General features: G+C 34.1%; 2 protein-coding genes and 1 non-coding gene across 7 annotated transcripts; 2 read left to right on the top strand and 1 right to left on the bottom strand.

Annotated features, from left to right (window-relative positions):
- The first annotated feature begins 13,569 nt into the window (after window positions 1–13,569).
- On the top strand, window positions 13,570–18,770 carry Arl14epl (ARF like GTPase 14 effector protein like). The gene is made up of 3 exons (XM_026402207.2): window positions 13,570–13,665; window positions 15,266–15,405; window positions 18,548–18,770. The coding sequence occupies exons 1-3, from the start codon at window positions 13,570–13,572 to the stop codon at window positions 18,768–18,770; spliced, it is 459 nt and encodes a 152-aa protein (XP_026257992.2).
- A 19,241-nt stretch (window positions 18,771–38,011) lies between these two features.
- Window positions 38,012–235,843, top strand: Commd10 (COMM domain containing 10). Of its 5 annotated transcripts, none has more exons than XM_026402211.2 (7): window positions 38,012–38,075; window positions 39,560–39,650; window positions 43,568–43,678; window positions 45,092–45,247; window positions 70,814–70,924; window positions 234,270–234,329; window positions 235,097–235,843. In XM_026402211.2, the coding sequence occupies exons 1-7, from the start codon at window positions 38,035–38,037 to the stop codon at window positions 235,133–235,135; spliced, it is 609 nt and encodes a 202-aa protein (XP_026257996.2). In that variant the 5' UTR covers window positions 38,012–38,034; the 3' UTR covers window positions 235,136–235,843. The 5 variants fall into 5 exon arrangements, with proteins under 5 accessions (XP_026257996.2, XP_026257999.1, XP_026258001.1 ...); XM_026402214.1 differs by lacking the exons at window positions 234,270–234,329; window positions 235,097–235,843 and adding exons at window positions 71,082–71,144; window positions 74,505–74,527; XM_026402212.2 differs by lacking the exon at window positions 38,012–38,075 and adding an exon at window positions 38,098–38,216.
- Trnae-cuc (transfer RNA glutamic acid (anticodon CUC)) lies at window positions 61,147–61,222 on the bottom strand. The gene has a single exon. It is a non-coding gene; the product is annotated as a tRNA-Glu (tRNA).
- Window positions 235,844–246,172: the final 10,329 nt, after the last annotated feature.

Genomic DNA, 246,172 nt, shown 5'->3' with positions numbered 1-246,172 from the left:
GCATGATGGCACAAGATCTTATCACACTCCTCAAAATGGTATAAGATTTAAAACTTATAAATTGTTTATTTCTGGAATTTCCATTTAATATCTTTAGACCCAGGGTAACTGAAACTGGAAAGAGAAACCTCAGATAAGGGGAAGTTTATCTGTAAACTCTAAACAAGCTTGGAAACATAGAAGCAGGGTGCTTATTCTAAGTGGGCAGGTGATGGGGAGGGTTTCATAGTGACGATTCTAGACATGCACTGTGAGGAGAGTGTACCTGAGTGTTGGAGGTGAGCACATTCTGGCAGTTAGTGTCAGGTTAATGGACGTGGGCAGTGAACGTGAGGCTGGGAAGGTAGCATTAGGTCAAGTCATAGAAGGCCTGAAAAATGCTGAGGATTGCAAAGTACCTCAAAGGTTGTGGTGGAGGAAAGTGGCACAGAGAAATATGAATTTTAAGGAGGATAACTAATGGTAGCAATATGTGAAGATATGAATAGCTGAAGGAAGAGAAACCAGGTTAGGGTTAGAAGTTGGCCTCATAAATATGGAGAGTGTGAAGCAGATGAAAATTCAGTGCACCTGAGAAAACAGCACAATCTGAAAAACACCGTCTATGAATAATTACTTCTAAATAAAGTGGAAATTGGCATCAGCCATGAAAGAAATCTGAGCGCAAAGATATGGGTCTGTGGATCATTAACAAAATGCAGAACCTTCCAAAATTAACTAGCACACCCTGCAAGGCCAAACCTGCAAACTTACTTGTAATTGCAAACCCCAGACAGGCTTTCCATGGGACCCTTGGACTGACAGACTTCATGGGGTACAGAGGAAATGGAGCAGAATGAGGAAGCATATGGATAACCCAACCTCCTGTTATGGTGGCAGGGTGAGGGCCAGCAGCAATCAACTATGAAGCTGCTGGTCTTGATCAATCAAGAGGACTCAGACACCCAGATTCAACCGTGCACCCATAGGGAGAATGAGTCACAGGTTGAGACTTATGTCCTGAACAGGGTTGGTGGGAAATCCTAAATTCAACCCATCTAACTGCTCACTCTCTCCAGCTCATTCACCCCCAGCCCCAGGCCTGCCTCCTCCTCCTCCAACCAGAACCTGTTGCTGGGCTCCTTGCAAAGATCACAGATGATCTGAAAGGGCCAGTATGGGCCCTCTTCAAAATAGTGGGGAAAACAAAGAGAAGAACATGTATGTGGAAGAACAAAAATACCATAAAGCAGAAGGGAATATTGAACAAACTTCTCCACGGAATGAAAACATTGAGAAGACATTTCTTCTTTGAAAGCAAGAGATAAAATCAATAACAGAGATATGATAAAAGGAGAGAGGATTAAAAGTAAGCTGGGCTGGCAGAGGCAGGACCTAATAATATATCTTTTATCCTTAAATGCTTACATTAGTGGGGGGAAAGGAATGCAAACTAAGGAGCTAAGCCTATATTTTTAAGACAGCAGAACATACCCCAATATATAAAATCTGCTGAAAATTATGAGAAACATAATATGCAGAAAAACAAAACTAAAAGTTCTTTAATAAGAAATCTCTAAGAGAGAAGGCACAAATAAACAATTATGAATAAAAAAGGTAACTATAGATGCTACAGACTTAGATGACAGCACAATGATATGGTGGGTGAATTCATGCTAATAAGTTTGGATACTTTGGAGAAATATTTAAATTCCTAGAAAAATGTAATCTACCAAAACTTTCTCACAAAGAAAAAAAAAATTAAATCCTCTACATTCTCAGATGTTTCTGATCAATAAAGTGTATAGATCTTTCTTTTTGCAAATAAATATATTTCCACAATATCAATTCACCACAATATCATTCTAGTGGTAATATCATACTGTATTATTTTGTTTGATAAAATGGTAGCTAAATGCTGACTCTCAACAATTCTACAACCTAGCAATTAATACAATATTTGTTCTTGTATTTGCGTGTGCGTATCTGTATGAAGATCTTCATCTTGACTCAGAACAAATTCCACAAAGAGGAATTGCTGGATCAAAAAAGATACCTATTTTAAAGCTTTAGTTATGTAACAAATGGATGTAGTTTTCATTAAAGGAGTGACAGAAGGCATTCCTGGAAGAGAGAGTAAGAGGAGCAAATCTGGGTACAGCAAGTGAAAAATGTGTCCTGAGAGTGGGGAGGTACTCCATGAAACAATAGGTGTATTGTGATACCAGAAACTCATACCACTAGCCCAATATTGGCATAATAGTAATGGCAAACATAGTAAGAGTCATAGTAAATATAACCATAGTAATGGTAAAATGATTCAATTATTTGATGTAAAACTATTAACTTGTATATCATAATCATATACCACTCACTGTTTAGGTTAGAAGTTTTGTGAAATAATTTTAATGATTTTCCAAATGGAACTGCTGGAGGTCCTGACAACTCTTACTCCCTCTTCATTTTGTCATTGGGCTGACACTCTTTAGAGTCTATATTATCACACAGAAGCTCTTGCGGGTGCACTTTGGGGTTTAGCATTATCATAGCCAGGACAACCCCTCACATCCCCAATAAACCTTTCTGAACTCTGTAGGCTTCTCCCTACCTTCAGTCATTATTTAGAGCAGCTCCCGCTATCCAGAATGCCTTCTCTGCTCCCTTCCTATCTGGGCTTTTCCTGTGCACTTGGAAGATGCTCTCGGGTAGACCTCCTCTAGGGAGCCTTACTTGGCAAGTCTTCCCAGGGAGAGTCCACCACCAGTCCTAAGCTCTCCACTGGTCCAGCAGTGCCTTGAACACTTGCATTGCACATCCTGTACTGTTTTGATTACATATCTCCTAGGAGTAGACCTGAGAGTTCTTTGAAGAGAGAAACCATGTCTTATTGGTCTTTAAGTGCTTGCCAAGTGAGTGAATGATTCAGTCACACCAACTGATACCTCCAGAGCTACTGTGATAGCTGAGGCAATCCGCGCCATGCACTTCTGGACCTACACCTGGTTCCCCACTAGGAAAAGAGCAACTCAGTACAGGTTCAAAGCAGAATAGTGCTTAACCAACAAAACCCACAGTGAGCCTGCAGTCATAGGATCCAGACAATATGGGGTCTTGTTGGAGAATTGGAAAAGCCCCGTGAGAGCTATTCAATAGCTTCTGAAGAAGACTTTTAAAATTTAGGAGATAAAACTAGAATGTTTCTACTGCAGCCCTCTATAGATGCTCATGGCTCTCAAAGCCAGTTACTTTTTAATTATTTCACAATAAACACCCCACATCATATCAAATTTATTAAAATTATTTGGCCCACAGTAGCTTTTCTTATATTCTCTTCTTTCTTACATAAGGGTAGTATACAGACAATTCTGTCTTACAATGATTCAACTTGTGATTTTTCAACTTTATGATGGTGGGAAAGTGATATGCCATTTTTATTTAAAATATATCTTTGGAATCACAATCACTTCACAGGAATCTCCTTTTTTCACAGCTGCATAGAAAGCTTACTTTAGGTCTTGGATTTTGTTTTTTTTAGGCTAATGATATGTGACATATTCTCTTGCGATGACATATTCTCTAGCAGCATTCCTGGCCAAGACTTTTAGCCAATTGTGTGAGCCCAAGGAGAAAAAACTATACAATGTACCCTATTATTAAGATACAATGTTCATCAGGTTAGGTCTAGTTCCTGCATTTTTCTAATTCTAAAGATCAAATCCTGGACCTTTTGCATGCTAGGCAAGTGCTCTACCTCTGAGCAACACCCTCAGCCATATATGCATTTCTTAACTTACAATTGGTTTATTGGGACATAACCCTATCATAAGTTGAGGAACCTAAGTACAGTAAATATACCTTTATACTGTGCATTTTTATTTAAAATATATTTTTGAAATCACTATCACTTCATAGGTATCTCCTTTTTCACAGCTCCATAGTACTCCTTATTTGTTGTACATGTGTGGATTTACCATAGGTATTTAACCACTCTCCTATGTATGGGCATTCTAGTATTTTGCAATTGCAAACAATACTACAATGAATAAGTTTATAAGTTGGATTACTTGAAGTACAGTGTATATTGCAAATTAATATGCAGATAGCTATGAACTGATAAAATAATACAATTCATAGCAAAAGATTTTTACTTTCAGAATTAATAGATAAACTGAGAAGTTTTTAGCATGTGAATCCGTTATTTGAAAAAGCAACCAATTTTATATTAAAATAACAAACCTGATAATGTCTACAGAGAAAAAATATATAGTTTCTTTATAAATCATGTCAAAGGTGCAATAAATTCTAGACTAGAAAATTTAATGAGGCATTATTATTTCTGAAGAATACCATTTTATCTTTTAAAATGAAATTATAATCTTTAATAGCACTATAAATTTCTTCAGAAGATTCACCAGTTAAATCAATAGTTCAATACTATAAGGTTATGCTTAAGAAGTTTGTAAATGACATGGGATAATTATTTTGTATGACATATTTAAGTTGAAAAATAATAGAAAGTTACAACTTTGAATACTGTGGAGGACCATTATTGCTTAGCATCTTAATTATGATAATTTAAAATATATTTCTGAATTCATTTGAGTCAATGCAATTGAACAAATGAAATTGGTCTTCTAAGGAGAAAGGTACATGTCAGATTTAGAGGTAGTCCTTATGAAACTCAACATGTTCATTTCGTTTTTAATTTTTTATTTTGTTCTAGTTAGTAATACCTAACAATTGAATGCATTTTGACACATTGTACACAAATGGAGCACAACTTTTCATTCCTCTGGCTGTACAAGATGCAGAGTCACACAAGTAGTGTAATCATACATGAGTAATGTACGTACTAAATTATTCATGTAATAATACATGTAATAATGTCTCATTCTACTGTCCTTCCCCTCTCCGCAGCCCCACCCCTCCTTTCACTCCCCTCTGCACAATCCAAAGTTCCTTTATTCATCCTTACCTACCCCAGACTATAGATCAGCATCCATTGATCATAGAAAATATTTGGTTTTTGGTTTGGGGGATTGGCTTATTTCACTTAGCATGATATTCTCTAGTTCCTTCCATTTACCTGCAAATACCATAGTTTCATTCTTCTTCATGGCTGACGAATATTTCATTGTGTATATGTACCACATTTTCTTTATCCATTTATTTGTTGGAGGACATCCTAGGTTGGTTCCCTAGTTTAGCTATTGTGGCACCTTCATTTTTTAAAAATATTTTTTTTAGTTGTAGATGGACACAGTACCTTTATTTTATTTTTATGTGGTGCTGAGGATTGAACCCAGTGCCCTTCACATACGAGGCGAGCACTCCACCACTGAGCTGCAACCCCAGCCTGGCACCTTCATTTTTAAGAAGGTTTTTAATGGTACTTTTCTTGGTTGGTTGCCATTTTTATCCTCTAGCAGATTTTCCTCCACCTAGTTTTAAAAGCTTTTGCACTTGGCCCTGATGTTCCATCTTTCTCAGTGTTATTATAGCATCTTGTGGAGTCAGATGGGTGAAGAGTAACTTCTGCTGACGATGTAAGAACAAAGCCAAAACTTGGCCAATGAGTATGTTTTTGTAGAGTGTGATTATGGGAAAGTCTGGTAGGATTTTTACCTGCTTGAAGTTTTATTAATGCTTAATTTGCAAGAAGGAACACACTTTTGATTATTTAAAATGTACCCCAAAATATAGAAGTGCCTTAATAAATGTCAAGTTCAAGTAAAAGATATTGCCTCTTTGGAAACACCTTAACATTTTGCATCATTGCCAGACAGATTGCAAGCTCCTTTCACTGATGATTTTCTTTTCCTTGTTCCTTGCAGCAAAAGTAATTAGGAATGGAATGGTGGTTTTTACCCTATAATTCACAAATGAACAGGGCTGGTATTAACCTGACAGCAAAGTGGTTTTAATGACTCACAACACAATATCTGAATCCTGGTGGCAGAGGACAATGTTTTGAGGGTTGTAATTTAGAGATTAATACATTTCTTAGACACAGTTTATAAACATGGTTTAATTTTCTCTTGGGACCACAGTTTTTTTTTTCCCTGACATAATTTTTAGCTGATTATGTATATAGTGTGCTATTTATACTGAAATATAAAACTAGTCCGGGGCAATTTGGTGTTAATATTAAACATTTGAAGTTCAGAAGTGAGATTGAGCCATGTGGCCAAAACTTAGGTCTAGATTAATTGCTTATGTTGAATGGAAGATGGGAGAGAAAAGAGCTATCATTAACTGATTCCAAAGCGTTCTAGAATTGACTCCTGGTGGAAGAAGGAGTTAATGCTGACACCCGCCCCTCCCCCACCATGATTATGAAGCATTAAATTGTAGAAGCACCTTGGAGGCCCTATGGTTTTTCCCTTGAGGGTTCTATGGTTTCCCAGCAAAACAAAGAAAATAAAGCAGCACAGTTTCTCTTTCTTTGCAGTATTCCTTCCTTCTTTTCATCCAACTTAAAGGTATGTGCACTTTCTCTTTACCACCCCACTGCTTCGGCTTTACCAGGTGACTCTTACTAAGGAGCAGGGAGCAGTAGAAATGTGGCTGTTGATTGAAAGTCACTTCTTCAGAAATGATGCATTTTAAACCTGATGCCCTCTGAGGTTGATGGAGAAAGAAGAGGTAAAACAAGCCACCCAATGATGACCTCGAATATATGTTGTTAAATTAATGTGTTGTAGTTAAGAACGGAAGATGACTAGGGTTCCTTTATTGTTCCTTTATTGTAATGAAATAAAGATGAAAACTAAGAAATGAGCATGGGAACACGGTAGGGATCCAGGAGAAAGAACTTCCACACTTGAGAATTTGAGAATGAGTACTTTTCAAAGGCATCTCTCAGGATAATGCTAAAAATGGCCTGATCCTCTGGTGTCATGAGAGAGTCTTCCTCTCCTCCATCTCCATCAGTGGGGCAGGGTAAACAGATAGGTCTCTTTTGTTCATAATCCTTAAAATTGCAAAGAAGAATTTGAATGCATGATTCAAGCCATCCGTATTATGAATAAGGCGTAGTTTGGCCCTGAACTATAGAAACTGATCTATAACTGACCCAGAAGGACCCTTGAAGGTACCAAATTTGAAGTTATACTAGCTTGCTGCAATCAAGTCATTAGTAATAGAAACTGCATGGTCCTATTGTGTTCTTCAGGTTATCAATTTCTCTGCTAAGAGTACTTTCAAATTATTTAAAATAAACCATCTGTGTTTTTACATTATTTTATATTGAGCCACAGATGTGTTTGTATGTGTGTGTGTGTGTGTGTGTGTAGTATGTAGAGTACAGGAAAATACAGGTCTAACAGTGTTTCTAGGAATCTATGGCTATTGTAAACAGTTGTTTCTAAAGCATTAAACTTATTCATCCAACAACACACTGGAAAGATTAGATAAAATTACTTTTAATTTTTGTGGACAAATGGCAATGGAGAGTTTTTTCTTTTAGAGGTTATTGAGCAATCTTGTGGCTTAGAAAACAGCTGATGCAGCTGGGAGGGAGCAGCAAGGACTTAATTGGCTACCTGCACAGTGTTGTGTCTCTACCAAATACACCCCAGTGGGATTTGACTCGGCTGTCAATTATCTCAGTGACCCATCATTTTTAGCAACTACAGGAACTAAGGGTAGAGACAGAATGAGATTAAAATAGCTTGATGCTTTTGTCTGCTATGAAAGTCTGTGTATCTTGTTTCTAAATAGTTTTCCAGAGATGTTTTACACATAGTGTCTCTGAATAAATGGCTTTATCTGCTCCTGAATAAAAATAGAGGCCAATTTTTGGGCCAGAGATTAAGCTGGATACCTTTCTTGTTTTGGTAATTTGGTAGTGTTCTTAGGGGTTATGATGGAGGGCTACTCATTTCATCCTACTCAAGACACAATCAGTTTACATAAAATCAACTGTACATGCCAGGGTGCCCTAAAGATGAGTGTAAGTGATTACAGTGTGAGTTAGGTTGCCTGGTGTTCCCTTGATGGTCTGTGCCTCACAGTGAGGGTTGGGATAGAAATGATCTGGTCTGCTTTCCTCTGGTCTTGTTCCTGAATCTTGCACAAAGAGTACAAGTTGCCAGGCTGTGTAATTCTGAGGCTTAAAGGTAAATATCATCTCTCCATCATAGATAATTTAGTCATCATGGCTCCTATGCATAAGCCAACTACTTTATTTCATGCTCAACTTAAGAAACAACAATCTATTCCATCCCTGAAGAAATGTCTGGCTGTGGAGAGCTATTTCAAAAGCATGGCACTTTTTAGAAGGAATTTTAGAGAGTCATTTAAGTATTTATGACTGCCATGGACCTATTTGTGCCTTGCCCTTAATCTACAGGATGGCAACCTTACTCCAATGTGACTAGATTTGGAGATAAGGCCTTTAGGAAATAAAGAAATCATAGGGTATGGACTGAAGATGTAGCTCAATGGTAGAGTACTTGCCGAGCATGTGTGAGATGCTGGGTTCAATTCTCAGCACCACAGTTAAATAAATAAAATAAATGTTCATCAACAATTAGAAAAAATATTTAAAAGAGAAGTTATAGGGTAGATAGGTAGGTAATCCTACCTAATCTGGTAGGATTAATGAATGACCTTATAGGAAGCACAAGGCAAAGCTCCTACCCATCACTGTCTCTCCATACACCAATTAAAGGCCATGAATGGACTTAGAACGAAGGTGAAAGAAGCTCTTACCAAAATCAAATAAGTCAGCCCCTTGCTCTGGAACTTCCCAACTTCCAGAGCTGTCTGTGCTTAAGCTACCCAATTTATAGTTTTCTGTTAAAGCTGCTCAAGGTGACTGTAAAAGTGACTTTCTTTTATTTGGACTTCAGAACCCAACCCTGAAGTCAGATGTGGTTCATGTGGCTGAGATGCAAACCTTTGCCCAGCATTTCCTCCTAGCTGTGTGCTGCTACAGAAGAGGGGAAGGGAGTAACTAGAGGTGTCCGCAGTGCCTCCTCCCCAGTCTCTTCCCATGCTTCTTTTTGAAAAGGTTCTGTGTGGCTGACATCAATTACAATTGCTCCCTCAGCAACATCATATGTAGAGATGGTGATCATCATCAAACCTTAAATCAGTGTAATATTCTGAAAACACCATAGTATTTGGGGTCAGACAAGTCTATGTGACAAACTCATGTACCCTACTAGTGACTATGTGACCTAAATAATCTTTTGGGGTCTCAATTTCTCATGTGTTAAATAGGAAAAATAATATCTACTATTTATTTCACAGATTGTTGTGAAAATTCAGTGAAGGAATATATGTAGGAAGTTCAATAAAGTGCTTGGCATGTAGCATGTACCATAAGCATAATATCACATGACATTGAACACTGTCTATGTACTAGCTTTGGGCTTGCTGGGGATAGAGAAAGGTGTAAGAAAGCTAAAGACCTACTGGAAGCAGGAACTTGCATATAAAAAGGGAACTGACTTGCTGCAGTCTGGCTGGGCACAAAATCACGAGCCACTCAAACAGGAACAAACTTTATTTTGAAACTCCTGCCAATGCCCTGTATGCTCCCAGGAAATATGCCAACCCACACACGCGGCGTTCTTCCCGGAGACACACACAAACAGGAAATCCCTTCTCCGGAATTCCCTCCTACCGCACTTCCCCAACCAATGGGAACTCTCCAGGAGTCCCGTAGCAGGCCAAGGTGGATAGCAGGGGTCTAATATCCATTTGAATGCAGATCTTAACATAATCATATCATCTCAATGGCTTGCTGGCGTCACCTTTCAACCAAAAATGCCGTGCATCATTACTACTTGGCTATGGCTCTCAGCACTCTCTGTAGATCAAGCTGAATGTAACAACCAACATGTCTCCAGAGCTACTCAGGTTCCTGCTCATGGTGGAGAAAGGGGCTTGTGTCCAAATGTAGACTGAGGAACTCTTTCCTTAGGAACTCTTTCCTTTAGCTTGCTTGCTTTCTTTTCTCCTCCTCCTCCTCCTCCTCTTCCTCCTCCTCTTTATTCTTTTGTTAATTCCAGGGATTGAACCCAGCAGTGCTTAACCACTGAGTTATGTCCCCAGTCCTAGTTTGTATTTATTTAGAGACAGGGTCTCACTAAGCTGCTTAGGGCCTAAGTTGTTGAGGCTGGCTTTGAACTTCTGATCCTTCTGTCTCAGCCTCCCAATATGCTAGTATTATATTGATGTACCATCAGTCTTGGCCAGGAAGATTGTCTTTTTGTGAAGAAAAATGAAAGCTAACCTACTCAATGAACTTAGTGAAGCAGATGATTTCCATTCTGGCTACGTGTTCTCTTTCCCCACACAGATACCTAATTGCTTTATTTTAGGACCACTCTTAGACTAGCTCCTCTAGGAGTCAGTGTGCTAGGAGTTAGGAATGGGCCACTTGGGGGAGCCTCCTTTCTTTGTGTTGGACCTTATTTTTTTATCATTTAAAAGCAATCTGACAAAATGTTAGGGAAAAATTGAGAGTTTGTCAAACTGATTTCACATTCTTTGCATCCCTGTCAAATGCAGTAACTCAGGATACGCTACATGGCCTCCAGTCATGTGCTTGGAGATGAGCATCTTCCACAGCCTGAATGACCCTGAGCTGGGAAATGTCATTTTTATCACCAATAGCAGTGGAGATGATGGCAGTCGATTACACTGCCCCTTGGCAGGGACTCTGAATCTTCTTTTTGTATTGTGAACTCCTTAGGTTAACAGTGACATCTATGGATTATTTCCCAGAATGATATTTTTAATGATATAATATAAAGTCTGTAAGATTACAAAGGAAACTAATTAGCTTAAAATACACTTATCAAAATGTTATGATAATAACATGCACTTAATTAATAGCCAAACAATAAGATCTAATATCAAGTCTAAGAACTATAATAATTTTATTTTATTTCTTTTTTTATTGGTTGTTCAAAACATTATAAAGCTCATGAAATAATTTTAATAAGTAATAAACATTAATGAAAATTTGTATATACATAGCAACTCTAATTGACTAATAAAATCTATTGTTTCTTACTCAACAAGGTCACAGATACTGCTAACACTACTGAGGCATGTTGGTTACATTATCATAGAAGGAAATGCCAGAATTTCACTTACAGATTAATGGAAACAAATATGTCTTTTTTTTTTACTTATCCAAGTTCAAGGACCACCTGTATTGTCCAGTGAAAAATCTCTGCTTTGGGAATACCAAACAAGGGGAAAGAGAGAATTCTGAACCTTTTAATTACTTTTCCTAAGACCAATATTTTGGGCTCACAATAAAATCCAATTACATTTCAGTACCCGGTGAAATTATATTATAATTTTTTTGCATTATTTGAAATGCAAAGTAGCAAATTTTCTCCTCATATCTTTTTGGAAACCTACATTTTACAAAGGACTTAAAGTGCCTTGGGCAGAGGGTTTGCATAAGATACTCATTTAATGAAGTGCAGTTAAATCCCAGATCATTTCAGGAAAAGTTCTTGCTTACAAAGATGCTCATAATCTTTCCAATGAGGAGAAAAAATGTTATGTGAAGAAACTAGAAGGTTTGGGACCCCTTTTTGGATATGTTCTTGAAAAGTTCCACATGGAGTCTAAAAGAGAGATTCATGGATAAGCAATGGCCTCTTAGGAGGCAGAGGGCCAAAGTTTGAAGTTGAAAGATTCAGATAAGTAAGAGGTGGAGAGATGCTAATGGGTGCAGTGAAGTCAGGTAGCTGTTAGCCCAAGTGTAAGTATGTGCAGTGATGAGCTCAGGCAGGTAGGGTATAGAACACTTTGATAGACATTGGCTAATATACACCAGTGATGGTGGGATATTATTGGCAAAGAGGAATCATTGCAGTCTTTTAACAGGAAGACAAATAAATTTCTGTTTAAGGAATGTTAACATGACCAGAATGTATTTGATGAATTAGGGGCAGGAAGAAAGTGTGGACAATAGTTTTAGGATCAAATGGCAAAACTGGGTAGATAAAATTATACTTATTTTCCCTATCCTAATGTTTCCCATAACTACCTAAAGATGGAATTTGCCTGGAGAGCCTATAATGATACAGATTACCCCTGAAAATGATAGCCCAAGTAAGTCTGGGATTCATCAAGGAAATTATGATTTTTAAAACAGCTTCATATGATTTTATCTTCTAACAGTTTGAAAAATACTTAACAGGAATGTTTGATCAGATCTGAAAACTTGCATGTGGTAGTGTCAAAGTAAAAGTTACTCTGGACAAAGTATAATTTTTAAATAGGCAAGGAAGACTATTCGAAGCTGTCATAATAAAGGACTGAGACCAGAACTCAGTATGAACTTAACTCCACTGAAACAAAGGGTGGTGGGTTCTCAAGGGCTGAGATCAACTACTGAAAAATAAATGGAAGACAGAAAGGGGTTTATTGGACAATGGGATGCATCAAGTACATTGTATTATTTTGCAAATGTCTTTGTGACAAGGTTACTTATGTTTGCTAATTAGTACCTAGTCAAAATTAGACTCCCATCCTCTGATGGAGACAGGGGAGAAAGGGGCACTATCTTCCTTGATTCAATTTCAAAGGGATAGTTTCCAGGTACTTGAGAAAGACAGACACGGGTTATAAAATGACAGAAAATGGGAGAAGATTTACAATCCAAAGGGAAAAAGAAAGAGTTCATAATTGCACATTTTCTTAAGTAAATGCTTCTAAAGGAAAGGGAGGTCAAGGTTCTATTATCAGGAAGAAATCTGTCTAAAATTTAGTGAAGCTGAGGTCACCTTAGTCAAGGGTAATGTAATGCCACTACTACCACTGCTGCTGCTGCTACTATTATCATCAGGATAGACTACTCAATAGAGACTGGAAAGGAAGAACCAGTGTTAGGACTATCAGAAAAGAAATATCAACATTCCTTCCTAACCTAATGTTGGGAATTAGAAAGTGGGATACAGAGGATACAGACAAAGGTGTTGACCCTTGACTCAAAGAGAATGAGGTGCAGTGATAGAAATGGAGTTTCCAGCTGTCTGGGAGCGATGTGATGCCAAATGACCCGTGTCAACATAGTAGAGCATAACTCTTAAGTTCCTTTGGGAGAAATAGCACCTGGTAGTAGGCATGGTAGCTGATGGTAAGTAGGGAGAATGGCAGGGCTTGTGGAGACCTCTGGAGCATGGTGTTTCCTGATAGAGCACAGCAGACGAACACTGCACTATGCATTCAGCATCAGCAATGTGTGGGCTATACCTCAGTCACACAGAAGTCACACACACACACACACACACACACACACACACACACACACACACCCTGCATATATATTGAATATGGTATGTATACTGAAGCGTTTTGAAGCAAACTACAGGCATTTTAGCAACTGGGTATTATGAAAACCCCTCACCTCCCATTTAGCCCAAATTACACAGGAAATTTGTCAGAAAACTTGCTGGAGGGGGGTCAAGGCTTTTAAAGGTAGCCTGGGAATGATGACTGAAGAGGTGACAGCTGAAACCCTGGGAGGAGATGAGATTTTCAAAAAGTTACTGGGGATATATGACATTAATGTTTTTGCTTCTTTTCAGTTACTCTTTTTAGTGATCGGAAATGACTGATAAATCAGATAAAAATAATTCCACTCGAGAGAGACCCACAGATCAAAGTTCTCCAGAGAAAATCTGTCAAATTGGACAGAAGCAATTGGTATGATACATGGATTTTATGATTCCATATAGTTTGGTGAGTTCCAAACTTGGGGATCTCTGAGATGCTGGTGGACTTAGTGCAAAGGTGGGTTCAGTCAGGATGCCACCAGATGGGTCTCTGTGCCAGCTGTTGGACTGGTTTTACCTGACATGTCCTCTTTGCCTCTCATGTTCCTTCATTTTTATTCCAGTGTTCTTTGTATGCAATAAAATCTCACCCTCAGAGTAGAATGCTTGAAAAAAAATATACTCAAGTGTTTTAATTGAACAAACCCCTATTTTGGTCTCATTGTGTCATGGTTCTAAACTTTGTATATATTGACTCATCTAATTCTTATCACAAGATACTACTATTGGCCCCATTTTACAAAATGGGAAACTGAGGCTTAGTGAAGTAGGAACTTGCTCAAGGCACACCACGGGCAAGCAGCAGAGCTTGCAAGAGCTAAGCACCTAGTACCTAGAAAGTACTAGGTGTTACCTGTTTCGTAGCTGTACCTAAGTGCAGAGCTGTTACATAAGCTCAGATCTGTAAAACAAACCCATATATACACAACTAAGATGAAAATTTCAAAGAAACATATTATTTTAGATTGCCTAAACTATTATATTAAATAAATTGTAGGAGAGCCTATGAGATCCTGTTACTCATATTACATTGAAACTGTCCTTTTGTCTCCACGTTTAGTGTTTCCAAGTATATGCCAGCCTACATGTTTGGGATACCCAGATTACTTTCTCCTAAAATCCTTCAAGAGAGCATTCCCTTCCCTCGTGATATGTGTGCTGCATGTTTTTTTTTTTTTAAGTCATCAGTATTTGATTGAAGTCTTTGATTGCTTTCTTCCCAATTAGGCCTCATTTAATTTCTAATTACAAAACCCCCCAAAGACTTCCGAAAATTTCCCCTAACACCCTAGAAAATAATTCTAGCAAGATATTTCCATTCAAATCTGGCTTTGACTAAGAGTGGATCCTCCAGGTGGCTGCGCTCTCACGTGAAGGCCTAGTGATGTCCACAGTCCCCGAACAGGCAGACCTAAAACTCATCCCAGACCTGGAGGGTAGGGCTGAGCATACTGTGGGTCCTCATTGGTTTGAGACTTTACATGGGCATTGTCTGCTCATAGCTGAGGAAGGACCATTGGACCATTATTCCTTCATCCTTATCCATCATAAAATGCTATTTCTGATATTCATCTTCATCCTATTTGGAAAGGACCACCCGCTCACTATCAGTTCTATAATAAAATTTACATCTCTTTGTATGAATTTCCTGTGGGGCTTGGGAAGGGTCTCCTACCTTAGATGAAGCTGACTGTGGATTTTCATGTAAAAAGAGGTTTTGTGTTTCCCCATGATTCTTTTTTTTACATTTTTATTATGTAAGTTTTGTATTATGTATTTATTTGGAAGCATAGCCTAATTTGAGACTATTTATATCATCTTTGAAATGTAATCAGGTCAAACTCTTTGGGTTTTCTACATAAAACAAATATACTTTCATGCCATTATGATTAAAGTTACAGAAAGTTCTTTTGAAAATGCAAAACGAATGATATAATTCCTACTACTAAAGCATTTTGTTTGTTTCTCAGCAACAAATAGAAAGGCAGCTAAAATGCTTGGCATTTCAAAACCCTGGACCACAGGTAGCAGACTTCAACCCAGAAACAAGGCAGCAGAAGAAGAAAGCCCGGATGTCAAAGATGAATGAATATTTTTCTGTGAAACACAAGTAAGCCCATGACTCATTCTATTTTATTAGTGGGATTATAAAATTTTCAAGGTCTCTCCTGGTATGGTGATGCATTCCTGTAATCCCAGCAACTCTGGAGCCTGAGGCAGGAGAATTACAAGTTCGAGGCTAGCTTTAGCAACTTAGAGAGGCCCTAAGCAGCTTAGTGAGACCCTGTCCAAAAATAAAAAACAAAAAGGGCTGGGGATGTGGCTCAGTGATAAAGTGCCCTGGGTTAAATCTACAGTACCTGATGATGATGATGATGATAATTATTATTATTATTATTATTATACTAGTAGAAATAAAACTCTCCATTTCTCCTTGATTTTAATTAGATTGCCTCTTCTATGATTTAAAAATATCTAAATTAAAATAGTATTCCATATTCCTGGAAGTTAGCAAATATAATCTGAAACAAGAAATCAATTAAAAATAAAAATGCCCTGTACTATAGTAATAGCTTAGTAGGAAATGTGATTAAAAGTAACAAAGATGCATCCTTAGAAGGAGAAATAATATCACCAAGGGAATGAATTTGGAATATTAAATGGGCGCAGTACTATCATTAAGATCGCTAGTGCATCAGAAGTAGAAACTAGTTGGGTGTGTAGCTCATTAGTAGAGAGCTTACCTAGTATTAAGGAGGCCCTTGGTTCAATCCTCACTACACACACACACACACACACACACACACACACACACACACACACACATTAAGCAAACCAAAAAGAAAAATTGATAAGTTCAACTGCATTAAAATTAATAACATGGGGCTAGAGTTGTGGTAGAGCGCTTGCCAGGCATGTGTGACTGGTTTGATTCTCAGCACCATATACAAATAAATAAATTAAATAAAGGTCCATTGACAACTAAAAAAATACATATATATTTTTAAAAATTAATAACATATCATTAAAAGATGCCCTTAAAACAACAAAAGAAAAATCACAAAGTGGAAAAAGTTATAAGAAATCAAAATCTAAGATATTTAAAGACTCTTAGAAGTAAATAAGATAAAGATAAACATCATAATAGAAAAATAAAGAAAATAGTGAACCAACATTTCACAGAAGATAAAGCTAATGTGGATACTAAACCTCAACAGTAACTTCTGGAGAAAGTCTATACATTCCAGATAGGCAGAATTTAGTATGATGATATCAAAGTTGATGAAGCTTTGGGGCATGAATTGAATGTTAAATGGTACAACCACTATTCAAAAACATCTTGGCATTTCCTATGTGTCTTATGATTCTCATTTTCATTCCTTGGTATATATTCTGGCAAAGTCTTATTATGTATAAGGGAAGACATGTTCAAGAAGTTTTATGGCAGCAATGTAACAGCAAAAACAAAGTGTAAATAATTCAAATGACGTTCAGTAGTGGAAAATATAAATGAGCTGTGCTATATTCATAGATCAGGCTACATGTAGCAGTAAAAATATCTGAATAAAGCTAATCTGTACCATCATGGAAGAATCTCACATCGTGGAGTAGGATAAAGAGGAAAATTACAGAAAAATATCTCAGTATGCTTGGGGATACATTCATACATTGCTTAACTGAAAGTAAAAAAAAAAGGACATGATCTTGGGCTGGGGATGTGGCTCAAGCGGTAGCGCGCTTGCCTGGCATGCGTGCGGGCCGGGTTCAATCCTCAGCACCACATACCAACAAAGATGTTGTGTCCACCGAGAACTAGAAAATAAATATTAAAAATTCTCTCTCTCTCTCTCCTCTCTCACTCTCTTTTAAAAAAAAAAAAAGGACATGATCTTTATACCAAGGTGCAGTTCCTATTGGAGTGGTCATAGAGAAATGTAATGAGTAGTACATGAGGAGGACTTCAAAGGTATAATTATCTATCCATAGAGCCTGTGTATTTTAGACACTTTTATATGTAGGGTAGTTGAGAATATTATGAGAGATTGTATCATATGGGCAGGAAACCATAAAATCATTCTGATTTCTGATTAAAGTCTAGGGAGTGTTAAGTTCAGGCAAAGCAAGGAAAGGACAGACACTCTCCGTTGGTTTTAGGACCACCCACTCACTATCAGTTCTTTAATAAAATTTACATCTCTTTGTATGAATTTCCTGTGGGGCTTGGGAAGGGTCTCATACCTTAGATGAAAATCCTCTTCAGACGACCCTGCGGAAGTGTTACATCATGCAGCAAGTACCCATGCTTCATTAGGAAAGGGGGACAGGGTGGAGCTATATTACCTCACTGAAGAGGAAGAGGCCAGGTGTTTTGCCAGCTTGGAGACAAAGGATACACAGGTACATAATTTGACCACACCAACGAAGGGCCAGTCTTTTGGACTTCAACTGCTAATAATGGATCTGAGTGGTATAGAGGTGTTTTTGTTATCTAAGGCTTTCCAATAGCTTGGTTGGAATTACATATTTCAAAATCATTTGGTTTGGAGGGGATGGCGAAATTCTTATGAAAGTCTCTGCCCCTTGGCCATGTTGCAGATACTGACAGAAAGCATGGGAATCTACAGCGGGGTGGGGACTCTGGTGGTCTTCGTGGTACGGAGTACCTTGCCTTCATTCAGAACCTATGATGTGGTGTCCTATCATCTCTGTCACCTGCATTCTCCCTTCTCACTGGGTAAAAGACATCAGAAAGGAAAGAAGTGGCACCTGTAGAATGTCAGTGACAGAGTTTTCTTATTTAAATGATTATGATGTACTCACTGATAGTTCTCATTTTGAGTCATTAAAAAATGTAATTGCAAAAATATCAGAAAGAAGAGTATCATCTATTAGGGGAAATTCCATCAAGAATAGTTAAATTTTAAAGAAAAAAAAATTGTAACATAGGAAGAAGTGTTAGTCAGCTTATTCCTCATAATTCTTTGAGGATTATTATGTTCCCTGGCAATGCTGGGAAAATGAAGAGTTACTCTCCATGACAAGCTGGCTGCACTGGAAATGGTTCAATCACACATTGACTGAAATTCCCATGACGTCACTGCCACCTACTGTTCTGGAGTGTTTCTGGGTCATTTCCAAGGTGCTGTTCACTCAGACTGAAAGGATTGTGTATATGAAGTCACAGCACAATAATTTATTCTCCATGTTGAGGACAATTGTACTGTCATATGAATGTCATTCTTTTCTTATAGAATTATGAAGAAGTATGACAAAAGTGGCAGGCTAATTTGTAATGATGCTGACCTGTGTGACTGCCTAGAGAAGAACTGCCTGGGCTGCTTCTACCCCTGCCCCAAATGTAACTCCAACAAGTGTGGGCCTGAGTGCCGCTGCAACCGACGGTGGGTTTATGATGCCATTGTCACCGAATCTGGAGAGGTCATCAGCTCTCTGCCATTTAATGTTCCTGACTAGGAGCTGTTGAGCTCTTCTGGGCTGATTTGTTTCTTCTTTTAAGTCAACCTTTTTATTTTGGATAAATGTTGGGGTTTGGGCAAAATGTTGGAAAAACATCCTTAAGACTAGAGTTCTCTCCAGCTGCGGAAGAGTGTTCGCCGGGCAATGATTCTATAAGCTTTGGTCTTCTCTCATTTTTTAGTTTGGGATGGAAGAATGTGACAGTGGATGGATCACAATCTCTCCCCAACATCCCCATTTCCTACGCTGCTTTCAAATTAAAAATCTCTCCCTCTTTCTTCATATCTGAGAGCACACAGTTTTAAAGATTTTCAGAACTCTGTTGCTGAGAGGCTTGTCTCACATAGAACATAGAATAATAAATTCATCATATCTAGTTATCCTTGTAATCTTAGGCATCACTAATTCTAAATCTGAATTGCCATTTGGACTAGAAGAAAAACAGCCTCTGTGTCTTTTAACTTCGTACTCATTTTTTTTAAAATTCAACAATTAAAACTGAATTTGGTAATGCTTGGTAATATTATTACACATTTGCATTTTATTTGTAAAATTGAAAAATTAGGACTTGAGTATTCTAAAAGTGGTGGTTTACATTTTTAATTCCAGAATCAGTATTTCAAGATTTTTTTTTCCAGAGAGAGAAAAGTTGAGTTCATATATGAAAAAAAAAAAGTTTTTTGTATGTTTCCAAGTAGTTAACTAGGAATGTGATGTAGCCCTTTCAGTTCTAATACATCATAGTATAGGAAGTTGAATTCAACTTTCTTTGAACTCATTTTTTGACTATCTTGTTAATTCTAAGTCAGTGGTTCTCATATTTTCTGTGCATCAGAATCACCCAGAGAACTTGTTCATCCATAGATTTTGCAGCCCCCCACACCCAGAGTTTCTGTTTCATTTGGTCTGGGACAGGGTTCAAGAATTTGCATTTGTAATAGGTCCCACATGATGTTGGTACAACTGAGATTGGGACCACCCTTTGAGAATCACTTCTCTAAGTTATATTAAATACATGATGAAAGGAAGTATTTATATGTGTAATTTAATAAACTCTTAAAAAGAAATAAAAGCTTTTGCTTTTGTAATAAGTTTGAAATGTTATAAATAGAGTTTTCAGGATTTAATTTTCCTTCACAGTTAGTTTCAAAAACACTTGTTTCTGTACTATACACATGTGCTAGCGAAGACTTCTAACAATTCTGAACTTGTTACTTCACAGTAAGTTTTAGGATAAAAGTAACAAAAATCCTAAAAATCAGAACTTCTGTCCACACAGCAAGAACACTTATTCTTTGGCATTGTTCTGTATGGAATTTGCTGGGTTGCCCAGATTCAGCTTACTTTTATGGAACATCTACTGTGAGCCAAACAGTGTGCTAACTGCCTCCATCACTACTTTTAAGCATACAACCTTGACCGGAAGATAAGAGGTGAAATTACCCAAGTCACATCCTTGACTTGGTCACCAGGATTGTGCAACCTTGCCACCTGACAAAAGGGTGTAGGGGTCTTTTTTCAGTTGATGCGTTCTTTTATTCTGAGAGTAATTAATAATTTTTAAATAGTGGAACAAATGAATTGTTTTATTGTTTATTTTAAAGCTAACAGAAACCTTGCAGTTCAACTAAATAGACATGTGGTCAACAAACATCAAGGGAGGTTGCTTTGCGTCAGGCAGCAGACTAGGTGCAGAGGATAGAAGAGTGAGTGGAATCCACCACTCTTCATGAAGTTTGTGGATTCAATCAAACTCTTCTTATTTTTTTGCTTTTTTTTTAACTTTTTACAACTGAGGACATTTAGACCTACTCAGATATAATGAGGTGGGTGAGGACACAGAGGAGCTGGCAACCTGGGGTTTTGAACATTAATAAGAGTAGGCCACTATTCTTTTCATGATACTACAGATTTCCCAAATTGGCCTCATCCTAAAATGTTCCTAGGTTCTTTTCATAATGTACAGTCCTGAGTCCCCCTGTAAGTCTCAGGAATCAGAACCTCTAGGACTGAGGCCTGGGCATCCCTACTTTTAAACATGCATCCTTGGTAAGTCCCATGATCAGAACACTTGGGGAAACACTGTTTTATATCATCAGTCACCTTTTTTCATAATAAAAATAATCCTAGGCAAATTAGCATTAAAGCCTTCTTCCCTTCTGTCTCCTCTTGTCATTCAGTCTTAAGCACTAATCTGGCTTACGATGATCTGGTTTGAAAAGTATATTGGCAAATTAGGTTGGTAAGTTTTCCTAGTAAAGCAAAAAATAAAGTAAAAAATTGCATGATCACTCAGCAGACACCTCGTGATACTTATGTGGAAACCTAGCAAGACATCGATGAGGTGCATTTTTATAAATCAGATTTATTTCATCTTGATCTAATGCCAATTCGGTGCATTTTAAAAAGGCCTCCTGCACTAAATGATTATTACAAAAATAAATTTATTTGAATTGTCAGAAACTTGATTTTCGAGTGTCTAATTTTTATCACACAGTGAATAAAGCTCTTTAGTTATTTGAACTAAATTCAGATTAACAAGGAGTGCAGCTGTACTATCTGATTACATTAACCAAGGAAATTGTCTTGTTAGTGTAATAGGATTTTTCTCTTTTCTGCTTGGCTATCTTTCAGTGCTGACAGTGTGTCTTCATGAATATGTATAGAAATTGTAAGGAAAGCAATTTTACAGAAGGTCATTTAAATATAAACTGATGCACACTGAAGGATTTAGACAAGTCACCCTGAGCGCATTTATGCAATGCCATATCACATCAATTTGCATGACAACTTTGCATCTAATTTGGAAGACTTTCCATATAGCGTCTGAAACAATCCTTTATGCTGCCCTCCTTCTAGTGTCTACCCTCCATTATAATCACCTAGATCCATTGCATATATAGACCTTGGGATTTTCGATCACAGAAAAATCATTTAACTTTTTCCTTTATAGACTGCTTTGCTTTTCTGGAAAGTGAATGATGCCTATTTGGGAAACTTTTGAACATGTACATCAGCAAGGCTTCAGTGTTTTGGCCATGCAGGCTGTGTTCTAGTTAAGTGGAGGGTGCCTTTTACATTGACTGCAAGGCCAATGATGTCTCCCAGAGGTGTGCAGCAAAGTGGCTCTGCAAGTGGGTACCATTTGGCATGTGGATTTCTTGATGGTCCAGTAGCTGTTGACACTTACTGTATGCTAAGCATTGTGTGCTTTAAATTAACTCATATTCTTGTATAACATAATTTTAAAAAATCCTCACTTCTCTCTTTCTCATCTCATTTATTTCCTATCTGTATGTATATACATATATACATACAAATATATATAATGAATATATATATATGTTCATTATATATATATGATCTAGGTTAAGAAACTTTCATAATTTTTTCTTTTTCCAAATTTATATTTTAATCTAGATACACAAAACTCTTTTTCATATTTTTAGATTTCCTAAAATTCTGCTTTTTTCCACAGTATTCTTCTTTACTCTGTGGAAGGGAGATGACTCTCTTGTCATCACTGTCCATGTCTGACAACAGTGTTTACTACTTAGACTCATACCCAATGTGAAAAAATTTTCTATTTTGTGCTTACAGTTTATAAAGGCAGATTATTTCCCTCCTCCCTATTGTATGGCTGCCTATGTGTACTTTATAAATGGGCCAAATCTTAGGTCAGATATAATAAATTCAGAGAGATCAGTGACTGACTTTAAATGTTTTTCCTTAATAGTGCATCAAATAGCCTTTACATAAAATATGAATAGATATTCTACATGGTGACTTTCCATTCATTTATTCATTAATTGATCAAGTACCACCTATGTGCCAGGCACATTATTATTACTAGTAATATAATAGGTTGGGGACGGGAACACGCTCAGACATGGTGTCCTTATGGACCTGACAGAAAGTAGAGGAGAGAGAGAGAAAATAATCAAGTGATCACATAAACGAATGTGAGAAGAGGGAGAGGTGGTATAACTTTCAGGCAAATCTTTACACAGAAGTCTTCCCTGAGGGAGCCATCACAGGTATGGGGTCGAATGGTGAGAATTACATATAAGGAGAGTTTTCTGATAAAGACCATGTATAGGGATCTGTGGCAGGAAACGTTAAGAGCATGTTCTGGACACCGGAAGAAGCCAGGTGGGAGGGGAGCATTTAGAAGCCTCTGTAGAACAGACAGTGGTCATATCGTGTCTGGTGTTTTAATCGAATTGAAGAATTTCTTCTGTGACCAAAAAGCAACAGGAAACCATTGAAGCACCTTAAGCAATGGAGTGGGTGACATGATCATCCTTGCGTTTTTAAAAGATCACTCTTGCTGCAGTGAGAAAGACAGATGGGAGGACTTTGTCATGGAAGAGAGATGAGGGATGAGGAAGACAGAGGAGCCATAGATGACTCCAGGATTTCATGATTGAATAGATGAGGTGGCCATCTGAGCTAGAGGACACTGGAAAAGGACTGATATTGAGGAATGTTCACGAAGGCAATTGCTGGGTCAGATGTTAGTTGTATGTTTGTTTTGCAAGAAGCTGTCAAAGTGTTTTCCAGAATGGCTGTATCGTTTCGTATTTCTACCAGCAATGTATGAGGGATCCAATTTTCCCACATCCTGGTCAGCATTTAGTGTACTTACTATTTTTTTAAACTTTTCTGTTAGGTGCGCAATGATATCTCATTGTGGCATTAATTTGCATTTGCTTAATGGCTAATAACATGGAACATCTTTTTCATGTATTTATTTCCTATATGTATGTCATTCTCAGTGAAATGTTTGTTAGTGTCGTTAGTCCAATTTCTAACTGTATTATTTGATTTTTTTTGTTGTGATCTAAGATCTGGCAATGAGTTCTTTGTCAGATATGTGGTTTGCAAATGTTTTCTCTCAGTCTTTAAGGTGTTTTTCATTCTCCTAATAAGTTCTTCTCAGAGCAAAGTTTCCATTTGATGAAGTCCAATTGATAAACTTTTGTCATTTATGGTGCTTTTGGAACTCTGATCCAATCCCTTTTTCCCTTGTATTAGTTTCTTTCTCTCCCTCCCTCCCTCCCTCCCTCTATCGCCCTTCCTTCCTTCCTTCCTTCCTTCCTTCCTTCCTTCCTTCCTTCCTTCCTTCCTTTCTTTCTTTCTTTCTTTCTTTCTTTCTTTCTTTCTTTCTTTCTTTCTTTCTTTCTTTCTTTCTTTTTCTTTCTTTCTTTCTTTACCAAGGATTGAACTCATGGGCATTCGGCTACTGAGCCACATCCCCAGCCCTATTTTGTATTTTATTTAGGGCCAGGGTCTCACTGAGTTGCTTAGCACCTCACTTTTGCTGAAGCTGGCTTTCAACTTGTGATCCTGCTGTCTCAGCTTCCTGGGCCACTGGGTTTATAGGCATATGCCACCGTGCCCAACCTTTGTATTATTCTCTAAGAGTTTGATGTGATTCATTTTGAGTTTTATAGAAGATGTGCAATGTGAGATTTCGGTCAAGTTTGGTTTTTTTTTTGGTCTAGGAATACCCACTGTTTCCAGCACCAGCTGTTGAAAAGACTATGTTTCTTCCATTGAATTGTTTTTATTTTTTTCCTAAACATCAGTTGTCCATACTTTGTAGTGCTATTCTATTTTGGGGTTATCTATTCAGTTACATATATATTAATTCTGGGAGATATGTAAAATCTTCAAATTAGGTAGAGTGATTTCTCCTATTTTTGTTTTTAAAAATTGTTTGAACTATTATAGTTCATAGGTTTTTCCATATACATATTGGAATAATCTTGTCTATATCTCCAGAATATAATCTAGAATTTAGTAGAAATTGTATTAAAATCTAAGTATCAGTTTGGGAAGAATTGGCATTGCTCTTGAGTCTTCTGGTTAATGAACACAGCATGTTTCTTTATTTGTTTAGATATTTGATTTCTCTCATCATCATTTTGTAGTTTGGGGCACAACAGTCCTGTATAACTACCTATTTCATTTTCTGAGCAATTAAAAATGCTATAGCATTTTTAGTATTGCTGAAGGCATATAGAAATACTATTGATTTTTGGATGTGTTGATCTTATACCTTCAAATTTTCTGAACTAATTTATAAATTCTCGAAGTTTTTTTTTTTTTAAGATTACTTGTAATCTTCTATGTAGCTGGAATTTGTCATCTGCAAATAGGAACAATTTTATTTCTTCCTCTCTATTCTCTATGTCTTTTCTGACCTTTCCTTTCTGTTCACTATGTTAGATAATGCTGCCAAGAGCAGACAACCTCCCCTTGTCCTTAATCTTAGGGAGAATGCAGTCAGTCTTTCACTAGTAAGTGTGCTTTTGGCCATCTTTTAGGGTAGGCTTGCTAGAGAATATTTCTCTTTAGTGTTCCTTTATCTGAGAATGTCTTGATTTCTACTTTATTTTTGAAGGATATCTTCGCTGGATGTAGTATTCTGAGTTGCCAATTCTTTACATTCATTATGTAAAACATGTTTTGCTATTTCCTTTTAGCTTCTATAGTTTCTGATGAGAAATCTGTTGTCATTTGAGATTTTTCCCTGTAGATAATGTGCTGTTTCTCTCCAGCTATTTTTTTTTTTGTCTTTGTTTTTAGCTTTTAGAATGTGATGTGTCTTGGTGTGGGTTTATCCTGTTGTGGTGGTGGTACATTGCTACAGCCTGCCCAGAATGGATCAAGGTCTCTCCTCTTGGTCATGGCTGATGGGGGTGAGGAAAGAGTGTTTTTTGTGGTCCTTGGCTGGAATAAAAGGACTGTTGTTTAAAAGTTTTCTGTATGAATAGGTGGTCCCTTTTTTGGTCCTTTGAATACAGAGCCCAGGTTTTGAGGGCTTTCTCACCTGTGCCCATTAGCATTTCTGGATTGCCAGAATCTTCAATACCTAGTCTTCAAATATCCAGGGAAATACTAAGTAAAAGAGAACCCAGGGTACTTAGTACTGTGCCATTCCTCATATTTAAGGTCACCAGCCAGCTTGACTAACTTCTCCCCACCTTTCAGAATCATCTTATATTTGTTTTATTCAGAAAAATTGCAATATTTAGCTTGGATTAGTGAGCAGAATAGAAAAAAAAGCATAACTTCTCCATCTTCTTGGAAGTTCACTGTAGGGCTTTGATATCAAAGTAATGCTAGCCTCATAAAAGGAATTGGGGTACTTTATCTTTTTCTCTTCTCTGGAAGGCTTTGTTTCAGATGAAATGCTTCATTCTTAAGTGTTTGTGAAAACTTGCCAGTCAAATCATCTGGACCTGAAGAGTTCCCTTGTTTTTGTTTCGTTGGGTTTTCTTCATTTTTTTATATACAAAGCCTTTAAATAATGCATTCATTTAAAAATAGTCATATTCTGTTATATTCTATTTCTTCTTATGTAAATTTTGGACAGTTATATTTTTTCTAGGAATTATATAATTTATAAAATTTTTTCAAATTTCTGAACATAAAGATGTATACAATATCCACTTACAATTTCAATTATCAACTCTCAAAAATTATTGAAATGATACTACAAACCAGCATCCTTTCAGTAAATTCCTTCTTCTCTTAATCTAGTCAGAATCAGACTCTCTTGTTTATAAACAAAACACCCCAAGTCAGTTGTCATCCAGAAAATAGAGAGATGCTTATGTGTAGTTTTAGGAAATTGATTTTCAACAAGTTTGCACTAGAAACTTTTCCTTCTATTTCCTGAGACATGCTCAAAGCCTGATTTAAGAGGTAGGAACTAAGACTTTCCTGCTTCTTTTCAACATACGTGTGACCAATATGATCCCTGTAATCAGAACTGAAAAAGTTTTCACACAATTCATAGAAGTTTTCAACTGATATGGTATAGAAATTGCCTTGCTTTGGGTTGTTACTATAAAGAAGTCTCAGAGAAAACAAAAAGTGCAATCAAGAGAGGAAGGGAGGGAAAGATACATTTTCTTCTAATTGCTTCAGATTCAGAAGACCATTTTAGCTTTAAATTTTTCCATAAAGTACTTGGCAGCATTCTGTTATCAAGTTATACGATTTATATGTTTTTTTCTAGGTTCTTGAAAGACAAGGGTGTTTCAACGCGTTTTGAAATTTTTGATAATCCGCTTTCCTAAAACAACAAAAACTTAGAAAAAAAATTACATGCATGGTTTTGGCTCCCTCTGCTGGCTATTCATATGTATTTTATACAGGACAAAATCAAGACAATATGTATTTTTCAAATACATACATATTTCAAATACATACATATTTCAAATACATACATATTCAAATACATACAATATGTATGTATTTTTCAAATACATACATATTCTATGTATTTTTCAAATACATACATATTCTAAAAAGATTATTTGGAAGTGATTACAATGATATTTCTTCTTTTTTGAAATAAAATATTTTCTTAAAAATTTTTTTCAATATTTTGACTTATTGTCTTCAACTTATGATAGACTTCAATTTGGTAAATGTATTTTTATTTTGGTATTCTTTTTAAATTTCAGAATTGTAACTGAAAACAAGGGATACATAAGCAGAAAACATAAAATTTAGAAAATATTTCATGTAAAATGTCTAATTCCTGTCAGGTGTGGTGGCACACACCTTGTAGTTCCAGTGGCTTTGGAGGCCGAGGCAGGAGGATTGTAAGTTCAAATCCAGCCTCAGCAATTTAGCGAGGTCCTAAGTAACTCAGTGAGATCCTGTCTCTAAATAAAATATAAAAAAAGGAATGGGAATGTGGCTCAGTGGTTAAGTGCTCCTGGGTTCAATACCAAAAAAAAGTCTAACTTCCATTATATCTCTTTCTCAGGCTGTCTGTGGTGAAAGTACTCAGTTATGCAGACTGGCATTGTTCTGTATTCTCATGGCAATGCTTCCCAGTCAAGCCAGCTCCTCAGTCATTCTCCTCAGCTAGTTAAGCCTTCAGACTCTTTAATTTGCCACCTTTTCATTTTGGCAATGCTGCCTCCTTAGAAATAATGGAGGTCATACAATATATAATTCTGACCACCTGATTTTTTCTCCTGCCCCAAATCTTGGTAAGAATCTCTATCCATCTTTCTTCTTGCTGGCATTCCTGTAGTTTGAGTAAAAGAATTTCTTTCCAACAGTCAACTGGAACAACCTCTGGATCCCATTTCCCTGGATTCTTTAGGATCTGCATTACCATTTCTTTTCTGTATCTTTGCAATCTTATTTTTGTTGACTTTTTGTGATCAGCATGCCTTTATGATTAAGTCAGCTAAGGTCTCAAATGCAAATGACTTGGGTAAATTTAAGCCAAAAAAAAAAAAAGGCTCACTAAGTAAAAAGAAATGCATAAGAATTTAGCCTCAGTAAGAAGAGGTACCAGGGTGAATCTGGGAGCTGCACAGCAGCCAAAGACAATGTCTTCAAGGACCAGTTGTCTTGAGCTCAGCTGAGCCAGCCAGGAGAGGGAGCTGAGCTGTTAATTATCAGACTAACTGATAATAGCAACAAGCCAAAGAAGAAAAAGGTAAAGCTTTAGGCACTTACTGTGAAGGAGCAGGCAAGAGTCTAAAACTGAAGGTAATGGGGCCACCTTTCACCTTTTCCATGGATACACACACACACACACACACACACACACACACACACACACACACTGACTTAGAGTCATGGGAGTTACATGCATCAGCATGGATATAGGGGTTGTCTTAATGTTGAGAGAGCTTCATACAAAGAGCTCTAGAAGTTTTTGTGGAGATAGAAGTGGGAAGAGGTAAGGGGAAAGGTTCCAAAGGGAAAAGTACTGGGTACTGAGTCAGCATAGGCTCTTCAAGACATTCCCTCCTTTCCACTAGGGAGGCTCAGCAGAGATGCCTGAAGAAGCCCTCTGTGCGCCCCCTACCCCAGCGGCCTCAGACATGGAGACTTTGGAATGAAGGTCCCACTGGAGATAGGAATGCAAGAGCATGACCAGTCAAGGGACCTAAATCTTTAACTAAATTGGCTTTCTAAATGAGATGTTAGATCTTCATTGTAAAATGGCTTGAATTAGTTTAATTTTATCCAAGGGCTATCAGTATGATTTAAGAGGTAGAGACTAAGATGATACAAGGCATTTTAAGGTATCCAAGAAAGTTTAAGGATGAAACTTTGCTTTTATGATAGTTGGCTAATGATGAAACAATCCTATATGACCTTTGCCTAAATGTATGCTTCATATGATAAACCTCTGAGAGTCCAGAGAAAAGAGTAAATTGGTGGTTGGGACAGTAGAAAGTGTGAACTAAATGGATCAAGAAGGCCTGAAGGTTTGGTTTCTCTACAGTTACTATTGACACTTTGGGAAGTCTCATCATTGTATGAGACTGTGATTCGGGGCTCTACCTTAGGCATTGAAATAACCAAGATACCTTTACATCCATAATCCCTTCTGGAGAGGTGGAAATCATCAGGGAAGTGTGTCACAAGACTAGGGACAGACAGAGAATGGGCATGCCAGGCTGGAACATTCAGGACACAGGGTGGAATCATGCCGGTGGTACAGTGGTGTGTAGTTATCTATGGCTCTAAAAAGGTAGATAAAGACCCCTGTGGCTATTTGGCTTTTTAGAAGCATCAATTATGTTTAGTAATGCTATGCTAACTCTGATCCTGAAAGAGGTAACTGCACTCATCTCTTCAATTTACTAATCTAAGCAAACAGTAAAAAGAAAGCCTTTTAAAATCCTGTGTAAATAAAAGATGGGCAATTATACTGAAGAGATGTATGTTTGGATTCTTTTCAAATGCAGTAGTATGAATAATTTACTTTGGACATTTCTTTACTTTAACACAAAAAACTTACGTAAATTTTGAAAATATTTAATGAATTAATACTATTTACAAGTTGCTACAAGATGATGTTAATGTTTAGGTCTTCCAAAGTATTTTTGTTGGAATGTTGACTATTTAATACTATGTGTGTGTATGTGTGTGTGTATTCATACACACACACACATATACATATCCATTATATATACATAAATACATATGTATATATATATATCAACAATATATATAACTGTACATTCATAAATATATATGTATATATATCCATAACTATTTTTCTTTGTTTTCATTGGTTTTGAATAATAACTTTCCTGTTTTCATAAAAATAATTCATTCTCATCATTGGAGATTCAAGTAATACAGGGAGATGCAAAGTAGAGGGCAGAAAATTACAGAAGATCTTACCAAACAAATAAACATCATGAACATTAACCAGACCTAATTCTGGTAATCCCTTTATGCTATCTATATGCTATGTATGTAATATATGAGATATGTGATTTAAATCTATATGCTATATATATAACATATAGGATATAAATATATAGAAATGCTTTTTATTAAAATGGATAAAAGAAGGGAAATAAACTGAAGAAATTGCCATATTTTATAGAATTGTTTCTTTAACAAGAGATGTTAGATGTTAGAGACCCTTCTAACACAGGAGTCACAAACTCAAATGCCTTTAGAAGTAATGACACCATGATTTAGAAAGTAAGTGATAGATGCTAAGTTGCTTATATTGTTTTCAAAATTAGAGTTTTTCTGATTACTGAGTAGATTGAACAAAATGAATGGGGAAAGTATTTCCACACTCTCTGAGTGACATTAAGACTGCAGCTCTCTAGAGAGCCACTTCTGCACTTTTTTAAAAAAATCATAAACAATGTAAGAAGTTATAGTCAATTTATTAAAGATGTATTCCATTCATGGTACATTTATTATTTTCTTGCCATGAAAGATAAAGCAATTGGTATTCTTAAAATTTTATTCCACCCATTTTGTTCATTTTAAAATCAGTTTTCTTAGCTATATACTAATTTCACATTATAATAATCAAACACTGCACAATATATAATCAAACATTACAAAATAAATTTAATTTCATAAGCATAATTCCTATTTTAACTACATTTTATTTTATATAGATTTAATGTTCACTATGTGCCATAATATCTCCATTCTGAAATTCTTATTTTCACTAATTGCTTCTTTGGTTTAGTTTCAACTATCAGTTTTTCCAAAATAGCTCATGAGAAGTATGGATGCAATCATGTTTGATAATATTTAACTTTTGCTTTCATATTTGAATAGCATTTTGCCTAGACATGATATACTCTTATGAAAATGTTTTAGACATTGCTATGGAGAAGTCTGAGAATTGTTGATTTTTGTACTTTTGTAAATGAGATGCTCATTTCACTTGACTGCCTGAATAATTGTTTCTTTTTATTTGGAGTTTGGTCATTTTATTAGAATTTGTCCCAGCATTATTATTTGATATTAGTTCTTCTGGAAAACAATTTACCCTTTCATTAAACTGCAGTTTCAGTTTTTCCAACATTCTAGGGAAATGGTCTTCTATTAAATATTTATTTTGGTCATCCCAAGAGAGGCAAAATGGACTCCCTTCTCCAAATTTGTTTTGGTACCTAGACTGATGATGACACACACATTATTAGAGGAAGGTGTGAAAATATTACATGGATGAGACTTTCTGGAGAGAACAGATCAGCTGTCAAACAGACCTAAAAATTGCTTGAAAGAGCAGGGGAGGGCATCAGACTTAGGGTTTTGTGGTATTTAAGGGGTGGGGCCCAGGTGATGGTTTCCTCCAAGTAGTCAGGAGCTTCTGGGCTTTGAATTTCTTACCTGTGCCCAAGAGGGAGCACTTTGGCTTCTTTGCCCAGATGTGGGACAGAAGGGGAAAAGGGAGTAGTGGGCCAGGAAAGCTGTCAGCAGTTAAACATGAAAAATGGAGCCAGACACTATTATAATATTTGAATGTGCTTTTTTATTATTCTTTTACTTTTGGTCTATTTTTTGAGTTCTTGGCCTTGGGGACACATTAATCTTTAGATTGGTTTTTCTTTGTTCTCAGTATCTACTTTCTGTCTCATTCTTTTGCATTCACCATGAATACCCTTCCTCTCTGTCAATAATTAAATTTGCAATTGTGTCTAGTCTGTTTCTTGCAGTTTCCAATTTAGGTAATAGCTAGGAAATGCTGAGTTTTCAGTTCTCAACTTTTTTTCCCTTGTTTTTTGTGCTTTTTAATCTAATTTTGTTGTTTTATCAAATTGTCTTTTAGTTCTTGTTCTAGGGAATTAATTTCCTTATTATGTTCATCTTGAACATGCACGTGGAATTTTCATCTGTTTTTGGTATGCTATATGCTTTTATTTCTTATATTTTCCTGTAGAATCCTGCATAGTTGCCATGGCACTGCTCCCTGTTTTACTTGTGTCTGACATGGACAGCTCTGCCCCGGCTCTATTTTCCCTGATATTGTGCCAAAGTCTTCTTGCTTCTTTTGCCTATTAATGTGAGACCAATTGGCCTTCCCATCAGAAATGCCATCTTGATGGCTCAATATTTGTATTCTATTTACTTTTTTAAAAATTTACTTTTTAATCAAAGCTTACGGGGAATCTGGTACTGAAGGTAGCTTTCATCAGTGGATTTAGTTTTTATTTTCCCAGGTCTGTGATTTTGTTAATAGTCCTGTATTAGGACTCACAACACACAGGAGGGGCATGTCCAACCTGAGGGGGTATCCACAGGCTTCCAATCAGCTCTTCTTTAATTGTGGAGCCCCAGAGCCTCTGATTCCTCCTGAGTCAGCCCTGGTTGTTCACTTCCCATTTCATTCATTTCTGCCTAGGACAGGGGAAGGACTCAGGTGCCTGTGGGTTTCTGCAGTGTTAACAATGAGGCAGAGAGCTTGAGGCAAAGTTATTTTCCCTGAGGCTTCCATGTTTTCACTGGATTGTGCCTTGGAGTATCTTCTTATTTTCTGTCTTCAAGTTGCTAGCTCCCTATTTGTTGTTTGAGAAAATTAGATGTAATTTTAAAAATATATTTATTTTTTAGTTATAGATAGACACAATATCTTTATTTTATTTTATGTGGTGCTGAGGATAGAATCCAGTGCTTCACACAACCCCAGCCCTTAGATATAATTTTTTAAAAATTCCTTTCAGTTGTAGATGGACACAATACTCTTGTTTTATTTATTTATGCTTTGTGGTGCTGAGAATCAAACCCAGTGCTTCACACATGCTAGGTAAGTGCAATACCACTGAGCCACAATCCCAGCCCTGTAATTTTTTTTCCTGTCTTAATGCTATATATATATTTTTTCTTGCTCAGAGGTGTCAAAAGGATACCTTAGGGGCCTCTTCTAACCTTCACCAGTTCCTGCATCAGCCCTCAGGTCTCATATTCTCCAGGATTTCCCAAGACTTCCACTGACTGACTGTTTACCTCCAATTCTGCATCTCTGCAAGTTGGGGGGATATAAAGAGAATTATCATGAGTTTGTGAACCCCTTCTTTTCCGAGATGGTTTTAGCAAGTTGAGGCCCGCCTTTAGGACCCAGCAACAGAATCTGTTTATTTGACAAACACTTTTTCAATTGTATTATTTGGTTATGCTTTCATTCCTTGTCCGTTTGCTGTTAATTTATTTTTTTTCAGTTGTTTATTTGTGGCATTTACTATTTTTTTAAATTTCCTTCACTAGTCATTGGGTAGAAGGCAATCTGTAATCTTGCCTCACTCTCACATGTCTATATGGGAGGCACTATCTAATTTTTTTCAAATAGTGTTCACAGGTGAAAATTACTGAAGAAACCACTCAGTCTTTCACACATCTTATGTGTGAACATCAGTCCTTTAAATGGCTCAGGCCTCTGGGAAGTAGAATGGAAGAAACTAGGTGCAAATGAAAATGGAGGGGTGATAATTTGAGCTGGTTTTCAACTTTAAGCTTGAGAATAGTTACAAAGATTTCTGTTCATATACCACAAAGTGTGTATTTTCTACATTTCAATAAAGGCTTCCCTCCTATCCCCTATTCTATCCTCCTTCTGGTGAAGGGTGAGTGAACATAAATACTGTTTTTTTTTTAAATGGGGAAATGTGGCCTGCAACCTTGATATTATTCTTTCTTTTCTTTTTTTTTCTAAGCTTTTTGTTTTCCTTTTCACATCACGGCCTCTTATGCAAATACTCAGGGAATAGATAATGTTCAAGCATTCTTTATTCCTCATGTATCTCACAATAACAGGAACATTCACATAACCAACTCAAAATAAAAAATGTGTAATAAACTTCATTCCCCTGGGAATCTGGGGGAAAATGTGGAACAAATAACTACATGTTTACCATCTTAAAGGGTGTTCTTCAGTTAAACCCAAATTGATTCTCACACCTATGAGGCAAGTGCTGACTACAGAGCTAAAAACAGGGCTAGAAACTGTGACTGAGTGATGGTGTGGAGGGGGAAGTGTCTGTTTAGTGTTGGGTGAGGAGGAGGAAAGCTGGGCCAATGGCTTTCACAGCAAAGGTTTTAAAACAGCTGAGCAGGAAGCACATGCTTTACAGTCAGCCCACCATAGGGCAGATGAGGTGGTTCTAGTCTTCTGCCCTATGTGACTCCTTGATGGAGTGTATTAATCAGCTTTGCATTGCTATGGTAACAGTACTTGGCAAGAATGACTTAGAGGAAGGAAAGTTTATATTGGCTCCTGGTTTGAGAGATTCAGTCCATGGTCATCCAAGTCCATTGCTCTGGGCCCAAGATAAAGCATCAAGGCCGAAGGGCATAGTGGGGCAGCTGGGAATAGTCAGAGAGCAAACCACACCTACCTCCTGTAGTTAGTCCATTTAAACTAGGATGGACTTGTTGGGTTCCAGCTCTCACAATCCAATCACTTTACCTCAGAATATTCCTGCATTAACATGGGAGCTTGTGGGGGAAGACTCATATCCAAACCATAACATGGATGGACCTGAAAAACTAAGTATTGAGTTGGAGGACTAATAACGTCCAAAATATTTCTTAATTAGTCAACTTATTGCAGGGACAATGTGAGGTACGTAATAAAATGTCTGCACACCTGCCCAACTTAATAATATATACCACATGTTTAAAATGTCATTTCAGCTAGCCTGGGTTTCTGGACTCAGATTCTATTCCAGTGGGTGAGTAGGTGTTACCCATCTTTCAAAGATAATCATTCACTTTTGAGGGGATGGGATGTTGGAAGATGGATTTGGGTGTGCCTCCTTGTTGTGTCCAGAGCTCATTTAGGATTGGAGGAGTCTTCTGGGAAAAGGCTCACACTTCGTTCTACTTCACTGAGTATCAAACATATAAATCATGCCTAGCAGGGAGAGGATGAATGTGCAGTGAGGGTACACAAAGAGGTCTTCGAGTAGGAACTCACCAAAAGGGAGGGACTCCAAAAAAGACAAAGCTCATACTCAGAAGGAAGGGTTAACTCCTCTGGAAACTCTGAACTGTTCCCTGGTCTTAACAGCTTTTGCCATTTACTGACACTCAGGAGTCCAGAGGGAAGAAATCTGGAGGGGCGTACAAGTGGGAACTTAGTCATGGGTTCCTACTCAGTTCCATCTTTACCAGACCCATGAAGGCTGTGGACTCTGCAGTGGAGCTGCTTAGTCATCATGTTGCACACCCTAGAAATATAGAGGCGGTAGGAACCATAAGATTAATTTGGACCAACAAGAGAGACAAAGAGAGAGAGAGAAAAAAAAACTCTTTCAAAGAGTTTGCAGGCAATTTTTTCTTCTTCTACTCCTAAGTTATAATGACTCCAAATAGACTCTCTGTACAGTACTGATGTGTAAGCTAGGTTTTGAAGCTGTAACCAGTTGTATAACATGCCACCTTGTATTCAATTTCCTCCTTTCCTTTCTTACTTCCCTTTGCCCTCATTCCTACTTCCTTGCATTTACAGCCCTCAGTGAGGTATAAGAATGTAAGTCAGGTTGTTTCCTACAGGACCTGGCAAACACAGAAAGTCAAAAAGTTTGTCTTGGTGGAAGTTTGCAGTGAAGGTAGGGGCATGGAAAAATGATGAATTCAGCATGGCTTATTGGTAATAAATAAGAGCAGAAGATCTGGGCTCGGATCTATCATGAAGATGAGTCAATGAATTTGGAGGGTAAGGGTGGAGAGTGGTCATGAAATTTTGCCTTCAGGAAATATGATTCCTGTTCTATAGCAGGTGGCAACTGTTGAAATAACCTAGAGGACTTTTTCATGGACATATATGCCTGTATTCTAGAGAATGCAGAAATATCTTAGGTGAGGCTCTCAAATATTTGAGGGGCAAAATTATTCACAGCACCAAGCCTTTTTAGAAACAAATGATAATAAGAAGTAACCAATCCATCATTGCACAAGGAGAGAAACAGAGCAAGAGGCCTCTGTGTCCGTCAGTGACTCTCTTGTGAGAAACTTGGAAGTCTGTGCTTTATTGTATAAGAAGGGTAGAGCGTTTCTTGAAGGTGCACATCATATTACCTAATCCTTACCACAGTACAGGGGAGTAGACATTACTCTTATCCCCACATTACAGATTAGTAATGGGAAGCTAAGTGAGATTGATATTTTGTCCAAGGTTATAGAGATTCAGTATTTGAACTACCTTGTTCAAAATAGCAAAAAAGGCAACTGAGAAGGAGGAGGTGAACTTCACTATAGATTTGAAACAGTTTAAGCAGGTTAGTAGCTCCACTTCAGGCAATGAATCAAGACAAAAGGGAAATGATTTGAAGATTGAGAGAACTAGAACCTCTTTAAAGTTGTGCCAGGTAAGGTAATCTGTGTTTGGATCAGTGACCTATAATTTATGTTGATTCACATACATCTTCTTCAGATATGCATAAATTGGGGAGTGTGTGGAGTAGTTGTGGAACTAAACGTATTTGTATGTATTCAACACACCGTATAATGGACTCAATTATCCATGTGGGGATTATTCACTTTTAATTTGCAATCTGGCTTCTCCTTTCAGTTAAGATGCTTTTGGGCTGCTCCAGGAATGCCAACTAATTTAAATAATAATTTAAGCAAAACATAATTAGTGAGGAAAATTAAATTCAATCTCTTGCCAGTTCTGGAAGATTCTACTGTTGAAATGCAACTCTAATCCATCCACTGTCTTTTCATTCTCCAATGCCTTTTTAGTGCCAGCAGATTTTACTGCTTTCCATAGATTACTGCAATAGTTTCCTATGTAATTTTCTTGCTTACCTCTTTCCAGTCCAGAAACTTAAAAAAAAAAAAAGGGCGGGGGTGGGGTTGGGGTTGGGGGGCAGAACACCAAACTCAGTTCTCTTCCCAAAATTTCTTTACTTGAAAACATTTCATGCATAGGGAAAAAAATTGAAAAAAAATTAATGGCTGCCCATTTCTCTCTAGATTAAGTGCAAATGCCAAAATCTGTCATTCAAGCTTTTCTAGTCTTAATTCCTGCCTGTTTTTCAAACTCCGTTGAACTGTCCATCTAGTTCTTAGCCTTTGCACTGAAAAATCTTCCTCATCTCTGCAGGATTACTGCATTTGCCACCTGCTCAGGAGGCTTTCCTGCTTCCACCTCTGAATTCCATTAATGCTCTCCTTGTTTTTATCTAAGGCATTTGAAAGTATTTGTGAAAATGCTATTCTCTTGGAAGGTAATTCATGGCACTGTCTGCAGTGATTCATCTTCTCTACTAGGCTGTGGTGGACTCAAAAGAGAGACCCGAATTCTTGTTCATTTCAAAAACTGGCAAAACTCCAGGACAGGAATTTTGGTATTTTACATCCCCCGTGCCTAGCTTAGTGCTTGACATATAGTAGGTACTCAGTGAATTGCAGGTACACACTTCAAGCCGGGTTATGGAGCCTCGCGGAGCTCAGGGATGCTGATACAGGAGTAGCGGATTGCTCAGTGCCAAGGCTGGAGCTGGCTGCACTAACTCTTTTGAGGAACGATGCTGGGCAAAGGAGGCACACTCCAGGGCTAGGTAGGGATGTGGCAGCTCCTTTGGCAGCCGCCGCAGCGTCTTAAAAAACGTGCGCTATTGAAAAAATAATGCTAGGTGTGTGTGTGTGTGTGTGTGTGTGTGTGTGTGTGTACCCACACATTACTACATTACGTCTAAAGACACAAAAATACAAAAATGCACATATGTACACCTCCAGCCCGGTAAGCATTCAAGTATAAATAAGCATACAGGTAGAATCTTAACTCCAATACGATTAGAGAATTACAAGGAGGACGACAGTGATGATCCCTCGCTCTTCCAGGAAGGCAAGACAGGTCTCTTTGGGACTCCAGCCTCAGGAGTCCGAGGAAGCAAGCAACTGCCGCGCAGCTTGGGCCTTCCGGGTTTCCGTCCTCCGCCGCCCTGATTGGTTGGGCGAAGCGCAGCTGACAGGGGGCGGGGACTAGGAAGCAGCCAGGATGGCGGCGTCCGCAGCGCTGATCCTGCCAGAGAGTCCTAGGTACTGTCCCGCTGGTCACTTGCGGTAGCCGCGCGAGGATGTCCCTGCTGCCTGCTGTCCTGGCGCCGCGGCGGGGCCCGGGTGGGCGCGGGACTGAGGAGTGGTCGCGGGACTGCCGACGTTGCTTCGTGGGCCACGCAGGTCCGCCGAGTGCGTGGGAACGCTTGGTGCTCCACCTTTACGGTGGTTCCTCTGTGGCTGACAGTGCGCCTGGCAGCCGTGGTCTGTAGGAAAGTGCGTGGTTGTGGTCACTTCTGAGAGTGTTGTCAGAAGTTCCCAGGCGCTACCTTGAGTAGTGACGAATCACGTGGAGAAGTATTCTGTTTCCCTTTTCAAGTTTCAGACCTGATGATGATGATGATGGGAAAGGCTCTGGCTGGTGCTGGAGGGTGTATAATACTTAAGGTGTGTCGGTATTGAATAAATCTCGGGTCAGGGTTTTTGGCTGGTCATATAATCTGGCTAGATTTTGGTAACAGTTTGGTTTCCATTTTACTTATTTTTTTTTTTAAAGCAAATTTCTCTGTGGTAGATAAGGTTGGCTGCCCATGGTAGTGATGAAAAGTTCCCTTTATTTATTGTTATTTTTGATTTTTGTTTTGAGACCAAGTCTTGATATGTGGCCTGGCTGATCTTGAACTCCAGGGCTCAAGTGATCCTCCCGCCTCAACTTCCCCAGTAGCGGAGAGTATAGGTGTGCATCGTCACACCAGGCCCAAAGTTCTCTTTTAAAATAACACCATTTAAGTAAAAATGATTCAATTTATTGAAATGTGTTGTGTGGCTACAGAAGAATCACTGAAGTATATAGGCAAATAATTGAAGTTGGAAAATAACTTATTCGTGCCTGGATTGGACTGAAATCTTCTCAAGAAGAGAGTTGTCATTTTTAAGTTTTTCCTTCATCCTGGACTCCTTTGTTTCTGACATCTAATTTCTTTCCTCAAATCAGTGGAACACACACTACCTCATTAAACCGTATTTAATTTGGCATGGAATTGTTCTTATCATATTGTTTGAATTTGACTATTACAAATGAAACTGGGTGTTAAAGCAACCATCTTCTTAGTAATAACAATTTTTTTTGTATGCAGTGTCCACCTCCCCCATTACTTGCTATTCAGCATTATGTTTTTAGTGTAATTTTCTAAATTACTGTAACCCCTATCTCACTCTTTTATTAGTTCCATTCTGGATTAAGTGGTTACATGAACATCTATGGAGTAGTGCGCCCCTTGTAGTTTGCTTTGCCTACAATAAGATAAAATTTTCCAAGTGCACCTTTTCAACAGAATACTGTTAGGGGGCATCTTTTTGGAAATGTTCAGATTGCCTTTACTCTTTGCAGGTTGCCATTTTCTTTACCTGACTTAACTCAGACTTTCCATATAGCAGTCAGAATTTTTGAAATGAAAACTTGTAGACAATGATAGCAAGTATATTTTAAAACTTGTTTTAAAACTTTCTTTTATTAATTTATTTAGCATGAAAAAAGCGGTGTCATTGATAAATGCAATAGATGTAGGAAGATTTCCACGATTGCTTACTCGAATTCTTCAAAAACTTCACCTGAAGGTTTGTATTTTTTGTGTTTCTATATCATGTAAACATTTCTTCTGATGCCACTGAAACTCTTGTCATTTGTAGAATTTGTGTGTGTGTGTGTGTGTGTGTGTGTGTGAGAGAGAGAGAGAGAGAGAGAGAGAGAGAGAGAGAGAGAGAAATACAGTGTTTTCCAGTGTGTTCTCAGGAATACTTGATTTGTTGCAGATTTTATAGTGTTCCATGGTCCAAAATTTGGAAAACTCTGTATTCCATAAAGTTAAATTTTAAAATTATGGAACTTTTCATATCTAACATAGTAGTGTTTATGGTAAACATTAAGGGTGAATATGGCATATAACATTTTCCAAATGTATTTGACCTTGGAAATGTTTTATTGTAGTATATATTTGGGAAGTAATGTTCTGTGGAACATGCTTTGGGGAAATTCTTATTCATTTTTCCTTTTAATAATTCTGTGGTATTTGCTTTAAACTAGCATTTAATCTTTCATCTAATTTTATTTCTCTTATTCTTTTATTTCAATGGTGTGGTTATTTTGGATGTGTGGGTGTTTGATAATTCATTACTTGGTTGCCAGTCCAACCTAATTTCTTTGTTAGGTTATAAAAATTTGATTTCATCAAACCCATGTTTATGGAGCACCCAGTAACTTGTACCAGGCATCAACAGCCAATGACAACCAGAACTCTTATTCTTTCTTCTTCTTTTTCTTGGCCAGGAAGTAGTCCCAGAACCATACCCTACTCCCTATGTTGTATTTGTCAAATCTGAGTTGTCCTTATAGTGCTAGTTCAGATTCTTATCTTTTACTTGGAATACAATAATTACATTCACATTAGTATTTATGTGTGTAGTCTTCTTACTTCCTATTGTTTCTTCATAATATAATTTTAATTATCTTTCTAAATGTTTTTCTCTCAAAAAAAGATTGATCAGCCAGGTGCATACATGTTATCCCAGTGACTCAGGCTGAAGAGGAGGACTGCAAATTTGAGGCGGGCCTGGATAATTTAGCAAGATCCTTAGGGTTTTAGGGGGAACTTGTCTCAAAAGTAAAAATAAAAAGGACTGGGATGTAGCTTAGTGGTGAAGCACCTCTGGGTTCAATCCCCAGTATTAGGGTAAAAACCAAAACCAACCAACCAAACAAACAAAAAACCCCCTCCAACCAGTTTTTTACAGTGTTCAGAACCATCAGTGACTACCAGTTGCTAAGTGGAGAAAAGTTCAAAATCCTTAACATTGTGTCTATAATCCATTATAATGTAGGTACAGCCTATGGTCTCCCCGCTTTGCATGTGTTTCAGTAAGACTGGACAATGCTGTTTTACTGCAGTGTGCCATAAAGTTTTTCAGTTGTATGCGTGTACTCTTTGGTTTGTTTGCCTTCAGATGTCCAAATGAGAAAACTACTCATGTTGCAAATATTTTACAATCTCATTCTCACAGTTTTATATTCTCTTTTTGGTGCTTCTAAAACTTGCTTCATTTTCATTACACTTTAGTACTATATAATAAATATTTGTTTTATGATCAGAAGGCAATCAAATCTCTATACCTCTTCACCAATCTACCCACCCCTGCTTTAAATATCTTGAGGGTCATGTATTACTCATTTTATATCTCTCATACCTAATACATTGCTGCTTACACAGCACTCAATACTGGTTCTCAGAGTTAGTTCTTTTCTTTTCCATGGGAAATAAATACAAATGGAGGTCCTTTAAGTTCCTGCCTGTAAGGAATTTGTGATGTAGATGGAAGGACTAAGAACAACAATAGCAGTAATATTCTGTGTTATCTGCTCTTCACAAGTAGTTACATTGTTCTCTATGTGACTGGTACTCTTTTAATGGATTGATATTATTAATTCATCTAATCCTGACAGCAATTTGAAGTGGATACTATTGTCAGCCTCCTTTTATCCACAAGGAAACTGAAATAGAAACCAGTTAAATAACTTGCCTAAAGTCATACAACTAGATAGTAATTTAGTCTGGCTCCAAGAGTCCATTCCTTTAACCCATTACACTAAACCTCAGGAAGGACTATAAGACATTATATAAATCAGCTCCAAAGTGTATGATGCAGGCAATAGATACAGAAGTTTTACTTTTCTTCCTGAGTCAGTTGTTGCATTCTTAATTGTGTAAAACAATATGGGGAAAAAAACTTATATACAACTTTCATTCTTGATACTGGGGAGGATGGAGCATTTGCATGGAAAATTTGATGCATAGTTTGTCTTTGATCTTCTCAGTTACCTCTGGAGTTGAGAATAAGTTATTAGGTGTCTGAAGGTAACCATGTAGCTGGATCATTCAATTCTGAATATTGTGTCATCAGAGACAGTGGGATTGGGGTGAGATGTGCTTATTGAGAAATGAAATAACTGAGGACAGAGCATGTATGTGAAATCTTGCCTGATAAGAGAATGTCAGTAACAATTTCAGTTTTTATTTATTTTTTTTCCCAGGCATTTTCAGGAGATGATCTTACAGAGAGGTTCCTGTTGTGATAACAGCTCTTAGAGTTTGCAGTGTATTTCAGGATCGGCCACCTTTCTTTTATGTACATTAGTTCTATCAAGTTGGTGTTTGCCTTGAAAGAAGCAGAATAGTGGAACTTGAGGCAGGTGTATGGGTGAAGAGGTTTAGGGAATTGATTGCTACTCTAAATATCATCAACTTGATACTTTGGTTTTACAAAGTTTTTTTTTTTTTTCTGTTTATGGTGGAGTATGCCAGTCTTTATCCAGGTTGCTTCCTTGAATTCCTTAGTAGGGATTAACTTGAAGAAACTAAGACAGCTTAGATTTAGAATATGGACATGCATACCTGACCATGGACCTGGGAGTCAGTTTTCTTTGAACTGGTCATCTTCCTAGCCCATCCTGACATGTATATTTGTGTGTGTGTGTGTGTGTGTGTGTGTGTGTGTGTGTATGTGTATGTTTGGGGTATTTGTTTTGGTTTGTTAAAATATGCAAAGGTTGCTGCTGGCATTTAATGTACAGGGATTTTTAAATATCTTGTAATGTTTCATCTGGCATCTCAACAGTTTGTACTTGGAAATACTGAGGGAAGTTAAGACAAACTTCCCTAGCTGAGAATGTAAATATAAACATTTATGGCCTCTGAGCTCAGGAATGGCTGTTAAAACTCATGTAATAAACCAAAAACATATATATGTGGCTCCACAGAACAGATTTTAGGCCTTCACATAAGCCCTATTGATATAACTTTGCTGTATGTCTAGTTCTAAGAATCAGCTATCTGGGTTCCTAACCTGGGAGAGCGGAACCAGCAAACCAGAGGACGAAGGTGCTACTATATAATGGGTCACGTAGGCAATTTCAAGCAATGACTACTAATCGTGAAATGAAATGGAAGAATTCTGAAAACCAGGTATAAGAAATATGAGAGCAATAGGGAAGAGAGTAGAATGAATCAGACATAACTTTCCTATGTTCATGTATAAGACCAGTGTAACTCCATATCACATACAACCTCAAAGAATGGGAAGTTATACTCTGTGTATATGTGATATGTCAAAATACCCTCTGCAATCATGCATATATAAAAAGAAGAAATAAAAAATTAAGTAAAAAAATGTAAAAACACAGGAGTCTGAGATTTTTTAAAAAATTGGACTTAAAAATCATCAGCACTTCTTAAAGCTACTGTAACTAGGGCATCATTGCACATAATTATGAATTGAGTCATCACAAGAAGTTAGTTTTATCCAGTTTGTTTTGCTTGTAGTAGTGTAGAATGGAGGTTACACCTTTTAGAAAGTTATATCAGTTTCCTTTCATCCTGGATTCACTTTTTCTTTAATGTTCTCATTCATATATGAATTATTGAGTCAAGTATGAGATTTGAATACATAAATATGTGCTAAGAGATTGCTATTTGTATTTGTAGGCTGAGAGCAGTTTCAGTGAAGAAGAGGAAGAAAAACTTCAAGCTGCATTTTCTCTAGAGAAACAAGATCTCCACCTTGTCCTTGAAACAATATCATTTATTTTAGAACAGGTATTTTTATTACCTCAAATTTCCTTACTATGATTTGTTTACTACATTATTTGTATTGCTGTGATATCTATGACATTCCAGTTTTTTTCAAAGTGTGCAAGATGGAAACTGTGAATACATTTATTTTATTTTTTGCTGTGAACACATTTTAATGAAGAATTTCAATATAGTAAAAAATATTTGAATGCATAATTTTTTTCAACAGTGTTTCATTCTACAAAGCAACAGCGCTGAATAGCAGTAGAGATTTATTGATGTGAATCAAGACTTTCTTGATTTCAGACAGCTATAAAAGATTTGAATTCATTGTTACTTGGTGTTGTACTTTGGAAAAATGGAACACATTTAAGAAATTAGATAAAAGATTTGGGGGGATATATTTGACTAGGATGATAAACAAAAATTTTAGAAAAGAAGTGTTATCATAGTAATTTTTTTCCTATTGAGCTTCCCTTTTGCATTACTTCATCTCAAATTAGCCTTGAGCTCTCATACCTGTAGTCTTCCCTTATTTGTATTTCTTTTAACCTTGGCTCATCATAGTAGATCACATGGTTAGTCTTTCCTTATTTCACATATGTCAGTTATGTCACTCACAGGATTTTGAATTTATCTGGGGCAGGGATGATATGCTTTGTGTAAGCCCAGCACTTCACTGGGCTTAAAATAGATTCTCAAGAAATTTCTCTTCATTGATTAAACAGACTATTTGTAAAATAAAAGATTAAATAGTACTTCATGAACATTCTAGTAAACAAATTCTATTAGGAGAACAAATTTTCAGGCATCTACTACAGATTTATATAATTACAAGTCATAAAGATGACTGTGATTCCTATTGATGGTGAGCTTCATCAGAAGAAAAAAATAATTGAATAGGATAGTGCAAAATGGTATTTATGGGAAATTTATTCTGTTCCAGAATAATGTAAAAAACAGAAAAAGTAATCACTGTTAAAAATTTTTACAGTTCTTAAAATTCTGTATTACCTAGGAAATAGAAGGATGAAGATAGTTTTGAAAACTATTTCTTGAAAAACATTTGTTAGTTGAGAAACAAAATCATTGTAAACTTTGAATAGTTAAGTGAAATAAATAAGATGAAATTTTAACTGAGGTACAATTAACATAGCCAGAGCAAAGAAGTTATTTTTGCTTATTAAGTACATGTAATATTGTTTAAATGGGCAGAATTAAAAATCGTTAGCCCACATAATTTAGCTTTTTAATCCTGAATCTTTTGATAGTATATGATAGTATATGATATTGTTTATAAAACAATCCAAAATGTCTGCAATAAGAATGTGAAATGTTGTTTGATTTAAATCCCTTAAAAGTAATTTTGTATTGATTACAGCTCAAAGTCTCTGTAAGAATAGAAGGATATATGTAATTTTTTTTCCTCTTTAATAGGCAGTATATCACAACGTGAAGCCAGCAGCTTTGCAGCAGCAATTAGAGAGCATTCATCTTAGACAAGACAAAGCAGAAGCATTCATCAATGCTTGGTCTTCCATGGGTCAAGAAACAGTTGAAAAGTTCAGGCAGAGGATTCTGGCTCCCCACAAGGTATAGGATATACTATCTGAAAGACATTTTTAATAATGGACAAAATAAATTATTATACTTAAGAGGTTTTAAAGAGATACTATTTGTTGAGAGGTAGAGTCAAGCAAATGAAAATATATACATAGTACTCTTATAAAATTATTTCTATATGTTAACATATTTGCTACCACAATATGATTTAATTTTAACTTACAGTTTAAAATATGCCTCTATAACTTTAGGAATGAGATAGTTTTCTTTCCTTAAGTCCATAAGCAGAGTTGTTATTCCTTTATCTGTGTCTCTATGCATGAACCTTATTTTAATTTTTACTGAATCATGTATGTAATTGTTTTTGTGTATCTACATTAGTGCCAGCAGAATCGCTTATGTGCTGTAGGTACTCAATTAGTATTTGTGAACTTGTGTAGCTAACAGTGAAGAAAATGAATGCTTTGAAAAAAAATACAAAATAACCAAAGTATCATAAAGCTCTTATGATACCTTTTAAAACCTTCAGTTTACTCTTGATGAAGTTTGAGATGATCATACAGATTTTGCCCCATTTTCTGTTAACATGTTGTGTATATTAATTAATTTTCAGGTGTTCAACCAACTTTGTATTCCTGGAATAAATCTTACCTGGTTATAGTGTATTAATTTTTTTCATATATTGCTAGAAATTTGATTTGCTGATTTTTTTTGTGTGTGTGTTACTGGGGTTAGTCCCAGGGGTACTTTACCTCTAAGCTACATCCTCAGACCTTTTATTAATATATATTTTTATTTTGAGACAGGGTTTTGCTAAATTGTCCAGGCTGACCTTGAACTTGGGATAATCATGTCTCAGCCTCCTGAGTTGCTAGGATTATAGATGTATAACACTGCCCAGCCTGATATTTTGTTACAGATTTTTTTTTTCATCTATGTTTGTGAGGGATATTGATTTGTAGTTTTCTTATGATGTCTTTGGCTTTGTTATCAGGATAACAAAATGAATTGGGAAGTGTTTTTCCTCCCCTATTTTCTGTAAGAATTTATAAAGGGTTACTATTACTTTGCATTTCTGTCAGCAATATATAAGAGTTACAATAGTTCCAAATTCTTGTGAGCACTTGGTACTATCAATTACTTTTTGTTTAATATTGTTTGTTAGTTGTCATGGACCTTTATTTATTTTTTATTTATTTATTTATATGCAGTGCTGAGAATCAAACCCAGTGCCTCACACATGCTAGGCAAGCACTCTACCACTGAGCCACAACCCCAACCCCCTGTCAGTTAACTTTTAATAGAACCATTCTGTTAGGTTTGTGGTGGTGTCTTGTGTTTTTAATTTGCATTTACCTAATAAAGTATGTTGTTAATTTTTTTATGTACTCGCTTGCCATGCATGTATCTTCTGTGGTGAGTATCTGTTCAGATCTTTTGCCTAACTGTATGTCTGTATGTTTAAATTATGATTGATAGAGAAGTCTAATTATATAATATAATATAAAGAAAAGTCACAGATATAAACCTTAGCATATAGAATTGTAGTTTTTTTTTTTTCTTTTTTGGTTACAATGTGTGGAGGAGGAGGGTGTTTGTTTTCTTTTTCTTAGTTGGTGTTAGGGTTATTTTTATATTCTAGATATAAGTTCTTTTTCAGATATGTGATTTTACAATATTTTCTGCCAGTCTATACTTTTATTCTTTTCTCTTAACAAGTATTTTTTACAGAGCAAAATCTCTTAATTTTGATAAAGTCCAGTCATTAAATTATTTTCTTTCTTGACTTACTTTCTGTTTTGTATCTTAAGAATTTGGCACATGTAATGGAAATTTTCTCTTTTATTTCCTTCTAAATGTTTTATACATTTATGTTTTACATTTAAACCTACATTTGGTTTTGAGTTCATTTTGTGTTTAAGTGCAGGTTGAAGTTCATTTTTTCTGTATATGGATGCTCCTTGTTTCCAGCATTATTTGTTGATAACATCATCTTTTTGTCACTGAATTGCCTTGCCCCTTGTCAGAAATCCTTTTCACATAGATATGTGTGCCTTTTTTCTGGATTTTTAAATTTTATTACATTGATTTGTCTATCTTTATGCCAATATCCCCCATTTAATTTCTACAGCTTTATACTAGGTCTTGATATCAGATAGCATGATTCTGCTTATTTTATTCTTTTTTTTCATAATTATTTTGAGTATTCTAGTTTTTTCACCTTTCCATGTACATTTAGAAGTCAGCTTTCCTGTATCTACAAAGAAAAAATCCTTCAGGGATTTTGATTGTGTTTGGGTTTAATTTATAAATGAAGTTATGGAGAAATAACATTCAGTATATCTTTTCATTTATTTAAATCTTCTTTGATTTCTTTTGTCTGTATTTTTTCACAGATTATGCATATATTTTGTTAGCTTTGTAGCTAAGTATTTCATTGTTTTTTGAGCTGTTGTCAATGATGCTGTTATAAAAATGTTGGTTTCCAATTGTTTATTGTTACCATATTGAAATACAATTGATTTTTCTTTATTGACTTTTTATTCTAGAATCTTGGTGGATTCACTAATTATTAATAGGAGCTTTTTTTTTGTAGATTTCTTGCGATTGTTTTATGTAGATAGTTACAACATCTGGGAATACAGATAGTTTCATTTTTTTTTTCTTTCCATTCTCTACAGCTTTTCTTCATTTTTCCTGCCTTATTTTACTGACTAGAACTTTGAGTATGATGCTGAACAGGAGTGTTAAGTCTGAGCATTATTTGCTTATTCATAATTTTGGGAAGAAAGCATTCAGCATGTCATCATTAAGATGTTATCTATAGGTTTTTAGAAAATGCCCTTTATTGTTTTTATCTCTCCTTTTAATTCTGGATTCTTCTGACTGCTCTGTCCTTTACTGCCTCATTTTTCATAATTTGAATTTATTTTTCCTATATCCAACATAGATTTTAAGTTTTCTATCTTGTTTCCCTGCAATTATTTCTTCTTTATTTTCCTTTTGTTTTATAGATTTCACTATTTCTGGCATCTTCTTAATTACACTACATAGTTTGTAGGTTTTTCTTTTTTGATACTTCCAATGATAAGATGTTTTTCAGAGTCTCTGGCTGATGTTTTTATTTTATTTTATTATTGGTAGCAGGGATTGAACCCATGGGCACGTAACCACTGAGCCACATCTCAGCCCTTTTTATAGTTTATTTTGAGACAGGTTCTTGCTAAGTTACTTGGAGTCTTGCTAAGTTGCTAAGGCTGGCTTTGAACTCTTTTTAAAATTTATTTTAAGTTTTAAAAATTTGTTCTTTTTTATATATATGTGACAGTAGAGTGTATTTTGACATATTATACATACATGGAGTATAATTTATTCTAAGACATATCCCACTTAATTTTTTTTTTTTGCAATGCTGGGGCTTGAACCCAGGGCCTCACACATATGAGGCAATGATCTCAGCTACATAATTCCTAGCCCCTGGCTTTGAACTCTTGATCCTCCTGCCTCAGTCTCTGAAGTCATGAGGATTATAGGTGTGTGCTGCTACGCCTGGCTGATAGTGTTTTTCAAAAATAATATTTTTGCTTTGTAAGTTTTATAACTTTAGCTTCTGTTTAAGAAATTATTTAATCAGTTGTCATAAACAAAAACAGAAGATAGGCAGACTTGGTTAATTGTATATTAGCTCATTGAGAATGCTGGAAACTATGTTTAGCTAATTCCCGCTGTGACCAAAAGATGTGATAGGAATAATTTTGGAGGAGGAAGAGTTTATCTGACCCTCAAGCTTTCACAGGTCTTGGTCCATAGACAGCCTGCGCCATTCCTCAAGGCTTGAGGTGAGGTAGAATATCATGGCCGACGAGTGTTGCTGTGGGAAGCAGCTCAAGACATCACAACAGGAGGCAGAGAGAGACTTCTGTCACCAAGGACAAAATATAAACTCCAAAGGCACCCTCCAACTCATCTCCTTCTTCCACACCCTACCTGCTTACAGTTACTACCCAATTAATCCCTATGAGGGGATTAATGCACTGATTAGGTTAATTTCACCTCTAAACTTTCTTGCATTGTTTCTCTCATGAGCTTTTGGGGGATACCTAATATCTAAATCATAACAGACAGCAAATACATTTTAAATATCTTAAATACTTAATGTAATTATAACAAACATTTATTGTATTTATGATGGACCAAATATTATGCTAAGTACTTTATATCTTATAAAACTCATCAGTAGTTCTGTTATATATTTTATAACTCAGCAAGTTATCCAAGGTCATGGACCTAAGTAAGTGACAGAACTGGGATGGGACACTATGCCATACCACCACATACAGGTTAGCTACAAATTGTCTGTGTCATGCATTATGCAGAGTGATTTGTACAGTTTGTGTGTGTGTGTGTGTGTGCGCGTGTGTGTTAATGTACGTATTTGTGTGTATGCTTCTTAGTTTTGAAAAGGATACAAAACTTTAGAAAATGTAAGTAACTTTATCTTTTCAGCCCTGTTTCTTTTAAAACATGCTACCTCTCACAGCTATAATGCTATTTAGGATATGGTGGCTAAAATAGCCATGTCTGAAATAGATCATGTCATTTAAATTGTTAAAAAAATGACAAAAATGACAGACTTATAGAATGAATAAAAGGTGTATACACAATGACTAATTTTTTATGGTAATTTAGGGACTGATCTATGTGTACTGTCTATATGATACTTATCATTTTAGTTCAAAGTAAATAAGATTTAAGATTCATTTAAATAGTTAAAATATCCAAAGTTATTAATTCAGTTTTTTTTTTTTGTTTTGTTTTGGTGTCAGTAATTGAACCCAGGGCACTTAACTGCTAGGTACATGCCCAGGCTTTCTGTTTTTTTTTTTTTTTTTTAATTTAATTTTTTTTTTTAATTTTGAGACAGGGTGTCTTTATGTTGCTTAGGACCTTGCTAAGTATTGCTGAGGCTGTCTTTGAATTTGTGATCCTCCTGCCTCAGCCTCCATTTCAGGTGTGGAGCATCTTGCCCAGTTAATTCAGTTTTGTTTTTTTGTTTTGTACCAGGGATTGAACTCAGGGGCACTCAACTACTGAGCCACATCTCCAGCTCTGTTTTGTGTTTTATTTAGAAACAGGATCTTACTGAGTTGCTTAGCACCTCACTATAGCTGAGGTTGGCTTTGAACTCACTATCCTCCTGTCTCAGCCTCCTGAGCTGCTAGGATTACAGGTGTGAGTCACTGCACTCGGCCCTCAGTTTTTTTAAAACATAGCTTTATTGAGGTATAGTTGAAAAATATAACTTGTATGTATTTGGGGTATACAAAATGATTTAATATACATTGTTTAATGGTTACAATATATCCAAACATCAGTTACCACACAGTTACCCATTATTGGTATGTGTATGAGTGTGGAAGGACAGTTAGGATCTACTCATTTAGCAAATTTTAAGTGAACAATATAGTATAACAAATTGTAGTCTTCATGCTGCATATTAGATCCTCAGAATTTCGTCATGTAACTAAAAATATGTACCCCTTGACAAACATCTCCCCATTTCTTCCATACCCCAGCCCTTGGTAGCCACTATTCTACACTCTTCTGTGACTTTGATTTTTTTTAGAATCCACTCTCTAAGATCATACGGGATTTGTCTTTCTGTGAGTGGTCTATTTCATTTAACATAATGTCTTTCGGTTTCATTCCTGTTGTCTTTTTAAAGGCAGCTTATCTTTTTTTATGCCACATTTTCCTTATCTATTTATTCATCTGTGGACACTTAGATTGTTTATATATCTGAGTTGTTGTGAATAATGCTGCAGTGAACGCAGTGTGCAGATATCTCATCAAGGTGCTGATTAAATTTTCTTTGGATATTTACCCAGCAAAGGATTTCTGGGTCATAAGACAGTTCTATTTTTAATTTTTTGAGAAATTTCCATTCTGTTTACAACAATGGCTGTATGAGTTTACATTCTTACCATCAGTGTACAAGTAATCCTTTTTGTCCACACTGTTGTCAACACTTGTCATTTCTTGTCTTTTTGATAATAGCCATCCTAACATGTAGAAATAATATTTCATTGTTGTTTTGATATGCATCTTTCTGAAGATGAGTGATGTTGAGCACTTTTTTTTATATAGTTGGCCATTTTTCCATCTTATTTGGGAAGTACCTATTTGTGTGCTTTCCCAGTTTTTTAAAAATTGGGTTGATTTGCTGTTGGGGACTGTGAATTCTTTATACATTTTGAATAATAAACCCTTATCAGATATATCATTTGAAAATGTTTTCTCACATTTTGTAGGTTGCCTTTTCATTTTGTTTGTTGTTTGCTGTACAGATATTTTTTAGTTCAATGTAGTCCCATTTGTTTATTTTTTTGCTTTTGTTGCCTATACTTTTGGTTTCATATAAAAAAAAAAGTCATCACCAAGACCAATGTCAAGGAGCTTTCTCCCTATGCATTTTATAGGAAGTTTTAGTTTCATATCTTAACATTATGTGTTTAATCTATTTCAGATTAAGTTTTGTATATGGTGTAAGATAAAGGTCCAGTTTCATTCTTTTATATATAGATAGCCAGTATTTTCAGTACCATTTGTTGAAGAGATTATCTTTCCCCATTGTGTGTTCTTGGCACCTTTGTCAAAGATCAGTTGAAAAACACCTTTTCCTCTCTTTTGTTATTTAGAGCTAATAAGTGAGAAAGGCAGGTCGAAAAATAATCATAATGATAACTTTTCCTAGGATATGATTGAAAAAAATTTAAAGTTTTATCTCCTCTCACTTTTTTTTAGCACTTTGTCTTAATCTCTTTGGAGACTTGAGACTGAAATGTCATCACCATTTATAAGGATTTATATTCCTCCCTCTTTTATCAGTGTTGACTGTCAGCAGAGCTCTCCTAACAGGGTTTTCTGTTTGATTTTAAAATAATGCCTTGTGGTCATAACGTTTATTAAATTCTGAATCCTCTTTCAGTCAGAATTAAATACTATGTTTAACTTTGTTCCTGGAATTCTATTTAGAGTGCCTTTACATGTGTTTCTATTCTACTAAATATATAAACTGACATGTCAGGTATTTTTGAAATCAATCTGTTTTTTTTCTGAGAACTTTCTTTTTCTGGGACATAATTCTTAAACTGTGCTATTTTGTATATTTTTTAACAAAATACCTTTACAAATAAGGTTATTAGAAATGCATAGAAGGCATATTTTAAGCACTGATAGAGGTGCTTGCTCTTTAAAGGGTACACAGATTGACTCCTTTTCTTAAAAACATTTATGTATTTTTGACAGTGTTTTTAAAATATGAATTTGTCCATTGTATCTGTTTGGAATTTTCAAAATGCTTTTAATGGGATTTTTTTTCCTATTAAGATTGTTCTTCACTTCACCATTTGCATGTTGGGATTTTATTCATAATATAAATTATTTCTTTTTTTTTCTTTTTTTGGTATCAGGGATTGAACTCAGGGGCACTCAGCCACTGAGCCACATCCCCAGCCCTATTTTGGTATTTTATTTAGAGACAGGGTCTCACTGCCTTGCTTAGCCCCTTGCCATTGCTGAGGCTGGCTTTGAACTCTTGATCTTCCTGTCTCAGCCTCCAGTGCCACTGTGATTACAGGCGGCTCGGGAGCGCCACCAGGTCTGGCTAAATTATTTCTTTATGTAATAAAATTTTATTATCTTCTTGCAGGTTCTTGAACAACTTACATTTAAAAATGGATGGCTAAGATTCCTAAGATAATAATGTTTCTATAACATTTAAGTAACATTAATGTTATAGAAACATTAAATAACATTAATAATGTTTCTAAAACATTCAAAATTTAAGTTATTGTAAAATTTATTTTATTGTTTGTTTGTTTTTGTGGTATTGGAGATCCATCTCAGGGTCTTGTGTATCTTAGGCAAATACTTTACAACTGAGACTGAGCTACATCCCTAGTCCTGCCCTCTCTCCATTTTATTGTTAAGTATAACACTTAATTTTTTAATTAGTAGATACTTGTTTTTCTTTTCATTTACTTTTAAAATTTGTATTTTTCCTTCCTTTAAAAAGAACAACCAGATTCTAGGAGAGATCTATTTTCCTTAATAAAGTACCTTTCATTTGACAGAACACATTAATTTTGGACTAGTTCTATACTAAAATCTTTACAAATATACTCTGAAAAAGGAACAGAAACTGAAGACTGAATAGGAGAACAAATGATCAACAGTCCTTTAAACTGAGTTTAATTTTTTTAAAAAATTGTAACTCATTTAATATTTAAACAATGTCATAAAGTTTTAATCTGATGTTTTGGTTAATGATTACTTTTTAAAATTTATAATGTTGACAGGTCTTTTGAGATAGGAGCATCTCCATTGAATAAATAATATAAAGAAATAATAAAATTATAAACTATGACAAGGGATAGGGAGAGAGAAGAATTCACCATAAGTTATCTAATTTAATGCATTAGATTCCACTAGGATCTTGTGGTCATCAGGTCCAGGAAGACCTAAGCAGGTACCAAGGAAATATGTCCAGTGCTCATACTAGCCAACAATTCTGCATTATGTACATTGCTGAGCACTATAGCTTAGGAGGATTTGACTTTCATGCCTGGCCTTCCTTCTCCCTGGCTGTCTTCTACTGTAGTCTTTTCAGTGACCTCTTCTTTCAATAATTCTATTCCTCAGGATGCTATCTTTTGTTTCTCCTCTTAGTTTATGTGTTCTATAGATAATCTCATCTATTTTTACAGTACCAATTATCTTACAAATACCAATACTTCAAAATATGCAAATCCAAAATTTCTCCCCTGAGTTTCAGAGCCATATATAGTACTGTTAATGTAGTCTTCACATGGAGGTCTTCCAGGTATATCAAACTCAGAGTGTCTTGTACTGAACTCTAAATACCTGTTTTTCATGTGAATAAGAAACTAGAAGTTTACATTAAAAATTATGTTTTTTATGTTATTATTTTATTTAATATTTTAATTTTGTTTCTTTTGGAACTCTAAGGTTAAATGAAAGGCTTTATTATAAAAAGGGCAGAAAAAACACATTTTGTGCATCTAAATCTTGAAACATGGAATATAGCTATGAATAAATATCTGAAAGTTTATTCAAGATTTAACTACTTCTTTTTAAAAAATTTTTAAAATTTAAAAAATTGAAAAAAAAAACCACCACATTTTTTTAGTACCAGGGATTGAACTCAGGGGCACTTGGCCACTAAGCCTCCCATTCCTATTTTTTGTTTTTATTTAGAGACAGGATCTCACTGAGTTGCTTAGCATTTTGCCCTTGCTGAGGAACTTGCAATCCTCCTGTCTCAGCCTCCTGAGCTGCTGGGATTTCAGGCTTGTGCCACCATGCCCAATCTTAACTACTTCTTAATGTTATTGTCTTCATTTACAGGAAAGGTTTTTTGTTGTAATTATATTCTCATACAACTCAAACTTTCCTCTCTTGTTACCTTAGTTGTTGGCATGCTATTCAAGTAAAAGTCAGGTTTCCCTATATGCTTGAATTAACTTAAGAGGTTCTATGGTTTAAATGTTGCAATGTGTTTTTAAATTTCTTTTTATTGAAATATAATTTATCTATGGTAAGCTGAGATTTTAGGTGTTCATTTTGATGACTTTCAGAAATTATGTGTACCCATTCTATCATTTGAAACAAAGCAAATAGTGTTTCATCTCCAGAAAGTGCTCAGTTTCAGTCAGTTCCTTTTCCTCTCATGCTCACTTTTTGATTTCTACCATCTTAACTTAGTTTTATCTGATACTGTAATTAATTAAAATGGACTTGTATAAAATGTATCTGACTAATGTCATTTAACATTTTGGGTTTATTCATATTATTACATGTGTCAGTAATTCTTTTCTTGCTGAATAGTATTACACTGTATGAAAATCATAATTTGTTTATCCATATTCCTGTTTGTGGATATTTATTGTTCACAGTTCCTGGATATTATGAATAACATCACTATGAACATTTGTATACAAGTCTTTTAATAGGCATTTATTTTCATTTTCTTTCAGTAAGTATCTAGAAATAGCATGGCTGACCCCTCATGCCAAAAAGGCTGAGGATTTCCATTAGAATTTTAGGCACCCCCTGCTACAAGGATTGGGAAAAGTCATATATGAGTGAATATCTCACCTTGTAAAGTCCCTTTCTTTAAAGTTCAAATTCCCTTTATTTTTTGAGTCAACTTTATTTTAACTTCTGTCATTCTCCAATGCTGTCACATTTTTAAAAACTATTTTGTCTATAGGTGATGATTTTTATCTTTAAGGAGGTTAGTTGGATATAAGTTACTTCCCAATCATTATCTAAACAGGAAGAATGAAACAGGTGGTATTGTTATACCAGATCTTAAACTATACTACAGAGCAATAGTAACAAAAACAGCATGGTACTGGCACCAAAACAGGCTGGTAGACCAATGGTATAGAATAAAGGACACAGAGACTAACCCACAAAATTACAACTACCTTATATTAGACAAAGGTGCTAAAAGCATTCACTGGAGAAAGGATAGCATCTTCAACAAATGGTGCTGGGAAAACTGGAAATCCATATGCAACAAAATGAAATTGAATCCCTATCTCTCACCATGCACAAAAGTGAACTCACGATGGACCAAGGATCTAGGAATTAAACCAGAGACTCTGCATCTAATAGAAGAAAAAATAGGCCCTAATCTCCATCACGTGGGGCTAGGCCCCAATTTCCTTAATAAGATGCCTATTGCACAAGAATTAAAACCAAGAATCAACAAATGGGATGAATTCAAACTAAAAAGTTTTTTTTCTCAGCAAGAGAAATAATTTGTGAGATGAATAGGGAGCCTACATCTTGGGAACAAATTTTTACCCCTCACACATCAGATAGAGCTCTAATCTCTAGGGTATACAAAGAACTCAAAAAGCTAACACCAAAAAAATAATTAACCGAATCAACAAATGGGCCAAGGACCTGAACAGACACTTCTCAGAAGAGGATATACAATCAATCAACAAATATATGAAAAAATGCTCATCATCTCTAGCAATTAGAGAAATGCAAATTAAAACTACTCTAAGATACCATCTCACTCCAGTAAGAATGGCAGCCATCATGAAGACAAACAACAAGTGCTGGCGAGGATGTTGGAAAAAGGTACACCCATACACTGCTGGTGGGACTGCAAATTGGTGCAGCCAATTTGGAAAGAAGTATGGAGATTCCTTGGATGGCTTGGAATGGAACCACCATTTTACCTAGCTATTCCTCTTCTTGGACTATACCCAAAGAACCTAAAAACAGCATACTACTGGGACATCAATGTTTATAGCAGCACAATTCACAATAGCTAGACTGTGGAGCCAACCTAGATGCCCTTCAATGGATGAATGGATAAAAAAATGTGGTATTTATACACAATGGAATATTACTCAGCACTAAAAATAATAAGATAATGGTATTTGCAGGGAAATGGATGGCATTAGAGCAGATTATGCTAAGTGAAGTTAGCCAATCCCCCCCAAAAAAAACAAATGGCGAATGTCTTTTCTGATATAAGGGGGGTGACTCAAAATGGGGTAGGGAGGAAGAACATGGGAAGAAGATTACCTCTACATAGGAAAGAGGGGTGGGAGGGAAAGGGAGGGAGAAGGGGAATTGCATGGATGATGGAAGGAAAACCTCATCATTATACAAAATACATGTATGAAGATGTGAAAAAAAAATGAATAGTGTTACCTTAGATTAGGTAGAGAGAATTGATAGGAGGGAAGAGGAGGGGTTGGGAGATAGGAAGGATAGTAGAATGAAACAGACATTATTATTACTGTGTGTATATATGTGACTGTATGACCAATATGATTCTGCAACCTGTACACTCAGAAAAATGAGAAATTATATCCCATCTGATTCAAATGTATGATATATCAAAGTCATTGTAATGTCATGTATAATTAATTAAAACAAATAAAAATTTTTAAATAAGTGATTCTTAAAAATTATAAGTAGTCTTCTGTTCCTTCACTGCCTCATATCCACTAATGGCTTTTCATGTTGCTTGTAATAGAAGTTGGGTTTTTACAATTGCTTATATGATCTGTAGCCCCCCCCCCCCTTACCCCCACCCAGATCCACTGTATATATTGTTACTTTCATTTCTTAATATCCTCTACCTGGCTTACTCTGAATGCCTGTGACCTTTTTTTTTTCCCCTCAGTTTTTCTCCTGTATGTCCATGTGGTTGGCTTCCTTACCTTCTTTAGGTCTTTGTTTAAATGTGATATTTTGCTTCTTAATATTTACACTTATCTGGCCCACTATATACTTTATCTGTTTACTTTTGTATTGTCTCTATCACTAGAATATGAGTTCTAAAAGGACAGAATTTTTTGTCTGTTTTGTTCATTGCTATATTTTCATTACTTTAGTGGCCCTTGGGAGATTGTGAATTCTCAAATAATTGTTAAATGAATAAATGTACAATATTCTTGTTTACAAATTTTGCTATTTAGAAGTTTAGTCTATTTTATTTTCTTATAAAGAAGGATATTTCTAATTTTTGGAGAAAAGAACAGTTAAAGAGGAGAGTATGAATTATATTTTGTATTTCCCATTGGTCTTTGTTTTTCATTTTGATTGTACTTTGGGCTTTTCTTGTGGTTCATTTATTTTTATGGCTCTTGAATTTTGCTGGAATACTAGATTCTAATCATTATTTTTTTTTCATTTTTAAAAATGAAAATATAGGAAGTGAAATATAGGAAGAATTACTTTAGCTTGAAACAAATGGAAAATCCCCAGGAAAAGAAGTTGATGGATTTAGCTGTTGTTGCAGCAATTAATTTAAAGAGCTTTAGATCCAAGAAACCCTTAATCAGTCTTTTTTTGAAACAGAAATGTATTTTCTACTTTATAAGTAATTGGTTGAAACCAGACCATTAACAAATTGAATAAAGATTTTGCTAATGCCAAAGAACTGTGCTGTTAGCAAAATTACTCTTTTTATGTCATAGTATTCAAAGATGTGCACTTGCTAAATAGAGTTGATGTACTTTTTCAGAGTGTCACCAATCGTGAGAGCATTTGTTGTATGACATTTCACTGTTCTTAAACTTATACTGTTATCTTCGTATATTCTTGGTATGCAGAGGAGGCAAACAATTTAAAAGAAGATTTATTGATGTTTTCCCTCAACTCCTTACACTTTGGATAATGAAGATCAATCTCGTGATTAGGTACTTTGGCTAAATCTGCAAGTACCTCAGATAGAGCCCTAATATCCAGAGTATACAAAGAACTCAAAAAATTAAACAATAAGAAAACAAATAACCCAATCAACAAATGGGCCAAAGACCTGAATAGACACTTCTCAGAGGAGGACATACAATCAATCAACAAGTACATGAAAAAATGCTCACCATCTCTAGCAGTCAGAGAAATGCAAATCAAAACCACCCTAAGATACCATCTCACTCCAGTAAGATTGGCAGCCATTATGAAGTCAAACAACAACAAGTGCTGGCGAGGATGTGGGGAAAAGGGTACTCTTGTACATTGCTGGTGGGACTGCAAACTAGTGCGGCCAATTTGGAAAGCAGTATGGAGATTCCTGGGAAAGCTGGGAATGGATCCACCATTTGACCCAGCTATTGCCCTTCTCGGACTATTCCCTGAAGACCTTAAAAGAGCTTACTACAGGGATACTGCCACATCGATGTTCATAGCGGCACAATTCACAATTGCTAGACTGTGGAACCAACCCAGATGCCCTTCAATAGATGAATGGATAAAAAAAAGTGGCATTTATACACCATGGAATATTACGCAGCACTAAAAAATGACAAAATCATAGATTTTGCAGGGAAATGGATGGCACTAGAGCAGATTATGCTTAGTGAAGCTAGCCAATCCCTAAAAAACAAATACCAAATGTCTTCTTTGATATAATGAGAACAACCAAGAACAGAGCAGGGAGGAAGAGCAGGAAGAAAAGATCAACATTAAACAGATACACTAGGTGGGAGGGAAAGGGAGAGAAAAGGGAAATTGCATGGTAATGGAGGGAGACCCTCATTGTTATATAAAATCACACATAAGAGGTTGCGAGGGGAACGGGTAAATAAACAAGGAGAGAAATGAAATACAGTAGATGGGGTAGAGAGAGAAGATGGGAGGGGAGGGGAGGGAGGATAGTAGAGGATAGGAAAGGTAGCAGAATACAACAGTTACTAATAGCGCATTATGTAAAAATGTGGATGTGTAACAGATGTGATTCTGCAATCTGTATTTGGGGTAAAAATGGGAGTTCATAACCAACTTGAATCTAATGTATGAAACATATGTCAAGAGCTTTGTAATGTTTTGAACAACCAATAAAAAAAAAAATACAAATTCCTTGTCACCCTGTAGTGAAACTAGGCTGACTTTTTGGTGTCTGAACTTGAGGGTATACTTAAACTAGGAAGTTGCCTTCAGTGGTGGCATATGTAATAAAGCATTTCTACCTCTTATTATTATTTGATATAGCAACAACATTAAAAGCACAAAATGCCAAAAGGAGATTTACTTTGGATTTTACAGAGAGTAACACATTCCTAATGTACTCTAGAGAGTGTTTAATGTATACACAATGGAATATTACTCAGCACTGGTGGAGATTTGTAAGGTAGGCTTTTGGAGGGAGGTAGTCACTTATTACAGGATAACTTGAATGTAAATTCAAGTTTTAACATCTTTGTAATATATTGTAATATATTCATATCTATGCAGTATAGATGCCATATCATATACTGGTCATCTCGGAGATTCTGATGTTATTTGTGTATTCTTATAGGTGTCACAGTACAGGGTTCTTTCTTTACGGACAAGCAATGGTGTAAGCTGAGTCCTTAGTAGCTTGTTGCTTCCTGTTCTTGCTGTGGACTAGAAGATGGCAGAGGGCGATTGGTGGCAGATAGCTGAATATAGTCTCCCATTTCATCTACACATTGATTTGTTATGTCTTTTAGTACATGGTATCTTTTTAAAATAACAATTTAAAATTATAAATTGCATAGTATGAAACTATATCCTTTTAAGTTATATAGTTCCATGTCTGTATCCATGAGATCATAAACATAATCAAGAAACAGGGCATTTTCATTACCCTCAAAAAATTTTCCATGCCCCTTTGCAGCCTCTTGCACCACTAACCTTAACCTAGGTAACCCCTGATCTATTTTCTGACACTATATGTGGCGTTTTCTAGGATTTTATATAAACAGAATCATACAGTTATACTTTTTTGTGTGTCTAACTTTATCTAATGAGTGCAGTGATTTTGAGGTTTATCCATTTTCTTGCATGTATTTGTCGTTCTTTTTTATCACAGGGTAATACTTACTGTATGGATATAACACAATTTGTTAATTCATTTATATGTTGATGGACATCTGGGCTATTTGTAGGTATTGATTGGGTTGTAGGGTACATGTAGGTTTTACTTTATAAAAAATTGTCAAACATTTTTACAAAGTGGTTATATCTTTTACATTTCAGTCTTCAGTTGTTCTATATTCTGGCCAATACTTGGTATTGTCAGTCTTTTGCATTTTAGCTGTTTTGATGGCTCTAAAGTTGTATGTCATGATTTGTATTTTCCTTATAACAGGAACGTTGAACATCTTTTTATGTTTTTACTGCAAACTCATATATCATCTTTTGTGAGATGTCTGGTCAAATTTTTGCTGCTTTTTGTATATATTTCTTTGTCTTATTATTGAGTGGTAAGAATTCTTTATATATTTTGGATATAGGTTTTTATCAAATATATGCATTGTGAATATTCTATCAGTCTGTGGCTTGCTTTTCCTTTTCCTTAATGGTTATTTTTTTCTTTTCTTTCTTTTTCTTTTCTTTTCTATTTTTTTTGGTGCTGGGGATTGAACCCAGGACTTTGTGCATGAGAGGCAAACACTCTACCAACTGAGTTATATCCCCAAACCCTTAATATTAACTTTTGAAGGATAGATTTTTAAAATTTTGATGAAGTCTAGTTGTACTTTTTTTCTTTTATAGTTAATCCTTTAAATCTCCTATCTAAAAATCTCTGTCTATCCCAAGATCATAGAGATTTTCTTTTGTTTTTTTCTTCTAGGAGCTTTATAGTTTTTATGCTTACATAAAAACTGTGATTTTTTTATTATTAGTTGTTCAAAAAATTACATAGCTCTTGACATATCATATTTCATACATTTGATTCAAGTGGGTTATGAACTCTGATTTTTTTTGAGTTAATTTTTTTGTGTTGGTTTGAGGTAGGGGTTATTCACTTTTTTTTTCCTATTCAGATTTTCAGGTGTTCCAGTCTCATTTGCTTTGGCACCTTTGTTAGAAATTGTTTGGTGGGTCCCTTATCTTTTTGCCAATGTCACATTTTCTCGATTGTTGAAAGTATTGAAGTTAGGTAGTATAATTCCTCCAACTTTCTTTTCTTTTCTAAAATTGATTTGTCTCTTCTGCATTTCTATTTAAATTTTAGTGTCAAACGACATGTTTGATAAGCCTTCAAATTCACGAGCATGTGTATCTCTTGATTTATTGATATCTTCTATAATTTATTTCAATTATATTCATAGTTTTTCATTGTTCAGAACTTACACAAATTTTGTTACATTTTTCCTATGCATTTGTATGATTATGTTTGTTACTATAAATACCTATTACATTTTTTTATTTTTCTGTCTACTTCTATTATGTTGGAAGATTACTGATTTTTCATATTAATCTTTTTTATCATAACCTTCATAAAATAACTGATTAGATTTTTAAAAAATGTTTGTCTTTACCACTAGACTTGGATAATTTTGGCAAAGATTGTAGGTTTATTTTATGTCCTGAGCATCCAAGATAGTATAAAAGTCATGTCCACACTTCTTTAGTTTTTCTCTTTTTTTTGGCTGTATCTCTTAGCCACATTTGCTACATTTTTTAAAATTTCACAACTTCTAAATATTGCAATATGTTTGGACTTAATTGTTGGTCCCTTTTTTTCTTTCTATCCATATCCCCTTCTTTAGAAATCTTATTTAGGCTTTAGAGTTTAAATTATAATTTTTTTGCCTCTACTCTGGGATTGCCTGCTTATCAATTTCAACTGTCTACTAGGCATCTGAAACTGAACACTAGTAAAATAAACTGAATTTTAGATTATTGTTTTAACACTTTTCTTGGACCCCCATTTCCCCTGTGAAAAGTAGATATTTCTGTTCATTGTTTTTTTCCACTGTTGTACCCTCAAACCTAAAGTAGTATATTGAGTGTTCATACTTAATGAATACTTCTTGAATAGATTCTTAGAACAGTCACACACTGAATAGATAATTCCAGAGTTTTGGTATCCAATACTGGGAAGTGATATGAAATAGCATGTAATCAGTCTAGGACTTGTATATGATGAACAACACTGTTTAATTATAGCTGTGACTAGGGTGAATGGGATTTCTTAGCTGAAAGGGGTATGAATAGTAGGCTTGTGGTTTTAATCTGACAGATTTTACAGCAACCATGTTAAACTGACTTTCAGATGAGTCTCAATGTTAAGCTTCTATTTTTTCCCTCTCTTAAGTCCCTTCATAAATAGGGTAGTACCTTTATACCAATACCTTCCTTTCTCCCAAAGAGAAAAAGAGAGGTCTCACACTGAGAGTGAATTATTTACATAAGTGGTTCTTGATTTATATACTAGTATTTATTTCATGTTTTCCATCAGTACCACTAAAATCTGTTTTAGTGTGTGCCAAATTTAGTCTTAACTGTTTATCAGTGAATGAATGGACATTTTGATATATGACCTCTTCTACTTCTTTCAGTTAAAATGTAACCTTTGGCAACATTGCCAACTTTATACTACAGTGATGATTGATGTAATCCTTATATCATTTTGCCATTATTATTTAAGAATGAATAGAAAGCTAGGATGGAAGTGATTCTTCTGATAAGGAGTATAAGTTTCATAAATGTGACACAATTTATATAGAGGTAAGACTCATTAGTATCCTGAAAACATTGTGCTTTTTCTCAAATTGTATAATTGTTGCTTTAAGGATGATATATATGTATATAATATTTAAGAAAGCCATATATATAAGTAAAATGCTGAAATTAAAGATTTGTCTTAATGCCAGGGCATAACTTGTTTTTAGCCCTGAGGGAGGAGAGAGTGAAACTTCCTTTATTATTTTTGAGTTTTAGACATTCCCCTAGTTAAGAATCTGTTTTAGTGGGGGCGTGCCTTGGAAGGATTCATGTAGCTCCTTCCCCCTTCCCTATCTCTTCTTTGCCTCTATGAATGTAGAAACTCTCCTTCACTTGACTGAGAGCAGTGGGATTGGCCCACCCTGGACCACCTATGGAATTGTGAGCCAAAATAAACGTTCTTTAAATAAGACATCCTTTTTAAAAAGAGAAAAAGAATCTATTGTATACAAAAGTTAAGAATTACCTACATTTCTTATATTCTTTTGGCAATTTAATAATAATTTATAATATTCTTTTTGCAAATTTATTCCACCTTTCAAACAACTAGACCTTTTGAATAGAACTTTGAGCCCTGAAACCTAAAAAGGAGAAAAAAACTTGGGCTCTTTTGGAGGATCTTCAAATAATAGATTGTTTATAAGTTTGCTCATTTGATTAATGAACCTACTTTTGGTGATTGTGTGTACCTTTTTCACATTCTACATAATTTTCTTTCCAAAAAATTAAGGCAAAAATTGAAGTATAATCATTTGTGCTATAGTGTTGTGCTCTGGTACATAGAATGTTGTTTCCAATGGAATTGGTGGTCTCTCCTATTTTCTTTGGTAAACTGTGAGGAAGTAATCATACAGTATGATGGAAAGAGTGGAAATTTCTATTTTAGATAAGTGTAAAATTATGCTTGATCTATTATTTTAAACAAAGGTTTAGTTGCACACACATTGTTGAGAAGTCATAAATTCTCATTTCAAGAATGTTATATAAATGGAGTATATATAATATACTGGAATTGACTTTTTCACTCACCATAATTCTTTAAAGATTCATTCTTGTTATATGTATTCAGTGGTTCCTTTTTATTGCTAAGCAGTATTCCGTAGTATAGATACAAACTAGTTTATTTAAACATTTCAGTCTTGAAAGGATATCTGAGTTGTTTTCATTATTACAAATAAAGTTGTTATAAACATTTGTATATTGTATTTATGTGATCATAAGTTTTTTAATTCTCTTGAATAAATGCTCAGGAGTACACTTGTTGGGTTCTATGGTAGTTTTAGTTTAGTTTTATTAGAAACTACCAATATATTTTCCAGAGTGGTTGTATCTTTTTGCATTCCCATCAGCAATGTATGAGGTATCTTCTTTTTCCATATCCTTGCCAGCATATGTATTGTCATTATTTTTTATTTTAACTATTCTAATAATTGTGTGGTGATATCTCATCATGGTTTCAATTTGCATTTCTCAGATAATTGATCATGTTCAACATTTTTTCTTGTGCTCATTTGCTACCTGCATGTTCTCTTTGGTGAAATGACTCTTCATGTCTTTTGTACTTTCTTTTTTTTTAAATTTGTTTTAATTAGTTACACGTGACAGTACAATGATCTTGACATATCATACATTTGAGTCAAATGGGCTATAATTTCTCATTTTTCTGAGTGTACAGGTCGCAGAATCACATTGGCCATATAATCACATATATACATATAGCAATACTAGTGTCTATTTTATTCTTCTGTCCTTTCTATCCCCCTTCCCACTCCCATCCCCTCCCATCACTTCTCTCTATCCAATCTACTATGACACATTTCTCTCTCTCTTTTTTTTCTTCCCCCTCACACCATCATATATGTAATTTTGTATAACGATGAGGGTCTCCTTCCTTCTTCCGTGCAATTCCCCTTCTCTCTCCCTTTCCCTCCCACCTTTCTTCCCTCTTTTGTATTTTCTTAATTGGATTCTTTATTGTTGAGTTTGAGGGCTCTTTAAATATTTTAGTTACTAATTCTTTGTCAGAAATGTGATTTGAAAATATTTTCTCCTCGTCTGTAGAGTTCTCATCTTAATAGGGTTATTTGCAAAGCAAAAATTGTTCACTTTTTTGAGGACAAATTTACTATTTTTTTCTTTTATGGATTTTGTTTTAGTTGTTAAACCTAAGAACTGGTTTGCCTAGCTTTCAGTTGTCTGGAACTTTTTGTTTAGTTTTTTTCCCCCCTAAAATTGTGCAGTTTTACGTTTTTATTTGTGTCATGATCCCATTTAAGTTAGTTTTTGTACAAGGTTTGAGAGTTCAGTTGAGGTTCATTTTCTTTTTTTTTTTTTTTTGTCTGTGGAGTCTTGAAGTAGAAACCTGGGCTTTTTCTTATATTAGATGTAGTCATTTGGTGCTTTAAATTTCCTTCTTATAAATATGTTGTTCTGTGTCTCACAGAATTTAATACACTGTGTTTTCACTTTCAATTAGTTCAATGGATATTTTGATTTCCCTTGAGAACTTTCTCTTTTGACTTGTGGATTATTTAAAAGCATGTTGTTTTGTTTGCAAATGTTTGGGGATTTTTCTGTTGTCTTTTTGATTTTCATTTCTCCTTTGATATCATTGCGGTCAGAGGATACTCTGTATGTATCAGAAGTAACACATATATGGCATATATAGCATATAATGATATTTAGAAATAGGTATAAAAACAAAAAGTGTAAACTTAAATCATTCAAAATAAGGATTAAATATATTTATAACAATTTATAGAAATGAGGGCTGGGATATAGCTCTATGTTACAGTGTTTGTGTAGTGTGTACAGGCCCTCTGTTCAATCCCTAGCAGTGCAAAAACAGAACAAAGCAAAATTAATAGAAATGAGCAAATCACCTACTTAAGATTTCTTGACCAAAGGATTATAAAGTAAAATCATTTCTGGACTTTATATAAGAGATATGCCCAAACAAATTGATAGAGCATATTTGAAAGTAAATATACATGTGATTTAAAAGATAAATAAGTGTGTAAAAAAGAAAAGTGAGTTCTGTGGCCAAGAATCAGAAGTGACGCTTATGCATTGAAGGGGTAAGACAGGGACATATAGATAGGGAATGGATAGTTATAGATAGGGAATAGGACTCCGAGATTTGTTGTAGCAATGGCATTTAAGAGAATAAACTTAAAGAGAGAAATAAAGTTATGTAAGGCTTACAATATGTCTAGAACTGAATCCTAGAAATCAGATACACAGGAAGGGGAGAAATTTCTATGCTAAAATACTTTTAGAGATAACAGTTTTTATTACAGTTTTTACCATATGGGAAAAACAGGTTATGAAATAAATTCAGTAAACATGAAAAGATATTGTTTAACTTCTTTAAAAAAATTTTAAGGTCTTCAAAGGGATTGCAGTATATTACTGTGAAAATAATCAATGTTGATCTTGAAGTAAAAAGGAATGGAAAGTATGGTGTATTTTTAATCTTCTATTTGTCAGATGCTTTGCTGGTACTTTTACACATATCTCAGTGGCAACAAATACTCAATGCAATGGTTAATTAGATTTCCTCTGTTTTACCCAACATGAAGAAACTGAGATTATAAGGATTAAGTAATTTTTCCAATAGCCTGAAATTATGATGGTGAGCCTGGAATTTGAATACAAATTTGAATGATTAAAAAACAAGTCATAATCTTATTATGGAGACTCAAAGATTTCATTAAAAAACTGCAGAAGTGTTGGTTACGTACACATTCAGAAGTTAAGACTTGAAAAAAATAAAAATGCCGGTTTCTTTTTTTTTTTTGCCACAGAGATTCTTTTTATTATATTTATTTGCTTGTCAGAATTGCAAATAAAAATTCTTTGATAAGTAATGGTAGTTTTACTCTTAGGTCAAGTTCATGGAGTTGAGAGATTCCTTGGAAATCTAGGAATGGAACCACTATTTGACCCAGCTATCCCTCTTCTCATACTATAGAGACACAGCCACATCAATGTTTATAGCAGCACAATTCACAATAGCTAAACTGTAGAGCCAACCTAGATGCCCTTCAACAGATGAATGGATAAAAAAATGTGGCATATATACACAATGGGATTTTACTCAGCAATAAAAGAGAATAAAATCATGGCATTTGCAGGTAAATGGATGGAGTTAGAGAGGATAATGCTAAGTGAAATTAGCCAATCTGGGCCTACTGTGAGCCTAGGTCTCGCACCGGTCGGTTTGGGTGGATATGCAGTTGCTGAGTATTTTAATGTACAGGTGTATAATGTATATAGAATACACTTTTATTTTAAATAGAAGCAAATGAAGTTTAGCCAACTTAAGGAAAAACTCTACCTTAGATTTTGTTGTTTCATGTGTAATTAAAATATTGATAACTATCATATCTCATTATGAATTCTTAGGAATAATTAAATAGTATACTCTAAGACATTCACTTTGGCAAAAGTTGTTGTGCTGCAGTTGTGTACAATGAATCAAAATGCATTCTGCTGTCATATATACCTAATCAAAATAAGTAAATAAATAAATAAATAAATAAATTTAAAAATGACAATTAATAATATGAGCACAGAAGGATATTTCTTAGCTATATTATAAATATACATGTACCTACTTGAGTATAAAATGTATAGTTTGAAAAGAACACTAAATTGGAGAAGTTGGGAAAGGAGATGCCATTAATTCAATATTTGATAAAACAACATTTAATTCTTTTTCAATAAGTTAGTGAGGTATTATTAGCTTCCAATTTGCAAGTGAGTAAATTGAGGCTCACAGAGGTGAACATTTAACTTGTTTAAGGTTAGCTTCTAATGAATTCCATAGTCCATAGTCTATAGTCTTATTATTACTTACCAGTCCAAGTAACCACTATAAGGTAATTTTTACTCACTATAGAAAGTGTTTCTGGGCATGCTTTGATCTGTAGATATAAAAATTAATTGTGTATGTGAGTTTATGAGCATGTATAAAGAATCAACCAAAATGTTGACTCCGTAGGTTATAGTTTTGACTAATTACAAAACCATAAACAAGTGGAAATAGAACTATTTTTTTGCTCCCCTTTCTGCTGCCATTCATTTTCAGGTAAATACTCTTCCTTGAAAGCATATGTATGTTTTGTGCCCAGTCACTTATTTTAGAAGAATCTTAGTATTGACTCTGTCAAGGGCTCTTGTAGGACACAGGGATATAAAGGTGATTATAACTCTAGCCTTATCTCAGTCTACCCTGAGAACATAAACACTAGGCAAATAATTGGGATATACTGATCTAAGTGTTAATAGAGAAGGTACAGAATACTGAGAGAGCAGAGTGGCAAACTGCAGAGAGAAGGAAAAGTGAAAAACCACAGAGGAAATAACAGTGGATCAAAATCACATAGGAAGTCACATAGTGCACTCTGGGAATGACACTTGGTTCAGTGTTGCTGATGATAGATGATTAGTAAGCTGTACTAGAGCACAGTAATGGGGAGGCAGTTAGGCATCACATTTTGAGGAGCTTTGTAGACTAGTTTTAGGACTTAAGAATTTGGTTTTTATATTGTAGGTAATAAAGAGCTATTAGAGAATTTTAAGAAGGAAAATGGGATAAGAGGATGGGTTAGATAGGAGGCAAGGAGCCCAGTTAGAAGATTATTTGTGGTAGTCTGGGAAGAGATGGATGATAGTATCGGAATTGGCTCATGGATTTTGGAAGATATTTGAAAAATATTTGAAAGATAAAAATTAAATGATCAAAATGCTTTGTATTTATAATGCTTTAAAGCTTCACTATTACTGAGTATGCATTTTGTATTTTGATACTGCCAATAAATTAGTAAAGTAGATAGTTCAGATAGATATTTTTATTTCATGAGGAAATTGAGATCTTGAAAGATTAAGACTTAGCCAGGGACACATAGCTAGTAAGTGATAGTGTGACCATGAGCCAAAGCATAAACTTCAAGTTCAGTGCTCTTTTAAATTCTTCCCTACCAACTTTATGCAGTGTCTAAGCATTTATTAATTGATACCAAAGCCTTACCACAATGGGAGCATATTTTAATTTATTTGCTTAATATTTATTTTCATTAGTTATGTTAAATGCCTAAAAAATAGGGGTAGGATCAGTTAAGTAAGATCAATACAATGTTCCACAGGTCCATATGAATATCTAGAAGGTGCTTTCCAGTTAAGGCATTGCATGTCAAAATGCTTGTGAGTATGAGAGTGAATATAATGTATTTATTAGAAGTTCTGTTGCATGTGACTGTTGAAAATAGTGGTTGGCTTTTGTCAGAGACTATGCTTACTGTAATCAGTGTAAAAGACAAGTACAGTAAGGATCCTTAACATGCACCATTAAATTGATATTTTTACTCATTAGGGATTATGCATTATCTTCCCCATATACACATAACCTCTAAAAGTGCCAGAAAGAACAGAACTGTATCTTTATTTTCTCATCACATCCTCTCTCACATAGATAATACTTTCATTGCTCTTTTCCAACTTGGCTTTGAGTCACTACTGTGATTCTAGCTGTTGAGCAGTCTTTCAAGTTAAGTGATTAGTATTCTGGTCAAGTGAAAATTGTTGTGAAGCTGGCATTTTTACTCAGTATAGCCAAGGTAGTTTTGCTAAATCCATTATCAGGGTCATGTTGTTAGAGGCATATAATAATTGCATTTTACAAAACTTCCCTAATATTGATATTTGATATTTGCATGAAATTGAATCTAAAAATCATATACTTCTGAGGTTGGAGGAAGCAATGATCAGTCAGGTTCCATAAACCACCTTTGTACTGCTTAACATTTTACAGGAAAAATTAAATTGCTCTCCTAGTTTTGTCTTACCTGGTTAAATTTTGCTGTTGTATTAATTAAATCAAAGGAAATATTCTAATTAATTTCCATCATAATTGGGAACCATGGTAAGTTAGAGTACTTTGTAAAGTATGAAAACCTGTTGGGTACCACCTGGTGACAAGTAGATATCAGTTCATCACCAGGCTCTATTCCATTCTCACTGTATCTAAACGTGTGAACCTCTTACCATCTGGCTACTTTAGTTTCTCTCTACATTAAAATGAAAGAAGGACAGGAGACAAGGAGGGAGTGAGGAAGGAAAGTTTTACCTAATACAAAGATTTTTGAAAGATAATGGGAAATCATTAAAGGATTTTTGCCAATATATGCTATTTACTACTTGAAATTTGTAACCATTTTAAAATACTAGCTTTTACAATGCTATTTTAAAATAAAAATATACTTCAAAAAGCCATTTGCTCTTTTTGTGTACTTCATTGCTTAGAATTTTTATTTTTAGAATAGAGTGTATTTAAAGATCACTTTTACTGTTGAATTTGACAGGCATGGCAAGAGGCCAATCTAATGAGCCCAAAGGGAGAATTTGCAGAGTGTGCAGGTTAAAGGAGCCTTGGAACTGACTTTCCATGAAGAGTAGGCTATCCATGTTCATTCCTGCTGAGTGGAAATTTGCTTAAAGTTGACTGTTTTCTTCCTTCTGTACCATCTGATTCCAATCTACACTTGTCTTTTATAGCTAGAGACAGTTGGATGGCAGCTTAACCTTCAAATGGCTCACTCTGCTCAAGCAAAACTGAAATCTCCTCAAGCTGTGTTACAGCTAGGAGTGAATAATGAAGATTCAAAGGTAAGAAATGGTGTCCCTTTGAAATATGATGTATTTTGTTTGTTAGGTCTTATAATTTATTGATAGCAGGGTCTTTGCTCTTTGGATTTAAAATTTAAACATGAATCAGGTAAATTAAATAAGGATTAATAAATTGACAGATCTTTATTTGTGGCAGGTTTTGATGTCAGATTTAAGTATCATGTCTTTATGTATCTGAAGAAGTTGCCTATCTTGAAAGGTACCTTTTTTGGTAAAAACATTTTTGTTTTGGTGTTGAGACCTGGGAATGAATTGTATGAACATTTTATAATGTTTTCTTTTAAATTCTACAAAGGAAAAATTTGGTGGAGATCATGTAAAATTACAATTTTAATGTTTTAGGTATTTGTGAATATTGCTGGGTGTTTTATGGTTTAAACTGCATATATATGGTATAGGATCTATTGTTTGCTGTTTCTTATATGAGTTTATCTCATTTTAAGATAAACATTTGAGACTGAAGTGCTATAGAAGATCTGAGGAAGGAGATATTGTTTACAATGGCTGAATGTGATTAGAGAAGAACAGCATTTATGATGGCCATTGAAGGGTGGAAATGATACTTCTTTGGCAATGTTTATTACAACATTCTTTGGCAGTGTTTATTACATCTTTCACTATTGTTTTTTGCATTATGCACATATGTGTCTTTAAAAAACTGGAACCAGGGGCTAATCTAAGTTATATGACTACAAAATTTTATGCAATTTAGATCTTATGTGTAATTTATTAGTTTATTGCAGTGTTTCAAAATGTCATTTCATGTTTTTACTGGGAAGTAATATAAACTTAGTGGTTAAAAGTCAAACTGGTATATTATGCAAGTTAAGAGGGGTGTAATCTTGGTTATGGTACTTAATCTTTGTGTCAATTTCTACACTTATACAATGGAGATAATTGTTTCTATTTCACATAATTTTTGTAAAGATTAAATGCCTAGTGTATGTAAAGTCCATTGCTTGCTATTATGGTAAATGCTCAGTAAGTGCTGCCTGCTAACATCATCAGTAACACTTTTGAGGGTTTAAATAAATAAACAAATACCCTTGTTTTAGGCCAAAATTCTCACTAAATTTATTTCCTAATGAGATTATTACTTTTTCTTTTCTTGATTCTTACTCCCTTTTTTCCTTGATCATATTTTTAATATTTATGCTTGCTGGGAATTTGGGAGCAAAAGGACAGCCCACAAAATCCCTTTTTCTTCTATGAACTGGGGAGGCATTTCTTTAAGTTTAGGAAAATGATCTGGAATGCCCTGGTGTAAACTGGGCTATTCCATGAATAGAATACGTACATCTGTATATACATACATACTCAGAGTATCTTGTTTTATTCCTTTTGACTACAGTATGTTAAGTTTGAGTATAAATTGCTAGAAGCATTTTATAGATTGAAAACATACTGTTTGACCATATATAGGAGATACTTTAAGCATTATGACTTTACAGTGCTTGACTTTGGGATGCTCAAGTCCCCCCTGCTCCTTTATTATAGCTTAACAATATGCCTATGTATCTGTTATATTTTTAGACAGAGGGAATGAATGAGTAATGCTTGTAATAGAACAGCCATATTTTAAATTCATATTATTCAGGAAGTCAATACAGATGTGAAGCTCAACTCATTTGAGATATGGGCTTTGAGTACATTTATGTTTTTCTGTGTTGCTATTTTGAAATTTTGAATGAATATCATTATATATGCACATTCATTAACCTTATAATTATTAGAGCTACAGCACACCATTTTCATTAACAGACACAGGAAGAATAGCAGCACCCAAATATACAGGATATGTCTTTTTCATCTTCTATGCAGACTTCAGTGACTTGATGTCTGTATTGCCTCTCTTTTCTATGGCATTGTGTAGATTTGGGTTTTGTTGCTTCTATCTCCTGAGCAACAGACACTGCCAACCTGCACAGAAACATGCTACCTTCAAGTGATGCTGTACCTATCTGTAAAGGACAGTTAAATACTATACCTGTTTCGCCTTCTAGAAGTTTTGCTTTTTTTCTTTTGTTTACATTTTCCTGTTTTATTACCTGTATTCTATTCTTCATCCTCTTACTTCATCCAGCTCCTTGATGTTAATTTTTACATATTAAGGACCATGTATTTCTTTTCCCCCCAGTATTTGTTGTTTTAGTCAGCTTTATTTTGTTTCTGTGATCAAAAGACCTGACAAAAACAATTTTACAAAAGGAAAAGTTTATGTGGGGCTCAAGGTTTCAGAGCTCTCAGTCTATATGGCCAGCTCCATTGCTCTGGGCCCAAAGTGAGGCACATCATGACTGATGAAAGGGTGTGGAGGAGGGAAGCAGCTCAGGACATGACTATCAGGAATCAGAGAGAGAGCTCTGCTCAACAAAGACAAAATATAAACCCCAAAGGTACACTCCCAGTGACCACCTCCACCAACCACATCTTAATTGCCTACAGTTAACACCCAGTTAATCCTTTTAGGTAGATTAATGTTCTGGTTGGTTTAAGGCTCTCATAACCCAATCATTTCATCTCTGAATGTTGTTATATTGTTTCACATGTAAGTTTTTTGGGGACATCTCATATCTAAACCATCACATTTGCTTTGTGCAGAAATGAAAATTTAGAATTATTGACAGATTGGAACATTAAATAAAAAGAAATAAAAAGAATATTAAGTAAAAATAATAAAATAAAATATTAAATAAAAAGAATATTCTGTCATGGAACATGTTTTTCAAACTAATATTTTTAGAAAGGTTGATTAAAAAGTACTGTTTAGTTTATGATGCAAAGTACTATAAAGTACTAAATTGGTGTTTAAGACAGGAAGCATTAGACTATTTTAAATTTAAAAGTATAAAATTCTTCTAAATTTAGTTATCCTACAAATATGCATATATTAAACTGCTTTGGAGAGCATTAGAGTCAGGGTAAATTGTAAGAAAGTATTTTGATATTGTTTACTTTTGAGCTGTTGAACTGAAAACTTACTGTAATTCACTGAAGAGTAGTTTCTAAGGAGCTCTTTTTCTTCTTTTTCACTTCCAACATTCACATGAAAAATGTAGCCTACAATGAAGGCTACATTTTAATTGCTATCATACTAGATAACATTGTTGGACTGTGGTCTCCTTTCTCTTAGAACATTTCTGTCTCAAGGCTTTCCTGTTTTGCTACTAATTTTATCATGAAATTGGGTGATTGTAGCTTTCCTACAGTATTTTGATATATTTTCAGGTTGTTTTCAGTTAATTGTCTTAGTGTTTGTCTATTTCATTTTTGCAAAATAAGATTATTTTCTTGTTGTACATATACTTCAAAACAAGTTTTCTGAAGTTTTGTTTTTTTTTTTTCCCTCTGTTCTTTTCCTTCTTCTTTATTTTTTTATTTTTTGGTTTGTTTCGTTAGAGGGCAGTAGAGCGCTTTGCTTACCTAACCTTTTCAGGCATTCAGTGTTATTTGAAATAACATTCAAAATAACTTGTGAAGTCAGTAGTTATGGGAAATGCAAAATGTTTACATTTCTAATCTGTATATAACAATAGATTTCTCTTGTTTCTATCAACAGAATTAATGCCTATTAATCAGATGTGGATAGAGCAAATAAATGAAATCATCATTATTCAGCTTTTGTTAATTTGTCTGTGATCATTTGCCAAAATGAATTTTTTAAAAAATCCTTCTATACTATTGACTTTTTCATTACATTCTGTCACTTACAGTATTTTCTTTATGAGAAAAGGGAATAAGATAACTCCCAAGAAAATTGAATAGCTCTATTAGGTTATAGTTTAACTAGTTCCAGGCTAATTATAGATTGTTGAATTTATTTTTGTTTACTTATAGTGAATATGTAACAAATATTGCTAATTCTGAATGACATCAGTACTTTAACTTTGAATATTCTAATGTAAATATTAAAAGAATTGAAATATTTACATGTTGCTCTTATTTCATATCCATCAATGCAATCATATTTAGTTAATATGAGGATTTAACACTTTATCGTATATCTTTTAAGAAAGACTTATTGTGTTTCATTCTGCTTTTTTTCTTTTGCAACAACTGGGATAAAATTACCTTGATGAGATCTTTCATTTTTCTTGATGCTAAAAACTGAATTATACTTAGGCTGTGAAAGGTACTTTTTGGACCAATAATTATGACTTTGAGTAAACTTAGATATCTTTATACCAGTATCTGAGGTAAAGATCTTCATTTTTATTTCCAAAATGTACAATTCATTTTATTAAGAATGAAAAAGGGACTTTTTCTCCTATTTACTTAGTATTAGACATGATATTATCTCTTAACGCTTAAAATATCCTTTCAGGTATGAATTGTTATTATCTTTACTTTATAAATAGAGAAGTAGAGGAAATACAGAGGTTAAATAATTTTTCCAGATTTGTCATTCAAATATTTATTAGGTTTATTTCAGAGTCCTATGTTGTGTTATCTTCATTGGTAGGGTACTATATCATTTTACTTATTTAATAATTCAGTACTTGATCCTATAATATGAATACATTTCAAGATGTTGAATACATTATAAAATGCAAAGTTTTGTTATTATTTTTCTTAAATTAGAGTTATTTGGATTCTAAATTTTATTTTTCTATTCTTTTTATTTGATTAAGGTGAAAAAATTTTACACTTTTAGTGAGACACTTATTTACTGTTATGTAGTAAGTAAAGTAATATATGATATCAATTCTATTGAGTCTGCGTTTATTAACAAAGGGCTATATTACATCACTGACAAAGAAATATGCTATATTACTTGAAGAGAAAAATATCCTCAGATTTATTTAGGATAGATGTCTCAAAAAATAAAGTGTGATAATCAAATCACAAACTCTTATTATAGAAAATGAAATATTTTGAAATATTTTGTTTTTATATTGGGGATTGAACCCAGGGTTGCTTAACCAGTGAGTCACATCCCCAGTTTTTTTTTTTTTCATTTTTTATTTTGAGACAGGGTCTTAGTAAGTTGCTTAGGGCTTCGTTAAATTGCTGATGCTGGCCTTGAACTTTTGATCCTCCTGCCTCAGCCTCCTGAGTCATTCGGATTATAGGTGCGCATCTCTTTAAAGGTAATGTTAGAGGCTGGCATTGTGAGTCAGTGGTAGTGCACTTGCCTAGCATGTATGAGGCACTGGGTTTGATCCTCAGTACCACATAAAAATAAATAAATAAAATAAAGGTATTGTGTCCAATTACAACTAAAAGAGTATTAAAAATATTTTTATTGCTGCATTATAGTTTTAATAGTGGGAGTCCATTTGACATTTGACAAGTATTTTATTCTTTTTCATGCTATAGTATATGGGATTATTTTCTTGATTTCTTTTTCAGATAGATAATTATTTGTGTCAAAAATATAACTGATTTTTGTTTCTTGAAATCTTTTTCCTGCTACTTTACTGAATTTTTAATTTAACTGTGTGTGTGTATGTGTGTGTGTGTGTGTGTGTGTGTGTGTGTGTAGTTTCCAGGGTCATGTCATCTATAAACAGGAATAATTTTGTCATCCTTTCCAATCTGGATGCCATTTATTTCTTTTTCTTCTCTGATTGCTGTTGTTACTATTTACTATGAGGAACAGAGGTGAGAAGAGCAAGCATCCTTGCCTTGTATCAGATCTTAGCAGAAAAGTTGTTGTTTTCCCCCATTAATTATGATGTCGGCTGTGGGCTTTTTACAAATGATCTTTGTTACATTGAGGAAACTTCCTTCTGTAACTAGTTTATCCATAGTTTTTATCATGAAAGAATGTTGTACTTTGTCACATGACTTTTTTTTGCCTCTATAGGGATGTTCATGTGGTTGTTATTTTTTATTTTATGATGTGTATCACAATGATTGACTTGTGTATGTGTAATCAGCCTAGTATTACGGGTATAAATCTCACTTCATAGTGTATAATATTCTTTCTGTAATGTTGAATTCAGTTTGCTTATGTTTTATTGAGAATTCTTTTCATTAGTGTTCATTAGAGATATTGGCCTGTTGTTTTCTTGTGGTGTCTTTGACTGTTTTTTTTTTTTTTGGTCATACTGGCCTCAGAAAATGAGTTCGGAAGTATTTTCTCTACGTCTAGTTTTTAGGAAGAGTTTAAGGAGGATGGGTATAAATTCTTCTATGAATGTGTGGTAGAATTTAGCTTCATGTGAAGCCATGAAGATTTTTCAGTACTGGTTGTGGGTTTTCTTTGTTGTTGTTCTTTTTGAGGATTACTACTTGAATCTATTTGTTGATTTTTTTCTATTTTCTAATTAGTTTATTTCTGCTTAGATCTTTGGTAGCTCCTATGCCAACCCTGCATTTAGTTTGTTTTTATTTTCTAGTCTTATGAAGTGTAAAGTTAGGTTGTATATTTGAGATATTTCTTTTTTAAAAATTTTATTTTTTAGTTGTAGTTGGACACAATACCTTTATTTTATTCATTTATTTTTATGTGATGCTGAGGATCGAACCCAGGGTCTTGCATGTGAGAGGCGAGGGCTCTTCCCCTGAACCACAACCCCAGCCCGTGATACTTCTTTTTTAAATGTAGTCATTTATTGCTCTAAGCTTTCTTTAGACTGTTTTTGCTGCATTCCATAATTTTGGTAAATCATGTTTTCATTTTTTTCTCATTTCCATTTTGTTCCCTCCAATATTTTTTTTTTTGATGGTTTTGGGTTCTAGTTTCTTTCCATTGTTGTTGTAAAAGATACTTTGTATAATTTTGCTTTTCCTAAATTTGTTAAAATGTGTTTTTGTGAGCTGGTCATGGTAGTGGATGCATGTAAACCCAGGTACTTGGAAAGTTGCTGTAGGAGGATTGTAAATTTGAGGGCAGCCAAGGGAAACTTACTGAAACTGTCATGAAATAAAAAATAAAAAAGTTTGGTGGCATAGCCTGGTTGTAAAGCACCCTTGAGCTCAATCTCCAGTACTTCAAATAAAAATAAAATAAATTGTTTTATGACCTAACACATAGTTTATCTTGGGAAATGTTCTGTGTGCATTTAAGAAAAACATGCATTTTCTGCTTTCAGAAAAAAAGTTCTGTATATAAAATGTCTGTTAAGTCCATTGGTCTATAGTTTTGTTCAAGTCTGATGTTTGTTTTTCTGTCTGGATCATCTATTGAAAGTATGGTAATGAATTCTCCTATTATGGTATTGTCGCCAATTTCTCCTTCTAGATTTGTCAATATTTGCTTTACATATTTAGGTATATATGTTTATAATTGTTATACCTGTGTATTGAATTGATTCATTATCTTTATGTAATGATCTTCTTAATCTCTAGAGACAATTTTTTATATAAAATCTGCTTTTTCTGAATAAGTATAGCCACTCCTATTTTCTTTTATCTCTTATTTACACTGAATAGCTTTTTCCATTTCTTCACTTTTAACTTATGTATTTTGTTAAATCAAAACCATGTTCTACATACACCATAAGATTGGATTTTGTATGTTTTTCTTTTTTTACTTGTCCGAGATTTTGGATTTTGTATGTTTTTCATGTAATCATCCTGTATCTTTTAATTGGTTAGTTTTCCCATTTGCATTTATAGTAATTATTGATAAGAAAGAATTTATCATTGCCATTTTATTACCTATTTTCTGTTTATCTTGTGGTTCTTCTGCCCTTCTTTCTCTCTCTCTTTTTTTAACATTCCTTTCTTCCTTTTTTACCCCATTTTTCTCAGTTTGATTTCTTTCTCTTTTTCTTTTGTGTAATTTGTATGTTTTTTTTTCTGTGTTGCCTGGAAGCTTATATAAAATACTTACATTATTTCACTTTAAACTGATAACTTATCTTGCACGCAAGAACTTTCTACTTTTTGCCTGTCCTCTTCACATATATTATCAATGTAGCAATCTACCACTATTTGTGTTATGTATTCATTAATATAATTTAGTTGTAGTTTTTTAAAAATACTTTTATCTTTTGATTTCTATAAGATTATAATTGGTTTGCCTACCAATATGATCATAAAATAATTTTGTGTGTGCATGATATATATATTTATATAATAAATATATATATTTATCTTTGCCAACAAGTTTCATATGTTGTTATATTCTCATGTCACTGTTTTGTTTCAACTTTTTGAGTTCCTTTTGGCATCTGTTTATTGTTTGTTTATTCATTTTTTAATAAGACAAGTCTGGTGGTAATATTCTACCTTGGCTATTACTAGTGTAAGAAAGTTTTCCAACTCCCTTTCTTTTTTATGTATTTTCTTTAGTTGTGGGTGGACACAATACCTTTATTTTGTTTATTTATTTTTATGTGGTACTGAGGGTCGAACCTAGTGCCACTCTACTGCTAAGCCACAACCCCAGCCCTCCCTTTCTTTTTTGATGGACAGGTTTGCTAGGTATAGTATTCTTAGTTAACTATTTAGTCTTTCTGTATTTTTAGTATATCAGCTAATCCTTTCAGATCTGCAAAATTTTGCTGAAAAGTCTGTTCAGAGTCCTATGAGTGTTTCCTTTGTATATAACAAACCATTTGTCTCTTGCTACTTTTAAACTTCTGTCTTTAACTTTTGATAGTTTTATTATAATGTATCTCATTATGTACCCCAACCATTGTATTTTAATTGATCTAATATATATAGTGAATTTATTTCTGCATATTCTCTTGATAACTTAAATTTACTTTTGTTACTAAAATAACTGCACATTTTTATAATAAAGATTCAGAAAGGTTAAGGGAAAAATATCAATTAAGATCAGACATAATTTCAATACTTATACCAGTGTTATATTTGCCTATACATCCTTCCACTTGTATTTTTTTGTACATCTGTTAACTTGCAAGTGATTTTTAAAGATAGTCATATTCTCATGTCTTACAAAAAATTAAAATTTTATGATTAATTTTTAATACTAGATATGACAACAAGAATGCAATCTCCCAGTTATCCCACTCCTTATTATATACCCAAAGGACTTAAAAACAACATACTACAGTGACATGACCACATCAATGTTTATAGCAGCTCAATTCACAATAGCTAAGCTGTGAAACCAACCAAAGTGCCCTTCAACAAATGAATGGATAAATAAAGTGGTATGTGTGTGTGTGTGTGTGTGTATATATATATATAATATATATATATTAAATGAAATATTACTGAGCCATAAAGAAGAATAAAATTATTTCATTTGCCAGTAAATGCATGGAACTGGAGAATGTCATGCTAAGTGAAATAAACCAATCCCCCAAAACCAAGGGCTGAATGTTCTCACTGATACGTGGATATTTACACACAGTAAGGGAGTGGGAGAAAAGAATAGAAATTTGGATTAAACAGAGGGTAATGAAGGAAGGGGTGGGGGTATGTGAATAGAAAAGACAGTAGAATGAATGGGACATAAATTTCCTATGTTCATATGTGAATATACGACCAGTGTAAGTCTAAACCATGTATAAACAGAAGAATGGGAGGTATATTCCATGTATCTATAATATGTCAAAATACATTCTAATGTCATGTATAACTAAAAAGAACACATAAAAAATTAAAAAATAATGCAGTATCACTCATTGATCAGATTTTAAAAATATATAGTAAATATTCTTTTTTCCCCTACAATTTTGTCTTCTGAAGAAGAATTCCATAATATTTTGAGCTTTTTACTCACTAATTATTATCAGATGCTTTATAAAGTAAGCTTTGTCCCCAACAGTCCTTCATCAAGATACTAACTTATTTTTGGCATTTGGACTAATTACTTAAGGTTCAGAAAATTTCTAGATGGGTTATTGTTTTTCCTTTAGTGGAAAAAAATTGGTATAGGTTGATAGATGACTTTCCAGAATTGTTTTGGGAAAGCATAAAGACACTTGTAGGTTGCATTCAGATGTTTTAAGCATGTATTAGTCCATTTATTTTTCTACAATGAAATACTTGATGCAGAGTAACTTTATAAAAAGAAAGTTTATTTAGATCACAGTTTTGGAGTCTATAAGCTCAAACAACATGATGCAGACTCTGGTAAGTGCCCCTCCTTAACCAAGTCACCTCATAACAGCTGGAAGTGGTATAAATAAATACTGGAGGAAGAAATCATATCACCAAACAGAAAGCCAGAGATAGGCTCAGGGGTTAAACTCAAGCTATTATAGCAGTTTGTTCTTGTTAGAGCTACCTTAATCCCTTCTGAAGGCATCATCTCCAGTGATCAGGCAACCTCTTACTAAGCCCCATCTCCTAAAAGTTTCTCTACCATTACCACACTGGGGACCATGCTTCCAACACATAAACCTTTGTGGACCCCAAAGTCGTATCTAAACCACAGTAGAGAGCTTTTGGAGAAAGCATAAAACTACTATTTCAAAAATAGTTTTTTAGATAAGTACTTAATTGAAATAATTTTAGAGGCCAGTGAAAAACCCAGATATTTTTGTAATATTCTAGAGTCTTCTTTTTTTATAAAAATTAGTATTCCATTGTTGCACAAATTAAATAAGTTTTGTTATATTTATTTTACTTCATTTTAAAACCACTTGTGGAAGCAATCTGATCAAATATTCTCAAGTGGTTAGAAAAAATAAAAAATCACTCTTATCACATCATTGTCTCTATTCTTTGAAAACAAAGCCTCTTTGTTTGGCATCAGATTTATTTGAATATTCTTAGGGCTATGTGATTCTAGCATTCAAATTCTTAATTTTATTTTGTATTCTTTTTCATTGTGATCAATTTCTCAATGATATTATCATTTAAGTTGTCATTTTTTTAAAAATAAGAGGAATAAAGCCTTTCTTCAATTCATTTTTTTTAATTTTGTGAGTCATTTGGCTTTTTTTTAAAATGTAGCATTTTAATGTATTTTAAAATTTTTATTTGTTCTTTTTAGTTATACATGACAGTGGTTATATGGATTTTTAAAATAATTTTATATATTCAAGTTTATTGATACAAATCATATGTGTATAACTACTTGATAACACAAAGCAAGCCCCCTGCTCCCGTGTGTGTGTGTGTGTGTGTGTGTGTGTGTGTGTAAGCTTTTTTCCTATATATTCCTGGATACCTAATGAAAAATCTCTTTTTATCCATGATAAAACTGTGTAAACTAATAAAAATATATTTTATAGTATCTTTGATGAATTAAAATAAACCAAATACTACACATAATTAGATTTACTATTCTTGTGGATAAAATGATAACATAATATTTAAGGAGATAATCCCTTGTAAAAATATTTTAAAATTTTTATGTCCTAAAGAATTAAAATATTAAATTTTTTATTTGTTCTAGTTACTTGTATTGATACTAGAATGTATTTTGACATATTATACATAAAAGGAGTATAATTTCTCATTTTTCTGATTGTAGATGATGTAGAATTACATTGATTGTGTAATTATATATGCACATGGGATAGTAATGTTTAATTCATTCTCTTATCTTTCCTATTCCCATTCCCACTCCCTTTCCTTTATTGCCCTTTTTCTAATCCAAAGTACTTCTGCAAGTACTTCTATTCCTCTCTAACCACCCACCTGCCCTTATTTTATTTAGCATCTGCATATCAGAGAGAACTTTTTGGCCTTTGTTTTTTTGTGGTTGGCTTATTTCACTTAGCATGATATTTTCCAGTTCCATGTATTTACTGGCAAATGCCATAATTTCATTCTTCTTTATGACTCAGTAATATTCCATTGCATATACATACCACATTTTCATTATCTATTCATCTGTTCAAGGACACCTTGTTTAGTTCCATAGCTTAGCTATTGTGAATTGAGCTGCTATAAACATTGATGTGGCTGTGTCACTGTAGTGTGTTGATTTTAAGTCCTTTGGGTATCAACTGAGGAGTGGGATAACTGCATCAAATGGTAGGTTCCATTCTACGTTTTCTGAGGAATGTTCATACTGCTTTCCAGAGTACTTGCACCAATTTGCTGTCCCACCGGCAATGTATGAGTGTACCTTTTTCCCTGCATTCTTGTCAAAATTTACTGTTGTTTATATTCTTGATTATTGCCATTCTGACTGAAGTGAGGTGAAATCTCAGAATAGTTTTAATTTGCATTTCTCTAATTGCCAGAGATGTTGAACATTATTTTGTATATTTGTTTAGTATATAACTTCTTCTGTGAAATATTGATTGGATTATTTGGAGTTTTTTGGGGGAGGGGGATGTTAAGTTTTTTTTCAATTCTTCATATGTCCTGGAGATTAGTGATATCTGAGGTGCAGATAGCAAAGATTTTCTCCCATTCTGTAGACTCTCTGTTCATGTTCTTGATTGTTTGCTTTGCTATAAAGAAGCTTTTCAGTTTGATTCCACCCCATTTATTGATTTTTTATTTTACTTCTTGAACTTTAGGAGTCTTGTTAAGCAAGTCAGTTTCTAAGCCTACATGATGTAGATTTGGGCCTACATTTTTCTTTCATTAGGTGCAGGGTTTCTGTTCTAATGCCTAAGTTAAAATATCTTTTAGGGCTGGGATTGTGGCTCAGTGGTAGAGCACTCGCCTAGCATGTGCAAGGCCCTGGGTTCGATCCTCAGCACCACATGTAAATAAAAGTATTGTGTGCAACTACAATTAAAAATAAATATTAAAAAATAAGTAAAATATCTTTTAAATAAAATTGTTTAAAATTTTTGTGTGATTCCTAAATAGAGAAACAAATATCATCTTTACTGTCTTTGTTAGCTCCCCAAATCTTATAATATATTAAATCTAGTCATAGTTGATAATGGTAGAGTTATTAAAATAGAAATATATTAGCATGTTTACAATGACCTACTTCCTTCAGCCATTCCCTACTTGCCTACAGTCAATCACCTACTAATCTATTCAAATTATTAATCTATCATGGATTAGGTTATAGCTTCTATAATATAATCATCCACCTCTGAACATTCCCACATGAATTAAACATGAGCTTTGTGGGGGAACCTCATGAGACTCAGTGGTAAACATCTTTTCCTAAATTGAATTTAAAAAGTGATAGAGTCAAGATATTAACCCAGGTCTGTGGGATTCCATAGTCTGAGTTTATAATCATATATAATTATAATCATTACATAATGAAAAAGAAAACAAAAACAGAACAAAAACTAACAGTGACATGGACATCGCTGATGACTATTTTGTGGGAAGTAGATGGAAATGTTTAAGCAGGAGGGAAATATTGAATACTATTTGTGAGATAAGGAAAAAAATACATGTATCTGTTAGATTTAGTAAAGTGAACTTTCCTGTTCACCTTACCTTGACTTTTGTAATTTCAATTATAATTGAGAGGAGGAGAAAGAAACCTGATTGAAGTAAATTTCGGAAGAAATATTGGGAGAGAAAGTAGAAGAAACCGTGTAGGTAATTCTTTCAAGAACCAGAAAATAGGGCAGTTGATATAGGGAAAGATGAGTTTAATGACTGGAGATATCAGAGGAGGATTGTATGCTGATGACACAGATCTAGTAGGGGAGAAACTGGTGATATGCTAAATAAAGAGGAATATAAATTCTGTAGGAAATGTGAAAGATATGACATCCAGAGACATAAAAGAAAGTGTTGGACTTGATGGGAGTGTGAATATTTTATTCATGTTAGTAGAGAAAGGTTATGTAGGTGGTTTTGGTGGTACAAAGGGAAAATTTTAAGTGTCTGATTACTTCTATTTTCTTAGTGTAGTCATTAGGTTGGAGGAGTGGAGATAGCTAATTGATTTGAGAAAAGAAGAGAAAGTATGAAGTTATTTTGAATATTGGACAAATTAACAAAGTATTTTAGATATTTTGCTGTTGCTGAATTGAGTGATTGCCCATTTGATATTTATGACTATAAATCTGAAATGAAAACTGTTGGCTATTTTTGTGGTCTTCTAATAAAAAATATTTATGGTACTAAGTTCACAAATCAAATTCATATTCATTCATTCATATATTCATTCTCTCTCTCTCTCTCTCTCTCTCTCTCTCTCTCTCTCTCTCTCTCTCTTCACGCCTTTTCAACTATCTTAAATACTTATGATCCAGAAGTTTGCAACCTGTAAAAAAAAATCTCTGCTTGTTTGTGTATTACGTAACTAAAATCCTTTAAGAATCAGATTCTCAAATCTTGTATCATTGAACTTCTTATGTGGAAATGTGGTCATCCTGAGATACTTAATTATTATGAATCTAGTTTAGCTTTTTTCTTGTTTGTATTTAGCATTAGCTCTTCATGATCTGTTCTGTGTTTTTGATTTATATTTGGGTGACATATTTGAGGATCTGAAGGCAACTGGTCAGTGCATAGAGAATAGTCAATTTCGGTCACCTTATCATATGACAAAGGGTAATGCCCATTAGGCAGTGGGAACCTGTCCCAACTAGAGCAATAGATAAACAGAAGGTATGGAATAGGGTTGATGAAGCAACATCATCCTTTATTTTATCAATTATTCCACTCTTTGCTACTAGCCAAGATAAGAAACAGAACTAATATAGTCTAATTTTTACAAACCCTGCTAACTTATTTTATAACATTTTGATTCCTTAGTGCAACCAATGAAGTAACAAACTAGAATTTTCTTTTAAAATGTACCATTCTAAGTTTTAAAAAATAGGTTGGAATTTTCAGAATTTATATAAATTTTACTTATATTCAATAACTATGCTGTTATAACATCAGCGAAACTCTCTTTGTCTTGGTTGTGATTATTGGGATTGGATAACCAAAGAATATAGTTGACAAATTACATGTACCAGATGAAGATGAAATATAATAGCAAGTGAATGTATAGAAAGTACTTCTTATTTACAAATTTCATTTTTAAGGAATATTAGTTTTATTTTTTTTAAATTCTTTTATATTTTTCTAAGCTCACACAAGTTATTTATATTGTAGAAAATTTTTTTAAAATTCAAGAAAGAAAGTAATATTTACCTGTAAATCTTACTTATAGGTAATAATTTTGAATGTAATACTTAATATATATTTTTCCCAATCTATTCATTGCAAACTAATTTCTTTCTCCATGTAGCATTATATTATAAAGATCCAGGCCATTGGGCTAGGGGTGTAGCTCAGTGGTAGGGTGCTTGCCTCATACATGTGAGGCAATGGGTTCAATCCTCAGCATCACATAAAAATAAGTAAACAAAATAAAGATATTGTGTTCATGTATAACTAAAAGAAAATTAAAAAAAAGATCCAAGCCATCCACCTTATAAGAAAATAATAACCCAATTTTAAACGCTGCTTCTTCCTTAGTGAAGGCAATGCAGTGCATGTTCCAATATAACATGTTCCAAATTCTCAACATAAAACAAACAGAATTGTACACATTTATTTTTGGAATTAGCAAAGTTTTATGGAATTTTCTCACCAAAAGAGGTCTTTTATGGTTTGATAATGGGTTCTTAATATAATATTTGATCAGCAACAAAAGAGAATATATAAATACAACTTTGTCAAAATGGAAAACTTTTGTGCATCAAAGGACATTATCAAGAAAGTAAAAACATAACCTACATAATGGGAGAAGATATTTTCAAATCATGTATCTGATAAGGAATTTATATCTAGAACATATAAAGAACTCTTACAACTCAACGACGTAAAGATAACCTAATTTAAAAAATGGACTAAGGACTTGGATAAGCATTTCTGTCAAGAAGATATACAGATGGCCAACAAACACAGGAAAAGTTACTTAATATCATTTATTATTAGGGAAATGCAAACAAAACCACGATGAGGTACCATTTCATACCTACTATGATGGCTATGATTTAAAAAAAAAATCAAAAGTGATGTAAGCCTGGCAAGAATGTTGAGAAAGTAGGGTCTTCACCCATTGCTGGTAGGGAAGTAAAATAGTATTTCGGCTGTGAAGAGTTTACTCATTCCTAAAATTTTAAGCACAGAATTACCATATGATTCTATAATTATATGCCCCAGAAGAACCAAAAATAGGAAGTCCAACAAGCCCATATGCATGAATATTCATATAGCACTATTCATGATAGCTAAAAGGTGGAAATATTGTCTCAGTCCATTTGTGCTGCTATAACAATATACCTGAGACTGTATAATTTATAAGAAATAAAATTTTATCTCACCATTCTGGAGGCCAGGATATCTTGGTTCAAGGTGCCAGCATTTAGTGCCCCATAAGGGCCCTTCCTCCTGAGTTCTCACATGGAACAAAGAGAGTAAACCTACTCCCTCAAACACTTTTATAAAGACCCTAATCTCATCCATGAGGGCTCTGCCTTCATAATTAATCATCTCCTAAAAGCCCCACCTTTTAAACCTATCACTCTAGTGATTAAGTTTTAATATATGAGTTTTGGGAGACATATTCAGACCATAGCAAATCCAAATGTCCTAATGGATGAATGGATGAATTATAAAGTATATATATATATATATATATATATATATATATATATATATACATACATACACACACATATACATACACATACATACATACATGCAGAATATTATTGAGCTATAAAAAGGAAAGATGTATTGATACATGCTGTTACATGTATAAACATTGATGACATGCTAAGTTAAAGAAGCCAGACATTACAGTTCACATATTGTATGATTTCACTTAAATAAAATGTTCAGGGAGGGAAATTCATAGAATTAGAAAGTATATTAACAGTTGTCAGGGTCTGAGGGAAGGGAAGAGGAGAGCGAGACATTAATGGGTATTTATTTTGGGGGTGATGAAAATGTACTGGAATTAGATTCTGGTGATGGTTGTAACAACATGTTTGTTTTTGGAAGCCACTGAATTGTACACAGACTGTAAAATGATTCAACACACACACACTTACCCCTTAGAAATATACAACAACCCTTTAATTTTATTGATAGATGCTGCAGTCTGGCTGGGCACAATTCAGGAGCCACTTGTCGAAAGAAACGAACTTTATTTTTAGAACACACACACCACACCACACAGCTCTTCAGGAATCCCCTCAGAGCCCAACTGCCACCACCCGCTTCCCATAAGCCTCTCAACTTCCCCCACTCCTCCTGCTCTTGAGGCCAATTGGCTGGGTCCCATGGGCGGAGCCAAAAATTGTCCCCCAATGAGCAGCTCCTTGGTCTGAAAGGGCCGCGGAAACAGCCCAATGAGCATCACCACAGAGGAGCCAATCAGTCGGCAGCTAGAAGTTTGCTGGGGCCGCTGTGAGCCAATCATCAGCTGGCAGCTGGAAGTTTGCTGGGGCCCCTTTGGCTGTGGCTCTCAAGGGATAGAAAATCTAGTCTTAGTGAGGTTATAGTTTGTTGGTTGATTATTGACACAGCCAGATAAGAACTTAGTCTAAAATAGTAGAATGAGTATAGGTGAGAAGTGAGAAGATTGAGTTTTATTTTGCAGGCTTTGTTTAAGAATCTGAATCTTTCTATGGCAAATTTCCCAATTGTAAAATGTAGATAGTAATACTTGCTTCATAGGATTATTGATAGAATTAAATGAGATAAAGTCTGTGAAATGCCTATGGTAGTAGTTCTCACATTGTGGGTGTTAATTGAATTTGAAATGCTATAGTTTAACATTATGTTGAGAAGACAAGTTATTCTGCAAAATAGTTTTTAGGAATATACTATCTTAAAGAAGAGTTGGATATTGTCTTGGTGGATTATACCATAGTTTGCTTCTAGGAAAAAACTGTTCAGTGCTACAGTATCGTGTTTTGTAAACTGATTATTAGAATTGAGACTGAGTTATCTGTAGCTATTATTTATAATAAATAACTGTTCCTTTTTTCCCAATTAGTAGAAATAATTCTCAGATGAACATAGAGGAAGAACACCATTTCTACAAATCTTCAGTGGTAGTAGGGCAATGTGCCAACTATAAATGTAGTCTTATATTAAATTATCTCTGCTTTGATATCACCATCTTTAGTTATGCTTTATATTTACTTAGTAGTTTTCAGTTACAGGGCTCAAATCTCTATAAATTTGAGCCTCAAATAGTTCAATTAATCATTTTTTTTTTGGTAAGAGAAGAGGAGAATGGTCTTATTTAATTGTTAATGATTAAGAGAAAAAATGGTTTCATCAAAATATGGCCCCTATTACAGCATGGTCTTATTTGAAAGTGAGAAACCAAAAGTTCTTTTGCCTCATGTGAATTATGGTTAAATGTTTATCCCCATTTTAATTTGAGTGTTCTCTGTACTTTTCAACTGATTGTTTTTTATTTTGCCTCTTTTAATTCTAAAGTACAAGAAAATATGAAAATTCTATGTACGTAGTTTTTTTGAAATATTTAAATTTATCAGAACGTTTTGCTGTAGACAGATAAGTACAATAATTTATAGATGTCTTACGTTTGTCAGTGTGTATTGTGTTTCCAGTTACTATCCAGGTGTTTTAAGTCAGCATGGTACTGACTATTTAATAATAAGACTTCTGCCAGACGATAGTATTCTTATGCTTCTTTTTTATGATACCCATGTCCTTTGTGAATAAAATACTGCCTAATCTTATATTTTGGCTACATGTTTTTTATGAGTGGTAATCTTCAGAGGAATAAAAATATAAAGAATTTTTTTCCAAAAAACAAAAACAAAAGGTAAAAAGAACAAATTTTTGGAGATAGATATTATATAGGTTAAGAAGGGAAGGGGCATGGGAATAGGAAAGACAGTAAGATGAATCAGACATAACTTTCCTATGTTCATATATGAATACATGAGTAGTATAACTCCACATCATGTACCACCATAGGAATGGGATCCTAATTATAATAAGTTGTACTCTATGTATGTATAATGTGTCAAAATACAACTGTCATATATTATCTAAAAAGAACAAATTAAAAAAAGAACAAGTTTAAAAATAAAAATTAAAATGACTTTATTACTAGTATTTCCTAAAAATGATAAACATTCCTTAAGAGTGAAAAAGTAAACTTATAAGTTGTCTTGGGTCAGTTAGTGTGTGACAGGAACCATTTGGAGATTGAAGGGACATCTGATTAATGAGTGATATTACATAAAATTTGCAGGCATCTGTGCTACCTCATTATTTTTCCAGTAAGTGCTACCTCTTTCTGAGTGGATAAGGCCAAAGTTGAGGGTCTTGATAGGTGTAGTGCAAAAACTGTAACACTATACCTGATACTACCATGTTAAAATGATCCAGAAAATAATAATAATAAAGAACATTTACTCCACAATTAAAATGTGCCAATATGTATTATTCTGTGTGATTTTGTATTTTTTCTCATTGGTCTTTTCAAGTTAATAAGTGAGTCACTCTTTTAATTGGTCCAGAAGGACTGAAAATAACTTATAATTTAATAAAGTAGGCATTGTGTTTCCGTGGTGGTGACTTTGCCACTTGTCTTATGTGAGGTCCCTGGATCGTCAAACCCCTATTTTCACAGTTTTTATGGTATTATCTTGTTTTTAAATACTTTGTTTTGATAACTTTTAAACTCTCCTGAGGGTAGGTAATTTATGTCCATTTGCCAAGTGTAAGAAGAGAAAGAATGACAATAAAGGATTGTATTGAGAATCATTCCTGTTTTTTCCTAGTAGGGCTTTCTGGGTGATGGAGTACTTATAGTACTAGAGATGTAGAGAGTTTCGGGAGGTAAAAATGAATCTTTACTGAATTTTTCCAGATTATAGATACACAAATTTCAAGTAGGTGACTGGTCAACTGACATTTTGATTGACCTGCAGAAGGTGATAAATTCATAGAACATAGAGACAGTTTATTCTTGAGAGAGGGAGGGAGTCCTTTAGGAAAAGTACACATTGGTTTCCATCATAATATTTCTGAATAAGTCCATGACTGCCATATTATTTTTTTAACAGTTTGTTGAAACAGTTTGTAATTTCTTTAGTTAAATATTTGGAATACATATGTGTGTCTTTTAACATTGGAATAGTCCTTAGCACACATAAGACCTGGAATCACATGAGGCCTTGGCATGCATTGACTGAGGAAATAGCAGATTGACTTTTTTTTTTTTTATCTCATATGCACTTTAGGGTTTACACTTATTTAGCACAATAGTGAACTTAATTGTCTGAATTAAATAATCTATTTCTGTTAGCAGCATTTATAGTTGAATTCATACATGTGAATCATAGTTAAATTCACAGAGATTAAATATCATATTACTCCACTGTATTAACTGATAATTGTTATACGTTGTCCTCCTTATGTTTTGTTATTTATGCATTTAGAATCTTCTGTTCTTTCCCATTTCCTAGAATGTAATCGTACTACTGTGTTCATTAAGAAAGTCTTCTGCCTGTTAAACAGTTTCCTACAGATAGTATCAGAACCTGTTAAGAGAGAGAGAAGTTCTTAAATATAAACTCATTGATATTCTGTATTTGTTAGATAAGTATATTCTTGTAAAAATCTTGTAGATAAACAGGCATTCTATGTGTCCTAGTGAGAAAAGGAGAGCATAGGATAGTATAAGTGCTAGGTTAATTTTAAAATTAATAGAGGGAGAAAGGTGAGTATGTTGACCTAATGAGTGCCTCTTTTGAAGAATTCTAGCATGTTTCTTTTATCTCTTTGAAATATATTAAGCCAAATTCTATTGCTGTCAGCCAAGTTATTTTTAATTTGATTTAGATTCAGATATGACTGCCTCCTCTGGTTTCTACTCTTGTAGGCTTTCCTTACACTGCTTTAGTCATAGGAATTTACCTTTCTTTATTTTAGTAGCCTTAATCATCCATTAATTTTTCTTCATTTTAGGCCATTAAAACATATCACATCATTAGTATAAGAGACTTTGAAGTCAATTATGCTAATAAATTAATATCCTATTTTTAGAACTATAATATTTATTTTATTTTAAAAAGGTCTGACTATAAATTATAATTCAGTTTCTTTTTTCTTCATATTGATAATATTATAGAATGTGCTTAGACTTTATTATGTATGTCCTGAGACAAGTCATTTTACCTATCTGATTTTCGTACATTCATACACAACATGAAGAGTGTGAGTTAAGTGATCTCTATCATCCAGCACACAAAAACCTCTGTATTACTATTTCTGACAGATATGGGAGAATAAAGTAGTGATGGACTGAGGGTGGCATTGGGATATAGTCAGAAATAGCACAGGCTTTGCAATTACACTGTGTGCCACTAAGGAAGTAACCCGAGAATCTTAAGGTTACCTTTCTTATTGAGGCCCAAATTCTGATCTAAAAGTTGGGTGATAATAGCTACTTCATAGACTTTTCACAGAATTAAACATAATTGCAAAATGTAGAAGTGTATATTATAGTGCATTTTCTTTCATTGATATTTTTCAAAGGTGTAAATGACTTTGAGAATTTTTTTAAAACAATACAAGTAACAGTGGTGTCCTGGGGAAGAAGTTTCAGTAAACTGAATGTAGTTAAAAATTTAAGATTTCACTTGGTTGAGAGAATTTGTTTAGCTTGCAATTCTCTGAATTAAAAATATGATAATCAAAAAAGGGATTTTTTGAGAAACATCCATACTCTTTTCCATAATGGCTGTACTAATTTACCTTCCTACCAAAAATGTATAAGTTCTTTTTTCTCTGTATCCTCATCAGCATTTTTAAAAATCATGGTCATTCTAACTGGAGTGAGATGACAATCTCATTGTGGTTTTTGATTTGTATTTCTCTGATGTTAATGATGTTGAACATTTTTTTTTATATACTTGTTGGCTATTCATATTTCAGATAATGTTTATTCAGATAATTTGTCCAATGTTTAATTGGGATTATTTGTTTTTTGTTGTTGTTGTTTAATTGTTTGTTACGTATTCTGGATATTAATCCCTTATTGGATGAATATAATTTGCAAATATTTTTCTAATCCATAGGGAATCACATAACTATTCATTGTTTCCTTTACTGTTCATAGGCTTTTTAGTTTGATATAATCCTATTTGTCTAGTTTTTGCTTTAATTGCTAGTACTTTTGGAGTCTTAACCAAAAATTTAACAACTATCATATGATTGAACATTCTAACCACTGAAAACATATCCAAAGGAGATGGAAATCATTCTATCAATGAGATACCTATATATGCATGTTTATTGCCGTATTATTCACAGTAGATAAGATATAAAATCAAATGAAATGTCCATTAAACAATGAAGTAATATTAAAGTGTGGTGTATAAACACAATGGAATATTATTCAACTGTTAAAAGAATGAAATGCTGTCATATGCAGGAACATGGGTGAAACTGGAGGGTATTATGTTAAGTGAAATGAGCCACACTTAGAAAGACAGCTACTGCATATTTTTAATTTATTTGTGGAAGCTCAAAAAGTTGATCACATAGAAGTACAAAGTAATATAGAGATCACTAGAGCCAGGAAGGGAATAGGGATTCGGAATAGAGAGAGGATAGATAATGGTACCAAAATACGGAGGGAAGGATGTAGTTCTCATGTTGTATAGCACAACATGGTCATTGTATTTTGCAACAGTTAATTATACATTTCAGAATAACTGGAAGAGTTTGAAGGTTCTAGCACACAGAATTGATAATTTTTGAGGAGACAGAAATGGTAATTACTCTGATTTGATCATTAGACATTGTACCACTTAAATAAGTTCAAATATTGTATGTAAAATTTAAAACAATTTTTTTTAGTTGTTGATGGATACAACACCTTTATTTTATTTATTTATTTTTATGTGGTGCTGACTGTTGAACCCAGTGTCTCACACGTGCTAGGCAAGCACTCTACCACTGAACCACAACCCGTCAAATTCTTAAAAGGTAGATTTAAATATATTATTGATGAGTTTGTCTGCATAGCTTAGGTAGAATTTTCTTCATTTTTAAGGCTGAATATATTTCACACATGTATGTTCGTGTGTGCATGCACACACATGTACATTTTTCATTGTTAGACATGTTGCTATTGTGAATAATGCTGCTATGAACATGGGTGTACATATCTCTTTGGACTTGCTTCAGTTCTTTGGATATATACCTAGAAGTGGAATTGCTAGATCATTTGGTAAATTGTTATTAATTTTTTGAGGGGTTGCCATACTGTTTTTTTCCAGCCTGAACCATTTTATATCCCAAGAACAGTGCACAGGATTCCCAGTTCTCCATATGCTCTTTAACATCTGTGTTGCTTGTTCATTTTTTATTTTTTATTTCTCTAGTGATTAGTGATGGTGAACATTTTTTCATATGCTTATTAGCCATTAATATATTTTCTTTAGAACAATGTTTATTTAAATCCTTTGCCCAATTTTAAATCAGATTTATTTTTGTTATTAAGCTTTAGGGATACTTTTCATATTCTGGATATTAATTTTTTTTCATATATATTATTTACAAATATGTTCTCCCATTTTTTGAATTGCTATTTCACTCTGTTGATAGTGTCTTTTGATGCACAAAATTTTAAGTTTTCATACAGTCCAATTTGTTTTTTTCTTTTGCTGCCTGTGCTTTTGATTTTGTAGCCAAGAAATCATAGTCAAATCCAATGTTAAGAAACTTTTGTTCTACATTTTCTTCTAAGATGTTTATGGTTTTAGATCTTACTTTTAGGTATTTGTTCCATTCAGTGGTTTATTGCTGATGAGTCAATGGGTTAGCTAGATGGTTTTGCTGATTTAATTTAGGTCAGATTTGATTGCTTCCTACTTATCTTCTTTGTCTATGGTTAGCTTGTAGGTTGTCTGGAAGTTGGTTGTGTAGGTTAGGTAGCTGTGATCTGTGGTGACAGGGTGGCTAGAATACTTTTCCTTCATCATCTAGCAGCCTAGCCTGAACTTGTTTACATCATAGTGTTTGGAATAAAAGAGGAAGCAAAAGCACACAAGACTTCTTGAGGCCTAGGCTCAAAGCTGGGCTTACTATTGCTTTATCAAATTTAGTTCGCCAAACCAACCTATAGGTCACTTAAGATTCAGGGTGGAGAACTCTGTTATTCAAATGGAGATGCTATGATGATGAGAGTTGGTATAATTCTTGATTCTTCTTTGAGTCATTCTTTCTTTTCCATTGCCATCTTTAACTACTTCTGAGGAGGACATGGGGATATATGCTCTTTAAGCATCCAGCTAAGACTGTAGAAATTTGGGCGCCTAGAGGTCTTTTAGCATTTTGATTAGTTTTGGTCCATTTTAGTCCAAGTGTCATCATTTTTGCAAGTATACCTCTCTTAAAACCTTTCTGGGCCTGCTATTACTCTAATTCTGTTCAACTTTGCCAAAAGTCATACTTGGAATTGTTTTTGGAACATGTCTTTCTCTAGACTTCCTTTAGGTATGTCAGACTGACTGCCATGAGACAACTCCCTTAAGAATGAACTCCCTTTTTACTTTTACAGGGTCTAGTACCTTCATCATTCTTTCAGATGCATTAACAAAGGTTTTTACAGCTACTCCTTTATTTTCTCCACAGTTTCATGCTATATTGTATTTGGAGAATGTTTTGCCAGCTGAGTGAGAGACTAGAGAGGAGAGGCATTTATATTTTCCAACCTGTCAAGAGTAGGTTTTAGTCTTCCATTCCTGGAAGATTAATTTTATTCATATCTTTGTAGTTTTAACTTTCATGAATCTGACAGATTTGGAGAGCTGCATCTAAAGCTTTAAGGATTAATGTACATTATGTAAAGATTTTTGTAATAAAGTGTCAATTGCCTTATAATTTTTTTCCCTTAGTTCCTATTTTGTTGACAAACAGTTTTGTCATGTTTGACAAGTAGCAGGTGCTAACATCTCTTGCAGTCTTGTTGCAGGGAATAAAGGGCCTAGGTCACCATGTTCATTAATTAAATCCAGGAAATTTCATTTCTCCTGTGGCTAATCATTTTCATTTGACATGAATCTGTCATCTGTGCCTCTAGTTTCCCTGCTTCTACCTTTGTCCTCTACAGTATAATTTTCACAAAACAGTATAATTTTTAAATAATGTAATTTAGATTATGTTATTTCTTTGTCTTTATATTTTAAGAGCTTGCCCTGTAATTCAAAACCAAAGGCCTTAGCATAGTCTGTAAGAGCCTATGTGATCTAAACTCACACTGCCTAATTGACTTCATCTCTTAACATTTTTTCTCCCTGCTTACTCTGTTGTAACCATGGAAGTTGCCTCATTTTTCTTGGAACACTCTAAAAATGCCCAGGCCTCATGGTCTTTCTGTTTTTTGTTTCTTATTTCAGAATGCTTTCTCTAGATATCAAAGTGACTGCTTTTTCCCATCCATGTAGTCTCTATTCAAATATCCCATAAGAGAAGCCTTCCCTGAACCCATTGCAAATAATTGTAGTATCCATCCTGTTACTCTTTATCTAAGTTCTGAGCTAGGTACTAAGTGGATAAAGAAGGTGAGAAAAAAAGATGTAGTTGTAATGCACTTACTTCAGAAATATGTTAAGATGTTTAAGCACCTAAAATGGTGTTCCAAACACTAGATGCTTATGAATAGTACTGAATTGTGGAAGTTTATTAAAAGTGCAGTGTGTGCCCATAGATACTTGGACTAGATCTTGTCTAGATTCCCGGGAAAGGCTCTAGAGAGAAACTTTTTAATAAGGCCTTAAAAAAGTAAGTGATGAAAGGAACAGATAGTTTGGGAAAAAGGAAGAGTATATGCAATGACTTACTTTGAATCTTAGAATCTTTTCAATATATTATGGTCTTGCAATATATTGTTCAGAAAAATGCTTCATTATTCTCCCTTGTTCATTTTATTTGAAAGTCCTATTTTATAACATGAGTAGATGGTTCCAAAAGCATTGTATTATAACCTTTAAGATGGTGACCAAATGAAGATTATTTAATATTTTAAATCTTTATACAATATAGACAATTATACCATGTACATATAGTGGATCAGTCAAAATACTATTTAATCCACAAAGAAGAAAATTTACCATGTTTGTTGACCTGGATAAAATTGTGAACTTTTATTTCAAAGTGATTGTGTGGGCACTTTAGTGTCTAGTGAGTATGCGCCATTCTTAAAGTGCTTGAAGACAATTCAGGATGGAAAAATGATGGAACAGGCATAGAATTACCTAATGTGGTGCCTCTCACACTAAATGCTCATAAACAGTAATGAATTAAATAACTTGGTTCCAAGTGCATTGGGATAGCATACAACAGATTTTTTCCCTATTTTCTTACATCGTTAAATATTTGATTTCATCCTCTGCATAGTAAGTAGATGAAACTTAATAGACATGTGATGGAGATGGTGATGAATATTTAGATAATATGTGTTTGAGTATTATGATGATTTTTACTATTGGTCACTGTTTTTAAGAAAAATTGAATTTTTAAAAAATGTAAATTCTGAAAATTTTCCACAAATTTATTTATTAATATTTAACATTTGTTCTGGCATTGGCAGTGAGTACTGACCCTCAAATAGTAACTTCCTAGCATCAGAAGCTGCATCAAAACATGAGGAAGATAAAAACCTGGACTTTTTAATTAAATATTATAGATAAGGCTAGAAAGACAGGAAAGCAACTGAAGATGGATGACTCTGTTAAGTAGCGGTAGCAGATTTCTGCACTTTAACAGCTGTTTTGATTGTATGACATATAAAGATTTTGTTTAAGGAAAATCACTGAACTGCTGTTTGTGAAAATACAAAAAAATATTGAAAATGAACACATCTGTTGATATCAGAAGCTTTGTTAGCTAACTTTTTAAGTCACTATGATAGTCTATTCTCAGAACCTTGGCATGTGAAACTTACAGAAAACTCCTTGATCTTAGTCAAGGCAACATGCATTCTCATCACCTTTGGACTAAAATTGGGAAGAGTCTGTAGAAGAATGTTTTAGTTTCTGTGTTCGTCTTCTCCCTTGTGGGAAACAGTGTGATTCAGTACCGTCTTTCTCAACTACCAGTTTGAGAACTGGTATTGTTCTTTGACGAAAATATTACTACATGGCTGTCAACTGTTATTTTCTCAGAAGCTTATGTCTTATTTTTCATGTTAATATAATTTTACTTTTCATGTTAATATAATTTTATTTTATAAAATAATGCAGATGGTAAATAGTAGGCTTTGGAAAAAAAATCTATCATTTCTTAGAAAATAAAGTGTTGGCATCCCCATGAAGTCCACCAGTTTTTCTGTGTTAATGTACATACTGAGATCAGAAAGTCTGGGAACTACTGATTTAGTGGAAAGAATATAAGCTTTGGACTCAGTAGATCTGGTTTAAAATCTTCTCTACTGTGGTTCTTATCTTTCTTATCTGTTTAAATTGAGAAGTGAATACTTATCTCTTAGTGTTGTGAGGATTGACTGAGATAATGTATATATATTGGTGTAGTGCTAGGTGTATAATAGGAGATGAATAAATTGGGTTTTCTCTCTCCTTTTTTTTCTTTTTAATTTTTTTCTTTTTAGCTATTGATAGACCTTTATTTTATTTATTTACATGTAATGCTGAGAATAGCATCCAGTGCCTCACTCATGCCAGGCAAGTGTACTACCGCTGAGCCTCAGCCCCAGCCCCTCTCCTTTCTTTTCTTATAATTGATTGGGAGTAGAAGGAATCTCCGGTAAAGTGTAAGTTGAATATAAACCCAAGAGAGAAGATGAAAAAAGAAGTGTTCATCTGTTTGATGAGTCTCTTAGTGAAAGGACATGGTGCATTTTGTATTTAACGTACTCATTTAAAAATTAATTTATTGATCTTAAATTATTTGAAACTTTTGTATAGAGAATTGATATGATGTTTGAGTCATATAACAAAGAAAATTCAAAAGTAGAGAAAAGTTTGAAGGTTTTAAGTTTTATTGTGATAAAATTAATTAAACAACAAAATATTATGGTAGTGAGCCCATAATTTTATACTGTCATTTAAGTAAAAGTATTAGAAGTACATTTTCCCAGTCTCATTTTTTATACTTATAACATATAATAATCTCTATATATGATCTTTATTGTTTTAAATTGTTTTCACCATTAGTGCCATTAGTGTTTCTAACTAGGTATGGTATGTACTATTGCTGTTTTTGTCACTTTTTTGTCACTGTGACCAAAAGACCTGACAGGAAAAATTTTATCAGAGAAAAAGTTTATTCGGTGCTCACAGTTTCAAAGTTTTCATTCCATAGACCAAGGACTACATTACTCTGGGCCCATGAATCCAAAGCTTATGTTATTTCCTAACATCATGGTGGAAGGAGTTGAAGGAGGAAAGCAGCTCAGGACATGGCAATCAGGGGGCAGAGAAAAGGGTGTGTGTGTGAGTGTTTGTGTATGTGTGTGTGTGCGCGCGCGTGTGCGCACAAGCTAGCTAGCTAGCTAGCTTTGCTCACCAGGAAGAAAATAAAAACCCCAAAGTTAAGCCCTCTGTGACTTCCCTCCTCCAGATATACCCTATCTGTCTAGTTACCATCCAGTTAATCCATAACAATGGACCAATCCTTTAGGTCACAATTCACATAATCTAATAATTTCACCTCTGAATGTTCTTGCATTGTCTCACACAAAAGTTCTTGGGCAATATTTCATATCTAAACATAACATATGCGTATCACAATTTCCATTTTGCAGATGAGAAAAAACTGAAGCTAAGATGGTTAAGTGACTAGAATAGTTAAGGCATGATTAATACGCAATACTCAGAACCAGATCTTATGATAACTAATATAGTTATCTCTATTTATTTATTTGTTGGTTGATATTTGCTATTACTTAGGACCTAAACAACTTTACTAAAACATAGTGCAGAATTTTACTTTTTTTGTACCAGGGACTGAATCCAGGGGCACTTAACCACTGTGCCATATCCCTAGTCCTTTTTTATTTTTAATTTTGAGACAGGGCTTTGCTAAGTTGCTTAGGGCCTTCTAAATTGCTGAGGCTGGTTCTATGAACTAATAATCCTTCTGCCTCAGTATCCCAAACCTCTGGGATTAATCTATATTCTTTAAATTGGAAGCTTTATAAAAGAGATTGATTTTCCCAAGTTCATATCAATAATTTTTTAATTCTGAAACAGGATATTTCTAATCACCAAACTCACTTGCTTGTGATGAAATGCAGTAAAAAGAATTGTTACTCTGGTTGTTGAATGAAATCAGCCCAAAGTAATCTTTCTTGGTGAGTATAGTTGTAATAAGCAGAGATAAATTCTTATAGATTTGTGAACAACAAAGATTCTTTGATTTACATATTTTAGAGAATCTTTTTCCAATTATTTTAAACACCTGGAGATTTCCATGTAAAGTAATTCAGCTGGACAAAACATATGCAAATCAATTCTCTTTGATATCTATCTATCTAGTGTGTGTGTGTGTGTGTGTGTGTGTGTATGCGCATGTGTGCAAAATTTTAATTGGTCTCAAGTTGTACCTATTAGTAACTGTTGTCTCTGTACTTAGCTACCAAGATAGTAGGCTAAGTTGTGATCTATCCCAGTAGCTTTTGCTAAATTTCTTTTCTTCTTTTATTTATTCTAATTTGTCATGTATGACAGCAGAATGCAATTCAGTTCATATTACAAAAATAGATCATAATTTTTTATGTCTCTTTTGTACACAAAATAGAGTCACACCATTTGTGTTTTCATACATGTACTTAGGGTAATGATGTCTGTCTCATTCCACCATCTTTTCTATCCCTCCCTCCCTATCAAAGTTCATCTGTCCCTCCCACACTGTTCCCCTATCCCTGTTATGAATCAGTATCCTTATATCAGAGAAAACATTCAGCATTTGGATTTTTGGGGTTGGCTTACTCACTTAGCATTATATTCTCCAACTCCACCCATTTACCTGCAAATGCCATGATTTTATTCTCTTTTAATGCTGAGTAATATTCCATTGTGTATATATACCACATTTTCTTTATCCATTCATCTACGAAGGCTATCTATGTTGGTCCCACAATTTAGCTATTGTGATTTGTGCTGCTATAAACATTGATGTGGTTACATCACTGTAGTATGCTGTTTTAGAGTCCTTTGGGTATAAACTGAGGAGTGGGATAGCTGGATCAAATGGTGGTTCTATTCCTAGTTTTCCAAGGAATCTTCATACTGCTTTCCATATTGGCTGCACCAATTTTCAGTCCCACTAGCAATGTATGAGTGTGCCTTTTTCCCCACATCCTCACCAACACTTGTTGTTGTTTGTATTCTTAATAGCTGCCATTCTGACTGGAGTGAGATGAAATCTTAGAGTGGTTTTGATTTGTATTTCTCTAAATGCTAGATATATTGAATATTTTTTCATATATTTTTTGATTGATTGTATATTTTCTGAGAAGTGTGTGTGTTCAGTTCCTTGGCTCATTTATTGATTGGGTTATTTGTTTGTTTGGTGTTAAGATTTTTGAGTTCTTTATATATCCTAGAGATTAGTGCGCTATCTGATGTGCATGTGGTAAAAATTTGCTCCTATTGTGTAGGCTCTCTATTCACTTCACTGATTGTTTCTTTTGCTGAGAAGAAAGTTTTTTGAGTTTGAATCCATCCCATTTATTGATTCTTGATTTTAATTCTTGCACTATAGGAGTCTTATTAAGAAAGCCAGGGCCTAATCTGACATGATGGAGATTTGGACCTACTATTTTTCCTATTAGGCACAGGGTCTCTGATTTAATTCCAAGGTCCTTGATCCACTTAAAGTTGAGTTTTGTGCATGGTGAGAGATAGGGGCTTAATTGAATTTTGTTGCGTATGGATTTCCAGTTTTGTTAAATTTCTTTGTGATAAGGAAGAGCATATATATTGGAGTGGAAGGTGATTAAGCTCTAGTCCAGCTGGGTGGATTTATAAGTTCATTACTTGCCATTATTGAACTTGCTAACTCAAAAATAAATTTGGTTGAAGACTTTAAACTGTAGATAACATGACTACAAAGGTGTGCACTTTGCTCTTTGCAAGGACAGTTTGTATACTATCTTGTCAATTTTGTGCGATTAAATTCAGAAACACCAAAGAAACAAATAACCCAATCAGTAAATGGACCCAAGACCTGAACAGACACTTCTCAGAAGATGATATACAATCAATCAACAAATATACGAAAAAATGTTCATCATCTCTTGCAGTTAATCCTATTGGATCAGAGATCCTACTCTTGTAACCTCGTTTAACCTTAATTACTTTGTTAGAGGCCCAATCTCCAGATAGAGCCACACTGGGTTTTATGGCCTCTAATGTATGAACTTTGGGGTACACAAACATTTAATTCATAACACTTGGTTATTCAGTATCTGCCCATGAGAAGTGGTCTCTCTTACCCTTTTTTGATGAAATCACAATTTGGGTATATGCATTGCTGTGGGTCACTTGTGGTGACATACTCATTAAGAGTGTCATCCTGAGCTCCTTGGGAGCTTTCATGCATCCCTTGTGGCAGAGAGGAGCTTGCACACTTAAATAGTTTCATAATCTAGTTCTGGGACTCTAGCACCAGTAACTCTATGTACTTGAGTCTATTTCTTTGTAAAATGATGATAACAGTAGTTGCTCCATGAAGTTGATAATAGTCATAATTGTCTAAGGGAAATATGTTGTAAACTATAAAGTAAGATGCAAAGATCAGTTATTATTTATGAAAATATATGACATTTTTTCTTACTATTATAAAACTTCAGGACTTGAACCCAGATCTTCTAGCTCCCAACTTAAGACTCTGTAAGTGGCCAAACATGTCCCTTTCCCCAGGATAACTGTAATTCTGTGAGAGCAAGTACTCTGGGGAAAGTTCCAGCAAGTTTTATTTGCACCACCTCTTGCAAATAAACCAAAATACTGTGCTTTGTTTTATGAATGATCATATTTAAATTCAATGCTGATGGGTGCCAAAATGAAAGATTTTGCTCAATGGTGTGTCTAGAACTTGCAGAATAACCTAAAACTGTAAAAAAATACATTTTCAGCCAGCTACTTTATATATTACATATTGATAAGTATGTAAAATCATAAATATCCTGTAATGACTTCCTAGCTCATATTTTTTATAGAGAGAAAATTTGATTTAATATCTAAGCTGCATGGAGGTGAGGAGGAAAACTTTGGATCATTACAGGAGTGGGCAGAATATTTACACTGCTTCGGGAATGAAAGTGAGGAAAGGAATAGAGAGAGGCAGAGGGAGAGGGAGAAAGATTATGTATAAAGAAAACGTCTATGTTAATGCTAATTGTATTTTGTAGGAATATTGATGCTGCCTCTTTTGCATCTTCAAAGTGTGCTAGGAGTCTTTAGCTTTTGATTCTATAAAAACACAGGAGCTCCCTTAAATTTGAAGCCTTTGCTCAGTCTGACTGTTGTTCTATGCTATGTCTTCAGAAAGAAATATTTAAGTGCTTTTTCTTCAGTTTAGTCTGTTTTTTGAGGAAACAGAGCTGAGTTCCTACACACTTTGAAAAGATGGTGTTATGAAGTCATTCCTCTACTGTGTCTTCTGTAGCTGCAGCCCTGTAGTGAAGACTGGATCCATGGAGAAGATGGCCACAGAGACCTGTACTTTTGAGTCCTGGCTTTGCACATGTGTAGATTAAAATTAATACTATTTTACTCCCTTAATTTACTTATCTGAAATAGTGAAGACTTTGAAGCTAAAATTCTGTGTTCTCTAATTTTTTTAAAGTGATAGCTTAATGGTATTTCAGTATTATTCTTGCAAAATTTTGAGGAATATAAGGGTTGGATTAATATGAGAAGACATCTTTACTCATTTTATATAATATCAGGTCTTTGACTTTTGCTTTTGTAAAGTTTGTAAAATTTAATTAAACTACCTAAAATTATGGCACATTGTAGTCTTCATTGAAGTTTATAATAATGTAAATTAATGCATATAGACCTATTTTGTATGCATGTTTTCTTTTAGTATATTTTGAAATATTTAGGTAAAACTGTAAAGGTCAAGACAAAGTCATATAATCTTATTCATCTAACAGCTTGTTTCCCCATTTGTTCCATTTTTAAAGTGGCTTACAAATAAAAAAAAGCCACATTAATGCGTTAACATTAACCTTCATTTCTTAGAAATCAGGATATTCCTAAGTTGTGCTTACTCTAGCAACCCGACTTCAGCATTATTTCTCTTGAATACTGTAATTTTCAATTTCCCTGTTATTTATGCCTTTAAATGTTATATAATCCAACAGAAGCAAGTTAGTATTAGAGTAGGAATATAGTCTTTGAAATTTTCCTGACTTTTAACATTGTAATTTTCTACTTTGCTTTGGTGGGCTGAATCATGCGATTTAATTTATATAGTTAGTCTAAATATATTTACATTTAAAGAGCTGGTGGTTATTTTCAGCTATTACCTTACGCATAACATTAAAAAAGGATCTAATTTGCATCCTGGATAATGAAGTACTTGGTATTTGCCCTTCACTTTTGGAAGCTTTCATTTTCACCTTTCTAGTTATCATCAGAAGTAATTTCATAAGTTCCAGTCAGTTCTTAGCTTTCAGTAGATGAATTATAGTTTCATAAGCCATCTAACTTCTCTGGATGTATTATAGATATCAAAATAGAATTGCATGTGCTCACTGCATTCAGTATTAACTATACTGTTGATGCATATTTGAATTTTTTTCTGAAATGAGGACAATAAGAACACTAATATGGATTAATTCATTTCTTTATTCAATAAACATTTATTGAAAGCATACCATGTACCAGTTACTTCATTTTGAGTGTTACCATTCAGAGTGGATTTCTCTCATTGCCCCTTTTAAATCACTCCCCCACTGCTTCCTGTTCTTTTACCTTATTTGTCCCCATTGTATTTATCATCATCATCATCACACACACACACACACACACACACATAAACATACATACATATGGTAACACTCAAAATGAGACCTAAAGAAAGTGAAAGAAGCTGGGAAAGACCAAAAACAGAAAAACAGACTTGTTCCCTAGCAAAATACTACTTCATATCTTTTAGTAAACAAGCTATATTTTCATGTTTTATCACATCTGCCACAAGTACAGTTTTCCAAAAGAAAAAAAGTTGACCCACTAGGTTAAATTGTTTTAAAGAGTTTCAAACTTTTAATAAACATTTAGAAATATATATAGTGCTTGTAATACCTTCACTAAAATAAAAATTTCGTAAGGACAGAGGCAAGTTTTTAGAAAACTGCTGTAGTCTCAGTGACACTCGAATAAAACTTATCATGCCATAGTTACTCCTTATATAACTATACATGAACTGAATGAATACTTGGTTGTAAACAGATGTCTTTATGTTATGTGATTGCATTTATTAAGAGACAGAATGTAAGAATAATTGGCATCCTTATGTGTTACTGGTGGGAATATGAAATGGTGGAGCCACTATGGAAAACAGTATGGTGATTTGACAAAACACTATCCATAAACTTACCATGTGATTTAGGGAAGTTCTACTTCTGGGTGTATACCCCAAAGAATTAAAATCAGAAACTCAAATATTCATATACCCATGTTTGTAGCAGCATTATACACAATGACCAAAAGTTGGAGACAACCAAAGTGCTCATAGACAGATGAGTAGAGAAACAAAATGTGGACTGTGTGTGTGTGTGTGTGTGTGTGTGTGTGTGAAATAGAAGTTCTCACAGCCTTGAAAAAAAAATGAATTCTGATGTGCTGCAACATGGAGGATGGATCTGGAATATCTTATGCTACATGAAGTAAGCCAGTCATAAAAGGACAAGTATTATACAATCTCAATTTTATGAGTGGTCAGTTTTGTGGGGAGGAGGTAATTTATGGGTATAGAGTTCCAGCTGGGAAATACGAAAATGTTCTAGAGGAGTACAGTGGTGATAGTTCAACAACAAATATGAATGTACTTGATTACAAAGAATTATGTTCTTGAAAACAGTTAACTTGGTAAATTTGATGTTATATTTTACCATAGGGCAAGGGAGAAGGAAGAAAGGGAAAATAAAGAGAGGGAGAGGGAAGAAAGAAAAAAAGGTTGATTTTGAAAGCAGGTTGTTTTGAACTTGGATCTTACCTAGACCTTGTTGGCTTTGTGGAGTTGTTAACTGTTCTACTGTACGCTTTAACAAATATAATCTGAATCATTTATGGTAACATGAAAAGCCTCATAATAATACAGCAAACTCCCTAACATGGGAGGCTTTTAATCTGAGGCTTTTAATTTTGTTTTTCTTCATTTCGTTACTTAAGCTCACATTACTAATGGTTATTTTTCTATATTTTTAACTTTTATTATGTGTATAAAATTTTTATTCTGTAGTCTTAATTTCTATATAGTTTTCTGATGTTTAAGTCCTATAAGGTTGTACTCTTAATGATATAATTTTATATCCTTATTTTATTATTTAAAAACAATTCCTAGTTATTAGTTCTCATGTTGTCATTCTCAAGAAATGTAATTTATTTTTTATTGTCAGTGTCTCTCCCAAGTCTAATCAAGAGACATAAACCATAAAGTAATTCAAACAGGGAACAGTTATGGGAAGAATAATTAAGCTATGGTAGGTGAGGAGGAACTATAGCAATGTAAAAAGAACTGTAACAGATATCCCAGGGTTGAAGAAGAGTGTGGAAGAAGGGAACAATGTGGAAAGGGACCTTTCTCAAGAAAGGAGTTCAGATCTTATTAGAGAAGATCTTAGTAGTGCAGCCTTCTGGATGTTGAACAGTTTTTTTGGGTTGCTGGTCTCAGAGTGGGAGCCCAGTTGAGTTGAGGTTCCTGGATCGGTATGTGGAGGTAGTCAGGAGACCACTGGTTTGCAGCATGAGGCGTACAACATGTAATTGAGAGAGTCTCAGCAATGTGATAAAGACTGTGATCTAGTGGAGAACAGTCCTCATGCAGATGGGAAACTTGAGAGGGATTGATAACATTGATAACATTGATTAGACCAGAAAAAAGCTGGTATATTTAGAATAGGGCATGAGAAGGGAAAAATAAAAAGACTTAAGAAACAAGTTTTTATCTCTCTTCTTTAGACCTTCCATTAGTATCTTCTTTTGTTTTCATTGTTTTAGCTGATGCTTTCATCATTTTTATCCTGGTGAACTACTTCATTCTCCTAATTTATATCCCTGCCCTCAGAACTTTTCTTTCTCAATCTAGTTTCATTTTACTAAACAAAGTTCTGACTTGTCATTTTGCTGCTTAAAGTTTCTTAGTAATCTTGCACTGTTGAATAATCAGGCTCTGTAGGTCTGTTCTCTCTCCATTCTACTAGCCTCTTTTAATCCCACTTTTCTCTAGCCATGATAGACACATTCTATCTGGAATTTCTCAAAGATTTCCAAGCATCATATCCTAGACCTTGGCATATTTTGTCTATTCTAGTGTTCCTTACCTTTTCATCTGGAAAAATCTACTGATCTTTAATGAAAACTTAAATGCCACTAAGGTTTTCCTGTTTGTCTAGCTTTCTTCTGAGCGAGGTAACCATTTCACATTGAACATTATTTTATTCATTTATGATTCTCTCACCCCACAGTGGAACTGAGTTTTGTTACCTTATAAAACTCTTACTTTTGGAATTTAATGACAGCATTTAGTGATTGCCTAATAAGTATCTGTTATATGCATGAATAAGCCTAAATTCATGCATTTAATATTTTTTCTGAGATAATGTGATTATCAACCATAACGTAAAAAGATAGTGTTCAGAAACTTTAATTGAAAGTGATTGGGATTTGTGTGTTTCATATCTGCAAAAGATATAATACATTCATTTCTATAATTCTTTCATTTTCCTAGTGCTTAAATATATATTGCTAGTGCTAGATAGTACAAGTTAGAGATAAGAAAAGGTAGAGGTAGAAATGAGCCAATTGTTTAAATGAGTCATGGAACTGAAATTGAAACCACTTCATTTTGGAGTGTCTTCTTTTGTTCTTTATAGTACTATAAGATCAAGATGACAGATATTTGCTTAGAGAGCTCCTACTATGTAACAAATATTGTGTTAGACCTGTGATTCTAGGTTCTCTTTGACTTCTAAATTAGTAAGATTTAAGACTTAAATAAAACATTTAAAAATTGTCCTAACGTGGATGATTATGTTTAGTGTTTGAATTTATAAGATTATTGTAAAATTCTCGTATGTTAAATAAGATACAATAAAATTAGAAACTACTTAGTGAAAAGAATGCTATGCCCCCTAAGGATACAAAAATATATTTTTACATGTGTCTGCACATAAACGTGTGTATGTACATACACATGTATGCATGTTTATAAATTTAAAAAATTGGCACTTAACTGTTGTATGGTTGAGGATGCCCCCTTTCCAAGTGTTTGTTTCTGAAAAAAACATTCACCATTCTAATTCTTAAGAAGCCCTTAAAAGTATAGTACTAGGAAATACAGCCTTTTTGACAGTTTATTTTCTAGCCTAGATAAGACCTTTTGTAGTGATTCTGCTTTTCCTGGTAGCCTTAGGAAATGTGGTTTGATAATAAAATTTAAACATGACATTTGATATTGTGACATTCTTAGCAGCAATTAGCTGTAGTTTGTGAAAACGGCTACAAGAATGTATTTGCATAAACCTTTTCCATTTGAAAGGGTTACAAAATATAACATTTTTGCCTTAATTTTTCATTTGCGTCAGATATAAATTTTTGTGTAATGCACCTGAACCAGACACTTATGGGTCATAGACACTCTGTATTAAAGGAAAACAAAATAATCATGTTTTGAAATATAGTATATCAATCTTCTGATTCCATGTTTATTTATTCAATTTTATAATCTTATGATCAAAATATAATAGCTAAAGAAGGGAGCTGGGAATATAGCTCAGTTGGTAGAGTGCTTGCCTCACATGCACAAGACCCTGGGTTCAATCCCTAGCACCACAAAAATTTTTAAAAAGCTGAAGAACCACTATGTTATCTAACAACTTGCTATGCCTTGCTGAGTTTGCAAAATATAAACCATAAAATATATCCTCAAGAAGTTTATAATGCAATAAATAAGATTAAATACACATAGCACCTTCAATGTATTATTAAGTGATACAGTATTAAGATAATAAATGTTGCAGAAATTTTAAGATTTTAAAACAAGAAGATTTTAGAGAGAATCTAATTCATTATCTCATTTTACTGGTAGTCAGAAATAGGGATTAGTTGCTATCTCAGATATAGTATTGGATATTGTCAGAACCAGATTTGGAACCTGACTTTAGCTTAGTACTCTTTTTATTCGTAAGTACCCATGAACATTTATGGCATGGACTTGATTCAAGGTAAACAAAGGAAGTGAGATATTTAAGGGTATAGGTAGATGATGGGGAGGAGAGCTGGTGTTCCACAATGGAAGGGACAATATGGAAATTCAGAAGACCTGCTGAAGAGTAAAGGAAATGGCCTGATGAGAGTAGAAGGCATAGAGTAGAAGTTAATTTTAGTTAGTAACCTGAGCCTAGATTAAGGAGGAACTTGAAAAACAGATAGTTATGATATGGTAGATGCTGGCTGCTTTTATAGATTCTGTAAGCAGAATAACTTGATTATAATTTTGTCCATTGGAATATTAGTCTGTGATATTGAAAGATTGAAATGCCAAGCATAGTAAAGAAGTTATATTCATAGAAATGAAATAAAAAATTCAAGTCCATAAGAAATTACTTATAGAATAATTATTGAAATACATAGCAATTTACATAAACAATACAAAAGAAGAAAGTAGACTGATTCTCTCTGCATAGAAATAAAATAATCTGGAAGACTAAGACAAATTGAGTTTTTGTTTTTTGGTATGTGAAATTAAGATTAAATTTGTAGTTCTAATTTTAGTTTTTCAAGAAACCTCCATACTGTTTTCCATAGATAATAGAATTACCATATGATCCAACTATATCATTCCTGGATATATGTCTGAAGGAATCAAAATTAGTACAATAGAGATACCTGCATACCCATGTTATCGTAACACTATTCATAATATTTAAGTTATGGAATCAGCCTAGATGCCCATCAGTGGATGACTGGATAATGGAAACATGCTAAATATATAAAAGATGGAGTACTATATATCCATAAAGAACAAAGTCATGGGGTTGGGGTTGTGTCTCGTGCTAGAGTGTTTGCCTAGAATGTATGAGGCACTGGGTTCGATTCTCAGCACTGGACATAAATAAATAAAATAAAGGTGTATCAACAACTGAAAAAAAAGGTCATTACATTTGCAGGAAAATGGATGAAACTGAAGATTATCATATTAAATGAAATAACCCATATTTAAAAATACAAGTATTGCATGCATGTAAACATATAAGGAAGAAAGGGCCACATTAAAGTAAGAATCAATTAATTAATTAATTTAGAGACACCTAGGGGACTATATATATGTTGTAGATTATATCAGCTATTGACTACATTTTTTTTATTCTTGTCACATTGAAGAATTTTAGGAGAAAATGAAATTATACTAGCTAAATTATATTGTTCTGGCGATGCCCTCATTTTAATTACAAAACTGTTTTATTTCTCAGGTATACTTCTCTGTTAGATTAAATTGAGATCTCTGAAAGTAGTGTGTGGGTATATGTTCTATGTGTGTTCAGTATGACTTCTCAATATCTTTTATCTTCTGAAGTTGTATGAAATAACAGTACAAAGTAAGCTAGGAATTTACAATTATGTGAGAGATTAGTAGAAATGGGATAGTTTATGTTTGATAATGCTCCTAAAATTTTTGAGTCACGACTTTAAAAAGTGAAATCACAGTTCTTCATAAAATCTCACCTAAAGAAAGAGAGAAATAATAACAGGAATTCTGTTCAGTTGACTTCAACAAACAATTTTAGAGAACCATTGTTTTGAAATAGCGTTAATATCCTGATGCTGCTGGTTCAGGGACCATTCTTTGCCAATAACTGTTACAGTTCATGTTAGAATCATTTCATATGTTCAGAGGAGAATGAGAAAGACTTTTTTTTTTTTTTAATTTAAGAAGACAGTCTTTAACTTTTAGCTTTGACTTTGCTTACTACAGTGGTAGTATGTTATAAAATTTCCCAACATCTCAACATTTCTTTATGTAAAATTTTTAGTATATTCATCTAATGATTCAGTAATTATTTACTTAACATCTACTTTGTGCCAGGCATATTTAGGACTGGAGAAAAAGAGTAAGACACACATCTCCTGCCCTTTGGGAGTTTACTTTTTTGGGGAAATAATATAGTAAAAAACAGGTAAACAGGCAAATTATGTAGTTGCCAGTTTAAATGTTATATGAAGGACTCAAAAAGGAAGATTGGTAAAATTAGAGAGCTAACTTTATTAAAAATGGGATTGCTGAAGAGATAACCTTGAGCCTGAGAACCTGTAATAGAAGAAACTAGGTCTTTTTCAAGAAGTAGGAAGATCATTATGTTAGCAGAGACAATTGAATGTGTGTAGAATCTGAGGCAATAGTTTCTTTATTTTAGGAACTGAAAGTACACTAGCAGGGCTTGGTGGCACAAGCCTGTAATCCCAGCAGCTCTGGAGGCTTAGGCAGGAAGATCACAAATTCAAGGCAAACCTCAGCAATTTAGCCTGGCTTTAAGCAACTTAGTGAGATCCTGTCTCAAAATAAAAAGGACTGGGTATGTGGCTCAGTGATAAAGCACTCCCGAGTTCAATTCCTGGCTCAAAAAAAAAAAAAAAAAAAAAAAGAACCCACAAAAAATATTGAAAGTACACGAGCCTACTAGTAAGATTGGGTGGGGATGGGAACTAGAAAGGAAGGTAAGAAAGAAACAGAAGAGAAATTAAGAACAATCTATAGGTTTCTGGTTTATGTAAGTGAATGAGTGATACTATTACATACTGAAGTGGAGGAAGAGTGTGTGTGCTTCAGGTCAGGAGGAAGTACAGCTGTGTTTTGAGAGCATTTGGGCAAAGAAAAGGTCAGTCAAAGTAATTAAAATAATTGCCACATTAAAGTAAGAAGCAACTTTATTGCTGAGAAATTTAAAATATTCCTGAGACATAATAAAATTTAGGGGAGCAAAACAGAATTATAAACAATCATCAAGGTTATCAAGGATTAAGAGGAAAGCGGTCTACTGGGGTGGGGGATATTGACAACTAAAAAGATTAATAAGCTAGAAAGTCAAGTTTAAAAGGGTGAAAATTCTAGCCAAGTGAAAAACAGGCAGATTGTCCAGAAGGTAAGTGAAAATAAGAGATTAATACATAATTATAAAGAGATTATTGATAAGAGAGGTCATTGGCTCACCAGAGAATATAGAAATAAATTGATTACCATGGGTTTACAGTATCTAACATTATGTTGAAATATGAAATGTTAGTATTCTTAGGGGAGACGCTGGAATTGAAAGAAAAGTTGCTCCTAGAGGATCTAAACCCCAAAACTCCTTGAAAATAAAATTTAAATGCCTGAAGTAGTTTTGAAAACCTGGATGTAGGTAGCTTATGCCTTACAGTTTCAATGACTATATAGAATATTAACTCATTAAAATGAAAGTCAATTTTGTTTTTATTTTTAATGTGATATTTTCCAGTTCTCCAAAGGACTATTGAGAGGACTAAACTAATTTGTATCTTATGAAAGAGAATTGTAGACTTCTTTGAAGTTAATAAGTGTACAGACTTTCTGAGGAGTATTAATTTAAACTTGAATTTCTTGGTGTTGTGTTCCTTTACACTTGAAAGAAATACACCATTTCTGTTTTGTTCCTCAGTATATAGCACAGTACCAACCACATAGTAAACATTTAACAAATATTTATTGAATAAATGAAAAAATAAAAAATTTAAATTTGGTTTTAGAATACCTGGAAAACTGATAATTTGTAGTATCCTAGGAGATTTCTCTCTACCTGTTACTGTGTTTAAGTATGTATGGTTAGAAGATTACACTTGAATAGGACTAGTGCTTATCAGAAATGAGGTAGGATGTCTTTTGTGATAGCATTTTTCCATTGCAGAGCATGCTGGTGTTATTTTAAAATAAATAAAATCACTGTTGGATTTTGTGTGGATTTTAATTTTGATCATCTGCTCTTTAAGGTCTGTAATCACAATTGACAATGTTGTTTCTAAATTCCAAATCCTAAAGTATTGAATTAATAATGATGCTTTTGAGAACAAATATTATTGGTGACTATTGAAAAAAAATTATGGATCTTAGATGGGCGTTTTTTACTTGGATTTATTTTTGAAAATCCAATTGATGTACTTTTTTATTGTAGTTGAGACAATAAATCTGGTCCAGAATTCTCTAAATTTTGATCTAGCAGGTCAAAGTCTTTTTCATTCACTTCCTAATTATATAGCTATATATTTCTTTATTTTCTTAATTATGTATATATTTATTTATCTGAAAGCTCTTGATTAAAATCAGCTTTATTTTATAATAATTCGAATGTACTTGGGCTCCTTTTTCTCATTCTGTTATTCAGTGATTATTTCCCTAAATATTTATTTCTGTGATCTTTGTTACTTATATGTAGACAAATTTTAGTGGTTGCAGTTTCAACTCCAAACAACCTTTCAATATTAACATTACTGTTTAATAATCACTCATAGGGTTGAATCTCATTAATCAATATGTGGGTGTAGAATTAGGATCTAATGAACACCAAGCTTAAAGAATCAACATCAACTTTTATTCCAGTAGCAGTCAAAGAATGACTACTTACCATGAGAAAACAGACTGAACAGAAATATGTCAGAATGACTGTTATGCACTATTACTATGATGCAGTTATAGGATAATTTTAAAGGGTTGAACTATTTTTAATAGTATGTGTGAGAAAACATTTTATGGGCTTTTAGCTAGAGGATTTTATATAAAAATGATAATAGAGGAACAGCATTAGATTTTTAAACTTGGAGGCAATGTGATATCATGGACTTGGAACTTTGGGTTAGATGCTTTGTATTGTTAACTTTGTGACTGTGGACAAGTTACTTTACCTCTTTAGACCTTAACTTCTATTTTGGAAAATAGGAATAATGTGACTTCCTGACAAGAATTTTGAAAGAATTGAATGCAATTACATGCACAAAATGACTAATGAGAGTTTTGGCATACATAGGATCTTCCCCAAAGATGAGCATATTCTATTGCTAAATATAGAAAAGGAAATCTAAATAAAGTTTCTTCATTATTTTCTAGAGCTTTGTGCCCGTAGATTACTATATTGTCTTAACTTAAGTGATCACAATGTTTCCAACAATGGAGTATTTTTGAGGGGGTGGTGTACCAGGGATTGAACTCAGGAACACTGGGCCACTAAGCCACATCCCCAGCCCTATTTTGCATTTTATTTAGAGACAGGGTCTCACTGAGTTGCTTAGCACCTCCACGGTGCTGAGGCTGGCTTTGAACTCTCGATCCTTTGAACTCTCAAACTGCTGGCTTTACAGGCATGACCACCATGCCCGGCAGCAATAGAGTTTTTTAAGAACAAAAGTTTAATTTTGTACTGAGGTCCTAGTTGGCTGTTAGGTAGATGTAAGAAGGACAAGGACAAGCATGGGGCATTTAACAGGACCTCAGGTCCTACTTCTAGCAGAGCATCTACATTTTTTTCATTTTACTATTTGTATTTGCACATAACTTCTTGAATAAAAGGGTCTGTGTATTACAAGAAAGTTTGAAAAACCGAAAGCATGTTTAAGCAATCTATTCTTTGGCTTTCCTTTCTTCTGAATTCTACCTTGCTTTATCCTTGGGGTTTTAAGTTTGTGGTAATGAGTGGGATAAGAGTGGGGATAGGGCAGGGAGGAATTCCAGTCTGTTTTATTGCTTGGAGTTCTCAGAGAATAAAGTATAACAGAAGAACAAGGGTTCTATACAAAGAGGGAACTCTTAGTGGAAAATTCCTTTACCTCCTTAGCTCTCAATTTGATCTTTATCCACACAAAGCTACGTTTTCAGAAGTTTTCCAACTGTACAAATAACAAATGCAGGCATCGTGCCTTTGGTTATGTCCTCCTGTTTTTATTGAGATCTGTTTATTAGACCCTCCTTATTTTCATTATCTTTTTCTCTATCTTAGATTTTGATCCATCACTTTACTCTCTTTTCAGGGTACATAAGTTCTTTCTCTGCTAACCTTGCCAGCACCCACAAGCAAGAACTTTGACCCTGAATTTGTTTCACTTCCCTACTTAACAGAATTCTCATTTCCTTATGATAGTCTTATATCCCTAACCAAATATTCATGTAGTTTTACTCCTCTTTTCTGGCCATCAGCACTTTCTTCTTTTCTTCTTGCCTTTGTTAGATTTCTCTATCTGTAACACTCTCTTCACTTTCCTTAAATCCTTGCACTTACTGATTAATCATTACATCTCCTGAAGGTTTTCCATGACCTGACTTCACCCAGTCTTCCTGTTTTATGCCTCTTCTTCAAAGCACTTGTCACATTTGTAATAATTAATTTAATGTCTTTCTTCCCTTATTAAAAAGTCTTTCTTCCCATATATTTTAATGTTAGCTTCTAGAGATTAGGGATCTCACTGATTATATGATCTGATACTTGGAAGGAGCTTAAGAAATGTTTGTTGAAGAAATGACTGGATAACTTAGCAACTTTATCCTTCCATAGTTCAGTGTAGCAGTTGACTTTATTAAAGTTTCTTTTCCTTGGTTGTGTAATGAATTTTAAGCTGAGATGAAATTATTAGTTCCTCCACTGGAGTTATTAAGCAGTGCAGCCAATAGTGCATAATTGCTGCAACAGCATATATAGTTCTCTATTGTCCTTCACTTTTTGCATTAAAAATAACCAGGCATATATAATAATTTCAGGTATCTTATTAAGAAGGTAGTTTGATTTTTTATGGCATTTCAAATTAATCAAATCTATATCTATTGAGTAGTGTTTGGTTATGCATTTAAGTAAAATGTTAAAATATAAACAAGTGATTCACATTTCTAAAAAGCAAAAAAAAACTTTAAAAACAATATGGAGACAGTAGGCCTGGGTCCATCCCACCACTGACAGAAACCTGCCTGAGCTCCAGAACAGGTCTAACTCTTCTGACCAGCAGACCACCAGGAGCTCAGGCTTGGCCCAGATCAGCCCACACCAACATATGTGGGACTCTGGCCCAGGGTAGGTCTGAGTTTGCCACTCCCCGCCCCTACCTGGGAGCCCAAACCTAACCCACTTCCATCTTGGGACACTGTAGACATTGCCATAGCATCCCCTATGCAGTAGTCCCTACTTTTTTGACAACAGACAGGGCCTAGAAGCAGCTGCATCTCAGAGGAGGCATCCCAAAGACAGTGTAAGGCCCACACTTTCAGTCCCATCTCTGTAAGACATTGCATCCATCTTGGGGCACCTCCACTATTATCGCGAGTTACCTTGGCTATTGCTGCCACCACCTTTAATTGCAGTAGCATACACTGAGGGACACCAGCAGGGTCTGGAAGCCTAACATCACAGAGAGGTAAAGACAATCTGCATGGGTGCTACAAGAATACAAGGTAGAAACTGGTATATTTCAGATTCACACTGCAAGAAAGGAAGAAACGTAGACAACATGGAAAAACAAGGGAGGAAAGTGCCCCAAACAGGGCAGGTTACACAATAACAGAACCCATGGACATGATGGGTTCTGTTATTGATGAAATGTCAGAGGAGTTCAGAAGGTTCATAATTAAAATGATCTGTGAATTAAAGAATGACCTAAATGAGTAAATACAGGCAAAAATTGATCACTCCAACAAAGAGATAAGAGAGCAAATACAGGTAGCAAAAGATTACTTCAAGAGAGAGATAGAGAGCCTGAAAAAAAAATCGAGTCTGAAATCCTTGAAATGAAGGATACAATAAATCAAATAAAAAAACAGAAAGCATAACCAACACACTAGATCACTTGGAAGAAAGAACGTCAGATAATGAAGACAAAGTATACAATCTGGAAAATAAAGTTGATCACACAGTGAAGATAGTAAGAAACCATGAACAGAACATCCAGGAATTATGGGACAGCATCAAAAGACCGAATCTAAGAGTTATTGGGATAGAGGAAGGCACAGAGTTTTAAACCAAAGGAATGTACAATCTCTTCAATGAGATAATACCAGAAAATTTCCCAAGCATGAAGAACGAGTTGGAAAACCAGATACAAGAGGCTTATAGGACAACAAATGTACAAAATTACAACAGATCTACACCAAGGCACATTATAATGAAAATACCTAGCATATAGAATAAGGATAGAATCTTAAAAGCCGCAAAAAAAGAGGAATCAGATCATGTATAGGGGGAGACCAATTTGTATCTCAGCAGATTTTTCATTTTATTTTTTATTTTTTATTAGTTGTTCAAAACATTACAAAGCTCTTGATATATCATATTTCATACATTTGATTCAAGTGGGTTATGAACTCCCATTTTTACCCTGTATACAGATTGCAGAATCACAACGGTTACACATCCACGTTTTTACATACTGCTATACTAGAGTCTGTTGTATTCTGCTGTCTTTCCTAGCCTCTACTATCCACTCTCCCCTCCCCTCTCCTCCCATCTTCTCTCTCTACCCTATCTGCTGTAATTAATTTCTCTCCCTTGTTTTTTTTCCTCCCTTTCCCCTCATTCCTCTTATATGTAATTTTGTATAACAGTGAGGGTCTCCTTCCATTTCCATGCAATTTCCCTTCTCTCTCCCTTTCCCTCCCACCTCTCGTCCCTATTTAATGTTAATCTTCTTCTTATGCTTCCTCCTTGCTCTGTTCTTTGTTGCTCTCCTTATATCAAAGAAGACATTTGTTTTTTAGGGATTGGCTAGCTTCACTTAGCATAATCTGCTCTAATGCCATCCATTTCCCTGCAAATGCTATGATTTTGTCATTTTTTAGTGCTCAGCAGATTTTTCAATCCAGACCCTCAAATCCAGGAGATTGTGGAACAACATACCAAGCTCTGAAAGAAAAAGGATGCCAACCAAGAATCTTACATCCAGCAAAACTAAACTTTAGATTTGATGATGAAATAAAAACCTTCCATGATAAACAAAAGTGAAAAGAATTTATAACTAGAATACCTGCACTACAAAACATACTCAGAAAATATTCCAAGGGGAGGAATTGAAAAACAATGACGAAAATCAGCACAGGGAGGTGTTACACTAAAGGAAAAACTAAACAGAGGAGAAACCAAATAAAATTGAATACCAAAAATTTAAAAAAAATGGCTAGGAATACAAATCATGTCTCAATAATAACCCTGAATGTTAATGGTCCAAACTCACCAATCAAAAGACATAGACTAGTAGATTGGATTGAAAAAAAAAAAAAAACAACAACAATATACTTCCTCCAAGAGACTCATCTCATAGGAAAAGACATCCACAGACTGAAGGTGAAAGTTTGGGAAAAATCATGCCACTCACATGGATTTTGGAAGCAAGCAGGGGTTTCCATCCTCATATCAAATAAAGTAGACTTCAAGCTAGAGCTAATCAAAAGGTATAAAGAAGAATATTACATACTGCTCAAGGGAACCATACACCAAAAAGACATAACACTAATTGTTGAGAGCCACGACCAGGTCAAGATGGTGCCTGGCATTTTGCCAGAAGGAGCGGTTCCTGCTGCCTCGGGTCCCCGCTATGTTTGAGCTCTCGCGGAGTTCCTAGAGAGTTCGAGTGGGTGGCGTGCGGCATGGGTTCTAAAAATAAAGTTCGCCTGCTTGAATCTTTAAGTGGCTCCTGATTTGTGCCCAACCAGACTGCGGCAACTAATAAATATATATGTCCCAAACAGTGGAGCAACTATGTTCATCAAACAAACTCTTCTCAAGTCCAAGAGTCAAATAGACTACAACACAATAATTGTGGATTACTTTAACACACCTCTTTCACCACTGGATAGATCTACCAAACAAAAGCTGAACAAAGAAACTATAGAACTCAAGGAATGTCTTAGACTTAACTGACATTTATAGAATATTTCATCCTTCAATGAGCGAATACACTTTCTTCTCAGCAGCACATGGTTCCTTCTCTAAAATAGACCGTATTCTATGCCACAAAGCAACTCTTAGCAAATATAAAATAGTAGCGATACTACCCTGCATTCTATCAGATGGAATGAAATTTGAAATTTGAAATCAACAATAAAATAAGAAATAAAAGTTACTTCAACACCTGGAAACTAAATAATATGCTACTGAATGAACAATGAATTGCAGAAGACATCAAGGAAGAGATTAAAAAATTTTTAGAGTGGACTGAGAATACAGATACAACATATCAAATCTCTGAGACACTATGAAAGCAGTTCTAAGAGTTAAGTTTGTTGCATGGAGTTCATTCCTAAAAAGAAGAAAAAGTCAATAAAGAAATGACTTAACATTACATCTCAAAGCCCTAGGAAAAAAAGAACAAATCAACAAAGCAGTAGACAATAGGAAATAATTAAATTCAGAGCTGAAATCAATGAAATAGAAACAAAAGAAATTATCAAAACAAAAAGTTGGTTCTTTGAAAAAAATAAATAAAATTGACAGATCCTTAGCCATGCTAACGAAGAGGAGAGAGAAAACTCTAATTACTAATATGCATGATGAAAAAGGAAATATCACAACAGATAGTACAGAAATACAGAAGATAATTAGAATTATTTTGAAAACTTGTACTCCAATAAAATAGAATATGAAAGGCATTGAAAAATTTCTAGAGTCATATGATTTGCCCAAATTGAATCAGAATGATGTACATAATTTAAACAGATCAATTTCAAGCAATGAAATAGAAGATGCCATCAGAAGCCTACCAACCAAGAAAAGTGCAGGACCAGATGGATACACAGCTGAGTTCTATAAGATGTTTAAAGAAGAATTAATACCTATACTCTTCAATTTGTTTCAGGAAATAGAAAAAGAGGGAGCACTTCCAAACTCTTTCTGAGAGGCCAATATCAACTTTATTCCAAAACCAGGCAAAGACACATCAAGAATAGAAGACTTCAGACCCATATCTTGAATGAACATAGATACAAAAATTCTCAGTAAAATTCTGGCCAATTGAATACAAAAACATATCATAAAGCTAGTACACCACGATCAAGTGGGGGTTCATTCCAGGGATGCAAGGTTGGTTCAATATATAGAAATCAACAAATGTAATTCATCACATCATTAGACTTGAAGATAAGAATCATATGATCATGGGCTGGGGATGTGGCTCAAGTGGTAGCGCGCTCACCTGGCATGCATGCAGCCCGGGTTTGATCCTCAGCACCACATACAAACAAAGATGTTGTGTCCGCTGAAAACTAAAAAATAAATAAATAAATATTTAAAATTCTTTCTCTCCCTCCCTCCCTCCCTCTCTCCCTTCCTCCCTCCCTCTCTCTTTAAAAAAAAGAATCATATGATCATATCACTAGATGCAGAAAAATCATTTGACAAAATACAGCACCCCTTTATGTTCAAAACACGAAAAAAACTAGGGATAACAGGAACATATGTCAACATTGTAAAAACTACTTCTGCTAAGCCCCAGGCCAACATCATTCTAAATGGAGAAAAATTGAAAGCATTCCCTCTAAAAACTGGAACAAGAAAGGAATTCCCTCTTTCAACACTTCTATTTAACATAGTTCTTTAAAAACCTGCCAGAGTAATTAGATAGATAACAAAATTAAAGGAATACACATAGGAAAAGAAGAACTAAAATTTGCTGACAATATGATTCTATACCTAGAAGACCCAAAAAATTCCACCAGAAAACTTTTAGAACTAGTAAATGAATTCAGCAAAGTACCAGGATACAAAATCAACACTCATAAATCAAAGGCATTTCTGTATATGAGTGACAAATCCTCTGAAAGGGGAATGAGGAAAACTAACCCATTTACAATAACTTTTAAAAAAATCCCTTGGGAATCAATTTACTGAAAGAGGTGAAAGACCTCTACAATGAAAACTACAGAATGCTAAAGAAAGAAATTAAAGAAGACCTTAGAAGATGAAAAGATCTCCCTTGTTCTTGTTAAAGCAGAGTTAATATTGCTAAAATGACCATACTACCAAAAGCACTATACAGATTTAATACAATTTCAATCAAAATCCCAATGACATTCCTCATAGAAATAGAAAAAACAATCATGAAATTCATCTGTAAAAATAAGAGATCAAGAATAGCAAAAGCAATCCTTAGCAAGAAGAGTGAAGCAGGTGGCATCACCATACCAGACCTTAAACTATACTACAGAGCAATAATAACAAAAACAGCATGGTATTGGTACCAAAATAGACTTATAAACCAAAGGTACAGAATAGAGGACACAGAGACTAACCCACATAATTGCAATTATCTTGTATTTGACAAAGGCACCAAACACATTCATTGGAAAATGATAGGCTCTTCAACAAATGGTGCTGGGAAAATTGGAAATCCGTATGCAACAAAATGAAATTAAACCTCTATTTCTCATCATGCACATAACTCAGCTGAAAGTGGATCCAAGAACCTGGGAATTAAACCAGATACACTGTGTCTATTTGAAGAAAAAGTAGGCTCACATCTCCATCATGTCAGATTCAGAGATTTGGCCCCAAGTTCCTTAATAAGACTCTTACAGCGCAAGAATTAATATCAAGAATCAATAAATGGGATAGATTTAAACTAAAAAGCTTCTTCTCAGCAAAAGAAACAATTAGTGAAGTAAATAGAGAGCCTACCCAATGGGAGCAAATTCTTACCACACACACACACATCAGATAGAGCACTGATCTCTAGATATATAAAGAACTCAAAAGTCTTAACAGCAAAAAACAAACAAACAAATAGCACAATCAATGAATGGGCCAAGGGCTGAACAGACACTTCTCAGAAGATGATATTTAATCAATCAACAAATATATGAAAAAATATTCAACATTTCTAGCAATTAGAGAAATGCAAATCAAAACTACTCTAAGATTTCATCTCACTCCAGCCAGAATGGCAGCTATTAAGAATACAAACAACAGCAAGTGTTGGCGAGTATGTGGGGAAAAAGGCACACTCATACATTGCTGGTGGGACTGCAAATTGGTGGTTACTATGGAAAGCAGTATGGATATTCCTTGGAAAACTGGGAGTGGAATCACCATTTGACTCAGCTTTCCCACTCCTTGATTTATACCCAAATGACTTAAAAACTACATACTACAGGGACACAGTCACATCAATATTTATAGCAGCACAATTCACAGTGGCTAATTTGTGGAACCAATCTAGATGTAGATGAATGGATAAGGAAAATGTGGTATATATACATGATGAAATTTTATTCAACAATAAGAGAGAATAAAATCATGGCATTTGCAGGTAAATGGGTGGAGCTGGAGAGTATAATGCTAAATGAAATTAGCCAATCCCAAAAAAACAAATGCTGAATGATTTCTCTGTTTTAAGGATACTGATCCATAATATGCTGTGGGCAGAAGGGGGGATGGGAGGATTAAATGAACTCTAGATAGGGCAAAGGGGGAAAGAGAATGGAGGGGACATAGGGGTAGGAAAGATGGTGGAATGAGATCATCATTATTACCCTAAGTACATATATAAAGACATGAAGCATGTGACTCTACTTTGTGTACAACCAGAGATGACAAATTGTGCTCTATATGTGTAATATGAATTGTATTACATTCTGTTGTCATATACAACAAATTAAAATAAAAAAATATAAGGGAAAAACAATATGGAAATAACATATATTCAAAGGAAACTCAAGAAATTCCATTTTTATTTTCTACTTGAATATATTGACCCTTCTCAGCTTGTAGTACTCTAATAAATATTACAAAACCTTTAAAATTAGAAGCTATTTGATAGTTAAAAGCACAGCTACTTACTTGCGCAGCTACTTTATTGATGTAAATCCCCAGAAGATTATCTACATATGGTTGTGACAAAGAGGAGTGACAGAATTTGGGCTATTACTACCAAGTATATTAAATAGTCTCTTAATCACTTCACCTATGAACAGTTACATGTAAATATAGTCCCAACATGTTCTAATTAAAACACACAACAAAAAAAATGTGGAAATTAATTCAGTTTGCATTTAGCTGAGTTAAGAAACCATATTGTAGTAATTAAATTCTGTCCTTTTTAACAAAGTATTTTTATAAATGAAATTGCTTGTTCAAGTACTTGCATTTTAATTAAAACAGCTGTATGCTTGTGTTATAAGCAAAATTTTCCTCTTAGATACTTCCTTTATGTGTTACACTTTGTTTTCTTTAAATTACAGTTCTGTGTCTTGTGTAGAATTCTAAGAGAATATTGATAATGTACTTGACCCTACAATCACAGAATAGTGTGGTAATATAGGAACTGAGTGACACATTTTTCCTTCCAAGTATATAGATCCATAGTCCAGACAGGAATTTTTAGGGGTGATCTAACACATCACTGTCAGTTACAACAGAAATTTGACTTCATTAGTTTCTAATAGCTGTACTAGAAGGCAACGTAAATGAATGCTGGTATCTACTTTGCAGAAGAAGTGCCTGAGTTTGCTTGAATAATTATGATTTATAGTAGAGGGGAAGTAACTTGTCTGTGATCTACCTTATAGAGTCATACTTTAACTGGAATTGCCTCTCAGGTATATATATATTTTTCTTATTAAGCCCACTTGACTTAAACTATGTTCTACAGGATAAATTTAATGGGGAGGGGGGCATGGGATTTATATTTAAGGAATTATTTCTGCTTAATTAGAAATAAGAGCCAAAAGGCTTAATTTTGCCTGTGTTCTACAAATAATTGTGTGATATTCATCTTTCTTGTGTCTATTATTAATGAAGGTGGTGTTTTGTGAAAATATTAGCTATATAATTAGTTAAACCATGCTTAATCAGAATAATAAATTATATTTATTATATTTTAGAGTTTATTCTAAGTAGTTGAGGGTTCACCTTCCAGTATGGAATACAAGATATGCAGATAGTATCTCTCATAACTTTTGTGACACTTGGAGTTTTGGGTACATGACTTGACATCAATCAATTGGAAATCTTTCTGCATTGAGACTGCATTTATGAAAAAAGTGACCCAGAGAAACATAGAATGGTTTAGAATTCAATCCTCTAGCAGCTGAAGAAGCATCTAGTGTCTCATACCAGTGAATGTACTGATGGTGCAAGCAATGGTGGCAGTAATGCATTCTAGCAGAGGCTTCCTAAGCTGATGTCTTTTTTTTTGAAGCATGATTTTGAATCCATTTTTTACTTTCTACCCTTCTTTAGTTTCAGTGTATTTTTCAAGTGTGTTATATCAGCTTTATCATTTTTGTGAGCTGAGTTTTTTTCTGCTTAAGTTAACTAGAAGTTGCTTTCACTTTTTGAGACCTAGAACTCTGATTACTATGATTATTCTTGTGAAAAATTGGTCTTAATCTCTAGCTATGTGGAACAATAGCCTATTTTTTTGATAGCCATAGCTGTCAAAACCTTGAATTTCGTTTAATGCTGTAAAAGGAATTTGAAAGGAAGAAAATAAAATTTTCTGTTGTGTAAGTCATTGTATCAGAAGAAAACAATAGTGAGAATCTAATGAAAAATATTGTTTTTCAAAAAATTGTTCATATTTTTCAGCAGAATAAAACTTAAAGCACTTTTTCTAGATATTACTATTTGTTCATATTATCTTCATTATGATAGAGGTAATGTATATTGGCATTCATTCTGATCCTCTGAAGAAAATTCCTTGATGTTCCTTTGAAGAATGTATCCTTTTTGCACTTAGAGTAAGACCATCCCCACCAGCTCAGATGTGGTGTATGTAAGCTATACCTAAACAATCAGCACCCTCCATCTCTCTTTTTCTTTTTCTTAGTTCTTTTTAGTTGTATATAATATTAGAATTCATTTTGATGTAATTATAAAAGCATGGAACATAATTTGTTCTAATTCAGTCTCCAGTACTTCACCTTCCCCCTCCCTTCCCCCTCCCTCATTCCTTTCCCTCTTATGATCTTTCTCCTATTTACTTATAGTTACTTTTTTATTGTTTGTGAATATACATAAAGGTCAGATTCACTGTGGGTATATTCATACATATACATAGAAAATTCAGATCATTCCACTGTTCTTTTCTTCTTCCTCCTCCCTGTTCCTCAATTTTCTTCTCTACTGCACTGATTTGTCTCCTATTTTGCTCCCGTAGCTTTGTCATGGTAGTTAGTTCAGATCCAATGAGTGTATGTTAGGATACTTTTAAATTCAAGTGTAGTGACTTCAGGCAGCAAAGTTTCAGGTATCACATGGAGCCTAAGAAGAAATGCAACATATCAGAAAGTAGAACTGAGAGGGTGGAGGGAGCGAAACAAAGTTCTCATAAAATATTTTGAGGCCTAAGTCTAGTTATTTCTTTTCTTTAATATATTTTTAGCTGTTAATGTACCATTATTTTTAAAAATTAATTAACTTATTTATTTATATGCAGTGCTGAAAATTGAATCCAGTGCCTCACACAGTCTAGGCAAGTGCTCTACCACTGAGCTACAACTCCAGCCCCAAGACTAGCTATTTCTGAAGCTATTCCTGCTCCTACACTTTCAGAACTGTGGCCCAATATATTGGCTTTTTGCTCCTTCTAGTTTGGTTTATTATTTTCTGCCACTGGCAATCAAGAGTCCTATGTCCTTGGAATGTCATTCCTAAATCATTTGAGTAGGGATCCTAATATTTTACTACCAGACTTTTAGTACCTTTTACTTACATGTTAGTTATATATAACTTCTGTACCTGAAATATTAATAATGAAAATTAACTAATATTTGAAGGTGAAGTATGAATTGAGAAAGGGAAGAATGAAAACTCAAACCTGAAGTCTTGTAAGACATGAATTAGCTAAATTTTTATGTTCTATCTTATTCAAGTCTGTGGAATACAAGATGGGAAATGAAAAAAAATCTTTTAGGTCATGTAATTCATGTGTTTTATAAAGTCAAACATTTGGAAAGTATATCTTTGTTTTGGAATAAGCACTATCTTACATTTTATCCTCCATTTTTCTCTTATTATAAACGTAATGGCTTTGGCATTGCTACATTGACGGTTTCTGTCAAAAATCATGGGTGAAAACATGAATTTAAGGATGAAAATCAAGCTAATTTCCAATTTTTGCTTATGGATATTTTAAATAAGGAAATATATTTATCATTATTGCCATTAGCTGTGTTGTGATCCACAGCCAGGTCAAGATGGTGCCTGGCATTTTGCCAGAAGGGACGGTTCCTGCTGCCTCGGGTGCCTGCTATTTTTAAAAGTTCTCACAGAGTTCCCGTTGAGTTCTGGTTGAGCTCTCAGGGAGTTCCTAGATAGTTCGCATGGGTTGGTTGAGTTCCGGTTGAGCTCTCTTGGAATTCCTGGAGGGTCGTGTGGGTGGCGTTTGGTGAGTTTGAAAATAAAGTTCGTTCCTGCTTGAATCTAAAAGTGGCTCGACCTCCAGGTTATTTGTGCCCAGCCAAACTGTGGCATATGGTGGCCCGTGCGGGGAACGCCTCAGGGGAGAACAGCAGTCAATTTGGATTCCAGAGAGACTAACTAAAGCGATTTCTACAGACCAAAAAGAAGATGATTTGGCTCAAATCCATAACAGCTGATATCCAGAACTCCAGTTTGGCTATCCTTAAATCTGCGACAGTGGTTCTCCCACACCAGGAGGCTAGTGAATAATGAACACCATTAAGGCCTATTTCAAATGTAAGAAACCTTGGGGCTTGCTTGTGGGAATACCTTCAGACCCATATGCAAGTTATAGGAAAAAGGATGGGATATCAAAAGAAGAGTCAAACCCAGGTGGTAACCAGGATGCTTTTTTTAATATCTATTTTATTATTGCCCTTTCCCACATCATGAAGTTTTGTTTTGTTTTTTGAGCTCATAAACACCTAGGTTAATGTTTTTCTGATCAGTTCTATTTTTTGAATGTGGAGTTTTTAAACATCGAAATGGAGATTTCACCTGTGAAAATCTACAAGGCCTTTACTATTATGTTATGTGTTGTATGTATTGTGTTATGTGTGCACACTTGTGTTTTGTGTTGCATGTCTGTATGTGCGTATATCCATATATCATATATGAGGAGTGCTCATGAAAAAATGGATCCAAATTTTTTTTTATTATTCACGTGATTTAAATGGTTTAATTTAAATTGGGTAAACAGCTGTTGAGGATTGTTTTAAAATGTGAACAAAAAGGAGGTTAATAGATCTGTTTACTTTTACCTTTCCTTTTCATTAGGATACTAAATTGTTTAGAAAATTGCTTTTTTTTAGTGCCTGCTGGAATGTTACATAATTTTTTTTTAGCCATCACTGCCAGAATTCCTATCTTCATCCCAGTGCTGGTGAAGACAAAGATAAAACCAAACTATAGCTTTTGCGATAGCTATCACAACAAACTGTATAAACTGATGTATCAATGAATAATGTAACTCAACAAGTGATGCTCAATCAAGGATTCGACTTACTTTGGGAGGAAAAGGACATATTAATGGATTCCTCTGCTTTGAACTGCTTGCAGAACTTGCCTGGACTATGTATCACTTGTATGCAAAATTGTGAATTATCTGTTGGTGCAGTGAATTGTAGTAGTTCTGTGGTATCTTTGCTGATGATGTCATCAGTGGTACAATTTTTCTAAAAGGGGCCATCAATTGGCTTGGTGTCATGGCGTTTTGTATCCTCCCCTTTCTGTTTGTAGCAGGTTGTTTATGGTGTTTGTGTAAAAACCACTATCCACAAGTGTGGATAAATGCTGGGCCAGTAGTCAATGATGGGTAAGATCCAATTGCAATGGTACCAACCTAAGACAGGAGGCTGACGCCTTGAGGTCAGCTCATCCGATGACGGGTAAGGACCATATGTAGTATTGGACAACCTAAGACAGGCCAGGTCCCTAAGCCACCTACTTGTTGTTTAATTAAACAAAAGGGGGGAGATGTTGACAGCCATGGCCAGGTCAAGATGGTGCCTGGCATTTTGCCAGAAGGGGCGGTTCCTGCTGCCTCAGGTGCCTGCTATTTTTGAGTTCTCGTGGAGTTCCCGTTGAGCTCCCGAAGAGTTCCTAGAGAGTTCACGTGGGTTGGTTGAGTTTCGTTGAGCTCGCGCAGAGTTCCTGGAGGGTCACGTGGGTAGCGTTCGGCGAGTTCGAAAATAAAGTTCGTTCCTGCTTGAATCTAAAAGTGGCTCGACCTCCCGGTTATTTGTGCCCAGCCAGACTGCGGCAAGCTGCCCCAACCTAATGTTTTTATTCCTTTGCTTACCTTATGCTAATCTTCCCTTATCTGAAATTGAAATCAATTTTAATTTATCTTCTTGTTTGTACCACATGTGTGATTATTGAAATAAAAAAAGGACTTCTGAAAGCACTTCCTAGGAGACATAACCTCCAGAGATTTCTAAGAGTAAACTCTAAGAAACCTATATCAGTCAGGATTCTTTGGGGTGCTAGCATCTGACACTGAACATAAATTAACCTAATTAAAATAGGATATTTACTGGCTCAAGTAGTTATTATGGAGTAACAGTTAAATATCTAGCCTCTCATGGAAGAATCCAAGGGTTTGTATACCACCATATTTAGGTCTTACTTTCCTCTGTGTTGGCTTTATTCTCTGACAAGTCTCTGACCATGAACTGCAAATATGTAGATGTGTATCATTATTATCATTCTAGATTTCAAATAAGTATGGGTGACTATGGTTTCTCCTGGTGGCAATTAGTAATGTCCTGGAAAAAAATACATATGTACATAATAGGTAGTGACTCCGCTTGTTTCTCATGACCACTAGCATTTGAGGAAGGAGGGCCATGAGATCAGTGGCCATCAGAATAACACTGAATAGAATGAAGACATTTCTAAAAAAGAAAAGATGGCAGTTGGACAAGTGTAGATGTTCTCTTAAGTAGAACTGATCTCCTTCCCATTGCAAGCTGTTATTTTTACTTTTTTTATGTTCTTTTTACTTTCACCATCTATTATGCCATGATTGAGTTAAATTGCCTCCTTTTAACAAGACTAAAATAAAGTGTCTGGCAGGTTTGAATATATATGTCCAGTGTAAATTACATTACACTGGTCTCTGCTAATATGCAGTTGTGATCATTTATATTGAACGATTAGGAATTTTGGCTCTGGGTGGGACAGTAGGTATTTTGATGCTTAGCAAGGTAGCAAAGTGATAGACAGCATAGACTGGAAGTTATATTGTCCCATGTGGGAGTCCTGGGACTCTAGCACTTCTCATCTGTATGACCTTAAGCAATTTCATTAATTTTTCAAAGACTGATTTTAACCTATAAGATAAAAATAATAATTTTCATAGAGTGGTTATAAAAATTAAATAAAGTCAAATATATATGTGCCCAGTACATAATTGTTGTTCAATAAGTGATAGCTGATTTAATTTTCCTGCAACTACTAATGGTAATTACAAATATTGCCCTTGTTCCCATGTGACCCCCGTTATATAGAATTAAGTATTTAAAGTGATCTATAGGTCAGTTGCATTAAGGCTCATATCAAATTTTATTAACCAGTCTGGGAGTATTACTACTGTTCCTAACATTGTTTCTGTGGGGAAATGGATTTCAAATTTTGTCAGCTTGAAGGAAATATACTTTTCTAACATAAGTCATTCATCAGTGAGATAGGTTTCTGTTTCATGTATTTTTTATTATCTCCAAAGTTGTTCTTTTTATGAGGGGCAGGCAGACAGTCAAGTAATTAAAGGTCAAGTCTGTTCAATGAAATGGTAGAATTAAGCCAGGCTTGGTGATACATGCCTGTAATTCCAGCAGCTCAGGAAGCTGAGGCAGGAGGATTGCAAGTTCAAAACTAGCCTCATCAAAAAGTGAGTCACTAAGCAACTCAGTAAGACCCTGTCTCTAAATAAAATACAAAAAAGGGCTGGGGATGTGACTCAGTGGTCGAGTGCCCCTGAGTTCAATCCTGAGTACCTACACGCCCTGCCAAATGGTAGATTTAAAGTATATTCTAGAAGAATAAAGTGTACTTGCAGAGGCTGCTGACTATATAAAATGTATCATGATTGTATACTTGAACTGGGGGCAACTTGATTTGTACTAACTAAGCTACAAATAGCATTTTAAGTCTTTTTATTTTTTAATTCAGCTGTTTTACATTTCATTTTCAAAGTCCTGTTTTAACTTGTGGTTTTTAGAGTGGTGGAGTGATTGGCTCAGTATTAGAAAATATTATTATAGTAAGCAGGCAAAGAATTCTCCTGAAGTTCAGTTGACTATTGTTATGAAAGTTGATCTTAATGAAAGTCACACAGATATGCTAGGATAAATGTGCACAGCCAGAGAGAATGGACAAGTAAGTTATTGTCTGTGTTTTATTAATAATATATAGTGGATGTATATTTTTAAAAAATTTTAAAAATACTTATATTCACAAAATTTAAGGTTGATTTATTGATACATATTTTGAAAACTGCTTTGCCATTTTGAACAGTTTGTTATCAATTAAAATAAATTCAGCTTGGTGTGGTGGCATGCACACAAAGCTACTTCAGAAGCTAAGTCAGTAGCATCACAAATTTGAGGCCAGTCTCAGCAACTTAGCAAGACTGTGTTTCAAAATAGGAAATGAAAAGTCAGGATTCAATCTCAACACTACAAAAATCAATATCTTCTATAAACTAATAATCAACCTGCTTAGAAAGAAATTGACGAGATATCCCATTTACACACACACACAAAATAAAATACCTAGGAATAAATCTTAAGGAGATGAAAGACCTCTATGATGAAAACTATAGAACATTGAAGGAAGAAACTGAAGAAGATGCAAGAAGATAGAAAAACCTCACATCTTCATGAATAGGTATAATTAATATTGTTGAAACAGCTGTATTACCAAAAGCATTATACATGTAACGAGATTAAATGTAATTCCCATCAAAATACAAATGACATTCTTCACAGAACTAGAAAAAATAGTCCTAAAATTCATATGGAATAATAAAAGACCCAAAATAGCCAAAGTAATTTTAGGCTTAAAAAACAATGCTGGAGTCATCCCAATACCTGACTTCAAATTATATGCATGGTATTGGCATAAAAACAGACATATAGGACAATGGTACAGAATATAAGACACAGAGACAAAGCTGATCTTTGAAAAGGTGCCAAAAATATATGTTGGAGAGGTGGCTGGGGTGTGGCTCAGTGTTAGAGTGCTTTCCTCCCAGGTGTGAGGCACTAGGTTCAATCCTTAGCACCATGTAAAAGTAAATAAACAAAATAAAGATACTGTGTCCATGTACAACTAAAAAATATTTCATATATATATATATATATATATATATATATATATATATATATATATATATATAAATATAAGAAAGGACAGCCTTTTAACAACAGTTGTGGGAAAACTGGTTATTTATATGTATAAGAATGAGATGAGGTCCCTCTCACTCTGCGTGAAAGTCAACTCAAAATGGATCTAAGACGTAGGAATTATACCTGAAACTATACAACTCCTAGGAGAAAACAGAGGCAACTCTGCAACATATTAGTGCAGGCAATGACTTCTTCAACAGAATTCCTAACATCAGAAATAATACTAAGAATTAATAAATAAAATGGTATCAAATTAAAAAGTTTTAGCACAGCAAAGGACAGAATGTAAAGAGAACTTATAGAATGCTAGCTACTTTTCTGACAGAGGATTAATTCCAGAATATATAAAGAACTTAAAAAATGTAACACCAAAAATAAACAACAAATAACCCAATTCATAAATGGAAAACCAATTAAGAAGTACAAATGTTCAACCAATATATGAAAAAATGTTCAACATTTTTAGCAATTAGGAAAACAAGAATCCAAACTACACTGAGATTTCATCTCACTTCAGATAGAATGGCAACCATCAGGAATACAAACAATAATACATGCTAGACATGATGTGGAGAAAATGGAACACATTTATACTATTGATAGGATTTCAAATTAGTACAATCACTATGGAAATCAGTATGGAGGTTTATCAAAAGACTAGGGTTGAATCCACTGTCTGGTGCAGCTCTACCACTCCTCCATGTTTTTCCTAAAGAATTAAAGTCATCATAGTATAGTGATACATGCCTACCTGTGTTTATAGCAGCACAATTCCCAACAGCTGAATTATGGAACCAGCCTAGATGCCTATTAATAGATGAATGGATAAAGATAATTGTGGTATATATACATGATGGAGTCTAATATGCAATGGAGTTTTATTCAGCCATTAAGAAGGAATTAATTTATGTCATTTGCAGGAAAATGGGTGGAACTCTTTTGAGTATTATGTTGAGTGAAATAAGCCAAACTCAGAAAGCCACAGATCATTTTTTCTCAGATGTGGAAACTAGACAGAAAAAAGGAAAAGACAGGTGCAGGTGGGAGGAAATCTCATGAAAAATGAAGGGAAACCATCAGAGTAGAAGAAGGAAACATGGGGGAAGGAAGAGAGAAGGGAAAGGGAAAATACTTGGGAATGATATTGACTAAATTATATTGTTTATTACATGCTTGTACAAATATGTAGGAACAAATCTCACTATCAATTATAGTGCACCAATAAAAATGTAGATACATAAAATAAACTAGTATTTAACTAGGAAAAACAAGGTTTGAGGAAGAGTTAAGAGGATGGAATAAGTATTATAATAAGTAAAACTGACTGAGGATGTAACTCAGTGGTACAGTGCCCCTAGATTAAGCCCCTAATACCTCAAAAGAAAAAAAAATGGATGAATAATCTTAGACAAACAGAATTATAATGATGACTTTCTACTATAAAAATTCTTTAGCCAAATCTTTTCCTGCTTTGATTATTATTATCAGATTACCAGATGATATTGAAGAGTCATAGTTATGGAGTTGATATTGTATTTACTTTTAAGGAAAAAATACGGTTTATGTCTATAGACAGTGCATGTTTATATTCAAATATTTTTCATGCTGTTAGTCGCAAATGCTAAAAATGTGTGTATGAATGGCTTGTCACAATCATATGTTTGGAAAAGCAGTTACTATACTATATTTTAAATGATGGCTTTTTAATCTTCATATATAAGGATCCATATTAGTAGTTTTCAGATTTGTCGAGAAAAGATACTGAATAAAGCCTAAAAATTAATGGATATTTGTTTAATATGACAGATGATTTACCAAATAAAGCTTAGAAGTTTTTGATATACCAGTATTCCTCTGTTTCAATTTGTGTTTACATAAAAATAGTCTGATATATTTTCCTTTTATAGATAGTCAGTAATTTATATCAGAAGTGTATGATGGAGAAAGCATAGTCTTTCTGTCAAATAAATATAGTTTTCAACATTTTATGTAGTAAATACTTTGGGCACTTTTTAAATAAGTGGTTGTCTTTCACAAAGCTTGCATATTCTAGTTTATAGTCATAGAAACTTCAGTTTGGGAAGAGACCATAAATTCATCTCATTCATACTCTGTTCATTTGATGGTAGTACACTTGGAAGTTTTAATAAGAAGTTATCACCTAAGACAATGTTTTTTACTTTCCAAAATGTCATGTATTTCATGAAAATAGTATATGAAATTACAGTAAATTTTTATTTGTTTGTTTATTTTTGGTACTGGGGATAGAACCAGGGCCTTCCACAAGCTAGGCACAGTACATTTTAAAATATTTCTTACCAGTGAGAATTATATGTAGAAAATTTATGAAAGAATTCTTCTACTTTTTCTTCCTTTCCTAAAAGAACAATAAAGAGCTAATTTCTGTGTGGTTCCCCATGGAAATAGCCAGTTACCCTTTGAGTTGACTCTAGTTTAAAGATACAGAAGCACAGGGAGATTACATGAGTTGCCTAGGTTATATATGTGTCAGTAGGAGAGGTGAAATGAAATACTAAGCCCTGATTTATAAGTTTGTACAACCCAGAATTATGGATGTATTCCTTGTGGTTATTACCCGGGAGGCTTGACAATCAAAGATGTAAAGAGTATTTCTTCTCTCCTTCTTACCGTCCTCCCTCATCTCTCTCTCGCTCTTAAACACACTCAGTCTCAATAATTCTGAGAATGTTTTTTATTACATAGACACACATCTTACATCATCTTGATTAGTTTCTTTAAAACCTCAGTGTATAGCCTTATATACTTGGCAATGTCCACTACTATCCTTGAGGAGAAAAATTTTAATATTAGACACAGCTTGAGGGAAAAACCTAGAAGGAACAGTTTAATTTTTTACTATGTTTTGGTTTTCCCTTTGTAGTATATTGGAAATGCATGCTTTTAGTAGATATTCACCTTCAGAAGCCACTCTCTTAATTTTGATACTAAGAATTCCTAATGCTATTTTGAAATAGTTGTCTCTGTGGAAATCATTTTTTAACTTGGGATGACCATGCTCTGTGTGTGTGTGTGTGTGTGTGTGTGTGTGTGTGTGTGTGTATTTAACAGACTTTTCTAGAGTAGTGTTGGAATTCACAGCAAAATGATGAGAAAGGAATAGAGATTTCCCATATATTCCCTTCTCTTATTACAGGTTGAATATCCCTGCTTCCCAAAACCCACCATGCTTCAAAGTCTGAAAATTTATTAAGTGCCAACATGGTGCCGCAGTAGAAAATTCCACACCCAACCTCATGTGATAGGTCACATTCAATGCAGGTATTTTAAAAACATTGTCTAAAATTACCTTCAGGCTATGTGTTAAAAGATATACATAAGACGTAAATGCGTTTCATGTTCAGACTTGGGTGCCATTCTAAGGTATCACATTACACATATGCAAATATTCCCCAATCTGAAAAACATCCAAAATCTGAAATACTTCTGGTCACAAGCATTTCAAATAAGGGACAATCAGCTTTTGTCAGCATTCTCCACCAACATATTATTGGTCACAATAGATGACTCTCCATAATATATCATCACCCAAGATCATAATTCATATTAGGGTTCATATTTGATGTTGTACCTTTTATGATTTTAGACAAATGTTTGTAATGATATATATCCATGTTTTTAGTATCATACAGAGTATTTCTACTGTCCTAAAAATCTTCTTTATGCTTGTTTTGCCTTTTTCAAAATGTCATACAGCATGTAGTCTTTTCATTTTGGCTTTTTTCACTTGTTAGTGTGCATTTAGTGTTCCTGTGTGTCTTTTAAATATTTCCACTGAATAATAATCTATTGTCTAAATGTGTCACAGTTTATTCTTTTACCTTTGAAAAGACATCTTGAGGGCTTCAAAGTTTTGGCAATTATGAATTAAGCTGCTATAATCTTCCATGTGCAGATGTTCCGGGTGGACATGAGTTGTCATTTCCTTTGGGTAAATACCAAGGAGCTCCACTGCTGCATCATTTGGTAGTAGTCTATTAAGTTTTGTAAGAAACTGTCAGTCTCCCAAAATTGCTGTATCAATTTGCATTCCCACTTAAAATGAATGAGAATTCCTGTTGTTCTACATCCTCACCAGCATTTGGTGTAGTCGAAATCCTGAATTTTGGCCATTCTAATAAATGTGTAGTGATTTCTTACTGAATTAAATTGCATTTGCCTGTTAAATATGAGATGGAGCATCTTTTCATGTATTTGCCATCTGTGTGTCCTTTTTGGTGAAGTATCTGTTAAGTTCTTGGTTCATTTTAAGACATGGTTGGTTGATTTTCTTTTTTCATTTCCTCAGTAGTGTTTGTTACAGCACAGAAAGTTTAAATTTTGTGAAGCCCATCTCATAACTTCTTTCTTTCATGGATTATTAGACTTTGATTTTACATCTGAAAAGTCTTTGCCATGACCAGTTAGTATATTTTCTGCCAGGAGTTTTATAATTTTGTATTGTACATTTAGGACTAAGATCCATTTTGAGTTAATTTGTGAAGAATGTAAGGTCTATCAAGATTTATTTGCTAATTCATTCAAGAGACTATCTTTTTTCTCCATTGCATTGCCTTTGTTCCTTTGTCTAAGATAAGTTGACTATCTTTATATGGTTCTATTTTGATGCTTTCTATTCTGTTCTATTGATCTACAGTCATACATTGCTTAATGATGGAGATATATTTAGAAAAATGCGTTGTTGGGTGATTTTGTCATTGTGTGAATGCTGTTGGGTATCTTTACATGAACTGAGACAAGGCCTCTCAATGCAATTGTGAGATATAGTAAACACAAGGTATATGAGGCTATTGCCAGAGTAACATGGCATACTTTTTTATAGTAAATTTTTTTTTTTTTTGGTAAGTAGAAGGAACATACTCTGAAAAGTAAAGCACAGCAAATAATATATAAACCAGTAACAGTTGTTTATTATCATTATCAAGTTGTTATTATATACCACGTGTAGTTATATGTGCTATACATTCATAAGACTGAGAATACCACAAACATGTGAGTAATGTATTACTCTATGACATTACACCAGCTATATCAGTAGGTTATTGATAGGATTTTCTCAGCTTCATTAGAACTTATAAGACCATTACTGCATATGTGGTGTGTATATATCTTGTTGGATGTATGCCTAAGTTTTTCATATTTTGGGGTGCTTATCTAAGTGGTATTATGTTTTTAATTTCAAATTCTACTTTGTTTTGCTGGTATATAGAAAAATGATTGATTTTGTATAATAACCTTGTATCAGGAAATCTTCCTATAATCACTTCTTAGCTGCATGATTTTTGTTGTTATAGTTGGGGTTTTTTGCCTATTTTATGTTTTCTACATTATGAGTTTATCTAGTGAGTTAGGAAGTACCTTTTCTGTTTCTACTTTCTGAAAGAAGTTGTAGAGGATTGGTAGAATTTATTCCTTAAGTATTTGATAGAATTAATCAGTTAACCTTTATTGATATTATCCATTTCTTTTTGTGTGAGTTTTGGCATATTCTGTCTTTCAAGGAATTAGTCCATTTCATCTATGTTATCAAATTTTTGTACAAAGAGTTTTTATTATATTTTTATTATATATATTTGTACCAGGAATTGAACTCAAGGGCACTCGGCCACTGTGCCACATCCCCAGCCCTATTTTGTATTTTATTTAGTGATAAGTTCTCACTGACTTGCTTATAGCGCCTTGCTTTTTCTGAGGCTGGCTTTGAACTCCCAATCCTCCTGCCTCAGGCTCCTAAGCCACCAGGATTACAGGTGCACACCATCACGCCCAGCTATAATACACTTTTTTTTTTTATCCTTTCGATATCTATGGGATCCATAGTGATGTCACCTTTTTTTATTACTGGTACTAGTAATTTGTATTTTTCCTTTTTCTTAGTTAACATGGCTTTGATTTTATTTATTTTACATCACTTGAGAAATAAAAATAGTATAAATTCAGTATATACCATTTGATATACTTTTACATTAAGTACTCACTAGCACAATCAAATTAACATATCCATCAATTTCTTTATGGCTTAGGAATAGCTTTTATATGATTCCTATACTTTTGAATTTCTTAATTTTTTTTTTATGTCCAGAGTGTGGTCTAGGTTAGAGAATGTTCCTTATGAGCTTGAGAAGAATGCGTATTTTGCTGTTGTTGGATGTTATAGTCTATGGATATTAATTGTATCTTATTGAGTAATGGTGCTATTGAGTTAAACCATGTCCTTACTGATTATCTGCCTGCTGGATCGATCCCTTGTTTTTGATACAGGTTGCATATGATTATTATATTTGCTGCTCTCTATGTTGTTTTTTCCCTATATGGCTTCTTTCAGGATTTTGTCCTTATTTCTTAATTTTTTTTAGTTTTAATATGATATTCATACATGTAGTTGTTTATTTATTTGTTTTTAATTTTTTCTGCTTGGTGTTATCTGAGCTTCCTGGATCTGTAATTTGATATGTGATATTAATTTGAGAAAACTCTCTCATTACTGGTTCAAATATTTTTCTTCCTTTTTCCCCTTTTGAAATTTCATCATGTGTTATAATTTTGTAGTTGTCTCACAGATTTTTGAAACTGTTTTGTGTATTTTCAGTCTTTTTACTCTTAGCTTTTCAGTTTTGTAGTTTTCCATTAAGGTGTTTTCCAGATCAAAGATTCTTTCCTCAGTTTTATCCGCTTTACTAATAAGCCTATCAAAGGCATTGATTCTGTAATGTGTTTTTGACATCTAGCTTTTCTTTTTTAGCTCTTAGAATTTCCATCTCTTTGCCTATACTTTCCATTTGTTCTTACTGTCTTCTTTACCTATTAGAGCCTTAACTTTAAAAAATTTGTCTAATTAGTTATATATGACAGCAGAATGCATTTTGCTTCATTGTACACAAATGAAGCACAACTTTTCATTTCTCTGGTTTGGCTGAACATACTGTACTAGATAAAAGGAACTACTCTAACTAGACCTGTAGAACTGTATTGGTAAGGTGTGGGGAAGGGGAAGTGACACCTTGATTAGGTGTCAGTCTTTTATTTACTGTGGAGGTCATGGTATCTGATATTTAAAAAGACATTCAAATAGAACTCATTTTTCTGATGAGCTCCCAGGTTCCCATAGCAATTTTAGACAACACATGCTGTTTTACTGGAAGAGTAACTACAGGATATACTCTGATCATTCTCTACCTCCCATGGTAAACCTTCTGTTTGTTTTGTGAATTTGGTAGTTAAAAGGTTCATGATAAAACTTGCCATCTCTGTTTGAAGCTGCTAAATCAGACAGTAATAAAATGGGTGCCAAGCTCCAGCAGTTCTTCTTTTTATTCCATTAAACATAGATTTCCTAAATGGTCTTGACATCTGGTTTGTCCAAAACTTCTTATTCTTAAAGCACTAAAATTGACAACATAAATTTTAAGTTCTAAATGAAAGGGAAGAACGGGCCTCCTCATAAGTAAAAATGTCCCTCAAACAAATTAAAGCAAACAGAATTTTTCAAGAAAATTCACTTTTCTGACCATGATGTAATTTTCCTGGTAATAGAAAACAATTTCCTGCAGTCCCTTCCTATTTAATTTTTAAAGCAGAGAAGTACATTAAATCTTAATTATCTATACCATCTATTGTAGCATCTGGTGTTACTGAATTTTCACCTGCATCTAAAAGCAGTACAGTAATTATTCTTTACCTAGAAGAATAGATTTCAACATTCTATTTCATTAGATAACTTTTCTAGTCTTTCAGTTTTACGATTTGCTGAAAATTTTCTCATAAACATATGCATATACATACACATATATGGGCACTCACGTATATGTGTTTGTACATCTGTATGTTTCTTTTAAAATAGTACTCTATTTCATATATTGGAAAAATATAACAAAAGAGGTCAAGATGATTTGTTTTAAAGAAACTAAGCTGTTAAAGTAGTATATTTTCTTTGCATCATGAATACAAGGAAAACTTCTGTATTTTTTAACTTAGACATCTTTTACCATCTACTTTATATTCATTTTGTTTCCTTGATCCTCTCAGTTATATGTTTGCTTCCTGTTATTCTCAGCATTTCTTATTTCTCTAAAACATTTAATTCCACATCTACTGTTTTCTTTTCCTTCCCTTGTAAGCTTATATTATTGTATTTGAAAGTAAAAATGCAAGCAATTTAGAAACAAATTTGAAAAAAATTCATCATACCTAGTTATGAAAATTGTTTTCTGGAATTACTAGCTCATAAATTATTCTCATGTGAAACATTCAGGATATCAGTCACTAGGAGCTTCATATTTATTTTATGATGTATGGTACAGTATGGTGATGTATTGTACAAAATTCATGGAAGAGTTTCTTACAAATTTATTATGATTTTTTGGCCAATCAAACTGCTTCAACTTTCTAATCCATTTGCTCCTTTGAATAGTCTTAAGAGTTGAAACAGTAATTTCTGTTTGCTTTCTAAGTCAGTGACCCATATACATATTTATCATTAACTTTTAGCACTGGAAAAATATAGAAATGGAATGAATTTGCTTACATAATTAAAGAAGAAAAAACCTTGTTGGGGAATTCTGAAAATAGGATTGGTGAAATAAAAATAAAATTCATAAGCAATAAGCAAACCTCTTTCACAGATTTTTAAATGTATTATATTCAGTCCAATTTTCTTTGGGAAGCAAGGATACCCCATGCTGTTGGGCTGGGAGGCATGAAGAAGAAATCAGCTGTTTTTTTTTTTTTTTTTTTTTAAATCTCCCTTCCCCCACAAATTGTAAATACAAATATTATATCCAAATAACAGCAAAGATACAAATTAGGCTTTTTTTCTTTTGCTATTTTAAAAAGGCTTTTATTAAAGAACTTAGATTACCAAATTTGAGAGAATATGTGAAGTACTTTTCAAGTATTTTTGCTCTTTTTCAATTGAAGTACTTGAATTAGACACATTTCTTTATTAATAATTATAATTAACACATTTGTTATCTATGTTATATGAAAGCAATCTAGAATACTTGAGGTTGCTTTTTGTTTGTTTGTTTTTTGCTCCCATATTCTTGATTTAGAATGGAAACATTTAATTTTTATAGTTACTAACAACTCATAGCTAGGTATGAGTTATACCTATGGTCCCAGGTACTTAGGAGGCTAACACAAGAGGATCACAGGTATGAAGCCAGCCTTAGCCACTTACCGAGTTCCTTTCTCTAAATAAAAACCAAAAAGGTGGGGATGTGGTTTAGTGGTAGAGTACCCCTGGGTTTGCTCCTCAGTATCCCCCACACACAATTCCATAACTGTGTTTTGAATTGATGTTGATATGAATTCCATTATATTTTGTTACTAATAGTTTAGCCGAATCTACATATCCAAATCTTGAACCACTGAAATGAATAATTCCCTGTGTTAGAGAAGGATGTGAATATTCTTAGAGATTTCTTATCTTTCTGGATTTTTTGTAGGTCCTTCAGGAATTTGCATAAAGATAATATGATTCTCCTTTATTTATCAATTTCTCTCAATTGGTTTCAGAACAGTACAACATCTGAGAGAGAAAAATCAAGTTTTTAACGTTACACTCTGCCTTTGTCATAGTTTACCATTCCTTTTTCTCAGGCATTATGTAATGAGTGTCACCTTCCATGGGCTGGACATGGTATAGATCTCTGGGACTCTCCATTATAGAATTATACTTTATTGGAGATGGCAGATGAGAGCACAGACTCCTGAACTGTACTATTCTAGGTTGTATTATTTTATAAATGAATTTGATAAGTCATTTCATCACTTGTTTAAATTTCCTCCTTGCTAAAATGAATATACTTCCTCTACATTAAATGAGTTAATACATGCAAAACATTTAGCACTGATGGTTGCAAAAGGAACATATAGGCTACTATTTCCACCATGGTGCAAGGTGATTTGACCAGTTTTATTTATGTATAAACATTTTCTTTCACTTTTAGACCTTTTTCCTACTTGTTTATAATTATAAGACTTTAGAAATGTAGGGGTCATAGAATAACCTTGAATTGTGTGATACCTTGAACAATATCCTTTAGTAATTGAAATATGTTAAAACAATTACAGTGGAAATAGGCATACACTTACCTCTCTATCCCTGCTGGATAAGTAGAGGTAGCAGTGATCACAATTTTTTGTTTTGTTTTGTTTCCTTCTAGTTCATTTGTAGTTGAGACAAAGAGCAATTAAAACTATTTCCTATTGTTTTATCCTTCAAATGTAGAGTCATATCAGTTTCTGTTTAAATCTTTATTAGGGTTTATTCTTAAGTTTTTATAGAGATTTAGTGGTGTATGTATGGGTTGCAGATATATATCACCATGTAATTGTCACTTGTTAGATCAAACATTGTAAAAGTCTTTAATTGTGAATGTTAATTTTCTAAATTTTTATTTCTGTTTTTTGATTTATTTCCTAGTTGCCTTTTCTTTTTTTTCCTGGTGTATTTATTTCTTACTCTTTTACCATTGTCATTCAGTTTTTTCTGTCTTACCCTAAAGCTTTTCAAAGGTATACAATCAGATTGCAGTTACTGGTCAGTTGTGGTTAAATCAGCTCTTCTTCTTTATTTATAGTTTGCATATTATATGCTATATTTTGACTTATTTAATAAATAATTATTCTTTCTTTCTCTTTGTATTTCTGTATGGAAATTTTCATTTTCATTTGGTTTTCCTCTGACTTTCATAAAAAGAAAAGACTAATGTAACACTTTATGAATAAGTGTATACTCAGACTTTATAAACTCATCACTTAATATCTTCATTGTTTTACACTAGAAAAGTTTATCTTAACTGACTTCTAACAACACAAATTGCCAATTATCTATCAGTTAAGATTGATTTTGAAGTAGTAGTTCTTGGTAAGTCAACCCAAAAGCTCCAACATGATTTTTAGTTCTAATGAAGTGCTTTGTAAATATTATTATCCTTATTGGTGCAGGAACAATAGACCAGGAGAGTTAAATCGACTTATTTGTTCATTAATATGGCTGGCATGTGGTAGTATTGTTATGTGCCTCCTAGTTAAAATTTTTATACTTTGTGTACAACCCAGAGATATGAAAAAATGTGCTCTATATGTGTAATATGAATTGTAATGCATTCTGTTGTCATATATAACAAATTAAAATTTTAAAAAATATTAAAAATCTCAATAGACAAATAAGAAAAATAAAACAATATATAGTTATCTGTTTTTATCAAACCTAACATTTGAGCCTATTAGAGTTAAGTGTATGTGTACATTCCTGAGTATGCACACAAATGCTTATACCTACATATGTGTTTATATTCATATTTATAAATCATTTTTCTCTGAGAAAGTTGATAATTATTATTTTTATTTAAAAACTGAATAACATATTGTAGGGATGACAGGAGAGGAAGACCTGAAATAAAATGTTAACTATAGAGAACATATTCAATACTTTGAAAATTGCCTCTAAAACAGGGTACATTTGTTATAGTGGATCATATTTCAAACTTATTGTTAGTTTGATATTAACATTAATCCAAACAACATGAATAATCAGGGTGCTTATACCCATATCTAAACAAGCAAATACTGTTACTTCTACTCTTATAATCTATACTAAATGTAACCACTTCTTACTACCTTTATCATCATCATCTTAGACCTTCAGAGAGATACCTTGAACATTTTATCTAAAATGGGATCCTGTTTCTAATGTCTACATTCTCTTCACTATTCCATTTAATTTTTCAATAATACTTTCTTTTTGATATTATATATTATATATATATTTTGTTTTCTTCTTACCTATGCTTTATTTGTCTCCCCATTGGAATGTAAGCTTCATAAGAATGACGATTTTGTCTTTCTTGTTAATCTGATGGTCTCCAAATAGAGAATACCTGGTATACCTTAGGTATACAATAACATGAATTTAGAAAGACTTGAGTGCTGTAGACAGACAGAGACTTGGTCTTGTCAAGTTTTCACAGTATCAAAAATATTAGCTAAACATATTTTTGTTTAATATATCTCTTAAAATTTGGAAATGTATGAATGAAAAAAGTGAGGTTTTGGTGGTCCACTTTGGAAAACTATTTTCTAAAATCTTTTTCTAAGAAAACAAATTTTTTTACTAAAATGGACTGTACATAAACCATGTAACTCAGGAATTCCACCTTTAGTTGTATACCTGACGAAATGGAGACATGTATTCACCAAAAAACATGGACAATAGTGTTCATAGCATTATTATTCATGGGAGTCCCAGTATAGAAAATACTTAAGTGCCCATCAGCAGAATTAGGCAGATGTTTTGGTATGGTCATACAAAAAAATACTATATATTGGTAAGAATATAAGAACTATAGTTAAGAAACATGTAAATGTAATGTTAAGTATAATCAGAAGAACAGATATTATATTATTTTACTTACATAAAGTTCAAATGTATGGTTTTAGATATCAGGATACCCTTAAAATGGTAGCACTAGAAGGGAACATGAAGAGGGTACTGATGTGGTTTTATAGTTAAAGATATTGCAACATGATAATCCCTGACTTAATAGTGCTAATTTAATGATGTGGCAATCAATATATGGCTTAGTAAAATAAATATATAAGTGCTTTGAGTGAATTAAGAATGGAATCATTAATTTCATTGGTATATATAGAGAAAGATAAAACTATAAATAAATTTATTACTTTTAAATATTGGCTTTCATCATGAGCACCAGATGTTTCTGTAAGATAAAACTCAGTTTCTTTCTTTTTAATTAACAGAATCTCAAAACCCATATAATTTCATGATGGAGAGGGTAAGCAGTTTTTAACAGGGGAAATTATATTTTCACTTAAAAACTCAATTTTTAAGTATAATTATTCTTATGAATTAATGAGATATCAGGTAACAAATATGAACTGGATAGCATTTGACACATTATCAGATTGACCAAAATGTGAAGATGTGACAAAATATTTGTGTAGAGAAGTAGGCTCATTTATTTCTGGTGATAAAGTAAATTGGTGCAGCCACTCTGAAAGATAGTTACCTAACTGATTTATAGTAATTTCGAAGATCCATAAACCCTATGACCTTAAAATAAGTGTTTTCAAATGTCAACACTAGAGGAGAACATGCATGTGCAGGATAATCATAACATTTGTTATAATGAAAAAAGTGAAATGATATTATGTTCTATCCTATCTGTTTAATTAAATAGGTTTATTTTTACAGTGAGAAATCATAGAAGTCAAAATGAAAGAATTAGGCTTAATGTTACCAACAGTTAAATTTCTGAAAAATAGTTTCTACTAATGCTCAAATCACATAGATAGATGAGATTTTTATTGCTTTTTAATTTAAGTATGGGGAATTTTAAATACATGGATTCCAAAGATTAAAGAAATTTCTTTAACACATTTATTGGTAACTACATTTTATATACACACACACAAGCAGTCAACTATTAATGAAATGAGATTATATCATACAATAATTTTTAAAACTTAAAATAGAAAGCAACAAAGTGTGTGTCTAAGAGCTTAGACTTGGATCATATAGAACTGCACTTGATTTCCAGCTCTGGACTTTCTGAGCCTTGGTTTTCTTGTGGTACTGGAGATTGAACCGAGGGCCTTTTTCTTGCTAGACAAATGCTTTACCACTGACTTACATTACTAACCTCCCCTCCTTTTTTATTTTTTTAAATTTTAAGCAAGGTCTTGCTAGGTTGCCCAGGTGCCTTCTAAATTGCCATCTTCTTGCCTCCGCCTCCCAAGTAGCTGGAATTACAGGTGTGTGGCGCAATGCCTGGCCCTGAGTTTTGGTTTTCTTAACTACATGTAATATAGTGTAGTTCTTTGTGTTGTAACCTACTTAACATACTGTTTTATGCACACAATTCTAAGTAAAATATTGCCATCATTATTTTAATTCTAACTTCTTTCCTCTCAAACATAAACTAGTAAATATTATTTGAGTTTCTGTGTCAGTTCTCAAAAGTTGATTTGGTCCAAAATGTAACTTAGAATAATATAAATAGTACATACATTGTAGCCATGATTTGATGGGAAAATACAAGAGTACTAATTTGAAAAGCTAGAAACTATTATTTTCCCTCTTAAAGCTTTAAGAATAGAGATAGTAATCCTCTCCCCAGACACTTAATTATTTTTTGAGGCATCCAAGTAAATATATGCACATGTCCAAGCCAGTGGTGATGGTTCCAGGTGCTTGGGGGCTGGAACTTTTTGCAGAGTGAGATTTGCAACTGTATTGAAGATGTGGAAGGAGGTTCCAAAGACATGAGGTCCTACAGTATTTTGTGTGTGTGTGTGTGTGTGTGTGTGTGTGTGTGTGTGTGTGTTTGTGTGTGTATGTGTGTTTGCATTTGTTTGTGTATTGGTGATGTTGACAGGGGTGGTTGAAGGGTTACACCAAATAGGTGTAACATGAAGACAGGGCAGGGTGATGGATATATAGAACTTCATATTTGGGGGAAAAAAGAAAACATTTAATCTATACATTATTTCAAGAAATTGCTCCTGGCATTTTTTTGAAATTAGATAAAAGAATTTATCATGTTTTTGATCCCAACTTTATTTGTTTTAATAAAACTTACTGTAAGTTTAATGTTTTGCTTTAATATGATAGTGGTGTATAACAGTACAGACATTGAAGGCAACCAGCAAATCCACATTAGAATTTTAATGATTATAGGAATTAAAGAATATCATAAGTATGTATGACACTTATAATTACATAATTAAACTCATGCCAAAGTTCTTTTGGGTCAATTATTTTCTAAAACAAGCTTGGTGTTAATGTTCTTGAAACAGTGGGTCTGTAACTTCTATCTTTGTAAATCACAATATGATAGGAAGTTCTTTCTATAAAATAAGGATTTAATACATATATTAATGGCTATCTGTAAAGGTAACATACTTCATTTCTTATTGGTTTGTCACCTTTTATTGGCCTGCTTTCTTCTAGAGAAACATTTTGATATTACTTACTAAGAAGCCTTAGGGTATGAAAGCAGTCTATTCTTTTTATTTTGAAAAGTTTAAAGACCTTGTGAATATATTTATGATTACCACTGACAAAATTGTTAATAATTATTCTACTAACAGGAGTTGTAAAGATACCAGAGTCAAACACATGTGAACACTAGGCTTCCTTGTTAGGTGAGTGACTTGTTACTTTACATCAGTCTTATAGCTTTCTGTTGTTGTGATTCAAATGTAGGCCCCAGCAAAATGGCAAATTAGTACAGACCTTTTGGATCATGGTGAAAATAGTCACTGAATATTAAAGATTTGTGTAAGGGTTATTAACCTGTATGGGATCTGTCTTCAGAAGATCTGTGAACTTCCTAAAGTTATCTGCTATATTTTGTATATGTACACACTCATTTTTCCCAAAAAGTATATATGAGTACCTTCAAGTCAAAAAAGTTAATAACCAATGGATTAGTAACTTCTTCAGGTTTTTTACATTGCATAAACGTTTGCGATTTCATTTCCTTGGATTATGACATACCATGGGTATTAATTTATCAGTCTTATTTAAAGTTCAGAAAATTTATGACCTTTCCATGATACAATGTTTTTTATGTGAACTTGTATTTTAATACAAATACAGTTTTAATAAATGTGATGAATAAAATGTGATCTTTTATGTAATTTTATATACCTGAATTCATAATTAACATATAAAAAGTCATTTTAAATATTTTACATTCAGTTATTTTCATGGAGTAGAATATTTTAAAGCAAAATTTGAGTGGAAGTTTTAATTTTCATACTTACAAAACATGCTTTCATGGAGGTACACAACCCTAACTCATTCTATAAAAATGGGATTTCATCATTTAGAAAATGGTACAGAGGATATCTTTTAAAAAATGTTGATTATCATGAGAATTTGTGAATACTTTGTTCTGTTAGAACTAGATTTTGTGATAAAACCAGACTCTGTCTTTAAGGCTTTAGTAATTGCTTTGTGGACTTCCATGTTGACAATTGACAACTTTTTACTTTCAATCATAGAATCATAGAGTTGAAAATGAGTAAGAGAAGAATTAGAAAATGTAATTGCAGTCTCACCTTACCTCAATATGTTTGAATTAGGCAGTGAGTAGTAGATTTCACAATTATAGCATCAACTGTTTTGAAATTTACCAGATACATTAATGAGCAAATGTGAAGCTGCTTTTGTTGACTTAGAAATTAATGTTTTGAAAGAAAAAAAAAACACGTTATTCTGTCACCAAAGAAAGCAAGCATAATGGTTATGTTAATTACTAAAAATATTAGAATTAATAGTAATTGAGTATTTACCCCATTATAAGCATTTTTAGATGTCATTTCCTTTGATTTTTACAATTAAATATTAAGTAAGAAGTAATGTTGTCACTTTGATGAGGAAACTAAGTAGCTTGTTCAAAGTATTCTACACGAGTTTCAAAACTGGGCAATAATAGGTGCATTGAAATCTGTGAATCTCTGACTCTTTTCTTTTTTAAGCATTTTTACTTTCCCATCTGTATCTGGTTAAATTATTGCTTCAGGACCCCAGTTCTACATACTTATAACACATAGGAATGCAATCAGTGAAATACATGCCACCCACTTTCCTCTTTATAGGGAAAGCAATGTGTAGCAGACTTATCATGGAATTTTAGACAAATAGCATGTCTTTTATAATTTTATTTAAAAGATAAACAAAGCAGATTTCCTGTACTTCCCATTTCTCCTTGTTTATAACCAATTACAGGGCTTGAAATTGGTTGAGGTTTTGGAAGTATTTTCTGCACTGACTTTTATATCAATAGAGATGGATCCTCTACTTTCTTAATGGTTTATGTAAACAATTCCTAAAATGTAATTGTTAATGTAGTTTTTACTTTGGTTTTTTTTAGGACAAAGAATATATTTTATGGATATATCATAATTACACTTGTGCTATCTTTATGGTAAAGCATTACCTTCATTTAAAAAATAGTTAATTCTGAAAATAGATACCAAATTGTATGTTATAGAATATGAGAAAAATAAATTTAAAACTTCACTTTTTACTCAGCATTTTATAATGCTCTCTTTATACAGAGAAATTGGTTTATATTGAAGAAAGTACCTCACAATAAGTGTTATAGCTAGTATTGATGCATTTGGCTCAAATTTATTTATGAGGGAGTGTCATAGAAAATAATATTTTTGTGTTTTGTTACATCTCACTACTTTATACAATGGAAGAATTTTTTAAAATCCACATACTTATTATTTTGTGTATTTAAGAATAGTCCTAAATTTAGAAGATTTTTCTAAATTCTTTTTTGTTTATAAATGTTAATTTAATATTTCCTATATATTTATAAATCATTGTAGCATTTGAGTTTTTTTAGAAAAAAAAAATCCTTCGTGAAGAAAAGTTGGGGATGAATATTACAAGATACACTAAGTGCCTGGGAAGAAAATAATTTTTTTTCCTTCTTAGTATAGTGACAAAATAGAAAAGCTTCTTCTGTGACCCTTCATGGGAAAGGAAAAACTTATCATTTATAGAATTTGACATCAAGGAGACAGTTGTTCTGAAGTAAAACAATCCAGACCATTACCACACTGATAATTTTCCTCAGTTAGATAGATTAGAGGTTTAATCCTAAGAACTCAGAATCAAGTATTCTGGGGTACAGTGTTTTTTTAATTACAAAATAAACATTTTTTAACATTTAAGGAAATATTTTTTCCTTTGATTATGTTTTTAATCATTAAAATAAGATTTTTATTGTCAGAAAAATAATACATAACAAACTGATCAAGAAGAAAGCTTGAATTTTTACAGATTCAATTAGTAATAGTTTCTGTTGTGTTTCTGTTAACTTGGAAGATTATTTTATTCACTTCTCAGTTATCTATGTTAACAAAAGTAGAAAAACTGATTAAATAAAACATGTAACATGTATAGAATATTTGTTTAGAGTGTAAAGTTTTGTTCCTCTGTTGTCAGTGGAAAAAGATAAGTCTTATTGTCCTCGTTGGAACAGTATCATATTAGGTTATGTTTTTAAGACCTGTATTTTTTTCACTAAAACCATTATACTTAATCACCAGAAAATATTAAACATGTGTAGACTAGAATTTTCTAAAGTATGTAAATATATCATCAGTTCTAAATTATAGTTTTGTAAATTCTATATCATATCTTTGGTACAAATAAAACGAAAACTTTGCTATTGGGATCTTAGGATTTAGGAGGATATTTTGCAGGGGATAGATTTTAATAGATCATTTTGGATATACTTTTTAGTAAACAAAGTCTTTAAATAGGCATTTAAAATTTGCATATTTTTGTAAAAGACTTTTAAACTTTAAAAGTAATAGATTAGCAGTAAGGATATTTGGCAAATATCAGCAAGTTTAAGAAGAAAATAATCTTCCCCAAACCATCATGCAAATCAACCACTCTTAACAATAAATATTTATAAATACTGGCTGGTGTAGACTTAGGTTTTTCATAAATTGTCACATTGCATAGACTGTGTGTGGACATAGTGGAAGGGTAACCATCTGTAAACCAAGGAGAAAGGCCTTGGGAGAAACCAATCCTGCTAACTATCTTCTGCTAACTCTCTTGATTTTAGACTTCTAGCCCACAGAACTATGAGAAAATAAATTTTTGTTGTTTAAACTACCCAGTCTGTGGTATTTTGTTATGGCAGCCCTATGAAACCAAAACAGAGAATAAAATTCCCTCCCCTCCCCTCCCTACTTCTCCCCTCCCTCGCCCCTCCCCCTCCCACAATACAGTTGACAGAATAACAGCTCCCCACATATGGTAGGTGCTAATCCCTGAACCAGATAATTGTTTTTTAAAAAGATAAAGTATTTATGTAGCTTTGATTAATTAAGGACCTTGAGGTGGAAAGATGACTCTGGATCTGATTATCTATGTAGGCTCCTAACACTATCACAAATGTTATGCAGCAGGAAAAGATAGACACAAAAGAGTTGGCAATGTGACTACTAAGATAGAGACATAGCCAAAAGTGAGGAGATTCTCAGAAAAAAGATTCTCAGAGGGAGTGCAGCCCTGTTGCTCCTTGTTTGGGGCCTAATAAACTGTTTTTAGACTTTATGAGGTTAATAAATTTTCTGTCGTTTTAAGCCATCAAGTTTGTGGCAATTTGTTACAGTAGCCACAAGAAACACACACAGAAACATATATAGGAAACACACACAAAACATACCAAATATTTCTCAGCATGTACTGATATGATCTTATACTTTTGAATCATGTGATTTTTTTGCCTTTTAATTTTTAAAGTAATATTACATTGATTATCTTTCTGTTTTGAACCATCATTTTATTCTTGGATAAATTGTCCTGCTGTTTTTTAAAGAGTAAAGATAGTCTCTAGTTCACCTTTTTCACGTACTATCTTTGTCAGGTTTTGGTCTTAGGGTCATGTTGCATTTATTTAAATACATAGTGTGAGTCCAGAACAAACTAACCTTAAAGGATAGATATCAAAGTTGAAACTTCCTATGACAGGCAGTTGGGAACTATTTTTTATTCTTAAGCAGGAGAAACCATATGAAAGGACAGTTTTATATAAGAATTACTAATACATCCAAAAGTCACTCATAGTTACCTATGGAGAATAATCAGGTATTCAATACTTTCCATATCATTTTTTAAGATACTCATGGTTATATATACAGTTACTCATAGTTACATTGCCAGTTAGTCACAGAACCCTGGGGAGAGCCTGTTTTCAAGATTCCTTAGAAATGTTATGAAAAAGAGGTCTTAGTTGTGCATAGGAAATACTTGTGTTGCTCTTTGAAAAACTCTACTTTTTCAAAGTCTACATCTCTTGACTGTGGGCTGTGAATAGATTAGAAGGTTATAGTATAGTGTTGATTTTTGCAAGTTGCAGGACAGCTTCCATTTTTATAAAAATATTTCTAAATTTTAATTGTGTACTTTCTGTTTAATTAAATATTTTTGAGATGGCCCTCTAGTTGTTTTAGACATTATAATTTAGTTGTTGTAGCCAATAAACTGTATTTACATGGTAGAAAATCAAGAAGAAAATAAAGATGAATTTATGGAGTTCTTTATTTTATATTCCCTCCCTCCCTCCCTCCCTCCCTCCCTCCCTCCCTTCCTCCCTTCCTTCCTTCCTTCCTCCTCTCCTCTCCTTTCCATTCCATTCCTTTCCTTTCTTTCCTTCCCTCGTTTCTTCCTTCTCTCTCCCTCTTCTCTCTCTCTCTCTCTCTCTCTCTCTCTCTCTCTCTCTCTCTCTCTCTCTCTCTCTCTCTCTCTCTCTCTTATTTTCCCAGAGGAAAAATAACTATATAGACAAACAGATGGAAAAACAGGCAGGCAGTTCAACCAGAAAAAAATAAAATCTGTATTGAATGTTTATGAGAAAATAAACTAGATTCCCCCTTGATCTGCACCTCTTCTAACTGAAGGAGTGGATGTAGGTAAACCTTGGTGCTGCCTGTATCAATAAGCACATAATAAATTTCAAGTAAAGATCTGATGAAAGGAGGAAAATATATGTTAATGTTCCTACTCCCTGAGGTATTAAGGCATTAGGGGATTGCACAGAACATATTTAAGAAGAAATTATGATGTCCTACTCTCTGTAGTGATGGTTAAATCTAATTTAAGTCTGTAATTCAGTTCTCAAAAAAAAAATCCCTAAGAATTGAAGAGAATAAATAGTAAGATAATATATATGGATCTTAAGAAATAGTTTTGACTGTTGGAATTAAATTTTAATAGTTTAATTTGGAAATCTACTCATCCCCAATTCTCCCTTGAAACATAAAATCTTACAAAATAGGTTAGAATTATTTTGGTCAACAGTTATAGTTTCTATACCCATCAGCCTATCAAACCCTTATATTCCAAATAATACTAAATTGACTCATGGACTCTTTTAATTAAAGGGGAATATGCTTTCAGAAGTAGAGTCTACTTATAGTCATAAAGTTGACAGTGTTTTATGATGGAATTTAATGTTTGTTCAGGAACATGAAGGTGGACAGAAAGATAATCTTAAATTATCTCAGTTCTTCATTTTGACCTTTTGTTCATAAAAGAAAGTAGAATTCAAAAGAAAACAGCATTTAGCCTTTTTTATATTATGGTTATTTTAGTTGATTGGTATCTTCAGATTTTTCTTGATTAGAGTATATAAAACATTTAATAGTATTATTTAGTTTTTTTCTGTTTCTTATTTCTTTTCAGTTTGTCTTTTACTATATTTTCCCATCATCTATAAATTATATATGTAAATTTTTATGAAAGTCAGATATTTTTGTAATAAAATATGCTTATTGAAAAGAAAAAAGAAGATAGGATAAAATGTGAGGAAGTAAAACTTAGAAACTATTTTAAACAAGGGAGTATGGACTTCTATTTATTAGTATTGAGAAATGTAAAAAGTAAGTTAAATGCATATACCAGAGAAAAGAGTTTTCATGTACCGAGATAATGTGAGGCAAAAAATAATGGAGCATGTTTATTCACCTTTTACTTGAGTATCGTTTATTTAACAATATTTAGTGAGCTCCAAACTAGGTACTGGAGACTATTTTAGGCTCTGGAAATATATTTTGTGAATATCCTATTGAACGAATATTAAATTTATAATTGGAAACTTTAGGAGTTATAACAAGGGAAAGCTCATTGTGCTTTTGGAATATAGTCCTGGGAAACTTACTAATCCAGGGAACCTCAGGAAAGATCTGTGCGACAGAGACCATAAACCAAGACTGCAAGATTGAGTCAGAGGCCAGAAAGAGTGTTATAAGAAACAGGAGATTACTGTGTTCAAAACCCCTGGAAAGATGCCTTGTATAAGGTACTGAGAAAGAAGTTCATGATCACTGGAATGGAGGCAATGAAATAAGGTGAAGTCAGACTGGGATGATTGAAAAGATAAAATATGAAATTATATGATTAAAATATGGTACTCATTTTAACCTTAAGAATGAAGGCATTATAATTGGTGTTCCTTGCCAAACTGTTGTTCTGAGTTGCCAGTGTCATTTTTCTTCAGACTGAAGAATTTCTGTTACATTTCTTATAATTCATGTCTTCTGTCAACCCATTAATTTTTGTTTTTCTTATATGTCCTTATTTTACTTTTATTATTGAAGGATAAATTGGTTTCTTAACTCTGAGTGTGTTATTCCAACTACTTTAACTCCTATAGATTCTGATGGGAATTCACCTCTCAGTCTTAGCATTTTTTTCCTTTTATGGAAAGTATATCATTTTTTCCATGGCTCCTGTGTCAGCTTTTATCACTATGACAAAATACCTGAGAAAATCAACTTAAAGGAAGAAAGACTGATTTTGGCTCATGGTTTCACAGGTTTTAGATCATGGTCTCTTGGCTTCTTTTGTTTCTTGACCTGTGGTGAGGCAGAACATCCTGGCAGGGAGGGTATGGCAGAACAAAGATACTTACCTCATGGTGGCTCTGAAGGGGGTGGGCAGGGACAAAATATCCTTTCAAAGGCATGTGTTCAGTGACTCATCTCTTCCAAGTAGACCCCACCTCCTAAACTTTCCATCATCTCCTAGTACTGCTAACACCTGGGACCAAGCTTTCAACACATGAGCCTTTGGGGGACATTCTTGGCCTAAACTGTAACACCTTTTTAAAAATTTTGTTTTATCTTTCTCTTTCAGCTCTTTGGCAATATTATTTCTAGTAGAAATTTTCCTTATATTTAATTGAATTTTTGGGACGGTTTTCCAACAAATTTTAGAATATTTTAGTTTTTCTTTTTTCTTTTTTTTTTTAATCACCTGTCTTGTTAAGATCGCAATAACACATACGTTGTATCACTTCCTTTTTTCACACACGTCTCTGATATTTCAATCATTTTACTCTAGTCTTTTTTCTTTCTCTTCTGGATTGAATAATTTCTATTAAAACATATTCAATTTTACTGATTCTTCTGCCATATCTAATTTGTGGCTGTGTGCGCTGAATATTCTATTTCTATTGTTATATTTTCCAGATTTGGAATTTCTATTTCTTTAGTATTCATTTCTCTTTTGAGATTTCTTCTTTGTTCACTAACTGAACACTTAGAGTCCCCCCCCATTCTTTGAACATTTATATGAATTATTTTATCTTCTTTGACTTATTTTATCTGTTAAATTCAGAATCTTGGCCTTTAAATTTACTTCTCACTTAGTTGTTTTTATCAACTGTGTTTTTTGTTTGTTTGTTTTATGTTTTTCCTTTAAGTATATGTAACACTTTCCTGCTTCTTTACATGTCTAGAAAATTCTGATTGAAAACAGGTCACTGTTACTAATATGGTGAAGTGACTATTTTTTCAGTTACCTTGGTTTTCTGTTCTAATAGGCAAATAGTTTGCCTGCATTGAAACTGTAAACTTTGTCTCCTGTGAGGAATAATGCTTACAGCTTCTCACTGCTATTTTTTAAGCTTCAACTCCTATAGGTCTTCTTTGTACCTTGTACAAGCATATTTTAGCAGTCAGCCCAAAGATTTTGGCAAAGACAGTGTTCACCTTCTCTATTATTTCTTTGCTTCTTTGTATTCCCTCCTAATTGACAGTGGCTAGGCTGGCTCTTGGCTCTATGTTCTGATACATAAAGCCTGTCCATATTCATCTTTCTCCCACTCAAGCTGCAAATGACTGATGAATGCACTCAGTTAATAAAAGAATCACAAATTCAAAAATCAGAATATTTTCCTCCTTGCCCTGCCTTTTCAGTAGGTTTTATAAGTCTCCCTTGCTTGTGTATAATTTTGCTGTCAGCCAGGAATTTTTAGTTTGTTCTGTGATTTTGGTCTCATGCCTTCTGATGTTGGCTCTCTACCAAGATTTTTCCCTTTAAATTTTCAGCTGCTTTTCCAGCTCTAAACTCCAATTTCCAGTGCCTTTAGTCACTGTGGCTCCCTGCCCTACATTTTTTTTATGTGTGTGTGACTGTGTAGACCTGTGGTCAATAAACCATAAACTCTCAATTATTACCTCCTCCACTTTCAGTCTTCAAAATTAATCTCTCTTTGGTTCTATGTCTGCTTCAGAAAACTCTAAAATACCTTTAAGTAGTAGTATGTTTTAATCTTGTTTTTTTTATCATTCTTATCTCTGGGGTTTTATGTAACCACTTCAGTTTTCCACCATTGCCAGAAGGTGAACTTTTTTATCTATTTATTTTAAATAGTACATTTTTTTAGAAGTCTTCTAAATAGCCAATAAAATTTAAGCGAGACTTTAAGATTTAAGATTGAGATGTTGGCACCTGAAGTAATAGAAAGGTTTTCCTGTCTCCCTTTCTCCCTCTCTCCTTCATATCCTTCCTTTCTTCAATTAGTGGGGTATTTTAAATACTTATTCTAAAATTTAGCTATCTTTCTAAATGCCCCTTTGATTACTCTAGTACTTGGATGTTTGAACAGCTTTTGATGAAACATTACCTTAGATACTCAAGGCAGAAACCTAGGATTCTTTACTTAATTTCTTTTCCTTATTCCACATCTATTTCTTAGTATATTAGTTCTTTTTAAAAATTCTATCCTGAATTGGACCTCATCTCTCTTCCCTCATATCTGCTGCATAATTTATTTCAAAGTATTATCCCCTTTACCTTTCCTGACTCCCACTGGAACCCCTATAATCCATTTTCACACAGTTTAAAGTTGACCTTAAAATGTTATTTGGGTCACATTACTTCCTGCTTAAAACACTTTTCAGTAACCTTCCATTGTACTTGGAATAATTTTCCAGGCTGTTTTCTATGGCTTATGTTACTTTGTCCTATCAGACCCAACTCTGTATCTCTTCAACCTAATTTTATTTGTTGACCACAATCATATTAGGTGTTCTCATAGTTCCTCACACACTAGTACTTTTCTGCTGCAGTTTATTTTACATGCTTTTTCATTTGCCTGACATTCTTTTTCCAGCTCTGCACATGACTAATTTCTTCTCTGTTTCTTAAATTGAATCATATATTCTTAGACATACCATGACTGCCATGTCTGTCCCTGTCTGATTAGTTTTATTTTTTACCACTAATTATAGCTTGAAGTTATTTTGACAATTTTATTTTATTTTTGTCCATCATTCTAAAATTTGACTTTTATGAAGTTAAGAGACAAGTAGTTTAGTTTAAACTAGATGGTCTATAAGGGATGGGGGAGGAAACCTTTAAAACATAATTTATTTTTATCTATTTTACATTTTAAATATAGCCAAAAAGTTATTTTTGATTCTATTAGACATGGTTTTCAGTGTATTATACTAGACTGTAAATGTGCTTCAGATTTTTAAGTGCTATACTACTTATCAACTGAAAATTTATCTTTTGTAAACATGATATATCACTTTCAAGTGATTATACATGAAATACCTCAGCCATTTTATATTCCATCCTCTCATGTCTAACATTTTGTGTTATGTATCCTTGTAATTTCTTATTTGTTTTTAGGAATTCATGTCTTTAGAGTACATAGAGAAAATTTTTATAGTCGAACAATTTGTAGTGATTGGGCCTGAAGAGCTGTGCAGACAGTTCTGTATATTAATGTGCTCAGGTTGTGGGTAGGATCTTGAGGCTTTAGGATTCAGACTCTCATTCATGAACTGTGGAACACTGAGTCCCTAAGGTTTTAGGGAAATAAGAGACCAACCTGATAAAACTTAAATAATTTTTATTTCTTACCTTCACTCCAGTCCCCTTGAACTTGAGGAAATTCATCTTTTTCCCTTATCTTTTTTAAAAATTTTTTTTTTCTTTTAGTTGTTGATGGATCTTTATTTATTTATATGCTGTGCTGAGAATTGAACCCAGTGCCTCACACGTGCTAGGGAAGTAAGTACTCTACCACTGAGCTACAACCCCAGCCCCACTTTGCCTCTATCTTAAAATGTAATAACTTTCCTGGAACAGGTGGAATAATTGGAGAATTCAAGAATATTGCAGAAACACTTTAAGTACTATACTGCTGTGCTCAGAATACCTGAGTTGTTCTTCTTTCCTGGTCAGCTTCAATGTAGACTGAGGACATGGTTTGTTTCCATAGCCCTGTGCTGCTTCTATCCTTGGCCAATAGTACTTTGAGGCTTCCACTTCCTGTGTACTCTCAGAGGAACTGACAAACAGAATGATTCCAGAAGTCTTGCCACAGCTTCCCGAAGTTGCTCCCACCATTACCTTCCATGTAATCTTGGATAAATTCTTTGCTTTTCTAAGCACAATTCCCTTGTTAATCAAATGAGATAAATGATAGCTCTTACCTCATAACATTATTGTAAGAATTTAGTGAGTTGAGAAATAAACATTGTCATCATAATTGTTAAGAAAATATCATGGCTTCTATCTAGTAGCACCATTCAGAATATTATACAGAGGAGCATACGGAAGAGGACTGCTTTTCTAAGCATTCTAGAATAATAGGTCTTTCCTGAGATATAAGTTCTCTGAGTATCCTCTACACTCTCTATATTATAGCTTTCACTCATTATATCTGTCAAAATAGAACATTCTCTGAGGTTCTTATACATGATTATTTCCCTGAAGGGTGATGAAATTAAAAGATTCAAATTGTGACTGAATTGAATTTCTCCAGGCCTCATTCTGGGGGGTCACATACAGTTACATGCTTTTAGTGGTGATAACACAGTTCCAGTGATTCATGTCCTATCTACATAATGTCAGGCTTCTACCTTCCTGCAAAGTATACCCCAGTTAATTCTGTTAGTCCCTGGGGCTCTTAACTAGTGACCACAGTACATGTCTTTATACATGTACTTTTTTTTTTGCATTACAATTCTTATTACACATATATACCACAATTTTTTATATCTCTGTTTTATATAAAGTAGGTTGACACCCAATTCAAGTCTTCGTACATGTACTTTGGATAATGATGTCCATCACATTCAACCATCCTTGCTAATCCCCTGCCTCCTGCCTTTCCCTCCCTCCCCTCTTCCCTATCTAGAATTCATCTAATCCTACCATGCTCCCCCTCCCTACCCCACTATGAGTCAGCCTCCTTATATCAGAAAACATTTGGCATTTGTTTTGGGGGGAGATTGGCTAACTTCACTTAGCATTATCTTCTCTAACTCTGTCTATTTACCTGCAGATGCCATGATTTTATTCTCTATTATTGCTGAATAAAATTCCATTGTGGGGGAGACCCAACATGGCGGTTAGCGGTGAGGCAGCACTTTCAGTACCTCCTCATTAATGGGATCAGAGAGACGCATTAATACGCTTAGATTCTACCTGCTGAGAAACTTCTAGCAAAATTCCACTGAAAGGAGACCTGCCCGGAATTAGTAAGTTTATTGGAGGTGACAGTTTGCCCCAGACGAGTGAATCTCTGCCACGTGGTGCAGAGGTCCAGTCCCGCCGGCCGCCGCTGAACGGCCGCCGCCCACCCTGCACAGTGAACGCCCCCGCCTAGCAGCTCAGTGAACGCCCCCGTCCGCCCGGCTCAGCGAACAGCCCCTGCCCGCACGGCTCAGCAAATGGCCTCCGAGGTGCGGCCCAGCAGGCGCTGCAAAGGGACTCTAACCAAGCCTTTATGAAATAGCGAACCAGGAACTAAAACCAGAGATTGGGTCAGACCAGAGACAAGCCAGTCCCACCCCTCCCTTTGGACACTCCGGCAAGTAGCCTGGGGCCCACCATAGCAGAGAGGTGACGTCACCAGAGTTCGGCCAATGAGATTCCTTCCCAGCAGAATCCACTTTAGAAGGTGTGTGACTCCCACCCCCACCAGATACAAACAACCAGGAAACTTCAAAAATCTCTCCGTGGGCGTGACTGTAAGGGCCTAGGGACTCCTGACCCCCAATTCCCCCTACCGCCAGTGGCGTGGGCGTGACGATAGGGGCGGAGGGAAACAGAAGGCACTCCTGACCCCCAACTCCTCCTACCGTCAGCGGAGTGGTGTGACTGTAGGGGCCGAGGGAAGCAGAGGGGATTCTCGATCCCCAACTCCCCTTACCACCAGTGGCGACACCCAAGGTCTTAGCCGCCAGTTTCCGAGGGCGTGCCCACCAAAGGGGTCCGGAAAAATTAAACTGTTGGCTCCCAGATCACAGCTCCACAGCACTGGGGCTTAGATGAATGACAGAGAGAGTGCTCAGTCATTTGGGAAATAGGGCATGCAGTGGGGCTGAAAGTGTAACCAGATCCTTGGGGAACCGCCTCCGGTGAGCAGGACCTGGCTGGCTGGCAGGAGGAAGTGGGGGAGGGGCCGGATAAGTGAAATGGCTCTGGACTAACAGGAGTGAGAGACTCCCAGGAGCCGCCTTACAGGGATTGCTGTCGACACATAGAGGACAGAAGCTCAGCTCGGAGGGCACAGCTCAGCCTACTGGGAGAGAAGAAAATGGATCTCTAAGACCTAATTTTATTTCTTATTTTATTTTTTATCTCCCCTTTTTCTTCTTTCTTTCTTTCCCTTTTCAAGTTTTATTGTTCTTTCCATTCTCCTCTATTCTATCTATCTCCCTCTCCTTCTTTCTTTTTAAGAGCACCTTCCTTCCCCTACCCCCCAACTTTTATCCCAAGCATTACATCCTCCATTACGTGTAATTATCTAAATGCAAATAGGTGAATGTTTCGAGGCTGTCTATAGGGCTTCTAAATACCTAGCTACTACCAACACCCTGATCCAATCGACTGTTAGTATGCCCCTTCAGTAGAGCAATCTTCTAAAGAAGCCAAGACATACTAACCCTTATACATTCATAGCACCTAACCTAAACATAAAGTCCTAAGAACAAACAACAAATCACTATATGCATACAGAATCCAGAAGCCTTTTATAAGTTAAATGAATCAGCTTTAAAGTACAATAAAGCCCAACATCTCTAGGCATAGTCTCCCACCACAAAGGAGAGACAACGGAGATATACAAAGCCAAAACAAATTTATAGGAGAAAGCAAAAACACAGCAGTCAAACAGAGCTGGAAAGTAACGTGAACAACATGAAAAAAACACGGGAAAAAACGATTACAAACAATGCAGGACAACTTAAATCTACAGGAGGACCTAGAGGCATCAGAAAAATGGACTTTGAAAGCGAGAAGATCCTGGAACAACGTATTTCAAACGCTAAAAATAATGGATTCCAACCAAGAATACTGTATCCAGCAAAATTAAGCTTCAGATTTGACAATGAAATTAAAATATTTCACGATAAACAAAAGCTAAAAGAATTTGCAGCCAGAAAACCAGCACTGCAAAGCATTTTGAGCCAAATACTACAAGAAGAGGAATTAAAAAATAGCACCCAAAACTAACAGTGGGCGGTATCTCAGTAAAGGGGGAGAAAAATCCCCAAAGAGGAAAAACTAGCCAAACTACAATAAATAAATAAATAAACATGAATGGAAGTACAAACCATATTTCAATTGTAACCTTAAATGTTAATGGCTTAAATTCACCAATCAAGAGACATAGGCTAGTAACCTGGATTAAAAAAACAAATCCAACAATATGCTGCCTTCAGAAGACTCATATGATAGGAAAAGACATACACAGGCTGAAGGTGAAAGGTTGGGAAACATCATACCACTCACATGGCCCTCGGAAGCAAGCAGGAGTGGCCATACTCATATCGAATAAAATCAACTTCGAACCTAAGTTAATCAAAAGGGATAAAGAAGGACACTATATACTGTTAAAAGGAACCATCCACCAACAAGACATAATAATTATAAATTTGCACCAAACAATGGTGCTGCAATGTTCATAAAACAAACTCTCCTCAAGTTCAAGAGTCAAATAGACCACAACACAATAATTATGGGTGACTTCAACACACCGCTCTCACCATTAGACAGATCCTCCAGACAAAAGCTGAATAAAGAAACTATAGAACTCAATAACACAATCAATAACCTAGACTTAACCGACATATATAGAATATATCAACCATCATCAAGTGGATACACGTTCTTCTCAGCAGCACATGGATCTTACTCAAAGATAGATCATATATTATGCCATAGGGCAACTCTTAGTAATTATAAAGTTGTGGAGATAATACCATGCACCATATCTGAACATAATGGAATGAAACTGGAAATCAATGATGAAAGAAGAAAGGAAAAATCCTGCATCACCTGGAAAATAAACAATATGTTACTGAATGATCAATGGGTTATAGAAGACATAAAGGAGGAAATCAAAAAATTCTTAGAGATAAACGACAATACAGACACAACATACCGGAATCTATGGTACACAATGAAAGCAGTTTTAAGATGGAAATTCATTTCCTGGAGTTCATTCCTCAAAAAAAGAAAAAACCAACAAATAAATGAACTCACACTACATCTCAAAACCCTAGAAAAGGAAGAGCAAAACAACAGCAAATGTAGCAGAAGACAAGAAACAATTAAAATCAGAGCAGAAATCAATGAAATAGAAACAAAAAAAAAACATTGAAAAAATTGATAAAACTAAAAGTTGGTTCTTTGAAAAAATAAATAAGATCGACAGACCCTTAGCCATGCTAACGAAGAGAAGAAGAGAGAGAACTCAAATTACTAACATATGGGATGAAAAAGGCAATATCACAACAGACAGTACAGAAATACAGAAGATAATTAGAAAGTATTTTGAAATCCTATATTCTAATAAAATAGAAGATAGTGAAGATATCCATAAATTTCTTAAGTCATATGATCTGCCCAGATTGAGTCAGGAAGACACACACAATTTAAACAGACCAATAACAACCTATTTCAATAAATAGAAAAAGAAGGAGCTCTTCCAAATTCATTCTTTGAGGCCAACGTCACCCTGATCCTGAAACCAGACAAAGACACTGCAAAGAAAGAAAACTACAGACCAATATCTCTAATGAACTTAGATGCAAAAAGTCTCAATAAAATCCTGGCGAATCAAATACAAAAGCATATCAAAAAAATTGTTCACCATGATCAAGTAGGATTCATCCCTGGGATGCAAGGCTGGTTCAATATACGGATATCAATAAATGTTATTCACCACATCAGTAGACTTAAAGATAAGAACCATATGATTGTCTCGATAGATGCAGAAAAAGCATTTGAAAAAGTACAGCATCCCTTTATGTTAAAAACACTAGAAAAACTAGGGATAACAGGAACTTACCTCAACATTGTAAAAGCTATATATGCTAAGCCTCAGGCTAGCATCATTCTGAATGAAGAAAAACTGAAGGCATTCCCTCTAAAATCTGGAACAAGACAGGGATGCCCTGTCTCACCACTTCTATTCAACTTAGTTCTCGAAACACTGGCCAGAGCAATTAGACAGATGAAAGAAATTAAAGGCATAAAAATAGGAAAAGAAGAACTTAAATTATCGCTATTTTCAGATGACATGATTCTATACCTAGTAGACCCAAAAGGGTCTACAAAGAAACTATCAGAGCTAGTAAATGAATTCAGCAAAGTGGCAGGATATAAAATCAACACGCATAAATCAAAGGCATTCCTGTATATCAGCAACAAAACTTCTGAAATGGAAATGAGGAAAACCACCCCATTCACAATATCCTCAAAAAAAAATAAAATAAAATACTTGGGAATCAACCTAACAAAAGAGGTGAAATATTTATACACGGACAACTACAGAACCCTGAAGAGAGAAACTGAAGAAGATCTTAGAAGATGGAAAAATATAACCTGTTCATGGATAGGTAGAACTAACATCATCAAAATGGCGATATTACCCAAAGTTCTCTACAGGTTCAATGCAATGCCAATCAAAATCCCAACAGCATTTCTTGTAGAAATAGATAAAGCAATCATGAAATTCATATGGAAAAACAAAAGACCCAGAATAGCAAAAGCAATTCTAAGCAGGAAGTGTGAATCTGGAGGTATAGCAATACCATATTTCAAACTGTACTACACAGCAATAGTAACAAAAACAGCATGGTACTGGTACCAAAACAGGCAGGTGGACCAATGGTACAGAACAGAGGACACAGACCAATCCACAAAATTACAACTTTGTTATATTTGATAAAGGGGCTAAAAGCATGCAATGGAGGAAGGATAGCATCTTCAACAAATGGTGCTGGGAAAACTGGAAATCCATATGCAACAAAATGTAGCTGAACCCCTTTTTCTCGCCATGCACAAAAGTTAACTCAAAATGGATCAAGGAGCTTGATATCAAATCAGAGACTCTGCACCTGATAGAAGAAAAAGTTGGCTCCAATCTACATATTGTGGGGTCGGGCTCCAAATTCCTTAGCCCAAGAGTTAATAACAAGAATAAACAAATGGGACTTACTTAAACTAAAAAGTTTTTTCTCAGCAAGAGAAACAATAAAAGAGCTAAATAGGGAACCTACATCCTGGGAACAAATTTTTACTCCTCACACTTCAGATAGAGCCCTAATATCCAGAATATACAAAGAACTCAAAAAATTAAACAATAAGATAACAAATAACCCAATCAACAAATGGGCCAAGGACCTGAACAGATACTTCTCAGAGGAGGACATACAATCAATCAATAAGTACATGAAAAAATGCTCACCATCTCTAGCAGTCAGAGAAATGTAAATCAAAACCACCCTAAGATACCATCTCACTCCAGTAAGATTGGCAGCCATTATGAAGTCAAACAACAACAAGTGCTGGTGAGGATGTGGGGAAAAGGGTACACTTGTACATTGCTGGTGGGACTGCAAATTGGTGCAGCCAATTTGGAAAGCAGTATGGAGATTCCTGGGAAAGCTGGGAATGGAACCACCATTTGACCCAGCTATCGCCCTTCCCGGACTATTCCCTGAGGACCTTAAAAGAGCATACTATAGGGATACTGCCACATCAATGATCATAGCAGCACAATTCACAATAGCTAGACTGTGGAACCATCCTAGATGCCCTTCAATAGATGAATGGATAAAAAAAAATGTGGCATTTATACACAATGGAGTATTACGTAGCACTAAAAAATGACAAAATCATGGAATTTGTAGGGAAATGGATGGCATTAGAGCAGATTATGCTAAGTGAAGCTAGCCAATCCTTATAAAACAAATGCCAAATGTCTTCTTTGATATAAGGAGAGCAACTAAGAACAGAGCAGGGAGGAAGAGCATGAGGAAAAGATTAACATTAAACAGAGACAAGTGGTGGGAGGGAAAGGGAGAGAGAAGGGAAATTGTATGGAAATTGAAGGAATCCCTCATTGTTACACAAAATTACATATAAGAGTTTGTGAAGAGGGGCTGGGGATGTGGCTCAAGCGGTAGCACGCTCGACTGTTATGCGTGCGGCCCGGGTTCGATACTCAGCACCACATACAAAGATGTTGTGTCCGCGGAAAACTAAAAATAAATAAATAAATATTTTTAAAAAAAAAAGAGTTTGTGAAGGGAAAGGGGAAAAAAAACAAGGGAGAGAATTGAATTACAGTATATGGGGTAGAGATGTAAGATGGAAGGGGAGAGGAGGGGGGATAGCAGGGTATAGGAAAGGTAGCAGAATACAACAGTCACTAATATAGCATTATGTAAAAATGTGGTGTGTAACCGATGTGATTCTGCAATTTGTATTTGGGGTAAACATGGGAGTTCATAACCCACTTGAATCAAATGTATGAAAGATTATATGTCATGAGCTTTGTAATGTTTTGAACAACCAATAAAAAAAAAACAATTCCATTGTTATCTATACCACATTTTTTTAATCCATTCATCCACTGAAGGGCATCTAGGTTGGCTCCACAGTTTAGGTATTGTGAATTGTGTGCTATAAACATTGATGTTGCTGTGTTTGTATAGTATGCTGTTTTTAAGTTCTTTGGGTATAGTCCGAGGAGAGGGATAGCTAGGTCAAATGGTGGTTCCATTTTCAGATTTCCAAGGAATCTTCATACTGCTTTCCATTATTGGCTGCACCAATTTGCAGTCCACCAGCAATATATGAGTGTACCTTTTTCCCCACATCCTCACCAACACTTATTATTGTTTGTCTTCATAATAACTGCCATTCTAACTGGAGTGAGATGATATCTTAAAGTAGTTTTGATTTGCATTTCTCTGATTGCTAGAGATGATGGGCATTTTTTTATATATTTTTTGATTGATTGTATATCCTCTTCTGAGAAGTGTCTGTTCAGGTCCTTGGCCCATTTGTTGATTGGGTTATTTGTTTCTCTGGTATTTAGCTTTTTGAGTTCTTTATATATCCTAGAGATTAGTGCTCTATCTGATGTGTGAGGGGTAAAGATTTGCTCCCAGGATGAAGGCTCTCTGTTCACCTCACAGATGGGGTTTTTTTGCTGAGAAAAAAAAAAAAACTCTTTAGTTTGATTCCATCCAATTTATTGATTCTTGGTTTTAATTGTTGTGCTATAGGAGTCTTATTAAGGAAGTTGGGGGCTAATCCCACATTATGCAGATTATGGCCTACTTTTTCGTATATTAGATGCAGAGTCTCTGGTTTAATCCCTAAGTCCTTGATCCATTTTGTGCATGGTGAGAGAGATGGATTTAATTTCATTTTGTTGCATATGGATTTCCAGTTTTCCCAACACCATTTTTGAAGATGCTATCTTTTCTCCAGTGCATGTTTTTGGCACTTTTGTCTAATATAAGATAATTGTAATTTTGTGGGTTAGTCTCTGTGTCCTCTATTCTGTACCATTGGTCTACCAGTCTGTTTTAGTGCTTTCCATATTGGCTGCACCAATTTGCAGTCCACCAGCAATATATGAGTGGCCGGCAAAAACAACCATGTTGTTTTTGTTCCACGTTGTTTTTGTTCCTATTGCTCTGTAGTATAGTTTAGGTCTGGTATAGTGATGCCACCTGCTTCACCATGTTGTTTTTGTTCCTATTGCTCTGTAGTATAGTTTAGGTCTGGTATAGTGATGCCACCTGCTTCACCTTCCTGATAAGGATTGCTTTAGCTATTCTGGATCTCTTATTTTTCCAGATGAATTTCATGATTGTATTTATATTTCTATGAGGAATGCCATTGGAATTTTGATTGGAATTGCATTAAATCTGTATAGTGTTTTTGGTAGTATGATCGTTTTGATAATATTAATTCTGCATATCCAAGAGCAAGGGAGATCTTTACATCTTTTAAGGTCTTCTTTGATTTCTCTTTTTAGGGTTTTACAGTTTTTGTTGTATAGATCTTTCACCTCTTTCATTAAGTTGTTTCCTAAGCATTTTTTTTTTCTTTGAGGTTATTTTAAATGTGGTAGCTTTCCTCATTTCCCTGTCAGAGGATTTGTCACTGGTGTGCAGAAATGCCTTTGATTTATGGGTATTGATTTTATATCCTGCTACTTTGTTGAATTCATTTACTACTTCTAGAAGTTTTCTGGTGGAGTTTTTTGGGTCTTCTAGGTACAAAATCCTATCGTCAGCAAATAGTGCTAATTTAAGTTCTTATTTTCCTATACATATCCCTTTAATTTTTTTCATCTAATTGCTCTGGCCAGTGTTTCAAGAACTATGTTGAATAGAAGTGGTGAAAAAGGGCATCCCTGTCTTGTTCCAGTTTTTAGAGGGAATACCTTCAATTTTTTTTCCATTTAGAAGATGTTGGCCTGAGGCTTAGTGTAGATAGCCTTTACGATGTTGAGATATGATCCTGTTATCCCTAGTTTTTCTAGTATTTTGAACATAAAGAGGTGCTGTATTTTGTGAAATGCTTTTTCTGTGTCTATTGATATGATCATATGATTCCTATTTTTAAGTTTATTGATGTGATGAATTACATTTATTGATTTCCTTATGTTGAATCAACCTTGCATCCCTGGGATGAATCTCCCTTGATCATGATGCACAACCTTTTTGATATGTTTTTGTATTTGATTTGCCAGAATTGTATTGAGAAATTTTGCATCTATGTTCATTAGAGATATTGGTCTGTCATTTTCTTTCATTAATGTATCTTTGCCTGGTTTTGACGAAATAGGTAATATCACAACAGACACTACAGAAATACAGAGGATAACTAGAAATTATTTTGAAATCTTATACTCCAATGAAATAGAAGACATTGAGGCATTGACAAATTTCTTAAGTTATAAGATTTGCCCAGATTGAGTCAGAAAGATACACAATTTAAACAGACCAATATCAAGTGAGGAAATAGAAAAAGCCATCAAAAGCTTACCTACCAAGAAAAGCCCAGGACTGGATGGATATACAGCTGAGTTCTACAAGACCTTTAAAGAAAAACTAATACCAACACTCTTCAATTTTTTTTAAGAAATAGAAAAAAAGGCAGTAATTCCAAACTCATTCAATGAGGCCAATATCACCCTGATCCCAAAACTAGGCATTCTTAATTTTTTAAATCTCTATTCACAAGTCAATTGCTCTTAGTTTTCCACTCCTTATAAAAGTTAGGTCATACAAACCCCTTTTCTCTTACCAGTTCTACAATACCAGCCTATTATAGATATTCAGGCCACCTCTGAATTCTGAGGCTACTTCAGTAGCACTTACATTTCATTTCATTAGTAGTTATAATGTATTAGAAACACTATTGTATCATAGAGGTATATGTATTATACCTGTAATATACTGCTTTCAAGCTCTGCAATTTAACTATATGTTTAAACCCCTTGTATATTCTAATAACATACCATATACTATTAGAGATTTTATACATAGCTATATTATTCAAGGTTTTCTCTGTCTTCACTTTCATTTTGCACAAGTTCATATTATTTCAGTGCCCCAGACCTAAGATTTAGGTAAGTTTACTGCTCTATTGCAAACTCTTTAAACTCTCTTTTGCCTTCTAGTTTCACAAAAATGGGTACCAGGTTTACTATTCATGGCATAATTTAGAGTTGATCACTTAAAAAGTATCACCAATTAAGCTCACTGTCAACAGAAATTTCTTGGTGATCTATTCTTATTAAAAGGGCCCTGAACCTCTTGTAAGTTTCTTCCTTGATGAAGCATGTTTCTTAATCAACATGACTTGGGCTACTAGGAGCAAATATTATCCACCGATAATTTTGATTACTTTCTGTTAAATTATGATTGCTCACTTTATTTTCTATCAATTGATTTTAGGTACGCTCCTATTTTTCTTCGTCTCTCTTTCACAGGATTGTAGTTTGATTTAAAGTCTCCATGTTTTTACATCTTTTAATTTGGTACAACCTGCAAAGATTTCTATTCAGTTCATGCTTTCTACCACTTGAACATAAAATAGTACTGTCCTTGAAAATCTCCATTTATGTGTTTTGTCTTATATGCCTCCATCTTCCCATCCACTATTACCTGTGGGGCTTAGGATCATGGTCAGAAATACTAAGACCATCCACTTAGGTGTTATTCCTGTTATCTTTTATTCCCAAGGTATTGGCTTCAGGATTTTTTTTTTCTCATGTTATTACATGTCTTATTTTTCTGACTCGTTTGGTGATGTTGATCATTCACAGCTTTTCAGCTTCTCAACTTAGAAGCAAGGAATTTTGAAAAGTCACTTTCATTGCTTTTTATCATAAAGAAGACAAGGAGAATGAATTAGTGTTTCTTACCCAGGGATATCAGTATATGTGTACTGTAGGTGGGAACAAGACATCATGTCTAGGTAAAATTACTTATCACACTGCAGGTACTTTTCACTATGGTAATTTTAGCTGAAATAGGTCATGTTATTTTCAATAAGGCAAGAGAGGGAATAAAATGTTATCAGAACAAATGCACATATGCGTACGTTTTAATAGAACATAAAATCATTTATAGGAAACTGGAGATACAAAGGTTTTTTATTGGAATGAAAGATGTGAATATAGTTACTGTCATTATGATTCCTTAGGCCTCACCCATTCTATCCTTAAAATAGAAAAAAAATATTATAATATTTGCCTTTGGAAGTTCGTACAAATAAGAGGTTTTCAGCCAAATAATTAAAAACCATTGTAGTTTGATTTAAAAATGTGTTTCCAGTTCACCTTTAAAAACTGAGTTTGGGGAAATGAAATACAGTTTGATATTAGGCACAAAGCTACTGTTTTGATCACTAACATCATTTGTGTACTAGGCCAGAGTTTTATATTATTCACTGTGTACAGTGACACAAAGTAGAGGTTAACATATTAATTTAGGCATTATAGTTAAGGTAAGGAAATATTATGCTTATCACTTTTTTATTGGTTCTTTTCAGTTATACATGAAAGTAGGATTCATTTTGATATAATTATAGAAGCATGAAATATTTTTATTCTAATTTAATTTTATTCTAATTAAGATCCCATTCTTATGGCTACACATAATGGGTGGAATCCATTATATTCATATATGTACATAGGGAAATTATTTTAGATTCACTCCACTGTCTTTCCTTTTCCTATCCTTCCCTTCCTTTCATTTCCCTTTGTCTAATCTACTGAACATCTATTCTTCCCCATTCCCCTCTTATTGTGGGTTATCTTCTGCATATCAGCAAAAACATTTGACCTTTGTCTTTTGGGGACTGGCTTAGCATGATCATATCTGTCCATTACTGGCAAGTATCATAAAGTCTTCTTTATGTCTGAGTAATACTCCATTGTGTATGTGTACCACATTTTCTTTATCTATTCATCTTTTGAAGGGCATCTAGGTTAGTTCCATAATTTAGTTATTGTGAATTGAACTGCTGTAAACTTTGATGTGGCTGTATGACTATAGTATGCTGACTTTATACCTAAAGGACTTAAAAACAGCATACTACAGGGACACGGCCATATCAACATTTATAACAGCACAATTCACAATAGCTAAATTGTGGAACCAACCCAGATGCCCTTCAGTAGATGAATGGATAGGGAAACCTTGGAATATATACACAATGGAAAATTACTCAGCATTAAAAGAGAATAAAATCATGGCATTTGCAGGTAAATGGATGGAGTTAGAGAATATAATGCTAATCGGAGTAAGCCAATCCCCAAAAACCAAAGGCCAAATGTTTTCTTTGATATGAGGATGCTGACTCATGATGCAGATGGGGGCATGGGGTACATAGAAGGAATGGAGGAATTTTGAATAGGATAAAGGGGAGGGAGGGGGCAAGGAGGTAGGAATGATGATGGAATGAGTTAGACATCATTACCCTAAGTACATGTATGAAAACACAAATAGTGTGAAAATACTTAGTGTACAATCAGTGACTTGAAAAATTGTACTCTATATGTGTAATATGAAATGAATTGCATTCTGCCACCATGTATAACAAATTAGAATCAATAATTTAAAAAAAAGAAAAATAAATAAATAGATTCTTTGAATATATAACAAGGAGTAGGATAACTAGGTAAAATGGTGGTTTCATTCCTGATTTTTTGAGGAATCTCCATACTGCTTTCCAGAGTGGTTGCACCAATTTGCCATCCCACTAGCAATGTGTAAACATGCCTTTTCCCCCACAGCCTCGCCAACGTTTATTGTTACTTGTATTTTTGGTAGTTGCCATTCTAACTGGAGTGAGATGAGATCTCATTGTAGTTTTAATTTTAATTTCTCTAACTGCTAGAGATGTTGAATATTTTTTCAATTTTTGTTGATTATTATTCTTCTGAGAAGTGTCTGTTCATTTCCTTTGTCCATTTATTGATTGGTTATTTGGGTTTTTTGATGTTACACTTTTTGAGTTCTTTATGATATTGGCACCAAAACATGCAAGAACACCAAGGAACACAAGACACAGAGTCAAATCCACAAAAGTATAGATGTCTCATACTAGACATAGGTCCCAAAAATATACACTGGAGAAAAGATACCCTCTTCCACAAATCATGCTAGGAAAACTGTAAATCCATATTTAGTAGAATGAAATTAAACCCTCATCTCTCACCCTCAACAAAACTCAAAGTGGATCAAAGACCTAGAAATTAGACTAGAAACCCTGCACATATTAGAAGAGAATGTGGGCCCAACACTCCAATATGTCAGCTCAGGCATTGACTTTCTTAACAAGACTCCTAAAGTGCAAGAAGTAAAATCAATAATCAATAAACAGGGTGGCATCAAACTAGAAAGCTTCTTCACAGCAAAGGAAATAATCAAGGTCATGAAGAGAAAGTCTAAAAAGTGGGAGAAAATCTTTGGCACCTGCACCTCAGATAGAGTGTTAATTTCTAAGATATATAAAGAACTCAAAAAACTTAAGACCCCCCCCCAAAAATCAATTTTATATGCAGTAACTATTTTTCTTATTTCAAGGAAAAGAATTACAGGTGTTTAAAAACATGTTTGAAATTTTGTTTGTTTTAATAATAAAGTATATTTGTCAAAGAACTTTTAATAGGCCACTGCTTTTCTTTTTCTTTTCCAAGCTTCAATTAAACCTCGAGAGATAATAGTCTTGTTGTGATTTTTAAATGAATGCTTTTATTGTTGCATAAGCTGTGTTTTTTAATGAATAGTATGAATGTAAATGAAGATTAACTCTGAATTCTGATCCTTTTTCTATCGATCTTATTAAAATAGGACCTTTAGGATAACTGTGACTATCTTCTTTTAAGTTTTATGTCATTACCCCTCATGATAACCAAACTTTATTTTTAATTTTGTATTATCTTTCTGCACTGGCAAAGAAATGAGTTCAATGCAGTGAATAAAATATATTCTTGCATTTGGAAACAACTTATTTTGGTAGTCATTTTGGTAGTCATATTTTATTTTGATTCCCTGCTTTTTATATGATTAGTGTAGATTATTTGATCTTATAGAATAATATTTTAAAATGTCTGCCTATAAAGTAGTTCTGCATTAGGAAAAAACTGTTTTGCCTTTATATTTAGACATCAAAGAGGTAGTACATAAATATTTAAAATGTACATTTAAAAATTTATCTACTTTTAAAAAAATTATTTTTCATTTTCTTGGGTCATCTTCTGTTGCCATAACAAAATGCTTGAGACTGAATAATTTGTAAAGAATAGAAATTTGTTTGGCCCACAGTTTTAGAGTCTTGGAAGTCCAAGAACATGGGCCAGCATTTACTTGGCATCTGGTGAGTGCCTTCTTGCTGTATCATACCATGTCAGAGGGGCATCACATGTTGAAACAAATTAAGCAGGCTATTTCATATTTCTTTTTCTTCTTATGAAGAATTCCATGTGGAAACCCTACTCTCTTGAATTCATCTTATCCTACTTTCCTCCCAAAGGCCCCACCTCCAATTACTATCAGTATATGAATTTGAGAGTTAAGTTTCCAACATATAAACTTTGAGTGGACATATTTAAACCATAGCACCCTTTGTACTATTTTTTAAATTTCTACTTGTAGAACGAAAGATATAGGCAGTGAACTGGTATTTAAGATCAGTCATTTATTTTGAGTCAAGGGCAGACTACTAATGGCTAAGACTTACATAGGCATTTGGGGATCATTCTCTAGGTGACAGGTATTCACATGTGATAAAACTGGACATTTAAACTGACATTGTCACTATTGATAATTCTGGCAGAAGCAATATTGATTGAATAAATGTAAAGATTGAATTTACCTTCTTCTAGCAAGGTGGGCACAGAGCAAATGAAGTATAAAAGCTGACAGCACCACAGTATTAAATCTATTCGACTATACTTCAAAGAAAAGAAATGGCAGTGATTAAGGATACTGTTCAATTCAATAGGCATTTGTTGAGCAGCTCTATAGTCCAACACTGTATTAGCTACTAAAGGATACAATATAAGAAGACAGTATATTTTTGCCCTAAAGAATTTGTCATCCAATTTGGGAGACAAATGGTTCATATATGAAACATCTGGAGAACAAAATATGACAGTATATAATTGAGTGTGGAATTATTTGTGCAACAGAATAGAAGCATAGTTTTTTTTTGGTCTAGCAAGTGAAAAGACATATCTGTATCATACAGAATTGTATGTGGCAACATAAAGAAACATAGCTGGGTTTGTTGAGATCCTTGATTATTTTTTTAAGAGAGAGGGAGAGATGGAGAGGGAGAGGGGGAGGGAGAGAGAGAGAGAGGGAGGGAGGGAGAGAGGGAGGGAGGGAGGGAGAGAGAGAGAGAATTTTAATATTTATTTTTTTTAGTTATCGGCGGACACAACATCTTTGTTTGTATGTGGTACTGAGGATCGAACCCGGGCCGCACGCATGCCAGGCGAGCACGCTACCGCTTGAGCCACATCCCCAGCCCAAGATCTTTGATTATTTTTAAGTGAAAAAAAAAACTCAGTAATTTAAGAAGTGCTTATTTAAAATATCCTTTAGCCAAGCTTGGTGGTGCATATCATAATTCCAGCAGCTCAGGAGTCTGAGGCAGAGGAATCACAAGTTCCAAGCTAGCCTTACCAACTTAGTGAGGCTCTGTCTCAAGACAAAAAAAAAAAATAAAAAATAAAATAAAAAAAAAAAAAGACTAGAATGTAACTCAGTAGTAAAGCATTCCTGGGTTCAATCCCCAGTAAACCCTACATGTATATAAAGGAGATATATATACACACACACACACACAAACATACACATATATTTATATCTCCTTTATCCCCACCTCACTCTTATTAGATATTTGATCATTTCAGAAGAAAGACTAAATAAATTTAAGAACATTTTTAAACATTTTAGTGCTTCAAAATATTGAGTATAAACTTTCGTATGTTCTATTTATTATTCTTTTTCTGCCTTGAATATTATAAAGATTCATTCACTCTGTTTTGCAGTAAGTCTTCTATATGTGATAAATACAGTTAACTTTTCCAATGTCCAGGTATTATGAATTTGTTCATTAAAATGTAGGCTTCATGGGCTGGGGATGTGGCTCAAGCGGTAGCGCGCTCACCTGGCATGTGTGTGGCCTGGGTTCGATCCTCAGCACCACATACCAACAAAGATGTATCTGCCGAAAACTAAAAAATAAATATTAAAAAATTCTCTCTCTCTCTCTCTCTCTCTCTCTCTCTCTCTCTCTCTCTCTCTCTCTCTCTCTCTCTCTCTTTCTCTCTCTCTCTCAAAAAAAAAAAAAGTAGGCTTCATAGAGTGCGGTGACCTCAGCTTTATGTAAGGAGGCCATGTAACAAAGCAGCCTCACTTCATTTTGATTTTTGTTATTTTTTTTCCTCTTTCATTGCTTGTTAAATGATAATGGTCTAGTGAGTTCTTAAAATATTTTGCTTTAAAGATACAGTTTGGGCTGGGAAGCTTTCTCCTGTTCTTTGACACTCCTTTAGTATTTTTCTATCATACCTTCATATGTCTTGTACGTATCATGACATATATTGTGGGGTTTTTTAAATTAATTTTTCTGATTCACTAGATTGGCTTCCTTGTGCTGTCACTAGTCACACAGTTCTTAGTAGACCATAGATTTTTTAATGAACGCTTACTGAATAAATGAAAATATGAACTTACGTTTTATATCATGATGATAGTGAAAATTACTACATTATGTTCTTATAGTAAACATGCAGGAGTGGGAAACATCCTGCAGTTTTATCTAGTGGAATTATATCTTTAAGACTCAGGGATGGAGGAAAGTTATTTTGAAGAGAGAGAGAGAGAGAGAGAGAGAGAGAGAGAGAGAGAGAGAGAAACTAAATAAAACAGCCTTCTCTTTTGTTACTCCTCTCTACAATTTTTTCCAAGAAAATTGATATGAAAAGCCATGATATCCATGTCTCTGTACCACCAAGTTTTTGAAGTTACCTTGATAAGCACATGAGCTCCTTGAACCAATCCAAATATAGCTATGATAGATGCTGTGTGTGTGTATGTATGTATGTGTGTGTGTGTATGTATATGTGTGTGTGTGTAAACATGCACATATATCCTTAATAGAAATTGCATTTGAAATGTTGATTGGCATTGTCTTCTTTTCAGCTTTCTATTGACTTAATGATTCAGTGTTTTTAATTTTGCAGGGTGGAGGCAGTATTTAGTCCTTGGAGTCTGTCTTCTTAAGGCTATTTCTGAGGCTAGCTTACAGTAGTTCAAGCCCCAAATAAATATATCTTACTCCCTATTGTTCTATACTCTTATTGATGGTCTTGCTAGTTCTTAGAGCCTATCAGATGTTCCAAAGTAAGGTAAAACTAAAATTGACAGCTTTGTTAATAGGTGTTAGTACTATTATAGTCAGCTTTTTTGCCACTGTGACCAAAGTCCTGACAAGAGGAAGAAAAGTTCATTTGGGGCTCACAGTTTCGGACCTTATGGTTCTAAAGTCTTAGTCCATAAATGGCCTGAATCTGTTGCTCTGGGCCCAAGATGAGGCACAATAATATGGCAGAAGGATGTAGCAGAAGAAAACCACTCTGGAGGTGGCACCAGGAAACAGAGAGCTTTACTCAGGGACAAAATGTATACCCTGGGCGCTGGGGATGTGGCTCAAGCGGTAGCGCGCTCGCCTGGCATGCGTACGGCCCAGGTTCGATCCTCAGCACCACATACCAACAAAGATGTTGTGTCCGCTGAGAACTAAAAAATAAATATTAAAAAAATTAAAAAAAAATGTATACCCTGAAGGCACATCCCCAGTGACTTGCCTCCTTTAGCCACACCCTGCTTGCCTATAGTTACCACCCGGCAAATCCATTCAAGTGGATTAATGTGATGGTTAAGTTAAGGCTCTCTCATAAGCTGATCATTTCACCTCTAAACTTTCTTGCATTGTCTTACACAGGGGCTTTTGGGGGGATATCTCATATATAAACCATAACAAATGCTATTATTTTGGCTAAATGTTTTTTACTTTAAGTAGAATTATTAGTTCAAGGACACCTTTCTGATAAACTCACTGACTGCTCATTTGGAATTTATGATGTTCAAGTTTATAATAAAATAATTTTTATTGTCAGCTAACTTTTTTTTGACCAACCTATATTTTATTTCTTAATTATTTAAACACTAGGATTTGGGGGATATTTAGGAATTCTTGATGTTTTATTATTTTAAACTATTTTCTTCAAAGTCATTATTTCAGAAATCAGTATATGTTTAGTTTTTACTTCTGTGTTATTTCCTGGCCGTGAATACAGATATTCTCCACCTCAGTTTAAAAGAGTGAAATTTGAAGTTTTTGTTTTTGTGAACAAGACTTTCCCAAACATGTTTATAATACAAATTGAGTCAATCTGATCTTGACTGTCTTCTAACTGTAATCTGACAGACTTAAAAAGAACTCAAATTATACATATAATATATTCATATTGTAGTCGGTATTATAATTTTAAAATATGACAAGCTTTTTTTTCCATTAGTTATACTTGAATATCTTAATCACTTCAGGCCATGCTCATAATTCCTGTCTATGGCATTATTTAATAAAAATGGGAGGATTAAAGGAAATATTTAAAAAACCAGTATTTTCATTAGCATTTGAAAATTCAAGCACTTTCATTAATGTGTCCCCAGTTAGATTCCCTCAAATAAATCAGGATATTTTCTGCTTGTCAAGGTCCACCTCAAATGTACTTCTCTTTTGAAGCCTTTCCAATGAGAATAATTCTTTACCATCCTTATAATCCCTTAGCACCATTTTTTTACCCCCACTATTATTATGGGGTCAAGCACTTTATTTTATTTTTTAAGTACATGACAATAGTGGAATGCATTACACTCATTATTACCCATATAGAGCACAATTTTTCATAACTCTGTATGTAAAGTATGTTCATGCCAAATTATGCCATTATACATATATTCTTTTTTGCATTACAATTCTTAATACACATATATACTACAAATTTTCATATCTCTGTTTGTATATAAGATATGTTGACACCAAATTCAAATCTTCATACATGTATTTTGTATAATGCTAAGTGAAGTTAGCCAATCCCCAAAAAACAAATGCTGAATGTTTTCTCTGATATAAGGGGGGTGACTCAAAGTGGGGTAGGGAGGGAGAGCATGGGAGGAAGATTATTTCTAGATAGGGAGGGTCAGGCACTTTATGCCACAGAATTTTTTCTCCAGCAAAATCTTACCCAGAAAGCTCAATATATAAAACAAGTAACATATAACTTCTCTAGTTGAAGCAGGAGGGGGAACCCTGTACACCTCTTTATACCTTCTGCTGGCCCAAAAGTACCTGTCAGGAATACAATTCTAGAAACTGACTATTGAAAGAATACAAGGTTTAGAATCAGGATACTAGCTTTTATCCTTGGGAAATGAACTCAAGTCTAAGCCCCAATTCCCTTACCTCTATGATAATAGCATCAAACCCTTGTTTGCTGAGAAGATTCCTAACATAAGTTAGGAAATGACTTACACAGTGTCTGGTCTGTAGACCTACATAAATATTTGTTGAAGTGGCTTAAATTCCCAGAACAACCTAACTTGTCAGAGCCAGAACTAGAACCTGGCAAACAGGTCAGTTTGTCTCTCATGTGTACCAATTCTACTGATAGGTAACAGGTATGTGTTTGTACACTTTAACAAAACTTTTTAAGTGGCTTTTTTCCTTAAACCATACTGCATTCCAAATTATTATTTATTAGATATGATCAGAGTCTTCATGGTCATTGAGTCTCTCTGTTAAACCTGTAGCAATTCTCATCATTTGCTTTCAGAGTTGTATTCTTCATAGTCAAAGAATGTATATCTCCAGATGTTAGGATCAACTGAGGAGATAACTAAGGGCCAGATGACTCCAGGTGACATGAATCTGCCTTTTTTTCCTGTAAAACTGTAACTAGTTATGATCTTTTCATATGGGTTTCAGAAGGCTCTAAGAAGATAACTTTACCAGGGCTTACGTAGGAACAAACTAAGTTAAAACAGGGTATAGAGGGAACAAGAGCTTTGTTGTCTTAAGAATAATTATACTTTGTATTTTATTTCTTCCCTAAATAAGTGTTCTTACATATATAGTCTTGGCACTGGTTAGTAAAGGTTGTGTCTGTAACAAGTGAAGTCCTTTATGTTGGTGGAGTGTAAGCACAATTTATGGTGGCTTACAAAACTGTACATGTGAAGGAATCTGCAGTTTGCCATTGTCTGTTTTAACATACAGTACATCTATCTTGGATTGAAGATTCAAAGGAAAATTAATCTTGTAGGACAGAATAACTTTGCTTTGTTTATATTTGATGAATCGACAGTTTTTAGAGATTTTACTATGCAGAAATCACATGATCACTCAATATTTAAAAAGTAGCTCCAGGTTTTAAATCAGCAGTTAACTTTTAAAATCTTAAGCAACATTTTCCCTTTATGTTGAAGTACTCAGGTTGTTCTAAGAATATCAGATTTACTAGCACTTGATACCTCAGTTCTTGCTGATGATTTTTCTTTTTCTTTCCTCTCTTCTGATTTCTTAGGAGACCAAGGGAGAGAAACTCTTTAAATAGAAATACCCAAGTTTTGTGTGAAATTCTCCATGGAACATTACTAATAGCTAATGGTGAAGAAGAGGTCCTGATAGCTGCATCAGGCTAGCTAGTTTTAGGACGTGATGATACATATTTCACAAGAAAATGTTTTAAATATTTCAAATGTCACAATTTAAAAAGAATTATATTAATGAACAGTTCTCAAGGAGAGAGGTAATTTTTAAAGTATTATAATTTTTTATGTTTGGGATAGGCAGATTTCTATGCCTCCATTCTTTTCTCTTTGTTCTCTATTTTCTTTTGATCTCCTAACTTCTCCTTTCTCTTCCCATATTTTTTTCACTCATATTTTTTTCTTCTTTTTGCATTATCACTTCAGTTGCCTCTCATTTTTGTACATTTACCCTATACAGTTATGTTCTCATATTTACGCACATTATTCACTTAACATTGTCTTCCTTTTGTTGAACCTCATAAAGTGAACTTCTGTTTTCTGTTTATTCTTCCTTGTGCTCATTTTTATGAAGCAAAGTACAAAGAAATTCAAGGCTGCCAATACCTTATTATTACTCAACTCTTGTACTGTGATTACATGACCGACCATTCTGGATACCATAGAGGCCTATCACTTTTTGTGTTTAAATAGTTAGTATGACAGGGCTCTTAAGTTGATTTGTGCATGGATTCTGATCAAATGATAGCTGCTGTTGTTTCCATTGATTTGATAAACCCTTTATGAACCTTTTAAATGCTTTGGAAGGGTATAGTACCAACAAAGTCCATTCCAACATAATGACAAATGCTGCAATAGTCAGCTTTCGTTTTCTTTCTGACTTTTAAAATGTATTGCTCAAAGAGAGTTAAAGCTCACATAAGAGCTCTGTTACTAATATGAGCTGCTTTTAGCTCTGGAATTATAATATGACTTTAATTTTTTCCTAAAAACTTTAATCTTCTCCCCTTTTCTGCATTATTCATCAATTGATTATGATAATCCTAATGACTTACACATTTATGAAATAAATTTATGATAAGAGGCTTTTTGGAAGAAAAATCAGAATTTGGATGGGAGAAATAGAAGTTCATTTTAAAGAGTATTTGTTATTAACTCTAACAAATCCTGTGAGGATTGTTGGCTAACTAGGTGTATAAAATCTACTATGATCCTTGTGTGAAAAGAGTTATTTTAAGCTAGCAATCCTGAGTGAAAGCCATGACTTAAATTGAGTATAAATTTGTGAGTGACATTCAGAAATAAGCTTTGCTGTTCCCTTTCATGCTAAATTAAAGAGATAATAGTTAAGGACCTCATTGATCTCTTCAACAGAAGACATATACTTCCTAGACAAATCAACTTGTTAATGCAATATGTTGCTATGAGGATGCTAGAATTTTGTTAAGCTTAAAGAAAGAAGATGCGTGGAAAGCTAAATGGAGAGGTTTCAAAGAAGTTTAGGATTATCCAAATGGTTTGTCTAAACATTTAAAGATATTAAACAGATCCATATTTATAAATGACAGAAATGATTACTGGTTTAAATTTTATGTGGTGGCACTATGTAAAAGCCAAGTCTCCTTCATATGCCTGATTCTATGCTCTGCAGGACTAATTTCCTAGGAGTTTGTCCCATGTAAGTAGTTTAAGTTTGGGTTTTTCTTATTATTGCCAATAGAAATTACTTTTTCTGGAATAAGTAGAATTAACAGTGTTCTGTTGACTATGAGCTCCTGGGGAGCCTACACATTTTTTTAAAATGTTTGAAACCAACTGTAAAATTAATGTTGAAATACATTACAAATTCTAAAGCATAGTGGGTACTTGCTTTTGAGGTTCTCAGAACATATGGTTGAGATTTATTGACTAAAACTTAGTGGGACTTTAAGTTGGTTTCTAACTGTTAGCAGATGTAACTTTTAAACCAGTTAAAAGTGGTCAGAATGATATATGATAGAATCATCCAAGAGTTGAAAGTTGCCCAATTTAGGTTCATTGAAAACTACTGTTTTTTAACCTATTAATCCCCAAAATGTTCTGCTTTGTCATGTGATCCAGTAAATATGAGCTGTTTTTCTGTCACCAGAGCTGTGAACAATCTGGTCAATGATTTCCTGATAATGTTTTATTATAGTAGTTGTAGGTAATTCTGGAAATAGTATTTTAAGAACTGTCTTGCTCAGAAGCATCATTTCTTCCAGGAAATAGCCTTTCATATTTGTCTGAAAGTTCAAGGGTATGGCATCCTGTTGGAACTCTGGGGTGTTACTATTTTCAGATCTTGTTTGTGTGAAACATGAGCTATATTGATTTCCAGATAAAACAAACTTATTCAAAACAGGAGATTATAACATTGTGGAAGCAGATTGTTTTTGCATTTATTAAATCTACCTTGATTACAACTAAGAAAATTGCTTTGAAACAACAATGAGCCACATTCCTCCCCTCTCACCCCTGCTTTAAAAAAAAAAAAAAATTGAGACAGCATCTTGCTACCTTGCCCAGACTGACCTTGAACTTGTAATTCTCTTGTCTCAGCCTCCCCAGTACCTAGGGTTACAGGCATCTCAATAATATATATTCTGGCTCTTTAGTTTTGCTGTTGTTTAATATATTTCCCAGAGTTTCTGTGATATTTTAGGATTTGGTGGTGTTAGTACAAATCATAGGATGGCAGACTTAACATCACCATTAACTTGCAAAAAGTGCAAAATGAGTTTATTGCAGTTTTCTTTTAATAAATATAATCAAATGAGCTTTGTTCATAAATTGACCATGTAATAAAAAGCACATTATCAATTTCCATCAAAATACCAATAACATTCTTTATAAAATTCGAAAAAATAATCCAAAAATTCATATGGAATCACAAAAGACCCCAAGCCCCAAATAGCCAGTGCAGTCTTAACGGGCAAAATAAGTTGGAGACATAACTACATCTGATTTCAAGACATACTAACAGCCCTAGTAACCCAAACAGCATGGTACTGGCATAAAAACAATCAAATAGACCAATGGAACAATCTAGAGATCCCAGAAATAAACCTATGCATCTCCAGCAATCTGATTCTCAATAAAGGCACCAAAAACATACATTGAAGAAAGGCAACCTCTTCAACAAATGGTGCTGGGAAAACTGGATACCCATATAAGAAGATTGAAACTTGACCCCTGTTTCTCACCCTGTACAAAAAGCAACTCAATATATTAAATGTAAGACTTGAAACTATTAGGAGAAAACATAGGGGAAACTCTCCAAAGACGTTGGTACATTTCTCTAATTGCTAGAGATGTTGAACATTTTTTCATATATTTATTGAATAATTGTGTATCATCTTCTGAGAAGTGTCTGTTTAGTTCTTTGGCCCATTTATTGATTGGGTTATTTATTTGTTTTTTTGGTGTCAAGATTTTTTAGTTCTTTATATGTCATAGAGATTAGTGCTATATCTGATGTGTGTGTGGTAAAAATTTGCTCCCAAAATATAGGCTCTCTATTCACCTCACTGATTGTTTCTTTTGCTGAGAAGAAGCTTTTTAGTTTAAATCCATCCCATTTATTGATTCTTGATTTTAATTCTTGGAGTCTTACTAAGGAAGTCTGGGCCTAATCTGACATGATGGAGATTTGGGTCTACTTTTTCCTCTAATAAGTGCAAGTGTCTCTGATTTAATCCCTAGATCCTTGATCCACTTTGAGTTGAGTTTTGTGGATGATGAGAGATATGGGTTTAATTTCATTTTGTTGCATATGGATTTCCAGTTTTCTTTTCTCCAATATATGTTTTTGGCACCTTTGTCTAACATAAGATAACTGAAATTATGTGGGTTAGTCTCTGTGACTTCTATTCTGTACCATTGGTCTACCAGTCTATTTTGGTGCCAATACCATGCTATTTTTGTTACTATTGCTTTGTAATTCAAGGTCTGATATAGTGATGCTATCTGCTTCACTCTTCCTGCTAAGGATTGCTTTAGCTATTCTGGAGATTTTATCTAACTCCAGTCAGAATGGCAGCTATTAAGAATACAAACAACAATAAGTGTTGTGAGAATGTGGCAGAAAAGACACACTCATACATTGATGCTGAGACTGCAAATTGGTGCAGCCAATATGAAAAGCAGTATGGAGATTCCTTGGAACACTGGGAATGGAACCATCATTTGACCCAGATATTCCAATCCTCAGTCAATACCCAAAGGACTTAAAAACAACATACTGCAATGACACAGCCACATCAATGTTTATACCAGCACAATTCACAATGGCTAATCTGTGGAACCAACCTATATGCCCTTCAGTAGATGAATGGATAAAGAAAATGTGGTATATATACACAAAGGAATTTTATTCAGCAAAAGAGAATAAAATTATGGCATTTGCAGGTAAATGGATGGAGTTAGAAAAGATAATGCTAATGCTGCAAATTGGTGCAGCCAATTTGGAAAGCAGTATGGCGATTCCCTGGAAAGCTAGGAATGGAACCACCATTTGACCCAGCTATTCCCCTTGTCAGACTATACCCAAAAGTCCTAAAAAACAGCATACTACAGGGACACAGCCACATCAATGATTATAGCAGCACAATTCACAATAGCTAGACTGTGGAACCAACGTAGATGCCCTTCAATGGATGAATGGATTTAAAAAATGTGGCATTTATATACAATGGAATATTACTCAGCACTAAAGAATAACAAGATCATGGCATTTGCAGGGAAATGGATGGCATTAGAGCAGATTATGCTAAGTGAAGTTATCCAATCCCTAAAAAACAAAGGCCAAATGTCTTCTCTGATATAAGGGGGGTGACTCAAAATGAGGTAGGGAGGAAGAGCATGAAAAGAAGATTACCACTAAATAGGGAAGAGATGGGAGGGAGAAGGGGAATTGCACGGAATATGGAAGGAGACCCTCATTGTTATACAGAATACATATATGACAATATGAGGGGGGAAAAAGAAGTGTGTCACATTAGATTGGGTAGAGAGAAGTGATGGGAGGGGGGATAGGGAGGACGGTAGAATAAAATAGACATTATTATTGCTGTATGTAAAAAAAAAAAAAAGAAAAGAAAAGATAATGCTAAGTAAAGTTAGCCAATCCCCCAAATCAAATGCCAAATGTTTTCTCTGATGTAAGGCTGCTGATTCATAATGGGGTTGGCAGGAGGAGCATGGGAGGATTAGATGAACTCTAGATAAGGCAAATGTGGGAGGGAATGGGGGGGCATGGGGGTAGAAAAGATGGTGGAATGAGATAGACATCATTACCCTAAATACATGTATGAAGACACAAATGGTGTGAATATACTTTGTGTACAACAAAATATGAAAAATCGTGTTCTATATGTGTAATATGAAATGTAATGCATTCTGCTGTCATATATAACAAATTACAATAAAAGTCTAATTAATTAATTTTTTAAAAGACACAGTACAGGAAATAATTCTCTGCATAAGACCCTAAAAGCACAGAGAAAACCCAAACAAGAATTAACATATGGGATTACATCACACTAAAAAGCTTCTATACAACAAAGGAAACAATCTATAGAGAAAATAGACAACCAACATAATGGGGAAAAATATAACTATCTGATGAAGGTTAATCTATAGAATATATAAAGAACTCAAAAACTTTTTAGAAAGCTAAGTAATCCAATTTAAAAATGAGCAAATGATCTGATCCAAATAGATATCTCTCCAAAGAAGGAATACAAATCATTGACAGATACATGAAAAAATCATTAGTCATCAGGGAAATGCAAATTAAAAGTACAATGAAATACACCTTATCTCATTCCAGTTAGAATGGCTATTCTCAAAATAAATAAATAAATAAATAAATGAAATAAAAAGGCTTGTAAGAATGTGGTGAAAAAGGAACTCTTATATACTGTTAGTAGGAATATGAATTAGTAGAGCCATTGTGAAGACTGTGCAGGATCCTCAAATAATACAAATAGAACTACCACACAATACAGCTATCCCCCTTCTGGATATGTATTAAAATGACATTAAATGAGCATAGCAAAGAGAAGTCTGCTTTCCCACTTTATTGTGGCACTGTTCAAAATAGCTAAGATATGGAATTTACCTAGGTACCCATCAGCAATAGAATGGATAAAGAAAATGTAGAATATATACACAATGGAATATTATTCAGCCATCAAGAAAAATGAAAATCTGTCATTGGTGGCAAATTGGATGGGACTGGAGGATATTATGGAAAGTGAAATAAACCAGACACAGATAGACAAGTATTGCATGCTCTCTACCATTTGTGAAAACTACAAAAAAGAAGACCTAAAAGTATAATAGTGATGACTAGGGATTAGGAAGAGAGGAGTGGAAAAGATTATTGATTTGATCAGTACACACTGTATACATGTATCAAAATATACAGAGTTCCATTAATAAGTGCATACAAAGAAAAAAAGGAAAAGACTAAGCTGTTAGCATTTTGTTTTCTTTTTGGTTATGGCATTTAAAAATAATAAAAGTTATTTGCTGAAATAAAAACAGATTTGAGGTAATAGCTGCCTATATGATTGAATTATTTTCCAAGAGTCATCAGCTTACAAATCTTGCATAAATTTATATTCTGTAACATTTATCTATACTTTAGAATAAAAGTTTAGTGTGGTAGTGATTTTATTTTACAAATTCCTGAACTTATGATAAAACTAAATTGAAAATTATGATTTTTAAAGTAAAACAAAAATATTTTATCTGTTTTAATACTACTACCAATGAGCAAAATAATTCATCTGGGGGATGCTGGGGATTGAAACCCGAAAAAATGCTCACACTTCACTATTACTGTTGACTCTGCCAAAGCTTTCCGTTTCATTATTTAGGACTTTATAGGCTACACCAGCCTACAGTATAAATAATATAACTGCCTTGAGGTTACCTCTCAGATCTTATTTCCTACAGTGTTTGCTTCTTCATTGAGTTCACTTGAGTCACACTAATCCTCTTAGTGTTTCTCAAACATGCCAGGGACATTTTCTTTAGGCTCTTTGTACTACTTACACTCTCTACCTTGCAATGCCCTTCATTCAGAAAACCACATAATCATTTTCTAAGTTCTCACATATCAGTTTCTCAGTGAGACCTACTTTGATCATTTTATTCAAAATTCACGATCTTCTGCACTCTCAATACCTTTGTTACCCTATCCTCAAAAGTCTTCTTTTAGGTCAATTATAGGTTTCCCATAAAGCTGAGAGTAAGATACAGAAATTTCCCATACAGTTCTTGTCCCCACACATGCATAATATACCCCATTACCAACATTCCCCATCAGAGTGGTATGTTTATTAACACTTGATGAACCTGTATTGACAAATCCCAAAGCCCATAGTTTACATTAGGGTTCACTCCTGGTGGTGTAGATTGTATGTGTTTGGAGAAATGTATAATGACATGTATCTACCAATATAGTATCATACACAGAGTATTTTCACTGCCCTAAAAATCATCAGTGGTTCATCTATCCTTAGCCTCTGACAACCATATTTATTGTCTTACTAATTTTGCCCTTTTTGAGATTGATTTCTTTCACTTGGTATTATGAATTTAGGTTCTTCCATGTCTTTTCATGGCTTGATGGATCATTGGGTTTTGTAGTGCTGAATAATATTTCATTGTCTGAATATATCACAGATTACTTATCCCCTGAGAGACCTTTTGGGTGTTTCCAAATTTTAGAAACTATAAACAAGGCTGTTACAATCTTCCATGTACCAGTTTTTGTGTGAACATGAGTTTTCACTTCTACGTGGGAAATAACAAAGAACACTCTAGCTGGTTTATATAGTAAGAGTATGTTTAATTTTGTAAGAAACCACCAAACTGTCTTTCAAAATGACTATATCAATTTGAATTACCCCTACCATGTGCTACTCCACACTTAAATATTTGTTTCTGTCATTGTTCTGGGTTTAAAAAGATGGATGGATGGATGGATGGATGGATGGATGGATGGATGGATGGATAGTTATTTAATAGTTGTTTTAATTTCTCTGATGAAATCCTTTCATATTTTTATTTCTTATCTGTGAATCTTTTTGGTGACTTTGTTAAGGTCTTTGACCCATTTTTCAGGCAACTTGTTTGTTTTATAATTGATTTTTAAGTATTCTTTGTATGCTTTTTTTTTTGTAAGTCTCTGTCAAATGTGTATTTTTTGCAAATATTTTCTTCCAGTCTGGGGCTTGCCTTTTTATTCTCTTGACATCATCTTTCACAGAGCAGAAAAATGTAATTTTAATGAAATCTAGCTTGTCAATTATTTATTTTATGAATCTTTTCTATGATGTTTAAAAAGTTATCACCAAGGCTGTGTAGGTTTTTTCCTCTACTTTTTCTCTTTTCAGTAGCGTGCACCATTTTTTAACAAATGATATAAAAATATTAATAACAAAATGCAGAAATAAAACACATTAAAGGGTGTTTAAAGACTTGGATGTTCACAAATAATGTATGTTTACTAAAGAAAGGAAATAATATATTTTTTCAAATCACCAGGCCTTGAAAAAGCTCTTAATCTTCACATGGAAGGATTGAGCAAGTATCAAGCAGAATGAATAAATAAAATAATTATATCCTAATGTATATATTTGAAGTTTTAGTCTACTAAAGATAAAAGAAAAAATCCTCAGCATTCCAAACAGAAAGAAAAATGAATCAAAGTGGTATCCAGCTTCTTATCAGCAACCCTGAGTTCTAGGACACAATGAAGGGAATGCATTTAGGATTCTGTAGGAGCAAAATATATTGAAAACTAGAAATCTATATGTCAGTCAAATTATCCATTAACTGTGGAAGCAAACAAAGATAATTCAGAGATCAAGAACTCTGAAAATATATTTTCTTTATTTCTTTTTTTTTTTTTTTTTTTTTTTTTTTTGTGGAGGAGACCTAAGGATATACTCAAATTAAAGGAGGGAGAAAATCATTATAGATGAAGAAGTGAGAGCCAAGAAACAGTAAATCTTACCCACAATTGAATTAGGAAAGTTAAATATGTGGAATACACAAGTAACAGTTTTGCAGTTGTGCCAGAAATCAACTGAGTCAACTCAGAATTCAAAATCTAAAGCAACAGTCCTACAATTAGTAGCCAAAGGGAATTACAGCTTTTATAATTGTGAACCCTGAAGGACCAAAAATACTCCTCAAAGAAATTAAAAAGTATTCTTTATCAATCTGTTCTGTTTAATCTGTAGTTTTGACTGGTGAACTACTTATTATTAGCTTACATTCTTTCTTCATCATTGTATCAGTATATGCCTTGTTTAAGAAAAAGAAAAGTAGGGTCTAGCACATTTGAGAAATGAAGAAATATGTATAAAATGCACAGATCTGGAACTATATTATAGAAGTCATTGTTTTGTAAGTTCTCTTTTAAATATCTGTGTACATTTGAAGAAGTTCATTGGTAGGATATAGCTAATTAGATAATTAGACTTTTGTGTATTTTATTTTTCCAGTAGAATAAAAAGTCTCATACCCTGTAGAGACTGCTCTTACCTGACTCTTCTCTAAGTGGCTGGTTATTAGAGCTGTTTCCCTTTTTCTGCAGCACTTCTGAGGTTCCAAGTCAACTGTTCCTTGTGCTCTGTTTTAGGACTGATGCTGATTTTTTTAGGTAGTTCATAGCTTGATCTGTGTGTAAATTATTTAAGGATGAATGCAGTTCCTGCCAGATTGACTTATCTAAATGCATCATTACTGGACACTTCAATAGCTTTTCCACTTGAACCCTGAATTTTGCTTTATTTCAAACATATTTGCATAAGCAGTCTACATAATTCCTGATTCACTTGTTTTACTATATTAAAGTAATAATTTTACCCATCTTCAAGGGCACAGGTATTAGATAAATTCTACCATGAGAATTTATATGGGTATAACAATTGGTATTTTTTCCTGTCTGTGTGACCTTGTTTTAATTTTTTTTTTGCACTCTTTGATAATTTTTACAAAACTGATTTTTTCTTTTGGTGCTGTTTTTAAAACAGGCAGTCTTTCAAGCATCAGACTAAGGGTGTCTGTTAGTTAACATAGCTGCCCTACTTGATTGGCATAGATGTCCAGTGGCATTCTGTCTAGTATTTCTTCTAGTATTTCTATGCAGAATCTTGTGTGACTCTGATGCTGCTGAGATTTTTCCTACATTCCATGGTTAATTCTGCCTCCCCTGGTTACCTGGCTTTTGTAGCCCATATCTGCTCAGACTCCCATCTTCCCAACTTCAAAAATTTAGCCTCTTTTCACTTACTTTCTCCCTGTTAATAGGGACCCGACCTTTCAGATACACTAGCATCATTGATTATGATCCTCCTATTTTTGTGTATCTGTTAATGTAAAATCTCACTTTGCCAGTTACTAAGGATTCTTTTTTTAAAAAATATTTTTTAGGTATAGGTGGACACAATACCTTTTTATTTATGTGGATCTGAGAATCTAACCCAGGGACTCACACATGGAAGAGGAGTGCTCTACTGCTGAGCCCCAGCCACAACCCCCCTAAGAATTCTTATAGAATCCTTAAAACCTGAAATACTTTAAAGTTTTGATTTTCTTTGAAAATCCCTCAAATGGCTTCCCATATGAAAACAATAACCCAAAGCCTAACTACATGTTATATAATCTGTTCCATTATTCCTTCTCTTACCTCACTATCTAATCTCTCTCTTGATTGCTAAGTTTCAGTTGTACTGTCTCTTTGTTGTTCTTGAAAACACAAAGCACACATTCTTCCCAGAAACTTTGCACTTAATGATGCCTAAATCCAGTTTTCTACTTTGAGATATCCTCATGGTTTATTCTCTTACTTTCATATCTTTACTTAAATGTCATCTTATTAGTGAGACCTTCCCTGGGCACCATATGAAATAACAACTCCCCACAGCCCCAGCAAACTCTATGCCTGATAGCTTCAGAAAAAAACTATATAGTTAGATAAGCTATACATTTTACATATTTATTGTCTGTGAGCCTCCAATAGATGCAGACTCCACAAGAGCAGAGGATTTTAGTTTTACAAACTATTATATTCTAAGTGTCTAGAATACTGCCTGCCCCATCATAAATACTAAATAACTGTTTGTGGGAAAACAAATGCTACGAATTTACCTAAAATGTGCTTTATACAGGTATACTTTTCAACTAGAATAAACAAATCCTTTCTGGTAAGAGCAAGGAATTATAATCTGATTGCCTGAGTTCAAATACTGTTTTCATGACTTTGCATATAACTTTACTTTGTCTTACCCTGTATTTCATAGGATACTTGAGAACTAAATGACCTAATATATATAAAGCAGTTAAAACAGATATACTATTATACACTACACACACACACACACACACACACACACACACATATACATACACACACACATACTATTTATATATACTGGTACACATTAGTACTCTATAATTTTATTTCTAAAGAAATCATCAGCATCACTCTATTTTCTTTTGTTATTTTTTCTGCTTATTGATCTTTGCTTTTAATGAACATTTATGCCAAGATTCTTTTGTGGTAGAGAGTATTCACTTATTTTATCTTTTTTCAATCATGATTTTGATATTTTGATTTAAGATATTTCCTTTAGGGTAGTAATATTCAGCCTGTATATCTACAATGTTATACCTACTTCTGGACACCCACTTGCAGTATCTCAAAGCCCTTTCTTTCTACTCAGGGCTGCTTCCAGTCAACCCAGTGTACCAAGAATAAATCACAAAAGGCAGTTTACATGCCACTGATAACAAAAGAAATATGCATATGTAGCCTGGGCTTCTGAAATAGTACATAGTCCCAACATGTTGTTGAGTATTAGAAGTAAGGATTTCTGTCCTTCAGGATATGACAGGGCAGTCTGTCTGTAACTTTCTTCACCTTGCATATAAAATTCAGCTCAGTATGAGGTGCCTCTTCAGCTTGGTACAGTTAATCAAAATTGACTTAGATGATTTCTTTGCTAGGAAAGGAGTGTGAAGTTCTTTCATTCATTTCAGAAGTAGTCGTTTCACATGTATCTTAAAACAGTTCTTTACATACAACTTGATTTTTCTTTTTTGTTAAAAACATTACATTTTATACTTTTTGTCTGTTATTTTCTGGGTTGTCTTGAATACTACATTATTCATGATCAACTGTTACTTCTGAATTGGTTTACTTGGAGATTTTTAAGTGTCAATAACAGGTTAAACCTAAATAATACACTGGCTAATGGTGATTTTAAAAGAATGAGAGCATTTTAGCCATCATACTAAAGTAATTTTACCTCTAGAAGTCTGAAAACAGAAGAAAATTGCCATTGTTTAAAATAAATGTGTCTTCATACTAAATCTACTAAGTTAGCCTATGTATCTATATGGAGAAATACAATATACATAACAACCCAGTCAGCTACCAAGTTGCACACCTGTGCAACTACCTCCTATTGAAGAAATAAAACAGTACCTGCAACCCTAGAAGCCTTTTTTCTGGCTCCCAGACACACTACTCTTCTGCTCTCCAAAGTTTACTAGCCACTTTCCTACTGTTCTAGTATGATATATGACTTTTGTGTATTTTAAACAGTTTGCATAAATGTAGTCTGTTAGAACATACTCTTTTATCTCTAGGTTTTTTTTTTGTTTATTTTGTTTTTGCCACCATTACAATATGAGGTTCCTCCATATTTTGTGTAGTAATAGTTTATGTATCTCGTGGTAAGTATTCTGTCATATGACCATACAAGAATGTATTTAACCATTTTTTAATGAAGGAAATGAGTTAGTACTATAGATGGTATACACATACATGCATTTCTGTTGAGTGTATCTGAATTATTGGATCACAGGATCAACTTTAGTGATAATGCCAAACAGTTCCCAAAAGGGTTGTACCAATTTCTTTCCTAACCTACCTGTCTATAAGAATTAGGGTTTCTTCATATCTTCTGTAACACTTGATATTGTCAGTGTTGAAATCTCAGCCATTCTGATGATCTTGTAGAGAGCATCACAGTGAACTTTAGTTTGCGTTTCCCTGGTTATTAATTAGTTGGCCACCTTTAAACATGTTAATTGACTATCTAGATTTTTATGCAAAGTGCCTTTTCAAATCTTTTATCCATTTACCTTTAAGACCTGTTTTTCAAACTTATTTGTAGAAATTTGAGATTTTATTGATAGTATGTTATAGTTATCTTTTCCCACTCTATAGTTTACCTTTTAACCATCATTAGGTATCTTTGATGAAAAAAAAAAATTCTCAATTTTCGTGTGGTCTAATTACTTTATTTCTCAATATTTTTCTTCATTATTCCTGTTTTTTTTTTATTTAAGAAGTAACTCCACTCCAAAATCTTGAAATATTCTGCAATATTATTGTCTACAAATTTTATTGTTTTAATATTGCCTTCCATGACTGTATTTGGTATCAATAATAATTTTGGAGTTGCTTCCTCTATATATGTATAATATGTTTATATGGATCATATATGTACAGTTACTCACTTTTACATAAAAATCTCAGAAAATAAAAGATATTTAGGTAAATGTACATTATATATATATATATAATGTACATTTATTAGAAATATATATATATATATTTCTAATATTTTTCCATTCCCAGTATTTTATCAATCTTTTTAGAATCAAATGGTATTATCAAGTGAATTATTTTAAACTGTCAGGTAGGAAACTGAACTCATTAATAGTCCAGCCAGAAAGCTTTAATTTGAAAGTTTCCCTTGATATTTGAGAAAATAATTCTATCTATAAGGCAGAAATTGTTCCCCACATTTACAGATATAGTAAACCACCATAGTCTCCAATTAATTAGGCATATGGCAGACACTCTGTAAACAGTCTGTGAGTTCTCCAAAATGCAGTTTTAATCATTTATTTCCCCACTTTAAATAAAGCTTGAACTATGAAAAGTTAATAAAAATTTAGCTAGTTCATTCTGTCGGCTTGCTTCCTTCCTTCTTTCCTTCCTACTTTCCTTCCTTCTTTCCTTCCTTCCTTCCTTCCTTCCTTCCTTCCTTCCTTCTTTCTTCCTTTATTCCTTCCTTTCTTCCTTTCTTCTTAAATAACTGAACAGATGCTTTTTTTTATTTTTAAGAATTGTCCTATTTTTCAGTACATAAATTTGTAAGTTGGATGACTTCATCACTGTGCCTATTCAAGGCCCTCCAACTCTTTTTCTCTGTCTTGAGAAGCTTCTTATATTTGGGATCAGCAGTCTTCAAATTAGGCAATTTAGATTGTATTTTGGAATAGACATATTTTTATTATCTGTTTTCTGAAGGAATTCATATATTTTAAAAGAAGTCTTTTATAAGCTCAAACTCATCCTTGTTAGCTTACTTAACCTTCTACTCTATACATATCTTGGAAAACTTAATTTGGAATCTTTGTTTAGAAAAAAGCAAAGCAAAAAGAAATGAAGTAAAAGAAGGAAGAGAAGGGTGAGGAGAAAGAGAAAAATGAAAGAGAAATAGAGATTATTTTTGGTTCTTAAGTAATTATCTTTCTAATGTTAGAATCCTCCTCTCCTCAACAATAAAAATCCTTTGAGCTTTTTCTTTACTCTGTAAGGTCAAAAGAAAAAGAGTTTAAAGAGTATCTTAGAATTAATTGGTTTTTTAAACAATCAGGAAGGAGATAGGTTTCCTAGATTATTCAAGCATCTGGTTTCCCAATAACCTGTACTCTGTAGCCATTAGTTTTTGAAGGTGATTACATAGTTACTAGAAAAAAATTGAATTCTGTTTAGATGCAGTTTTAATGCATATGGAGCCTGAATAAAATGCTTTTGGTTTGGATAAAAGTAGAAAAACTAAAGCAAAAGTCTGGTATAGTTAAAATATATTGTACTTGAGCCAGTGAATTCAGTTAGTAATGCATTTCATTAACATGCATACATAGTTCTGAAGGTTGGTAAATTGTGTGTGGTATTGTTATAAAACTAATAGTTATGATAGTCCAATGAGCTTACTAATTACAGAATAAAAACACTATAAAATTTTCCAAAATGATCAAAAATGTAAAAGACAAAGAGACTGGAGACATGGATATGAACCTGTACCATGAGCACAGAACTGTCTCTAGGTCACATCATCCACTTAAATCCACTTGAGGGTACAATACTCAAGCCACTAAAATAGAGCTCCTTTGGTAACTGATGACAACTTCCTTATTACCAAGAAATTGCATTTCAACAAAGAATGATCAAAGTTTTTTCCCCTCAGATTGTTGAGTACCAAATCAACTACATTGGGATACTGAAATCAGCCAAGTAGAAACTGATTTATCACTGAATTTCCCTTCACTTCTTTTTTTTTTAATTTTTTTTTTATTGGTGGTTGTTCAAAACATTACATAGTTCTTGATATATCATATTTCACACTTTGATTCAAGTGGGTTATGAACTCCCATTTTTACCCTGTATACAGATTGCAGAATCACATCAGTTACACTTCCATTGATTTACATATTGCCATACTCATGTCTGTTGTATTCTGCTGCCTTTCCTATCCTCTACTATCCCCCCTCCCCTCCCCTCCCCTCTTCTCTCTACCCCCTCTACTGTAATTCATTTCTCCCCCTTGTATTATTTTTCCCTTTCCCCTCACTTCCTCTTGTATGTAATTTTGTGTAACCCTGAGGGTCTCCTTCCATTTCCATGCAATTTCCCTTCTCTCTCCCTTTCCCTCCCACTTCTCATCCCTGTTTAATGTTAGTCTTCTTCTCATGCTCTTCTTCCCTACTCTGTTCTTAGTTACTCTCCTTATATCAAAAAAAGACATTTGGCATTTGTTTTTTAGGGATTGGCTAGTTTCACTTAGCATAATCTATCTGTTCTAATGCCATCCATTTCCCTCCAAATTCTATAATTTTGTCATTTTTTAATGCAGAGTAATACTCCATTGTGTATAAATGCCACATTTTTTTTTTATCCATTCGTCTATTGAAGGGCATCTAGGTTGCTTCCACACTCTTGCTATTGTAAATTGTGCTGCTGTGAACATCGATGTAGCAGTGTCCCTGTAGCATGCTCTTTTTAGGTCTTTAGGGAATAGACCGAGAAGGGGAATAGCTGGGTCAAATGGTGGTTCCATTCCCAGCTTTCGAAGAAATCTCCATACTGCTTTCCAAATTGGCTGCACCAATTTGCAGTCCCACCAACAAGGTACAAGAGTACCCTTTTCCCCACATCCTTGCCAGCACTTGTTGTTGTTTGACTTCATAATGGCTGCCAATCTTACTGGAGTGAGATGGTATCTTAGGGTGGTTTTGATTTGCATTTCTCTGACTGCTAGAGATGGTGAGCATTTTTTCATGTACTTGTTGATTGATTGTATGTTCTCCTCTGGGAAGTGTCTGTTCAGGTCCTTGGCCCACTTGTTGATTGGATTATTTGTTATCTTATTGTTTAATTTTTTGAGTTCTTTGTATACTCTGGATATTAGGGCTCTATCTGAAGTGTGAGGAGTAAAGATTTGTTCCCAGGATGTAGGCTCCCTATTTACCTCTCTTATTGTTTCTTTTGCTGAGAAAAAACTTTTTAGTTTGAGTAAGTCCCATTTGTTGATTCTAGATATTAACTCTTGTGCTAAGGGTGTCCTATTGAGGAATTTGGAGCCCGACCCCACAGTATGTAGGTCGTAGCCAACTTTTTCTTCTATCAGATGCCGTGTCTCTGATTTGATATCAAGCTCCTTGATCCATTTTGAGTTAACTTTTGTGCATGGCAAGAGAAAGGGATTCAGTTTCAATTTGTTGCATATGGATTTCCAGTTTTCCCAGCACCATTTGTTGAAGATGCTATCCTTCCTCCATTGCATGCTTTTAGCCCCTTTATCAAATATAAGAAAGTTATAGTTTTGTGGGTTGGTTTCTGTGTCCTCTATTCTGTACCATTGGTCCACCCGCCTGTTTTGGTACCAGTACCATGCTGTTTTTGTTACTATTGCTCTGTAGTATAGTTTGAAGTCTGGTATCACTATACCACCTGATTCACACTTCCTGCTTAGTATTGTTTTTGCTATTCTGGGTCTTTCATTTTTCCATATGAATTTCATGATTGCTTTCTCTATTTCTACAAGAAATGCCATTGGGATTTTGATTGGCATTGCATTAAACCTGTAGAGAACTTTTGGTAATATCACCATTTTGATGATGTTAGTTCCGCCTATCCATGAACAGGTTATATTTTTCCATCTTCTAAGATCTTCTTCAGTTTCTCTCTTTAGGGTTCTGTAGTTTTCATTGTGTAAGTCTTTCACCTCTTTTGTTCGGTTGATTCCCAAGTATTTTATTTTTTTTTTGAGGATATTGTGAATGGAGTGGTTATCCTCATTTCCATTTCAGAGGATTTGTCGCTGATATACAGGAATGCCTTTGATTTATGCATGTTGATTTTCTATCCTGCCACTTTGCTGAATTCATTTATTAGCTCTGATAGTTTCTTTGTAGACCCTTTTGGGTCTGCTAGGTATAGAATCATGTCATCTTCAAATAGTGATAATTTAAGTTCTTCTTTTCCTATTTTTATGCCTTTAATTTCTTTCATCTGTCTAATTGCTCTGGCCAGTGTTTCGAGAACTATGTTGAACAGAAGTGGTGAGAGAGGGCATCCCTGTCTTGTTCCTGATTTTAGAGGGAATGCCCTCAATTTTTCTCCATTCAGAATGATGCTAGCCTGAGGCTTAGCATAGATTGCTTTTACAATGTTGAGGTATGTTCCTGTTATCCCTAGTTTTTCGAGAGTTTTGAACATAAAGGGATGCTGTACTTTGTCAAATGCTTTTTCTGCATCTATCGAGATGATCATATGGTTCTTATTTTTAAGTCTATTGATGTGGTGAATAACATTTATTGATTTCCATATATTGAACCAGCCTTGCATCCCAGGGATGAATCCTACTTGATCATGGTGCACAATTTTTTTGACATGTTTTTGTATCTGATTCGCCAGAATTTTATTGAGGATTTTTGCATCTAGGTTCATTAGAGATATTGGTCTGTAGTTTTCTTTCATTGAAGTGTCTTTATCTGGTTTAGGAATCAGGGTGATGTTGGCCTCGTAGAATGAATTTGGAAGTTCTCCCTCTTTTTCTATTTCCTGAAATAGCTTGAAAAGTATTGGTATTAGTTCCTCTTTAAAGGTTTTGCAAAACTCTGCTGTATACCCATCCGGTCCTGGGCTTTTCTTAGTTGGTAGTCTTTTGATGGTTTCTTCTATTTCCTCCATTGATATTGGTTTGTTTAGGTTGTCTATATCCTCCTGTCTCAATCTGGGCAGATCATATGACTTAAGAAATTTATCAATGCCTTCACTATCTTCTATTTTATTGGAGTATAAGGATTCAAAATAATTTCTGATTATCTTCTGTATTTCTGAAGTATCTGTTGTGATATTGCCTTTTTCATCCTGTATGCTAGTAATTTGAGTTCTCTCTCCTCTTCCTTAGCATGGCTAAGGGTGTGTCGATCTTATTTATTTTTTTCAAAGAACCAACTTTTAGTTTTATCAATTTTTTCAATTGTTTCTTAATCTTGCCTTCTACTTCTTTTGCTATTGTTTTGCTCTTCTTTTTTTAGGATTTTGAGATGAAGTATGAGATCATTTATTTGTTGTTTTTTTTTTATTTTTTTAAGGAATGAACTCCAAGCAATGAATTTTCCTCTTAGAACTGCTTTCAATGTGTCCCATAGATTCCGATATGTTGTGTCTGTGTTTTCATTTATCTCTAAGAATTTTTTAATTTCCTCCTTGATGTCTTCTATAACCCATTGATCATTCAGTAACCTATTGTTTATTCTCCAAGTGATGCATGATTTTTCCTTCCTTCTTTTATCATTGATTTTCAGTTTCATTCCATTATGATCAGATAAGATGCATGGTATTATCTCTACTCCTTTATATTGTCTAAAAGTTGCCCTGTGACATAATATATGATCTATTTTTGAGAAGGATCCATGTGCTGCTGAGAAAAAAGTGTAACTGCTTGATGTTGGGTGGTATATTCTATATATATCAATTAAGTCTAGGTTATTAATTGTGTTATTGAGTTCTATAGTTTCCTTATTCAACTTTTGTTTGGAAGATCTGTCCAGTTGTGAGAGAGGTGTGTTGAAGTCTCCCATGATTATTGTATGGTGGTCTATTAGACTCTTGAACTTGAGAAGAGTTTGTTTGATGAACATAGCTGCACCATTGTTTGGGGCATATATATTTATGATTGTTATGTCTTGTTGGTGTATGGTTCCCTTGAGCAGTATGAAGTGTCCCTCTTTATCCCTTTTGATTAACTTTGGCTTGAAATCTATTTTATTTGATATGAGTATGGACACTCCTGCTTGTTTCCAAAGTCCATATGAGTGATATGATTTTTCCCAACCTTTCACCTTCAGTCTATGTATGTCTTTTCCTATCAAATGCATCTCCTGTAGGCAGCATATTGTTGGGTCATGTTTTGTGATCCATTCTACTAGCCTGTGTCTCTTAATTGGTTATTTTAAGCCATTAACATTTAGGGTTATTATTGAGATATGGGTTGTTTTTCCAGCCATATTTGTTTATTTCTGTTACTAAACATGGTTTGTTTTCCTCTTTGATTATTTTCCCCCCTTTACTGTCCTACCTCCCACTGTTGGTTTTCATTGTTATTTTCCATTTCCTCTTCCTGTAATGTTTTGCCGAGGATTTTTTGGAGAGATGGTTTTCTAGCTGCAAATTCTTTTAACTTTTGTTTATCATGGAAGGTTTTAATTTCATCTTCCATCCTGAAGCTTAATTTTGCTGGATACACAATTCTTGGTTGGAACCCATTTTCTTTCAGTGTTTGTAATATGTTATTCCAGGATCTTCTAGCTTTCAGAGTCTGTGTTGAGAGATCAGCTGTTATCCTGATTGGTTTACCCCTAAATGTAATCTTCCTTTCTCTTGTAGTCTGGGAAGTTTTCTCATATTATTTCATTGAATAGATTGCTCATTCCTTTGGTTTGGACCTCTATACCTTCCTGTATCCCAATGACTCTTAAGTTTGGTCTCTTTATGTTATCCCATATTTCTTGGATATTCTGCTCATGGTTTCTTAACAGTCTTGCTGAGCTGTCTATGTTCTTTTCAAGTTGAAATACTTTGTCTTCATTGTCTGATGTTCTATCTTCTAAGTGTTCTACTCTGCTGGTAGTATTCTCAATTGAGTTTTTAAGTTGGTTTGTTGCTTCCTGCATTTTGAGGATTTCTGTTTGTTTGTTTTTTATAACCTCTATCTCCCTGTATAGTTGATCTTTTGCTTCCTGGATTTGTTTATGTAATTCATTGTTGAAGTGATCTTTCATTGTCTGATTTTGCTGTCTAATGTCCTCCTTGGGACTCCAGATCATCTGAAGCTTGTATATCCTGAATTCTTTATCTGACATTCCATCTGCTGCAGATATTACCTCTTCTAACGTTGAGTTGACCTGCATTGCTTGTGGTCCTTTCTTTCCTTGTCTCTTCATACTGTTCGTGTTTCTTTCTGCTTGGTGAAACTGTTGTGTTATTGAATTTTCCCCCTATATATTTGTATTACTCTTGTATAGTTGCAAGGTCTCCCGAGCAGGCGTGGGCGGTGGCTCTGCTCCTCCTCCAATTGGGGCAATGTGCCTACCACACCGGCAGGCTGCTGGGCGTGTTCTGCCGGTTGGTAGCAGGTGTGCCTGTTGGTGGTCACAGTTCCGCCTACCTTGCAGGCGCAGGGGGATGGGGCAGCTCTGCCCCTCAGCAGGCCTCTGGGCCTGTTCTGCTGGTGGGTAGCAGGTCCGCCTACCTTGCAGGCACGTGGGGCGGCTCTGCCACTCCGCAGGTTGCTGGGCCTGACCTGCCAGTGGGTCGCAGGTCTGCCTACCTTGCAGGCACAGGGGCGGCTCTGCCCTTCCACAGGCTTCCGGGCCTGTTCTGCTGGAGGGTCGCAGGTCCGCCTACCTTGCAGGCGTGGTTGGCATCTCTGCCCCTCTGCGGGCCACTGAGCCTGTTCTGTTGGTGGTCACAGTTCCGCCTACCTTGCTGGCGCGTGGGGAGGGGGCGGTTCTGCCCCTCAGCAGGCCGCTGGGCCTGTTCTGCAGGTGGGTCGCAGGTCTGCCTACCTTGCAGGCGCATGGGGCGGCTCTGCCCCTCTGAGGGTTGCTGGGCCTGACCTGCTGGTGGGTCGCAGGTCTGCCTACCTTGCAGGCGCGGGGGGGAGGGGGCGGCTCTACCTTCACTTCTTTTCACCAGAAATATATGCTGTCTTGTATTGCTTTTCTTTAGTGCATAAAGGCTCAAACATTTTTCTTTAAGCTTAATTCCACTATTCCAGTATTCACATCAGAATATTCATTAAATAATCATTCTTTTGAGACCTTGAATTCCTCTTAAAATTTTAAGAGTGTATAGATTGACTTAAATGTAGCTTTTGGGCAACATTTTGAATCTCAGTTCTGATATATAGTTACATATAATTTAACATTAGACACCTTCTGAACAATGCATTGTTAGGCAATTTAACTCACTGCATCTTCACTACATATGCTATATACCATTGTATATGCTCTCTATTGTGGACCAAAACATTGTTATGTCATGCATGACTGTGGATGAGTTATAGTCCTGTTGAGGTATAATTAGGAAAAGTGTGATGTGAGAGTTAGGCCTATGTAAAGCTAGTAATCTGTGTGACCAAGAAAGAACTAGCTAACTTTTTAAAATGAAGACAGGAAAAGCAAAGGAAGACTAAGAAAGTGAAACCTATAGAGTTGATCTGTGCCAGGTATGCCAGATTCATTAGGCAACAAAATAGTGTATGGAAGTTTATTTTGTTTTTGCAATTTTGTTATGTTTTAATACATGTGCCCTGATCTAAAGACTTACAGAATTTCTGGGAGTGGCCCTCTACATAGATATTTTTTTATAGAAGTCTCTGTTTGGTTTTGTTAGAGCAAAAGGAGAATTACTATGGCTTGGCTATGCAGATAATCTTGTTTTTCTTTACTTTTCCACTGACTTTAAAAAGAACACTAAAATAAATTTTTAAAATCTATCATTTGAGACAAACATATATGTTGCCTTCTCTTAGATCCTGAAACATATTAACAAAATTGAAATTGAACAACCTACCAGGGGAAAAATGCAGCTTCTCAGTGTACGTATTGTTTAAAACAAAACATAATTAATTTTCTGATGTATTGTTTGAACATCCTAGAGATTTCTAAAATCAAGAAACAATGAGTAACAACAAATAGTATAATACCTATCACTATACTTTTAAACTATCAAATGCCAATGATATTATCTTCATTTAGCGATTTTTGTTTTTATTGAAAAAAATATTTATTAGAATATTTTATTTGGTTCTCTTCAGAACAGGGTTGTCAGCCATATCCTAAGTCAAATTTTTCACCACATATTGAGACTTGTATGGTTGGGATATTTCAAATAACTAAATAATTATAAATAAGTTTACATTTTATTGGAATATTCTGTCTTATGCCAGCAATTAGGTAGGTTCCCAAACATTATTCCAGTGATTACTGTAGTTCATACTTGGATCTTTCATCTGTCAGACATCTGGATAAATCAAACAGCATGGCCATGACAAACCACAAAGTCCAGTTTTACAGTTCTCATTTGTCTCATTGTAGGATTTTAATTCTAAACACATTTTTTTGCTGCACAATGATTGTGAAGTTGCTGTGATATTAAATAAAATGTAACTTTTACTTTTAATGGCAATAAAATATACTAAGTATTTTGATAAGAATGTAAAATTGACTAGAGAACTTAGAAATGAGAAGATGTTTAACCACTCTGGGCTACATAAAATTTGAAGTCTGAAAGATTACTGGCACATCTGAGATGATTGACAGATTTATATTAAATAAAATATATTATTTTGTAATTAAAAAATATTTTTCTATAGTCAATTAAAATCTTAAAAATAGCAGGTCAGATTTTAAGCTGCCTTTAATATGGCTTGTGCTTCTTGTTATATTTCTGGTTTCTGGGGAATTCTTGGCAAGAGATCAAGTCCACATTTGATTTTATGAAATCTAACCAACAATGAAACAATGGCAGTATAGTAATAAGTCACCATAATGACTCAATTAACTGTGATTCACAAAAGTCATTTTTAACAATCAGGTTTGTTTAATGGTATGTTTGTCATAAAATTAATATTTGTTTCCAGAATTTTTAAAGGTTTATATTATTGACCTTTTTTTCAAATTTGATTGCATGAGTAATGATAATTCATATTCTCCCCAAACTTTCCTGTACTGTCATAGTTGATCCTTTTTATTCATTGCCTTCTTTGAAAAAGAAATCTGAACTTTTGCTCTCCACCATCTAATTTTCATTATCTTATGGCTACTTCATTTGCTAAGATTCTGGGGAAAAAATACATTGTTGTCTTTTAGTTTGTAAATAAACCTTTGAACCTGGACCAGAAACTAAATCTTTTTGAGATTCACTAGATGGAAGTGCATAGTAATAATGTGCTACTCTTCAGGTATGAAAATAACCACTGGTTTCCAATCCATACCCAATCTGTATGAAATTGAAACGATGGGGCATTTTTGCATATTTGTTTAGATCTTAGATATCCTCACTGTTCTATAAGTTAGTAGACGAGGTTCTTATACACAATCACAGATAGAAGTAGTACTAGACAGAAGTCGTGTGGAAGAAGAAAGAAAGGTCCTACTTTCTTTAAGATGGAGGACTGGGCATACATAATTACTTCTTTTCCCTTCTGAGACCTTACTAAAAAGAAGAGCACAGAAGCACATAAAGGAATAGATCCATGTAGCAAAGAAAATTAGACAGTCACCAACACTTGTAGGTTTTCAGGAAATAACTGTGAGAAGGAAAGTTGGGAGGGTGTTGAGTACTGAAACAGGTTATGAGGAAGCTGCCGAGGAAGGTACAAGTCAGTATGTCTAAACCTTAGAGAGTCTCTGGACTGAGGTACTGCAAGTATGAAAGACAGAAAGAAGTTACAGAACTGAAAGCAGAAAAATTAGTTAAAGGTCTATATCTGAAACTATGACAGTTGGTTCCCTTACCAGTCTCAGAAGACAAGGAACAGACCATGTGTGAAGAAGCAATGTTTCTGTAGAGCATCTTGGTTTTCTACAACTAAATCTACATTATTTGGGGTTTGGGGGGATTACAGCTTGACAGCTGGCTTCCTACCCATTCACTAAAGTTTCTGCCTAAGGATAACCAAGATAATGAAGTACACAGAGCTCCTAGTTAATACTACCAAGGAGGCAAGAAGATGCATGACACCTGTTTTCATTATTATGCTTGTGCATTGTTTTCTGAAGCCCTCATTCCAAATGCATGATTTTCTGTTATGTTATCATTAATTTTATTGTTCATTATTTGTACAGATTTTACACAAATTGAAGCAGACTCTGTTTTCAACAGTTGTTCAGTTCAGTACTTAGGAATCTACCAGAAACTATTTTTTTCCTCTGAAGACATTTTCGTTTGCTAGCATATTGATGGGATATGAGTCTCTAGCCATATCACCTTGAATGTGTCTGATCTCATCTGATGGGATGTGATTTAGGAATAATTAGACATTCTTTAAATTTTATAATCTTGCATTCAATTTAATACTAGTATTAAGCTAACACTGATACTTAGTGGTATACATATGCTAACTGCAAATTCAGATTAATTTTTACTCTTTTTGGTTGCATCATTTTGCTTGTAAGAGTTACGGAATGCTTTATTGAAACACTGAGAAATGTTGATCTCATTAAGTGAAAGATAACATATTTCTTGTCTTTAAAATATTTTGTAATATGAATTGAGTGTAGTGTTCAAAAACATTACAGTTAGAACCAATCTTAATTTTTCTCATTTCCTTAAATTTTCATGGATATGCATATTAAGCTATTTTTTTCAATCTCAGCTAAACAAATTAGTGCAAATATGCATGACTGAAATTACCTTCTATAAAAATTTCTAAAAGTATTTGAAAACTATCCCAAGAGTGACAAGTCGTAATATTTTACTTTATTAAAATGCTGTACCTGGCTTCCAGATGGATATGTGATTAGAAGAAAAGAATCTGAAATGTAATATAAGTTAACCATACTCTTGTAAAGTCCACAGTTATCTTGTATCATTGAATGAGACTGACTTTAGAGACTAGTGAAGACTTTAAATGGTAAAGTTCCCAACTTCTATTCATTTGGGGGGGGTCGTTGATTATATAAAAAATACTATTTTCATGTTCCTGAAGATGAGCAGCACTGATATGATTATGCTGAAGTGTAGTTTGGTTTTAATTGATTTTAATCTGTAATAGACTTTAGTGTTTTGTATTTTGGGTGCTATAAAAATTACCTACCCCTATATGTCCATCTGAAGATGTTAATTAGTGGTCCTTGGATTTATGTTTAATGAAATCAAATAATGTATATTTTCTCCTGTCTCACTTTGACATTTGAAATAAGATCCAAAAAGTCTTCTACGTCAAAGAGCCTTAATTTGAGTATATAACTGGTGGTCTACTGAGTGGAAAGATTTAATTTATCTCTTAATAATATCTTTAACTTACATACTACCCAGTTCCAAATGCTTCATACAATAGAAACATGTATTTACTTTCACCTGAAATTTATGAAAGGAAAATGCAAAGGAGGGCATTTTAGCAAACTAATAAAAAACAGCTTTTAACAATTAGTTTGTTCTTAATGACTACATAGTAAAAGGACAACTCATATAGACCCTCAAAATTTTTCTTGGTAGGGAACCCTCTACCTGAAATTATGGATTTATGGTACTAGATTGAGACTGTTCTGTTCCTCTAATCCTACTGTCCTCTCTTTAGTCAGAAATCACATTTGAACAGGAAAAAAAATGTACTCCTGCTTTTGTTATTTATTGACCATAAGCCTTGAGTCTCTCTGGACCTCTATAGTAGACTCTCATTTGCTTGTTTTAGCTGAAGTTTTTTTCTGATCTGATATTGCCTTTAATCTAACCAGATCTCTTCTGATTTTTAGTGTATTTTTTTCTTTTGGAAATATCAGTTCTTTTCAAAATAAGGTATGTTTCTGTGACAGAAAAAATAAGACATCAAATTGTGAATTAAAGGAAGACTATTGTGCCTTCTGGTCAATTTTAATTGAAACATAACAACAGAAAATTTGAGGAGTCTTACATATGGACTACATAATGTAGCTCCAAGGTAAAGATTCTGGTTTATTTCACTTTGAAACTAATTAGATTTCATACAGATGTTTATGTTTAAATAACTTTTTCCCCAGAATTTTGAAGATACTTTCCTATTGATTTCTGTTATCTGATATTGCAAAAAAAAAAAGAATTCTGATATCAATATGGTTCTTGCACCTTTGTGGATAACCTGTTTCAGTCCCTTCCTCCTCTTGAGGTCTCCATCTGGAAGATTTGGGGATTTTTATCCTCAAAGTTCTTAAGGCACACCAAGATCTGATTAAGTGTTGTTATTAGTGTATTGCCTCAGGTGCCTATCCCCATCTCCCTTTTATCTGAATGCTTGGATTTATCTTTAGCTAAGGAAAATGTTCTCTTTTTATCTCTGTGATTACCTTTTCTACCTCGTTCTTTCTGTTTTATTCTTTTATTAACTCCTTGAGTTTCTAAATCTGTCTTCCATTTCTCTTTTTTCATTTTTGTATTCTAGAGAATCTCTTCTCTATCTTCTTGCTCAATGATTTGATCTTTTGCTTGATCTTTTAAATTTTCAGTTTATTTTCTTTATGTTTTGTCAGTTATGTTCATAATTTTGTAGAACTCTTTTTTCATAATAGCTTATTCTTTTCTTTTGATGAGCTATCCTTTCAAATTCCAGTGAGAATAACAATTATATTTAAAGCTTTATTTCATTTCTTTTATTCTTCCTAAGGGTTATTTCTTTAATTTGTTTAATGACTTTCTTGCTAATTTTTCCTTAAATGTTTGGTGATTCTTGGTTGGTTTTCAGTGTGTATAGCTGAAAGCCTAGATTGAGAAGTCTTGTGACTGGAGAGTATTTATTTATTCCTCAGTCCACATGAGAATTCCTCTTGAGTATCATACTGTGAATATGGAGATTCTCATTAGACAAACCTTTATGCAATCACTGTAGGGCAAAAGGAAGGGGTATGTCTGGGTAGGATGTTTCTTGTAGAAGTTGGTGAGGTTCCTTCCCATAAGTGACCTGCTACCTTATTCGGTTCCTTTAATCCTACTGTTCTTTCTTTAGTCAGAAATCACATTTGAAAAGAAAATAATGTACTCCTGCCTTTGTTATTTATTGACCATAAGCCTTGAGTCTCTCTGGATCTCAATAGTAGACTCTCATTTGCTTGTTTTAGCTGAAGTTTTTTCTGATCTGATATTGCCTTTAATCTAACCAGATCTCTTCTGATTTTTAATGTATAGAATGTCCTTAATTTTCCTGATCTGCATTCTTTCTTATTTTCCTGCATTATTAATATTTCTTCTTTTTAAAAATACATTGTGGGCTGGGGTTGTAGCTCAGTGGCAAAGTGCTTGCTTCACATGTATGAGGCCCTGGATTCAATGCTCAACACCATATGAAATAAATAAATAAATATAAAGCTATTGTGTCCATCTACAGCTAAAAAAGTATTTAAGGTGAAGGAAAGAGGTGCATGTGTTTTATTTGTCATTGAAATCCATTCTCTTTAAAAGTAGAATGCAAAGTATACAGATTTTTAAATTAACTGAAACTAGAAAGTTGATGAAATCATTTTAATTAAGTCTTATTAACATATTTGAAAAGGATAAAAAATGTGTGAATTTATAGAGGTGTTTATTTAGCACTAACATCTATCCTGACTTTATTCCCCACTCCCCCAAAAAAGAAGTTGAAACTACTGCTTTAAAGAAGGTTTTGGGGAAATGTTTATTGTAGGTCATCCTGTTTAAGAAAATTTTTCTTAAAGTGGTATTTTTATTTGGTGGTAACAAATAGTCTATTCTGATATATTCAATACTGAGTATTGACTCATTTTATTAAACAGGCATGTTAGTTTCAAAAGTAGTATGGCATGTCAGAATTTGGTAAATTTTAACTTACCAATATGAAAGAAAAAAATGCTTATATATTTTAATGATGATTACAAAAGAACTTTACTGTTTTCCTTTAGGAAAGATTCAGTACAAAGAAACAATCTGGTGTTATAGTAATGGCCATGCAAAGCAATAGCTAATCTTCACAAACAAATTAAACGCTCAAATGGACAGAGATTTGTTTAAACCTCAACTTAATTAAATACATTTTTCGGAAAATGGATGCAATTTAAAATTAGACCCCAGGCTTGAATGTGTCATATTTTTCATAATTACATTTTGAAACAAAGTTTACCAATAGATGTTTAAAAGAAATAAGAAAAGATTTTTGTTACATAGTTCAGGTTTATTTGTAAGCATTATATGTTTGTCATTAAAATATTCCAAAATAGGAAGATGTTGTGAAATGGCATGTTCTCCTTCTGGAAATTGGAAATTATTAACAAGATTGCTTTTGTACGTATACTGCCTTGGAGAGACTTAAAAAATTTGATTTCATTTTTCTTTCAAGCAAAACCAATTCCTGCTTTAGAAACATCAATAGTCTATGGAAATCTGTTACTTTTATTTTAAAAGTGCACCTGCGTCCAAAACTGATTAAAAACATAGTTTAAAAAGAAAACTACCATAATGAATTACATTTCTTAGTACTACCTCATTTGCTGTTATGACTAGTTTTGATTAAAAAGAAGTTGATTATGTTCAAAACTGTTTATTGAACAGAAAAGCTGGATGCAATCAGAAATCAGAGATGTATCCATGAAGACACTAAATCTGAAAATCTTAATGTAACAATTACTATTTCCTAATCTTGCCTAGGGCAACACTGAACAGTTCTGCACATATCTGAGAATTTTCTTGTTTTTTTAATCAATAAATATTTGATCTATTGGTTAAATAAAGAGCTACAGTTTTGTGGCCAGTGAAGAGCAGCAGTTTATTACAGTCCCCATTCTGGTTTGAGAGAGGTCACCATTTTTCCCAACCAGGATAGGGAGCTTTTCCTTGACTCAGCAGTATGTCTGATAGCAGTCATTGCTCATTTCTGTCCAGCTTCTCAGAGCACACAAACTGACTTCAAAAAGACTGTTCTGCAGGGTTCATCCACAAGTCTGGGAAGTATGATCTTTAGATGAGTCTCTCAGAGTCAGTGTTACCATAAGCCCATCTCATCCAACAACCATGTGGATAGCAACAGAGACCACCAACCCTAGCAAAAGTTTCAGTGGTTGAAGTAAAAGAATGCTGCTTTAAAAGTCAGCTCTATTTACTGAGAGGAAGGAATCATAAACAAACTCTCTATGTCTGACCTGGACCAAGGACAGTTTATTTTTATTTTTATTTTTTATTTTTAGTGTTGTGAGCCTTCTTATTTTTGTAGTTTGGGAAGGCATGAGTGATGTAGATGTGTATTCTAACTTCATCTTTGTAAAGCTCTCTTATCAAATTGATCAGTACAGCCTACCACTGGGCACCTCTCAAAACGTTACCATGATTAGAAGTTTTCATTTCAGTGCATTTCTTTGACTGAAAATAACCTTTATAGTTATTTTTATTGACCAGAACAGCTGACTCTTGCCTTTTTTATCCATTTTTTCATTTTCACCTTGCATATTATTATGTGCAGATCTCTGGTTTCTTCATTCCTATCAACCAACCTTCTTTAATCCTACCACCTTGCTTCTAATTGTCTGTTTTTATCTTATCAATTTAAATCATCTTTATTTAAGTGAATTCAGTGCTTTTATCTCTTATAGACCTCTCTTCAACCTCTAGTACTCTACTGGCCAGGCACTCTTAGTGTTTTAGCTTCAGAAATCTTTTAGTTTTATAGTAATATTATCTAATATTTCATGAGCACTTACTTTGTGAATACATTATTGTAAGCACGTTTCATGTTATATAACCTTGACACAATCTTTAAGGTAAATTACTGTTTGTCTTGCTTTACAGATAGGAAAGTAAGCAACAAGAGGTTAATAATTTGTTTGAGGCTAGACAACCAAGTGCTGCAAGCATGCTTCAAGCATGCTTCAAGTATGCGCCAGACTCAACAGCTCACGTTATCAGTCTCTATATGCTAGATGACTCTTCTGATAGTTTTCTCTTATCTTTTTTCAGTTTGAGTCTAGATTTTTAGGCTTCCATTAAGACTTACCCATTAAGTTTTCTACAGACTCCCTCAATCTGCCCAAGCATTGGCTTATATAGTTTTTAACACAGTGGGGTCTTTAATACATATTATGGACAAATTTCTTTCTGTGCCTTTGAAAAATTAAAGGGAGGGGAGGGGAGGGGGGATAGTAGACAATAGGACAGACAGAAGAATACATCAGACACTAGAAAGGCAATATGTCAATCAATGGAAGGGTAACTGATGTGATACAGCAATTTGTATACGGGGTAAAAGCGGGAGTTCATAATCCACTTGAATCAAACCGTGTAATATGATGTATTAAGAACTATGTAATGTTATGAACAACCAATAAAAAAAAAAAGAAAAATTAAAGGGAATAATCATTAAAAGTTTCAAAGGTAAGACTAAAAGGATTTAGAAGTGGCATACCTATGTTTTTATTTTATTCATATCTTTAATTTCGTAATTCCCAATACTATAAGAAGGCATTATACTGCCTGAATTTCATCATTAGCAGTTAAAATATGATTTTTTTCAGAGTTGAAGACTGAATTTAGGGCCAGGTTTTTAAAATTGAGACAGAATATTTATAAATCTTTATGGAGTACATTAAGGTAATTTGGCATACGTATGCCCTGTGTAATAAATCAGGATGATGAGCATGTTTGTCTCTTCAACCATTAATCATTTTTATGTGTTGAGAATTTCATGTTCTTCTGGTCATTTTGAAATATATCAGACTATTTTAATCAATAATTACCTTCTTGTGCTAAAGAAGAACCAGAAGCTATTCTTTCACTCTGCTTCAGTGTCTGTTTTTTTTAAATTTTGTTGTTTGTTTTAATTAGTTTTACCTGACAGTAGAATGTATTTATGTACTTTGATATATCATACATAGAAGGGATATAATTTCACATTTTTCTGAGTGTACATGTTGCAGAATCATATTGGTCAATATGTAGTCACATATATACATACAGTAATAAGGTCTGTTTCATTCTACTATCTTTCCTATCCCTACATCCCTTCCTCTCCCCTCCCATCACTTCCCTCTACTTAATCTAAGGTAACACTATTCTTCCCTAGTGCCCTCTGCCTTATTGTGAATTAGCATCCGCATATTAGAGAAAACATTTAGCTTTTGGTTTTGTAGGATTGGCTTATTTCTCTTAACATGATATTCTCCAACTCCAACCATTTACTTTCAAATGTCATAATTTTACTCTTCCTTAAAGCTGATTAATATTCCATTGAGTATATATACCACATTTTCTTTATTCATTCATCTATTGAGGGACACCTAGGTTGGTTCCATAGTCTAGCTATTGTGAATTGAGCTACTATAAACATTTATGTGGCTGCATCACTATAGTGTGCTGATTTTAACTCCTTTGGGTATAACTGGGTCAAATGGTAGTTCCAGTCCCAATTTTCTGAGGAATCTCCACACTGCTTTTCATAGTGGTTGCACCAACTTTCAGTCTCACCAGCAATGTATGAGTATACCTTTTTCAGCACATGCTCGCCAACACTTATTGTTGCCTGTATTCTTGATGATTAACATTCTGACAGAAGCAAGATGAAATCTTAGTTTTGATTTGCACTTCTCTAATTGCTAGAGATGTTGAACACTCTTTCATATATTTGGTGATTAGTTATATTTCTTCTTCTTTGAAGTGTCTGTTCAGTTCCTTGGCCCATTTTTTGGTTGGGTTATTTATTTTTTGGTGTTAAGTTTTTTGAGTTTTTTATATATACTAGAGATTAATTGTTTATTGGACGTGCATGTGGTAAAGATTTTCTCCCAATCTGTAGGTTCTCTCCTCACATTATTGTTTCCTTTGCTGAGAAGAAGTTTTTTAATTGCCTTATATGTGCAAGGCCCTGGGTTTGATCCCCAATACCAAAAAAAAAAAAAAAAAAAAACTGCTTCAGTGTCTCTTATTGAAGTTCTTTTCATTCTGTTGACTTATTACCTCAACAAATGAGTGATAATGTGTCATATTTGTCCTTTATGTGTCTGGCTTATTTCACTTACAATAAATTTGAACAATTTGCAAATATTTTCTCCCATTCTGTAAACTGTCTCTTAATTCTGTTGATTATTTTCTTTGCTATACAGAAGCTTCTTACTTTAATATAATTCCATTTATCTGTTTACTTTTATCACCAGTGCCTTTCTGATCCTATCTGAAAAAACATTGTTTATACCAGTGTCTTGAAGTGTTTCCTGTTTTCTTGTAGTAATTTCATAGTTTGGGGCTTAATATTTAAATCTTAATTCACTTGGATTGGTTTTGTGTATGGGAAGAAGAGATCGAGTTTCATTCTTCTGCACATGCGTAGCCAGTGTTGCTAGCACTACTTATTGGAGAAACTGTCTTTTCCCCCATTGTTTATTCTTGGTTCCTTTTTCAAAAATCAGTTGGATATATGAATATGAATTAATTTTTGGTTTCTCTATTATCTTCTATTAGTTTGTGTGATTGTTTTCATGCCAGTACCATGCTGTTTTAGTTATTCTGACTTTGTACTCTGTTTTGCAGTCAGAGGGGGTTTATGTTTGTTTGTTTGTTTTTGTACAGGGCATTGAACCACTGAGCCATATCCCCAGGCCTTTTTTGTGTTTTATTTAGAGACAGAGTCTCACTGAATTAGTTAGGATCTTACTGCTGAGGCTGGCTTTGAACTCACAATCCTCTTGCCTCAGCCTCCCAAGCCACTGGAATTACAGAACTGAGCCACCCGCACCAGGCTTGAAGTCAGATATTGTGATGCCTCCAGCAATTTTTCTCCCTCAAGACCACTTTGGCTGTTCTGGAACTTTTCTACTATTTCCAAAGAAAGTCATTGTTATTTTGATGGGAATTGCATTGAATCTCTAAATTGCTATGGATAGTATGATTGTTTTATAGAACTGATTCTTTCAATCCATGCACATAGGATATCTCCTTTTTAGTGTGTATATGTGTACACATCTTCATCATTTCTTTCATTAGTATTTTATAATTTCCATTATAGAAATTGTTCATTTTTTTGTTTATTCTTAAAATTATTTTACTTTTGTAGCTATTGTGAATGGTATTTCTTTCTTAATTTCTTTTTCAAGAAATGAATTATATAAATTCTAACAATTTTTTGATGGAGTATTTAGGGTTTTCAATTTTTAGACTCTTGTCTATAAATATGGATAATTTAATTTCTTCCTTTCTAATTTGGATATCCTTGATTTCTTTCTCTTGCCCAATTGCTCTTGCTAAGACTTTGAGTACAATATTAAATAAGAGTAGTGAAAGTAGACATCTTTGTCTTCTTCCCTATCCTATAAGGCCCAGGTTTTTAGAATGTTAGTTATTGTAAATGTATAAATGTACTTATAAAGCGGATTATTATTTAGGTATTAGTTGTCAAGTCTATGTATTCCCAAGTCTTTCACTCTGTAATGAGCTAAAAATACAATGCATTTTATTTCCTTTATTTTGTACCAACAAAATGAAAATAAATTTTCATAGCCTCATTAATCCTTTCCAAAATGATTTAAGGTAAAAGTTAGGCCCATTTGTACAGTATTTGGCAACATTTCTAGATCAAATCTTTTACAATCTTGCATGCAAAACTGGTCAGTGTAAATAAAGTATCTATCATTAGGCACCATTGTTTCCTTTTTTAAAAAGAGTCTAAAATTTGAAAACAATGCTTTGGAAATTGTCCTTTTAATCACTCTAATAAAGGAAAAAACTGAAATTATTTAATATGGATTTGGTATTGTTTGTCATAACTAAAAATATTTTTGATTATTTTAAAAATTGTTTGATATGGTTTGATATTGGTTGTCATGACTAAAAGTTTTATGATTATTTAGAAGCTGTGCACTAATATGTAGACAAACTTTTTTTTTTAGAACATCAATAGTTTATATTTTGCTCTTGGAGAACAGTATTAAATACTAAGATGTATTTAAAACCATATTTCCTGGGAAAATGAAGAGTTAGGGAGAGCAGGAGTTTATCCAGAGTGTGAACCTATATATACCTGGTATTTAAAATGCCAGAGATTCAAGCCAGGATCACTGATACATATAACCTGTAATCTGAATGACTCAGGGAGCCGAAGTAGGAAGATCACAAATTCATGGTCACTCCAGGCGACTTAGACCTTATCTCAAGATAAAAAATGAAAAAGGGTTTTGGATGTAACTCAGTAATAGAGTGCCCCTGGGTTCTGTCCTGAATTTCAAGGTGTGTGTATGTTGCAGGGGTGGGGTGGGGGTAGCGTGTCAGAGTTTGAGAGTCTTTAATGAAGTAGCCCTTAAATTAAATCAAACTATTTCACATCCCAGCTGCCCCTTGGTATTTAGGATTCACCTGGCCCTGCTTTCCAATGTGTGCATTCTTCTTAGATGAATTCTAGCAGTTAAACTACAGAACATAGTGCTGCAGGAAGAAAGAGGATTTTATTTTGCATATTTGTCTAACTATAATTCAGGTCAAATTTTGAATGGATGTGTGAAATGATAGTACTGTTTAGTATTCTAATTGTTCTCTTTAGTAACTACAAAAATTACTGCTTAGTGAAAATTCAGCTAGTCAGTATTTCTCTTCACTAATCTTGGTGAATAATTTGTCAATTCATTTCACAGCACCTAACATTACTGTAACGTTCAGCATAGCACTTTGCATGCAAAGTTTATTTTCTTCAACTCTCATTCTCCTCACCAGAAGATGAGGTACCATTAACTACAGTGCCATGCAAAGGAAAAGTCAAGGCTTAATTTGAAAATAGAAGCTTACAGTTTTGAGGCTCACTTGTTTACATAACAGACAGAGCATTGTGATCTCCTTTGACGATGGTTACTTCTGAGCACTGCACCATATTGCTAATTTCTCAGTTAACTTTCTTAATACATATTTTTCCTAGTTAGGAATTTGATGGAGACATTTCTGTCAGATTTTGCAAAATGCCTTAAGCTCCTTGAAAAGTAGGTGTCATCTAAATGCAAAATATGGCTAATTCTTTTGATCTGAGACATCATCTGATTTTTTTAAAGCAAATCTATACTATTGTAAATGCCAGGTAGCTACATAGCTTACTGTGAATAAGTTCTTGTCCTAAAAATCTCAGAATAGTTAAAATTTCATTTTGTTTTCATGTGTTTATTGAAAAGAGTAGGGAAAATATTTCTGATATCAGTACTATGGCTTAACCTCTGGATTCAGTCACCAGTAAAATGAATTCCACAGACTCATTCTCTTACTGACATGTTTTACTACTTTCAGAACAGTAATGTAAGTTTGTATTATTAGTGTTCTCTATTCTGGAGCATTACATTGAAAAATAGCTAAAAGTTGAAATTTTAACATGAAACAGTGTTATGTAAAAAAAGAGACCAACCTTTCCATGCTTTCTGCCTAGAGTATATAATATTCTACATATTGAGTTTTTTCACGTGACCCAAAGGTCAGGACTTTTCATGCATTTCTGATAGTACTATTAAAATGGACTTTGATTATATATGTAAAGATACTCTTAAGTACCACAACAAACATTGTATTTTTTCAAAATCATTGACTTTTTCCCAACTATATGATAAAAGAGTAAATCATTTTTCACAACTATTTTGGTAAATCCTACCAATCTCTCAGTTTTGTTTTTTTAAACCAGATATGACATGAAAGTAAAAATCACTTGCAGTCACTTTAGGGTTAAAAAGGTTTAACCTGTTTTTATTTTATATTCCAGCCATCAATGGAATAATCTGTCTTAATTCCCTGTTCCATTAACTTGTGATTGTGAAGCAGTCATATGTGACCTGTAATCAAAAAGTGATGTGTTGGTTAAATGCTCTCACCCTTCTGTTGTTTTTCCTCACCCCTATATAGGCTAGGAAATGCCTCTGAAACCTTTGTTTATTTTTCCAGCACTATAACAGAATTCTATAAAGCAATCTTAAGTTCAAAATTATTATTGAGATCTTAACAGGATATTTAAAAGTTTGTTTTATTAACTTGGCCTAGGTCACAAAACTCATTAATATTAACGACTAGAGAGGCACTTAGCCTCTCTAATCATTAACAGATACAAAACATTAAACCAAATTGTGAAGCTTTGTTATGCTGTGAGTCATTCCAGGCAAAGACTACATATAATAAACCAAAGTGGAATAGTCTCGTTATGATGTTTCTGATCCAAACCTTTGGGCTTCTTACTATAAATTGAAGTTTTTAAATTGACATTCAAATAAAGTTTTTATTGCTTCATATGAATACATGAAATGAACTAGTCATGGTTCAAAATAACAGTTATTACTAATAAACTATAGAAAAGAGATAAAACGTGGGGCACAATTAAATTTTTTTAAGTATCAATCTTAAAATCACATTAATTTCCTTTTAAGGAAGTTCATATGATGTAAGTCATTACCAATGTTTTTGAAATTTATATAACTATGAGCTGCTATGGTGAATTCTGTTTATCCTAAAGATATAATCTGGCAGCCTCTGTAACTGTCACCAACCTTTCCTATAAAACAGAAATGTATTAGATTATAGTGAAGAAATCCTGACATTTCAACCTTGAGATTGGCAATGAACATTATTCAGAACAGCTGATTTTACTTACTTTCACTTATATATAAACAACAGGTCCTTAAACTGTCAGTGGTGAACTTAATGAGCTCACTTTTGGTAAATAGATGTATAATTTAAGACATTTGTCTACAAAAGTGATTTGCAAATTTTTTTCTGTAAAGGGCCACCTAGTAAATAGTTTAGGCTTGTAGGCTATACAGACATAGACTATACTTAAATGAGCAAGTGTGGTTGTGTTCCAATAAACCTTTTTTTTTACAAAAACTGGCAGCATCTAAGATTTGGCCCCAAGACTATAGTTTACTAACTTCTGGTCACTTGATTTCCTTATTTTATACTCACCCCTCTGATCAGCTAGACTTGGCTTCTCCTTACAACTCCACAAAAGTACTTTTTGCTGTTGTCGGTAACATTCTCCTTGTCATTGAATCCAAAATAAAAACTTATTAGTCCTTTGTCTTTGTTGACTTCTTGGAAGCTATTGTATTCTTAAGGTCCACAGTAAACCTTTTCTAGTTTTTACCCTACATCTCAAGGCATTCCCTTAGGTATTGATGTGCCTTTGGAATTTATTGTTAATCATCTCAACATATTCTCTTTGGACCATACTTTATGCTCCAATCACAGGAATTCCTGAATGCTCCTCCTTCCTTTGCCGAAGTCTGGCTGCAGCAAAATAACTGGGGGGGGGGGGGAGCAACTTGTGTAGATTGGATACAGCAGGAGTGGGAGCCCTTTATTGTAGCACAGGAGGGGTATATATACATTACACACAGCTTATCTTAATTAACATAAACTAGATACAGCAGTCAACCAATAAGAAATCTCCACACTTAATGGCTCACTGGCGCCACCTCACAAACCTCTCCCCCTGGCAAAATGCCAGGTGCCATTCTGACTTGTTTACAAACCCTAACATTCCTTAAGGACTTTTGAGTATTTATCTATAGCCCAGATTTCTAACTTGAATATTGAGTCTGTATATTAAAATGGCTGATTGGCCTTTTCTACTTGGTTATCCAGAGATACTTAAAAATCAATATTTATTAACTTGAACTCATAATTTCCACCCTCTGATCCATCCCCAAGCCTGCTTCCCTCAAATTCATCTCATCTGAGTGAATAGCCCTACCCATCTTTCAATTGTCCAAACCCATCCTCCCTAACAAGTCTTTGATACCTAACTCCTTTTATCTGACACATTTCTCAATGTGTATGCTGTCTCCTAAATGGCTGTTAAATCTACATATTTTTAATAATTTTCTACTACTTCTACTCTAAATCAGATCACCATTATTTCTAGTTTAGATTTTCCTACCTGGTTCATTTCTCCCTTCATGTTCTCTTTTGTGCTGATAGGAATATCCCCTTACCTTGCCCCACTTCTAGTAAATTGTCTTTTAGATCTCAGACATCTCTTCTACTAGAAATACTTTATTGACTCTACAGTCTGGATCTGGCATCTATTATTTGTGCCCTATTATGGCACTTATATTATTTTGTACTTTTTACTTATTTATCTCTGTTGGACTCTAAAACTCAAAGAAGACAAAGATTGTATGCTTTGTCTTCAGCTCAGCTATAACCTTCAATACCTTAGCACATTGCTTGTTGTTTGTCTACAAAACTTGCTTGTTGATATGTGTTGAAAAAATGAAATTGGTTGTAATATTCATAAAATACACAATGTTCTTTACAAATCAAAGCATCAAAACATATCTAGTAAGCTTAATTTCAGGGTCAGTTAAAGGAAATATATAACGAGAAAGTCAAATAAATGAAGTTAAAGAGGTCTCATACTTTATATAGGTGTTTTACATAGAACATTAGACCCTCCATTACTGTGGCATATGCTGCTGATAGCCAGATTCACTTTTAACATATGTTAATGTATATACATGTAATCCCAGTGCTTATGAGTAATATAAGAATCCTCTATTACTATTGAATCCTGGATTTTAGAGGGAAAATAGGGAATAAATTGAATTTGTCTTAAATAATATCAGATGGCTTCTTAAAGATTGATTAATTATAAGAAATTAATTCTAGAAGTTGATTTTTTAGAAACGTAATGAAGGCCATATTCTTCATTTACTTTCATTTGTTTTAAGTAGTCTACTTGTTCTTGAGTACAGGTTATTTTCAGTATGGATCTATTATGTAGCTGAGTTTATCTTCTAAAAGGTGGTTTGAAAATACATTGTTAATTTAGATGTAATGTATTAAACAGTGCATCATTTTAGAAATGAGAATGATAAATTATACATTAGCATTAATCTGATAAATATACAGATATTCTATAATATTATCATTCTCTAATTCCATATGTAGAAGAAAATTTAGATATTATTATGTCATGTACTTCGTTTCTCCTAGGTTTATCACCTTGGAAAATAAATAGTATGGTGAAAATTAATAGCATTTCAAATCTTTTTCTGGCAACATGGAATTGGTAATGCCATTTAAAATTTTATTTATTATAAAGAAAGTGAAGAACATATGCTAAAAGTGATTGAGTTGAGCCTGTGGAAACTGAAAAGTAATTTTAAAAATCTAAGTTTTATAGTCCTTATGCTAAAAGTTTAGTGACCTGATTGTTGTTAGTAGTGGAAGCATACTACTAAATATATACTTCTGTGTTATAAATATTATGCTAAGTACTTTACCATTTTCACTAAGACTAACAGCATAGGTATATTGATATTTGATTTCTCTATAGTCAGAGAAGTACATTGACTAGGATTCAAACCAGGTCTTCTGGATCCAGAATGTTCATTCTTTAACACTATTTCTCCAAAACTAAAACACATCACAGACCAAAATTGTGGACTTCTGGGGCCTCACAACCTGATTAGAATTCTGACTCTGCCACTTACTGGCTATGAGAGCTTGATCAAATTACCTGATCTCCCTTTGCTTTAGATTCCTTGTCTTTAATGGAAAAATAGTGACTGGAACAAAGTATGTGATATTAAGTGTTTGCTAGTATTCTTTTAGATTATCATTTCTGTTTTATAGTCTGCATTTTTTCCTTTTTTTCACTGAACTGATTAAACATTAAATTTAAGAAACGGCCATCAAAGTGTCTCAAGAGTATCTAATAGATAAAATTAACAAATGTTTTTCTTCATTCAAGAAATGCATATTGTGTCTGGGGGTATAACTCAGTGGAAGAGTACTTGTCTAGTAAATGTGAGACCCTGGGGTTTGATCCCAGCACTACCAAAACAAAAGGGGAAAAAAAAGTGTATATTGAAAACCTTCTATGTTCATATTCTGTATTAGATACTGGGGATTAGAAATATATATGCATATGTGGTCCTATCCTTAACCTCAAGGAACATACAGAATGTTTTTGAAGCCTCCCTTGTAGGACTCAGTGTTATAAAACCAAAGCAAGTAACTGGAGTGCTAGGTGAGGGTGAAGAAGATTCATAGAGGAGGTAATATTTCACAGAGTCTTAAATTATGAGTAAGAAATTTCCAGGAAGAAGAAAGAAATTATATTCAATTATTGTTTTAGTCAGCTTTTTCTCAATGCTGTGATTAAAAGACCTGACCAGAACAACCATAAAGGAGGAAAGGTTTATTTAGGTGCTCATAGTTTCAGAAGTCTCAATCCATGGACAGCTGGCTTCATTCCTCTGGGCTCAAGGCGAGGCAGAATAACATAACAGAAGAGTATGGCAGAAGAAAGAGGGTCACATGATGATCAGAAAGCAGAGAGGTCTCCACTTGCCAGTTACAAATATATACCCCAAAGCCGAGCCCCTATTCCCACCCCGTCCAGCTACAATCTTTTACTTCAGTTAACGCTCAATCACTATCAGGATTAATTCACTGATTGGATTAAGACTCTTGCAAGCCAATCATTTCTCCTCCAAACCTTTAGTGCATTGTCTCACATGTGAGCTTTTGGAGGACATCACATCTAAGCCATAACAATTATTTTTCAAGTAAGAACATATAAAGCATGAGTCAAAAATCTTCTTATTTTTTGAAGGAAAGTCAAAATATGCTAGTAGCATTGTTTTTTACATATTATGTTTAAGCATATTATGTATGTGTTGTGCCTGATTACTTTAAATTCTGAATTTAAAAGTCTAACAAATCAATTCCTTAAATTGTATTTTTTGTTTGTTTTGCTTAGTAGAAGTTATACTGATAAATACTACAATGTGGTAAACATTGAGAACAGATTAAATAAATGAAACTGGCCAAAAGGCCACAGATTATGTGATTATATTTAAAGTTGATATTGTTTTCAGGTTGATTATTGGTTGCCTAGAACTGGGAGGTGGAAGTAGAGGGATGGATAGGAAAGTTGGTAAGATGGTACCTAAGGGCATGAGATTTCTTTTTGAGGTGATAAAAATAATCTTAAATAAGTTGTGGTGATTGTTGTACTACTTTGTGAATACAATAAAGTATTGAATTACACACTTTAAAATAAAGAATTATGCCAATCATAGTGGTACATGGTAATCCTAGTGGCTGGGGAAGCTGAGTCAGGAGGATAGAGAGTTCAAAGCTAGCCTTTGCAACCGCAAGGTGCTTAGCAACTCAGTGAGACCCTATCTTTAAATAAAATATAAAATAGGGCTGGGGATGTGGCTTGGTGGTTGAGTGCCCCTGAGTTCAATCCCTAGTACCAAAAAATAAATAAATAAAATAATGAATTGAGTAGCACATGAATATTATCACAATGCTTTTACATACACAGAAAAAAGTTAAACTCTCCAATAGTATTATTTCCCCTGTGTTAAAATTAAACCCTCACTCCATTCTTTACTCAAGTATCATAATACAGACTATTGTTGCTATCTGTGTTGAATTTATAGTATGCCACAGACACTGTATTTTCAACATAAAATGGAAACTGTATTTATGAGCTACAAACATGCCAAGGATTGTAGTAATATACCACTTGTTAAAATCTTCCAGTTTATAGAAAAATCATCATCAGTTTACTTGTTGATTCCAAGAGGATTTTGCAAGTGATTATCAGGTAATTAAGTTAGTAGTGATCTCGTGTAGATGGGAAAAGGAACTGAGTTCTCATTTGGCATGTATTTGGATCAAAAACATCATAGGTTAAATTTTCTGCTGGAAGGTTACTGCCTTAAATTAACCATATCCCTTTTCAAATTAGTTATTACATCTGCTGTCTTAAGGAATTTGGGTTCACAAATATTGGGTGTAAAACAGGTGTTTCCTATTATGCTGCAGTTAACAATGGATTTTCAGTTGCCCATTATATGATAAATTTAGGGCAGTTCATAACATGAAGCAAATATGGAACTTGCCCCTTTTATTTTGCTAAAACAGAGCTTTCAATTAGCTGATAAGAAGTGTAAATTGTGGGGCTGGGATTGTGGCTCAGTGGTAGAGTGCTCGCCTAGCATGCATGAGGCCCTGGATTCGAACCTCAGCATCACATAAATGTAAAATAAAGATATTGTATCCACCTACAACTAAAATATAAATTTTTTAAAAAGAAGTGTAAATTGTAACTAAATTGTAATATTAACACTCATGCACATATATTAGTCCTATTTCCTTGAAGAATTATATGACAGCACAAGGTCGAAAAGAATTAAACCAGCACATTTTTAAAATTTTTTTTATTATTGGTTGTTCAAAACATTACAAAGCTCTTGACATATCATATTTCTTATACTTGATTCAAGTGGGTTATGAACTCCCATTTTTACCCCGTATACAGATTGCAGTATCACATCGGTTACACATCCATGTTTTTACATATTGCCATACTAGTGTCTGTTGTATTCTGCTACCTTTCCTATCCTCTACTATCCCCCCTCTCCTCTTCTCCCCTCCCCTCCCATCCCATCTTCTCTCTCTACCCCATTTACAGTAATTCATTTCTCTCCCTTGTTTTGTTTTGTTTTCCTTTCCCCTCACATCCTCTTATATGTAATTTTGTATAACAATGAGGGTCTCCTTCCATTTCCATGCAATTTCCCTTCTCTCTCCCTTTCCCTCCCACCTCTCATCCCTGTTTAATGTTAATCTTTTTCTCATGCTCTTCCTCTCTGCTCTGTTCTTAGTTGCTCTCCTTATATCAAAGAAGATGTTTGGCATTTGTTTTTTAGGGATTGGCTAGCTTCACTTAGCATAATCTGCTCTGATGCCATCCATTTCCCTACAAATTCCATGATTTTGTCATTTTTTAGTGCTGAGTAATACTCCATTATGTATAAATGCCACATTTTTTTATCCATTCATCTATTGAAGGGCATCTGGGTTGGTTCCACAGTCTAGCTATTGTGAATTGTGCTGCTATGAACATCGATGTAGCAATATCCCTATAGTACGCTCTTTTAAGGTCTTCAGGGAATAGTCCGAGAAGGGCAATAGCTGGGTCAAATGGTGGTTCCATTCCCAGCTTTCCCAGGAATCTCCATACTGCTTTCCAAATTGGCTGCACCAATTTGCAGTCCCACCAGCAATGTACAAGTGTACCCTTTTCCCCACATCCTCACCAGCACTTTGTTGTTTGACTTCATAATGGCTGCCAATCTTACTGGAGTGAGATGGTATCTTAAGGTGGTTTTGATTTGCATTTCTCTGACAGCTAGAGATGGTGAGCATTTTTTCATGTACTTGTTGACTGATTGTATGTCCTCCTCTGAGAAGTGTCTGTTCAGATCCTCGACCCATTTGTTGATTGTGTTGTTTGTTTTCTTATTGTTTAATTTTTTGAGTTCTTTGTATACTCTGGATATTAGGAGTAAAGATTTGTTCCCAGGATGTAGGCTCCCTATTTACCTCTCTTATTGTTTCTCTTGCTGAGAAAAAAACTTTTTAGTTTGAGTAAGTCCCATTTGTTGATTCTTGTTTTTAACTCTTGTGCTATGGGTATCCTATTAAGGAATTTGGAGCCCGACCCCACAATATGTAGATCAGAGCCAACTTTTTCTTCTATTAGACGCAGAGTCTCTGATTTGATATCAAGCTCCTTGATCCATTTTGAGTTAACTTTTGTGCATGGTGAGAGAAAGGGATTCAGTTTCATTTTGTTGCATATGGATTTCCAGTTTTCCCAGCACATTTTTAAAATATTTTTCTTTTTGTAGATGGACACAATACCTTTGTTTTATTTATTTATTTTTATGTGGTGCTGCAGATCAAACCCAGTGCCTCACACCTACTAGGTGAGTGCTCTTCCACTGAGCCACAACTCCAGCCCCAGCATGTTTTTAATTGCCTTTTTTGTGCACTGTGAATTATATTATATTATTTAATTTAGGATACTCTTTAATATAAAATAGCTCTTGAAAATACACATTCATCATACAAATTTTTCTATAAATTCAATAAAGTGTTTTTATAAAGAAAGGAGAAACCCCAGTTTGGGCATTGAGCTCAGAGTATTTAAAACTACACACTGGAAACAATACGATTTCAATTTGGTGTTTGTAATTTACCCACAGTTCCTTGGCTAGCATACTAACAAGTGTTTTGAGAAGTTAATGTAGCTATTCTAAATGATAATGTTTCAGTAATAAGATAAGTACTTATAATTATAATAAATTATAATTTCCAGAAAAAATATAGCATCATCCATATTATTTAGTACAGAGGAGCTCCATTTTTAAACTGTCACTGTTCTTCTTAACCCACTGTTCTTAACATAATTTCTCACTGTTTAAAGAGCTTCATGTAATCATATTCAAAACCTCTTATCTTGCTGATTATATTCAGCAACCATAGCTAAATATTTCAGTACCAAAGCTGAAAATCATAATGACATATCAGCACACACATAATAAATTACAGTTAATGAATATTATAAGAAGTACATTTTGATTGGCTTCAAGTTTGTTCTGTTCATGCATAGCACATTGTATTTTTAAAATAAGGAAAATATGGTGATGATATGACTGCCAAACATTATTTTGAATATACAGGAGCAAAGCAATCATTTTAGCCAGAATGAAATGGGCATATACAGATAACAGGTCAAATGTCCTAACAGTCAAAATAGATATATCTGACTTAACATTTAGTGAATATATGTATTTCATGAACACTCTTCTAAGATTTTGTAAGATTTCTGACCAAACATAATTTGTTGTCATCTTAGTAGCTAAGACCATTGCATTTTTCAGCCAAATATGTATAAAATTCCAAATCTTCTGTTTAACTAGTTCGTGGTGGGAGTCTTTAAGTATGAGAAGCCATTTTTCAAGTTTAGAAGAGGATCAATATTTAGAGTTTAATTAGTATAATATTTAGTCCATTTATTTTCTATGTAAGCAAGAGTTGTGAGACTGTTATCATCATTGGGTCAAATATTACAATATTTGTAGTTAGACAAATTTGTGTGATCAGACAAAATTCACTTATCCTGATAGTCTCCATATATGATATTTTTCCCTTGAGGGGAAAATGATATAATGTCAGCTGTACCAAGTATGAAAGGATCTAGCCAAATGAAATAACATGCATGCAGGTGGGAGTGCTGTTAAGAGAATACAGGGAACAGCATGAAGAAAAACCCAGAGGGCATTATGTAGAACACCCTGGTACTTCAGTACTGCCAGTGTGTGCAGTGCATTTAAGCATGCTGGAAGATGTGTCAGTAGGATTCATTGACCAAATTTTGGAAGTTTTAAATGCCATGTTAATGAGCTTGGAATTTGCTTTCTTTTTATGTTGCTTATATTCTTAAATAGATAAGTGTTTTTGTCAAATTGTCCTTTTCAATGATTTAAAAAAGAAAAATTTGATTGATTAAACCTTGAAGAAAGTGCCTTTTTTGTTTTGTATTTCATGTATGTTACATGTATTCTTTTTTTAAAAAGAAAATTTTAAGTTGTTAGTGGACCTTTATTTTATTTATTTATATGTGGTGCTAAGGTTCGAACCCAGGGCCTTACATATGCTAGGCAAGTGCTCTACCACTGAGCACAACCCCAGCCTCTATCTGTTATATATGTTCTTTTCATTTTGGCACTGTCCTCTTCATGATGCAGGGTCATACCTGTGAATTTTTGGAAACTTCTGGACTGGACAGTATTTTAATGAAAAGTCTTACAACCACAAGATTTGAGGGAGGCATAAAAATCAGCTCCATATTCTTATGAAAGTAACCAATTTTTCTTGCTCCATTTCTGTGTAGTATGTTCATTGGGCTAACATTTTTTTAATTTGTTTAATTAGAATTAGAAATTTAAACTGGGCAATATTATGTTGACTTATGTGAAATTTTCACAGTGGAGCTTTTTTTTTTTGGTTTGTTTTTATTAGTGTAACCAAAACAAATGAAATTTGATTATATTTTTTTCAGATCTATGGAAAATGGAAGACATTATAATTACTAATACTTCCTATTACTTAAAATAGCTTAATACCTTATCAGCTTTATTTATCAAAAATTTTATCCTTAGCACAATTTTTATATATTTTTGTGTTACATGAGTAATTAATGAAATAATTTTGCAAACTCATGGGGGAGCAGAGGTTTTTTTCTCTAAATTATCTTGATACTCAGATGAAAGACTACAACAGGCTTAAACTACCACATTAATATAGTGGAAAGAACATTGAGTAGTCCCAGCTTTTTAAACTTTCTGTGAGTTATTTTGCCTTTGTGAGTACTACTTTCCTCATAATAAGTAAGAGGGTTGAGCGAGCTTATTATTAAAGCTATTTCTTTTTTTTCTTTTTTTTTAATTTAATCTATTTATTCTACTTAGGTATATATGACAGCAGGATGCATTTTGATTCATTGTACACAATTGCAACACAACTTTTCATTTCTCTGGTTGTACGCAATGTAGCGTTGCACCATATGTTCAGTCATAATGTACCTAGCCATCTCACTCCACCATCTTTCCTGCCCCTATTCCCCCTCCCTTCCCTTTGCCCAATCACAGTTTCTCCATTTTTCCCATGCCCCCCCACCACCCACTGTGGATCAGCATCCACTTATCAGAGAGACACTCAGCCTTTGATTTTTTAGGGATTGGTTTACTTTGCTTAGCGTGATATTCTCCAGCTCTATCCATTTACCTGCAAATGCCATAATTTTATTCTCTTTTAATGTGGATGTATACCATTGTGTATGTATACCATGGTTTCTTTATCCATTAATCTATTGAAGAGCATCTAGGTTGGTTCCACAGCTATGTCCCTGTAGTATGCTGATTTTAAGTCCTTTGAGTATAGACCAATGAGTGGGATAGCTGGGCAAATGGTGATTCCATTCCAAGTTTTCTAAGGAATCTCCATACTGCCTTCCAGATTGGTTGCACCAATATGCAGCCCCACCAGCAATGTATGAGTGTGCCTTTTCCCTCACATCTTTGCCAACACTTATTGTTGTTTGTATTCTTGATAACTGCCATTCTGACTATCGTGAGATGAAAATCTTAGTTTATTTTTTTATACATTTGTTAATCAATTGTATACCTTCTTCTGAGAAGTGATGTTCAGCTCCTTAGCCCATTTATTTATATTTTAAGCATTCTTTTTTTAAAAAAAAACTTTATTTTATTTATTTGTTTTTATGCGGTTCTAAGAATAGAACCCAGTGCCTCACACATGCTACCACTGAGCCACAACCCCAGCCCTAGCCATTTATTGATTGGGTTGTTTTTGTTTTGTTTTGGTTTGGTTTTTGGTGTTAAGTTCTTTTTTTATCTGTAAGTATATATTTTATTCCCACAAAAATCTTTGCAAATAAAGTATCTTGCTATTAGTTCTACAGAGATATCACTTCTTTCAAGTTTATTTTTTTTCAGTGATGAACCTTTTATTTTTATCTTTTTTCCACATTTATCTTATTATATATAAAATATGTAGTAACATATTTACTATGTATATCATATATCAAATTATTACTGTGATTGCTTTCTTTTTTGGTTTATTTTATTGATTTTATTTTTTAAATACATGACAGTGGAATGCATTACAATTCTTATTATACATATAGAGTATAATTTTTCATGTCTTTGTATATAGAGTATGTTCACGAGCTCTTTCTTACTGATACTTTGTAGTTCTAGCTACCTCAGTTCACTAGTTTAAATTGCCTATACAGGTATACTTTTCAATCTTCTTGAGTCATAGAACTAAAAAAAAAAAAAAAAAAAAAAAAAAAAAAAAAAAAAAAAAAGGTCTTTGACATGATGCAAGTAAGCTGCCTCACAGAAAAGTCGATATTTTTTCTTGCCCTCTGTCGAGGATCCTTTTGCAAACTTTAAATCACAGCTCCTTGCAACATGTATGAACCCTTTGATTGCCAAGACTAATTCCACAGATGGAAAGGGGATAAGTTTCTGGCTTACTGTCCCATGAAATTCTTCCCATATTCGGGAACTTAGTTACAAACATAGAGAAGGGTCTTTCCTTGGTCAATCAATAGTATATTCCTTCGAATGGCTTTTGCATTTTTCTATTATGAACACTTGCACTTTACTCTTTAAATATTTATTAATTGATTGAATATTCTGGATGACAGAAGTGGCTAACACTTTGATGTATGGGCAGAGTTTTGAGATTTGATCAGTTTGTGGTGGGAGCTGAAATTATATTTCTAATTATTGAACAATAGTCAACAAATAATACTGGAATATATTTATAATTATCTATAATTATACATATAATTATATGTAGTTATAGAGAATATAATTTATAAAAATGTTTATTTAGTAAATAATAGTGTATAATGATTTTTGTTCAATAAACCTATTGAGTAGGACTTGAAATAATCACCTAAATTTTATCTCCACCTGTCATTTCTACAATTAAAAAGAAAACTTCCTCTTTAAATACCTAGCATAGTACTTTTAGATTTGACTTGTGCAAGAGATTTATGGTATTTTTTCTACCTCCTGATTTTATGAGTGAAAAGATAATTGTATCATTTCTAATTCTGAAATACAGATTAAATTTAATAGCTAAGCAATGTAAATTTGGTGTAATTCTTATCTAGTTTATATCTGTTTTACTTAGAAGACATTTCTGCTTGTTTAATTTGTGATGAGGTTAGTGCACTTCTCTCTTGAAAAATATATTTGTGTTCCTAATTCCTAACTAATGGGAAAATGGAAGATATTTTTAGTGTCAGCTTTCATCAAGTAAGACCTTTCTGAAGACCTTATTAAATTCTATTTCCATGGGAATTTTGCTAATGGGTCTCTACAATCACCATTATACAGGTGATTGTAGGTAGGATTACAAATTAAAAACATAAAGGAATGGATGAACAAATACATCTTTCTTAAGACACTGGCAGAATATTAATCTTTGTACTTTCATTTTTACTTTGCTGTATTTTCAGATCAAGTATAGAAATTCTGGTATTAAATTAAAGTTTGGTATTAATGGGTAAGATTCACTTAGACAATATAAGTAATGAGTTTCCTAAGTGGGTTCTTAGTTATAATTTTGTAATAAGGCAGAAAAGAGAGAGAGAGTAAATCTTCCAGTCTCTGTATATTTAGTTAACAATATTCGTGACTTCAATGAGTTTTATACATAATGGAGGATTGAAGCATTTTAAGAGTAAGACACCCTATTTTATTGCTTGTATACTAACTTACCAATATATTTTGCAATGTAATATTTACTGAACATTTCAAAATACCATGCCAGAAACATTTGTGAAACTGGTGATACTCAACATTTGTTGGAAACTTACCTACCCTAAATACTGAGTTGCTTAGGGGTCAGCCTTAGGCTCATACTACATTCTTTTCCTGAGCAATCTCAACCACTCTTATAGTTTTAAGTATCATCAGTTTATCAGAGACTTCCAAATGAATATTTCTTAACTAAATCTCTTTTACAGCTTTTCAGACTTATTTTCTTATATTTTCAGGGAAATCTTGCAGACATACCAAGTTAATTGTGCTTGAAACTACTTTTTATCCTCACCTTCTTCAGATCCATTATACTAGTATTTCTAATCCCAGTTCCATTCATCCAGGTTTTTTTGCTAGAAACCTGAATGTAATTCTTGACTCCTTTTATTCCTTCACCACCTCCTAATTCCAACTCAAATCTGTTGCCAAGTGCTATCTCTTGTATCTCTAAACCTAACCTCAAATTTTTTCTACATTTTTCTATCACTGCTGCCATCATGTTAGATCAAATCACTATCTCTTGTGTGGACTAATGCAATTATAGCCTCCTAAGTGGTTTCTCCACATGCAAGCTGTCCAATTCTAATCCATTAAAAAATAAAGGAAGTCAAAGTAAGTTGTTAGTATGTAACTATTCTTGTATCACTTTTATGTCTAAAACTATCCAGTGACTTTCCATTGATCTCAGAATGTAGATCTCTTGTCTGTCCCAAAGGAGGTGATAGGGCCTTAATTAGTTCACTAGGGCTGCCATAACAAAGTGACTTAAACAACAGAAAGTCATTTCTTCACCATTCAAAAGGATAGAAGTCCAGGATCAAGATGTGGATAGGGTTGGTTTCTTCCAAAGCCTCTCTCCTTCGCTAGTAAATGACCATCTTCCTCATGGTTTTCACATATTATTTCTTTAATATGTGTCTCTGACCTCATCACTTGTGAGGATACTAGTCATGTTGGATTAGAGAACGCTCTCTGGCCTCATTTTACCTTAATTACCTCTGGTTTCTATCTCTAAATACAGTCACATTCCGAGGTTCTAGGAGTTAGAACTTTAACATGAATAGAACTTAACCTGACAGTTGTAGAGTGGTAAGCACATACAAAATGTACTAATGTCAACAATGTCTCTTCTATTCGTTAAAATGCTGCTTCCTCTACCATATTTTCATCAAAATCTTAACTATTATTACATCAGCATGTGCCCTTAAATATCTTTTGCAAAGGCACTGACTGCTTTGGAGTATTTCTTCAGGGGAGCAGTACTGTATCTTGTTCCCCTCTAGCTACATTTCTTTCCTAAATCCTACTCCTTTTGCTCACCAAGCTCTTTTCCATGGCAGACTCTTCACTCATCTTTTTTCCTCTGGAATTGTCTTTGCTCTAAACCCCTTTTCTGTTCCTTCCTTCCATGTCCCTATTCATCTGTGTTTTAGTCATCTTTTTTGCTGCTGTGACTAAAAGACCCAACTAGAACAATTATAGAGGAGGAAAAGTTTATTTGGGGATCACAGTTTTAGAAGTCTTAGTCCTTAGAAGGATGGCTCCATTCTTTGGGGCTCAAGGTGAGGCAGAACATCATGGCAGAGGAGTGTGGCATATGTAAGCAGCAGCTCACATAATGATCAGAAAACAGAGAGAGATTCCACTTGCCAGATACAAATATATACCTGAAAACTACACCCCCAGTGACTACCTCCTCCGGCCACACCCCACCTGCCTCCAGTTACCACTCAGTTAATCCCAGCAGGGATTAATTAAGTAATTAGGTTAAGGCTACAGCCCAATTACTTCTCTTCCAACCCTTCTGGCATTTCTCACACATGAGCTTTTGGGGGACACCTCACATCCAAACTATAAAAATCTGACTGATTTTATTAGGTCATGCTTTACATTTTTAGATGTTACCCTTTATTATAAAGAAATATAACTCTGTATTTTGTTATCTTATTGCATTTAAGACAATTTTTAGTCTGATAACTAATTCCCTGCTTCTACTCCAAATTCCAGATTCTGAATCCCATAAAGGGCCAGGACTACCCATAACAAACACTTATCAAAATACCATAGAAACTGTATAAATAGCTGATGAACTAATGAATTGAGTGAGTAAATGAATGAATGAACTTACTTTGTGAAATTATGCTGGTCCTGTGGGGATGTTAAGTAGAAAAAATATCAACATAGTTCCTGAAAAGGGCACTCAGAAGCAAGATATATTTATCACAGACATATCAAGCTCTTCCTGGAATATTCTTCCCTTAGTTATCTTCAAGTTTGCTTCCTTTCCTTTCTTTTTTTGTGGCAAAATCTGTTTAACAAAATTAGCCATTTTAATTGTTTTTAAGCCTACAATTCAGTGTCATTAATTACATTGACAACGCTATACAGCCATCACTATATTTTCAAAGCTTTCCATCACTATACACAAATCCTGTACCTAATAAGCAACAGCTTCCCATTCCCCTCTTCTCAGCCCTTGGTTATATCTAATCTACTTTGTGTGTCTGCAAACTTACTTATTCTTGATATCTAGATTAATGTTAGTGGAATCATAAGGTATTTGTTTTTTTATACTTGGCTAACGTTACTTAACATAATGTTTACAAGTTTCATTCACAGTATAGCTTGTATTAAAACTTTATTCTTTTATGGCTGAATAATATTGCATTGCATTTATAACATGTTTTGTTCATTCATTCATCTGTTGGTAGACATTTGGGTTGTTTCTCCCATTTGTTTTTTTTTAATATTTATTTTTAGTTTTAGGTCTACACGATATCTTTATTTTTATGTGGTGTTGAGGATCGAACCCAGCGCCCCGAGCATGCCAGGCGAGCACACTACTGCTTGAGCCACATCCCCAGCCCTCCCATTTGGTTTTTATAAATAATTCTGCTTTGAACACCGGCATATATCTATCCACTTAAGTCTCTATTTTCAATTATTTTGGAGATACATACACACACACACACACACACACACACACACACACACAGAGAGAGACACAACCAAGGAGGGCAATTTCTGAGTCACATACAGTAAGTTTTAATTTTATCAGGATCTGCCAAATTATTTTCCAGAGCTATTGACCCATTTTACATTCTCTGCCAGCAATATATTAGGGTTCCAGTTTCTCTCCATCCTTGCTAATACTTATTTTCTTTCATTTTTTATACCCTTTATAGTTGGTGTGAAATGGTATTCATTGTAGTTTTGGTTTGGTTTTCCCTAGTGACTAATGATGTTGAAAATATTTTCATTTGCTTATTTGCAATTTTCTTTGGAGAAATGTCTATTATGATCACTTAAATGGGGTTCTCTTTTTTGTTATTGAGTTTGTAGTTCTTTATAAATTCATAAACTCTTATCATATTTATACTTTGCAGATTTTTTCCCAGTCTGCAAGTTGTCTTTTGATTACTTTATGACTTCTAAACCATCTCAGTGAGGCCTTTTTAATCTCCTAATGTTGTTCCTATCCCCTGCTCCCTACACACACACACATTCCCTATTCCTGCTTTCTTGGCCCTTTTCTCTTGCTCTCAAATCTTTTCTTTTTCTCCAGGGACATTCATAATACATATATTGATTTTTGTGATATTGTCCCTTAGGTTGTCTTCCTTTTTTTCCCACTCCTGTAAATTGGTGATTTCAAATGCCTTGTCTTCAAGTCTACTGATTCTTCATTGAGTCCATTTAAGTCTGTTGTTGAGTCCCTCTAATGAATTTATCAGTTCAATTATTGTATTTTTCAACTCCAAAATTTCAGTTTAATTCTTTTTTATAGTTTCTTTCTCTTTGCTGAAATTTTATTTTGTTCTTATATCATTTTCCTGGTGTTATTTCATTGTATATGTGTTTTCTTGTAACTCATTGAGCTTGAGCATCTTTATGACAAACTTTAAATTCTTCAGGTTTCTTTGGACTCAATTTTTGGAGTGTTGTTTTGTTCCTTTGAATGGGTCATGTTTCTGGTTTCTTTGTATGTCCTGTAATTTTTTGCTAGGAGGTGGACACTTTCATAAACAACTACCTCCCAGTCTTTGCATACTGGCTTTGTGAGGGGGAAGGCCATAACCAACCATCTTAGCTACGTGCCCTCCAGGACCTCTCAAACTTTCTGATACATTGCTTCTGGCATCTTCCCACAGAATTGCAGCTCTAATATAGTGCTCACCTCTGTTTTAAATTGCTTTTAAATGTGGTGCTGGTCCTGTGAGTACTTTCAGTAAAGTGAGAGGATAACCAGTTTTCTGGGGCAGCCCCCAGACAAGAAAGAATATTGGACAATTGATTCATTCTTTTGTTTCTGTCCTGAGAGAAGAGCCACAGTATGAGGGATTTCTCCCTGGTTGTCCCACTGTGCCATATAGAGGTGCATGAATGTAAGCACTGAATACTGCAAAACTTCTTATAGCTTTCCCTGGGATCTCTTCTTGGTTTTATAGTGATTCTTAAGTGACTCTTGGGTTTATAGTGATTTTTAGAGTTCTGTGGCTCTCAGCTAGTCTCTATAGAGTTCTCACAGAAGTGATCTGGTTCTATATATTGTTTATTTTGTCTTTGTGGGATAAAGACAGCTTGTAGCTTCCTAATCTACCATTTTGCTAATGTTACTATGGCTATTGTTGTTTTAAAAAATGTATTCTCATAGGTATATCCCCTCTCCTTCCTCAGTGTAACATTTTAGGGAATACCACCTTGAAACAAAGTAAAACGCAGGGAACAAGAACCTGTCTTGGGTGCTGCTTGCAGCGATACAAAAAAATCAATCATTCACATAATGGTTCAGCTTTTATTTTCTCCTAACTTGGCATGGAGGTGAAACATTGCCTTGCCTTCCCTAAATCTTAAGGGCAAATCTAGTTCTATTGTGCCCCTTTAACTTCTAAGAGGACATATATTATTACTAGGGCATGCTGGTTAAACCTTTGGAGATTTAATAATATGTGCCAATTACCAACTTACTTTTCTAATATAACATAACATTCATAATATATCATTCCTACCGGATGAGGCTTTACAGGTCTATGTTTCTTCATTTTTGAAAGATTGACTACTTAAATGAATGTATAAAAGAAAATTAGGAACTGTGAAATTTGTTCTTTTGTGCTTAGTCTTCACGAAGAAGTATAAGATGCTGTTTCTTTACATAGCCCCATTGATTTTCCTGGAGTTAGCTGGAGATAACTTGGTTTGAAAATGTTGATTTTTCTGGAGATAGAAAAAAAAAGGGAAACATAGAAACTGAGACCTAGAATTAAGTACACTAATTATTGCCTTTTGCAACTTTTTTTTTTTTTTTTTTTTTTTTTTTTTTTAGTTCACAGTAACTACTTTATGTCATGTTAGCCTAATAGAAGGATCAGGGCAAGGCTGCACATTCTTAGAATTCTGTCCCCATTTATTTTCACTTCCCCAGAGGAATATTGAATAAAATAATCACACTTCAATAATATTTAGCAACTAGTTAGAATTGTTTCCTCACATTATATAATCAACCAAAAGCAGGTTGAATTAAATAAGGTTGGGTTTACTTTAATGTTGTACTTTACTGCATCATCATACATACATATATAGTATTACTTATCAACTATATCACCCATAAAGGTTTGTCTAATGCAAGTGAGGTGAAATGAAGGAGAGTGTTTCAAGTCTTGGCTTTGAAAATGTTGTGTTAATTGTTAACTTTTGCTGAGTCTGTACATTAAAGAAGGTAACAATCTCAGCATGTTAAGATCATAACTGTTAGATTAGTACTTGGAGGCAGTGGCTGTGCTGATGTGAGGCATTAATGGCTGAATGAGTTCAATCAGATATGCCACCTCCAGTATCTTCGTGTAATGATATTTACTAGATTCAAATGGACTGCTGAGAACTATGAAATATAATCTTATGTATCATCTATGTCTTAAAAAAATAGACAATGAAATTGTTCTCTTGCTGGCATATATTTTATCAACCTTTGTGGAGTCAACTTAAGGAACATATATCCTGAGAGAGTTGAAACCTTTTGTTAAAGTGGAGTTTTATTAAGTGCATTTGTGAGTTCTAGGAATTGTGGGGTTGAGTAGAGGAGGTATGTTTAAAAAGGAAAATACTCACAATAATATTACAGCATATTCTAAGGATAGCTAGATAGAAAAGATGCAGTGTAAATTATGTGCAACTAAATTATTTTTTTCTTTGTTTTCCTTCATTACAGAGCCTGGAGAAAATTCTTGTGGAATTCGATCACAAGGAGTTGTTTGATTTCTATAACAAGGTCTGTGTTTTTAAAATAATTTTATGATATATAAGGGTTTTCCTAATGTTTCCTTCATTTTTATGATTTTTTTATTTTAAATGTCTTATCACAGAGCTAACTCCTTTAAATTTTCTTTATGAACATCTTATGTTTCACAGTAGGAAGCATAGGCAAGATGAAGAGAATCTGAAAAACTAAATCATGAAGAAAATGAAAATGGTTTTAATTAAAGCAATAGCATTGTTGCTTTAATGTAAAGCATTAAGCATTGCACAATGTGAGACCCCTAGACACTGACATTTTAATATAGACCATGTGAAATACTTTGTTTTCTTGGTCCAAGGGTAAAGGAAAACATGGAAAGGAAGATGCCAGGTCTGTGATTTATCTTTGAGTATATTTTATGTTTCTTTGAAAGAACTGATTTTGCAATCCAGGAAAATGCACTCCCCCTATATGCCCCAACTTAAAAATCTTATCATGTAGTGATATTTAAAATGAAACAGCTGGAGGTACTTAAAACAGTATATTTACAAGTTCCCCCCCGCCTTTTTTTTTTTTTTTACAAATTTGAAAACTTAAATAGCAAGCATAAATTCTAATATGTTCACATAAAAAGAAAAATATTCTAAGTGCTATTTTTATTTCTATGTGATGAGTTTGGTATACAAAGTTGCCGGTGCCATTCTTTCCCTTTTATTTACATGTTTCTAAACAACACTTCACATGAATTTCTCTTCCTTCACCAACTTTCTGTATTTTTTTTCTTTTTTCTTTTTAAATAGCTAGAGACCATACAAGCACAGCTGGATTCTCTTACATGATGTTTGTGAAGACTGGTTTCTTCATCACACTCCCACCACCTCATTATTTTGCATTGAAGAAAGATTGCCTGGATGTATTTTTTGGAGGATTCAGTGACTTACTTTCTATAAATTATACAGCTTATCACTTCTTAGACAAATAACAGCCAAGGAGTACAGAGGTTCTAATATACTTTCTCTAGTTCTGTGAGCCAATAGCAGTTGTTAAAAAATACTTTTACTTCAGAGAAATCAAAAGTGAATACCATATTATTTTTACTGTCATATTGTTGCTTCACCTCTTTATTTTTTACATGCTTGATGATATCTTTTTGTATCAAGAAGAGACCATAGATAGTATAATGGGTACCCTAACAGAATGTAGATCTTTTTATTACGTTAATAAAATTAAGAAACAACCACATGTAAAGACATTATGTCATTTTTCCCATGATGAATGTATTTTGATTGAGAAATAATATCAGAAATAAATTTAAAATGGAGCTAGCAGTATTATGTGAGTTAATTCCAATGTGAGCTTCTCTGTCTGCTTCTGAGTTTAATGATTTAATAATAGTCCCAGGTTTGTGTGCTTTTCTTCGTACTGCAAATTAATAATGATTTATTTCATAGTGTGGGAGACAGATTTGGATCATGAATAAAAACAATTGTAATGAGTACTAAATAGGCATTCTTAAAATTTCAAATCAGATACATTTTGTATTCTCTTTCTATGTTATATTGTTTCAATCAATAAAATTTTTATGTTTTGAGATTATTTGAACTGGAGTGTACAGTATTTTTATTTTATGTATTTTATAGTATATTTGATGACACAAATGTGACTTTGATTGCCTGTCAAAAAATCAGTTGTATTTTTTATGAATGAAAATATCTGTCTTGTATATTTTTCAAGGAGAGAAATAGGGAGAGAGAGGTTCAAATATGACTTTTTCACATGAAGAAATTTGGTTTCAGAAATGTCCTAAGGCTTAAAAAAAAATTACAATTGAAGCACATTTGTCATAGGTAGTATATGAGTAATACAAGCATTAAAATGTCTTTCAAATAAATGTTCAGTATATGGAATTTATGCCCACATGCATTTATAACTGTTTTCCAATGTTGTTGCTTAACAAATTGAAAGTTTATTTCAGAAGCAAATATAATAATCATCATTCATAATTGATTGATTTTACAGGTTTATAAAACTCCAACTTTTATTTTTAATATATCCATAGGTGTATTTGTAATGGAATTGGTATTTTGTTTTGTTTTTGAGACAGGATTTCACTGTGTTGCCCAGCCTGGCTGTGGACTCCTGGATTTCCTGCTTCAGCCTCCCAAATAGCTGGAACTACAGGCGTGTGCCACCATACACACAGCTTTCTCTTACTTTGGTGTGCTCTATTTTGATAGTTCCCAGATGTAATTACCTTAGGTCTCAGCGATACTATAAATATTTTGGTAAATATTCTTTTAGATTTATTTTCTTGAACATATGAACATGTATAATCCCAAGATGAATATAGATAGATAGCAGTTTTATTAATGGCCAAATGAAATTCCCAGTGTAAGTGTCTAAGTTAAATGTTCAGTAATGAACATTTCTCAAAAGTAGCTCATTTTATGTTCCCTTGAGAGAACTGGTTTTATACTCTGTAAGAATATGTCTAAACCTATACAAAAACATGGTCAGTAGTATTCTCTCCATTAGACAAGATCAACAAAGACACTGAAGAAAGAGCATGAAGGTCTAATTCCAATGAAGAACATAATTATTACCGAAATATATTTAATTGCAGATAACTTTATTCTCTAGGGCATTTCCCTTGTTATACTCTGCAAGACAAAGAAAATGTGATGCTTTCAAAGTGCATGCTACTTTTTTTTTAATTAAAAATAATGGGTCAGGGGATTAGTGAAGACTGGAATCTTCTATCTCAGAAAATAAACATGTGCTGCCTAACTACATTTTGGTCAGTGACAGACCATGTGTATGATTGTTTATGTTGTATAGTCTAAGGGTATAGTAGGCCATAATATCTAGGTTTGTGTAATCACACTCTATGATGTTTGCACAATGATAAAATCACTTAATAATGCATTTCTCAGAATATACCCCTTCATTAAGACACACATGACTGTGTCTATGTGTATTTGTTAGAAGAACCAATGTACGATTTTTTTATACCTACTACAAATATTTGCAGTTCCCTGATTGTAAAGTACTATATGATTATTTTAAATTAGTAAATACAAAAAAATCATGAGGGCTTGGGCTGTAGCTTAGTGGCAAAGTGCTTGCCTAGCATGTGTGAGGCCCTGGGTTCTATCCTCAGCACCACACAGAAATAAAAGCAAACAAAATAAAGGCATTCTGGCCATTTCCAACTGCAAAACAATTTTTTAAAAAATCATGAATAACTAATCTAAATTATAGAGTCCCATCATTCAGAAATGGACATTAAGGGCAGTGTAGTAGATTTTTTGCATTTTTTTCCTATTCATAAATCTTCCTCATTCATTTTTCTTCCTTTTCTAACAAGTTGAGGCTATATTATAAATATAACTTCATACTTTCTGTATAACATTATAACAATATAATTTTTCCTATCCTCAAATATTTTTCAGAACATCACTGATATATATTCAATAGCTAGCTCATCATTAGAATGAGAGTATTTTAGTTATTCCCTTATTGTTGGACATTGACCATATTTTACTGCATAATCATCATCACTATGTAATCATCACTGTCACCTCAATGTATATTCACAAGTATTGCATGCATCTTAATCTTGTACCAAGGATAGTTTAGAAATAATTTTTTTAAGTAATACTGCATAAACTTCTTTCTTAAAAAAAATAGCTTCACATAATGATTATATCCCACTTTTTTGAAAAAATATTTGGTATAAAATCTGCAATGATTATGCAGTAAAATATAGTAAATTATTTCCAATTTTGAACATAATAAATTATTCACTGATAACTATCATTATACAGAACCTTAAACTATATCTCTCATTATTTTATTAGTATAGATTCCTAGAAGTGGGAACACTATGTCAAAAGTATAAAGATGTGTTGGGCACAGTGGTGCACATCTGTGATCCCCTGTCTGAGACAGGAGGATCTCAAGTTTGAGGCCAGCCTCAGCCATTCAGTGAGACTCTCGACTAGTTAGTGGGGCTGTACCTTAAAATAAAAAATAAAAAGAACTGGGGTTGTATCTCAGTGGTAAAGCACCCCTAAGTTATATTCCCAGTACAAAAAAAAAAGTATAAAGATTTATTTTCTATTTTTATCTTTAAGGGTATTTTATTATAAAATAATAGTTGCTCGTTGTTAAAAAGAAAAAGAAAATTGTTGTATTTTGCGATCTCAACTCCTTAGAAATACTTACCTAATTGTTGCAAACATTTGGCTTATAGTTTATCAGATATCTACTTACGATGTCTGAAAATACAAATACAAATAGTTTTTAAACATATTTATGTTTATTTCAAGGCCTTCAATGTATATTTGCTAAATTGTTAGCCTGAAGAGTTATATCAATTTGTACTCCCAACATTAAATAATAACTCACATCAAACTACCTTCATCAGCTCCTTCCTCCTGTTGTACATTTGACCCTCAATGTTCTTCCTAACAGGGTTATGGTTTGGGAAGAGTGTGGATAAGAGTGGATTAAAGATGGGAACAATGCTTTTTAATTGAGATAAATCAGGTTGATAACTCCAGAAGGACTGAACAAGAAATCTATTTAAAAATCAGCAAATATGAGATACAATAGTATAGTATTTAGGTGTATAAGCTTTAAAGTCAGAAATTAATATTGTCAATAAATAAACAATGAATGCAATGGTGCCAAAAAACATGTATGCTAAGCTCCATGTTGACAGTGAAAATAAACGTAGTTTCTGATCTTTTGAACTCTAAGTGTTGGTCAGTAAAAATAAGTAAATACATATGCAATAAATCCACAGTGTAAGGCAAAGTATGACTGAATCCTTTTAACAGAAAATGAAACATGGAATCAAACTTAGATTGGGACATCAAGAAAAGATTCTCTGATGAGTGAGATTTGAGCTGAATCCTATAGAATGAATTATAATGAAACATAGAATTCTTCTATAGAAGAATAGAATGAAAAGTCATTCTGGACAGAGAGGATGGCCCGTGCAATATCCCAGAGATTAGAAAAGTGTATTTCAGGAACCAAAAGAAGATCAGTGTGGCTAGAGTGAGGTGAACAAGAGTAGTGAAAGTGCTACAATTGGAGACTTGGACAAGGAGTTATCCTCTAAGTCTTGTCATTTGTACCACCAAATATATTGCAAATAAATATGTCTTCAGATCACTATCCCATCCAAGCAACAGTCATCTTTTCCCTGAACTAACCTGCATACATTCTAGCCCTCCTCTACTCTGGTCTTCCAAATGTTTTTTTAAACATTAAACCTATTATACCATTCCCATGTTTAAAACCCTTCAAAGGATCCCATTATACATCAAATAAAATTTAATGATCTGGCCCCTCAGGACACTGCAAGAGTTACATTCTAGTTCTACTACTTGTTGCATATATGTTGAGCAAGTTACTTAATTTGCTAAAACTCACTTCCTTTAGCTTTATAATAGGAATAATAATCTAAATAACAGGAGTTATTGGAGGATTAAATAAAAGTTCATGTTAAAAATTTAGTATAATCTCTGATTCCCAATAATTGTGTAATAAGTGTTAATGACATTTTTTTAATTACTTAAAAAAAAAAACAAAAACAGGCTTTCTGCTGAAATGGTTCCAGGTAAAGTTTGAATTAAAGTCAAACTTGCAGAAACCTTGTTATGAAGCTCCATCACTATGAATTTATTTGGAGTTCTGATCACAACTTCATTGTATAATCATTTGATTTGAAATAAGATAATAAGTTTACTAAGAGAACCAGAATCAAAACATACTTTTTCTGAGTTCCTTTTCATATGGCCCTTTCTGGCTTTAAGAAATTTTTTTTCTCTGCCAGGTGTGGTGGTACACACCTGTAATCCCAGTGGCTCAGGAAACTGAAACAGGAGTATCACAAATTCAAGCCTACCCTCAGCAACTTAGTGAGGCCCTAAGAAACTAAGGGTCTCTGTTGCAAATTTAAAAAGGGGCTGAGGATGGGACTCAGTGCTTAAGTGCCCCTGTATTCAATCCCCAGTAACCCCCACCCCCAACAAAAGAAATCTTTTTTTTTCTATGCAATGAATTTTTATCTCTTCTTTCTTCTCCATCTCTCCCTCTCCTTCTCCCTCTCTCTCTCTCCCTCTCCCTGTCCTTGCTGAGCCCACCATGAGCTGAGCAAAGTTCTTCTGATAGGCCCTTTGCCCCTGGTATGCTGTACCACCTTGATCCAGAACAATGCAATCAGCCATCTGTGGACTGAGACTTCTGGAACTATGATCCCTCCTCTAAGTTGTTCTTGTCTGGTGTTTCGGTTACAACAATGAAAAAGCTAACTAAAACACTTGGTAAATACAATTTTATTAGAACACAGCTGTCTTTCTACTGGACTCGTTCCAGGGACTTTCTCCCTTTTTGACTTTGAAGAAAGAACTTGCCGTGTTGCAAAGAGAAGCTATGGACAAGACCTCAGGGTGAGGTACTTTAACAGTTGAGGGAGAACAATAGCCTGCAAGAGGTTGAGGCTCTCAGTCCTACAGTCACAAGGAAATAATTCTGCAAAGAGCCCAAATGAATGTGGAAGTAGATTCTTACTTAAGCTTTCAGATGAGAACACAGTCCAACTGACACCTTGAGTGCAGCTTTGTGAGATTCTAAACAAAGGAACCAACTAAGCTCCCATGATAATCATGAGAGAATAAACCTCTATGTTTGTAGTAATTTGTTATGCTGCAATAAATAACTAGAATAACAGCTACTCTTATTGGTTTATGCATAACTTTGTGTTTGCTTTTGCACTACAACAACAAATTTAAGTAGTTACAACACAGATCATATGATCTGCTAATCCTAAAATATTCACCACTTGACCCTTTAGAGAAAAAAGTATGCTGACTTCTGTTTCATACTGAACTTTCTAAACTGGGGCATTCCTAGAGGAGTATAATAGTTGGTAGAGGACTCAAAAGGTCATAAGATGGTCATAGTATATATTTCTGCAGCTTCAACTTTCACTTTAATTTTTGTCAGGCACATAACCATCCAACTAGGAATTTTTTTCTCTCCATCCTTTAGCACTAATTCAGCCATGTGACTAAGTTTCACCAATGAAACAGACTTAAAGCTAAGTCACCTTTGAATGAGAAGACAGTGATTATGTTGCTTTAAGGGTTAGGGAGCATAAAATGAAAGAAACATGGTTCCCTGAATGTCGTTGTAGAGCATTACCAAGTACATGCCCTTGACATTGAGACTGTTACATTAGAAATAAAGCAACTTATTTGAGCAGCTATATTTGGGGTCAAATTAAGTTATAAACAATAGTTTAACCTAAAGCCTGACTAATAATGTAGAAACATAATTTTTAACTGGGCAGAATATAAAATATATTTTAAAGATGTACATATTTTGCAATGTATAATTCAGGCTACATGTAAATATTAAAGAGAAAATGGGAAACTTAAAAAAAAAACTGCTTGCTGCAAGATAAACTCAGAGCCACTCAAAGTTCATATTTCTCCTCCTCTTCCAATGTGGTCACTTTGAAAAATTTGAGAAACCAGGGTGTATATTGTAAAACTGAATTCTTCACATAATTCCTTTTCTATTGTTGAATAAAAGAGCTAGGACAATTCTGACTTGTTCAAGCTCATTAGTTGGAAGCTGCTCAGGAATTAAAATTTAAGTTTCATATCAGTCAATTTTGCTTCCCTGAAACTTTGATTTTTGCTATCATTATGCAAATAGTCTACTCAATAGACCAGCCTCATTTAATGCTAAAATTAGAAATGCATTAATTTGAAGGATTTTATAGTAAAGCTTAATGGCATTTATAATTTTGGAGAATTTAGGGGATTTTTATCATCCTCCCTTCCCCCACACACCTTTGAAATCTTTTTGAAGCTCCTTTGAATCTCTCTCAGGTATGAGGTTGCACTAGCTGATTAGAGGCCTGTAATCCAAGTCCAAGTAATGGCAATTCTCACAGCCTGCTTTGTCGTATTTGAGAGGGAAAATTATTAGTTTTTATTTGAAAAGAAATAGTCTGCAAAGATAAGCAAGAGGTAGCAAGTCCAGTCTATAAATCTGCAAGGAAGAGGATGCTACAGGATTAGAGACACTGTTTTAATCTCCAAGGCAGGAAAGTTAATGAATATATAATAATGTTCCCTTACTGAAACTTGAGTTCAGTCATTTTAGTATTTTTTGAATGAGAATCTGAGACTCTAATTTTTTAAATGACTTGATTTTTAAGAATATTTTTGCTTCAAAAACCATCTAGGTAAAGGAAAGCAGAATGTGATAACAATAGGTGGTAAATTTTATAGTTGCATTTATTTGTTTTTATTGATGTTTTCTTTGGGATTTTTTTATTTGACAAATAAAAATTGTATATGCATTTATTTTGGAAATTAAGTTTTGAAGAACACAATACATCCTACCTGAATTGTTTAAGGAAAAGTCAATAAAGTTTTTCTCATCTATAATAAATGTAGATTTTCAGGGAGAAATGGAGTTCAATGATTTTTCAAGGTCTTTCCTCATGTCTCCTTGCTTCTGAAATTTCCAGTTCTCTTTTGTGCTCTATTGGTAGTCCAAATTACAGAGTCTTCCTGCAGCTTTAGCCAGGCTGGCTACCTACAGACAAAGCACAAAGCTGTCCCCAGAAAAAGCCAGCTGTAACACTTCACCTTGGACACTCCAGCATTCCCCTGTATCTAGGAATGTGGTTATGCTTTGGCAGAGAAGCAGGGTAATTTTCCAAATGATCAGAGAAAGAGTGACTCATGCATTCAAGACCATGTACTCTACATTGCAATCTAGCCTACTGCATGCTGATGTAAGTGGTTCTGTGATCATCAGGATACTTAAGAAATATTGGCTGAATGGATTAATGGAGTACATAAATAGTTTTTCTCCCTTTGCCTCCCTTCCTTTATTTGCACAGCACTCATTGAAATCACTTTAAACCTCAAGTTGTACAAGAGAACTTTTCAAACAGTTTAAACCAAGTACACTGGTGTTTCCATTACGGAATAACTAGCTATTCTATAGCTAGCCCTCTCCTGGGGAGAATCTCCTAAAGTCACTGATCACTTTATTCACTGACCAGGAGATGTACATGAGGAGAATAAAAGCCTGATAACTAGCTAGGGACCCAGATTTCTGCCACCCAGAAGGCTAGACCTAGTTCTCCCATTGCTGTAAAGAGATTTATGATGGCCATGAAGTTGACCTAGACATGCTTCTGGGTACCGATGATGCGAAGACTGAAAATAATTACATTCCTACCAAATTTTGAGGTTATTTATGTGGCAGAGGCAAATGAAGCTCTTCAGGGAGACATCAACAACATTCTTGTATTGAGATGTGTGTTCAGTATGTATAGATTTTGTGAGCTCATTACCCAAAGGACTTTAATTTCCTGCTGAAAAAGTGTGTCTTGATTAAAGACATAGACACATTCATATACACACTGCCTAGAGAAGAAGAGACTCCATGATGTGGGAAAATTCAGTGACAAAAGTATAAGAAAGAAGTCTCGCTTTACATAGTGTGGGTTGTTGTAAGTTATCATAAATGTATTAGCTGTTCAAAAATCGGAAAAAGTTCACAGAGATTGGACAGAATGCAGGAAAGATGCAGAGAGCTCTTCAGTAACATTTTAGTTAAATATTCCCTATGCAACTCCTTAGATGTGTAGTGCAATGTCAGGGATCCTTTTCATCTCCATAGAATGATGATTTATAACTGGCCTTGCTACCTGTGGCAGAACGCCCTGTGAAACTGTAAAGTGCAGGTCCCTCTTTGTCAGAGTTTAGTGCTTTCTACTGCAGAGTATATTCTATCCTTTACTTGTGTGATCTGAAGTAACTGGAGAGTAAAAAGAAAATCAGCAGATGTATCGACTTTGTTGACTTGCAAATTACCCAGGGTAGACATTCTTCACACAGCAGGCTTGGAGGACTCTGGGGGTGCCCACCTTTGCTCAATATGCCATTAACCTCCCTTATATGTTTGGGTCAGCGCTCTTGTAAAGTTCTGCTTGGCAGGCTCAGATGTGTTGATAGGTGCCCTAAGCTGATAGACCAGTAGAGTGTGACCACCATCTGTGGGGTTATCCCTTCAGGCACTCAATGAGAATTTGCCCAAATGCACTGATTTTACAGTGCTGTGATTCTATACTAGCTCCCAGGAACCACTCTTCTCATTTCTAATTGTCCTGAATCATTTTCCTTGGGTTAATGCCATCCCCATAAATGCATCCTTACTTTTGTGAATCCCTTTTCTTTAGTTTGTATTTTCAGTTGAATTTATAGATAAGATAATCTCAAAACATTTTAATTATTCTATTTTAATTCCAAAGTCTATGCAGAGGATCTAGGTTACAAATGAGTCTGCTGGAAAAGATAAAGCCACAACAAATCAAATTTTCTTTCCATAGAATATTTCTTGAGATGTGAAAAATTCCCTATAATTAAATAGTTACTCATTTCACAGGCTTCCTAAGGTAAATAAGTCCTTTAGATTTACTAAAGGAAGCCACCTCTACTCCAGGAGGTGCTCTATATTGGGCATCACAAAGAACACTTTGCAGGGAGTGAAAGTTTCATAGTGAAGAATTCCTTCTTCCTCTCCATATACTTCCCTCCCCCATGTCCCTCAAGGAAGAGTGATTCGCCACTGTTTGGTCATTTATAAAATGTTGGTTAGCCATGTTTACTGGTGGGCAGAGCAATTGCAAGGGGACTGTGGCCATCCACGTATGGTGCTCCTCCTCTCTTGACCTTACTCCTTCCTCTCCATGTGTTGGAATTTCCAGTGAACCAGAGATCCCTCAAAGTCTGACCATCTTTCTGTGCCTCAGCAAAGCATGGTTGCTTTAGTTTCATGCCATGTAGCTGGAAGGAACTAAAGTTACTCCAAAATTTGAACTGAAGCTTTACAATGGAGAAGGGAAACTGGGGCGGGGGAAATCCTTCTTAGGCCTTAAGAATGAAACAGGTGCTCTAACCTAACTTTACAAAGTTCTGGAAGACTTTGTCGCTTTGCTTCCCATTTGCAATCCAGATTTCTAAATGCAGCTCCCTTGGGAATGTCAAGAGTTGAAGAGTGATGATTTGGACATTTTAGAGGTTCTTGAGTCAGTGCCATTAATGCAATGACAATTTCACCTCTGTCCCTTACAGCCCTTCTTAGCAGATCTGTCTTCTTTTTCTATTGTAAACATTTGTAGAGAGCCATGGACAAATATATCAAAAGCATCACTCATGCCTTTTAACTCTCAAGTGGGTTTTGAGTAGGAAGAGAAAGCTTTGAAATCAATGACTCTGGCTCACTCTGAAGAAGACCAGTCTGACACTTCCAACCTTCCATTACAAATAAGCAAGATTCCAACTTTTCCAAAAGCAGAGGAGAGCCATTGCCCAGTTAGTCTCAAAAGTTCATTGGTAATCTACCTACCACAACACACCAGTGGGAGGCTTTACTTCCAGCTCCTAGCAGGATGGAAATTGACCTCAAACTCACCTTCCTCTATATTCTTAAAGAATTTGAAGTTCAGCCTCTCCCTTTTGCTCCCTAGGAAACTAAAAAGTATAAAAGTCCCCTTGGTAGCCATGATTTTGTCTTTTAGACTTTTGTTTGGTTTCTGTAAGGAAAAGAACAATTGAAAACACTGCTCCTCTCTTTCCAGACTCAGCATTTAAAATACAACCCAGCTAAGTAGGAAACCAAGAAAAAAAGGATGGATGTTAACTGACAGATCAAGTTACCCTTCTGTGCTCCAGTAACAGATGTCCAAGCCACTTCAGGGCTACCTTTGTGCTTCTCTTTCTAAATGTGTTTGGTCATCTGCAAGCAGGGCTGATTCACATCATATGAAA

This window comes from Urocitellus parryii, chromosome 1 (genome assembly GCF_045843805.1).
Source record: "Urocitellus parryii isolate mUroPar1 chromosome 1, mUroPar1.hap1, whole genome shotgun sequence".
NCBI classification, from domain to species: domain Eukaryota; kingdom Metazoa; phylum Chordata; class Mammalia; order Rodentia; family Sciuridae; genus Urocitellus; species Urocitellus parryii.
This window is presented reverse-complemented; position numbering and strand designations above follow the sequence as displayed.

What these genes read in the sequence shown, in the direction of transcription:
- Arl14epl (XM_026402207.2), top strand. Translation starts at nt 13,570, where the DNA reads ATGACTGATAAATCAGATAAAAATAATTCCACTCGAGAGAGACCCACA. An exon ending in AAATTGGACAGAAGCAATTG is followed by an intron (nt 13,666 to 15,265) that starts GTATGATACATG and finishes TTTGTTTCTCAG; the next exon opens with CAACAAATAGAAAGGCAGCT. An exon ending in TATTTTTCTGTGAAACACAA is followed by an intron (nt 15,406 to 18,547) that starts GTAAGCCCATGA and finishes CTTTTCTTATAG; the next exon opens with AATTATGAAGAAGTATGACA.
- Commd10 (XM_026402211.2), top strand. Translation starts at nt 38,035, where the DNA reads ATGGCGGCGTCCGCAGCGCTGATCCTGCCAGAGAGTCCTAG. An exon ending in ATCCTGCCAGAGAGTCCTAG is followed by an intron (nt 38,076 to 39,559) that starts GTACTGTCCCGC and finishes TAATTTATTTAG; the next exon opens with CATGAAAAAAGCGGTGTCAT. An exon ending in TATCATTTATTTTAGAACAG is followed by an intron (nt 43,679 to 45,091) that starts GTATTTTTATTA and finishes CCTCTTTAATAG; the next exon opens with GCAGTATATCACAACGTGAA.